Source organism: Pseudophryne corroboree, chromosome 9 (genome assembly GCF_028390025.1).
Source record: "Pseudophryne corroboree isolate aPseCor3 chromosome 9, aPseCor3.hap2, whole genome shotgun sequence".
In the NCBI taxonomy this organism is placed as follows: Eukaryota; Metazoa; Chordata; class Amphibia; order Anura; family Myobatrachidae; genus Pseudophryne; species Pseudophryne corroboree.
Window position 1 is genome coordinate 80,214,900 of NC_086452.1, and position 288,358 is coordinate 80,503,257.

General features: G+C 46.1%; 2 long non-coding RNA genes across 2 annotated transcripts; both read left to right on the top strand.

Annotated features, from left to right (window-relative positions):
- Positions 1 to 18,883: 18,883 nt before the first annotated feature.
- Positions 18,884 to 188,994, top strand: LOC134956706 (uncharacterized). Its single transcript, XR_010186111.1, has 3 exons — positions 18,884 to 18,989; positions 21,298 to 21,413; positions 188,519 to 188,994. It is a non-coding gene; the product is annotated as an uncharacterized LOC134956706 (long non-coding RNA).
- Positions 188,995 to 279,447: 90,453 nt separating this feature from the next.
- LOC134956707 (uncharacterized) lies at positions 279,448 to 282,394 on the top strand. The gene is made up of 3 exons (XR_010186112.1): positions 279,448 to 279,564; positions 280,443 to 280,577; positions 282,138 to 282,394. It is a non-coding gene; the product is annotated as an uncharacterized LOC134956707 (long non-coding RNA).
- Positions 282,395 to 288,358: the final 5,964 nt, after the last annotated feature.

The following is a 288,358-nucleotide window of genomic DNA, read 5'->3' on the forward strand; positions in this document are numbered from 1 at the left end:
TAAGAACTATCTCACACTACCAGTGCCCTGTGGCTCCTGCCATGCTGTAGTACTCAGGAACTGTATTTATTCTTTGCTGACTTTTACGTTTTCTTTTATTGCTGCTGTGATGCGGAGTTGTCATAATAAACATCATTGACTTTTATCTAAGTTGTCGTGGTCACGCCTTCGGGCAGTTATTATTCATGTTACTTACATGTCCAGGGGTCTGATACAACCTCCCAGGTTCCGGTACATCTCAGCCCCTACAACTGAGGCTGCCTCCCGTCAGCTCAGGCCCTCAGTTGTGACAATAATGATATAAAAAATATATATATATCATTACTGCAGGTATATATAACATAATGACGGACCTGCTGGACACTGTCAGCAGACTCCTAAACTACTAGTATGAAGAAGATAGAAAAAAAACCCCCACCACAGGGAGGTATACAATTATGGACGAGCACTGACGACACAGAGGTAGCCACAGCCGTGGACTACCGTACTGCGTCTGCTAATATAGAGATGATAAAGATGATAGTGATGAACAAAAAAAATATAACACTACTGCAGGTAAATATTTATATAATATAATGAATGACGGACCTGCTGGACACTGTCAGCAGAATGCATTTATAGAATAAAAAAAAAAAACACCACAGGAGTGTTTAACTTTTTCAGGCAGACAATATACTGATGGTCACTGGTCAGTCACACTGGCAGCAAAAGTGTGCACTGTACTCCTGCTATAACTGCACCCCAGTCTCCCCCACAATTCAGCTGTGTGAGCAGTGAGCACTCAGCACAGTCAGATATACATATAGATGATATTATCATGCAGCACACTGAGGCTGAGCACAGATATGGTATGTGACTGTGTATCGTTTTTTTTCAGGCAGAGAACGGATTATATTAAATAATAAATAAAACTGGTGGTGGTCAGTCACTAGTAACTATCAGCAAAACTCTGCACTCTGAGTACTCCTAATGCTCCCCAAAATTACTAAGTAATCAACTCAAGTGTCTCTATCTATTCTAACGGAGAGGACACCAGCCACGTCCTCTCCCTATCAATCTCAATGCACGTGTGAAAATGGCGGCGACGCGCGGCTCCTTATATAGAATCCGAGTCTCGCGATAGAATACGAGCCTCGCGAGAATCCGACAGCGGGATGATGACGTTCGGGCGCGCTCGGGTTAGCCGAGCAAGGCGGGAAGATCCGAGTCTGCCTCGGACCCGTGTAAAAAGGCTGAAGTTCGGGGGGGTTCGGATTCCGAGGAACCGAACCCGCTCATAATTGTACGCACAAATACTCACAAAGTCGGGAAACAATTACCTGTGGTGAAATTAGGTCAGATCTTTAAACCAGACTTAGTTTCAGGAGTAAGGGTAGCTTAGAGTTAGGCTAGAAAATAAGAATTTACTTACCGATAATTCTATTTCTCGGAGTCCGTAGTGGATGCTGGGGTTCCTGAAAGGACCATGGGGAATAGCGGCTCCGCAGGAGACAGGGCACAAAAGTAAAGCTTTCCGATCAGGTGGTGTGCACTGGCTCCTCCCCCTATGACCCTCCTCCAAGCCAGTTAGGTACTGTGCCCGGACGAGCGTACACAATAAGGGAGGAATTTTGAATCCCGGGTAAGACTCATACCAGCCACACCAATCACACCGTACAACTTGTGATCCAAACCCAGTTAACAGTATGATAAGAGCGGAGCCTCTGAAAAGATGGCTCACAACAATAATAACCCGATTTTTGTAACTATGTACAAGTATTGCAGATAATCCGCACTTGGGATGGGCGCCCAGCATCCACTACGGACTCCGAGAAATAGAATTATCGGTAAGTAAATTCTTATTTTCTCTATCGTCCTAGTGGATGCTGGGGTTCCTGAAAGGACCATGGGGATTATACCAAAGCTCCCAAACGGGCGGGAGAGTGCGGATGACTCTGCAGCACCGAATGAGAGAACTCCAGGTCCTCCTTAGCCAGGGTATCAAATTTGTAGAATTTAGCAAACGTGTTTGCCCCTGACCAAGTAGCTGCTCGGCAAAGTTGTAAAGCCGAGACCCCTCGGGCAGCCGCCCAAGATGAGCCCACCTTCCTTGTGGAATGGGCATTTACGTATTTTGGCTGTGGCAGGCCTGCCACAGAATGTGCAAGCTGAATTGTATTACACATCCAACTAGCAATAGTCTGCTTAGAAGCAAGAGCACCCAGTTTGTTGGGTGCATACAGGATAACAGCAAGTCAGTTTTCCTGACTCCAGCCGTCCTGGAACATATTTTCAGGGCCCTGACAACATCTAGCAACTTGGAGTCCTCCAAGTCCCTAGTAGGTGCAAGGCACCACAATAAGCTGGTTCAGGTGAAACACTGACACCACCTTTAGGGAGAGAACTGGGGACGAGTCCGCAGCTCTGCCCTGTCCGAATGGACAAACAGATATGGGCTTTTTTGAGAAAAAACCACCAATTTGACACTCGCCTGGTCCAGGCCAGGGCCAAGAGCATGGTCACTTTTCATGTGAGATGCTTCAAATCCACAGATTTGACTGGTTTTAAACCAATGTGATTTGAGGAATCCCAGAACTACGTTGAGATCCCACAGTGCCACTGGAGGCACAAAAGGGGGTTGTATATGCAATACTCCCTTGACAAACTTCTGGACTTCAGGAACTGAAGCCAATTCTTTCTGGAAGAAAATCGACAGGGCCGAAATTTGAACCTTAATGGACCCCAATTTGAGGCCCCTAGACACTCCTGTTTGCAGGAAATGCAGGAAACGACCGAGTTGAAATTTCTTTGTGGGGCCTTCCTGGCCTCACACCACGCAACATATTTTCGCCACATGTGGTGATAATGTTGTGCGGTCACCTCCTTTCTGGCTTTGACCAGGGCAGGAATGACCTCTTCCGGAATGCCTTTTTCCCTTAGGATCCGGCTTTCCACCGCCATGCCGACAAACGCAGCTGCGGTAAGTCTTGGAACAGACATGGTACTTGCTGAAGCAAGTCCCTTCTTAGCGGCAGAGGCCATAAGACCTCTGTAAGCATCTCTTGAAGTTCCGGGTACCAAGTCCTTCTTGGCCAATCCGGAGCCATGAGTATAGTTCTTACTCCTCTACGTCTTATAATTCTCAGCACCTTAGGTATGAGAAGCAGAGGAGGGAACACATACACCGACTGGTACACCCACGGTGTTACCAGAACGTCCACAGCTATTGCCTGAGGGTCTCTTGACCTGGCGCAATACCTGTCCCGTTTTTTGTTCAGACGGGACGCCATCATGTCCACCTTTGGTATTTCCCAACGGTTTACAATCATGTGGAAAAAACTTCCCGATGAAGTTTCCACTCTCCCGGGTGGAGGTCGTGCCTGCTGAGGAAGTCTGCTTCCCAGTTTCCATTCCCGGGATGAAACACTGCTGACAGTGCTATCACATGATTTTCCGCCCAGCGAAAAGTCCTTGCAGTTTTTGCCATTGCCCTCCTGCTTCTTGTGTCGCCCTGTCTGTTTACGTGGGCGACTGCCGTGATGTTTTTCCCACTGGATCAATACCGGCTGACCTTGAAGCAGAGGTCTTGCTAAGCTTAGAGCATTATAAATTTACCCTTAGCTCCAGTATATTTATGTGGAGAAAAGTCTCCAGACTTGATCACACTCCCTGGAAATTTTGTGACTGCTCCCCAGCCTCTCGGGCTGGGCTCCGTGGTCACCAGCATCCAATCCTGAATGCCGAATCTGCGGCCCTCTAGAAGATGAGCACTCTATAACCACCACAGGAGAGACACCCTTGTCCTTGGATATAGGGTTATCCGCTGATGCATCTGAAGATGCGATCCGGACCATTTGTCCAGCAGATCCCACTGAAAAGTTCTTGCGTGAAATCTGCCGAATGGAATTGCTTCGTAGGAAGCCACCATTTTTACCAGGACCCTTGTGCAATGATGCACTGTTTTTAGGAGGTTCCTGACTAGCTCGGATAACTCCCTGGCTTTCTCTTCCGGGAGAAACACCTTTTTCTGGACTGTGTCCAGAATCATCCCTAGGCACAGCAGACGTGTCGTCGGGATCAGCTGCGATTTTGGAATATTTAGAATCCACCCGTGCTGTTGTAGCAGTATCCGAGATAGTGCTACTCCGACCTCCAACTGTTCCCTGGACTATGCCCTTATCAGGAGATCGTCCAAGTAAGGGATAATTAAGACGCCTTTTCTTCGAAGAAGAATCATCATTTCGGCCATTACCTTGGTAAAGACCCTGGGTGCCGTGGACAATCCAAACGGCAGCGTCTGAAACTGATAGTGACAGTTCTGCACCACGAACCTGAGGTACCCTTAGTGAGAAGGGCAAATTTGGGACATAGAGGTAAGCATCCCTGATGTCCCGGGACACTATATAGTCCCCTTCTTCCTGGTTCGTTATCACTGCTCTGAGTGACTCCATCTTGATTTGAACCTTTGTAAGTGTTCAAAAAATTTTTTAGAATAAGTCTCACCTAGCCTTCTGGCTTCAGTACCACAATATAGTGTGGAATAATACCCCTTTTCTTGTAGTAGGAGGGGTAATTTAATTATCACCTGCTGGGAATACAGCTTGTGAATTTTTTCCCATACTGCCTCCTTGTCGGAGGGAGACCTTGGTAAAGCAGACTTCAGGAGCCTGCGAAGGGGAAACGTCTCGACATTCCAATCTGTACCCCTGGGATACTACTTGTAGGATCCAGGGGTCCTGTACGGTCTCAGCGCCATGCTGAGAACTTGTCAGAAGCGGTGGAACGCTTCTGTTCCTGGGAATGGGCTGCCTGCTGCAGTCTTCTTCCCTTTCCTCTATCCCTGGGCAGATATGATCTTATAGGGACGAAAGGACTGAGGCTGAAAAGACGGTGTCTTTTTCTGCAGAGATGTGACTTAGGGTAAAAACGGCGGATTTTCCAGCAGTTGCCGTGGCCACCAGGTCCGATGGACCGACCCCAAATAACTCCTCTTCCTTTATACGGCAATACCCCTTTGTGCCGTTTGGAATCTGCATCACCTGACCACTGTCGTGTCCATAACATCTTCTGGCAGATATGGACATCGCATTTACTCTTGATGCCAGAGTGCAAATATCCCTCTGTGCATCTCGCATATATAGAAATGCATCCTTTAAATGCTCTATAGTCAATAAAATACTGTCCCTGTCAAGGGTATCAATATTTTTAGTCAGGGAATCCGACCAAGCCACCCCAGCTCTGCACATCCAGGCTGAGGCGATCGCTGGTCGCAGTATAACACCAGTATGTGTGTATATACTTTTTATGATATTTTCCAGCCTCCTGTCAGCTGGTCCTTGAGGACGGCCCTATCTATAGACGGTACCGCCACTTGTTTTGATAAGCGTGTGAGCGCCTTATCCACCCTAAGGGGTGTTTCCCAACGCGCCCTAACTTCTGGCGGGAAAGGGTATACCGCCCATAATTTTCTATCGGGGGGAACCCACGCATCATCACACACTTTATTTAATTTATCTGATTCAGGAAAAACTACGGTAGTTTTTTCACATCCCACATAATACCCTCTTTTGTGGTACTTGTAGTATCAGAAATATGAAACACCTCCTTCATTGCCTTTAACGTGTGGCCCTAATAAGGAATACGTTTGTTTATTCACCGTCGACACTGGATTCAGTGTCCCTGTCTGTGTCTGTGTCGACCGACTAAAGTAAACGGGCGTTTTAAAACCCCTTACGGTGTTTTTGAGACGTCTGGACCGGTACTAATTGTTTGTCGGCCGTCTCATGTCGTCAACCGACCTTGCAGCGTGTTGACATTATCACGTAATTCCCTAAATAAGCCATCCATTCCGGTGTCGACTCCCTAGAGAGTGACATCACCATTACAGGCAATTGCTCCGCCTCCTCACCAACATCGTCCTCATACATGTCGACACACACGTACCGACACACAGCACACACACAGGGAATGCTCTGATAGAGGACAGGACCCACTAGCCCTTTGGAGAGACAGAGGGAGAGTTTACCAGCACACACCAAAAACGCTATAATTATATAGGGACAACCTTATATAAGTGTTTTCCCTTATAGCATCTTTTTTATATATTTCTAACGCCAAATTAGTGCCCCCCCTCTCTGTTTTAACCCTGTTTCTGTAGTGCAGTGCAGGGGAGAGCCTGGGAGCCTTCCCTCCAGCCTTTCTGTGAGGGAAAATGGCGCTGTGTGCTGAGGAGATAGGCCCCGCCCCTTTCTCGGCGGCCTCGTCTCCCGCTCTTAACGGATTCTGGCAGGGGTTAAATATCTCCATATAGCCTCCGGAGGCTATATGTGAGGTATTTTTAGCCAAAATAGGTATTCATTTGCCTCCCAGGGCGCCCCCCTCCCAGCGCCCTGCACCCTCAGTGACTGCCGTGTGAAGTGTGCTGAGAGGAAAATGGCGCACAGCTGCAGTGCTGTGCGCTACCTTTAGAAGACTGAGGAGTCTTCTGCCGCCTATTCTGGACCTCTTCTTACTTCAGCATCTGCAAGGGGGCCGGCGGCAAGGCTCCGGTGACCATCCAGGCTGTACCTGTGATCGTCCCTCTGGAGCTGATGTCCAGTAGCCAAGAAGCCAATCCATCCTGCACGCAGGTGAGTTCACTTCTTCTCCCCTAAGTCCCTCGTTGCAGTGATCCTGTTGCCAGCAGGACTCACTGTAAAATAAAAAACCTAAGCTAAACTTTTCTAAGCAGCTCTTTAGGAGAGCCACCTAGATTGCACCCTTCTCGGCCGGGCACAAAAATCTAACTGGCTTGGAGGAGGGTCATAGGGGGAGGAGCCAGTGCACACCACCTGATCGGAAAGCTTTACTTTTGTGCCCTGTCTCCTGCGGAGCCGCTATTCCCCATGGTCCTTTCAGGAACCCCAGCATCCACTAGGACGATAGAGAAACTAAGTTAGAGTTACCCGTTGAAGTGCTTGTGGACTTTGGCCCCCTGTTGAACGTTGGCCTGGATGCGGTGTGTAATTTGTGTGTTTTCACAATGCAGAAATTCCATAACCGGGAGTACACAACTAGGGGTGGATTGGGAAGTGAAAGTGGCCCTGGAAAAATTTGTATAAGTGGGCTTACATGGGCAGCACCAGAGATATACCGTCAGGGCCGGACTGACCATCTGGCACTTCTGGTAAATGCCAGAAGGGCCGATGGGTTGGTGGTCCGGTCACACAGAGAGCTGGGAACACTGTGCGCAGCGCAGCTTCTGGATCTCTGGTTTGTGTCCCCTCCGCAGCACCCGAAGTGCCCATTTCTAAGAAATATGAGGGCGTGGTGACACGCCCCCACAGGCAGTGTCCGCATGCCCCTTTCACGTCACACCCTCCCCCTTCACGTGCACGGCACAAGCATGTACATGGATGCCAAGGCCGAAAAGCGTCCCCAGTCCATCCCTGTATACCATGTAACCACGGCGACAGCACCACCCTTCACATGTCAACAAACAAAACAGGCCCCGCATGCACATCGGCTCACCCGGGATCTTTCCTGTGGGCCCTATGGCCAATCCGCCCCTGTAAACAACTATTGGTGAAGCAGACTGAAAGGCCATAACTGGGATGTAACTGGGTATTCTAACACAGGCAATCTTCAGTTAGGGCGTGTCGGTGGAATTGCTGGTTACAGTATGCTGAGTTGGCTGGAAGTGCAAATGTTTTGAAACTTATCTTTTGCACAAAGAACAAGGTGATGAAGAGCATGAAACCAAGTATAAAGAAAGATATGGGCAGTCACTTGCAAAGATATGTACTTTATGTGGCAGCAATTGGCCCTTAAAAGCAGCATGATAGTGGCCTTTTGAGCCACTTCCTCATTAGCTATAAATGGAGGAGCTACGTGATAAGAGAGGAGTGTTTGAGAGTTATTTGGCACAGAGTATTTTTGACATTTGAGATTGTTGAGATGTGGTTTAAGCCTTGTCATTGGTTTTTGTGTTGTCTGTCAGCATTGTATGTATACTGTACTACAACTTCTTTTATAAGGGGCCCATAAGTTTATTGTGATAACTTATATTTTAACTTTAAGCTAGTTTAACACTACAAATAAAGATACGGACACCAATAGCTAGATTTAAGAGGTCAGACGGTATTTATTGGTAGCTGACCTGAACTTTAAACTAGATTTTATGTTGGAGGATGGCAAAAGCTCCAGTCATCTAATATACCACCAAAACTGAGGAGGGGACTACCAAACAACCACCTCCTACATGCCTATCCCGCATTGTGTAGGACTCACTACCCTTTCCTCTGACAAACATGGATGCTCCCGCAGGGGAGCGTACGATTGTCCACCCGCAGGTTAAGGACACACTCGCTGTCTTTACAAAAGAGGGTGCCCCACAATGACCACTTAGGCCTTAATGAATGCTGGCTGGTAGCGACTTTCCCGCCACAACAGAGGTTTACCAAACCACAACCGTCATCCTAAGAAAAAACAGAAAAAACAACCCTGTAAGCTGATGCAAAAACACAAAAAGGCAATCAAGAAAAAACCACTGACCCCTGCGGGTGAAAGATGAACACGCTCATCTCGCAAAAATGCTACTACGGAGAACCAGCAAAGGATGCCGCACTACCAATCCGCCCAAACAACAAACCTGCAGAATTACTGTCTTACGGGCCTTAACAAACAGCAGAGAAATACACCGCTCCTATACAATGAAAACGAGGCATTATTTCACCCCAGCCAATGATAGCATAAAGCCACTAAATATGCCTTGATAGTAAATATGAGGTCGATGCCGTTAACATGACCCAAGGCATTACCGCCTAGAGGAATGAAAGGATGCCTGACTACCAATATGCCTAAAGCTGCAACAAACAACGAACTTGTAGAATTCACTGTCTTACGGCCCTTAATCAGACTTGATAGTAAATATGAGTTAGAAGCCTTTAACACGAGCCAAGTCATTACCGTCTAGGGGCATGACAAAACAATCAGGCAACCCCACCTACGTACCTGGTAGAAAAGAAGCCTAAGCAAATCACCCCATCGCAGCCATGAACACATAAACCAACGGACCACCCTATGACCAAAAACTACAGTCGTCCTACTTGCCATTGGATGCTAAGCCGCCCAAAAATGATAAGTGGCCAACAAGCCACACGTGCTCCGGTGTGTCGATAGCAGCTGCAAAAGAAAAGATCCCTAACATCTTCAACTGAAGCAGACAATAAAAACACACTATAACAGTACTAGAAAAAACCTAAGTGAAGGAGAAAACTCAAAAAACCTCCCGTGGTCCTTTGATATGCCAATTGTAATTAGGCTCCCTCAAAGGAAAATTTAAAAATTCGATTCACACCCTCAATTCCTGAATGCTATCCGTTCAAAAACTGACAGGTAAACATCGTTTTTGAGTTCGAGCAACAGGCGCAACTAAACCTTATCTAAACGTACAGAAGACCTATACAACACAGATTTCCAGTGGCCCTGCACCTGAATCGCTGCCGCTGAAGAACCTGTCGCCGCAGCATGCGTAGCTGCCCCAATCCGCAAGGAATAAGTACCATAGTCCTCCCACTGCAAACCTACAGCAACCACACATCGCTGCAACACTGCAGAAAACCAAAACTTGGTAAGAGGACCCCTGATGGCATGCAAAAGAAAATGGCCACCCCCTAATGGCCGCATTTGAAACGCCCCCTTGCCAAGTGCAACAGGCAACAAGAAATATTTGCCCCTGCTCTAAGGGACGACCAATGAACCCGGACAGCCAGATCCGTTGTAGAACATGCAATGTTGCACATCAACTGGTCGTCCTGCCACAAAACATCACAGAAGAGCAGGCTGGGGCCTGAGGACAACCTGCTACTGGCCAGCAACCCACTGATCCTGAACGCCCCAAAGAAAGCAGAGCAAAAGCTATCCTGAACAGCGCAACCTCAGAACCAGACACCGCCGTTGGGCAGGACACCGCACAGGTCCATCAATAGCTTTAAATGGATGGGCCTACTCGAAACCGCTGGTGCAGGGTGCTCCTCCGCCCCCATTAAGGGCCGTGGATAACACGAAAGACTAGGTGGGGTCCGCCTGCCGTTTGCAGTGCTGTGCTGCTCCAGTGAGACAGCAGTCGGATCCCAGGGCAGTGTCTCTGACCCACCTATCTGCCCGCAGCTGTCTCCGATGCTGTGCAGTTGAGATCCAATACTTGGGATCTCTCCTATGCCGGCTGCTGTCTTAAACTCTCTTCTTTTCCATGCAGTGCTGAGACTAGTGTGCGGTGCACCGTGCAAGCTAAAGAAGTGAGCTGTTGGTGCTGTGTTTGTCAGCAGGCTATGATCCCAGTTGCTTGCCCAGAACCAATCGATAACAAGTTGCTGGCTGCACACCATTGAGAGGACACGCTGCCCCAGGCTTTTACTTGCTAACAGGTGCAGTCACCGATGTAACAGAAATCAAAGGCTCACTTTGCTAGCTATCCACTTGACAGTGGAAACTAAGAGCCTGGACAACCTCTTCTCACCGAGTATCACTGCCACAGCTTTCTGATGAGTTTAAAGACAGACTTTATTATCATCACTGTGCTCCCAGTTAGCAGTATCAACCTCTGCTTTGCCTCCCAGATGGGGGAATTTGGTGTAGCTTCTAAGGGGATGTTGCGTAGTGATGTAGTGTACCATGGCCCTCATTCCGAGTTGATCGGTCGCAAGGCGAATTTAGCAGAGTTACACACGCTAAGCCGCCGCCTACTGGGAGTGAATCTTAGCTTCTTAAAATTGCGACCGATGTATTCGCAATATTGCGATTACTAACTACTTAGCAGTTTCAGAGTAGCTCCAGACTTACTCTGCCTGTGCGATCATTTCAGTGCTTGTCGTTCCTGGTTGACGTCACAAACACACCCAGCGTTCGCCCAGGCACTCCCACCGTTTCCCCGGCCACTCCTGCGTTTTTTCCGGAAACGGTAGCGTTTTCAGCCACACGCCCCTGAAACGCCGTGTTTCCGCCCAGTAACACCCATTTCCTGTCAATCACATTACGATCGCCGGAGCGAAGAAAAAGCCGTGAGTAAAAATACTTTCTTCATAGTAAAGTTACTTGGCGCAGTCGCAATGCGAACATTGCGCATGCGTACTAAGCGGATTTTCACTGCGATGCGATGAAAAATACCGAGCGAACAACTCGGAATGAGGGCCCATATAGGGTATTTAGTGTAGTAATGTATTGCAGTATATGTATAGGGGCATGTAGTGCACTGATGTGGTGTAGCATATAAGGGGATGTAGTATAGCATATAGGGTATGTAGTGCTGTGTATAGGGGCATGTAGTGTATTTATTTCTTTATGTATTTATTACCAGTTATTTATATAGCGCACACATATTCCACAGCGCTTTACAGAGAATATTTGCCCATTCAGCTTGCAATCTATATTCCCTATCATATGTACACGCACACACATTCACACTAGTGTTAATATTGTTGGGAGCCAATTAACCTACCAGTATATTTTGGAATTGTGGGAGGAAACCGGAGTACCCGGAAGAAACCCACACATGTACGGGGAGAATATACAAATTCCACACAGTAAGGGCCATGGTGGGAATCGAACCCATGACCTCAGTGCTGTGAGGCAGTAATGCTAACCATTACACCATCCGTACTGATGTAGTGATGTTCAGCGTGTAGGGGATATAGTATAGTGATGTAGTGCAGTGGATAGGGGAATGTAGTGTAGTGATGAAGTGTTATGATATAGGGCCTAGGGGGTCATTGCGAGTTGATCGCTCGCTAGCAGTTTTTAGCAGCTGTGCAAACGCATTGTCGCCGCCCACTGGGGAGTGTATTTTCACTTTGCAGAAGTGCGAACGCTTGTGCAGCAGAGCGCCTGCAAAATCTTTTTGTGCAAAACAAGACCAGCCCTGTAGTTACTCTTCGTGTGCGTTGATTCTAATGGAATGACGGCTTTTGACGTCACACACCCGCCCATCGTTCGCCCAGTCACGCCTGCGTTTTCCCCGACACGGCTGCGGTTTTCTAAGCACTCCCTAAAAACGGTCGGTTGACACCCAGAAATGCCCACTTCATGTCAATCTTCCTGCGTTGTGCCGTGCGACTTAAAGCTTCGCTTGAACCTGTGAAAAACCACAAAGGACTTTGTACCCGTATGTCGCGCGTGCGCATTGCGGTGCATATGCATGCGCAGAAATGCCAATTTTTAGCCTGATTGCTGTGCTGTGATCAACAGCAGCTAGCGATCAACTCGGAATGACCCCCCTAATTCAGACCTGATCGTAGCAGTATATTTGTTAGCAAATGGGCAAAACCGTGTGCACTGCAGGTGGGGCAGATATAACATGTGCAGAGAGAGTTAGATTTGGGTGGGTTATGTTGTTTCTGTGCATGGTAAATACTGGCTGCTTTATTTTTACACTGCAATTTAGATTTCAGTTTGAACACCCCCCACCCAAATCTAACTCTCTCTGCACATGTTATATCTGCCCCCCCCTCCACCCTCCTGCAGTGCACATGATTTTGCCCATTTTCTAACAAATTTGCTGCTATGATCAGGTCTGAATTAGACCTGAATTAGACCATTCAGACCTGATTGCTCATTAGCTATTTTTTGCAGTGCTGCTATCAGATAGTCGCCGCCTACAGGGGAGTGTATTTTAGCTTTGCAAGTGTGCGATCACATGTGCATTGTGCAGCCGAGTAGTATAATAAGTTTTGTGCAGTTTCTGAGTAGCTCAGAACTTACTCAGCCACTGCGATCACTTCAGCCTGTTTAGGACCAGAATTCACGTCCAAATGCTTGGACACACCTGCGTTTTTCCTACCATTCCCAGAAAACGGTCATTTGACACCCACAAACGCCCTCTTCCTGTCAATCTCCTTGCGATCGGCTGTGCAAATGGATTCTCCGTAAAACCCATCGCCCAGCAATGATCCACTTCGTAGCCATCGCATTGCGGTGCATACGCATTTCTGACCTGATCGCAGCGCAGCGAAAATTCCTAGCATGCGATCAGGTCTGAATGACCCCTTAGGCCCATGGGGGTCATTCCGACCCTTTCGCATGCTGCGGTTCATCGCAGCAGTGCGAACAGGTCGGAACTGCGCATGCTCGGCAGCCGCATTGCGCAGGTACATTGTTGCCTGGAAAATGGCCGTCGCCGGGCAGCGATGCCGCGTACAGAGAAAGCGGTCGCAGTGGCAACCGCAAGAAGATTGGCAGGAGAAAGGCTTTCTGGGGCAACAACTCACCGTTTTCCGGGCGTGAAGATCCGAACGCAGGCGTGTCCAGGCGTTTGGAGGGCGTATGTCTGACGTCAATTCCGGGACCTTCATCGCTGGATCCATCGCCCAGGGTAAGCAACTGCAGGGCTAGACTTGTTTTACACAAAACCTTTTTAGCATAGCAGGGCTGCACAAGCGTTCGCAGCCCTGCTATGCTAAAATACACTCCCCCATAGGTGGCGTCTAGTTGATCGCACGAGCAGCAAAAGTTGCTATGTGCGATCAATTCGGAATAATCCCCATAGAGCAGTGATATAGGGGGTCATTCCGAGTTGATCGCTAGCTGCCGTTGTTCACAGCGCAGCGATCAGTGAAAAAAAACGGCTAATCTGCGCATGCATATGCAATGTGCACGCGCGACGTACGGGTACAAAGAGCATCGTGGTTTTGCACAGGTTCTAGCGAAGCTTTCAGTCGCACGGCACAACGCAGGAAGATTGACATGAAGTGGGCGTTTCTGGGTGTCAACCGACCGTTTTTAGGGAGTGCATAGAAAAACGCAGGCGTGTTGGGGAAAACGCAGGTGTGACTGGGCGAACGCTGGGCGGCTGCGTGACGTCAAAAGCCGCCCCACCATCGTTAGAATCAACACACACGAAGAGTAATTACAGGGCTGGTCTTGTTTTGCACAAAAAGATTTTGCAGGCGCTCTGCTGCACAAGCGTTCGCACTTCTGCAAAGCAAAAATACACTCCCCAGTGGGCGGGGGCAATGCGTTTGCACGGCTGCTAAAGACAACCCGGAATGGCCCCCATAGTGCAATGTATGGGGATACACTGGGGAACGTAGTGGAACACGCTGTTGGAGGGGCATGTGACGCTTGGGGCATTTGGAGCACATAGGGGAATATTGTCCAATAGTATCCCATTTTTTTAGAAAAAAATGTTTGATAATCTGATTATTTTAGTCTGACAGGGATTTGTTTTATTTTGTTTTTGGGGGTGGCGGGGCGCCAAATTACTGCCTTGCCCTGGGTGATGAAAATCCTAGTTTCAGCACTGGTCCAGGACACATGTCCCACTCGCCCACCTTCCCCCTGTTACGTCACTGCTGTCAACTGATATACTGTAGTCAATTGCCTATTTTGATGTAAAGCTGACTGTGTAGTTGACAGAAAGTAACTATTATATACTGGACATCACTTTTGCAGGTACACAGAGAAGTTAATCACTGGATTTATCAAGGCACCTGAACCTTCAACAGTCTAAAGCTATGTTCTTCTACACCCCCAGTGGTTATACTGTCTGTTCATTATTACTTTGTTACTATATTAATTATTTATTACTGTTGCACTATTTTTATTTTGTTGCGTATTTTATACTAATATACAAGAGTGTTTGTATTGATATGACGGTGATAAGAAATGCACTACCACAATTGCTGTCTTTGACCAAAGCAAATCGTTCTCAGATAATGTAAAAAATTATAGCGGCAGCATATGGGAAAGGCGTGGCTTAAAAGAAGTGCCTACTGCTTTCCCGTTCATAGCCATTAATTGATAAAGAAATGATCAAAATAGTTGCCCAGATAACAGCTTGTCTTTATTTTTCCCTTGTCTTATTCTATATTCTGAATATATACTGTGTAGTACTTAGTATATGCAAAATGAAAGACAATAGGCGGGCAAGTGATGAAGTGGAGCTCTATATTTAAACTTGAGAGGAACTCACCTATTATCTAGCATTCTCTTAAACATACGTCTAGAGATCTAATAGCTCTTATTTGGAGCTTATCTGTCAATGCAAAATCTCAGCTGGATGTTGCAGTCAGTCGGAGCGTGACAGAAGGCGGAATTAGAATTCAAACAAGCACTTTTATCTAGTCACCATAAAATCACCAACTTGTTTCATGGCTTAGCTACCACTTTGTCAGGGTGGGACACGACATGAAAAATTGCATTGAATAGTCTCAAAAAAGATGTTGAATTTTAGGATTGGTGGAACACCATTAAAAAATTTTAAACTTGCAATAACAATTTAAACAATCCATCATGACTTACAATGATCTAAAGTAAATTGGGGATATAGAAATAAAACAAAATTATGACCTAGTTCTATACTACGGTAAAAATAACAAAATGTTAATATTTGTTGCCGATAGCAACAATACAATATTGAAAATTATTATAAGGGGGTCATTCCGACCCGTTCGCACGCAGTGGTTCTTCGCTGCGGTGCGAATGGGTCGGAAATGTGCAAGCACGGCGGATGCATTGCACAGCGAGAAATGTGATCGCAGCGGCGATCGCAAGAAGACGGACAGACGGGAGACGTTCCGGGGTAGATACTCACCGTTTTCCAGGCGTGGTGAGTCCAATGCAGGCGTGTCGAGGCGTTTGGAGGGCGGATGTCTGACGTCAGGACCTGGACCTTCCTCGCTGTATCCGTCGCACTAGGTGAGTAACTGCCGCCCTGGTCTTGTTTTACTTGAAACCTTTTTAGCATAGCAGGGCTGCACAAGCGTTCGCATCCCTGCTTTGCTAAAATACACTCCCCCATAGGCGGCGTCTAGTTGATCGCACGAGCAGCAAAAAGTTGCTACGTGCGATCACCTCGGAATGACCGACTAAGTTAACAGTTACTAGGACCTATAAATGGGATCCGTTCAATTTGCTGGTTGTCGGGATCCCGGCGGTCAGGATACCAATTCCAGAATCTAGACAGCCGGCAATGCCACCAGCCAGGATCCTGGCAAACCATGACTCTACCCACTCGTGGATGTCCACAACGCCCATAGAGTGGGAATAGAACCTGTGGTGAGTGCAGCATGGTGAGCGCAGCAAGCCCGCAAGGGGACTCTGCCGGCATTCTGGCGGGTGGAATGCCGCTGTGGGTATATGGACAGCTGGAATCCCGCCCACCGGTAATTCATACTGTATCCTCCTTATAAATGACCTCAAACGTATCCAAACTGAAAGAATAAAAATAAAGTTAAAAGAGAATAAAGGGAATATAATACTATAAAGATATTAAAGAATGTAGTTAAGAAAGGTAATGCGGAATTAGTCATATTGTTCAGTCTGCTCCATTTTAATTTCAGCTATTTCAAATACCATTAGTATTCCTTGATTTTTTTCTGTTTTACATGTAAAACGTTCAACCTATATACTGTTTGCAATTATAATAATTTGGTGTTGACATTAGTTTGTTGAAACTATGACATTTGACAACCTGATGTGATATTCCTGCAATGTCTGCGAAAACATGTCTATAATAATTGTGCAGCTGGAAGGACGAAGGCTACAGATGGAACCAATGTGTTGCTGTTTGGTCACGCAGGCTCTTTTGGCATTTGGAGTCTCAATTTTCACTATAGGCCCTGGAGAAGGGGTTTAAACTGTACTGCAAGACCTCAGGTTCCATTCTCCAAGAAGGTCTCGCAAGGAGGCAGATAACTATCAGCAAGTGACGTAGCAAATAAGAAGACAAAAAAACATCCAGAAAGCAAGCTGAGATCAAGGGCCAGCAGCAGTGAGGCAGGTCGATAACAGGACAGGCGGATCACAGAAAGGATTACAAAGAGCATTTATGGTGAGAAGCCAGCGAAGTGCAGAGAATTGATTTAGAACTTTGCCCAGCAGTGAAAACTTGCACAGGAGAATTAAACTATTTGACTTATATAGGAAATTAGAAGTGTGGCAAGTTCTGTTGATAAGATCATTAATGACAATGTTCTTGATGTCTTTATGATCCTGGCACCATGATGGTGAGCTTCATAAAATGCGAAGTTACAGCCTTGCAATGCTATTGGCAGTATAATTGTAACCATGCTCTGAAACAGGGGGAGGCTTGGGACTGAAGAACGTGCACGCTCCTGAAAAAGGGTCATGGCAGTGGCTGACGAGGGCATGCCACAAGTCAGGGGAGTATGGCCACACGGCATACCCAAGTCTCTCTACATCCAGCAGAGTGCGGGGAGCTCAGCCAGGCTTTCAGGACCGGCTGAACTATCAGACCATCATCCATTCTGGCATTTGCCAGATGTGCCAGTCCAGCCCTGCTCTGTTTATATTTATACTGCCTACCAGTGGCATATTTTACCTACGGGCTGCAGGACTGCAGCCCACAGGTAAAATCCTCCACCCAGCTCAGTGGCAGTGAAGCCAGATGCAGTCCGTGACTGCACTGGCTTCACTGTGACTGGCAGTGACTTCCTATTGAACACCACAGGCAGTCCCATTTAGAGGTGATTCCTCCCTCTGGGACTGCCAGACCGGCTGCGATTAGCAGAGAGCTAGCTTCATGTAGCAAGCCACTCCCTGTCTGATGATCAGCCATCCCTGACTTCTATGGGCTGCAACTGATGAAGTCCATAGAAGCCGAGGGATTGCGCATGTGCAGTCCAGCCGCCGCTGGTGCGAATGTGCTGGTCTCGACACCTGCTTTCCCCATTGTGCAGGTGCCGGGAACCAACTGACGGGCTGACTGTCTCCTCCACCCTCTCTCCGGGCAGGCATGGCTAGCGACAGCCTCCCTACCACCGCCAGGTAGGAGCCTCCGCTGCTGCCAACGCAAATAAAACTCATTAATTAACATTTTACCGAAGTCAACATTGCAGTGTTGGAATTATCATGCCAAAAACAGCATTGAAGACAATGTTTTTGTTGGCATGAAATTATGACTGACTTCTAAATAACCTTATCCTGAATGGAAACAAGAGGAACACATGAGAAAGCAATGATGAAACAAGAACTCAGAAATGAGTGATGAGCAGGACAACTACTTGCAAACAAATAATCTACAATTTAAATCCTAAAAGAGACCAATAACATAAATAGTTGAAAAAGACACTTAGAATGTGGAAAAAGTGGTGAGAACACAGGCAGTATTTCTGCTAACATATAAAGCACATGTACACTCTAACGGGCAACTTCCACAATCTGTGGCACAAGGTAAAGATGACATAAGTGTTTTGTGATAGATGTGAAATGATAAAATTATTATGACTATGGTTGCAGGTTATATATGTGAAATTACATGTGAAGATAGGGGTCTAAGGGGTAGATTGGATGTTTTGTAAGACATCAAAAATCTATTTGGAAAAAAAAAAGATTCTTCAGAATCTGCGGTGCCACAAAAACAGTGAGCTTGGATAACGTAATACAATGAAGGATTCAATTCCAGGCAGAGCCAGCCCGACCTATTTTCTGATTACGCAGCAGAATGCGCTGCAAAGCAGACAACTGTCCTTTGCAAGGCTAGAACGTAGTGCCCACACATACATGCCAGGCCAGAGGAGGAAGGATATTGGTGCTCCTTCCAACCTCAGCCAGCATCACCTTGCCTCTGACCCTGGCCCTCTTTGGTTAGTTAGGTGGAGGAGTGCCTGATGTGGCTATTTATCCCATGCAGAGGCGTAACTAAGGGGGGTCGAGCAGGGCACGTGCCCTGGGCGCTGTGGGAGGCCCAGCAGAAGGGGGCGCCGCCGGCCAGGGCATTGTACCTGCTCGCCCGCCCCCGCCTCCATTAACGTGCTGCTGCTCCCGCCAGGAGCCTGCTGTGTGAGAACGAGGAGCAGCAGCAGCAGCTCAGCAGCAGCAGCAGAGAGTAACATGTGACAGTGGGGTCAGAGGAGCATGTGCTGAGCCCAGATTGGTGGAGCCCAGCACATGCTCATCTGACCCGAGCAGGGGGCGGGGCTACATCGGGATCTTCTGCAGCTCTGCTGCTCTTCTCCTGGGGCCTGGCTGGCAGTGGAAGAGGAGGGAGGAGCTGCTGGAGGCTGCAATTCATCAAGGTGAGGGCACCTCAGTGTGTGTGTGTGTGTGTCCCTGAGTGTCTCCATGCCCCCCTCCCATCAGCAGTGTGTGTGTGTCTCCATGCCTCCCTGCTCCCCTACCCCCCATCAGCAATGTGTGTGTGTCTCCATGCCCCCTACCCCCCATCAGCAGTGTGTGTGTGTCTCCATGCCCCCTACTCCCCATCAGCAGTGTGTATGTGTCTCCATGCCCCCCTACCCCCCCATCCACAGTGTGTATGTGTCTCCATGCCCCCCTACCCCCCATCAGCAGTGTGTGTGTGTCTCCAAGCCAGCGGTGCAAGTATGCGGGTACGGGTGGGTACGGTGTACCCTTAAGAATTTCGCCGTGGGTACGCCGTACCCACACCGATGGGCCGCCGCTTGCTACCGCTGATGTGAGGGGAGGAGAGCGCAGCCTGCGCCTCTCCTGCCCCTCAGTGTCTTCGTTCAAATCAGCGCCGCCCGTGAGCCAATCAGAGCTCGCGGAGCTTTGATTGGCTCACGGATCGGCGCTGAATATTGAACTCACCCGCCGGAGACTGAGGGGAAGGAGAGCCGCAGGTTGCGCTCTCCTCCCCTCACACAAGTCAGCAGCAGCGGTGAGCAGGGGAAGGGGAGGGGGGGGGATTCTGCTGCTGCTTCACGAATACCTGGCACTGTGGGGGGCAATGTATACCTGGCACTGTGGGGGGCAATGTATACCTGGCACTGTGGGGCGCAATGTATACCTGGCACTGTGGGGGGCACTGTATATCTGGCACTGTAGGGGGCAATGTATATCTGGCACTGTGGCGGGCAATGTATATCTGGCACTGTGGGGGGCAATGTATACCTGGCACTGTGGGGGGCAATGTATATCTGGCACTGTTGTGGGCAATGTATAGCTGGCACTGTGGGGGGCAATGTATACCTGGCACTGTGGGGGGCAATGTATACCTGGCACTGTGGGGGGCAATGTATATCTGGCACTGTGGCGGGCAATGTATATCTGGCACTGTGGGGGGCAATGTATACCTGGCACTGTGGGGGGCAATGTATATCTGGCACTGTGGGGGGCAATGTATATCTGGCACTGTTGTGGGCAATGTATATCTGGCACTGTTGTGGGCAATGTATATCTGGCACTGTGGGGGGCAATGTATATCTGGCACTGTGGGGCATTCGTGTATCTGGCACTGGGGCATTCGTGTATCTGGCACTGTGGGGCAACGTGTATCTGGCACTGTGGGGCAACGTGTATCTGGCACTGTGGGGGTCATATGTGTTTCTGCCCCTCCCCCATATGAGTATCACGCCCACATTTTCATTGGCCACACCCATTTTTTGGCGCGCGCGCACAGTACCTGTAAGACATTTTTTCTACTTGCACCACTGCTTCATGCCCCCCTCCCCATCAGCAGTGTGTGTCTCCATGCCCCCCCATGAGCAGTGTGTGTATGTGTCTGTCTCCATGCCCCCATCCCATCAGAAGTGTGTGTCTCCATGTCCCCCTCCCCCCATCAGCAGTGTGTGTCTCCATGCCCCCCCAACAGCAGTGTGTGTCTCCATGCCCCCTCCCCCCCAGCAGTGTGTCTCCATGCCCCCTCCCCGCCAGCAGTGTGAGTATCTCCATTCAACATCACAGGGGGGTTCGTCTACTGCATTGCAATGTTAATCGCATATGTTAGCATCGCTGCGGTAGGCGGCGATTGGTGGCAATGTATGTTAATACATCCCGCCCTCTCTGTCAGAATGCAAGCACAGGGCGCTCAGGTGCGGTGCAGTCTCCCTGAAAGCAGCAGCATGGGCTCCCAGCGCATGGAACACACACAGAGACACAGAGTGCAATAGCATGTGCTGAATGATGATGCAGGGGGAGGTGATGGTGTGCTGAATGACAACGCAGGGGGAGGTGATGGTGTGCTGAATGACGACACAGCGGGAGGTGATGGTGTGCTGAATGACAACGCAGGGGAGGTGATGGTGTGCTGAATGATGATGCAGGGGGAGGTGATGGTGTGCTGAGTGACGACACAGGGGGAGGTGATGGTGAGCTGAGTGACGACGCAGGGGGAGCTGATGGTGTGCTGAGTGCCGACGCAGGGGGAGGTGATTGTGTGCTGAGTGGTGACGCAGGGGGAGGTGATGGTGTGGCTGAGAGATGATGCAGGGGGTGGTGATGGTGTGACTGAGAGATGACACGAGAGGGAGATGATGGTGTGGCTGAGAGACGCAGGGGACAGGATGTAACACAGGGGACAGTATGTGAGTCTTGTTGAACCACTGTTGCATGATACTGACCTTGTTAATATTCCTACACAAACAGGCATCTTCCGGACGATCGGATCTCCTACATGAATAGTGAATACCGACTTAAGACGCCATCTGCCTCAGAGGATACAGTTCTTCAGAGGTTCCATATTGTGAGAAACCATCATACAGGTAAGGTGCATGTTTAATTGAAAGAATGTTCCCAGTGTGACGTGAAACAGGTCGCGTGTCATGTTTTCACGCCCCATTTTCGGTTACCACGCCCCTTCTGGTATGTGACCACGCCCATTTTTCCCCGCGCGCACACAATTTGTCGATTTGTTTCTAAGGCTTTTCTTTCCTTCTTTTTTAGGTGGTGGTGGTGTGGGGTGTGTGTGTGTGTGTGTGTGTGTGGGGAAGGGGGGGGCGCCATTCCTAACCTTGCCCTGGGCTCCAAAGACCCTAGTTACGCCTCTGATCCCATGTAATAGGGCCAGCCTGCCCCTAATCTCAGGGCCTGATTCTGAGTCACATCTGGTGAGTTTTAGCAAACTACACTAGGGGCATAGAGAATGTACACATCTTTGCATATCTCCGAGTGATTCTGAGTCGGCTGCATCTTGGATTTTTCTCTCTGTTGGTGAAACGGGCATTACTTGGGGTCAGCTGGGCAGCGAACTCTCTCATGTTGTCTCAGAGTTGTGGGTATGTAGTGAGCTTGTAGCCAGAGTTACACCATGCATATGCCCAGCCATCTATGGCATCTGGCATGGGGTAGGTATAAGCACCATTGATAGTGATGACAGCTGCTCTAATGGATGAAGGTCTGAGAGCGGTGACGTCGCAGAGATCTGTGCAGCTCATAATACATACACATCATCTGGCTTCCAAAAGCAGACAGTGTACGGATGTTTAGCACGGCTACATATGACTCAGAATCAGGCCATCAGTGATTATTTAGCACTTGTTTTTATCTGTAGTTGGGATGTATTACATAGAGCAACACATAAAAGATTATGGCCTATTGACTTTTTGGAATAGCTCTCTTTTTTGTTTAAATCCTTGGCTCGTGCGAGTTTACTCTCACTCTGGTAGAAGGAATCAATTAAAGAGAAAGTAAAACCAGTATTTGACATTAAAATATATCAAAGGCTGTGTATTACAGAGATGATTAATATACATGGAATAACTCATTATACTTAACTAAATATTAACCAATTAAGGATTCAGACATGATTCAGTCCAAGATGCAATATACATACACAGAGCCGGCCCTAACCAATATGATGCCCTAGGCAAGATTTTGACTGGTGCCTCCTAGCACCACAGCTGGTTCCACCTCTGACATTCCACCTCTTTCCCAGCACCATCACCCCTCACCCATAGCAGTCCTTATTTTGGTGTTTGTACCCCCTATATTTTAAAAAGGAACAGTTCGCACATTTGGCGCACAGCCCAAAAAGGGGTGTGTTTTTGCTGGCAAGGGACATGGCCAGACAATAGTAACCCCAATTCCAATTACGCCACACAGTACTGCAACTTTATTCACAATTGATCATGCGATAGTGTCCATAATTCATATTTCATCCCACAGTAGTATCACTTTACCTTATAAACGTTACTCCTCACAGTTGAGCCCCTGTTTCATATTACATCACACCGAATTGCTCCTTATTCACATTACACCACACCCTATTGCTCTTTATTCACAGTAGTGCCCTTTCTATAAGCAATGCCACATAGTAGAGCACCTTATACACATAATTCCACACAGTAATGCCCCTTACACATATGAGACCCATTATTAATGTCCTTATAAACATAATGTGCCTTACACATTATGACAACCTTTATTAATACCCTTTTACACATAATGTCCAGTGCCCCCTACACATTTGCTGCACATTATTAGTGCCCCTATACACATAATGACACACATACAGTAGTACCCTGTTACACATATGCCGCATATTATTAATGCCCTTATACACATAATGACACACATAGTGCCCATTTACACATATGTTGCACATTATTAATGCATTTTTACATGACACACATAATGCTTCTTACACATATTCCGAACACTACTGCACAACCAACCCACTCACATGCACACAGCACTCACACTGCCACTAACACTAACACTGTGACCTCTGCCTCTGCTGGGATACATGTGTGTGCTCATAAATCTTGCCTCAATGCTAACGTCGGGCACCTTTTTATTTTTAAATGAAAATGCATCTTATTTGCATTGCTATGTGGCTAGGATGCACAAGACGCTTCTGCCGATTAAAATGATATGCAGCATGCCTATATACTGTGTAAGACTGTGGCTGTATCTGCATATGAAATGCTACACACAAAATATAGGCATGCCGCATATCATTTTAATCAGCAGAAGCTGCTGATGCCCCTAGGCATATCAAATGCCCTAGGCAATTGCCTAGTTTGCCTATGCCTAAGGCCGGCTCTGAATATACATGCGTCCCAATAGTTAACGTTGGTGGAACTGCATGGAGGTCTGTGCTATTCTAATAGGTGTTCCTAGGCGGTGACGAGGGTGGGGATGGCAACAGTGGGCATGTCTGTGAGCATGTCGAAAAACGCAGTTCCACTGACACCAGCGGACAAATTCCATTGAACATTCTGAGCAACCATAGGGTTAGAGACGCAGTCAGGGCCGGCGACAGGGGGAGTCAAAGGGTACACCTATACCGGGCCCCAAGGATCAGAGGGGCCCCAAATATATGCCACTTAGTGTCCGGCAGGGATGTGAGCAGGGAATCATCATGGAGTTATTGGGGAGAGACAGACCGTGGTGTGTGTGGGGGAGGAAGGAGAGATATACATATTTATATATCTGTATACTGTAGATAAATAAAAAAATATATATTTATTTAATAACAGTTTATTATAAAGCGCAGCAAATTCCGTTGCTCTGAGGGGTCCCCAGAGATATCACTGTACCGGGCCCCAAGATGTCTGTTGCCGGCCCTGGCCTGAGTCGGTGGGCATCTCAGTAGACAGCCCATCGGCTGCAGCATCAGCATAAATTTGATACCGCTATAGTGTCCACCTCTGAGGCATGCCCTAAGTAAAGGAGCTGGTTCTCTAATGGAGCAGGAACACAGTGACTGACAGCCGTTGCTTTACCAAAATACATAGGGGGATATTCAATTATCCGCAAATTCGCGGCAATTTTGCGCCCGGAAATTTTTCGCGGCAATCGGCCGAAAATTGCAGCGAAAACGCTCCGTTTTTCGACCTATTCAATTCCGACCGGGTTTCACGTGAAAATTCTTGCAGTGAAAAGTGCAGGTGAAAATGGGGAAATCAGCCTGTACCCCAAAAAATGCTAAACTAACATAGGAAAACAGAAGAGAAGTGTGTTAGAGATCACATTAGAGCGTTTTTGGGGACTTAAATTGTGTGAAATGGCTGTTATATGCATTTTTTTTTAAATGCAAAAAAATTATAGAAAGCAATTTTTTTTTGAGCAAAATAAATGCTCTCATTAAATTTGGGGTACATGAAAATGGGTATAAGTATATATTTGGGTCATTTTAGGGTACTTTAAAAAAAAGTGGAAACAGACCGATTACTCCCATCTGCAAGCCTAAAAAACACCTGTCCCACTCATAAAGCACCCCAATATACCTGTCCCATACCTTGAACCCCAATTTCCATGACTTTTTACTTTTTCACCCGAAAAATGACATGTCATTATTGGCCAATTAAAAATAATTAAAAACTTCAACGTGCCTAATTAGTCATTAAGGGGGGTGTCCCGGGAGTTCTGTACCATATCCAAACATTTTTACCTTAAAATAGTGACTTTCCCCAACTTTTCACCTGCTTCAGAGAAGGTGAAGTGAAATTAGTGAAAAAATGATCACCGATAAGTTTTCACGGAAAATTGAATAGGCTGTAATTGCGTTTCACGTGAAAAGTCCGTTTTTTCACCCGAAAACCGGACTTTTCACGTGAAAAGTTCGTTATCACTGCTAATTGAATATACCCCATAGTGTAATATTGTCAAACAAGGTAAACCAATGAGGTCACAGCAATTCACTGCTTTTCCACCTGTATCAGGTTCCACCACAACACGTTCTATAGGTCCGGGAAAAATTGTGTTTGCTAGTATAGTAGGGAGGTAATACGTTACTTTTTAACAGTGCTACAATAAAACATCCAATTAATGCTGAACTATTTTACAATATAAATATGAAAATTTCAAAGTATGATTTAGTGTTAATTTACATTTTCTTGGTGATTTCTCTGTACACGTTGTTTAATTGTGTTCTCCTTGTTTTTCCAAAACCACGGTCTAGTGTGAAATTAATGCGAATATGCCGGAACTGAATGTTGGGTGTATCAGTCTTCCATTTTTCAAATGGCAGCTTCTAAAATAAGAAGAATTAAAAAGTCTGTGTTTACTGGCTTAAAAGGTTTTCCAAGTTATGGTACCCTCCATACTTAATGAAATTATCACATCAAAGTATTATGTTTCTGTAGTGTGACAATTATTCTTTAAACCAATATGCTTTAAAGCTTTTGTCACAAAAGGTATGAATACAAATATTCCACAAATTAAGATTTGTCAGCTTAATCTCATTTCCAAGCGAATAAAGTTTTGTCTTGCGACAAGAGTTATTACAGATGGATTATTGGACAAGTTATATTGCCCGCTTAGAAGCCCATTGAGAAGGTGGCATCATTTGGTGTGAACCTGGGGCTTATTCAGGGTCATAATTTGGGTTTATTCAGGGTCAAAAACAGGATGGCTGAAAGACATGCTTGGAAATAAATGTGGCCCTTCGGTTGTATTCAGATTTGGTTGGATCTATGTGGCAGCTCCTCGCCTATACATCTGCTCGTGAAAGTAGCTGCCATAATGTCATCACTGTGTATTTGCACCTACAGGATCCTTAGTATATGAATTACACCTGAAATCAGTATCTGCATAGCCCGCAATTCTGCGTACATGCCCACGGCACACTTATCCTATATCCAGATGCCCTGTTGCCGTCCAATAAAACCCATTAAGCTCAAGTGGACTTTAGGCTGAGATGGGTATGATTCTGAATTGCTTGTAGTTGCTCAAAATTGAGTATGCTCAGCTGAGGTTTACACTCAGTATGAAAAACAGCAAGATTCATCCGCCTAACAGAGTATCATGCAATGGGCCATTGAGTCAGCTGTGGGGCCAGGGTACTGAAGGAAGCATGGCCAAATTTGGGAGGCGTGGCCATGTCCCCACCAGAAACAAATAATAAAATTACAATTTGCAACACTGGTAAGTGACGCAATACACTACATCAGGCCCCTCCAACAGGCCTGGGTCTTGGTAATTAGTATCCGATCCAACTCACCGTCAGTGTCCCTGTTGGCAATTCTGAATCAGTTTATGTTCTTCTTCTGTAAACCTGGAAAATTATACTGTACCACTGCAAGGACAGCACAATGACTTGTACTGTCCTTACAGTGGTATTACAGTGGTATTACAGTCTTTGGGGGTCATTCAGATCTGATTGCTGGGCTGCTAATTTTACTGTCCTGCGGCCAGATAGTCGCCGCCTCCAGGGGAGGTGTATATTCACCGTGCAAGTGTGCGATCCCATGTGTACGCCGAGCTGCTAAAATCCACTTTGTGCAGTCTCTGCGCAGCCCGGGACTTACTCCTGCAGTGCGATCACATCAACCTGTCCGGGACCGGAGCTGAGGTCAGACACACTCCCTGAAAACACTTGGGCATGCCAGCGTTTTTCCGGACACTCCCAGTAAACGGTCAGTTGCCATCCACAAATGGCCTCTTCCTGTCAATCACCTTGCGAACGCCTGCGTGATCGGATTTTGTCGCTCCATCCATGCCCTTTGTTGCTGTCCAACACATGTGCGTATTACGGTGCATACACATGCGCAGTTAGTACCTGATCGCCTGCTGGGCGAAAACGCACAGCAGTGATCAGATCTGAATGACCCCCTTTATTTGTTCTTTGGTTTACTGATTTATATGAACTATATGACGACATACTTAACACTGCAGTTCCCTTTGGACTGCATTTGTTGCCTGTGATGCATACGTTTTGCCGTCAATCAGAATGGTGACAAGGAGTATTGTTGGTTGACTACGGAATGCAGGCCCCGTGAGGTCAACAAGTGTGAAATTCTACTTAAAGCATTTCACGCATGCCGGCAGTACAGCTGTAAACATGATAACATACTTTACATAACACTTGTCTACCTCTGGCACCTGTGTCTCAGGGTCCACATATTGCTTGGCGACACGCCAGGTGTCCACGTGACGAGGTTAGATAACAGTGAACGTGTTGCACAGTTGTGACCACAAACAATCTGTCTGTGAAAACTGAGCAATTAATCGTATAAATTTTCTGCTATCCAACTGGCAATATTTAGAATTGTTTTACGGCGTGTAGCAATATTTCACTAAAGAAAATAAATTATTAGCTGCCTGTCAAGTTCTCTTATAGTAAGTATTGAAAAGGACTGCTATGTGAGCACATCATTACAAACTCAATGAAATCTTTAGCTCACATGTGGATGGGTGGGAAATGTTTCGAATATTTCCATTAGAAGGCAGATGAAATGGGTGGTCTTCAGTTTGCCGGCTGTCGGGATCCCGGAGCACAGTATACCGGCACCGGAATCCCGACAGCCGGCATACCGACACTTTATCTCCCTCTTGGGGGTCCACGACCCCCCTGGAGGGAGAATAAATAGCACGGCACGCACAGGGCGCCACCGTGCCCACAGCGTGGTGAGCGCAGCAAGCCCGCAAGGGGCTTATTTGCGCTCGCCACGCTGTCGGTATGCCGGCGGTCAGGATTCCGGCGCCGGTATGCTGGTCACCGGGAGCCCGGCCGCCGGCATACAATACTACACCCAGATGAAATAGTAACAAGAATAATTTGTATATCAAAAAATGGCAGGAATTCCTTTTTAATTTACTATAACAGGATTTTCATATCTCTATTTGTGACTTATTAAACCTATTTTATCATAATTTATTTATAACGAATGGTATGAATAATTGTATAAACAGCTGTGAACGATATTATTTTCTTTGTCAATCACTGTCACCACTAGTCATCAAAGATTACACAATTATTCGCTATGTTGGCCATGAAAGGACATACTGCGGAGCGCCAAAAATAAAATCCTTCACATTTGTTTGAAAAACTTATTTGAACAATACATACAGCGTCTCTATTTAATGTTTCGCCTACAAAAAAACCCAGCACAACCCAAGCACCTGGCCTCACCATAGGACCGATCCATGCAGCAATCTGTCGGACAAATTCACAAGTCACAACTGTGTGAAAGGGTAACAGAATTCCTTCCTTTAAAAAAAACAACCTTATGCATGGGTATGGTATGAGTTGTCGGCGGCCGGCAGCGGGGCAAGCGCAAATAAGCCCATTGCGGGCTTGCTGCGCTCGCCACGCTGCGGGCATGGTGGCGTGCTACGCTACCTATTCTCCCTCCAGGGGGGTCGTGGACCTCCAAGAGGGAGAAAGGTGTTGGTATGCCGGTTGTCAGGATTCCGGCGCCGGTATACTGTGCGCCGGGATCCCAACAACCGGTATACTGAATACCACCCTTATGCAGGGTATGGAAGAAAAAGTAGAAAATATGTATATTTGCCCAAGTTGTACAAAGAACCGAAATAGGTGAGTGGAAGCTGTAGGGTCGGACTGCGCTTCCCCTTTATTTGGCTATGCTCTGCGGGTTAGTATCATGGATGGACTTGGGTATTTTGTGTAAATATGCAAATATATGGATCAGAAAATAGCGCTTGGTGGAATAAAAGCTGCCCAGATATATTCTGGTGATTCCCAATCACCAATAACACAATAAAAAGACAAAAGTTTGAATATAACTTAGGCGCTGCCACCCTATGTACAATTACAATATTGGAGAATAATTGCAATATAGGAGAATAATAGGAAAATCTGTTCAAATGTCCCAGAAAGTTTTCTTTGAGTGACTTTAGATTTCTGCAGATTTGCTTTGCTCCAAAATTCTTCAAGACAAAGAATTCCTTATAGGCAAGTATCCATGCAAACAGAAAGAAAAGGTCGCATATGGTGTAGTATTTTTGTTTAAGAATTGACAATTTATTTTCATATTAAAACAATTCAAAGAATGTGTAAAAATAACTTTTTCATCCAATTAAAAGTGAAGTCCTTCACTTTACATAAATAAAATTGGAACCGTACCGTGCCAAGCTCCCAGCAAGGAGCAATGGAAAGAGCAAAAGATTGGAGTTTCCAGAATTCCTCCTTACTCCCTCCAGGCTAGAGACCGGCAGCTGGACCAGGTAAGTTCCTTTCCAAGTGTGGATGCAGGTAGATGGACCAATGAGCCTCCAACGCGTTTCGAGTTGTCATTAACTCTTCCTCAGGGCACAAAGTCCCTCTGTGGTGGCTATTTAGACCCCCTCAGGAGACTGGCCACACCCCTTAAGCTTAGGTCCATTCCTTGTTGGGCCTAGTCCGGCACTGGCAAGTGGTGCCGCCACACAGTGAGCAAAGTCCTACAGCACCTGCAATTGGCTTGCAGGGTATCTGATGACTAAATATTATCTGTAAAGCATTACTGTATATGTGTGCACTATATAAATTGTTAATAAATAATACAGTAAATGCACGGTGTAAAACAAAAAACTGTTGGAAATTGCCATAATACTACTACTCATGAATTATTAGAAACAATACTCCTTCCAGTGTGATAATGAATCATAAACGTCACCTTGGAGTTCCGTGACCTATATAAAGCGCTGTGTTTCCATAGTCATGGGAGTACTCGGTAACTTCTAATGTAGGGGGTTACATACAGTATATAATGCACCAGACATGCTCAGTAGAACTATAGAAATGGACAATTACAGTCAGTTGCACGAGGACAAACTAAAGGACAATACAAAATTGGCACAAAACCAGGGTACCTTTCTTATGGGACATTTCATTACTACTCATGGCCATTGTGAGTTGCTTATCAATTTAATTTGATTTCTGGTGTATGAGCAGATAACAAAGAAAGTATTGTATGCTCTCATGACTAAGAATCATGAATCTAGAGCTGGTGAATAAAACCTGGCAGTATTTATAAAAGCATCATTAAGAGACACATAAATTATCAGGGCTTCTTTCTTAGTTCTTGTGGAGCCAGTGTTTCAATGTTAATTAAACAAGGTAGTGTCTTGGTTGTGCATCGATGGCTCACACTCCCTCATGCACGCAGATGAGGATCATTACGGGTGGATGCATTGCTGTTTCATTATTTTTTAGCCAATTTTTTATTGCTGCACAGTTTTTCTGCTTGGGTTACACTCACCGCATTACATAGTAACATAGTAACATTGTTAATGAGGTTGAAAAGAGGCAAAATGCCCATCGGGTTCAACCTGTATTCTGTATTAAGCTTTGCACCTTATAATGTACCTGCTGAAGTAATGGTTTAGTACCAATTAACAACTATAATTCATATCACTCCCAGATAGTTAATATCAATATCTTAAATGCTATAGCCTTGGATACATTTTTCAGTTAGAAATTTGTCCAGTCCGTTTTTAAATGCATTTACAGAGTCCGCCATTGTTACCTTCTCCGGCAGGGAGTTCAAAATCTTTATTGCCCTTACTGTGAAGAACCCTTTCCTGCGTTGTGTATGGAATTTTCTATCTTCTATCTTCAGCGAGTGCCCACGTGTCCTATACAGAGTTATTTTGATAAACAAATCCCCTGCTAACTCCTTGTAATGACCCTTTACATATTTGAAGATATTAATTATGTCTCCTCTTAGTCGCCTCTTTTCCAGTGTATACATATTCATCTTAGTAAGCCTTTCCTTGTACTCCAGTGTCTCTAACCCTTTAATCAATTTAGTAGCTCGCCTTTGAACTCTTTAAAGTTCACCGATATATTTTTTAGAATGTGGTGCCCAAAATTGAACACAATATTCCAGGTGCGGACGTACCAATGATTTCTACAGCGGCAGGATTACATCCTCGTCCCTTGACTCAATACCCCGTTTTATGCACTCAAGCACCTTACTTGCCATCTTTGCTGCATTTTGACATTGTGTACTGTTATGAAGCCTATTATCTATGAGCACCCCCAAATCTTTTTCTGCTACTGTTACCCCTATATTTTCCCCATTTAATGTGTAGAATGCAAGTTTGTTTTTTATCCCAAAATTTATAATTTTGCATTTTTCTATATTAAAACTCATTCTCCATTTAGATGCCCAGGTTTCAAGTTTAAACAAGTCATTCTGTAGAGACTCCACATCGATTTACGAATTAATTAACTTACACAGTTTAGTATCATCTGCAAAGATTGACACTGTGCTTTCTAGGCCTATTCCTAGATCATTAATAAATATATTGAACAGTAGCGGGCCGAGTACGGACCCTTGTGCTATTCCGCTGGCTACTGGTGCCCAGCTGGACAATATCCCATTGACTACTACTCGTTGTACCCTGTTATCCAGCCAGTTACTTATCCATGTATAAATAGTTTTTCCTAGGCCAAGCTCCCTTAATTTGATGATTAGTCTCCTGTGAGGCACTGTATCAAAGGCTTTTGCGAAATCTAAATAGACCACATCCACTGCTTTTCCCTGGTCAAGATTATCGCTCACTTCCTCGTAGATGCTAATAAAGTTAGTTTGACATGATCTGTCCCTCACAAACCCATGCTGACTCTTGCTAATAGTCTTAGTAGTCTGCAGATAATCCTCTATGCTATTCCTCAAAATTCCTTCCAACATTTTACCCACTATAGAGGTTAAACTAACCGGTCTATAATTACCAGGATGATTTTTAGTTCCCTTTTTAAATAATGGCACTACCTCAGCTATACAACAAACCTTTGGTACCATGCCTGATCTAATTGAACTATAGAAAATCAAGTATAGGGGTCTTGCTAGCTGTGACCTAAGCTGCATAATAACCCTCGGGTGAAAACCATCTGGGCCAGGGGATTTATTGATCTTTATGTTGCTTAGTCTCTCCAGGACAAATTCCTCACTTAAACAAGCATCTACCCAAGAGTCATTACCGTCACTGTCATTATGCACAACTATCAGCGTTTGATCCTCCCTGGTGAACACTGAAGAAAACAAATTGTTCAGTATTTCCACTTTTATTTTATCATCATTTATCAAGGCTCCCAGTTCATCTTTTAATGGGCCTATGTTCTCCTTTTTTAACCGTTTACTGTTTATGTATTTATAAAACCTTTTAGGATTGGTTTTACTCTCTATAACAATTTGCTTTTCGTTAACAATTTTAGATAATCATATTACTTTTTTGCATCTTTTATTGCATACCTTGTAGTACTGGAATGACTCCTCCCCTCCATAAGATTTAAATGCTTTAAAAGCACGCCTCTTATTAGCCATTGCTTCTATGACCTCCTTATTAAGCCACATTGGTTTGAGTTTAGTACTCCTGCGTTTACTTCCCATGGATATGAATTTGTGAATATTGCTATCGAGCAACCCTTTTAAAGCATCCCACATTTCCGTTGTGTCCTTACCATGAAACAAAACTTTACCAGTTAATATCGTTTAGTGCCCATCTCAGCATATTTAAGTTAGCTTTTCTAAAGTTTAATGTTTTGGTTGATCTCTTATAGCTATGTTTCTTGAAACTGATGTCGAATGTGATCATTTAATGATCACTCTTTCCCAAGGTCTCCCCAACTTTAGTGTTTGATATAATGTCCACATTATTGGTAATAACTAGGTCCAGAATAGTTTTACCTCTAGTTAGGTACTCGACTCATTGAAACAAGTAGTGATCCTTTAACGTATTTAGGAACCTATTGACCCTAGCTTTTACACATGAATCGTTACTTCAATTTATATCAGGATAGTTAAAATCCCCTATCACTAGGATGTTCCCCATTCCCGCAGCTTTTTCAATTTGCTGCAAGAGTTGTTCCTCCTCATGTATGCTAATATCCAGTTGTTTGTAGCACGTGCCTATAACTAGTTTTTTTTTATTCAATGCCCCCACTTGTGATCTCAACCCACAGCGACTCCAGGTTATCTCCAATCCCCTCGTAAATAACCTCTTTTAAGTATGGTTTTAGAGATGGTTTAACATAGAGACATACCCCTCCTCCCCTTTTGGTAGCCCCATCCCTACTGAAAAGAGAATTTCCCTCCAAATTTGCAACCAAATCGTGAGAGTCATCCCACCATGTTTCCAAAATACCTATAATATCATACTCTTATAGTCTTTGCTACAAGGTATTTAAATTCCCCCATTTTACCTAAAATGCTTCTTGCATTCGCAAGCATACATTTTAGCTTAATATTTCTCTTTCCTGTTTGTTTTAATGGTATCCTATCTTTATTTACAAGTGCCTTTCTAGAATTGCTCTTACCGACTGCAATTCTCCTCCCTCCCTTTCCACCCCCATCATACAATGTCCTTGTGCAATGGACATTATTTTCTATATGCCGTACTGATGAACCATAGTTGTCATTAGGTAATAAATTGGGAATACCTTGGACAATACATGTGTCAGTAATTCCTGTGTCAATACCCATGCAGATAACCTTGCCCTTGCCGGCTGATCTCTCCCTCCCCCTTCTCCACCCCCATTTTGTACACTACCCCCATCTTTACTGTTCTCACTGTTTGACCCGTAGTTCCTAGCTAAACCCTCCCCCATGCTTCTAGTTTAAAAAGCTCCTCCAACCTTCTAACCATCCTGCCCCTCAGCACCGCAGCCCCCTCCTCATAAGGGGGCAATCCATCGCGACAAAAAAGATGGCGCCTGACTGAGAAGACTGCCCAGTGTTCCAAGAACACAAACCCCTCCTTCCTACACCAATCTCTAACCCACACATTTACCTCCCTAATCTCCCTCTACCTCCCTGTGCAAGCGCGTGGCACTGGTAATATTTCAGAGAATATTACCCTAGATGCCCTTGCCTTAATTTTCTTGCCTAATTCCCTATAGTCTTTCTTCAGGACATCCCACCTACCACTAACTTTTTTCATTGGTACCGACATGCACCAAGCCTGCCGGGTCGTTTCCAGCACCACCCTACAATCTATCTACCCGGTCCGCGATGTGCGGTATCCGAGCACCCGGGAGACAACAGACTGTATGGCGATCATGGTCCCGGTAGCAGATTGCCCTGTTTGTCCTCCTAATAATAGAATCCCCTACCACCACAATCTGACTAGGTACCTCACTATATTTTTTCCCATCTGTACCGGTGGGACAGCTCCTCTGGTTGCTAGAGGGAACAGTCTCCTCCGGCTCCGTCATTTCCTCACTGCCATCCTCAGGTCCCAAGGTGTTCGCTAAGTTGGAACTATGTTGGTGCTGTGTATAGGTTTTCTCACTAGGGTGTGTGTCGCTGTTGGAGTAGGAATATGTAAGTACACCCAAGATATAAAAAACACAGATAGAATATATAGGAGGTATTTAATTGCGGGTAATATCTGCCAAGAGCTGCTAGAATGCTGTCACAATGGTGGTATGTTGGGACCACCAATGATGACAAATGGCCCTCGCACCCCATAGAGCTGCCCAAGAAAATTGGCAATGTTGGGGTACAGTATTCTACCGCAATGTGCACAGCTGTACATCAAGGAGCATTGAAAACAGAACTATGATTGGATTACTGTTGATGTTCCTGATTCTGAGGCGTTTCTGTGCCCAGACGCAAGGCTGTTTTTCACATATATACTGTACAGCACGTGCACAGATACAAATGTACACATTTTTGTATATGTCCATTCTATTCTGAGTTGGATGGAACTTGCATGAATCTGTGTTTCCATGGAATTGGGCATTTTCAGCTAGCAGACGGAATCGCCCCGACATGTGGGAGTGCCTTGGTAGTGTCATTGGAGGGTCATAGTCATGTATATAAAGCTCCATGCGATTCTGAGTTGTGTGTATGGGGAAGGGAAGCCTGTTTCTGACATATCTATTGCACGTAGCATTGGGCTGGTACAAGTGCGGATTAGTAATGACAATTACAGCGGCTGATGTAAAATCAATGGACTCGATTCAGATGTGGTTGAAGTTGCAATCACTGCTGCTGTCTTGGAAAAAGCAGTGATAGTGCTGCATGGTAATGTAGCAGCAGGAGATGTCTATTACAAGCAGACGCCTCCTGCTGCAGTAGTGATCCAAGGACACATCATCAGATCATCAGACCATCAGATCACTCAGTCACCATTAGAACAGCTTGCGGCACCCATGATGCCACGCAGCCGCCCATAAATCTCCATCTTATGATGGAGATTCCTGACCTCTTCCCACCCCCTAAACAGCAGCGACACACCTCCATTTTCAGAAATGGAGCCTGTCGCTGCCCCCTCCCCGCCTTTCAGATGACATCAAACTGTCAGTCAGCTGCCGCTCTGCGCCCTATGTTACACACGCAGAATAGGTCCGGACCATGGCCCTCATTCTGAGTTGATCACTTGCTGCCATTTTTCACAGCGCAGCGATCAGGTGAAAAAACGGCAACTCTGCATTTTCAGGGAGTGTGCTAAGAAACGCAGGCGTGCCAGGCAAAAACGCAGGAGTGGCTGGAGAAACGGGGGAGTGGCTGGCCGAATGCAGGGCGTGTTTGTGACGTCAAACCAGGAACTAAACAGACTGTAGTGATCGCAATCTAGAAGTAGGTCTGGAGCTACTCAGAAATGGCATGAAATTTTTCCTGTGCAGTTCTGCTAATCTTTTGTTCGCACTTCTGCTAAGCTACACTCCCAGAGGGTGGCGGCCTAGCGTGTGCACTGCTGCTAAAAGCAGCTAGCGAGCGATCAACTCGGAATGAGGGCCTATGTGTAAAGTATTGAAAATATGTACTTTGTGATGATGGGCGCAGGATCGACTAGACCTGAATTAGGAACAATTGGCGGACCGGCTTTCTGCTTGCAGATTCACCAACCCCAGCAATAACCCTAAAGACAATCACTTTAGCATAAGATAGTTAGTCAGGCTTCCTTGGCTACTCGCAACTACATCCACTGTGCGATCAACGCAGCCACAATATCTGGGAGAATCCAGCCTATAAATACATTAGCAACCAGTGACATGCCTCAATTTCGCCAATGAGATAATTGCTTCCACAATATGTAGAGGCCATTTAAGAGGCTTGTTTTATATCATCTTTTATTAATTAGCAGACAATGTGGCAGTTGTACTAAGCCCTGAAAAGAGATCAAGTGGAGAGAGATAAACTACCAGCCAATCACTCCTGTCATGTTTTATTCTGTGTTTGGAAAATGACAGTTAGGATCTGACTGGCTGGAACTTTATCTCTATTCACTATATAATTTTCCCAGAGCTGGCCCTAGGCATAGGCAAACTAGGCAATTGCCTAGGGCATCTGGTATGCCTAGGGACACAAGCAGCTTCTGCTGATTCAAATGATATGCGGCATGCCTATATTCTGTGTGTAGCATTTCGTATGCAGATACAGCCACAGTCGCACACAGTATATAGGCATGCCACATATCATTTTAATCAGCAGAAGCTGCTTGTGCATCATAGCCATATAGCAATGCAAATAAGATGCATTTTCATAAAAAAATAGGCACCCGACGTTTGCAGAGCTGCCAGTTGACTCACGCCAGGAACTATATGTGTCATTATGTGTATAAGGGCATTAATAATGTGTAACATATGTGTAAGGGGCACTATGTGTGTCATTAATAATATAATAATGTAAGGGACATTAAGTGTGTCATTATGTGTATAAGGGCATTAACAATGTGTGGCATATGTGTAAGGGAAATTATGTGTATAAGGGCATTAATAAGGGTTAGCATAATGTGTAAGGCGCATTATGTTTATAAGTACATTAATAATGTGTGTCATATGTGTAAGGGGCATTACTGTGTGGTATTATGTGTATAAATGCATTAACAATGTGTGGCATTATGTGTAAAAGGTGCTCTACTGTGTGGCGTAACATATAGAAAGGGCACTACTGTGTGGTCTAATGTGAATAAAGAGCAATATGGTGTGATGTAATGTGAATAAGGAGCAATATGGTGTGTTGTAATGAGAATAAAGAGCAATATGGTATGGTGTAATGTGAATAAGGAGCAATTCAGTATGATGTTATGTGAATGAGGGGCACTACTGTGAGGAGTAACGTAAATAAGGTAAAGTGGTACTACTGTGTGATGTAATGTGAATAAGGGACACTATCGCATTATAAATTGTGAATAAAATTGCATTACTGTGAGGCATAAGTTGAATTGGGGGTACTATTGTGTGGCCATGCCCCTTGCCACAAAAACACATACCTTTTTGGGCTGTGTGCCGAATGTGCACACTGTTCTTATTTTAATTACAGTGGGTAGGAAAAAAAAAAAGGACTGCTATGGGTGGGGAATGATGGTGCTGGGAATGGGTGCAGGGTCAGAGGCAGAACTAGCGGTGGTGATAGGGGGCACCAGCCAAAAACTTGCCTAGGGCATCATATTGGTTAGGGCCGGCACTGAATTTTCCAGGACTTAGTGCATTTGTAAAACCATTTATTAGAATGCTTTAATTAGCAAATTGGGGCGCAATCAATTTCATACTTCCCACTGCTTAATACCATATGATGCTAGATATTAGGAATGTCAAAAATGCATGAATTTTTTCCCCAACATACAGATTAAGAAACCAACATATAAAATTAGTGTTATAATGCTATATTTTCCTCAAATAAATTGGACTGTACCTGGATACTAGAGAAATGTAAGTTTGTTATAAACAGTGTCACACACTGGATAATATTATTTTAGCAAGATAGTCTTTGATTATGAATGATTTGAAAAATGTCTATCGTGTCCACTTTATTCATTTCTAATTTGCAGCATGTGAACATCAGAAGAGAAATGTACAGAAAATTTTATATTTAAATCGTTGACTGAGACTGTCCCTTCCATTTAATATTAATTTTGTCAAGAATTTTAAATTTAATTTTGGTTTAAAGTCACATTTTAGTCTTTTTCTTTTGCTTCATTTTAGTAAAGATTTAGTCAGTTGATCTCATTTTCATTTTAGTCTAAATCATTTTAGTCAATGTTGTATAACTTTTGCAAATGATTTAATGATAGTGTAATGGACTTTACTAAAGAACATTTCTCTAAAATTTCCTTGAGAAGTTTGCATAGTTTTAACGGAATACATACTGTATCCCGGTGATCCGGGTGCCGGCAGTCACATTACCGACCTTAGCATCCCGATATTAAATCCCAACATGGGAGGGGGCATTATTTCTAAACCCTGTTCTCTACCCTAACCCTCTGGGGTTGGCGGCTGGGGCTAACCCCTCAGGGGAGTCAACTACGACTAACTCTTGGGGGTTGTGGCTAAGGCTAACCCCCCTAGTGCCTATCCCTAACTCCCCTTAGTGCCGAACCCTCCCTCCTCCTAGCCCTAACCCATACCCCAATACTCACCTTTGGGACTTCGTCTGTCAATGAGTGGTGTCGGGATTCCGGCATCGGTCACATGACTGCCGGAATCCTGACAGCTGGGATGCTAAATGCATCCCCCTTTAACTATGTGTTTATTAATATAAGGTTTAGTAGGCTGAGAGTGAGTTACATACTGAGTCTGACTTACCGTAGTGTTGCCATATATCTTATAGAAATGAATGCCTTAAGTATGTTAGAACAAACAAGTGCAATAAACAATCATCAAACAATCAATTTCCTTCATAGCAGGTCATATTTATTTTCTGCAAATATCTAGAAAACATAATTGTGCTTTCAAAATTTAAAACCCTACTTCCAGTGGTAAGTTTTACAAGGATTTTAAATGTAGTTTTCATCTTAGGGGGTTATTCCTCACATGCTGGGGCCCAACAATGCCTAACAATGCGTCCGCAATTTAATTGCGGACGTATCAATTTAAGGCCGACTCCCGCCTGCGCAGCCTGGCTTCTCTGGCAGACAGTTCACCACCATTATCGGAGCAGCTGCGTGTGATATCCCAAAAATGTTCACAACACGCTCCTGTTTTGGCCCCCAAGCCCCCGCAATGCCATAATGCCACCCCCTGAATGCCCACCGCTATCAATCACCTTGCAGCTGCATCCCTCCGAACCAGATGCACAGACCAGATGGATGCAGCCGCTGTGTTCAGAAGCGCGGCTGCGTCCATCTTTGTATCGCCCCCTTAATCGATTGTTTTTGCTTTGTTTTAGTTAAGATTAAGTCAGTGGATCTGTTTTCATTTTAGTCTGATTTTAGTCTAATTTTTGTCCTGAAATAAACTGTAGTTAATGAATACTCTTTAGTATTCAAAATGCAAATAATTGTAAATTCACAACTATCTTAATTCACAGCAGTCTGGAAGAACATTACTTAAGAGAACCAGGAGAGCTTTAAAAAGGAATTTTAATAAAGTGACAAATATTGGCTAAGCTAGAATATTTTTGCAATGATAAAGAAATCTGTCTTGCTTTAACCATGTCAAATTAGTTTGTCTTTGATGCCACCATTATCTAAACACTGTGAACAATAATTCAATGAAAAGATCTCTGCAGGACCCATAGAAAATACAAACACAATCATTTTTCACAGAAAACACCTAATTACAAGTGCCATCCGCAAACGAGTTCAATTTTTTTCAAAAGCCAACTGCAGTGATATTGTTTATTTAATTACTCGCTCCGTAGAACCTGTATGCAGTTAAGGGGCTGATCTGAAACTGCGGGGTCATAGGCGAGAAGAGAAAAGAAAAGATTCAGATTTATCACTGGCTATTCGTAATGCCTCTGTGCAAGCCCATCACGGGGCAGTAAATAAGAACGGGAAGGCTGCTTAGGTCACCTGGAAAAATGAGCTAGGTTACAGAGGTAAGTTTTCTGTCACTAAGTCCTTATACGCCTGGAATCCCAAATGCATTGGTCATTTCACAGCACAGTGTCATATGAAGGTTGTTAGACAGTAATAACTTCCATGATTGTATAGGGCGACTGTGATAGGTCACCAGCTCACAGCTCCCTTAATCCTAATCATTTGTCCATTTGTCAACAGCGGAGAGCAGAGATTTTGCTAGAACCCTATCTGGGGAATGGACAAATTCAATAAAAAAAGGGGGTGGAGGGGGTAGGTTTGCTTGAAAATAAGATGGATTCCCATTTTGAAGAAGCTTTTGACAACTAGAAATGACATCATACGTACAATAAATCTATAGGTGCTTATTGATTGTGATAGCGTGTAGTTATTACTTCTCAGAGACAAAAATAAATGGATGGAGAATGGGAAAAGGGCTGGAGCTTGTTAACCCTTTGTGCGCAAAGTCTGCACATCTCACATTTTTTATATTGTAGTGTTATAGAGGAAAAGTCACACAGTGAAAACACTCATTTTAATAAATACCCAGAATTTATAATTTATTTGAATTTTAAATTCTTCTTATATTAAAGAAAGCCTGTTCTAGCTCACACTTTACACCATAAAATGTACCCAGGGTATTTTTCACTGTCATATCCAGTGTCGGACTGGGGCATGAAGGGCCCACCGGGGGGGATGTAGTGATAGGGGCCCATGCTTAGGGGTGTGGCCAGCCTCCACAGAGGCTTGAAATACACGATAGTTTAGTGCAGTGTAATGCAACATATCTACCATGTATAAACAAGTGCACAGTCTGGAACCTGATCCCTAGAGGAAGGAGTGGGCCCTCAGGCAGTGGGGTCTACCGGTGGTTTCCCTGGTACCCCTGTGGGCCAGTCCGACCTTGGTCATATCACCTAGCTGTCATGTATCTTTGTTTATTGATGCAATTTTTTCCAGGCTGTTTCAAGGTGTGTGGATGTCCCTGGGCAACCAACTTATGGGGGGCTTTTGCGATCATCCCTGAATTAGGCCCATGGTCTGTTCATCTATGTTACTGCTCTACCAGGTAACTGATCTTGTAGAAGAGGAGGGGCCCTCAGGTAGTAGGGCCCACTGGGGATTTCCCCTGCACCATGGTGGACCAGTCTGACCCTGACCAGGATTGCAGGCTTAGTGATATATTCAGAAGTACAGCCATACGCACAGTATCAATACTGGTAGCAGAGGTAATGGGGGAACATACAGAGGACCTGCTGGTCATATATGTGCAGCGGTATGCAGGTAACATGTCCCCGGACATTTTATATGATTGGACAAACTGTTTATAGCAGTAAACTATTTAGGTCACTTGCGAAGTAGGTGTGTTCCATATTTAATTTGACATTTTGGTCCCTTGAAAACCATAACACATGTTTTTAAGTGATTGACTCCATCTTTACTGAAAATGTCCATTTGCAATACTTTCTGAATCTCAGATACTGTGTTTATTTCTAGGCTTATCCCCAAACTCTATTTGCCTTTAGGACCCAACTGTGTCTGTCCTGATCCATAATACAAGGTCTTCACAATCTTGGAGTCACACGCAAGTCCAAAAAATAGAACACATTTAGTGACTTTTCGCAAACTGCACATGCAAGAGATCCATTTCACGGAAGTGTAATGGGACTACCATCTGCATGTAGCCAGAGTCCTGTGCAATTGGGTGTAGTACGGCTCCTGACCGCCGGTCAGCTTACCGACGCCGGGATCCCGGCAACATACCGACGCCGGGATCCTGGCGGGGAGGGGCGAGTGCAGCAAGCCCCTTGCGGGCTCGCTGCGCTCACCACGCTGCGGGCTCAGTGGCGACCTGCGGTCGCCACGGGTTCTATTCCCACTCTATGGGTGTCGTGGACACCCACGAGTGGAAATAGTCCCTGTTGGTCGGCATGCCGACCATCGGGACAGTGACCCGTCGGGCTGGTGGAGGAGGTCATGTGACTGTCGGTCAGCTGACCGGTGGTCACATGAATACCACCCGTGCAGTTATGTTGCACACGTATGACAAAGGCACACCTGTTTCTGATGGATGTTTTGCACCCAGCATTGGGTAGGTGTAAGTGCCAATACTAAGGATTAGTGATGTGAAGTTTGGTTTAATCGATTTTTATTAATGATCATCACTTTTTTTATAATTTTTGTTTTTAACAGAGATGAGTAGTTCGGTTCGCCAGAAATCTGAATCCACCCGAATTTTGTGGATGTGATCAGAATCAGAACCTGGTCGAGATTTCCCAAGGAGATTCTGAGTCCCAGTTTGAATCTTCCCGCAATTTGGAATTCAGATTTAAATCCAAATTTGCAGTTTAGGATTGCAAAAATTACATTATATTGGCTGATTCTATTGATTTTTTTATTGATTTTTATCAATGACTATCAATTTTTTTTTAATCGATTTTAAACTGAACCAAAAACCAACTCCAAACTGAAACATATGACGGTGGTTTTGCAAAAACCAAAACACAATGATGAATTAGAACCAAAAACCAAAATACGGGGGTCAGTGCATATCTCTACAGATGTGCAGCGGGCACTTTTCATGTTTTGTGTTTTCGTTTTGGATCTGGATCCTCGCTCGTGTTCTGGATCTGAATTGATTTTGCCAAAACCACCCTTTCGGGTTTTGGATCTTGATAATTTTTGATAAAACCACAAAAACAGCTAAAATCACAGAATTTTGGGGTAATTTTGATCCTACGGTATTATTAACCTCAATAACATTCATTTCCACTCATTTCCAGTCTATTCTGAACACCTCAAACCTCACAATATTGTTTTTTAGGCCAAAAGGTTACACTCAGGTCGCTGGATGACTAAGCTAAGCGACCCAGGTGGGCGAGTTAAACACCTGGCCCATCTAGTAGTGGCACTGCAGTAGCAGACAGGATGGCAGATTTAAAAAATAGGCCCCAAACAGCACATGATGCAGAGAAGAAAAAGAAGTGCACTGAGGTAGCTGGATGGCTAAGCTAAGCGGCACAAGTGTGCAGCACAAACACCTGGCCCATCTAGGAGTGGCACTGCAGTGTCAGACAGGATGGCACTTAAAATCTAGTTCCCAAACAGCACATGATGCAAAGAAGAAAAAGAGGTGCACCGAGGTTGCTGTATGACTAAGATAAGCGACACAAGTGTACGGCACAAACACCTGGCCCATCTAGGAGTGGCATGCAGTGGCTGAATGTCAAAAGTGGCCCGCAATTTTTTGGGCCAATGACAGCTTCTCCTGCATGCCCCTGTCATTTCTCAAAAAATTCTGCACCACCAAATTAATTGTATGTGCAAAACATGGGACGTGCTGAAACTTACCCAGATGTAATACACACACGATATTGGTGGCACAGAAGAGCGTACCACTAAACCACACACACACGGCAAAGCCTGTAAAAATAATTTGGATAATAATAACCCTTTTATTTGGACGGAGATATATAACAATATGCGGCACAGAAGAGCGTACCCCTAAACCACATAGGGCAAACCCTGTAAAAATTATTTGGATTAAATATTAATAACCCTTTTATTTGGAGTAAATAATATACAGCACAGGACAGCACCACTGGACTTATACGGCAGTACCACTGGACTTATACGGCAGTACCACTGGACTTATATGGCAGTACCACTGGCCGTATATGGCAGTACCACTGGACTTATACGGCAGTATCACTGGACTTATACGGCAGTACCACTGGACTTATACGGCAGTACCATTGGACTTATACGGCAGTACCACTGGACTGGACTTATACGGCAGTACCACTGGACTTATATGGCAGTACCACTGGACTTATATGGCAGTATCACTGGACTTATACGGCAGTACCACTGGACTTGTACGGCAGTACCACTGGACTTATATGGCAGTATCACTGGACTTATACGGCAGTACCACTGGACTTATACGGCAGTACCACTGGACTTATACGGCAGTTCCACTGGACTGGACTTATACGGCAATACCCTTGGACTTATACGGCAGCAGGACTGGACTTATGGCAGCACAGTACATCACCACTGGACTTATGACAGCACAGGACACCACCACTGCACTGGACTTTTACAGCAGCAGCACTGGACTTATGGCAGCATAGGACACCAGCACTGGACTTATGGCAGCACAGGTCACCACCACTGGACTGATGCAGCACAACATAGCACCACTGCACTAGACTTATACAGCAGCAGCACTGGACTTATGGCAGCTCAGGACACCACCACTGGATTTATGGCAGCACAGGACACCACCACTGGACTGATGCAGCAAAACACAGCACCACTGCACTGGACTTATAAAGCAGCACTGGACTTATGGCAGTACAGGACAGTACTGTGACTGGACTGATGCAGCACAAGACACCACCACTGGACTGATGCTGTCAGGAATCGGCGTTCAGCTGCATGTCACTTACCAGCGCGCTGGTTTGCAGGCCTCCGGAGGTCATGGCCCAAGTTGCGGCTGCATGGATGCGCTGACCGCGAGCGTCATCTCCCGTGTCACTGAGTACCCCTGAGTCTGGTGCTGTGTGTGTATTCTGCTGTGTGCCGGCGTCTGGCCTGTATGGATACTGCCATGACACCTGCACTCAGCTGATCCAGGCATCCAATCCAGCACTGTGCTTCCAGCCAGAGTTCAGTGACCAATCACTGCAGAGCAAGGGGTATAAGTTCCTGTCCGTGGCTCACTCACATTGCCTCGGACAACGAGTCACATATGGTGTGTCTAGTTCTCCTGGTTCCTGTGTTCCTGTTTCCAGCAATCCTCCGTGGTTACCTTCACTGTTCCATTCATCACTCTACAGCTCTCCTGTTTACTCCGGACTTCAGCCACAGCCAGCTACAAGCTCATCAGCAGTAAGAGACTCTCCTCAGGTGTTCATTTCATTGCGTTACCTGTGCACTTCATTATCAGTATATCAACCTGTGCATCTCTGCAGTTTTACCAACTAATTGCATTGGGACTGTCTCCTGCTTGGGCCTACTGTGGCCATAAGGACTTGTGCTATATAGAGACTGTGTGTTTCCAAATAATACCGGAGTTCTGCTTTTCAAATCCATTCGCATTCAGTTATCAGTTCATTTCATATTGTGTTATACAGAGACTGTGTACTTTCAAGTATTACCGGAGTTTTGTTTAGTCATCTGCATTCAGTAAATCAAGTTATTTCATATTTTGTTGTAAGAGACTTTCAGTTACCTTTGGATTCAGTTATCCACCATTGTTTGCTACATTGCCGGTTTTCAGTTATTATTCATTGTTATACCATCTGCTCTGTGACCTCTGTGCTAATAAACATCAGCGCATATGCGCAGGACTTTTATATTGCCTCCACGCTTTGTACATCGCACCAACACTGACCCACTAGTGCCCCCGCCGGGGACAGACAAAACCTGACAGACCTGACAGATGCAGCACAAGATAGCACTGGAATGACACATAAGAGCAGGTCACCACACCACTTTCCTGCACAGACAGACACTGAGGAGAGAGACACGTCCTCTCACTACACTCTCCAGGACTGGAGTGAAAATGGCAGCGATGCGCAGCTCCTTATATGGAATCCAAAACCCGCGAGAATCCGACAGCGGGATGATGACATGGCTCGTTCTTGTTTCTGAGTCTGGCGGGAAGTCCCGAGCCAACTCGGATCCGGGCTTGGGACGTGAAGTTCGGGGGGGTTCGGTTCTCGAACCCGCTCATCTGTACACATCTCAAATTTTTAACTAAACCAAAAACTGAATAAGAACTGAAACTCGTGAGAGTGGTGGTTTTCCCAAACCAAAACAGGATGATTAAACAAAACCAAAACACAGGGGTTCCGCGCACACCTCTACTAATGATGGTCACCACTGTGGACGGACAAAGGGTGGACAGTGTGACTATTATGCACTAGCATTAGCACATGGTAGTAAATTGGCTGCCACGGCCATTGGCACCTTGCTACCACATTGTGAGCGACTCAGGCCCTCTATGTCTTTAACTGGCAATAATTCCACATTTGTCTATAGCCCCTGTATCTGACATTTACAAATCCTACATACATTATCTGATTTTGGTACAGAATTGTGTTAAATAACACAATGGACTGCGTGCCTAATCACTTGTTTACTAGTGCGCACAACCACAGTAGGGCTATAGTCACCGAGAGTAAAGTGTGGTATAAATATTTCCATGCATCAGTAGCTTTTTCACAAACAATTAACCTTATTTGCTGTTATGACTGTTCTCCAGTTGTCTCTAGATATATTTGTTGCAGCTGTCAGTCAGGAAAGACAGAGGATGGTACGGAGGTGAGTCACTGTGCTTAGGAATCTGAAAAGGTCTTACTTGCCTGGAGGGAGAAAGAACTGTAGTGCAGCTGTCTCATAGATAGTCAGCAAGCACAACTCCTAGCTGAGCTCAGTTCATTGGGCCTAATTCAGACCTGATCGCTAGGCTGTGTTTTCGTACAGCGGACGGTCAGGTCTAAACTGCACATGCGTATGCACCGCAATGCGCAGGCGCGTCGCACGGGTACAAAGCGGATCGTCACTCAGGGATGGGTTTTGGGTTTTGGCAAAGAATCCATTCGACACAGGCGTTCGCAAGGAGATTGACAGGAAGAAGCCATTTGTGGGTGTCAACTGACCATTTTCTGGGAGTGGTTGGAAAAACGCAGGTATGTCCAAGCGTTTGCAGGGAGGGTGTCTGACGTCAATTCTGGTCGCGGACAGGCTGAAGTGTTTGCACATATGCAAAGCGAAAATACACTCCCCTATGGGCGGCGACTATGCGAATGCAGGACTGCAAAAAAACCCTAGCGAGCAAATAGGTCTGAATTAGGCCCCTAGTTTCTATCTGCAGATTCACAAGTCTCCAATCAAAAGGTACGTGTCACCAAAACATAGGGCCTAATTCAGATCTGATCGCAGCAGCAAATTTGTTAGCTAATGGGTAAAACCATGGGGTCATTCCGTGTTGATCGCTCACTGCCGTTTTTCGCAGCGCAGCGAACAGGTTACTACTGCACATGCATATGCACTGAAATGCGCAGGCGCGTCGTATAGGTACAAAGCGAATCGTTGCTGAGCGATGGATTTAACAAAGAATCCATTCGCACAGCCGATCGCAAGGAGATTGACAGGAAGAGGGCGTTTGTGGGTGGCAACTGACCGTTTTCAGGGAGTGTTTGGAAAAACGCAGGCGTGCCCAGGCGTTTGCAGGGCGGGTGTCTGACGTCAATTCCGGGACCAAAAAGACTGAAGTGATCGCAAGGGCTGAGTAAGTCCAGAGCTACTCAGAAACTGCAAAAAACATTTTCATCCCGCTCGGCTGCACACGCGTTCGCACACTTGCAAAGCGAAAATACACTACCCTGTGGGCGGCAACTATGCGTTTGCACGGCTGCTAAAAGTAGCTAGCGAGCGATCAACTCGGAATGACCCCCCGTGTGCACTGCTTGGGGGGCAGATATAACATGTGCAGAGATCGTTAGATTTAAAGGGGAGGGGCGGTGTTCAAACTGAAATTTAAATTGCAGTATAAAAATAAAGCAGCCAGTATTTACCCTGCACAGAAACAATATAACCCACCCAAATCTTACTCTCTCTGCACGTGTTACATCTGCCCCCCCCCCCCCCCCCCCCTGCAGTGCACATGGTTTTGCCCATTAGCTAACAAATTTGCTGCTGCGATCAGATCTGATTTATCCCCATAGTTATTTTGTAAGAGAAGTCACCATTTAGGTCCTTCAATTCACTAGGAAGCAGTGACATCACTGAGACATGTGACACAAAATGGAAGTACATCTTAAGAGTAAATAAATAGAATCTTCTCCAATGTATCGCTTTACACCACAGTAGGGCAAACAAGCTTCATGCAAGGGGAATCAATTATATCATTATTGTACCCCAGCAATATTCCCAAAAATTATGGCATCCCAACACCACAACTTTTTCTACATCCCTCTATGGGGTGTTGGCTGCTTAGTAGTGGTGCAATTTTTTATTAAATGTTCATCTGAAACAGCACATTTCTATGTTGAGCTTATTATGCTTACTGTATTATGATCATTTTCTACCAAATGCTGTAATGTTCCTGAGTCCAACCCTCAGTTGTGTATGTATGATATCTGTTTCTCTAGAGCTTTTACATGCACCTACAGTACTTCTCTCATCTTATGGATTTATTTCTGGGATGGGCCACATACAGCCTGCCAGGCAGGAACCATGTGCAGCAGTGCTTTAAGCATGGAGCCCCTGGGAGTCTATGAGAGAGCTGCATGCTTTGTGCTGGGTAAGGGAGCGTTCCATTCGCCCCTTCTCCCAGGGAGGCACCCACAAGCAGCATTCAAGAATAAAGAAAGGCATCAATAGTTGATGTTTTTCAACCATCAATGTTTTCAGAACAATTGCAACTATGTTTTTCCATCAGATCACATGAAGGTGATAATTGCCACTATCATTTGCTTTGTGCAATGGTTGTTACCAATTTTTCCAAAATTTTCCAATTTTTCCAAATGTTACCAAAGTCAGTGGCATAGCTCTTATGTGAATGTACAGACTGTCTCTTTAGATTGCACATATACATTAGGGTGCCATCGGTAGTTCAGACCATCAAATGTTTTTACAATGATGGCTACATACCATCATAAAGCAGAAACAATGGTGGGAAAATCTAAACCATTTGATACCGATCTTACCTATTGTTAAGTGGGGTTAAATGAGAAAACAATGCATTGAAGGATTGTCCTTCATTGGCTTTGATAGAACTGCAAGTCCCAGCAAGCACTACTAGCTGATCAGGTTGGGACTCACAGCTGCATAGTTATAGGTTACTTATTTATTGTTCACCAAAACCCGCCAAGTGGCTGCCCAGCAGAAAGAAACTATTGATCACACCTGCCCTATTGGCTCCTGGATCAAAGAAAAACCATCTAGGGGCATATATATCAACACTTGGAGCGAGATAAACTCCCAACCAATCATCTCCTACCAGTCAGTTTTCAAACTGACTAACATGGCCGTTAGGATCTGATTGGTTGATAGTTTATATCTCTCTACTTTATCTTTTTCGAAGGGCGGGATGTAATGAAATCCGAATTCGGCAGACATTTTTTTTAGAGGCTAAACCATGCCTTGTACATGATTTCCCCTTTAAAAAAACGTTGGGTTCAACCGTCATCCCGCGCGGCCACTGAACTCGGACTTCAATTCATCCTGCCCCAAGTGTTCATGCATATGGCCCTTTATCTTATACTGTAATATTCATTTTTTGTATTTTCAGCTTTAGATCACTAACTTACATGTTCATTTGCCAAACAATAGTATCATGGTCTACACCAGGGGCGGCCAACCAGTCAGTGACAAAGAGCCAAAAAACCTTGTTAGCGACGTCAAAGAGCAGACATCGAGCCGAAGGCGCGCATGCAAAAATGGAATGTGGCCTTGTGCCTGCTAGACCACGCCACTGGTATAAAATACATTGAAAAAGCCAGAACGACATAAAATAAAAACATTTAAAGTCAGATCCATTGAAAAAGCCACTTTCACATAAAATAATTGAAAAAGACAGATTCACATAATAAACTTAAGTTCCCCCATGTGTCACTCCAGTCAGCTCCCCATGTGACACTCCTGCTAGCATCCTCCTACGTCACTCCAGCCAGCTCCCCATGTGACACTCCTGCTAGCACCCTCCTATGTCACTCCAGCCAGCTCCCCATGTGACACTCCTGCTAGCACCCTCCTATATCACTCCAGTCAGCTCCCCATGTGACACTCCTGCTAGCACCCTCCTATGTCACTCCAGCCAGCTCCCCATGAGTCATTCCTGCCAGCACCCTCCTACATCACTCCAGCCAGCTTTCCTGTGTGTCACTACTTCCAGCACCCTCCTTCATCACTCCTGTCAGCTCCTCCGTGTGTCCCTCCTGCCAGGACCCTTCTGTGTCACTCCAGCCAGCTCAGCCTTGTATCACTCTAGCCCACCCTCATGTGTCACTAAAGTTCCCCCACCAAGTCGTGCCATTGCTGCAGCCCCTAATGTGTTCTCTGTTTGCCAGTGGGTGTCTCGCCTCTAGTATCTGGCTCCTTCAGTTTTCAGTCCCTGTAGTGCTGCTGCAGGTCTGGCTGGAGTGTAGCAGTTTCTGTATTTGTTGTGCTCACATGATTTAGAGTGTTGGGAGCCACATTTAAATAAAGAAAGAGCCTCATGTGGCTCAAGAGCCACTGGTTGGCCACCACTGGTCTACACCAAAGTTATGTTTGTCCTGTGTGAGAGATAAGAAACTGAGAAAAACGGTAGAAAAGTGTAATCTTAAACACATTCTCTATTTTTGGGGCATTTCAGAACATTTTCAGCTCTCAAATTGTAACCCCATGTCAGAGCTGGCACTCTGAGCTACTTTGAAGGGAGACTGGTAGCAGATGCTTCTAGTCCTCAGGAAGAAGTTAACACCACAAGGGTATTTGCACAACTATCACATTTTAATGAATTATAGCATATCATATTTATAACCAGACTATAATTGAAGTCGCAGGCAACACATGTTATGGCATTTTGCAGTGGGGGCTGGGATACAACAATGCAACTCACAATGGATCATGGAATTGTAGCCCCATCTATTGTCTGTAACATAGAAACATAGTGAACAGAATCCTGGGAGAGTTTCCTGAAAGGCTAAAGGTATGCCAACATGTAAGCTCAAAGAGTATTAGAAGATGCAGTAGTGCAAAAGCAGAGGCTCTTCTGTCTGATGCAGAAAGTTGTCATAAATGACACCCATTAACTGTTAGGGAATGGTATCCGGACTCCAGGTCGACAACAAAAAGGTCAACACACCTTAGGTCGACGCCAATTGGTGGACACACCTTAGGTCGACATGGACAAAAGGTCGACATGGACAAGAGGTCGACAGGAACAAGGTCGACATGGGAAAAGGTCGACATGAGTTTTTCACAATTTTTTTCTTTTTTGGAACTTTTTCATACTTAACGATCCATGTGGACTACGATTGGAACGGTAATCTGTGCTGAGTGAAGCGGAGCGGAGCGAAGGCACCATGCCCGAAGCATGGCGAGCCATGCGAGGGGACGCGGTGCACTAATTGGGGTTCCCGGTCACTCTACGAAGAAAACGACACCAAAAAAACATAAAAAAACTCATGTCGACCTTTTTCCATGTCGACATTGTTCCTGTCGACCTTTTGTCCACGTCGACCTAAGGCGTGTCGACCAATTGGCGTCGACCTAAGGTGTGTCGACCTTTTTGTTGTCGACCTGGAGTCCCAGACCCTAGTGAATAACCATACTTAAGAAATAAGAAATATTTGATACACATGATACGTCACATGTTGTTGGTATTTATAAAATAGTATCATCATAGCTTTCCAGGCTACCCATAATTCTTCTATAGAAGAGAACTGGTGTGAAATCACAGTTCATGGTGGTGAATGTACAGTACAGTAGGCCATTGCTGTATCTTGCAGCTCTGTGTCACTGCAAGTATCCATTCCATATCTGTGCTGTATTATTGTGAGCAGTATATAGTAGGACAGTGTAGCATTTTGGTGACCAGCAGTATACATATATAGTACAGTACAGTAGGCCATTGCTTTATCTTGCAGCTCTGTGTCACTTCTACTATCCTGATCAGTGCTCAATATCTGCTGCATTGTTGTGACCAGTATGTCCAGGATGAAAGTAGAGTGAATGGTATAGAAGGTGAGTGGGTGGGTGGGTTGAGAGTGGAGTGAAAGGTGGTGGTGGGGAATGAAAGGAAGTGCGAGAGAGGTATGCATGGGCTCAAGAACAGGTGAGGGTGGAGTACGGACGAGGAGGAGGTGGCTAGTTTCGGGAAAATAAGAGTTCTTAAAGAAGTTGTTTGAATTAAGGAATAAAAAAATTTTTTTTTGAAGGGAATATGTAAAATGGGGGAAAAGTGTTAGGAACAAATGGAAAATTCTGTTTGTTGTTCAGTTTTTACTTTATTTATTTGTTGCAAATTTGTAAATATGTAGATAAAATGTAAGAAGGTTGCAATATTCAAATAAAAACATTACCAGTATGTATACTGTACTGTGCGATGTGTGCTATACACCTGGTGATTACTGATTATACATCCTGTAATCTGTACTGAGCGATGTGTGAGATACACCTGGGGATTATACACCCTATATACTGTACTGTGCGACGTGTGTTATAAACCTGGTGATTACTGATTATACATCCTGTAATCTGTACTGAGCGATGTGTGAGATACACCTGGGGATTATACACCCTATATACTGTACTGTGCGATGTGTGTTATACACCTGGTGATTATACATCCTGTAATCTGTACTGAGCGATGTGTGAGATACACCTGGGGATTATACACCCTGTATACTGTACTGAGCGATGTGTGAGATACACCTGGTGATTATACACCCTATATTATTATTATTATTATTATCCTTTATTTATATGGCGCCACAAGGGTTCCGCAGCACCCAATTACAGAGTACATAAATAATCAAACAGCAAAACAGCAATTTACAGTTGATGACAGTATAGGACAAGTACAGGGTAAATAAACATAGTTACATCAGCAGATGACACTGGAATAAGTATCAGGTGGCAGAAGACTGCTGGATGTGGTACAGTTGAAGATTATTAAAGTAAGACAAAGGATAAGCACATGAGGGAAGAGGGCCCTGCTCATGAGAGTTTACAATCTAAAGGGGAGGGGTAGACAGACATGGGTGACACAGATGGGGTACATAGAGAACGTGGAACAGAGGGTTAGGATGAGATTTGGCTGGGTTTGGTGAAGAAGTGGACCCCCAGAAGGCACAAGTCAATACTTAACATTGCAACATTTTACTGGGCTATGCAGGAGAAATTTAAAAATAGGGGAAAAAAAAAAAAAAAAGAATCGATAACTTCTACCGCTTTCAAAAAGGTCAATGGAAGCTGAAATAATGGACAACTACCTCATGGAAGCCAGATACAGTATACAGAAACTGCAGGGCTGGTCTCTTGCACTGTTTTGCTCTAATACACCACCTGCTTTAGGATTTATATTCAAAAACATTATGTCTCCATAATCCCAAAAATGTCAGTCTTCTTGGAAAGTGGTTTGTTCCTTTGTAAGGGAAAGAGAGCAAACGTTCTCAAACAACGGTTTCTCAATTTTTTTTTCTCTGGGAAGGGATTGTGGATTTGCAGGAATATCTGAGCATTTCTGTAATCAGAAAGCAGCGACCTTCTACAAATGTTAACGAATAATTCCAGTGATTTTGTCATTTTCTTCCAGTGATTTTGACCAATAATACCATTGATTAGAACAAATAATTCCAGTGATTTTGTCATTTTCTTCCAGTGATTTGGACCAATAATACCATTGATTAGAACAAATAATTCCAGTGATTTTGTCATTTTCTACCAGTGATTTGGACCAATAATACAACTGATTAGAACGAATAATTCCAGTGATTTTGTCATTTTCTTCCAGTGATTTGGACCAATAATACCATTGATTAGAACAAATAATTCCAGTGATTTTGTCATTTTCTTCCAGTGATTTGGACCAATAATACCATTGATTAGAACGAATAATTCCAGTGATTTTATCATTTTCTTCCAGTGATTTGGACCAATAATACCAATGATTAGAACAAATAATTCCAGTGATATTGAGGTGTTTGTGTCGCTTAGCTTAGCCATCCAGCGACCACAGTGGACCTCTTTTTCTCTTTTCTTTGCATCATGTGCTGTTTGGGGCCAATTTTTTTAAGTGCCATCCTGTCTGACACTGCAGTGCCACTCCTAGATGGGCCAGGTGTTTGTGCTGCCCTCTTGGGTCGCTTTGCTTAGTCATCCAGCGACCTCAGTGCAAATTTTAGGACTAAAAATAGTATTGTGAGGTGTGAGGTGTTCAGAATAGACTGGAAATGAGTGGAAATTGTGGTTATTGAGGTTAATAATACTATAGGATCAAAATTACCCCCAAATTCTATGATTTAAGCTGTTTTTGAGGGGTTTTTGAAAAAAAAAACACCCGAATCCAAAACACACCCGAATCCGACAAAAAAAATTCAGGGAGGTTTTTACAAAACGCGTCCGAATCCAAAACACGGCCGCGGAACCGAATCCAAAATCAAAACCCGAAAAATTTCCGGTGCACATCTCTATGAGTATGCCATAATAAAATGTAATTTATTGCAATGGAGAGTTGCAGTCTGGAAATGGAGCTGTCCAAGGTACCGATCAAGTGTAACTGCACTGTCCATGGGCCCTCATTCCGAGTTGTTCGCTCGGTATTTTTCATCGCATCGCAATGAAAATCCGCTTAGTACGCATGCGCAATGTTCGCACTGCGACTGCGCCAAGTAATTTTACTCACGGCTTTTTCATCGCTCCGGCGATCGTAATGTGATTGACAGGAAATGGGTGTTACTGGGCGGAAACACGGCGTTTCAGGGGCGTGTGGCTGAAAACGCTACCGTTTCCGGAAAAAACGCAGGAGTGGCCGGAGAAACGGTGGGAGTGCCTGGGCGAACGCTGGGTGTGTTTGTGACGTCAACCAGGAACGACAAGCACTGAACTGATCGCACAGGCAGAGTAAGTCTGAAGCTACTCTGAAACTGCTAAGTAGTTAGTAATCGCAATATTGCGAATACATCGGTCGCAATTTTAAGAAGCTAAGATTCACTCCCAGTAGGCGGCGGCTTAGCGTGTGTAACTCTGCTAAATTCGCCTTGCGACCGATCAACTCGGAATGAGGGCCATGGTTCTTAAATATCAGAGTTTTGCCAATTTACATAACCAGCAGATCAGATATACAGTAACAACATTGTTAGAGTTACATTTATCTGTCACATTTGTGTATGTTAATGTTTTGCTCAAATATAAAATGCTATTCTATGTAAAATAAAATGCTATTAGGTGGTGCAAAATGCAGTCATTGGAAATTTTGTATGAAATCTAATGTTCATCACCACCAACCAGGGTGACCGACAGGATGGACACCCATGAGCTTCACAACTTTCTTCTCCTCTCGGCCAGGATAGTTTGGGTGCTAAAGCAACTACATAGGAGCAGCAATGACAGTGAAATCTAGCAAATTATTACACTGCATCCTGGAAGAGGAGGCTGGGTCTGACAGGCGGATCTGATTATCACTATGCCTTTAAGAGAGAGTTCTGTATGGCCATGCTGCTAATAAGTGCTATGTCCTTTTGTTCTTGACTTCTACAGTACTTCTGTTTGGATTCTGTAACCGAACCTGTGCCTGGGAAACTGACAAATCCTGGTCTACCAACTGCCCCTAACCTGTACCTGGAGTACTAATAACTCTGCTGCCTGCCCTGAACCTGTGCATGGGGTACTGATCAATCCCGGTCTAGCAACTGCCCCCAACCTGTTCCTGGAGTACTGAAAATTCTGCTACCTGCCCTAAACCTGTGCATGGGGTACTGACCAATCCCAGTCTACCAACTGCCCCCAACCTGTTCCTGGAGTACTGGCTACTCTGCTGCCTGTCCTGAACCTGTGCATGGGGTACTGACCAATCCCGGTCTACCAACCGCCCACAACCTGTGCCTGGAGTACTGACAATTCTGCTACCTGCCATGAACCTGTGCCTGGGATACTGACCAATCCTGGTCTAGCAACTGCCTCCAACCTGTGCCTGGAGTACTGACTACTCCCTGGGAAAGATATATCAAATCTTTTATAGAAGATAAGTGAAGAGGTTACCCAAAGCAACCAATCAGCTACGAGCTATCATTTTATAGAATTGATAAATGATAGCAAGAAGCTGATTGATTACTATTGGCAACTTCTTCAGTTGTCCTTTGTAGAAGGTTTAGTACATCCTCTTCTCTGTCTGCTACCTGCCCTGAACCTCTAGATGGAATTCTGACCACTCCCTGTCTTCCTTCTTCCAGTAACCTAGCCTAGGAAGTCTGTTATCAGTCCAAAACCTCTTCCTGGATGTCAGCACTGTAGATTTCTTTAAAGAGAGTGAAACAATTTATGGTCAACCGCTCTATAGGGTCTCCATATACTTTTTTACTGTGTTTGCGCCACTGGGTCCTAAGATTCTACTACTGCATGTTCAAGTCCTGACTGCAACTGATTAGTAATTACCAGTGAGCATAACACACTCTAATGGAAAGGGGCTGCTAGAGGTTTAAACCACGGTTAGCTGGTTACAATAATTACAGACCACTGACTTCCCCAGGGGGACAGCAGAGGCATGCGTCGGGACGTCTGTGGCTATTATTGCACTAACGTGCATTATGGAGTAACCTTTGATTCTAAGCCCCCCAAATCACCTTGAAAACCATAAACTAAGGAAGAAAGCATCTTGTAGCATCCACTTCTTGTAAGAACACTAAGGATATAGAGTAAACATCTCCTAATAGTGCTTTCAAATGAGAGCCACAAATTAAGTTTTGTTTTCTCAGGCCGTTGCCTTGTTTTCAAGGGATCAGCAAACTCTCACCAATTAAAAACCACCTGAGGTTCACAGTGAAACAAGAAAAACTTAACAACTTTACTATATTTTCAGTAGACCATGAATTCACGTCTCAGATCGATTTCTCAGATGTAAAAGAAGAATTTGTCTCCTCCAGGAACTGAAGATTGAAGATGCCAGCTTCTACAGCGTCTTCTGCATCGACTCCTCGATCACGCTTCAGCTGCACTGTTTTTCTTAGTCTGTTCTTATGTTTATGTTTTGTTTGGTTGAATTTCTTTACTTTACCCATGGCAAAAAAAATACAATTATAGTTCTAAGCTTACTAACAGGCATTAAGATATTACATTATTCAAACTCATCTTTCAGGATAGGTAGGCCCTGGATGAAAAATTGTCAGTGTCAGGGCTTGAACAGTGCTCTATGCCACCCTGTGTTGCCCCTGCCCCTCAAACCTGTGATGTCATCATGATGCCATGCCAAAGGGATGGGGATGCAGGTATTAGCAAGTGAGCAATGCTTGCGTGGTGCATACATGGAGCATCCCTTGGACACTCCAGCAGAATCTACAACAGTGCAGGTGCTGTGGGGCAGCAATGGTACTACCCCCAGTAGCCCTGCACTCTGAGTGACGGCAACCAGCACATTCTAGTTACGGCTCTGGTCAGGGAGTCCATCATTCTTTTGAGTGTACCTGTCTCAGGATATTTGCAGAAATCAGTTGCTTTTGTGGGGAAAAAAAGGTTCTGCAGACACTAGCTAGCCATGTGTACCCCCAAATTCAGAATCCCAAACCCCTAAAACTTTAGAAAGACTGATCTGTGATGCACGCTGCTCCTTTTTCAGCAGCTGCTGTGATTTGCAAAGCCGCCGATCTCAATAAAAATTCCACATGACGGCGTCATTTGCATATTTTTGCACAGCGGCTAATTACAATTTTGCAGTTGTGTGTGCATTTGCCTAAATCTCTGATTCAGGCCAGTATAGTCAATTGTCAAGAAACATTTATATTAATAACCTTTTTATGTTGGTCTTCTTCATAAATAGCCACGTTTTATTCCACTGCTAACGATCAGGTTTTCCAGATGACATAATTGTTGTCACAATATTGTGTCCAGAATTGTTCTACGATATAACAGTGTTTAGCCGCCAAGGCCCCTCATGCTGCACAACTTTGCACGTCTCAGTGACTGGGAAGACGTTTACATAACTCTGCATTATATGAGTTGCCAGATAATTAGAGATTCTTTAAAGTACATTTCCGAGTTGAGGGTAATGGAGACAATTTGTAGAAGAACAGATGGCTGGACTTTATTTTCCTGTTGACAGGTAGCATGTCAGCACTTCAGGTTGTTATCATACAGAGAACAGCAGTTGTGAATCTTAATTAGGACCCAGAAGGATTTGCTGTGCAGATTTCGGCGCATCTTTCTAGGCATACAAAGCTGCCTGTAAAGAACAAAAAGAGCCGACTGGAGGTATCAATATGATTGGACTGGGGGAGACCACATGTTCATTGTAGGGTGATTTCTCTGCTCGACTGCCTTTGATACTGAGCTATAAATGACGACAATCCCAGCTATCAAAGGCAAATCAGAAGAAGCCCTGTTTACCAAACAATCTGCCGTTCGTGCGACACATGCTGAGCAGGGATAAAAAGGGCGATATAGAATGGATTGATGGACAGGAAAAGAGAATGTTTTATTTTCACTGCCACAATGAATGTAGTTCACTGCACAGAACTTCACAATAACAGCTGTTGTTAAGAATTGAATATTATATCCGAATGATGCGGAGATACAGTGACAAAGCTGGCATTGGAATTTCTTCTTTACCGATAGAGCTTAGAACAGGCTTAGGGAACATGTAACTTGTTATGGAACTACTACTCTCAGGGGCAGATGTATTAACCTGGAGAAGGCATAAGGAAGTGATAAACCAGTGATATGTGCAAGGTGATAAAGGTACCAGCCAATCAGATCCTAACTGTTAATTTACATATTGGAGCTGATTGGCTGGTGCCTTTATCACCTTGCACATATCACTGGTTTATCACTTCCTTATGCCTTCTCCAGGTTAATACATCTGCCCCTCAATCCTCTAAGATGCGTCCTGGGACAGCTGCAAAGGCACATCTGCGGCGATATATCTTTACTCAAATTTCCTCGCACCCCACAGACATGAACAGGAAAGTGAGCGAATATTCCTTAACTCACGATTTTTTTCCCCAAACACCGCTCCGAAACTGTTGGGTTTTTTTTTACATGTGAATTAGGTGGAGAACATGAATTGAAGCTTATCCAAAATGATTTTGGTAAAAAAATAAATATATATAATATTTTTTTTAAATAAAAAATAAAAATATTTTTTCTCAAACATTGGAACATCGGTCCGAAGATCGGTAACATTGGAACCATAGCAACGTTACCTTTTACACCCGAGACAGCTGCCAGGTACACAGGGGGAGGCTGGGGGTGGCTTGGGGTGGGGGTTTACACTTTCCCAGCGACTGCCATTGTCTGCAGCCGCTTGGTGGGAGGGTTCTGCCGTGCTGACCAATCAGCAATGATCAGCAGCACGGCAGACACAGGGGAAGAGTGCAGGGAGGCAATGGAACCTTTCGGTCCCTCTGACAGCAGCAGCGGAGGGAAGTTTCCCTTCCCTGCCGCTGCTAACACTCTCTATCTGACTGGTCGCATCCTGTGCGACCAGGTCAGATAAGACACTTGCTGGTGTGGTCGCATCTGATGACACCATGACAGGCAAGTGATTAATGGGTCTGATTCTCAGTCACGCATTGCGCCTGATTCAGATCCCTATGGTTTTGAGGCACCTGTTCAAAGTTTCAAAAATGGAGGTGTGTCGCTGCCATAGTGGGGGAGGGACAAGGCCAGGATCTCCGTCAGAGGTTGGTGATTTCCTGGCCTCATGTGTCTTGCAGCCGGCCGACGCTGTCGCAAAGGATTCGATGCTGCATCCTAATGCAAGCAGAAGGCGTGACGCTCCCTGCTGCATTACCATATTGGTGCTATCGCTGCTGGTGCTGCTATGTGAGTAGCAGCGATAGCTGCCCCGCCCACGTGTGAATCAGGCCCAGTGTGCAGGAGCAAGCATGGATTACTTGTGTTCAGCACTTGTGTGCGAGTATAACAACCAGCAATCCCACTCAAAACATTTAGCGAAAGGTGATTCAGATGTGGATTGGGATGCCAGAAAATGTAGTAGGATGATGACAACCTTATTACAATGTTTACTTTTAGCTGATCACACTAGATATACCTGCTGGGACAGGACATGTGTTGCCAAAGTGGACTTAGGGGCTGATTGAGAGATGGACGCAGATCAATGCATACACAGTCAGATCTGCGTCCATCTCCTAACATGCTGGGGGCCGACCAGCACGCGGGATAATATGTGTGACGTGCCACCTCCCAATGCATTAATTAAGGTTGACTTCTGACTGCGCTGTCAGGCGGTCTGCCACCATTTTTCTAATCAGAGTGGCTGTGTGACCCAAAAAATGCTCCCAGTCCACCCCCGTTCAGCCCGACACGCCCCCTGAATGCTGCATCGCTGCCCTGCGAACTCCCGCCGCTGTCAATCATCTTGCGGGCACATCCTTCCTCAAACAACAAACATCCCTGAAACGACAAACATCTTACAAAAATAGAAATTCTGTTACACAAATGTTCTTCTTAAAGGGTCCAATTCTACACATACCACATTACATAGTTACATAGTCAGTGAGGTTGAAAAGAGGCTAAATGCCCATCGGGTTCAACCTGTATTCTGTGTTTATCTGTTCATATTATAATAATGCGCCTGCTGAAGTAATGGTTTAGTACCAATTGACAGCTATGATTCTTACCACTCCCAGATAATTTAATGTCAATATGCTAAATGCTAAAGCCCTGGATACATTTTCCAGTTAGAAATTTGTCCAATCCATTTTTAAATGCATTTACAGTCGCCATTATTACCTTCTCCGGCAGGGAGTTCCAAGTCTTTATGGCCCTTACCGTGAAGAACCCTTTCCTACGTTACGTTGTGCAGAATGTTCTCTCCTCTAGCCTCAGTGAGTGCCCACACGTCCTATACAGAGTTCTTTTAATAAACAAATCCACTGCTATCACTTTGTAATGTCCCTTTACATATTTGAAGATATTAATAATGTCTCCTCTTAGTCGCCTCTTTTCTAGTGTATACATATTTAACCTAGTAAGCCTTTCGTCGTACTCCAATGACTCTAACCCTTTAATCAATTTAGTAGCTCATCTTTGAACTCTATCTAGTTCCGCGATATCTTTTTTATAATATGGTGCCCACAAGTGAACACAAAACTCCAGGTGCGGACGTACCAATGATTTGTACAGCTGCAGGATTACATCCTCGTCCCTTGTCTCAATGCCCCATTTAACGCACGCAAGCACTTTGTTTGCCTTCTTTGCTGCAGTTTGACATTTTGTACTGTTATTAAACCTATTATCTATGAGCACCTCCAAATCTTTTCCACCATAGTTACCCCTAGATTTTTTCCCCATCTAGAGTGTAGGATGCAAGTATGTTTTTTTGTCCCAAAATGCATAACTTTGCATTTTTCTATATTGAACCTCATTCTCCATTTAGACGCCCAGGTTTCCAGTTTAACTAAGTCATTCTGTAGAGACTCCACACCGCCTTCTGAATTAGTTACCTTACACAGTTTAGTATCATCTGCAAAGATTGACACTGTGCTTTCCAGGCCTATTCCTAGACCATTGATAAATATAGTGAATAGCAGTGGGCCAAGAATGGACCCTTGTGGTATTCCGCTGACTACTGGTGCCCAACTGGAGAACATCCCATTGACCACTACTCGTTGTACTCTGTTATCCAGCCAATAACTTATCCATGTACAAATAGTATAACCTAGACCAAGTTCCCTTAAGTTGTTGATCAGTCTCCTATGAGGCACTGTATTGAAGGCTTTTGCAAAATCTAAATATACCACGTCCACTGCTTTTCCCTGGTAAAGATTTTCGCCCACTTCCTCGTAGAAGCTAATTAAGTTGGTTTGACATGATCTGTCCCTTACACACCACTGCTGACTTTTGCTAATAAACTTAGTAGCCTGCAGGTGATCCTCTATGCTATCCCTCAAAATGCCTTTCAATATTTTACCCACTATAGAGGTTAAACTAACTGGTCTATAGTTTCCAGCATTATTTTTAGTTCCCTTTTTAAATAAAGGCACTACCTGTTAGGATCTCCTGCTCTGTGCTGCCACATCGCCATGGCAACCGGGAGGCAAGTGTTAGCGAAGTAACCTGAGCGCAGCTGATACTCCGGTCCGGGTTTTTACTGTGTAGTGGTTACAGGCTCTGTGCACGGCAGGGAATCCGGCGCTGGTTTTGTGCTCACAGTTTGTGAGGTCTGAGTGGGGCGTGGACAGCACCTGCTATATAAACCATCCTCTCAGGCTAGGCAAATGCTGCTGAATCTTTGTTTGTTAGTCAGTTCCAGAGAGTTAGCTAGTACTGTGTGACTTTGTATTTACTTGTTGCTTACTGCGAATAGGCCTTGGGATTCGGTACTTCATTCTGCCAATCCGGACCTAGCAGTAAGACTGGAGTCAGTTGTTTGACCTGCTGGGGTTCTTTTGCTATTCTGTGAACCCAGCAGGTTTGTGGCTGTACTCTCAGACCTGCTTGCTTAATCCTCCCTCACTGTGCAGGGCGTCCAGGTGTCAGTTTAGTGGCAGTAAGCTGAACCTGTGCCCTGCAAGTGGAGGTTAGGATTGTGGATACTCTCCTTGTGTCTATATTTCTATCTCTGACCAAGGAGTTTATTCCCACACCCGTTGGTAACCCTTTGGGGTTTTTTCTGTTGCTCTTAGCAACATCATTTCAGGTGCTCCACATGTTAAATCACTACACATCGCTTCATTGTCCACTCTATTCCATCTGAGCATTCCTGACACTAGGGAGACACCCAATTCCTGAGCCTTTGGGCTTCTCCGTTCACTTTGTGTTTATTAGTTATTCCATCACCTCCTGTGTATGTTATGTTATACTGTCTGTGAGTTCGTTTGCTTCGCTTCCCTCTCTGTTCATACACCGGTATACTCCTGTTAGCACTGGTGTGCGTAACATATTCAGCAGCATTACTCCTGTTGAAATTTTGTGGGAATATGGAGCATACCCCTCAAAATACTTTGCAACAGGTGGTCGATCAGGTGCAGGTCCTGACTCGACAATTTAATGAGATGTCCATTAAAATGAACACCCCGCAGGCCGCTAGCGGAGCTCCCGCAGCAGCAGCGGCAAGTTCAGGGGTTAAGAAGCCGAAAGTAAATCTCCCGGATTGTTTTTCTGGAGATCGCTCGCAGTTCTTTTGTTTCAAGGAGAGCTGTAAGCTATATTTCAGGCTTAGGCCCCAGTCTTCTGGGTCGGAGATTCAGCGGGTGGGCATGGTGATTTCCTTGCTACAAGGAGACCCACAGGTCTGGGCATATGGGTTACAGCCTGACTGTCCGTCGCTTAAAAGTGTTGATGTTTTTTTTACGGCACTGGGCATTTTGTATGATGACCCTGACAAGATGGCTTCAGCCGAGGCTCAGATTACGGTTCTTAAGCAAGGGCGACGGCCAGCTGAGGTTTATAGTACGGAGTTTCGGAGGTTGGCTCATGATACCCAGTGGAATGACCCAGCCCTGAGAAAGCAGTACCGAAGGGGCCTTTCTGACCAGATAAAGGACCAACTGGTACAATATCCCTCGCCTGATAGCTTAGATCAGCTCATGCAGTTATCCATCCTGGTGGATAGACGGCTGAGAGAGCATAGGCTTGAAAGGGAGACCGCAGTTTCCTTTTTTCCCAAGGGAACCTCAGACTCTGAGGAATATTCCGAGGAGCCTATGCAGATTGGGGCTACCCGCCTCTCCTCACGTGAGAAGACGCGGAGGAGACAGCAGGGTTTGTGTTTGTACTGTGGGAATAAAGGTCATGTTGTAGTATCATGCCCAGAAAAACCGGAAAACTTCAGGGCCTGAGGGTGATGGGAAATATCCTGTCAGGCCAGAAGTCAGAATTTCCTAAAAAGACTTTTCTCATTCCGGTGACTTTAGAGATCCTCGGTCAAACTGTCAAGACTGACAGTGGGGCCGATGGGGTTTTCATGGACCGTCAATTCGCCCTGGAACACTCTGTTCCCTCAGTACCTTTGGCATCAGAGATTGAGATCTGTGGGTTAAACGGGGAACCATTGTCCCAGGGTAAAATTACCTCCTGCACCAGCCAAATTCCTTTGTTTATTGGAGCCACACACTCTGAAAATTTGTCTTTTTATGTGACTGTCTGTTCTTTTGCCCCATTGGTTTTGGGGTTACCCTGGTTAAGGGCCCATAACCCTCAATTTGACTGGGTCTCTGGGGAGATTCTTAGTTGGGGTAGTGATTGTTTCAGGAGTTGCTTGAGCCTTCCAGTCAGGCTCTCGCAGCTAAGTTTGCCAGGATTGCCAGGATGTTATGCAGATTTTGCGGATGTGTTCTCCCAAAAAGTTGCGGAGGTACTACCTCCCCATCGCCCCTATGACTGTGCCATTGATTTGTTGCCGGATGCTATGCTTCCCAAGAGCAGGTTGTACTCCCTGTCACGTCCTGAGACTCAGGCTATGGCAGAGTACATTCAGGAGAACTTGGCTAAGGGATTTATCAGACCCTCACAGTCCCCAGTTGGGTCGGGGTTCTTTTTCGTGGGTAAAAAGGACGGTTCGTTGCGACCCTGCATTGACTTCAGGGAATTGAACCGTATCACGATTAAAAACTCGTACCCACTGCCTCTCATTTCGGTTTTATTTGACCAGCTTCGTACTGCCACCATTTTTTCTAAGATTGACCTACGCGGTGCTTACAATCTAATCCGAATAAGAGAGGGGGATGAATGGAAGACTGCCTTTAATACCCACTCAGGGCATTATGAATATTTGGTGATGCCTTTTGGGCTCTCTAATGCCCCGGCAGTCTTCCAGGAATTCATGAACGATGTGCTCAGGGAATATTTGGATAGATTCTTAGTTGTTTATCTAGATGACATCCTAATCTTCTCTCATTCCCTGGAGGAACATCGGAAGCATGTACGCTTAGTCCTCCAGAAACTCAGAGACCACCAGCTTGGGGCGAAGCTGGAGAAGTGCGAGTTTGAAGTCCAGCAAATCGCATTTCTAGGGTATATTATCTCCTCAGAAGGTTTCCAAATGGAGGGTTCTAAGGTACAGGCAGTCCTGGATTGGGTGCAGCCCACTAGTTTGAAGGCGCTTCAGCGTTTTCTGGGCTTTGCAAGTTTTTATAGACGGTTTATCGCTGGATTTTCGTCTATAGTGGCCCCCTTGGTGGCACTCACTAAGAAAGGGGCGGATGTTGCTCACTGGTCTTGTGAGGCCAAAACGGCCTTTGCCCGTCTCAAAAGGGCATTTGTCTCGGCCAAGGTGCTGCGACACCCAGATCCAGAGCGTCCTTTTGTGGTAGAAGTGGATGCCTCTGAGATAGGTATTGGGGCAGTGCTCTCTCAGATGGGGGTGTCTGATAATCGCCTTCATCCCTGTGCTTACTTTTCCCGTAAATTTTCGTCTGCCGAGATTAATTATGATGTGGGTAACCGGGAATTGTTGGCTATAAAGGATGCACTCGGGGAGTGGAGACACTGGCTTGAGGGGGCTAAGTTTGTGGTCTCAATTCTCACCGACCATAAGAATCTGGCATATTTAGAGTCAGCGAAGCGGCTCAATGCCAGGCAGGCACGATGGGCTTTGTTTTTTGCTCGCTTTAATATTTTGATAACATATCGCCCTGGGTCAAAAAACATCAAGGCTGATGCGCTCTCGCGGAGTTTTGCTCCAGTTCAAGAGACCACCGAGGAGCCATTGCCCATTGTGTCCCCATCATGTATTAAAGTGGGCATTACCCAGGACCTCTTGTCATTAGTCCTTAGAGCACAGGAGCAGGCTCCTCCAGACCTTCCGGTAGGTCTCTTGTTTGTGCCTCCTAGGTTAAGACAGCGAGTGTTCCTGGAATTCTATGCCAAGAAGTCGGCAGGGCATCCGGGTATTGCCAGAACTCGGGAGTTGCTGTCTAGGGCGGTGTGGTGGCCCTCAGTGGCTAGGGATGTGGATCAGTGGGTTCGGGCATGTGACGTTTGTGCCCGAAATAAAACTCCTAGAAGGGTTCCTGTCGGCCCATTACATCCACTCTCTATTCCGTCTAAGCCATGGACCCACATTTCCATGGATTTTGTGGTGGACTTGCCCAAATCCTCGGGGATGACAGCCATTTGGGTTGTCGTTGACAGGTTTTCGAAGATGGCGCATTTCGTTCCACTGGTTGGGTTGCCATCGGCCAGACGCCTGTCTGAGTTATTTTTGCAGCATGTTGTGCGCCTCCACGGGTTGCCACTTAATGTGGTCTCTGACCGTGGATCCCAGTTTGTGGCCAAATTCTGGAGGGCATTTTGTTCTGATCTCCAGATTTCTGTGAGCTTGTCGTCAGGCTACCATCCACAGTCTAATGGGCAAACTGAGAGGGTGAACCAGTCCTTGGAGCAGTTCCTCAGGTGTTATGTCTCCAAGTGTCATACTGACTGGGTTGCTCATCTGTCCATGGCGGAGTTTGCCTATAACAACGCGGCTCACTCTGCTACAGGGATCTCTCCCTTCCTTTGTGTGTATGGGCATCATCCTAAGGCCAATTCTTTTGACCCCCTGGGTTCCACGTCTGGTGGCTCCTCTGTTGTTTCGGTCCTTAGGGGTATTTGGAGGAAAGTGAAGAAAGCCCTTGTGTCTGTGTCATTAGTGACCAAAAGAGTTTTTGATAAGCGGAGAAGACCCTGCAGCTTCAAATTAGGAGACTTCGTCTGGTTGTCCACCAAGAATTTGAAGTTGAGACAGCCATCTCATAAGTTTGGCCCCCGGTTCATCGGCCCTTATAAGATCACCAGGGTTATCAATCCGGTGGCATTTCAGTTAGATCTGCCCCGTTCATTGGGTATCAATAAAACATTTCATTGTTCCCTTTTAAAACTGGCGGTTAGTAATCCTTCTTCCAGTGGAAGACCTTCTCCTCTTCTGATACGGGGTCAGAGGGAGTTTGTGGTTGAAAGGGTTCTTGACTCCAAGATGGTTCGGGGTCGGCTGTCATTTTTGGTGCACGCAGTTGTGATCTTCATGCCCCCAGACTGATACGCTCTTTCTTCTCGCAGTTCCCCGATAAACCCGGTGGTAGGGGTTCTTTGACCCCTCGTCAGAGGGGGGGTACTGTTAGGATCTCCTGCTCTGTGCTGCCACGTCGCCATGGCAACCGGGAGGCAAGTGTTAGCGAAGTAACCTGAGCGCAGCTGATACTCCGGTCCGGGTTTTTACTGTGTAGTGGTTACAGGCTCTGTGCACGGCAGGGAATCCGGCGCTGGTTTTGTGCTCACAGTTTGTGAGGTCTGAGTGGGGCGTGGACAGCACCTGCTATATAAACCATCCTCTCAGGCTAGGCAAATGCTGCTGAATCTTTGTTTGTTAGTCAGTTCCAGAGAGTTAGCTAGTACTGTGTGACTTTGTATTTACTTGTTGCTTACTGCGAATAGGCCTTGGGATTCGGTACTTCATTCTGCCAATCCGGACCTAGCAGTAAGACTGGAGTCAGTTGTTTGACCTGCTGGGGTTCTTTTGCTATTCTGTGAACCCAGCAGGTTTGCGGCTGTACTCTCAGACCTGCTTGCTTAATCCTCCCTCACTGTGCAGGGCGTCCAGGTGTCAGTTTAGTGGCAGTAAGCTGAACCTGTGCCCTGCAAGTGGGGGTTAGGATTGTGGATACTCTCCTTGTGTCTATATTTCTATCTCTGACCAAGGAGTTTATTCCCACACCCGTTGGTAACCCTTTGGGGTTTTTTCTGTTGCTCTTAGCAACATCATTTCAGGTGCTCCACATGTTAAATCACTACACATCGCTTCATTGTCCGCTCTATTCCATCTGAGCATTCCTGACACTAGGGAGACACCCAATTCCTGAGCCTTTGGGCTTCTCCGTTCACTTTGTGTTTATTAGTTATTCCATCACCTCCTGTGTATGTTATGTTATACTGTCTGTGAGTTCGTTTGCTTCGCTTCCCTCTCTGTTCATACACCGGTATACTCCTGTTAGCACTGGTGTGCGTAACACTACCTCAACTATGCACCAATCCTTTGGTACCATGCCTGATTTAATTGAACTATGGAAAATCAAGTATTTGCTAGCTGTGACCTAAGCTCCATAATAACCCTCGGATGAAAACCATCTGGGCCAGGTGATTTATTAATCTTTACATTGCTTAGTCTCTCCAGGACTACTTCCTCACTTAAACAAGCATCTACCCAAGAATCGTTACCTTCACTATCGTTATACACTACTCTCACCGGCTCATCCTCCGTGGTGAATACTGAGGAAAAACAATTGTTCAATATTTCCACTTTTAATGTGTCATCGTTTATCAAAGCTTCCAATTCATCTTTTAATGGGCCTACGTTCTCCTTTTTTAACCTTTTGCTGTTTATATATTTATAAAACCTTTTAGGATTGGTTTTACTCTCTATAGCGATTGCTATTCGTTTACAATTTTAGCTGCTCTTATTACTGTTTTGCTTCTTTTATTGCATTCCTTGTAATACTGGAATGACTCCTCCCCTCCATTAGATTTAAATGTTTTGAAAGCACACCTCTTATTAGCCATTGCTTCCTTGACCTCCTTATTAAGCCACATTGGTTTGTGTTTAGTACTCCTGCGTTTAGTACTCATGAGAATGAATTTGTGAATATTGCTTTCAAGCAAGCCTTTTAAAGCATCCCACATTTCCGTTGTGTCCTTACCATGAAACAATACTTCCTAGTCAATGGCCCTCATTCCGAGTTGTTCGCTCGCTAGCTACTTTTAGCAGCCATGCAAACGCATAGTCACCGCCCACGGGGGAGTGTATTTTCGCTTTGCAAGTGTGTGAACGCCTTTGCAGCCGAGCTCTGCAAAAACATTTTGTGCAGATTCAGAGTAGGTCTAGACTTACTCAGCTCTTGCGATCACTTCAGCATGTTCGTGTCCAGAATTAACGTCAGACACCTGCCCTGCAAACGCTTTGACACGCCTGCGTTTTTACAACCACTCCCAGAAAACGGTCAGTTGACACCCATAAACACCTTCTTCCTGTCAATCTCCTTGCAATCGGCTGTGCGAATAGAATCTTCGCTAAATCCATTGCCTAGCACCGATCCTCTATGTACCTGTACGATGCGCCTGCACATTGCGGTGCATATGCATGCGCAGTTTTGCCATTTTTTTCACCTGATTGCTGCGCTGTGAAAATCAGCAACGAGTGATCAACTCGGAATGACCCCCAATGTTATTTAGTGCCCGTCTCAGCATATTGAAGTTAGCTTTTCTAAAGTTAAATGTTTTGGTTGCTCCCTTATAGCTATGTTTCTTGAAACTGATGTTGAATGTGATCATATAGTGATCACTGTTTCACAAGGTCTCCCCAACTTTAGTGTTTGACATAATGTCCACATTATTGGTAATAACTAGGTCCAGAATAGTTTTACCTCTAGTTGAGTCTTCGACTAATTAAGTCAAGAATTAATCCTTCAATGTATTTAAACACCTGCTGCACCTAGTTTTTACACATGACTCGTTATTACAATTTATATCAGGATAGTTAAAGTCCCCCAACACTAGTATGTCCCCCATTCTCGCTGCTTTTTCAATTTGCAGTAAGAGTTGTTCCTCCTCATGTATGCTAATATCTGGTTGCTTGTAGCACGTGCCAATGACTAGTTTATTTGCTTCAGTGCCCTCACTTGTGATCTCAACCCATAGCGACTCCAGGTTATCTCCAGTCCCCTCGTAAATACTATCTATTAAGCATGGTTTAAGAGATGGATTAACGAAGAGACATACCCCTCCTCCCCTCTTGTTAGCCCTATCCCTCCGAAAAAGAGAATATCCCTCCAAAAACGCAACCCAGTCGTGAGAGTCGTCCCACCATGTTTCTGTTATACCTATAATATCGTACTGAGACTTTGATACAAGCCATTCCAATTCCCCCATTTTACCTGAAAGGCTTCTTGCATTCGCAAGCATACATTTTAGCTTAGTATTTCCCTTGATGGTTTGTTTTAATGGTATCTTATCTATATTTACAAGTGTGATTATAGAATTATTCTTACTGACTGTTAATCTCCTCCCTCCCTTTCCATCCCATCGTACTTAATACAGCCTTCCTCGCTACTATCACTATTTGACCTAATAAGACTTTCTATACCGCTCCCCCTGATGTTAGTATCTTCCCTTATGCTATGGACATCATTATCTATATACCATATTGTTGTGCAATAATCATCAGTAAGTAATAAATTTGGAATATCTTGGGCAATACCTGTGTCAGTAATTCTGGTGTCAATACCCATGCAGATACCCTTGCCCTTGCCGCCTGATCTTTTGCTCCCCCTTCTCCAACCCCAAATTGTTCACTACCCCCATCCTTACTGTTCTCTCTGTTTGTCCCGTTGTTTCTTTCAAATCCCTCCCCCCAGGCACCTAGTTTAAAAGCTCCTCCAACCTTCTAACCATCCTACCACCCAACACCGCAGCCCCCTCCTCATTCAGGTGCAATCCATCTAGAGATGAGCGCCTGAAATTTTTCGGGTTTTGTGTTTTGGTTTTGGGTTCGGTTCCGCGGCCGTGTTTTGGGTTCGAACGCGTTTTGGCAAAACCTCACCGAATTTTTTTTGTCGGATTCGGGTGTGTTTTGGATTCGGGTGTTTTTTTCAAAAAACACTAAAAAACTGCTTAAATCATAGAATTTGGGGGTCATTTTGATCCCAAAGTATTATTAACCTCAAAAACCATAATTTACACTCATTTTCAGTCTATTCTGAATACCTCACACCTCACAATATTATTTTTAGTCCTAAAATTTGCACCGAGGTCGCTGTGTGAGTAAGATAAGCGACCCTAGTGGCCGACACAAACACCGGGCCCATCTAGGAGTGTCACTGCAGTGTCACGCAGGATGTCCCTTCCAAAAAACCCTCCCCAAACAGCACATGACGCAAAGAAAAAAAGAGGCGCAATGAGGTAGCTGTGTGAGTAAGATTAGCGACCCTAGTGGCCGACACAAACACCGGGCCCATCTAGGAGTGGCACTGCAGTGTCACGCAGGATGGCCCTTCCAAAAAACCCTCCCCAAACAGCACATGACGCAAAGAAAAAAAGAGGCGCAATGAGGTAGCTGTGTGAGTAAGATTAGCGACCCTAGTGGCCGACACAAACACCGGGCCCATCTAGGAGTGGCACTGCAGTGTCACGCAGGATGTCCCTTCCAAAAAACCCTCCCCAAACAGCACATGACGCAAAGAAAAAAAGAGGCGCAATGAGGTAGCTGTGTGAGTAAGATTAGCGACCCTAGTGGCCGACACAAACACCGGGCCCATCTAGGAGTGGCACTGCAGTGTCACGCAGGATGTCCCTTCCAAAAAACCCTCCCCAAACAGCACATGACGCAAAGAAAAAAAGAGGCGCAATGAGGTAGCTGACTGTGTGAGTAAGATTAGCGACCCTAGTGGCCGACACAAACACCGGGCCCATCTAGGAGTGGCACTGCAGTGTCACGCAGGATGTCCCTTCCAAAAAACCCTCCCCAATCAGCACATGATGCAAAGAAAAAGAAAAGAAAATAGAGGTGCAAGATGGAATTGTCCTTGGGCCCTCCCACCCACCCTTATGTTGTATAAACAAAACAGGACATGCACACTTTAACCAACCCATCATTTCAGTGACAGGGTCTGCCACACGACTGTGACTGATATGACGGGTTGGTTTGGACCCCCCCCAAAAAAGAAGCAATTAATCTCTCCTTGCACAAACTGGCTCTACAGAGGCAAGATGTCCACCTCATCTTCACCCTCCGATATATCACCGTGTACATCCCCCTCCTCACAGATTATCAATTCGTCCCCACTGGAATCCACCATCTCAGCTCCCTGTGTACTTTGTGGAGGCAATTGCTGCTGGTCAGTGTCTCCGCGGAGGAATTGATTATAATTCATTTTAATGAACATCATCTTCTCCACATTTTCTGGATGTAACCTCGTACGCCGATTGCTGACAAGGTGAGCGGCGGCACTAAACACTCTTTCGGAGTACACACTTGTGGGAGGGCAACTTAGGTAGAATAAAGCCAGTTTGTGCAAGGGCCTCCAAATTGCCTCTTTTTCCTGCCAGTATAAGTACGGACTGTGTGACGTGCCTACTTGGATGCGGTCACTCATATAATCCTCCACCATTCTATCAATGTTGAGAGAATCATATGCAGTGACAGTAGACGACATGTCCGTAATCGTTGTCAGGTCCTTCAGTCCGGACCAGATGTCAGCATCAGCAGTCGCTCCAGACTGCCCTGCATCACCGCCAGCGGGTGGGCTCGGAATTCTGAGCCTTTTCCTCGCACCCCCAGTTGCGGGAGAATGTGAAGGAGGAGATGTTGACAGGTCGCGTTCCGCTTGACTTGACAATTTTGTCACCAGCAGGTCTTTCAACCCCAGCAGACTTGTGTCTGCCGGAAAGAGAGATCCAAGGTAGGCTTTAAATCTAGGATCGAGCACGGTGGCCAAAATGTAGTGCTCTGATTTCAACAGATTGACCACCCGTGAATCCTTGTTAAGCGAATTAAGGGCTGCATCCACAAGTCCCACATGCCTAGCGGAATCGCTCCCTTTTAGCTCCTTCTTCAATGCCTCCAGCTTCTTCTGCAAAAGCCTGATGAGGGGAATGACCTGACTCAGGCTGGCAGTGTCTGAACTGACTTCACGTGTGGCAAGTTCAAAGGGCATCAGAACCTTGCACAACGTTGAAATCATTCTCCACTGCACTTGAGACAGGTGCATTCCACCTCCTATATCGTGCTCAATTGTATAGGCTTGAATGGCCTTTTGCTGCTCCTCCAACCTCTGAAGCATATAGAGGGTTGAATTCCACCTCGTTACCACTTCTTGCTTCAGATGATGGCAGGGCAGGTTCAGTAGTTTTTGGTGGTGCTCCAGTCTTCTGTACGTGGTACCTGTACGCCGAAAGTGTCCCGCAATTCTTCTGGCCACCGACAGCATCTCTTGCACGCCCCTGTCGTTTTTTAAAAAATTCTGCACCACCAAATTCAAGGTATGTGCAAAACATGGGACGTGCTGGAATTTGCCCATATTTAATGCACACACAATATTGCTGGCGTTGTCCGATGCCACAAATCCACAGGAGAGTCCAATTGGGGTAAGCCATTCCGCGATGATCTTCCTCAGTTGCCGTAAGAGGTTTTCAGCTGTGTGCGTATTCTGGAAACCGGTGATACAAAGCGTAGCCTGCCTAGGAAAGAGTTGGCGTTTGCGAGATGCTGCTACTGGTGCCGCCGCTGCTGTTCTTGCGGCGGGAGTCCATACATCTACCCAGTGGGCTGTCACAGTCATATAGTCCTGACCCTGCCCTGCTCCACTTGTCCACATGTCCGTGGTTAAGTGGACATTGGGTACAACTGCATTTTTTAGGACACTGGTGAGTCTTTTTCTGACGTCCGTGTACATTCTCGGTATCGCCTGCCTAGAGAAGTGGAACCTAGATGGTATTTGGTAACGGGGGCACACTGCCTCAATAAATTGTCTAGTTCCCTGTGAACTAACGGCGGATACCGGACGCACGTCTAACACCAACATAGTTGTCAAGGCCTCAGTTATCCGCTTTGCAGTAGGATGACTGCTGTGATATTTCATCTTCCTCGCAAAGGACTGTTGAACAGTCAATTGCTTACTGGAAGTAGTACAAGTGGGCTTACGACTTCCCCTCTGGGATGACCATCGACTCCCAGCGGCAACAACAGCAGCGCCAGCAGCAGTAGGCGTTACACGCAAGGATGCATCGGAGGAATCCCAGGCAGGAGAGGACTCGTCAGAATTGCCAGTGACATGGCCTGCAGGACTATTGGCATTCCTGGGGAAGGAGGAAATTGACACTGAGGGAGTTGGTGGGGTGGTTTGCGTGAGCTTGGTTACAAGAGGAAGGGATTTACTGGTCAGTGGACTGCTTCCGCTGTCACCCAAAGTTTTTGAACTTGTCACTGACTTATTATGAATGCGCTGCAGGTGACGTATAAGGGAGGATGTTCCGAGGTGGTTAACGTCCTTACCCCTACTTATTACAGCTTGACAAAGGGAACACACGGCTTGACACCTGTTGTCCGCATTTCTGGTGAAATACCTCCACACCGAAGAGCTGATTTTTTTGGTATTTTCACCTGGCATGTCAACGGCCATATTCCTCCCACGGACAACAGGTGTCTCCCCGGGTGCCTGACTTAAACAAACCACCTCACCATCAGAATCCTCCTGGTCAATTTCCTCCCCAGCGCCAGCAACACCCATATCCTCCTCATCCTGGTGTACTTCAACACTGACATCTTCAATCTGACTATCAGGAACTGGACTGCGGGTGCTCCTTCCAGCACTTGCAGGGGGCGTGCAAATGGTGGAAGGCGCATGCTCTTCACGTCCAGTGTTGGGAAGGTCAGGCATCGCAACCGACACAATTGGACTCTCCTTGTGGATTTGGGATTTCGAAGAATGCACAGTTCTTTGCTGTGCTGCTTTTGCCAGCTTGAGTCTTTTCATTTTTCTAGCGAGAGGCTGAGTGCTTCCATCCTCATGTGAAGCTGAACCACTAGCCATGAACATAGGCCAGGGCCTCAGCCGTTCCTTGCCACTCCGTGTGGTAAATGGCATATTGGCAAGTTTACGCTTCTCCTCCGACAATTTTATTTTAGGTTTTGGAGTCCTTTTTTTTCTGATATTTGGTGTTTTGGATTTGACATGCTCTGTACTATGACATTGGGCATCGGCCTTGGCAGACGACGTTGCTGGCATTTCATCGTCTCGGCCATGACTAGTGGCAGCAGCTTCAGCACGAGGTGGAAGTGGATCTTGATCTTTCCCTAATTTTGGAACCTCAACATTTTTGTTCTCCATATTTTAATAGGCACAACTAAAAGGCACCTCAGGTAAACAATGGAGATGGATACTAGTATACAATTATGGACTGCCTGCCGACTGCAGACACAGAGGTAGCCACAGCCGTGAACTACCGTACTGTACTGTGTCTGCAGCTAATATAGACTGGTTGATAAAGAGAAGATGTCTATGTAACTATGTATGTATAAAGAAGACTGAAAAAAATCCACGGTTAGGTGGTATACAATTATGGACGGACTGCCTGCCGAGTGCAGACACAGAGGTAGCCACAGCCGTGAACTACCGTACTGTACTGTGTCTGCAGCTAATAGAGACTGGTTGATAAAGAGAAGATGTCTATGTAACTATGTATGTATAAAGAAGAATGAAAAAAAACCACGGTTAGGTGGTATACAATTATGGACGGACTGCCTGCCGAGTGCAGACACAGAGGTAGCCACAGCCGTGAACTACCGTACTGTACTGTGTCTGCAGCTAATATAGACTGGTTGATAAAGAGAAGATGTCTATGTAACTATGTATGTATAAAGAAGAATGAAAAAAATCCACGGTTAGGTGGTATTACAATTATGGACGGACTGCCTGCCGAGTGCAGAGACACAGAGGTAGCCACAGCCGTGAACTACCGTACTGTGTCTGCTGCGACTGGATGATAAATGATATAAAAAATATATATATATCACTACTGCAGCCGGACAGGTATATATTATATATTATATAATGACGGACCTGCTGGACACTGTCTGTCAGCAGAATGAGTTTTATTTTTATAGAATAAAAAAAAAAAAAACACACAAGTGAAGTCACACGACGAGTGTTTAACTTTTTCAGGCAATCACAATATAAGTATACTACTAACTATACTGGTGGTCAGTGTGGTCAGGTCACTGGTCAGTCACACTGGCAGTGGCACTCCTGCAGCAAAAGTGTGCACTGTTTAATTTTAATATAATATGTACTCCTGGCTCCTGCTATAACCTATAACTGGCACTGCAGTAGTGCTCCCCAGTCTCCCCCACAATTATAAGCTGTGTGAGCTGAGCAGTCAGACAGATATATAATATATATAGATGATGCAGCACACTGGCCTGAGCCTGAGCAGTGCACACAGATATGGTATGTGACTGACTGAGTCACTGTGTGTATCGCTTTTTTCAGGCAGAGAACGGATATATTAAATAAACTGCACTGTGTGTCTGGTGGTCACTCACTATATAATATATTATGTACTCCTGGCTCCTGCTATAACCTATAACTGGCACTGCAGTAGTGCTCCCCAGTCTCCCCCACAATTATAAGCTGTGTGAGCTGAGCAGTCAGACAGATATATATAATATTATATATAGATAATAGATGATGCAGCACACTGGCCTGAGCCTGAGCAGTGCACACAGATATGGTATGTGACTGACTGAGTCACTGTGTGTATCGCTTTTTTCAGGCAGAGAACGGATATATTAAATAAACTGCACTGTGTGTCTGGTGGTCACTCACTATATAATATATTATGTACTCCTGGCTCCTGCTATAACCTATAACTGGCACTGCAGTAGTGCTCCCCAGTCTCCCCCACAATTATAAGCTGTGTGAGCTGAGCAGTCAGACAGATATATATAATATTATATATAGATAATAGATGATGCAGCACACTGGCCTGAGCCTGAGCAGTGCACACAGATATGGTATGTGACTGACTGAGTCACTGTGTGTATCGCTTTTTTCAGGCAGAGAACGGATATATTAAATAAACTGCACTGTGTGTCTGGTGGTCACTCACTATATAATATATTATGTACTCCTGGCTCCTGCTATAACCTATAACTGGCACTGCAGTAGTGCTCCCCAGTCTCCCCCACAATTATAAGCTGTGTGAGCTGAGCAGTCAGACAGATATATATAATATTATATATAGATAATAGATGATGCAGCACACTGGCCTGAGCCTGAGCAGTGCACACAGATATGGTATGTGACTGAGTCACTGTGTGCTGTGTATCGCTTTTTTCAGGCAGAGAACGGATTATAAAGTAAACTGCACTGTCCTCACTAGTAAACTCTCTCCACTCAGTCTCTACACTTCTACAGTAACAGTACTCCTCCTAGTCAGCTCCAGTAAATCTCTCTCAGTCTCTTATAATCTAAATGGAGAGGACGCCAGCCACGTCCTCTCCCTATCAATCTCAATGCACGTGTGAAAATGGCGGCGACGCGCGGCTCCTTATATAGAATCCGAGTCTCGCGATAGAATCCGAGCCTCGCGAGAATCCGACAGCGTCATGATGACGTTCGGGCGCGCTCGGGTTAACCGAGCAAGGCGGGAAGATCCGAGTCGCTCGGACCCGTGAAAAAAAACATGAAGTTCTGGTGGGTTCGGATTCAGAGAAACCGAACCCGCTCATCTCTAAATCCATCACAACAAAAAAGATGGCGCCTGACTGAGAAGTCCGCTCAGTGTTCCAAGAACACAAACCCCTCCTTCCTACACCAGTCTCCAAGCCACACATTTACCTCCCTAATCTCCCTCTGCCTCCCTGGGCAAGCGCATGGCACTGGTAATATTTCGGAGAATATTACCCTAGATTTCCTTGCCTTAATTTTCTTGCCTAATTCCCTATAGTCTTTCTTCAGGACATCCCACCTACCACTAACTTTGTCACTGGTGCCAAATATGCACCAAGACCGCTGGGTCTTTACCAGCCCCTCCCAACAATCTATCTACCTGGTCCTTGATGTGCCGTACCCGAGCACCTGGAAGACAACAGACTCTACGGCGATCACGGCCCCGGTAGCAGATTGCCCTGTCTGTTCTCCTGATAATAGAATCCCCAACCACCACAATCTGACTAGGTACCTCACTATCTTTTTTTCCCATCAGTACCGGGGGACCGCTCCTCTGGTTGCTAGAGGGAACAGTCTCCTCCGGTTCCGTCGTTTCCTCACTGCCGTCCTCAGTATCTTCGTTCAATCGGGCAAATTTGTTGGGGTTTGGCAAATCGGAGATGTCCTGTCTCCACCTCTTCTTCTTCTTCCTTCTGACCGTGACCCAGCTGTCGACCTGCTCATCCTCGTCTACCAGTGCTCCCCCCTGCAACTCCTCCACCGTTCTATCTGAACTTTGCTCGAGACTGTGAATGTCCCTCAGTCGCGTAACGGTCTGCTCTAGATCAGTTACCTGGGCTTCCAGGGCGGCCGTTCGCTCACATTTCGCACAGATGTAACCACATGCAGACTGTTGTGCCAGGTGCACATACATCATGCATGACATGCACTGAATGAGATCCTCAATCGCGGCCCCTCCCATATTTAATATGTGCTAGCTCCCTGTTATCTTCCGAAAATTAAAAAGAGAGGGACAATCTATATATAAGGACAATATATAAGGGACAAAAACACAATAAATAAACAAAGGACAAATATAGGATAAATTAAGTACAAATTAAGGGGGTAATTCCAAGTTGATCGCAGCAGGAATTTTGTTAGCAGTTGGGCAAAACCATGTGCACTACAGGGGGGGGGGGGGGGGGGCAGATATAACATGTGCAGAGAGAGTTAGATTTGGGTGTGGTGTGTTCAGTCTGCAATCTAAATTGCAGTGTAAAAATAAAGCAGCCAGTATTTACCCTGCACAGAAATAAAATAACCCACCCAAATCTTACTCTCTCTACACGTTATATCTGCCTCCCCTGCAGTGCACATGGGGGGTAATTCCAAGTTGATCGCAGCAGGAAATTTTTTTAGCAGTTGGGCAAAACCATGTGCACTGCAGGGGGGGCAGATATAACATTTGCAGAGAGAGTTAGATTTGGGTGGGTTATTTTGTTTCTATGCAGGGTAAATACTGGCTGCTTTATTTTTACACTGCAATTTAGATTGCAGATTGAACACACCCCACCTAAATCTATCTCTCTCTGCACATGTTATATCTGCTTCCCCTGCAGTGCACATGGTTTTGCCCAATTGCTAACAAACTTGAAGCTGCGATCAACTCAGAATTACCCCCATGGTTTTGCCCAACTGCTAACAAAATTCCTGCTGCGATCAACTTGGAATTACCCCCTAAGTACAATAAAATACAGTAAGAAACAAGGGAAAATGAAAGAGGGACAATCTATATATAAGGACAATATATAAGGGACAAAAGGACAATAAATAAAGGACAACTATATGATAAATTAAATACAAATTAAGTACAATAAAATACAGTAAAGGACAAAGGGAGACAATCAATTATACAGAAAAAATAGGAAAAGTTAATACTTATCTGCTCCCTTTTCTTCCGATCAGCACCCAGATGCAGTGGATCAGGCTACACAGGCTACGGTTGTGGCTGCAGGATGCCCATTTCCCGTTAGGTTTACCTTGCTCCCCTGGCTCACGACACAACTCCCGGCACAGCTTCCCCGGCTCACATTCATTCTGTATGAATCCAACAGTATCTTATCTAGTACAAATTCCTTTTGCCATTATGTAATAATCACACATACAATATACAGTATGCACAAAAGTAAAAATGACACACACAAATCTTAACGTCTAAACAGTTATCTGCAAGCTTTATTTGGTATCAATGTAAATGTTTCAAATCTACAATAAAATAAGAAGTATATTAATCCTTTATCATAAATGTAATGGGCTGATACAGAAGTGACTGTGCGTCTGTTTAAGAGAATATCTTTCATATTTTTCACTACTCATGCTCCAGAGAAGAGCGCACGCAAGTACCGGCGAAACACAATTGTAGGCATTTCATTTACATTCCCACTTCCGACTGATAACTGGTTATAATGGAATGTTCTCATGGCACAAGTGTGAGCAGATGACTATAACGAGTAGCCAGCCAAGTGTATGGAATCAGATAGTGCAGCAGGTGCACAGCATACAGATGAATACACACGTTTATTTCCAAGCAAGCACACATCTGCAACCAACTACATCAGCCGCTATAGGTATACTTTGCATGTTGAATTAATTTTATGACTTATAGAAAGAGACAATGCATTTTCCCTACATTATGTTCAGTAAACTATTGTATGCTTAGTATTATGACCAACCTTTTAACGGCAATTGTCACCTCAAGGGCAGGATGTAATGCCATCCGAGTTGGGCGAACTGTGACATTTATTTAAAGCGGCAATCATTTACCAGGCAAAACCATGCCTTATAAATGACTGCCGCTTTAAAAAACATCAGAGTTCAGACGGCTGCCCGCACCCCCAGCCTGCTTGGACGGCATTACATCCCACCCCGTGCATCGGATTGTCCATAATCATGTCCAATCTGAGTGTCATCATATGTAGGCACTGGCCTGCAAACAAAGTACCTGGTTTGGGCCCGAACAAGTCAAAGACCGCCAAGGTGGCTTAGCCCCCAAGAGATCATGGCCACATCTCATTGTAGCAGGTACAGAAACGCATGTAAAGATGGACCCAGTATTCACAATGGAGTGCAGCTACAGTCCATACACTAAGACACACCCCTAGTACTGCCTGTACATCTTAGCTACAGAATTCAGAACTGGTTTATCCATTAGGAAACCTGGGCTCCATGGCCAGTCTGCCCATCTGACACTTCTGGCAAATGCCAGAAGGGCCGATGGGCCGGTTCGGTCCATAGAGAGCCGGGAAGGCCGCGTGCAGCGCAGATCCCGGCTCTCTGATTTGTCCCCCGCTGCCACCGCATCCGCCCATAGTGCCCTATTGCTCAGGATATGGAGTCCACGGCCCCTGACTCACGGCATGCCCCCTTTTGCAGTGTTCACGCGCACCTTTCTCAGCGCGCGCACCCATGAAGGCCAGGGCCAGAAAGAGGCCCCAGTCCATCCCTGCTGGGCTCCCATTGTGGGCCGAGTCTTCGCGGAGTGGCCCCAGATCTGGTTTATGTGTGTTTCTTTTTGACAAATAGAGGGGGAAAAGTGGCCCTAAACCAGTTTCATTCATTTTTGCAACTATATGCTTCTGCAATGTACACCCACTTAAATGCCATCATTTAATATTTATACTTCGTGGCAAATAGGAAAAAAAAAACTAATTTCCCCAGACATGATTCTAACTCAGCTGAAAAACATTTGTCTTTTGTTGAGTTTCCAAACAAATTAAAAAACCTTTTTTAAAAGTCAGGCTTCAATAACTTTGCTTATTAGTTTCTGAAAAGGGCAAATGTACTTAAATAGGGATATAAACAATTACTGAAATGAAGGAGTGTACATAGCAGGTTTTATAATTAGGTTATATATTTTCCAGGAGTTGTCTGTCTTGTCTAGGTATGTTTAGATTAAGGTGGCATAACCTTGCAATTAATTAATGCAATCATATTTTCTGTTTTGCTTTTTTTTCTTCTTCGTTCTAAATTGAAAAAATGACTTAAGTAAAATATGAATTCGTCTCACTTTCCCTCTACATACGTTTATGAAAACCTAAGGCATATATTACTAATATTTCATTTACAAAGCAACGGCTTAGTTGTCAGCACTGTATAAGAGAGGGCAGAGATGTCTTTAGAAGAATTAGGGCCCTAGACAGTGTTCCAGGGCTGGGCCCATAGTCCCATAGTATTAATTCAAGCAATGTTCTACACATGGGGGGGGGGGGGGGGAGGGGTCATTCCGAGTTGATCGCTCGCTGCCGATTTTCGCAGCTCAGCGATCAGGTGAAAAAATTGCATTTCTGCGCATGCGTATGCCACGCATACGGGTACAAAGCTCTTTGTGGTTGTGCTCAGGTTCTAGCGAAGTTTGCACTGGCGGCCTCAAGAAGATTGACAAGAAGGGGGCGTTTCTGGGTGTCAACTGACCGTTTTCAGGGAGTGTTTGCAAAAATGCAGGCGTGTCTGAAAAAACGCAGGAGTGGCTGGGCGTTCGCTGGGCGGGTGTATGACGTCAAATTCGGACACAAATAGGCTGAAGTGATCGCAAGCGCTGAGTAGGTTCAGAGCTACTCTGAAACTGCACAAACTGTTTTTGCAGAGCTCGGCTGCACATGCGTTTGCACTTCTGCTAAGCTAAAATACACTCCCTAGTGGGCGGCGGCATAGCGTTTGCATGGCTGCTAAAACTAGCTACCGAGCGATCAACTCAGAATGACCCCCATGATTTTACCCTCACTGTCACTCTGCAAATTACTGTGCTAGCTCTCCTCATGCTTATTCAACCATGGCATAGACCCCAGTGCTAGCCACTTTATAATAACTCCATCTGCAAGTTTCGAGTTTCTAGCCACTTTATACAGACATGACAATTTCAGACTGTTCTTTGCAAGCCCACACCCAAATTCTTCTTTTGAACCCCCTGACAGAGTCCAGTGATACAGTGCACAGTACAGGGATACTGATCTCTTGGCATCACAGCTGTACAGTGGGTTATAGTGGAGATGACGGGATGTAGTTAGGAGACTGCCGGTCACAATACCGGCACCTACATCCCGAACCCTCACTATCCCGACGGTCGTCATGCCGACTTGTGGGTGTCCATGACATCCATAGAGTGGGAACAGAACCTGCGGTGAGCGCAGTGAGCCACTGAGCCCGCAAGTGCCTTCGATGCACTCGCCCCCACCCCCGCCGGCCGTCTAACAGGTGGGATCCCGATGTCGGTATTGTAACTGGTGGTCTCCTGACTGCCGGTCACACATACCCAACCCGACATGACAACATAGGCTGCCATTTTGTGCAGCAGAGGAATCTTTGCCGATCCCTCTTCACTGTTCTCTGGCTGCCTGGGGCTGCCCGCTCCACCCCCATCCCTCCTCCCGTCATCAATGTACTCACCCGCCGCATGAGAAGAATATTCATCCGGTTGCGGTTGTCAGCGTTCCAACACTTTTCTCCTGCTCCTCCAGTCTGCCTGTGTTCATGCTGCGCATGCTGTGAAGAGTCTACAAAGGCCGGGGCAGCAAGAGTAAAGTCTCTCACTTCCAAAAAGCTGACTCCGCAGAAAAAGCACCTTTTCAGAAGTGATAGTTTAGGTAATAAGGCATGAGAATTCACCAGTCTGGTATTGCCTAAAAGACCTAATGCAGAGATATATATACGTAAACCTGATGTTTAATCACATTTCCAATGTTTTTTAGATCTACGTATGCGCAGAAGCCACCCTGCACATGAGCAAATCTGGGGCTGCGATGTCACTCACAGTGCTCCAAACATTGCACCATGATGCTGGCATTTGGGGGCGACAAGCAGCGGACCAGAAAACGGGGGGGGTGTCGCCTTGTTTTCTGGACGTACGGAAAACAGTGACTGTATCCTCGGACGCAGCTTCAACGGCTCCAGCAGTGCAATTTGACCAGAAATCTTAAGTACAAAAACGCAGTACAGGTGCAAAAAATTGCATGCACCTGTGAATCAGCACCAATATCTGTTAATCATTATGGCCCCCATTTATCAAGCCTTGGGGAGTGATAAATAGCATGGTGATAAAGTACCAACCAATCAGCTCCTAACTGCCATGTCTCAGGCTGTGTTTGAAAAATGACAGCTAGGAGCTGGTTGGCTGGTACTTTATCACCGTGCAATTTATCACTCTCCAACGCTTGATAAATCTCAGCCTATATATACAGTTCACAGAATGTCTGCCCCCACTAAGTAGTGAAAAGTGTGGAGAAGTGAGCCAGTGGAGAACTTGCCCATGGCAACCAATCAGCATTGAAGAAACATTTATAATTTGTATACTATAAAATAATACAAAGCAGCTGATTGGCTGCCATGGGCAACTTCTCCATTGGCTCAATTCTCCACTCTTTTCACTGCTTAGTACATCTCTCCCTAAAGGGTAAATTTACTAAGATGGGAGTTCTATTTAAAATGGGATGCTTCCCATAGCAAACAATCAGATTCTACTTCTCATTTATCTAGCACCTTCTAGAAGATAATACCTGGAATCTGATCGGTTGCTATGGACAACATCCCAACTTAAATAGAAATCCCATCTTAGTAAATTTACCCCAAGCCTCTCTACCGACAGTCTGTGGGCCAGGGCTGCCATCAGAAATTGCAGGGCCCGGGACTGACAAAATAGGCAGCCCCTCCCCACTGTGGAGGAGTCAACTTTAGAATTGCACCAGTTAACGCACACGTGCGTGTGTGTGTAATGCATTCATACATACATACATGTGCTGCTGTCGGGAGGGCCCGAGATGCTGATGCCGCTGCCTGCCTGCCTCCATCCCCGCTGTTCTGCTGCTCTCCTCTGTCCTCCTGCAGCTGTATTGAAAATGTCCCTCCCAAAATGGCCGCCGCCTCAGAGGAGACAGTTATTCAAGATACTAGAGGGCTCCTCTAGTATCTTGAATAACTGTCTCCTCTGTGTTGGCGGCCATTTTGGGAGGGAAGTTTTCAATACAGAGCTGCTGGAGGGTCGGAGGACAGTGGCAGAACAGCGGGGATGACCGCGGAACGTCGAGGACGGCGGCGGGCAGGTGGCTGAATGAGCAATGCATCCCGAGCCCTCCTCTCTCGGTCAGAGAGGCTTGGCCCGGTACAGCTGTGCCACCAGCACCCCCCTGATGGCGGCCCTACTGTGGGCACTGAAGAGAGCTGTATGTCTGCTCCTCAGCAGTAGGTTGCGATTTGTCTAGGAATGCCTGCTCATACTGTAAAATGGGATTCCTCAATTCCAGCTTTACTCTACTATTTCTTACAGTATTGCACGGTTTATCACCAATAAGAATGTGTCAGGAGAGGGTTTCCCTACTCTAAAGGGGTTAAATCGCATAAGACAAGAAGTAATAGAAAAAGTGGACAAGGGGGGAGTGGCCTGGCCATCACACTGAGAGGACGTGCTCTCTGGTTGCTCCTGAGGGCACTTTACTTTAAAAACTCCTCACACCTGCCTGCTCCCTTTCTGGGAGCCGTGGAGTGCCTCCTGTAACCCCTTTTACTCTGCTGTGGTCGCTGAGGGGGGTCCCGCGGAGTCGGGGAGCGCTTTTCAGCCCTCCTGCGGACTGCAGCCTTCCCCCCGGCGTGAAGCCGGGGCCTGGGGTTGGGGACATAGCCGAGCCGTGTATCCGGAGTTGTGCGGCCGGCTCGACGGTGCCTTCCGGGACTCCAGGATCCACTTTGCGGGCATCCGTGCAGCCTCAGCAACCTCCCACTTGCCGCTCCACGACCCCAGCGCACGGGACACGGGTGCAGGGATGCGGCCCGCCGGGACGGAGAATCGAGCGGCGGCCATCTTGCTTTCAGCGGAGGTGCTCATTGGAGATCTGGACACTGGCCGGGTGAGCTGTTACCCTCCCTCTGGCTGCTATTCCCCGCGGCATCCCTTCAGCTAGGTACCGGCCCCGCGCTGAGCAGGATTGCTGGGCTCCCGCGGTCACTCCTGCCGCCAGCCGATCTCCTCCTTCTGCCCCCAAGTAACTGTCTCCGGAGCGCCCTCGCTGCCCGCTGCCCGGGACGTGGATAGCGGCTATCCCTGGGGCTCCACGGCCGTGCTGGCCACAGTGCTCACTCCAGCTACACCAGGCAGTGGCCCTGCTCCTTCCCCCCCCCCCCCCCCCCCCCTGGGCTCAGCTGCCTCTGATAAGCTCCCTGCCTTCGCTGGGATACCGTGGGACATAGAGGCAGATAAAATATATAAATCTTTACCAAGCCTTGTTGCACTGCCACCGGTCGCTGGCTGGTCCGTGGCCGTGTTGGCGTGCTCTCCCCCACCGCTTGGTTTCCGAAATCGGCTACTGTGGAGGATACTTACCTTACTCTACATCACTGGTTCACACCACACATGTCCTCTACGATGTGAAGAATACATGATGCCTGTTTTATGCTAAATCATTCTGCGGCCATATAGTGCTTAGGGGTTCATCTTGATACCACTGCTCGGGTCAATAGGAACCATCACTGGCCCATTTCACACTTGTACCAAGTATTCCACCGAACCGATAATTTCGGCTACTACCCATCTACCTCTCTCATTCCACTATGTCGCAGAGGAACCGCAAGGCCCCTGCTCTGGCTAAACCTAGTATCCTCCGAGCTTGGGAGAAAGCAGGCGTTACTCATCGTAACTCCTCCACCGCAGACCCCATGTCGGATATTGATGATACTCCTTCACCGAAAACTGGTCTCACGACTCAAGATGTAATTGCTATTGTCACTAAGACCATTCAGACGGAAATGAGGTCGGTCCTAGCTGAATTCAGAACTGAACTCGCTGATCTGGGTACCCGCACTGATTCCCTGGAACATAAAGTGGATGAAGTTTGCCAATATCAGGTAGTGGTCGAACAGGAGCTATCAGAGATTCGCACAGATATGGCCCAACAGGAAGACCACTTAGAGGACATGGACAACCGGAATCGCCGGAACAATGTCCGTATCCGCAACATACCGGAGAGCGTCTCTATGGAGGGCCTCCCGGGTTTTCTGGAGGGCTTGCTGCTGACTATGATTCCTGAGGTCTCTAAAGATTTCCTCCTTCTCGACAGAGCGCACAGGGCGCTACGCCCACGTCCTCCTCCTACCCAACCCCCCCGGGATGTCATCCTGCGGTTCCACTATTACAAAAGAAAAGTTTATGATGGCGGCTCGGGAACATCAATCAGTTATCTACTCCGGGACCCAACTGCAAATCTTCCAGGATTTGGCCCCCTCCACACTTCGAAAACGCATAGACCTTACCGCTATCACCAAGGTCCTCCGAGACAACTCCATCAAGTATATGTGGGGTTTCCCGTTTCAACTTCATGTTTCCAAAGATGGCTCTCACCATTCGATTAAAACGCCCACCCAAGGCTATGACCTCCTTAGGTCCCTCGGCATCTTTGACTCTCTTCCTGATGAGATCCGGAATCATCTCACTGTCACCTCCCCTAGGAGACCCGTGGCGCCTACCCCCGAATGGTCTACTAAATGAGCGATTGAGTTGCCTTCTCCAGATTAGCTACTATATTTGACATTGCACATCTGTTCTCCCCTTTATCATATTATTCACACGGTACATTGTTTTGTGTATTTGAATTTGTGGACTGTATGTTATCTCAGACTCCTGCATGATGTCCCATGGTGACCCCTTTCTTATGATGGCTGCATGCTTTGGGGTAAGTCAGCTATTAGGCCGCTTCGCTCCGGGAAACGATTTAGTCTTCTAAAAACAATTTGTTCATTCCAAATGTTAAGTTCTTTATACATTGACACTAGTGTCTATAGACTTCAATGTATACCTGCCTACTGTTGTCCTTTCTATAGAGAGGTTAGCTAATTTTGCATTTAAATATCCTCTTGCTATGTTTATTATACCATGCTAGCTCCTCCCTCTCCCTATTACATTATCTTACACGTTTGATTTCGGTTGCTTGATAGTCTATATGTTGTTTGGACCTCCTTTACCTCAGTCCTTGGTGGTCCCTTTTATTTTATTTTTTATTTTCTTAGTGTTGGTTTCGTGCCTTGAATTGGTAAGGCTAATCTACCGCCCAATCCTGAGGGACTACCTTGGCCTATAATTTAGACATGTTTGTCTTGATAGCTGTGGTTTTCGCAAACCACCACTGCTGCACCTAGGCATCGTTATAGAATTATTTGATGTTTTTTTTTTTTTAATTAAAATGCCGTTGTTGAATTCGTATCTTAATATACTGTTATTATAAACATAGATAATGTCTGCAATGTCTTCTCTTCTCTCCCTGCTCCTCTTTACTCTCTGACCCGATTCTCCCGCACCCCTTGCCCTGGCTCGCAGAATGTATTTTCCCTTTTTCTGAATGTTCCTCTTTCTTCTTGTTATTTGTTATTACTGGCACTACCCCCCACTCCGAAGGAGCTGCCCACCTGGCACCCGCCCCTTCACTCCTGGACCCAACCCGTTTTTAGGAAAGGGTCTATCCCTTAAGTTCGTACTTACGTTCCCCCTCACCCGTTTCCTTCATCTTTTCTTTCCCTCTCTAATGTCCCCTGGTCGGCCATGTCAAGGGTTATTCTTTCTACTGAGCTATGCTGTTTTTCATCCTCCATGACGTTAAAAGTCTTGTCCATTAATGTCAATGGCCTCAATTCCCCGACCAAGCGCTCCATGGCGTTTCAGTTTTTTGCCCGACAAAAGGCGGATATCATATTCTTACAGGAGACCCATTTTAGGGCCCCTCACCCCTCTTTAAGCTCCAAACGTTATCCCACAATGCCAGCTAAGCGCAGAGGCACTGCCATCTTGGTCCATCGTGACCTTCCCTTGGTCGTCCAGGACACGGTCCTCGATGACCATGGCAGATTTGTAATTCTCTCCGGCTTCCTTAATCAAACCCCCATCACCTTGTCATCGGTTTACGCGCCAAACATGCAGCAGGGTTCATTTTTTAAGACGCTCTCTGACCATCTTTCTAAATTTTCGAATCCCTGGGTTATTGTGGCCGGTGATTGTAACGCTACATTAGACCCCCATGAGGACAGATCCCGTCCATGCCTAGGGCCCTCTCCCCATACAAAACTGTCTAAACTCCTTCAGTCATGCGTCAAAGCTCACAACCTATATGATAGCTGGAAAACACTTTACCCGTCCGCTAAGGGATACACGCACTATTCCCCTCAACACGATATATATACTCGTATCGATTACGTTTTTGTAGACAGGGATTCCACCCAAACCCTTTCGGGCGCTCAAGTAGTCCCGATCACCTGGTCTGACCATTGTGCGATATTACTCGAGTTCGCTACCCCTCATAAACGCTCGACTTCCCGTAAGTGGCGCCTTACTGACTCCTTGCTTCTTAAGTCTTCCAATGTATCCCAAATTGATGCAGCGATTCATCAATATTTTGTTGATAATGTATCCCCCGACATCTCACCAGCAATCCTATGGGAAGCACATAAGGTAACACTACGAGGTTTCCTCATTAGCCTTACGTCTATCCAGAGGAAGGTTGAATCTAAACGGATCGCGGACTTGGAGGCTGACCTTGCTTCAGTGACTCTCCGCCATCAACGCTTCCCCAAACGCAAACTATACTTAAAGATACTTGCCTTGAAAGGACAACTGTCACAAATCCTTACTAAAAAAAACAATCAAATCACTCTTGTGGATCCATCAGAAATTCTACGAAAAGTCAAATAAGGCAGATACCCTGTTAGCCCGTCGAATACGTGAGAAACGCACGCTTAATCGAATATTGGCTTTGAAATGCCCTGATGGTTCCATGACATGTGACCCTCAATTGATGGCCTCCCACTTCCAAGATTATTATACTTCCCTCTGTAACCTCCCCTCCGAGATCTCTGCCGCTCCACACCATGTTTCAGATGAGCGGGTTCGGTTCCTCGGAATCCGAACCCGCCCGAACTTCAGGTTTTTTTACACGGGGCCGAGCGACTCGGATCTTCCCGCCTTGCTCGGTTAACCCGAGCGCGCCCGAACGTCATCATCCCGCTGTCGGATTCTTGCGAGGCTCGGATTCTATTGCGAGACTCGGATTCTATATAAGGAGCCGCGCGTCGCCGCCATTTTCACACGTGCATTGAGATTGATAGGGAGAGGACGTGGCTGGCGTCCTCGCCGTTTATAGAGAAGAGAGTGAGACTAGAGTAGAGAGAGACACAGTATTTACTTTAGTAATTTTGGGGAGCATTAGGAGGAGTACTACTACTTGCTGAAGTGATAGTGTGACTGTATATCTGACTTGTGGGGGAGACAGTGGGGAGCAGTTAGAGTCTGAGAGCAGGAGTACATATTTTAACGTACAGTGCACAATTTTGCTGCCAGAGTGCCACACTGCCATTGTGACCACACTGACCACCAGTATATATTGTGATTGTCTGCTTAGGAGTACTACTTGCAAGTTGCTGATAGTGTGACCAGTGACCTGACCACCAGTTTAATTAATCACCACCAGTTTAATATATATATATATATATATATAATTGTATATAATATATATATAATTGTATACCACCTACCCGTGGTTTTTTTTTTTTCTTTCTTCTTGATACATACTACTATAGTAGCTTACTGTAGCAGTCTGCGGTGCTGCTGAGCTGATAGTGTCCAGCAGGTCCGTCATCAGTCATTACATAATAAATATATATACCTGTCCGGCTGCAGTACTAGTGATATTATATATATATATATTAATTTCATCTCATTATCATCCAGTCTATATTAGCAGCAGACACAGTACGGTAGTCCACGGCTGTAGCTACCTCTGTGTCGGCAGTCGCTCGTCCATCCATAATTGTATACCACCTACCCGTGGTTTTTTTTTTTCTTTCTTCTTGATACATACTACTATAGTAGCTTACTGTAGCAGTCTGCGGTGCTGCTGAGCTGACAGTGCCCAGCAGGTCCGTCATCAGTCATTACATAATAAATATATATACCTGTCCGGCTGCAGTACTAGTGATATTATATATATATATATATTAATTTCATCTCATTATCATCCAGTCTATATTAGCAGCAGACACAGTACGGTAGTCCACGGCTGTAGCTACCTCTGTGTCGGCAGTCGCTCGTCCATCCATAATTGTATACCACCTACCCGTGGTTTTTTCTTTTCTTTCTTCTTGATACATACTACTATAGTAGCTTACTGTAGCAGTCTGCGGTGCTGCTGAGCTGACAGTGTCCAGCAGGTCCGTCATCAGTCATTACATAATAAATATATATACCTGTCCGGCTGCAGTACTAGTGATATTATATATATATATATATATATATATATTAATTTCATCTCATTATCATCCAGTCTATATTAGCAGCAGACACAGTACGGTAGTCCACGGCTGTAGCTACCTCTGTGTCGGCAGTCGCTCGTCCATCCATAATTGTATACCACCTACCCGTGTTTTTTTTTTTCTTTCTTCTTGATACATACTACTATAGTAGCTTACTGTAGCAGTCTGCGGTGCTGCTGAGCTGACAGTGTCCAGCAGGTCCGTCATCAGTCATTACATAATAAATATATATACCTGTCCGGCTGCAGTACTAGTGATATTATATATATATATATATTAATTTCATCTCATTATCATCCAGTCTATATTAGCAGCAGACACAGTACGGTAGTCCACGGCTGTAGCTACCTCTGTATCGGCAGTCGCTCGTCCATCCATAATTGTATACCACCTACCCGTGGTTTTTTTTTTTCTTTCTTCTTGATACATACTACTATAGTAGCTTACTGTAGCAGTCTGCGGTGCTGCTGAGCTGACAGTGTCCAGCAGGTCCGTCATCAGTCATTACATAATAAATATATATACCTGTCCGGCTGCAGTACTAGTGATATTATATATATATATATTAATTTCATCTCATTATCATCCAGTCTATATTAGCAGCAGACACAGTACGGTAGTCCACGGCTGTAGCTACCTCTGTGTCGGCAGTCGCTCGTCCATCCATAATTGTATACCACCTACCCGTGTTTTTTTTTTTTCTTTCTTCTTGATGCATACTACTATAGTAGCTTACTGTAGCAGTCTGCGGTGCTGCTGAGCTGACAGTGTCCAGCAGGTCCGTCATCAGTCATTACATAATAAATATATATACCTGTCCGGCTGCAGTACTAGTGATATTATATATATATATATATATATATTAATTTCATCTCATTATCATCCAGTCTATATTAGCAGCAGAAACAGTACGGTAGTCCACGGCTGTAGCTACCTCTGTGTCGGCAGTCGCTCGTCCATCCATAAGTATACTAGTATCCATCCATCTCCATTGTTTACCTGAGGTGCCTTTTAGTTGTGCCTATTAAAATATGGAGAACAAAAATGTTGAAGTTCCAAAATTAGGGAAAGATCAAGATCCACTTCCACCTCGTGCTGAAGCTGCTGCCACTAGTCATGGCCGAGACGATGAAATGCCAGCAACGTCGTCTGCCAAGGCCGATGCCCAATGTCATAGTACAGAGCATGTAAAATCCAAAACACCAAATATCAGTAAAAAAAGGACTCCAAAATCTAAAATAAAATTGTCGGAGGAGAAGCGTAAACTTGCCAATATGCCATTTACCACACGGAGTGGCAAGGAACGGCTGAGGCCCTGGCCTATGTTCATGGCTAGTGGTTCAGCTTCACATGAGGATGGAAGCACTCAGCCTCTCGCTAGAAAAATGAAAAGGCTCAAGCTGGCAAAAGCACCGCAAAGAACTGTGCATTCTTCGAAATCCCAAATCCACAAGGAGAGTCCAATTGTGTCGGTTGCGATGCCTGACCTTCCCAACACTGGACGTGAAGAGCATGCGCCTTCCACCATTTGCACGCCCCCTGCAAGTGCTGGAAGGAGCACCCGCAGTCCAGTTCCTGATAGTCAGATTGAAGATGTCAGTGTTGAAGTACACCAGGATGAGGAGGATATGGGTGTTGCTGGCGCTGGGGAGGAAATTGACAAGGAGGATTCTGATGGTGAGGTGGTTTGTTTAAGTCAGGCACCCGGGGAGACACCTGTTGTCCGTGGGAGGAATATGGCCGTTGACATGCCTGGTGAAAATACCAAAAAAATCAGCTCTTCGGTGTGGAAGTCAACAGAAATGCGGACAACATTTGTCAAGCCGTGTGTTGCCTTTGTCAAGCTGTAATAAGTAGGGGTAAGGACGTTAACCACCTCGGAACATCCTCCCTTATACATCACCTGCAGCGCATTCATAATAAGTCAGTGACAAGTTCAAAAACTTTGGGCGACAGCGGAAGCAGTCCACTGACCAGTAAATCCCTTCCTCTTGTAACCAAGCTCACGCAAACCACCCCACCAACTCCCTCAGTGTCAATTTCCTCCTTCCCCAGGAATGCCAATAGTCCTGCAGGCAATGTCACTGGCAATTCTGACGATTCCTCTCCTGCCTGGGATTCCTCCGATGCATCCTTGCGTGTAACGCCTACTGCTGCTGGCGCTGCTGTTGTTGCTGCTGGGAGTCGATGGTCATCCCAGAGGGGAAATCGTAAGACCACTTTTACTACTTCCACCAAGCAATTGACTGTCCAACAGTCCTTTGCGAGGAAGATGAAATATCACAGCAGTCATCCTGCTGCAAAGCGGATAACTGAGGCCTTGACAACTATGTTGGTGTTAGACGTGCGTCCGGTATCCGCCGTTAGTTCACAGGGAACTAGACAATTTCTTGAGGTAGTGTGCCCCCGTTACCAAATACCATCTAGGTTCCACTTCTCTAGGCAGGCGATACCGAGAATGTACACAAACCTCAGAAAAAGACTCACCAGTGTCCTAAAAAATGCAGTTGTACCCAATGTCCACTTAACCACGGACATGTGGACAAGTGGAGCAGGGCAGGGTCAGGACTATATGACTGTGACAGCCCACTGGGTAGATGTATGGACTCCCGCCGCAAGACAGCAGCGGCGGCACCAGTAGCAGCATCTCGCAAACGCCAACTCTTTCCTAGGCAGGCTACGCTTTGTATCACCGGTTTCCAGAATACGCACACAGCTGAAAACCTCTTACGGCAACTGAGGAAGATCATCGCGGAATGGCTTACCCCAATTGGACTCTCCTGTGGATTTGTGGCATCGGACAACGCCAGCAATATTGTGTGTGCATTAAATATGGGCAAATTCCAGCACGTCCCATGTTTTGCACATACCTTGAATTTGGTGGTGCAGAATTTTTTAAAAAACGACAGGGGCGTGCAAGAGATGCTGTCGGTGGCCAGAAGAATTGCGGGACACTTTCGGCGTACAGGCACCACGTACAGAAGACTGGAGCACCACCAAAAACGCCTGAACCTGCCCTGCCATCATCTGAAGCAAGAAGTGGTAACGAGGTGGAATTCAACCTTATATATGCTTCAGAGGTTGGAGGAGCAGCAAAAGGCCATTCAAGCCTATACAATTCAGCACGATATAGGAGGTGGAATGCACCTGTCTCAAGCGCAGTGGAGAATGATTTCAACGTTGTGCAAGGTTCTGCTGCCCTTTGAACTTGCCACACGTGAAGTCAGTTCAGACACTGCCAGCCTGAGTCAGGTCATTCCCCTCATCAGGCTTTTGCAGAAGAAGCTGGAGACATTGAAGGAGGAGCTAACACGGAGCGATTCCACTAGGCATGTGGGACTTGTGGATGGAGCCCTTAATTCGCTTAACAAGGATTCACGGGTGGTCAATCTGTTGAAATCAGAGCACTACATTTTGGCCACCGTGCTCGATCCTAGATTTAAAACCTACCTTGGATCTCTCTTTCCGGCAGACACAAGTCTGCTGGGGTTCAAAGACCTGCTGGTGAGAAAATTGTCAAGTCAAGCGGAACGCGACCTGTCAACATCTCCTCCTTCACATTCTCCCGCAACTGGGGGTGCGAGGAAAAGGCTCAGAATTCCGAGCCCACCCGCTGGCGGTGATGCAGGGCAGTCTGGAGCGACTGCTGATGCTGACATCTGGTCCGGACTGAAGGACCTGACAACGATTACGGACATGTCGTCTACTGTCACTGCATATGATTCTCTCCCCATTGAAAGAATGGTGGAGGATTATATGAGTGACCGCATCCAAGTAGGCACGTCACACAGTCCGTACTTATACTGGCAGGAAAAAGAGGCAATTTGGAGGCCCTTGCACAAACTGGCTTTATTCTACCTAAGTTGCCCTCCCACAAGTGTGTACTCCGAAAGAGTGTTTAGTGCCGCCGCTCACCTTGTCAGCAATCGGCGTACGAGGTTACTTCCAGAAAATGTGGAGAAGATGATGTTCATTAAAATGAATTATAATCAATTCCTCCGTGGAGACATTGACCAGCAGCAATTGCCTCCACAAAGTACACAGGGAGCTGAGATGATGGATTCCAGTGGGGACGAATTGATAATCTGTGAGGAGGGGGATGTACACGGTGATATATCGGAGGATGATGATGAGGTGGACATCTTGCCTCTGTAGAGCCAGTTTGTGCAAGGAGAGATTAATTGCTTCTTTTTTGGTGGGGGTCCAAACCAACCCGTCATTTCAGTCACAGTCGTGTGGCAGACCCTGTCACTGAAATGATGGGTTGGTTAAAGTGTGCATGTCCTGTTTATACAACATAAGGGTGGGTGGGAGGGCCCAAGGACAATTCCATCTTGCACCTCTTTTTTCTTTTTTTCTTCTTTGCGTCATGTGCTGTTTGGGGAGTGTTTTTTGGAAGGGCCATCCTGCGTGACACTGCAGTGCCACTCCTAGATGGGCCAGGTGTTTGTGTCGGCCACTAGGGTCGCTTATCTTACTCACACAGCTACCTCATTGCGCCTCTTTTTTTCTTTGCGTCATGTGCTGTTTGGGGAGTGTTTTTTGGAAGGGCCATCCTGCGTGACACTGCAGTGCCACTCCTAGATGGGCCAGGTGTTTGTGTCGGCCACTAGGGTCGCTTATCTTACTCACACAGCTACCTCATTGCGCCTCTTTTTTTCTTTGCGTCATGTGCTGTTTGGGGAGTGTTTTTTGGAAGGGCCATCCTGCGTGACACTGCAGTGCCACTCCTAGATGGGCCAGGTGTTTGTGTCGGCCACTAGGGTCGCTTATCTTACTCACACAGCTACCTCATTGCGCCTCTTTTTTTCTTTGCGTCATGTGCTGTTTGGGGAGTGTTTTTTGGAAGGGCCATCCTGCGTGACACTGCAGTGCCACTCCTAGATGGGCCAGGTGTTTGTGTCGGCCACTAGGGTCGCTTAGCTTAGTCATCCAGCGACCTCGGTGCAAATTTTAGGACTAAAAATAATATTGTGAGGTGTGAGGTATTCAGAATAGACTGAAAATGAGTGGAAATTATGGTTTTTGAGGTTAATAATACTTTGGGGTCAAAATGACCCCCAAATTCTATGATTTAAGCTGTTTTTTTAGTGTTTTTTGAAAAAAACACCCGAATCCAAAACACACCCGAATCCGACAAAAAAAATTCGGTGAGGTTTTGCCAAAACGCGGTCGAACCCAAAACACGGCCGCGGAACCGAACCCAAAACCAAAACACAAAACCCGAAAAATTTCAAGTGCACATCTCTACTATCCAACAGTATCTTTCCTCTTGTCACTTACCGACACTCTCCTCAGCAGATCTTAAGACACTCAACACTCCTATTACTCACAAGGAAATCCTTACTACAATTAAGCAACTTCGCCGTTCCTCCGCCCCGGGTCCTGATGAGTACACTGCCATATATTATAAAAAAAATTCCCAAGCCCTTCTTCCTATGTTGTACTCACTCTTTAACTCATTAATGGACGGGAGCTCTCTCGATGCAGCCACCACCAGAGCCAATATTATAGTTATCGCCAAACCTGATCGTGATCCACTGGAGATGAAAAACTATAGGCCCATTTCATTGTTAAACACAGATCTAAAGTTATTCGCCAAAATCCTTGCAAATCGGCTCGCCCCCTATCTCCCCGCGTTAATTCACCCGGACCAAGTAGGTTTCATCCCCAACCGTCAAGCTGCTGACAATACACGGCGTCTTATTGATCTCATACACCTCTCCCAATGGGACTCCCTCCCGGCTCTGGTGGTGGCTCTCGATGTGGAAAAGGCCTTTGATAGAGTAGCCTGGCCTTTCATACAGCAAGCATTACAGGCTACAGGAATACATGGTTCATTTTATAATGCCATCACTTTGCTCTATTTTAACCCCTCGGCATCTGTCCTGGTTAACGGTCTTTCCTCCCCGCCCCTACCTATTAGAAATGGCACCCGGCAGGGATGTCCACTTTCCCCCCTACTTTTTGCCCTGGTGATGGAACCGCTAGCGGCTAAAATTTGGCTAAACTCCAACATCTCGGGTATCATGGTAGGCAACCATGAATATAAAATTGCGCTATATGCAGATGACGTCATATTGACTCTGACCGACCCACACACTTCCCTGCAATATCTTTTTGAGGAGATTCAAACATATAGCTCCCTTTCGAACTATAAACTCAACGCCGACAAAACAGAGGTTCTAGACCTACACATTACTCCGCAGGATCTTAGTCTTTTACGTTCCTCTTATTCCTTTAAATGGCAAAGCACTAAGCTCAAATATTTAGGCATTTACCTAACCAAGAGCTATTCATCGTTATATGCTGCCAACTTTCCACGATTAATAGCTTCGCTGAAATCCGATCTCACCGCGTGGAATAAATTGTTCATTTCTTGGTTTGGACGTATCGCGGCTGTCAAGATGAACCTATTGCCGCGCATATTGTACTTATGGCAAACCCTTCCAATTCACATCCCCGTTAAGATATTGAAGAACCTTCAGCGAGACATCTCTAACTTCATCTGGGCTGGGAAAAAACCCAGAGTCAAAATGCGGCTGCTTCAACAACACCGCTCAGAGGGCGGTCTTGGTGTACCAGACCTTATTCGCTACTACCGTGCTACGCATCTGGCCTCGTGTGTTCTGTGGCACTCACCCCCGGCACAGAGAACATGGACTTTTCTTGAGGCGCATTCTCTTCATATGTTCTCACCCTCAACCCTGCTCTGGTGTCCGTCCCGCTCCCGCCCGAACTCTACTCTTCTCTTACCAACGGTGCGCTTTTCATTATCGATATGGGATTTTTGTACTCGCTTCTATCAACTCCGTTCTCATAACCCTTATTTAACTCCTTTATGGAATAACACACAATTCCCTCCGGCAATAATCACTCTGCATATCAACATTGGACCGCGCACAACATTCTTTTTCTGCAGGACGTAGCCCCTCTCTCCTCATTTTCATCCTTTGCGGATCTACAGTCCCGTTTTTCACTCCCCCATTCAGTTTTTTATCAGTTTTTGAAAATTAGACATTTCTATGGAACTCTCACTAAACCCACCCACCCTATTATAGCTACCAACGGGGACTATTCCCACTTGTGGGTGTCCATGACATCCATAGATATGGTGTCGCGGATCACACCCGATGAAGGGATTACTCTCTCGCATTTACCGGGTGTTACTGTCACACAATGTCCCCCCCCAAGGAGAGCCACGAACTGGCCTGGGAAAAAGAGGTGGGAGAGACCTTAACCGTTGAGGACTGGGTGGATATTAGACAGGAAATTACCAAAAGTTCTATCTCTGTTCGAATTGCTGAAAACTCATATAAACTGTACTACCGCTGGTACCTGGTTCCTACTAGACTACAAACTATCTATCCCACATGCTCGGCTGAGTTCTGGAGATTGTGTGGACACCGGGGGACCCTGCTGCATGTTTGGTGGTCATGTCCATCGATCCGCCAGTATTGGAGACAAATCCATAAATTGGTCTTAGATGTTGCACACATAACCGTTCCTGACTCGCCTCTTTATTCACTACTCTCCCGTCCCATTCCTGACACCTCACGTCACCAACGGGCCTTAATTAAACACATTTTGAACACGGCTAAATGTCAAATTGCATCTAATTGCATCTAATTGGAAATCCACGACCCCTCCCACTCTGACCGCTACTATTAACGCAGTTTGGTTCACATATAAGCTGGAGCGAATTACAGCTGCACTCCGAGACTCCCCAGTATCCTTTACTGAAACATGGACACCCTGGACCTTACATTTTAATGCAGAACCGCCATTGACAACTATTTAATATTTAATATCTAATCTGTACCTTATTTATGCCTCTGTTTGCTATTAGACATGGCTCTGACTGGCCGACCTCTTCCTTTCCCCCTCCCCCGTTATTTATTATCCCCCATCCCCCCCCCCCCTTGCTCCCTTTTCTTTATCCTGTATCCCTCTCTATTTTGTTTTTGGCTTCTTTTTCTTCTTTTTTCATTTTAATCGATATATGTAACAATCTATGTAGCCTGTTTGAATGGAGGATTGTTTGATATCCGCCGATTGATATACCTGTTTAGCGCCCCCCTCCCTATTATGTCACTCCATTATATCCTTATATGCCTCTTACTGTTTATAACGGTTTATTTGTTTGTTTATATTAGAGATGAGCGGGTTCGGTTCCTCGGAATCCGAACCCCCCCGAACTTCACCCTTTTTACACGGGTCCGAGGCAGACTCGGATCTTCCCGCCTTGCTCGGTTAACCCGAGCGCGCCCGAACGTCATCATTCCGCTGTCGGATTCTCGCGAGGCTCGTATTCTATCGCGAGACTCGGATTCTATATAAGGAGCCGCGCGTCGCCGCCATTTTCACACGTGCATTGAGATTGATAGGGAGAGGACGTGGCTGGCGTCCTCTCCGTTTAGATAGAGAGTGAGACACTTGATTTACTAGTAATTTAATTTTAGTAATTTTGGGGAGCATTAGGACTGGAGTACTCAGAGAGTGCAGAGTTTTGCTGATAGTTATACTAGTGACCACCAGTTTTATTTATTATTTAAAATCCGTTCTCTGCCTGAAAAAAAACGATACACAGTCACATACCATATCTGTGCTCAGCCTCAGTGTGCTGCATGATTGATAATATCATCTATGTATATCTGACTGTGCTGAGTGCTCACTGCTCACACAGCTTAATTGTGGGGGAGACTGGGGAGCAGTTCTAGCAGGAGTACATAACAGTGCACACTTTTGCTGCCAGTGTGACTGACCAGTGACCACCAGTATATTGTCTGCCTGAAAAAGTTAAACACTCGTGTGGTGTTTTTTTTTTTTATTCTATAAACGCATTCTGCTCACAGACAGTGTCCAGCAGGTCCGTCATTCATTATATTATAATATATACCTGCAGTAGTGATATATATATATATTTTATATCATTATCATCCAGTCTATACTAGCAGACGCAGTACGGTAGTCCACGGCTGTAGCTACCTCTGTGTCGGCAGTGCTCGTCCATAATTGTATACCTACCTCTGGTGGGTTTTTTTTTTCTATCTTCTTCATACTAGTAGTTTAGGAGTCTGCTGACAGTGTCCAGCAGGTCCGTCATTATATAATATATACCTGTCCTGCAGTAGTGATATATATATATTTTTTATATCATTATCATCCAGTCTATACTAGCAGACGCAGTACGGTAGTCCACGGCTGTAGCTACCTCTGTGTCGGCAGTGCTCGTCCATAATTGTATACCTAACTGTGGTGGTTTTTTTTTTTTCTATCTTCTTCATACTAATAGTTTAGGAGTCTGCTGACAGTGTCCAGCAGGTCCGTCATTATATAATATATACCTGCCCTGCAGTAGTGATATATATATATATTTTTTATATCATTATCATCCAGTCTATACTAGCAGACGCAGTACGGTAGTCCACGGCTGTAGCTACCTCTGTGTCGGCAGTGCTCGTCCATAATTGTATACCTACCTGTGGTGTTTTTTTTTTTCTATCTTCTTCATACTAGTAGTTTAGGAGTCTGCTGACAGTGTCCAGCAGGTCCGTCATTATATAATATATACCTGTCCTGCAGTAGTGATATATATATATTTTTTATATCATCATCCAGTCTATACTAGCAGACGCAGTACGGTAGTCCACGGCTGTAGCTACCTCTGTGTCGGCAGTCGATCGTCCATAATTGTATACCTACCTGTGGTGGTTTTTTTTTTTTCTATCTTCTTCATATTAGTAGTTTAGGAGTCTGCTGACAGTGTCCAGCAGGTCCGTCATTATATAATATATACCTGTCCTGCAGTAGTGATATATATATATTTTTTATATCATTATCATCCAGTCTATACTAGCAGACGCAGTACGGTAGTCCACGGCTGTAGCTACCTCTGTGCCGGCAGTGCTCGTCCATAATTGTATACCTACCTGTGGTGGGTTTTTTTTTTCTATCTTCTTCATACTAGTAGTTTAGGAGTCTGCTGACAGTGTCCAGCAGGTCCGTCATTATATAATATATACCTGTCCTGCAGTAGTGATATATATATATTTTTTATATCATTATCATCCAGTCTATACTAGCAGATGCAGTACGGTAGTCCACGGCTGTAGCTACCTCAGTGTCGGCAGTCGCTCATCCATAATTGTATACCTACCTGTGGTGGGTTTTTTTTTGTATCTTCTTCATACTAGTAGTTTAGGAGTCTGCTGACAGTGTCCAGCAGGTCCGTCATTATATAATATATACCTGTCCTGCAGTAGTGATATATATATATTTTTTATATCATTATCATCCAGTCTATACTAGCAGACGCAGTACGGTAGTCCACGGCTGTAGCTACCTCTGTGTCGGCAGTCACTCGTCATCCATAAGTATACTAGTATCCATCCATCTCCATTGTTTACCTGAGGTGCCTTTTAGTTGTGCCTATTAAAATATGGAGAACAAAAATGTTGAGGTTCCAAAAATAGGGAAAGATCAAGATCGACTTCCACCTCATGCTGAAGCTGCTGCCACTAGTCATGGCCGAGACGATGAAATGCCATCAACGTCGTCTGCCAAGGCCGATGCCCAATGTCATAGTACAGAGCATGTAAAATCCAAAACACCAAATATCAGTAAAAAAAGGACTCAAAAATCTAAAATAAAATCGTCGGAGGAGAAGCGTAAACTTGCCAATATGCCATTTACCACACGGAGTGGCAAGGAACGGCTGAGGCCCTGGCCTATGTTCATGGCTAGTCGTTCAACTTCACATGAGGATGGAAGCACTCAGCCTCTCGCTAGAAAAATGAAAAGACTTAAGCTGGCAAAAGCACAGCAAAGAACTGTGCGTTCTTCGAAATCACAAATCCACAAGGAGAGTCCAATTGTGTCGGTTGCGATGCCTGACCTTCCCAACACTGGACGTGAAGAGCATGCGCCTTCCACCATTTGCACGCCCCCTGCAAGTGCTGGAAGGAGCACCCGCAGTCCAGTTCCTGATAGTCAGATTGAAGATGTCAGTGTTGAAGTACACCAGGATGAGGAGGATATGGGTGTTTCTGGCGCTGGGGAGGAAATTGACCAGGAGGATTCTGATGGTGAGGTGGTTTGTTTAAGTCAGGCACCCGGAGAGACACCTGTTGTCCGTGGGAGGAATATGGCCATTGACATGCCTGGTGAAAATACCAAAAAAATCAGCTCTTCGGTGTGGAAGTATTTCAACAGAAATGCGGACAACATTTGTCAAGTGGTGTGTTGCCTTTGTCAAGCTGTAATAAGTAGGGGTAAGGACGTTAACCACCTCGGAGCATCCTCCCTTATACGTCACCTGCAGCGCATTCATCATAAGTCAGTGACAAGTTCAAAAACTTTGGGCGACAGCGGAAGCAGTCCACTGACCAGTAAATCCCTTCCTCTTGTAACCAAGCTCACGCAAACCACCCCACCAACTCCCTCAGTGTCAATTTCCTCCTTCCCCAGGAATGCCAATAGTCCTGCAGGCCATGTCACTGGCAATTCTGACGAGTCCTCTCCTGCCTGGGATTACTCCGATGCATCCTTGCGTGTAACGCCTACTGCTGCTGGCGCTGCTGTTGTTGCTGCTGGGAGTCGATGGTCATCCCAGAGGGGAAGTCGTAAGACGACTTTTACTACTTCCACCAAGCAATTGACTGTCCAACAGTCCTTTGCGAGGAAGATGAAATATCACAGCAGTCATCCTGCTGCAAAGCGGATAACTGAGGCCTTGGCATCCTGGGCGGTGAGAAACGTGGTTCCGGTATCCATCATTACTGCAGAGCCAACTATAGACTTGATTGAGGTACTGTGTCCCCGGTACCAAATACCATCTAGGTTCCATTTCTCTAGGCAGGCGATACCGAAAATGTACACAAACCTCAGAAAAAGACTCACCAGTGTCCTAAAAAATGCAGTTGTACCCAATGTCCACTTAACCACGGACATGTGGACAAGTGGAGCAGGGCAGACTCAGGACTATATGACTGTGACAGCCCACTGGGTAGATATATTGACTCCCGCCGCAAGAACAGCAGCGGCGGCACCAGTAGCAGCATCTCGCAAACGCCAACTCTTTCCTAGGCAGGCTACGCTTTGTATCACCGCTTTCCAGAATACGCACACAGCTAAAAACCTCTTACGGCAACTGAGGAAGATCATCGCAGAATGGCTTACCCCAATTGGACTCTCCTGTGGATTTGTGGCATCGGACAACGCCAGCAATATTGTGTGTGCATTAAATATGGGCAAATTCCAGCACGTCCCATGTTTTGCACATACCTTGAATTTGGTGGTGCAGAATTATTTAAAAAACAAGAGGGGCGTGCAAGAGATGCTGTCGGTGGCCAGAAGAATTGCGGGACACTTTCGGCGTACAGGCACCACGTACAGAAGACTGGAGCAACACCAAAAACGCCTGAACCTGCCCTGCCATCATCTGAAGCAAGAAGTGGTAACGAGGTGGAATTCAACCCTCTATATGCTTCAGAGGTTGGAGGAGCAGCAAAAGGCCATTCAAGCCTATACAACTGACCACGATATAGGAGGTGGAATGCACCTGTCTCAAGCGCAGTGGAGAATGATTTCAACGTTGTGCAAGGTTCTGCAACCTTTTGAACTTGCCACACGTGAAGTCAGTTCAGACACTGCCAGCCTGAGTCAGGTCATTCCCCTCATCAGGCTTTTGCAGAAGAAGCTGGAGACATTGAAGGAGGAGCTAACACTGAGCGATTCCGCTAGGCATGTGGGACTTGTGGATGGAGCCCTTAATTCGCTTAACAAGGATTCACGGGTGGTCAATCTGTTGAAATCAGAGCACTACATTTTGGCCACCGTGCTCGATCCTAGATTTAAAACCTACCTTGGATCTCTCTTTCCGGCAGACACAAGTCTGCAGGGGTTCAAAGAACTGCTGGTGAGAAAATTGTCAAGTCAAGCGGAACGCAACCTGTCAACATCTCCTCCTTCACATTCTCCCGCAACTGGGGGTGCGAGGAAAAGGCTCAGAATTCCGAGCCCACCCGCTGGCGGTGATGCAGGGCAGTCTGGAGCGACTGCTGATGCTGACATCTGGTCCGGACTGAAGGACCTGACAACGATTACGGACATGTCGTCTACTGTCACTGCATATGATTCTCTCACCATTGAAAGAATGGTGGAGGATTATATGAGTGACCGCATCCAAGTAGGCACGTCAGACAGTCCGTACGTATACTGGCAGGAAAAAGAGGCAATTTGGAGGCCCTTGCACAAACTGGCTTTATTCTACCTAAGTTGCCCTCCTACAAGTGTGTACTCCGAAAGAGTGTTTAGTGCCGCCGCTCACCTTGTCAGCAATCGGCGTACGAGGTTACTTCCAGAAAATGTGGAGAAGATGATGTTCATTAAAATGAATTATAATCAATTCCTCCAAGGAGACATTCACCAGCAGCAATTGCCTCCACAAAGTACACAGGGAGCTGTGATGGTGGATTCCAGTGGGGACGAATTGATAATCTGTGAGGAGGGGGATGTACACGGTGATGAATCGGAGGATGATGATGAGGTGGACATCTTGCCTCTGTAGAGCCAGTTTGTGCAAGGAGAGATTAATTGCTTCTTTTTTGGTGGGGGTCCAAACCAACCCGTCATTTCAGTCACAGTCGTGTGGCAGACCCTGTCACTGAAATGATGGGTTGGTTAAAGTGTGCATGTCCTGTTTATACAACATAAGGGTGGGTGGGAGGGCCCAAGGACAATTCCATCTTGCACCTCTTTTTTCTTTCATTTTTCTTTGCGTCATGTGCTGTTTGGGGAGTGTTTTTTGGAAGGGCCATCCTGCGTGACACTGCAGTGCCACTCCTAGATGGGCCAGGTGTTTGTGTCGGCCACTAGGGTCGCTGAGCTTAGTCACACAGCTACCTCATTGCGCCTCTTTTTTTTCTTCTTTGCATCATGTGCTGTTTGGGGAGTATTTTTTGGAAGGGCCATCCTGCCTGACACTGCAGTGCCACTCCTAGATGGGCCAGGTGTTTGTGTCGGCCACTTGGGTCGCTGAGCTTAGTCACACAGCTACCTAATTGCGCCTCTTTTTTTCTTTGCGTCATGTGCTGTTTGGGGAGTGTTTTTTGGAAGGGCCATCCTGCGTGACACTGCAGTGCCACTCCTAGATGGGCCAGGTGTTTGTGTCGGCCACTAGGGTCGCTCAGCTTACTCACACAGCTACCTCATTGCGCCTCTTTTTTTTCTTCTTTGCGTCATGTGCTGTTTGGGGAGTATTTTTTGGAAGGGCCATCCTGCCTGACACTGCAGTGCCACTCCTAGATGGGCCAGGTGTTTGTGTCGGCCACTTGGGTCGCTGAGCTTAGTCACACAGCTACCTCATTGCGCCTCTTTTTTTCTTTGCGTCATGTGCTGTTTGGGGAGTGTTTTTTGGAAGGGCCATCCTGCGTGACACTGCAGTGCCACTCCTAGATGGGCCAGGTGTTTGTGTCGGCCACTTGGGTCGCTGAGCTTAGTCATCCAGCGACCTCGGTGCAAATTTTAGGACTAAAAATAATATTGTGAGGCGTGAGGTGTTCAGAATAGACTGAAAATGAGTGGAAATTATGGTTATTGAGGTTAATAATACTTTGGGATCAAAATGACCCCCAAATTCTATGATTTAAGCTGTTTTTTAGGGTTTTTGGAAAAAAACACCCGAATCCAAAACACACCCGAATCCGACAAAAAAAATTCGGTGAGGTTTTGCCAAAACGCGTTCGAACCCAAAACACGGCCGCGGAACCGAACCCAAAACCAAAACACAAAACCCGAAAAATCAATAAAACGTTTTTCAAAAAGAAAAAGTGGACAAGACTAATGTTATACAATAGGGAACCTGAATTTATTTTTGTACTGTGCACCTGAGAAAAGTATTCTTGTGCTTTAGCCTTGACAAGATGCACCTGAGTAGGACCTAAAGGGACGCAGCTGGGGTGAGACCTCTGCAGTCAAACAATTTTCTGCCCCAGTTTCAAGATGTTAATAATATACAATGGTGTCTAGGCAAAGAAGATTTTTTTTCTCTTTGTCTGTCAACCAGCTTCTGCATTATTTTTAGCCATTTGTTCTTTTGCTTTTCAAAAAGCACGTACTCCAGGCATATCTGCTTAATTTAATATTTCACTGAGGATTCAAAGTGTCTTTGTTTAACTTACACAGCTACAGGAACGCGAGCAAAGTATTTCAACAAAGGATATTAGTCATTACAGAAACTGAGACGCGCCATTTCTGTTAGAAGGTATCTGTATTATTCCTGGAGTAGAGCAGACTCTGTGCTTCTCAAAAGGGCTAATGCTAATGAACTGGAAGCATCCTTTGATGATCTAATATGTTGAGAATCATACATCAGATTGAGGGGCTGGAAGCATTAGGCTTTGCAAATTTTAAACAAAGAAATTGACAGTGAGTTTTTTTTTTCATAACACACAAAATCAGGATCAGTTTGCAGGTAACTGAACACTGGTGCCGCGGCAGACACTTTGATTGCAGAGTTGCTCTTACACTCCTACAGTGCAGTGGCAAATGCAGGATTTCTAGAGTGGGGGTTTCCAAATACAATCCACAATCTCCCACTCGGCGGGACATTGGAGCAAGTATGGGAGTCTGGGGGAGCGGTAGTAGTACCCAATAACGACCCTGGACTTTAATGCAAACAATGGTCTTTATATACTGTGTAGCATACAGTATTAATATTCAACACTTCAGATTGTCTATAGTATATAGGCTATATCAAACATATTTAAATCATATAAAGATAAGTTGTCAGGAAAAGGGTTACACATACCATAATAAAATTAATAGATGCACAAACAATATAACCAGTACTGTATATTAAAAGCACACATTCTCCCACCACATGGTAAGGCTCCTGTCTCTTCTTCCTCGTAGCTACTCTCTGGTCCATTGGACTGTTTGAGGACTCACACACACAGGAAACATGGTAGAAGAAGATACTACCACTGGGCATGTGCAGCAGCTCTGCTCTGTCCCATAAACTGCATGATGTGGCGGAAGTTCTTGTACTCATATTACATACCATTGCTATTGTTGTCATAATTTGAGCCACTTGCCAAGAGGAGGAGGGTTTCCAGGCAACCGTAAACCCCTCTGTGTTTGCCTATGCAATGTCATGGAGACTCCCAAATATTAGGGAGTACTTCCGGACATCCAAGATACCATTCATTTCCCCAGTTAAATGTATGGTCTGAGGTGTTGATGATGTGTTGTGCATCATTGTACCCCCGCCCTCCACTAGGCATTGATGCAAATTACAACATTCCATAGTTGGGGATGAGCGAGATAGGCACGATGGTGCAAATTTCTCCAACACATCTCATCCCTCCCACCTCTACCTCCCCATCCAGGATTAATTGGGATATTCTCCAAGAGTGGTGGGAGCAGAAAGTGGACATACAGTAATTCAGTAGTATATGTTCTCTGTAGATTATAAAAAGAAATGGCAAACCTATTCTTGCAGTAAAATAGTATAAAAGCATGGCAATATACCAGATTGGTACTTTAACTACATATTTTCCCGAAAGGGGGGTACACATGGAGCGATGTTCATCTAATTTCTAAGCAATCTGACTAGATTGCTTAGAAATTAGCTGAACATCGCTCCGTGAGTAGGGGTGCCGGCGACAGCGATGCGCGGTCCCGCGCGCCGCAATCGCCGGTGCTAGATTGGCCTGCATGCAGGCACAATCTAGCAGGTTGCTCATTTCACCACTGGGTGAAATAACCAGCCCCCGTGTCCGTCCGTCCCTCGCTCAGCACCTCACGCTGTGCTGAGCCCGGGGAGAGATGTGTGCTGAGCAGTCTATGATAGACCGCTCATCACACATCTCGGAGGAAATCTCCCTGTCAGTACGACCCTTAAGTTTCCAGCACTACACATAACTAGCACTCTTTGAAAAATTGTTCCTCAGTAAATTGCACGCAAGTCACAATGCACATGAATCTCACGGATTTCAGCATACTGTGTCAGGATCCATCACGTTATCTGATCCTTAAATATGGTATTATTCAAATTGCATGTTATATCAATGTATATTCTGTATGGAAAATGTAATTTGTAAAACTGTATAAACTGAGTTAGGGGACATATGGCTTGTAAAAGGAAATGTATGTGTACTCTACCCAGCAGGAAGACCTGTGTAACTGGTACCTGTCTCCTGATCGTCCACAGAGGTGTTGAATTATTTTTAAGAAAGGTGATAGAACTTTCTCAAGAAGGCATCTGATCACGGAATCTTTTCTTAGTCTTCAAACAGAATGAAACAATAAGTTAAGTAAGAGCCCCTACTTGTTTGACTGGGAAAAAGAGCAGGACTGAGGGATAAAGTCTGAGAAGAATTTGCTCCGTATGTGCATTACCTAAGGAGAGTACTGAGTGACTGGTTATGTATCAACCGCTTCTAACATGACTCCTTCACAACAAGAGTTCTCAACTTACGTTATGTTAAGACATTGGGTTTGTTTTTATCCATTTTTTTATTTTCTCTGAAATTGTCTAAAATCTGTGTGTACTTTTAAAATAATCACATAGTCCTTGTAATCCTTTTTTGTAACTGTTAGCTCTGAAGTTATTTTTGTAATTAAAATATAATTTGTAGTTCTGATCTTCTGTGTTCTTAGACCTAGACCTTGAGAGGCATATGTTACTGATAAAAGTGTATTTGGGTGGTTTCACTCACCATATTCTCCCAATATTGGTTGAACAGCCGTCGATTGTATAGGTGTGTATGCAGTGCCGATGCAGGAGAGTTAGCCGATTAAGGGCTTATAATGCTCCTGCAACGGATGGGAGCGGGAGGTCGCATCTCATGTTCTGTATAGCCGATATCCCTATCCCCAAAGAGGAACCGCAACCCTTTGCTGCTGTCATCGCCTTTACAGGAGGTCATGGCTGGATACACACTGCTCGACTGATTGGGAGTATTTAACCCGATCAGCCAGAGATCAAATAGGTGTGTGCCCAGCTTAAGTCTAATGTATCTGCAAAATTTGTTCCAGTTATGCCCACCACAATTAAACTATTAAAATGGGATAGATTAAATAATGACAGCTCTAAGGTATTCATACTCTCATGACTTATTTATGATACAAATGAGGTTACAGCAATTAGTAAAAGGGAAAGTTTTAAGGCAGGAATACTTGGTCCAATGTATATTGCCCAGATGCTTTTATAGCTTTACAACCACAAGTACTGGGTGCTATAGCAGAGCTAAACCTCTCTGTATAACAGATATCCTCTAGTGCTGTCGGGAAAATAACAAATGCTCTTAATTTCTGTTTTTCAACCAAAACTCAGCAGAAAGATGAATAATGTTTAGAAATCTTATCTAATGGAAATATGCATTCTACAAGGAAATTGTACCAACCAACATCCAAGCTTTTAGATAAAATAAAAAATGTGTAATGTTTATCATCTATACAGTGACAATATATAACCCTCTCCGTATAACATTCTTGGGTAGATTCATATCTATTGCAATCCAAATCTCACCATGAAATGAGTCCTACGATTACAGTGAGACACCATTCCACTAATCGCTGATGCAGATGGATGACTGCAGTACGGCAGGTAGCATAGCGCATCTGCATGATTCTACTCAACACATATTCGGCTGTTAGGAAGCACACAGTTTGCACCTGCTGCAAGATATACACTGATAATGATGATGACTTAAGCCAGACACATCTGCTGGCGATGCGGAGGTGCTCGCATCATAAGATGTGTACATCTCTGCATATGTGCGAAAATGTTTCTCCGTGGTCTCTTGCTTGGTGTAATTTAAGCCTAACTCTGCATCATCCTCTGTGTGTATAAGTGGGCATGTGCTCTGGTCATGCCATGTGTATATAAATCATACCCCTTGCCCAGTCAAAGCTTGGAAATTACATAGGATATTGAAGATGAGTCTTGAACCTGTTCCCACCATACTTTGGGCTTGGGAGAATTCCAGATCTTCACCTTTCACACTACAGCCATGTCTGTCGTTTAGGTCACCACATTGTTACATCATTTCAACATCCGATTAACCAATGCGGTTCCATGGATTTAGACTACTGTAAGTTTCCCCTTTCATACCAAAGTAAGGCGCATTATGTTTATAAGAACATTAATGTGTCTCATATGTGTAAGGGGCATTACTGTGTGGAATTGTGTATAAATGCATTACTAATGTGTGGCATTATGTGTATAAGGTGCTCTACTATGTGGCGTTGCATATAGAAAGGGCACTACTGTGCCGTCTAATGTGAATAAAGAGCAATAAGGTTTGATGTAATGTGAATAAGGAGCAATTCAGTGTGATGTAATGTGAATAAGGGGTTCTACTGTGAGGAGTAACGTTTATAAGGTAAAGTGATACTACTGTGGGATGTAATGTGAATTATGGACACTATCGCAAGATAAAATGAGAATAAAGTTGCAGTACTGTGTGGCGTAATTGGAATTGTGGTTACTATTGTGTGGCTATGCCCCTTTCCAGCAAGAAGATGCCCCTTTTTGGGCTGTGCGTCAAATGTGTGAACTGTTCCTATTTAAAATATAGTGGGTACAAGGACTGCTATGGGTGAGGGGTGATGGTGCTGGGAAAGAGGTGCAAGGTCAGAGGCAGAACCAGCGGTGGTGCTAGGGGGCACCAGCCAAAATCTTGCCTAGGGCATCCATTTGGTTAGGGCCGGCTCTGCATCTATGTGACCATCAGTTGTCTGTGTGACCACCAGTCATCTGTGTGACCATCAGTCATCTACAGATGGGTCCATGGTTATCTTGGCTAGTTTGCTGCGCCTAGGCACAACATGGTTTATTAACATAAACCCTTCATCTACTGTTCTCAGCTGCAATACAATACAGTGAACAATATAGTAGGGGATTAAGTCATTACAGCAGGGGATAAAGTCCGACTGCTCAGTCTCAGTTAATCCTATTAAAGGTCAATATAAACATGGACCCATCTGTATGTGACCATCAGTCATCTGTGTGACCACCAGTCATCTGTGTGACCATCAGATCATCTGTGTGACCATCAGTTATCTGTGTGACCATCAGATCCTCTGTGTGACCATCAGATCCTCTGTGTGACCATCAGTCATCTCTGTAACCATCAGTCATCTATGTGACCATCAGTTGTATGTGTGACCACCAGTCATCTGTGTGACCACCAGTCATCTGTGTGACCATCAGATCATCTGTGTGACCATGAGTTGTCTGTGTGACCATCAGATCCTCTGTGTGACCATCAGTCATCTGTGTAGCCATCAGTCATCTGTGTGACCATCAGTGATCTGTGTAACCATCAGTCATCTATGTGACCATCAATTATCTGTATGACCACCAGTCATCTGTGTAACCGTCAGTCATCTGTGTGACCATCAATTATCTGTGTGACCATCAGTGATCTGTGTAACCATCAGTCATCTATGTGACCATCAGTTATCTGTATGACCACCAGTCATCTGTGTGACCATCAGATCATCTGTGTGACCATCAATTATCTGTGTGACGATCAGATCATCTATGTGACCATCAGTTATCTGTGCAACCATCAATTATCTGTGTGACCATCAGTCATCTGTGTGACCATCAGTCATCTGTGCAACCATCAAATATCTGTGTGACCATCAGTCATCTGTGTGACCATAGGATCATCTATGTGACCATCAGTCATCTGTGTGACCATAAGATCATCTGTGTGACCATCAGTCATCTGTGTGACCATCAGATCCTCTGTGTGACCATCAGTCATCTGTGTGACCATCAGTCATCTGTGTGACCATCAGATCATCTGTGTGACCATGTGCATCTGTGTAACCATCAGTCATCTGTGTGACCATCAGATCCTTTGTGTGACCATCAGTCATCTGTGTGACCATCAGATCATCTGTGTGACTATATGCATCTGTGTAACCATCAGTCATCTGTGTGACCATCAGATCCTTTGTGTGACCATCAAATATCTGTGTGACAATAGGCATCTGTGTGACCATCAGTCATCTGTGTGACCATAGGCATCTGTGTGACCATCAGTCATCTGTGTGACCATAGGCATCTGTGTGACCATCAGTCATCTGTGTGACCATCAGATCATTTGTGTGACCATCAGTCATCTGAGTAGCGCTCAGGTAACTCAGGATGGACAGGAAATTTACACTTCTGGGGCGGGTGAAGCTGCATGCTAGGACACCACCACTGGCCTTGGCATGCCTAGAAAACTGGGCTGGCAGTGTCCTTTCGCCACCCTGTCAATCATGCTGCAGCGTTCGGGGCACTGCGAGTGACAATGCTCCAGATTTATGCAGCTAATGTGTGATTTGTCATTGTGCACTAATGTGTGATTTGTCATTGATGGTCAACTGATGCTCAATTACATGTGTTTTAGGATGAATTCCATGTCTCAGTTTATATATTCACCACCATTGTCAGATCTTAAGGTCTTTAGTCTGTGACCAGTCTGATTTTCTACTAGCCTTTTGTAGTCTGCGATTTTCTTCCAGTACTTCAGTTTTTCTTTGATGACGTCTATGTGTATCATTCTTGTGAAGTTATCAATGAACGTTATGAAGTATCTGTATCCAGTTAACTGACTTGAATTCCATTGGACTACATGCATTGGTATGCATTAATTGTAGTGGTGCTTCAGCTCTGCTTGCTGACTATTGAAATGGTTGACATATTTTCTACCTGTTATATAGCTTTCACATACGAGTATCAGTCACGGGTATTCCTGACTGTAACCATCTCATTTAGTCATTCTGGACACTGCCTACTTATTATATATTAACAGTTTCTTGTATAAAGTAGTAAATTCTGTTGCGCTTTACAATTGGAAACAACAGGGATGAAACAACACTGGGTAATAACAAACAGTCATAGAGATAGGAAGGTAATTCATGTTTGCACGCAAATGCAATTGTGATTTTTCTGGGCTATGGAACTGCTAATGTTAACAAATGAAGCTGCAGACCAGAAAAGAAGACAGATGCCTACTGGAGCCATCACAAACTCATTCACAACTGCGCACACATTCTCAGCCTATATGTAAAAATGAGGAACATCGTGTCTAATTGTTGGCCTATGACTATGCAGACTGGACACGGCGGTATTGATGCAGGTACAATGCATCGATGATGCAGGGACAAGCCCACAGATGATGGCAGATACACCCCCCGAAAATTACAATGAAACGTTTTTCAACCACTCCTCGTTAACACCTCCAAATAGTCACTTCCTGTCATTTTGCCATTAAATCCTCATTGCGAGCAAGATTGCAGCCGAACCTTGACACATGCTCAGTCTGCCAATAATCACTCACTTGCGTGGACATCAGCCCTAGTGTGCCAACATGAATTAGGCCCACTGTCATGTCAAAGGTGACCAAATCTACTGTGCCAGAGTTCCATAGACTGTGACTCAGTCATCGTCATCACATAACACTGCTCTGTGTCAAGAACGTACTTTATAATTGACAGCTCCAGGTACCTGTTTCTATTACAGTTCCTCTTCTGTTCAATACAATGCACTTTCCTTTTCTGAAATGAAATCAGTGACCATTTTGCTCTATGAAACTGATGGTTATAAAATCTGTTCCCATATTTGGTGCATAAAGCACATTTTGGATTTCTGTAACCTTGGCTTTAGTCTAGGGGTAGGCAAAATATGGCCTTCCAGGCATGTTCCTTAGGAGCAGCGGCGCAGGGCACCGAGCTCCTAAGGGCGGCCGTCAGCCATCAATCATCTCAAATATGGTGACGAGTCCTCAGCCCATCAGAGCTCATGGACCGGCAGCGGCGGCTTCTGATTGGCTGCCGGACCGTGAGCATTGATTGGCTCATGAACCGGCACCATTATTTTAGATGCCAACACCCGACCCCGGCTCCCTTCATCCATGTCCAGACAGTCGGACAGCGTTCATGCCGCTGCTCAGGGGCTCCTCCTTAATGCCGCTCCCGCACCTCTGTGTGCTTTATTCTCCCCGGCTGCCCTTATAGCACTCCCACACTAGCTGATCCCCTGCAGGAGCACCCAGGCAGGGTCAGAGCAGGCTGTTTGTGCGCAACTGCCTCTGCCCTCTGCTATTCCCTGGCAGGAGACTGAGCATAGATGATGGGAAGGATCAGAGACTGCTGGGGGTCTAGGAACTCTGGATGGTAACAACCCAGCAGCAGCAGCTGGGAGCAGGGGATACTGACTGAGGTATGGGGGCAGCCTAGGAAACAATGGAATGAAGTTGAGGTGCCAGTGTGGTGCTCCCACTGTCATCTTCCAGGACCAGGTGCTGGATGCAGGGTCTGCTCCTCTCTCTTCAACTGTCTTGTGCTGGCAGTGGCAAGTAACACAAAGTAACAAGGAAGCAACAATCTGCTGGGTTCCTTCTCCTCCAGGTAAGATTGGGGGTGAGAGGGGGCTTTCACTTGGTATTGCCTGTGGCAGGGACAATGACTGTGGGTGTGAGGGGGGACTCCTATAGCCCCTGAGTGAGAGAAGAGGAAGACTTGTGAAGAAAAGTAGGATGCTGCACTGGTAGCGGCCCCCTGCCTGCCTCTGCTACCCTGTTTAATCCTCAATAACAACCGTGCCCAAAGCTATTTATTTTTGCCAGCCCCCATTATTAATATGAGAATAATTAACTATATAATGCATACATAGGTGTGTGTGTGTGTGGGGGGGAGGGTTCTGGAGATACAGCATAAAAATGCCAGTATATAAATAGACAGGGGCTTACTTTGAGTGTGTGGCCCTCAAATATTCACTGGGAAGTGTTAAGTGGCCCCCCAGCTGAAATAATTGCCCACCCCTGCTTTAGTCCCTATTTTCAATCAGGTAGTGACTTTTGTAACTGTAAGCACTTAATTTTCAATCTATTTAATTGTTATACGTATAATCACACAATGGGGGTCATTTCGAGTTGATCGCTCGCTAGCAGTTTTTAGCAGCCGTACACACGCTATGCCACCGCCCACTGGGATTGTATTTTAGCTTAGCAGAAGTGCGAACGGTTGTATCGCAGAGCGCATGCAAAAAAAGTTGTGTAGTTTCAGAGTAGCTCAAAACCTACTCAGCGCTTGCGATCACTTCAGACTATTCAGTTCCGGATTTGATGTCACACACCCGCCCAGCGGTCACCCAGCCACGCCTGCGTTTTTCCGAACACTCCCTGAAAACGGTCAGTTGCCACCCAGAAATGCCCACTTCGTGTCAATCACTCTGCGGCAACCAGTGCAACTGAAATGCATCGCTAGACCCTGTGCAAAACTGCATCATTCGTTGTGGCCGTACGTTGCGCATGCGCATTGTGCCGCAAACGCATGCGCAGAACTGCTGTTTTTTAGCCTGATCACTGCGCTGCGAACAAATTCAGCTAGCAATCAACTCGGAATAACCCCCAATATGGCTATTTTGGTGAACTACTCTTTATTGCAGCTGGAAATGATTTTTAGCACTTTTCTTTAGCTGTGTGTAACACCCAGGGATGACTCCTCTTTACTGTTGCACTTCTTATTATGCATAGCTTTCCCATACTTCTGCTTACACTCAAATGCATTGTGACCTATTTTGTGACATATGTAACACTTGTGTTTAATAACATCTATGTGTTGCTGGGGGTCTGTGTGACTAGTGCTTGTGTGCTTTGACCTATCAGGCCTGGCGATAGGGGGGGACAAAGGGGACACTTGTAATAGGCCCCAAGATTCTGAGGGGCCCCGGATCCTCAGGAATCTTGGGGGTCCAGTTACTGTGTCCTCCTTCCTGTTGCCACGCTGTAGTGATTGACATTGGTTGGTAAGCTTCCTGGCTGCTCGAGCAGGCAGAGCTCAGCCTGTTAACTGGCCTAGGGGGAGGTCTGTGCGGCTTGCATCAGCGCTCCGTTCCTCAGCAGCCTCATGGAACTACAAATTGTCGGCATCACAATGGAGGCTAGAGAGGGGGTGCCGTCACTGCCCAGCGCCTATGAGAGCCTGCCGGACAGGATGTCCCCGCTGAAGGACATGGTAGCTAGAGCCGTAGCGGGGACCTGGCTGGAATACTCAGTCATGTACGCTGTGGACTCTGGCAAGGTATGGAGGGGTGTGCTGAAATATGTGAGAGGGCGCTCTTCTTGGTGAGTAGCGTGGCTGCAGCAGGGTATTAGCACATATGCAGGTATATGTATGTCTGTGTGAATACATCTATAGCACAAATTAGATATTTTTTTGCAATTTGTATAAAAATACCTCTGTATGGATTGTCTGTCCTGACCTGTAGATATCCATTGCTGATATAATAAGAATTTACTCACCGGTAATTCTATTTCTCGTAGTCCGTAGTGGATGCTGGGGACTCCGTAAGGACCATGGGGATTAGTGGCTCCGCAGGAGACTGGGCATAACTATAAAGAAAGCTTTAGACTACTGGTGTGCACTGGCTCCTCCCACTAAGACCCTCCTCCAGACTTCAGTTAGGATACTGTGCCCGGAAGAGCTGACACAATAAGGAAGGATTTTGAATCCCGGGTAAGACTCATACCAGCCACACCAATCACACCGTATAACTCGTGATACAATACCCAGTTAACAGTATGATAACAACTGAGCCTCTCAACAGATGGCTCAACAATAACCCTTTAGTTAGGCAATAACTATATACAAGTATTGCAGACAATCCGCACTTGGGATGGGCGCCCAGCATCCACTACGGACTACGAGAAATAGAATTACCGGTGAGTAAATCTTATTTTCTCTAACGTCCTAGTGGATGCTGGGGACTCCGTAAGGACCATGGGGATTATACCAAAGCTCCCAAACGGGCGGGAGAGTGCGGATGACTCTGCAGCACCGAATGGGCAAACTCTAGGTCCTCCTCAGCCAGGGTGTCAAACTTGTAGAATTTAGCAAACGTGTTTGACCCCGACCAAGTAGCTGCTCGGCAAAGTTGAAGAGCCGAGACCCCTCGGGCAGCCGCCCAAGAAGAGCCCACCTTCCTCGTGGAATGGGCTTTCACTGATTTAGGATGCGGCAGGCCAGCCGCAGAATGTGCAAGCTGAATCGTACTACAGATCCAGCGAGCAATAGTCTGCTTTGAAGCAGGTGCACCCAACTTGTTGGGCGCATACAGGATAAAGAGCGAGTCAGTCTTTCTGACTCCAGCTGTCCTGGAAACATAGATTTTCAGGGCCCTGACTACGTCCAACAACTTGGAAGCCTCCAAAGGTACTGAGGATAATAAGGAGAAGAGGAGTAAGAACTATACTCATTGTTCCGGATTGGCCAAGAAGAGCTTGGTACCCGGAACTTCAAGAAATTATGTCAGAGGACCCATGGCCTCTACCGCTCAGACAAGACCTGCTGCAGCAGGGACCCTGTCTGTTCCAAGACTTGCCGCGGCTGCGTTTGACGGCATGGCGGTTGAACACCGGATCCTGAAGGAAAAGGGCATTCCGGAGGAAGTCATTCCTACGCTGATTAAAGCTAGGAAAGAAGTTACCGCAAACCATTATCACCGCATATGGCGATAATATGTTGCGTGGTGTGAAGCCAGGAAGGCCCCAACGGAGGAATTTCAGCTGGGCCGTTTCCTGCACTTCCTACAGTCAGGGGTGACTATGGGCCTTAAATTGGGTTCCATTAAGGTCCAGATTTCGGCTCTATCGATTTTCTTCCAGAGAGAACTGGCTTCACTACCTGAAGTTCAGACTTTTGTTAAGGGAGTGCTGCATATTCAGCCCCCTTTTGTGCCTCCAGTGGCACCTTGGGATCTCAACGTGGTGTTGGATTTCCTAAAGTCACATTTGTTTGAGCCACTGAAAACCGTGGATTTGAAATATCTCACGTGGAAAGTGGTCATGTTGTTGGCCTTGGCTTCGGCCAGGCGTGTATCAGAATTGGCGGCTTTGTCATGTAAAAGCCCTTATCTGATTTTCCATATGGATAGGGCAGAATTGAGGACTCGTCCCCAGTTTCTCCCCAAAGTGGGATATTGAGACGGGCCCCCACCGTACCTGGCTCCGCCTGTGAAGCCCCAGCGTCATGCTGTGGACTTAGAGGAAGTGGGGGAGGACTTTTGCTCCTGGGAACTGGCTGTATGCTGCAGCTTCTTTCCCCTACCTCTGCCTCTGGGCAGAAAGGACGCGCCTTTAACCCGCTTGCCCCTATTGGGCCGAAAGGACTGTACCGGATAATACGGTGCTTTCTTTGGTTGTGAGGGAACATGGGGTAAAAATGTAGACTTCCCAGCTGTTGCTGTGGAAACGAGGTCCGAGAGACCATCCCCGAACAACTCCTCACCCTTATAAGGCAGAACTTCCATGTGTCGTTTGGAATCTGCATCTCCTGTCCACTGCCGAGTCCATAACCCTCTCCTGGCAGAAATGGACATTGCACTAATTTTGGATGCCAGCCGGCAAATATCCCTCTGTGCATCCCTCATGTATAAAAGTGCGTCTTTTATATGCTCTACGTTTAGCAATATAGTGTCCCTGTCTAGGGTATCTATATTTTCTGACAGGGAAATCCAGGCTAAAGCAATAGCCGGTCTCAGTATAACACCTGTGTGTGTATATATAGATTTCAGGATAGCCTCCTGCTTTCTATCAGCAGATTCCTTCAGGGCTGCCGTATCCGGAGACGGTAGTGCCACCTTCTTTGACAAGCGTGTGAGCGCTTTATCCACCCTAGGGGATGTTTCCCAGCGTGACCTATCCTCTGGCGGGAAAGGGTACGCCATTAGTAACCTCTTAGAAATTACCAGCTTTTTATCAGGTGAAGCCCACGCTTCTTCACACACTTCATTTAACTCTTCAGATGGAGGAAAAGCTACTGGTAGTTTTTTCTCTCCAAACATAATACCCTTTTTTGTGGTACCGGGGGTAACATCAGAAATGTGCAACACATTTTTCATTGCCTCAATCATGTAACATGTGGCCCTACTGGAAGTTACATTAGTCTCATCGTCGTCGACACTGGAGTCAGTATCCGTGTCGACATCTGTGTCTGTCATCTGAGGTAGCGGGCGTTTTAGAGCCCCTCATGACTTTTGAGACGCCTGGGCAGGCACAGGCTGAGAAGCCGGCTGTCCCACATTAGGTATGTCGTCAAACCTTTTATGCAAGGAGTCGACACTGTTGCGTAATTCCTTCCACCGCACCATCCACTCAGGTGTCGACCCCGCAGGGGGTGACATCACGTTTACAGGCATTTGCTCCGCCTCCACATAAGCCTCCTCATCAAACATGTCGACACAGCCGTACCGACACACCGCAAACACACAGGGAATGCTCTGACAGAGGACAGGACCCCACGAAGCCCTTTGGGGAGACAGAGAGAGAGTATGCCAGCACACACCAGAGCGCTATATAACACAGGGATCCCACTATAAATGAGTGTTTTCCCTTATAGCTGCTTTTTTATATATCATATATATATATATATATATATCTATACTGCGCCTAAATTTAGTGCCCCCCCCTCTCTTTTTTACCCTTCTGTAGTGTTCAGACTGCAGGGGAGAGCCAGTGAGCTTCCTTCCAGCGGAGCTGTGAGGGAAAAATGGCGCCAGTGTGCTGAGGGAGATGGCCCCGCCCCTTTTTCGGCTGACTTTCTCCTGCTTTTTCTGGAATACTGGCAGGGGTAATTTTACATCTATATAGCCTCTAGGACTATATATGATGTAGATTTGCCAGCCAAGGTGTCATATATTGCCCTCAGGGTGCCCCCCCAGCGCCCTGCACCCATCAGTGACCGGAGTGTGAGGTGTACATGAGGAGCAATGGCGCACAGCTGCAGTGCTGTGCGCTACCTTGGTGAAGACCGAAGTCTTCTGCCGCCGATTTTCCGGACCTCTTCGTCGCTTCTGGCTCTGTAAGGGGGACGGCGGCGCGGCTCCGGGAACGAACACCAAGGTCGGGTCCTGCGGTCGATCCCTCTGGAGCTAATGGTGTCCAGTAGCCTAAGAAGCCCAAACTACCACCTGTTAGGTAGGTTCGCTTCTTCTCCCCTTAGTCCCTCGCTGCAGTGAGTCTGTTGCCAGCAGATCTCACTGTAAAATAAAAAAACTAAATATACTTTCTTTCTAGGAGCTCAGGAGAGCCCCTAGTGTGCATCCAGCTCAGCCGGGCACAAGAATCTAACTGAAGTCTGGAGGAGGGTCTTAGTGGGAGGAGCCAGTGCACACCAGTAGTCTAAAGCTTTCTTTATAGTTGTGCCCAGTCTCCTGCGGAGCCGCTAATCCCCATGGTCCTTACGGAGTCCCCAGCATCCACTAGGACGTTAGAGAAATAGGGGATAACACAGTCACCCTACTTGCTCTATTAGTAGTAAGTGAGCAGATATGGCATTTAAAAGGCAGAGAGCTTATATACAGGTTACACATCTGAGGGGAATGCTGATATCTTTAATAAGCTTAAAGGTGCATACACTCAGTGAGGTATTGACTGGTGCAGATTTTGACTTTGCAACTAGTGCGATTTCCCCTGAACTCCTTGGAGCCCAGAACCACAGATATTGACTATCTTTACTTGCGAATTTGACTACATGTACAATTTTGACTATTATGTACTAGATTGTACACTTTATAGTCAAAATTTCCATTCTATTTTTTCTTGCGATACCGAACCCGCATTGGTATCGCAAGCTGTATACACACAGTGCTATATGTTCTAACGTTTCTTACGATTTTGACTATATAGTCAAAATCGTAAGCAAACATTGCACCGTGTGTATGCTCCTTAAATGGGATGAAGCACTAACTCTTCTCATATGTAGATGACAGTACCCAGAGGTGAGGGGGCCAACCAATGATGGGATGGGCCTGCATCCACCTGAGGCACCCACTCTGCTATCAAAAGAACAGAGCGCAGGTGTATTCTGGGAGATGGTGTAGGGCAGGGTGATAGGATGCTTATTTTTAGAGGGCCCCAAAAATATAAGTTTACCAGGACCCAAGATTTCTGTTGCCAGCCCTGTGACCTATAACCTGTTGGAATATGAGCATACTGTTGGTAATAGTATACACCAGGTCACTGAACACTCACAGTTATGCATATAACAGGAACTCAGCATGGAGTGAAGCTGGAGCGGAGCATAGGGACAACAATTTTGTTTTTAGAGGTGCTGGATGCAAGTGCTATCTCCGGTTGCAGTCACAGTAATTGCAGGTTCTCATGGAGCTAAGTGGAATATGTCCACGTCCCACTGTCGCACTCCAACCTAGTGACAAGATGGCATTGTGCATGCGCAGAAGTACAGACGGTGGCCATCTTAGTTATGGAATGAAGCCTCCCTAAATGAGCCAACACAGAGACTGTACAGTACACTTTTCTGGCTTCAACAACACCTACAACAACAACAACAACAACAACAACAATAATAATAATAATAATAAGTTAACAACAACAACCACCATCACCACAGAGGCCAATAGAAGTCATAGAAAACAGGTTATGCAGTGAATGTAGATGGGTGACACAGGATCACAGATACAGCAGTGACGTACGGTGGGGTGAGGCAGAGCCTTTCCTGTCATACTAATGTTTGTGCCAGAGTTTTGACTGTATAAAGTATATGAAAAAAACAAAGAATATGTTTGAAATATCTTCTTTGCATTATTATAATAATTTTTATAGCCCAAACTCTGGAGTAAAAAGTCTATGGCAGGGGAGGCAGTGCCTCACCTGGCTAACTTTTCCGCACATCTCTGATCAAAACTCACCAAATTTCCAGGAGTTTATATACTGCTGCACCTGTGTGTAATGCCCAGGTGTACGCTTTGGCTCATATATTGCATGTAAATCTGGCTCTGGGGCTAGCCAGTGCCTGCTGAGCTATTTAGCTCACCGCACGTCCCTGAGGTACAGGTAATTACATATGCAGATAAAAGTTTCATAAATACAGACATATATTAGACACATGTGGGAAACAAAGACATACAGATTAGAGAAGTATTAGAATACAGTTGGATAACAGAATACAGTTAATCAGGTTAAAAAAAAATATCGTGTAATAAACATCCAGATTTCAGTATTTCAAGGTTGACCATTGCAGTTACTATCAATGGTAGAAATAAAATCTCAGATTTAGTACAAGACCTGTTAATGTATGGGAGACAGCAGTATAAAGGGAGATACAATATGCTTTAGTGCAGCGGTGGCCAACCCGTGGCTCTTGAGCCGCATTTGGCTCTTTCTTTACTCAAATGTGGCTCCCAACACTCAAAGTCACATGACCACAGCAGATCCAGAAACCAATGCACTCCAGCCAGCAGCACTACATTGACTGAAAATTGAGGGAGCCAAATACTATAGGTGAGACATCCACTGGCAAATAGAGGACACATAAGGGCTGCTGCAGTCAGGGCTTGGTGGCAACTTTTAGCCTGGGGGGCAGACACAAGTAAGCGGATCCGTTTTTTTTACAGGGAATCTGCAGTCAAGTAGCCCTGGAACACTTAAATTGCACTGGCCCGTGGGTCAGATGGCACCCTGCCCCCCTTCTCAGCCATCCCCTGGCCACAAGTTGTGGGGACTGCAGTGACATATGAGGGGGGGCTGGAGTAACACAGGAGTGTTCTGGCAGGAGAGACACAATGGGGGAGCTGACTGTAGTGACATAGGAGGGTGCTGGCTGGTGTGACATATGTTGGAGCTGGCTGGAGTGACATATGGGGGAGCTGGCTGAAGTGACACATGGGAGGCTGAAGTGACACATGGGAAGCTGAAGTGTATTATGTGAATCTGGCTTTTTCAATTATTTTATGTGGAAGTGACTTTTTCAATGTATTTAATGTTGGATCTGGCTTTAAAATTTATCTTATGCTAGATCTGGCTTTTTCAATGTATTTTATACCCCAGGGGTGTGGCCTAGCTGGCATAAAGACACACCCTATTTTTGCACACGGGCCTCTTGCTCGATGTCGGCTCTTTGACATACCTAACAAGATATTTTGTCTCTTTGTCTCTGAATGGTTGGCCACCCCTGCTTTAGTGAGATACAAATATTACAAATAAGGTTTAGCATGCCGTGTCAGAGACCAAAAGTAAAACATAAAATGTAAGAAACTAATTGTTAACGTTTAGACAAAAGGGGAGAGTTAGGCATACAAACGCACAATGGAGTTTCAGTTATTTGGCAATGGAGAATGGTAGTAGAAATATTTGTAAGGACATAAAATGAGAAAATGTTAATTGACATACAGAATGTAAAGCAGATTACAAATAATAAACAGAAAATATAACAATGTTTTTGGGCACTCAGAAGACAAATGGAGACTATATAAGCATAATGTGTGGGATGCATCAAGCAGCGATGCTTTCCGACACTTATTACATGCATGTCGGCATTTACTAACGTCGCATGCAGGAAGATTTTAGCAAAGGACAGAACTCCCGATGAGAGTTGTTCTTTGCGGTGTGGGGACATCTGAGTACTGTATATGACGTGGGAGCAGAGGCGAATCACGAGCAGTGAGGCCCATGTGCAGATTCCGTCTGGGCCCCCTCCTCTCTTGCCGTCAGCACTGTAGACTCTGTGCACTAGGGTCACTAGGAGACCCTAGCGCTGTCCCAGAGTCTAGTGTACATGCGCATGGTCTCCGGGAAAATGGTGCGGCGGCAATTTTGCCAGTGATTTTCCTACTGTAAATGCCGCGAAAATGTCAGCCACACCGTTCTTACTGTGGTTTCTGCAGTGGGACTCCGGAGGGGGAGTATAAATATGCCAGTACTCGGGAGTCCATCTGCACATGCATTGTATGAGGTGCGTGCAGAGGGGGTTGCTGGGAGGATTCCAATTGGATCCCTCTCAGAGGGCAATGCGAATAGAAGTCCATAGGTTTCTATTGGTTAACGCCATCGAAATTTAGTGTTACCCACTGGGTCCGAGCTTCAGAATGTATTGTACTCCAGAGCTTGGTGCATATGCGAAATGCGGACAAAACTCAGAAAACCGCATTATCAGAGGTTTGCCTGCAAAAGCGGCATTGATGTATCCCGCCCAATGTGTGGCAGAGTGGAGAGTAAATAATGGTGTCAGGAGGTATGCAGTCGCTAAGTCCACATTTAAAATGTTGGCATCCATAATGTCGACACCCAAATGTCAACAGTAATGATGACATGGTTAAAATCAGGGCTTAAAGTGGTCCTGGAGAGGTGGTGGAACTCATTTACCCTGCCACCTAACTGCCCCTCACCTTAAGTGGAGCCAGTGCTAGTGTTTTTGGCACCCCCCTATGAACTATAAATTAGTGCCCTATTTCCCATACTTTATAAACACAATAGTGCCACTTATACACATAATGCCCACAGTAGTGCCCCTTATACACATCTCTGCCTCTTTCACTCCAGCAGCTCGCTGCCTGTGTCCCTTCGGCAGCTCCATGCCCTGTATCCCCCCCCCCCCCCCACCCCCAGCAGCTTCCCCACCTCTCTTGTCCCTTCAGACCCCTCTCATCTTGTCTTCAAGATGCACAGCGCCTGCTTCTCTTTATGGGTCTTCACTTCAGCTGCGGTGACAGCATGACATCACTTGTATACCATGCCGGAAAAGGAATCCGATGTGACCTGAGAAGGAGATGAATGCTGTCCAACAGACACAGCGTGTGTGAGAGCCAGGAGGAGTGGTCTGTAGATGGAGGAGGACCATGGAGCCACCAGGACCTGGGGAAGGGGGAGGTGGCTGCAGCTCATCAGTAACACTAGCGCCGCCTGCATTATCTATTGATGTAGATGATGGGGTGGGCTCTTCTGTTGGAATTACTGTACAGGGCAATGGAGGAGGTGAAACTAGTTCCCCCTAACATTACAGGTGGTGGAACTCAGTTCCACCTAGTTTCCCCCCCCCCCCCCCACTTTAACCCCTGGTTAAAATGCTGACAGGATAAAAGTTGATACCTAGACATGGACACAATGTCAACATATGAGACGATGACATTGTGATAGTGTCGACATAGTAGTGATGGGAGATTTTAACTATCCAGAGATAAACTGGAAAAACTATTCATGTGATACTGCTAGGGGCAATATGTTTTTAAACACACTTAATGATAACTACTTAGTCCAACTAATTGAGGAACCAACTAGGTACAATGCAATCTTAGACCTGGTATTAACAAACAATGGGGATTTGGTATCAGGTATTATAGTAGGGGAACCCATAGGAAACAGTGACCACAATATGGTCACATTCAATATCAGTTTCTATAAACAGCCCTATACTGGCTCAACTAGGACTTTAAACTTTAGCAAAGCAAATTTTGAAAAGATGAGGGTATTTTTCAGGGATATTGAATGGGAAGGTTTGTTTTTAGGAAAAAATACTACGGAGAAATGGGAGGTACTAAAATTCCTGCTAGCTAAAAATACACTCAAATGTATTCCTATGAGTAGCAAAAAAAGGAATAAAAATCATAAACCAATGTGGCTTAACAAAAAGATTAAGGAACTTATGGGCAAGAAAAGGTGAGCATTTAAAAAATACAAATCTGTCGGGGAAGCAGAGTCATTTCAGCACTATAAGGAATGTAACAAAATTTGCAAAAAGGAAATAAGAGCGGCTAAAGTAGAAACTGAAAAACTAGTAGCAAAGGAAAGCAAAGCGAATCCCAAAAAATTATTTAAATACATTAATAGCAAGAGATTAAAGAAGGAGAGTATAGGCCCTTTAAAAGACAAGTTGGGAGTCTTAAGCAAAAATGATAATGACATAGCGGACACACTAAATGAGTTTTTTTCAACAGTATTCACTCGTGAGGACCCAATTCAGGGACTAACGCACAATCTCAATAATGAGAATATCACACTGATAGGTACTTATTTAAGCGAGGAAGTAGTCTGTGACCGATTAAAACATTTAAAGATTAATAAATCACCAGGGCCCGATGGTATTCATCCAAGGGTTCTAATGTAGCTTCACTCTGAACTGGCAAAACCGCTATCTTTGATCTTTAAGGATTCAGTTATATCAGGTATGGTTCCCAAAGACTGGCATACAGCGGAAGTAGTGCCTATATTCAAAAAGGGAAGTAAAGCTGAACCAGGTAATTATAGACCAGTTAGTCTTACATCTATAGTGGGGAAAGTATTGGAAGGTATTCTAAGAGATAGTATTCAGAAGTTCCTTGAAACCAATAAGGTCATTAAAAGGAATCAACATGGGTTTATGAAGGACAGATCCTGTCAAACCAACTTACTTGGCTTTTATGAAACAGTAAGCGCAAACCTAGATCAGGGTAAAGACGTGGATGTAATCTTTTTAGACTTTGCCAAAGCGTTTGATACTGTACCACACATGAGACTTTTCTACAAGCTACAAGAATCAGGGCTAGGAAGCACAATATGCACTTGGGTCAAAAACTGGTTAGATAATAGGAAGCAGCGCGTTGTGGTTAATGGATCTTTTTCAACTTGGACTGAAGTGCTAAGTGGTGTGCCGCAAGGCTCAGTATTAGGACCGCTATTGTTCAATATTTTCATTAACGACCTAACAGAAGGTCTAGAGAGCATGGTGTCAATTTTTGCAGATGATACCAAATTGTGTAAGGCTATAAATACAGAGGAGGATGCCGAGTCTCTTCAGAACGACTTAGTTAAATTAGAAGCATGGGCAGCCAAATGGAGAATGCGCTTCAACACAGACAAGTGTAAGGTAATGCACTGTGGTAACAAGAACATAAATTACACCTACCTACTAAATGGGGTAAAATTAGGGGATTCTGTACTGGAAAAGGACTTAGGTGTCCTCATAGATAGCAAGCTAAGCAGTAGTACCCAAAGTAGGACTGCAGCAAAGAAGGCTAATAAGATATTAGCATGCATAAACGGGGTATTGATGCTAGGGACGAGAGTATTATACTCCCGTTATATAAATCACTAGTGAGGCCACACCTTGAATACTATGTACAATTCTGGACACCGTACTACAAAAAGGATATCCTGGAGCTTGAAAAGGTACAGAGGAGGGCGACCAAACTAATTAAGGGCATGGAGACGATGGAATACAAGGAAAGGCTTGAAAGACTAGGCATGTTTACATTGGAAAAGCGAAGACTAAGAGGGGATATGATCAACATCTACAAATATATAAGGGGACAATACACAGAGCTTGCGCGGGACCTGTTTTTGGTTAGATCAACACAGAGGACTCGTGGACACTCGCTCAGGTTAGAGGAGAGGAGATTCCGCACAATACGGCGTAAAGGCTTTTTCACGGTAAGGACAATACATGTTTGGAATTCCCTGCCCGTGGGAGTTGTAATGGCGGAATCTGTCAACACCTTTAAGAATGGGTTAGATAAATTCCTAATGGATAAGGATATCCAGGGGTATGGTGCATAGTCATGCATTATAGTTACTATAAATAGGGATAAAATGTAACGGCTGACATCAGCATCAGTGAGAAATTTTAGTCAAATCATCATGCATAGGAGACCACAAATAGGTTGAACTCGATGGACAATTGTCTTTTTTCAACCTCAGATACTATGTTACTATGTTACATTAGCATTAGGTTAAGTGTTAGTGGTAGGGTTAAGGTTAGTCTTACATCGTACACTGACACTGTCAACGTTCTGATTATGTCAACATTTAAACAATGTTGACATGCTGTTACGTGAATGTCAGTAGGATGAACATACTGGCATATTCACTGACCATGTCGATACTCTCATGGTGACATTCTCATGTCAGCACAGTCAACGTTGACAATGGCCCTCATTCCGAGTTGTTCGCTCGCAAGGCGATTTCAGCAGAGTTACACACGCTAAGCCGCCGCCTACTGGGAGTGAATCTAAACTTCTTAAATGTGCGACCGATGTATGCGCATTTTTGCGATCAAAAACGAGTTAGCAGTTTCTGAGTAACTCCAGACTTACTCTGCCTGTGCGATCAGTTCAGTGCTTTTCGGTCCCGGCTGACGTCAGAAACACACCCAGCGTTCGGCCAAGCACTCCCACCGTTTCTCCAGACACGCCTGCGTTTTTTCCGGAAACGGTAGCGTTTTCAGCCACACGCCCATAAAACGCCATACATCCGCCCAGTAACACCCATTTCCTGTCAATCACAATGCGATCGCCGGAGCGATGAAAAAGCCGTGAGTAAAATTACTTTCTTCATAGTAAAGTTACTTGGCGCATGCGCAGTGCGAACATTACGCATGCGCACTAAGAGAATTCTCACTGCGATGCGATGAAAAATACCGAGCGAACAACTCGGAATGAGGGCCTATATACTGAACCAGGTCAGGGGATGACCAGTAGTGGAGACTTAAAATCTTTTTTAACAGGGCTATAAAAAATGTTGATGTATAATACAGTTGGATGGCAGAATACGGTTAATCAGGTTAAAATATACCGTGTAATAAACATCCAGATTACAGTATTTCAAGGTTGACCATTGCAGTTACTATCAATGGTAGAAATAAAATCTCAGATCTAGTACAAGACCTGTTAATGTATGGGAGACAGCAGTATAAAGGGAGATACAATATGCTTTAGTGAGATACAAATATTACAAATAAGGTTTAGCATGCCGTGTCAGAGACCAAAAGTAAAACATAAAATGTAAGAAACTAATTGTTAACGTTTAGACAAAAGGGGAGAGTTAGGCATACAAACGTACAATAGAGTTTCAGTTATTTGGCAATGGAGAATGGTAGTAGAAAAATTTGTAAGGACATAAAAATGAGAAAATGTTATTAGACATACAGAATGGAAAGCAGATTACAAATAATAAACAGAAAATATAACAATATTATTTGCACTCAGACAGGGACTGGCTGGGCAGGGGGGCAGGGTACCATCTGCCCCCCAGGCCAGTGCAATTTAAGTGTTCCAGGTCCATTCTTGCACTGCATTCCCTGTGAAAAGCTGGGCTGCTTGCTTGTGTCTGCCCCCCAGGCTGAAAGTAGTCAGCAAGCCCCTGCACTCAGAAGACAAATGGAGACTATATAAGCATATTGGGTGGGATGCATAAAGCAGCGATGCATTCTGCCACTTTTTGCATGCATGTCGGCATTTACTAACGTCGTATGCAGGAAGATTTTAGCAAAGGACAGAAATCCCGATAAGAGCTGATCTTTGTGGTGTGGGGACGTGGGAACAGAGGCGAATCAAGAGAGGTGGAGGCCCGGGTGTAGACTCCGTCTGGACCCCCTCCTCTGTAGCCGGCAGCACTGTAGACTCTGGCCACTAGGGTCACAAGGAGAGCCTAGCACTGTCCCAGAGTCTAGTGCGCATGTGCAGGTCTCCGGGAAAATGGCGTGCCAGCAATTTTGCCAGTGATTTTCCTACTGCGAATGCCGTAGCTGCCGGCAAAATGTCCGCCACACAATTTTACTGTGGTTTCTGCAGTGATGCTGTTGCCGACATGGGACTCCAGAGGGGAAGTATTAAATAAAATGTGTGCAAGGGGTGCGGTGTGGACCCCTTGGGGCCTGGGGCCCATTATAAATATAAATATGCCAGTACTCGGTAGTCCATCTGCACATGCATCGTATGAGGTACATGTTGTGGGGGTTGATGGGAGGATTCCAATTGGATCCCTCTCAGAGGGCAATGCGAATAGAAGCCCATAGGTTTCTATGGGCTAACGCCATCTAAATTTAGCGTTACCCACCAGGTCCAAGCTTCAGAATGTATTGTACTCCAGAGCTTGGTGAATATGCGAAATGTGGGCAAAATTCAGAAAACCGCGTTATCAGAGGTTTGCCAGCAAAAGCAGCATTGATGCATCCCGCCCAATGTGTGGCAGAGCGGAGAGTAAATAATGGTGTCAGGAGGTATGCAGTCATTTTCAATGTTGACATCCATAATGTTGACACCCGAAAGTCAACAGTAATGATGACATCATGGTCAATGTTGACATGATAAAAGTTAACACCTAGACATGGACACAATGTCAACATATGAGATGCTGACATTGTGAAAGTGTCGACATTAGGATTAGGTTTAGTGTTAGCAGTAAGGTTGAGGTTAGTCTTACATCATACATTGACATTGGCGACGTTCTAATTATGTCAACATTTCAGCTGTTATGGTGAATGTCAGTAGGATGAACATACTGGCATGTTCACTGACCATGTCGATATTTTCATGACAACATTCTCATGTCAGCACAGTCAACGTTGACACTATACTGAACCTGGTCAGGGGATGACCGATAGTGGAGACCTAAAATCTCTTTAATCAGGGCTATAAATAATATTGATAGAAATGCTTGCTCTAGAGCTACTGGGTATTCACGCAGCTGTCCAAGCTTCAATGATTTTCCATGATGACCAGTGTGAGAAGCATATCAGTACTGCAGTGGTTTTGTTGTTTACCTCATGAATGGTAAAGCTGATTGCTACAAGATTTTCTTGGTGTTTGGGTGAACTATAAAATGTTGATAATAAATTGTTACTGCTGAAGCCAACGCGTTTCGTCTCAGTTGTCCTCCAGGTATAGTCAATCAATTTACTTCTCCATTATATCAAAGGAGTGGAAGGACATGCAGGTACTATTTCCAGGGGATAGGGGTGATACTTGTACATAACTTGTTAGCCATAAATGTAAGAAGATGATGACAATCAACCTATTTAAAGGAGAATTCCATCTAAAGCAAGTAATTTTAGGTAAAATTTGTTGAGATACATTAAACAATAAAAGGTCACAGATCTACTCTCCTCCTATCTTGAGCTTTCATATAAGCTTCTAACCATAGAGATGGGTATTTTTGAAACTTCTCAGAAAGTTGTCAAGGCTCCTCTACCAAGGATGTCAAGCTGCGCCAAAGGCTGGTTGGTCTCCATCATTCATTGTGTGCCCCTTATGGGTGTCTGCATGTAAAATATTGGTGAGAAATATCACAGTATGCACACAGTTTTCAGGTACCTTATATTTGTTTTGTGGGGGTACCTTTAGGGGGACATTAATCAAAGCTAGGAGAAAGATAAAGTGGAAATAAAGTATCAACCCATCAGTTCCTAACTTTTACAGTGCATCCGGAAAGTATTAACAGAGCTTGACGTTTTCAACATTTTGATATGTTACAGCCTTATTCCAAAATGGAATAAATACATTTTTCCCTCAAAATTCTACACTCAATACCCCGTAATGACAACATGAAAAAAGTTTTTTTTTTTTTTTTTGCAAATTTATTAAAAATAAAAAAATAAAAAAAAGTTACAGTCCTTCAGCTGCGTTTTGATTTTTTTCTTGCAGCAACAGTAGTGAGGATAATGGAATTATATATACAGTAGTTATATACAGTATATAGCTGGGACTTGCTTTGGGATTTAAAGCTTGGATGATTTAAGCAGCGGAACCTGATGGTGGTGCCCCCCTTGGCAAACATTCTGATCTGTTGATTTTTAAATACTTTTACATACAGATTTAGGGGGAGGTGTATCAAATACGAGAGAGAGATAAAGTACGAGCCAATCACATTCTGTCACTTTACAGGCTATGTTTGAAAAAGATAGAAGCTAATTGGCTGGCAATTTATCTCTCTCCGCTTTGTCAAAGTCAGAAAAATATCACGATGCACACTGCCATATTTGCACCTCATACAGGTCCGCGCTGCGCATGCGTGCGCTCTCCCGTGCGTGCGCATACTCGCTGTTGCGGGCACCCGCAGGCGCACGGTATGCGCATTTACGGTAGAGTTTCTGTGCGCCCAGCGTGCGACTCAATTGTTATATATTTTCACCATATAATGTATTTTGTAGATCATGGTCCCCTTGATAGATTCTGAAAGTTTAGTTAATATAGCATGTTCATGGACAGAGAGATCCCTCTTTGTTTGATACGAAGGGTCAGACATGGGTCATACAGTGGTGTTTAGTATCCATCGGAAGAGTATTTAATTAGCAATATTCTGGTGTTGGTTTGAAGCAGATTAATCGCTCGTGCGAATAGTTATGGACATAAGAAGTGTATGTCCATTTACTATTATTTGCACTTACTTATCCATGCGGCGGGAAACCTAGTTTCCCACCCACCTGAGCAGTTGGAAATGGTCTCAGCCCACCTGTATGAATCAACCTATGACCTTTTGTTATAATGCAAAGACGAATTCCTGTGTCCAATGAACAATGAGATTGTAGGGACCATTGAATTGTATTGTGTGTGGGGCATAAATAGACAAGCCGACCATATCCAGCTCACTCTCTTCAACGGTTCTCATTGCTGATAATCGGGAGCTGGATATCGAGGCGCATGCGATCGTTCCCCTTGTGCGTAAGTTTTTCTCCGCAATCATATTGTCTTTCTTGTTATTGTGAGCCATATCTCTCTCTCTCTCCTCCTCTTTCTCTCTCATTTTCCCTTAAACGTAATTGTATTGTATTGTATTTCCTGTGTAGTTATCTGGTTAGTTAGTCTATGTTATATTGTAGTGTATGATTTGTATTGTATTATTCTTTTGCAAGTATAACATTTATATAAGGCGTTAGACCCTAAGCCCAGTATTTGTGTATTTCTTATAGTGTTAAGTATTCTCAGAGCGTCGGTGACGCTCGAACAGCTTTTGAGTTAATAAGGTTACACTGTGTTGCATCTACACTCTATCACTACACTAAAGGTCTACCTGCATATTACATTGTTTATGGTTTAGAAATAAAGGTTTAACATTGTGAGCGTTAGCGCCGCTGGTGATCTCCTCGTGGTCCCGGGCGTTCGCTACGCTATAGCGAAACATTGTTAGTCGGCAGCCAATAGCGTGCCTGTCTGTGATCTCTTGGCCGTGAGCGAACGTGACGCTTGAGCGTCTCGACTACGGCTAAGCGATCGTTACGCAACGTGCGTACCCTTACGGTATTCCATACGTCAATAGCGTACAGTGTTCTTAGACCTCTTAAAGGATTTTAAGTAAGACAAATATTTAGCTTTGTCAATTGGCGGCTCGTCCGTCCTTCACATATCTGCACTAGGTAATTTCAGCAGACATTATCCATCAGCAAAGGGCGGGAGATCATATTCCTCGTAGTGCTGTCTGGATAAGCGTCTGCTTCGCTTAGTAAAGGGTGCTGAGGGAATCCGGAACCGGAGGTAAGAACAACACGCTAGTGTCTTTTAAAACTGTTTATTTCTGTCTTGCGTACGCACACACGCATATCTGCATTTCTTTTATTCGTGTATTTTCATATATCACTCTCCTGTTTGCCATTTTATAATTGATAAACGTGCTAAGAGAGATTTGTCGCTATTTCATAGTTAAAGTGTAAAAGTAATACATTAAGGGATAAAGTGCAAAGCACGCACGCAGCTCTACCTAAAGATACAAGGAGAGATTGGTGTGGTGTTCGGTAGATGATCAAGGATCATCTACATTGATAAACGTGTAAATTGTGTTACGGTGGATATTTGCTTTGCGTACACGTGTCTCTAACAAAGGGTGAGACTCGCGTACGCAACTCAAAGGCCGACGCACGCAGCGTATATTACGTAACGGAGCGTCCGGGTACGCCCACGTAACAAATCACACACTAGTTATTGTAACAGGCGAAAAGGTGGCAACGCGATAAATAGCGCAAGTCTATTTTAGTGTCCAAAATTTAGACTAACAGATCCTTCTCCAAATTTACAACACATCTGGTCTAAAGGAAAGAAAATTTCTGCGCAGAAATAGAAATAGAAACAAAAGTGTACATGTGGTGAGTGAGTGTTTGCAATTATACAATTTTTTTGAGGTTGAACCACCAGAAGTCGAGTTCTCGTGAGGTACATGCATGTAAGTGACGTACATGGTGGCTAGGGAGGCATCCCTTGTTAAACATAAATCTGAGCATTAGAGTATAGCAGACCAGGAGGTCATACTGTAGTACAGACCAGGAGGTCCGGAACAGACCAGGAGGTCCAGGTACAGCAGACAAGGAAGTCCGCTATAAATAGAGAGAAGAGCACAACCCAGGGGGTTGGTGCAGAACCCATATAGGCCATTAAAAGCTCATGCTGAAGGAATTCGCAGCCGAAATTTTCGATTCCACTGGTCGCTCTGCACATAAGATTAGTTGCTTATGTGCTGAACGATTGTACCGCACGTAATTGTGTGCATTAGTTAAATCTGACCAGTACCGTTTGTGTACGAAACGGGTCATAGATACTATTTGTACATTCTGACGTGATTTGTGTAATTTTTTATTTTTTTAAAGGGAAGTTCGCTGGTCACTCAGGAATTGTCCAACAACCAATAGTTACTGGAAAGGGTCAATGCTCTGCGGAACACACTCACATGTTCCAGTAAATAAAGGTTCATAGGGGCCCTGGGTCGAGTACGCCAGCACTAGGGCAGTGTGTAGGTCGTATTGGTCGGCGTGGGCGAGTGAGTGGGGTACTCGGTAAACCGCCACCGTCAGCCTATCTTGAACATTTTGGTTTTGTAAGGGTTCGCTGAAGACCCTGATTGAAGGTCAGAGGTGGTGAAAGCAACGCCTACAGGTATGGGGGCCAATTGTTCAGGTAGGGGGCGATCAACCTCGGTTCGGGTTGATTCAGTGAACCGACCAGTCGGGTCGGCAAGGTACGTAATGTGTGAAAAATACGGTTCACACACAGAGGTTTTATGTGATGAATGGGAGAGAATGACGGTACATGACGGGGAGAAATTCCCAAGAGTAGGTAGCTTTAGCCCAGAAGTGTTACAAAATCTAAGGAGGAGGATATGTCTCATTAAATCAACAAAGAGACGAATCAAACATTATGATTATTTGCAGTTATGGCAACAGGAGGGTGAAATACAGAGAGGATTGGCTCAGGCGGCGGGATCTAACCCTATCAGGAAACTGATAGCCACGGCACCACCGCCACCTTACATAACGGGAGAGAAAATGGTTGCGGAGAATGACGCATTAGGGTGTAACAAACAAACACTTAGCAACTGTGTAAATGTTAATAAGTTAACCAATGCAAGTATTAACCTGTGCAAGTTGTACCCTGTTTTGAACTTTCCCCAGGAGTGTGATCAAGAGGACGAATCGGCAACAATATCAGCGCTCTCTCTAGCAGCCACCATATCAGAAACTACAGTAGGCACGGCCCAACCCTTAAGATTAGTAACAAAGGCCCCTAGCGGAGGGACAGGTGAGGTCGTATCTACGGGTTGCCTTATAGACAGATGGGAAGGACCATACCAAGTGTTATTGACTAGCACTACTGCATTGAAGGTTGCCGAGAGAGAGACTTGGGTTCATTCGTCCCACTGTAAGAAGGTTGCTGATCCAGAGAGGTCCCGTGATAAGGAACAGACGGTAGAGGAAGTTGAATCACTGGAGTGTCTGTTCCAGGAGGACTGAGGCGGCACCTGAGCATCGGAAAATCATAAGATCAAAAGCAGTTGACGATTCCCTGTTCCCTTTTATTGTTTTTCTCCACTTCCCATCCCCTCTCCCTCAATCATTTTTTTCCCCTCCTCATTCTTCTCCGTTTCCTCCTATAAGATGGACTTGCCCCAAGAGACTGTGATCCGGATTTTCCTGTTGACCATGATGTTGACCAGAGCAGTCTGTTCCGGCGAGAGTACCATGGAGGTCGAGAGAGGTTCTGGAATGGGTTCTGATGACAAAGATGGAGGCGTAGTTTTCCAAGAACAACTTAACCAAAAAGTAAAGGCGAGTATCAGAAAACGATCCGATAGCATTGACAATAGAAGGAATTGTGAAGGATTGTTAGCTGAAGAAAACTGTATCTGTAGGCTCTGTGACAATGTAGTTGAGGATGGGTGCATTAAGAAATGCCAATCCAGTTTTAATATCCACATGGACCGGCATCCATTGAGTGACTATCACTCCTTAGTGGGTAGTGTGTTAAATCAAACAGATTGTTGGGTATGCTCTCAAGTACCTCAAGGTCATAGCAAATCAGGACTAGTACCATTTCCTTTAACGGTAGGGGAGGTACTTGAGCTAAAGGGTGGGAGACCAGTGGACAGGAGGTTTAATATCTCCAGCCCTCCTAGTTTGAAGCTCCACCAATATCATGTGGATAGATCCCTAATATGTTTTAACATTACCAATCCCCGAAAGCCGGGAAATTGGGAAGTGTCATGGAGTAACCAAACCATGACCTTTTCATATAGAGCAGATAGAATGCCTACAGATACAGAGCTTATACGCCACATAGCCAGTAGAGAAAAATCTTTCCGATATAGGTATACCCTAGGAAGTAGGATTACGAGAGTTGGAGAAGTATCACCAGGATACTGTGCACATATCGTACAAACTGATACGTGTACTAGACAGATGGGAGAATTAGGGGTAGGAGATTTCACATGGAGGATGTGTAATATGGTTATGTCCTACTCCGTCCCATATGTTCTCCCCGATGATGCATATTTCATATGCGGGAGGAAGGCGTATAAGTGGCTTGCCCCAAACTCTGAAGGATTGTGTTATATTGGAAAAGTACTGCCTGAGGTAATGACTGTATCACATGCCAAAATGAAAGATATACACCGTGGTGCCCAAGCTCCTTATACTCACACCCATTACGAGCACGTAGTTAAAAGGCAACTGACAGAAAGGACAGAGCATTCGGCCTCTGACATGATCCATGAATCCACCGGGATCCAATTCCTAATCGCGCTAGATTTCACTCGCACCGCTAGAGGAGTGCTGAATTATAGATACATATCTGCGCTTGCAAATTTGTTAGACAATATCACAGAAATGTATGATGACACGTTTAGGTATACTGGAAGAGAACTTCAAGCTTATAAAACAGAACTGGTTCAGCATAGAATGGTTCTTAATTATCTCACGGCAGTGACAGGTGGATATTGTGTCACACTGGCAACGCAGTACGGCGTGAAATGCTGCACCTATATTACGAACAGCACCGAGGACCCGGTCGAGGTCATAGACCAAAAGATGGACGATATTCTCCAATTAAAGTGGGAATTTCGCAGGAGACACAATCTCACTCTTGCTGCTGTGGGTAATGAGCTGACTGGTTGGGTGTCATGGTTGAACCCGCGAAATTGGTTCTCTGGTTTAGGAGAATGGGCTCAAGGAGTCATAATGGATGTAGGGAAGTTTCTCCTATGTATCTTAGGTGTTGTCATATCGATTGGCTTGATATTTAGATGCGGTCAGGCTTTAATGAAGTGCAAACGTAGTACCAGGGTAATGAGTCTAAGGAGTGAGGACATTGTAATTCCAATGGATTTGATTTATGACCCAACTGTAGAAACAATGATGTGATGAAAATGCGATTATACGGTCCGTTTCTTTCACCTGTTTTTCCGGTTTTTCCAAGGTTAAAAGACCCACTTTTGACGAGGAATTTGATGATCCTGTATACAGACAACTGATGGATTAAAGAAGAAGTTTTGACAACCTTATACACAGATATTTGATGAACTATGCCATAGACCCCCAGTTTCCCTAGAAATTTTAAAATTACGCTAGCCCAACACTTTTGTAAGTCTATGGACATTGACAAAGCTTTTTGCCCACACCTTTTGGCAAAAGCCCAAAGAAGACTGCATTCAACAGACACCGAACAAGACTTCAACCGACAAATGTTCATTAACCTGACATAGAATACCACCGCATTTACCATAAGTGTTCTTTATCTTCATCTCTACAACCTTCAGGTAATGACACACATAGTCGATAGGGAATACAGGCACAGATATCAGCAATCACATATTCCCCCATTCATGTATCATCAACTAAAATGTGCTCCCCCATTTTGTTGCAACCAAAATCCGAAAAGAGCTCGGTAAAGTTTGACAGCCCATCCACAGACCCTTACCGCGGGATAAGAAGGAATTCAAATGTATACTTCGCAATACCTCGAAGCTTGATTTACAACACGTACGGCACGATGATACATGACCCCCCAAACATGGATTCATACACACATGCTTCTGCTATCTCACTAGGTCATACCCTTTTCACACCTTCTTCTCTCCTCCCCTACCCAACCATGGAAATGTATTTACACCTAACATATATTTTTCTCTTTTTGAAATGTTTTAGGAAGTGGCAGTTATTGTTGACTGCCAAAGGGTGGACTGTCAAAGTCAGAAAAATATCACGATGCACACTGCCATATTTGCACCTCATACAGGTCCGCGCTGCGCATGCGTGCGCTCTCCCGTGCGTGCGCATACTCGCTGTTGCGGGCACCCGCAGGCGCACGGTATGCGCATTTACGGTAGAGTTTCTGTGCGCCCAGCGTGCGACTCAATTGTTATATATTTTCACCATATAATGTATTTTGTAGATCATGGTCCCCTTGATAGATTCTGAAAGTTTAGTTGATATAGCATGTTCATGGACAGAGAGATCCCTCTTTGTTTGATACGAAGGGTCAGACATGGGTCATACAGTGGTGTTTAGTATCCATCGGAAGAGTATTTAATTAGCAATATTCCGGTGTTGGTTTGAAGCAGATTAATCGCTCGTGCGAATAGTTATGGACATAAGAAGTTTATGTCCATTTACTATTATTTGCACTTACTTATCCATGCGGCGGGAAACCTAGTTTCCCACCCACCTGAGCAGTTGGAAATGGTCTCAGCCCACCTGTATGAATCAACCTATGACCTTTTGTTATAATGCGAAGACGAATTCCTGTGTCCAATGAACAATGAGATTGTAGGGACCATTGAATTGTATTGTGTGTGGGGCATAAATAGACAAGCCGACCATATCCAGCTCACTCTCTTCAACGGTTCTCATTGCTGATAATCGGGAGCTGGATATCGAGGCGCATGCGATCGTTCCCCTTGTGCGTAAGTTTTTCTCCGCAATCATATTGTCTTTCTTGTTATTGTGAGCCATATCTCTCTCTCTCTCTCTCCTCCTCTTTCTCTCTCATTTTCCCTTAAACGTAATTGTATTGTATTGTATTTCCTGTGTAGTTATCTGGTTAGTTAGTCTATGTTATATTGTAGTGTATGATTTGTATTGTATTATTCTTTTGCAAGTATAACATTTATATAAGGCGTTAGACCCTAAGCCCAGTATTTGTGTATTTCTTATAGTGTTAAGTATTCTCAGAGCGTCGGTGACGCTCGAACAGCTTTTGAGTTAATAAGGTTACACTGTGTTGCATCTACACTCTATCACTACACTAAAGGTCTACCTGCATATTACATTGTTTATGGTTTAGAAATAAAGGTTTAACATTGTGAGCGTTAGCGCCGCTGGTGATCTCCTCGTGGTCCCGGGCGTTCGCTACGCTATAGCGAAACATTACGTTAGTCGGCAGCCAATAGCGTGCCTGTCTGTGATCTCTTGGCCGTGAGCGAACGTGACGCTTGAGCGTCTCGACTACGGCTAAGCGATCGTTACGCAACGTGCGTACCCTTACGGTATTCCATACGTCAATAGCGTACAGTGTTCTTAGACCTCTTAAAGGATTTTAAGTAAGACAAATATTTAGCTTTGTCAGCTTTATCTCTCTTAAAGGTTTGATACATCTCCCCTTAGTCAGCTGCAGCTTTTCTGACTAGTTAATCTTAAAATGTTGTTTGGTCTTAGGATTCAGGGAGATAAATATTACCAAGGTCAGAAGGGGGATCTAGCACATCTATCGGTGTCAGTATCCTTAACCACTGAGCAATTCTTTCTTTCTACTAGTAATAATCGCTGCCTATGTCTCTGCAGTGCATATGAGCATTTTGGGATAAAGAGTTCTATATATACAGTCAGCTCAATGCAAAGCCTGACCGAGTGCCCTGGGGAATGAGCATCCTGGAGTCCCAACTTATTGGGGGTCATTCAGAGTTGATCGCACTTTGCCGATTTTCGCTGCGCTGCGATCAGGTCTCTACTGCACATGCGTATGCACCACAATGCACATGCGCGTCATACAGGTACAATGCGGATCGTTGCTGAGCGATGGATTTAACGAAGAATCCATACACACAGCCGATCACAAGAAGATTGACAGGAAGAGGGCGTTTATGGGTGTCAACTGACCGTTTTCTGGGAGTGGTAGGGAAAACACAGGCGTGTCCAGGCATTTGGAGGGCGGGTGTGTGACGTCAATTCCGGCACCAAAAAGACTGAAGTGATCGCAAGGGCTGCGTAAGTTCAGACCTACTCTGAAACTGCACAAAATGTTTTTGTAGAGGTCGGCTGCACAATTGTTTGCACACTTACAAAGCGAAAATACACTCCCCCGTGGGCGGCGTTTGCACGGCTGCTAAAAACAGCTAGCGATCAACTCGGAATGACCCCCATTGATCAGATCATATTTTGTTTCTTTAAATCAGAATACAACCCTAAGTACTTGATCAGGTGAATCTACGTCCCGTCCTGACACCATACTTCTGGTTTGAGTCCTGAATGAAAGGTGAGTTCTGCAATGTAGACATGAGTAGTCAGCCATGCGTATATGTGCAGCATTTCTTGGTGGAGTTGAATTGTGGACTAACCTACAAACAATTATTATCATCATCATCATCATCATCATTTACTGCTGCCATCTGCAAATAATATTTTAAAAATATCTAAGAATTGTGACAGCCAGAGGGGGCAATTGCTTCCTTAGGATGGGATGCAGTTATGTGACCGGCCGTCAGGGACTATTACCACTGGTGGTGTCCACAACACCCATAGAGTGGAAATAGAACCTGTGGCGAGCGCAGCTTGCCACCGAGCCCGCAGCGTGGCAAGCGCAGTAAGCCACCAATGGGCTTCGTTGCGCTCCCCCCGTCGGGCACCTCAGTGCCGAGATCCCATCATCGGTATTGTGAAAGGCAGTCTCCTGACCACCGGTCACACATACCCAACCCCTTAGGATGATGGTATTTCATTTTCATCCACGTGATGTAACAGCAGTGTTACCAATACAGATATTTGCTTTTTTTTGGGTGGAGGAGGCACCAAGGGCACATTAATACTGCCACACAGCTGGCACCATGTATGATATGGGTAAATCCGAGCGCGGGCATATTTCTTTCCTGTTTTGTTTCAAAATTTTACCTAGTACTATCACAGCAGCTTAATTCAAAGGCCTAGTTGGATGTTGCTCACAAACCAGACCCAAAATAGATGTTTCTCTCTGTATCTAGTAGATGAGTACATTTAACTGCAATGTAATGGTGTACTGGGCCCAGGGGCGTAGGGAGTGCAGTTCCGGTAGAGCTGCAGGCACTGAAAACCTCAGAGGGCGCCATATGGCTGCTGCCGTGACCCTTACCAATGCTGCAGCTCCTTGGTAGCCTAGCCCGGCCAGCGCTGTGCTCTTCTCAAATGCGGCCTGGACGTACACCCAGGGCCGGTGCTAGGGTTATCGGCGCCCTCCTGCAAACTATAAATTTGTGCCCCTTCCATACTTTACAAAGTGACAGCGCACATAATGCTTTTACACGTAACACCCCCTGCAGTAGTGATGCTTACACACATAACACCCCCTGTACCAGTGACGCTTATACAAGACGAAGTGACGCTTACACATGTAACGCCCCCTGCAACAGTGACGCTTACACACGTAATGACCCCTGCAACAGTGACGCTTACACACATAACGCCCCCTGCAGCAGTGACGCTTACACACATAATGCCCCCTGTACCAGTGACGCTTACACACGCAACACCCCCTATACCAGTGATGCTTACACACACAATGGGGGTCATTCTGACCCATTTGCACGCTGCTGTTTATCACTGCGGTGCGAACGGGCCGGTTCTGCGCATGTGCGGCGGCCGCAATGCACAGGCGTGCCGTTGCCCAGCAACGCAAGAACATTGACAGGAGGAAGGCATTCCGGGGCGTCAACTGACCGTTTTCTGGGAGTGGTGCGGCAAACACAGGCGTGTCCAGGAGTTTGGAGGGCGGATGTCTAACGTCAATTCTGGGACCTGCAACGCTGGATTGATCGCACAGGGTGAGTAACTCTTACCCTGGTCTTGTTCTACACAAACCTTTTTTTTGCATAGCAGGGCTGCACAAGCGATCGCTGCCTTGCTATGCAAAAATACACTCCACCATAGGCGGCGTCTAGTTGATCGCACGGGCTGCCAAAAGTTACAGCGTGCAATCAACTTGGAATGACCCTCAATACCCCCTGTAGCAGTGACACTGACACACATAATGGGCCTGTACCAGTGACGCTTACACGCGTAACACCCCCTGTACCAGTGACGCTTACACACGCAACGCCCCCTGTACCAGTGATGCTTACACATGTAATGCTCCCTGTACCAGTGACGCTTACACACGTAATGCTCCCTGTCCAGCCACTTACATAAATAAGTCTGGCAACTCATCCTTCTGTGTTGCAGGCAGCAGCCTGGCCCAGTGTAGCGCCGCCCCTTTTTCCCATGTAGTTACGCCACTTTTAGATCCGCCCACCACACTGCGCTGTGAGGTGAGTCTGTGTCGGGGGAGGCGGAGCGGAGGCTTTATGATGCCGGCGCCACTGCCTGTCATAGAGTCTGACAGGCGCAGCAGCCGGCATCAGCAGGGGAACTCAGCAGCGGGGATGCAGAGCAGGGAGAGCGCCTCTCCTTCCTGGCGCCCACCTGCTTTGCATCCCTTTGATGAGTGGTAAGCGCCGGGCCTGCGTACACCTACAGTCGGCAACGCAGCGACATGACAGCAAAGGTCACGTCACTGCACATCATCCCCATCCATACTGAGGCAGGCTGCTGTGGAAGGTGATGGGGTTGAAGAAAGTGATGGGGCTGAGGAAGGTGATGGGGCTGGGGGCTGAGGAAGGTGATGGGGCTGTGTCCGAGGAAGGTGGGGGTCTGAGAGCTGAGGAATGTGATGTGGCTGTGGCTGAGGAAGGTGATGGGGCTGTAGGTGAGGAAGGTAATGGATCTACGGCTGAGGAAGGTGATGTCACTGTGGCTGAGGAAGGTGATGTGGCTGTGGCTGAAGAAGGTGATGTGGCTGTGGCTGAAGAAGGTGATGTGGCTGTGTCTGAGGAAGGTGATGTGGCTGTGGCTGAAGAAGGTGATGTGGCTGTGGCTGAGGAAGGTGATGTGGCTGTGGCTGAGGAAGGTGATGTGGCTATGGCTGAAGAAGGTGATGTGGCTGTGGCTGAGGAACGTGATGGGGCTGTAGGTGAGGAACGTAATGGATCTATGGCTGAGGAAGGTGATGTCACTGTGGCTGAGGAAGGTGATGGGAAGGCCCGGTGCTACCCGCTCAGCAAAGGGATGCGGTGCAGGTAGGCGCCGGGCAGGAGAGGTGCTCTCCCTGCTCTGCATCCCCGCTGCTGTGTCACCTGTCCCCCCTGTTGCTGCTGCCGGCTGCTGTGCCTGTCACACTGTGACAGGCAGCAGTGCCGGCGGCTTTCAGTTTCCTCTCCCCCTCCCTGACTGTATAGCGCAGAGCCAGAGTGTGCACTATGCAGGCCAGGAAGGAAGACCCGGAAAGGGGGTGGGGCTACACAGAACAGAGGGGCGGGGCTACACGGGACCAGGCTGATCATGAGGAGGAACAGGAGGATGGACAGCAACGGCCAGCCAGATTTCTTTTTGGTAAGAAGATGTAAAGAGTATGTGAGCTTGAGAAAGAGTGTGTGTGTGTGTGTGTGTGTGTGTGTGTGTGTGTGTGTGTGTGTGTGTGTGTGTGTGTGTGTGAGACACTGGGTGGGCAAAATGTGTGTAAGCGACACTACTACAGGGGGGATTTTGTGTAAGCGACACTACTACAGGGGGGATTTTGTGTAAGCGGCATTACTACAGGGGGGATTTTGTGTAAGCGACACTACTACAGGGGGGATTTTGTGTAAGCGGCATTACTACAGGGGGGATTTTGTGTAAGCGGCATTACTACGGGGGGGATTTTGTGTAAGCGGCACTACTACAGGGGGGATTTTGTGTATAAGAAGCACTACTACGTGCGGTGTTATGTGAATAAGATTGTGCTACTGTGGCGTAATTTGAAATGGGGGTACTATTGTGTGGCCATGCCCCTTCCGTGTAAAACGACACTCCTTTTTTGGTGTGCACCAAAGGCGCGCGCTGTCCCTTTGTAAAGTAAGGGAGGGCGCAAATTTATAGTTTGCAGAGGGGCGCCGAACACCCTAGCACCGGCCCTGGTGATGGGCTTGTGGCTGAGGAAGGTAATGTGGCTGTGTCTGAGGAAGGTGATGTGGCTGTGTCTGAGGAAGGTTATGTGGCTGTGTCTGAGGAATGTGATGGGGCTGTAGGTGAGGAAGGTGATGTGGCTGTGTCTGAGGAATGTGATGTGGCTGTGTCTGAGGAAGGTGATGTGGCTGTGTCTGAGGAAGGTTATGTAGCTGTGTCTGAGGAAGGTGATGGGGCAGTAGGTGAGGAAGGTGATGTGGCTGTGTCTGAGGAATGTGATGTGGCTGTGTCTGAGGAATGTGATGTGGCTGTGTCTGAGGAAGGTGATGTGGCTGTGTCTGAGGAAGGTTATGTAGCTGTGTCTGAGGAATGTAATGTGGTTGTGTCTGAGGAAGGTGATGTGGCTGTGTCTGAGGAAGGTTATGTAGCTGTGTCTGAGGAAGGGGATGGGGCTGTAGGTGAGGAAGGTGATGTGTCTGTGTCTGAGGAAGGTGATGTGTCTGTGTCTGAGGAAGGTGATGTGGCTGTGTCTGAGGAAGGTTATGTGGCTGTGTCTGAGGAAGGTGATGGGGCTGTAGGTGAGGAAGGTGATGTGGCTGTGTCTGAGGAAATTGATGTGGCTGTGTCTGAGGAATGTGATGTGGCTGTGGCTGAGGAAGGTAATGTGGCTGTGTCTGAGGAAGGTAATGTGGCTGTGTCTGAGGAAGGTAATGTGGCTGTGTCTGAGGAATGTGATGTGGCTGTGGCTGAGGAAGATGATGGGGCTGTAGGTGAGGAAGGTAATGTATCTATGGCTGAGGAAGGTGATGTCACTGTGTCTGAGGAAGGTGATGTGGCTGTGTCTGAGGAAGGTAATGTGGCTGTGTCTGAGGAATGTGATGTGGCTGTGTCTGAGGAAGATGATGGGGCTGTAGGTGAGGAAGGTAATGTATCTATGGCTGAGGAAGGTGATGTCACTGTGGCTGAGGAAGGTGATGTGGCTGTGTCTGAGGAAGGTGATGTGGCTGTGTCTGAGGAAGGTGATGGGGTTGTGGCTGAGGAAGGTGATGTGGCTGTGTCTGAGGAATGTGATGTGGCTGTGGCTGAGGAAGATGATGGGGCTGTAGGTGAGGAAGGTAATTTATCTATGGCTGAGGAAGGTGATGTCACTGTGGCTGAGGAAGGTGATGTGGCTGTGTCTGAGGAAGGTAATGTTGCTGTGTCTGATGAAGGTGATGTGGCTGTGTCTGAGGAAGGTGATGGGGTTGTGGTTGAGGTAGGTGATGTGGCTGTGTCTGAGGAAGGTGATGTGGCTGTGTCTGAGGAAGGTGATGGGGTTGTGACTGAGGAAGGTGATGTGGCTGTGTCTGAGGAAGGTGATGGGGTTGTGGCTGAGGAAGGTAATGTGGCTGTGTCTGAGGAAGGTGATGTGGCTGTGTCTGATGAAGGTGATGTGGCTGTGTCTGAGGAAGGTGATGTGGCTGTGTCTGATGAAGGTGATGTGGCTGTGGCTGATGAAGGTGATGTGGCTGTGGCTGATGAAGGTGATGTGGCTGTGTCTGAGGAAGGTGATGGGGTTGTGGCTGAGGAAGGTGATGGGGTTGTGGCTGAGGAAGGTGATGTGGCTGTGGCTGATGAAGGTGATGTGGCTGTGGCTGAGGAAGGTGATGTGGCTGTGGCTGAGGAAGGTGATGTGGCTGTGGCTGAGGAAGATGATGGGGCTGTAGGTGAGGAAGGTAATGGATCTATGGCTGAGGAAGGTGATGTCACTGTGGCTGAGGAAGGTGATGTGGCTGTGTCTGAAGAAGGTGATGTGGCTGAGTGGTGATGGGGGCTGTGGCTGAGGAAGGTGATGAGGGACTGAGTATAGCGATGAGGGGCTAAAGAAGATGATAAGGGACTGAGAACAGTGTTGAGAGATGAGAGCAGTATTATGGGGAAGATGATGAAATGCTGAGGCGATGAGGACTTAGGATGGTGATGAGCTGCTGGGGGCCTGGGGACGGAAGTCGTGCGACCAAGTTTCAGCCCGTTGGCCTGGTCTGGACTCTCTGGAGGAAGGCACTCACTGGTCTTGACTTTCTTGAGCAACTGGAGGTTGGTCTTCTGCAGTCCAGCAAGTGACAGCCCAGCAGGTGACAGCCATCGCTCCAAGCTATGCCTCTGGCTGGGCCTATATGCTAGTGTAGGGTCTTGCAGGGAATAAAGGGCCTTTGATGATGGGCAGAAAGTTTAAATGTTTTGATCAAAATGTGAATAAACTCCCCATTCTTTTATCTGCTACACACAAATCCGCAGTATATTATTGTTAGCTTTGATAGCAAAGGTCTTTCCGTTTTGTATACATACAGTATGTGACATTAATACTGCCAGGCACCTAGGCCCTCATTCCGAGTTGATCGCTCGCTAGCTGTTTTTAGCAGCAGTGCAAACGCTAAGCCGCCGCCCTCTGGGAGTGTATCTTAGCTTAGCAATAGTGCGACCGAAAGGATCGCAGAACGGCGGCAACATTTTTTCATGCAGTTTCAGAGTAGCTGCAGACCTACTCCTTCCTTGCAATCACTTCAGACTGTTTAGTTCCTGTTTTGACGTCACAAACACGCCCTGCATTCGGCCAGCCACTCCCCCGTTTCCCCAGCCACGCCTGCGTTTTTTGCCTGACACGCCTGCGTTTTGTAACACACTCCCAGAAAACGGTCAGTTACCACCCAGAAACACCCACTTCCTGTCAATCACTCAACGATCAGCAGTGCGACTGAAAAGCGTCGCTAGACCTTGTGTGAAACTACACAGTTTTTTGTGAAAGTACGTCGAACGTGTGCACTGCGCGCCATACGCATGCGCAGAAATGCTGATTTTTAGCCTGATCGCTGCGCTGCGAACAACGACAGCTAGCGATCAACTCGGAATGACCCCTCTAGTACCATGTAAAATAAGGGTAAAGAGCAGGCATGTTTAATTTTTGATTTGCCACAGCATAAAGAATGTATACTATCATTATTGTTGTTTGCTATGCTGGATTATATTTTTTGGGCTCAGTGTTGCACAGTAACACTTTCCCTACAAGAACTTATTGAGTGAAAGATGTTTCTATATTTATAATTTCTGACATTCTAATTTGCACCTAGCCTGAAAACAGATTTAGCCAAAGTAATTTGCTCTTTCTACACATCTTCAGAAACTGTCAATGATAGTATTATTGACATAATGAGTGGAGGACATTCCACTAGCTAGTCTACTTGGTCTCAGAACTTGCACATCTCCATGGAAACCCCATCACCCAATCACAGTGTTCCGTTGCTGAAAGTGCTGCACGTGAAATTGCTGACCTGCAATTTCTCTGCAAAACTATGCATGAAAAGAGCAATCCGATAGACCGACCATTATCACAGGCCAAATATAGCTATGTGTTACACGCTGGCACATATCCTGACTGCCACATGACATGGAAGACGAGCTTGCTTTCTTAATAGACAAAGGGGGTAATTCCAAGTTGATCGCAGCAGGAAATTTTTTAGCAGTTGGGCAAAACCATGTGCACTGCAGGGGAGGCAGATATAACATGTGCAGAGAGAGTTAGATTTGGGTGGGGTGTGTTCAATCTGCAATCTAATTTGCAGTGTAAAAATAAATCAGCCAGTATTTACCCTGCACAGAAATAAAATAACCCACCCAAATCTAACTCTCTCTGCACATGTTACATCTGCCTCCCCTGCAGTGCACATGGTTTTGCCCAACTGCTAAAAAATTTCCTGCTGCGATCAACTTGGAATTACCCCCAAAGTGCATCAAAAGCTCCAACCAGTTTGTCTTTATATTTCATGTCTACTCAGGGCCTGTTCCTAAACATGCTGTACTATGCTAAATTACTAACCAGGATTAGCAATTTAACTAAAAAAAATAAAAATAAAACCAAAAAGTGATACTTCCCATACTTTAATCAAATGATTCTTTATTAAGTTATTTATATAGCGCACACATATTCCACAGCGCTTTATAGAGAATATGCTACTTATTCATATCAGTCTCTGCCTCAGTGGAGCTTACAATCTATGGTCGTCATTCCGAGTTGATCGCTCGCTAGCTGCTTTTAGCAGCATTGCACACGCTAGGCCGCCGCCCTCTGGGAGTGTATCTTAGCTTAGCAGAATAGTGAACGAAAGATTAGCAGAACTGCTACTAAATAATTTGCTGCAGTTTCTGAGTAGCTCCAGACCTACTCACAGATTGCGATCACCTCAGTCCGTTTAGTTCCTGGTTTGACGTCACAAACACGCCCTGCGTTCGGCCAGCCACTCCCCCATTTCTCCAGCCACTCCTGCGTTTTTACCTGGCACGCCTGCGTTTCATAGCACACTCCCTGAAAACAGCCAGTTTCCGCCCAGAAACACCCACTTCCTGTCAATCACACTACGATCACTCGAGCGATGAAAAAACGTTGCTCGAGCTTGTGTAAATCTTCAAAGTTTTGTGTGAAAGTACTTAGCGCATGCGTGCTGCGTACCATGCGCATGCGCATTATTTTTACTTAATCGCTGCACTGCGAAAAAATCGACAGCGAGCGAACAACTCGGAATGACCACCTATATTCCCTATCACTTCGTGACACACACCATAGGCAAACGCAGGGGGGGTTTCTGGTTGCCCAGAAACCCCCCTCCTCTTGGCAAGTAGCACGAATTATGAAAACAATAGCAATGGTATATACTGTAATACGAATACTAGAACTGTCGCCACATCATGCAGTTTAAGGGAGAGAGCAGAGCTGATGCACATGTCCAGTGGAAGCACCTTCTACCAAGTTTGCTGTGTGTGTGGATCTGAGTCCTTACTCAGTGCACTGGACCAGAGAATAGCTGCTAGGAAGAAGAGACAGGAGCCTTAACATGTGGTGGGAGAATGTGTGCTTAGAAAGTGCAGTACTGTTTTTTTTATGTTTGTGTATTTATCTATTTATTATGGTATGTTTAACCTTTTCCTGACCACTTATCTTATTTATATGATTTAAATATGTTTGATACAGCCTATACTATACACAATATATTAAATATTAATCCTGTATTCCATACAGTATCCAGTGTATACAAAGACCAATGGTTACATTAATGTCCAGAGTTGTTAGTAGGTTCTTCTACCACGCCCCTCAGACTCCTGCTCCAATGTTCCAGAGTGGGAGACTGTGTACTGCATTTGGAAACCCACCTCTAGAAATTCTGCGTTTGCCACTGCACACACATACTGCAGACACTAGGGTTAATGTTTCTCTGTCAGTAGTCAATTAACCTACAAGTATGTTTTCTGTGTGTGGGAGGAAATAGGAGCACCCAGAGGAAATCCACGCAAAACACTGAAAGAACGTACAAACTCCACACAGTTTCTTGGTCAGAAATCAAACTCATAATGCCAGCTGTGCTGTCAATCATAGCAGATATAAAGTCCTATTGCTGTATAATGAAAAATGGGCAAATTACTTTTAATTTGCACAGAAAGCGGCATATATTGTTCATGCAAGCGGTTGGGATGGTATCGGGATCCCGGCATTTGGGGTGCCAGCTGTCAAAATACAGACAGCAGCATCCCGAAGCTCAGGCTCCCGACACGGAGGTGGTAAGAACACTAGCCCTAATCTCCAACCTCTCTAACCTTAACCCTCTTTACCCGCAGCCTGATCCTAACCCCCCGCCGGTGGTGGCTAACCCTAACTCCCCCTTCCCGCAGCCTAAACCTAACCCTCTATCCCCCACAGCCTAACCGTAATCCTTCCCCGGGGGTGCCTAACCCTAAGAACCCCTACCTGTTGCCTATCCCTAATCCTCCTCCCGCAACCTAAACATAACCAACCCCCCCCCCCCCCAACCTAAACCTAACCTACCCCCCAGCGCGGCTTACCTCTCTGGCAGCCCGTCAAATCATTGTTTGGGATCCCGGCGTCGAGATAGTAAACAATGTCGGGATCCCGGCGCCGGCCTTACAAGTGGTGTCGGGATTTCGACTGCTGGGATTCTGACCACTGGGGTACTGAACGGATCACAAGAAGTTAAATAATGCCTAAATTGCTCTTAAAATTTAATTAATCTAAAAAGAAATAAGATTCTAGATTTGTTGAGGCTGTTTACCTTCAGATAACTTTAATTAATTGTACGGTACTGTGAATACCTTCTTTTACTAAGGGGGTCATTCTGAGTTGATCGCTCGCTAGCAACATTTTGCAGTGCTGCGATCAAGTTAAATCTTGGCAAAACTGCGCATGCTTATGCACCGAAATGTGCAGGCGTATTTTTGCTGTGTGATGGATTTAATGAAGAATCCATAATCACAGCCGAACGCAAGGTGATTAACAGAAAGAGGGCGTTTGTGGGTGTCAACTGACCGTTTTCTGGTGTGTCCAAGCGTTTGCAGGGCGGGTGTCTGACGTCAATTCCGAGACCAAAAAGACTGAAGTGATCGCAGCGGCTGAGTAAGTCCAGAGCTACTCAGAAACTGCAACAAACTTTTTTGTGCCGTGGCTGCAACAGCGTTCGCACACTTGCAAAGCGAAAATACACTCCCCCATAGGCGGCGACTATCTGATCGCAGCGCTGCAAAAAGTTGCTAGCGAGCGATCAACTCGGAATGACCCCCTAAGTACATTTCTTTTATCTTTCTGTCTTTCCTGTATAATTTTCAAACATGTTTTTATACAATCAGGCAGCATTGTTAACCTGAATTGCTCTGTTATAGACACTATTCAAGTTGTACCCAGGGAGCAGTTTTGTGTTATAATCCTCAGGGTACCACAAATAAACTATTTTGACCAGAAATATATAGTTGCAAAGCATAAGAGCATGGGACAAACAAAAAAACCACAATACATCTGTTAGAAGTTGCATTGGTAGACATTAAAGTCACATGAAGGTCGGAGGCCTGTAAGAACTGAAGATGGATATTATTCAATAAGCGACTGAAAATGCATTCATTTAACAGATATATTGCTTCTGGGGACAGTGAATGTAGAACATGACTATAATAGTATAAGTTACAGTTTTTATATTAGTATCTTATCCAAATAAATACAATAAAAAGTAAAAGAAACACAAAATAAAACTAAATGCGGACAAAAAAAACAACACCTCAACGTAAAATAAACACTAATTGTGCTACAGTATAACAATGTTAAAATTAGAGATGTGCACCGGACATTTTTCGGGTTTTGTGTTTTGGTTTTGGATTCGGTTCCGCGGCCGTGTTTTGGATTCGGACGCGTTTTGGCAAAACCTCCCTGAAAATATTTTGTTGGATTCGGGTGTGTTTTGGATTCGGGTGTTTTGTTTATTTTCAAAAAACCTTCAAAAACAGCTTAAATCATAGAATTTGGGGGTCATTTTGATCCCATAGTATTATTAACCTCAATAACCATAATTTCCACTAATTTCCAGTCTATTCTGAAAACCTCACATCTCACAATATTATTTTTAGTCCTAAAATTTGCACCGAGGTCGCTGGATGACTGAGCTAAGCGACCCAAGTGGCCGGCACAAACACCTGGCCCATCTAGGTGTGGCACTGCAGTGTCAGACAGGATGGCACTTAAAAAAATAGTCCCCAAACAGCACATGATGCAAAGAAAAAAAGAGGTGCACCAAGGTCGCTGGATGGCTAAGCTAAGCGACCCAAGTGGCCGGAACAAACACCTTGCCCATCTTGGAGTGGCACTGCAGTGTCAGACAGGATGGCACTTAAAAAAATAGTCCCCAAACAGCACATGATGCAAAGAATAAAAGAGGTGCACCAAGGTCGCTGGATGGCTAAGCTAAGCGGACCAAGTGGCCCGCACAAACACCTGGCCCATCTAGGAGTGGCACTGCAGTGTCAGACAGGATGGCACTTAAAAAAATAGTCCCCAAACATCACATGATGCAGAGATAAATAAAAAAAAGAGGTGCAAGATAGAATTGTCCTTGGGCCCTCCCACCCACCCTTATGTTGTATAAACAGGACATGCACACTTTAACAAACCCATCATTTCAGTGACATGGCCAGCAGGACTATTGGCGTTCCTGTCTAAGGAGGAAATTGACACTGTTGGAGTTGGTGGTGTGGTTTGCAGGAGCTTGGGTACAAGAGGAAGGGATTTAGTTGTCAGTGGACTGCTTCCGCTGTCACCCAAAGTTTTTGAACTTGTCAATGACTTCTGATGAATGCGCTCCAGGTGACGTATAAGGGAGGATGTTCCTAGGTGGTTAATGTCCTTACCCCTACTTATTACAGCTTGACAAAGGCAACACACGGCTTGACACCTGTTGTCCGCATTTCTGTTAAAATAATTCCACACCGAAGAGGTGATTTTTTTTGTAATTTGACCAGGCATGTCAATGGCCATATTCGTCCCACAGACAACAGCTGTCTCCCCGGGTGCCTGACTTAAACAAGCCACCTCACCATCAGAATCCTCCTTGTCAATTTCCTCCTCAGCGCCAGCAACACCCATATCCTCATCCTGGTGTACTTCAACAGTGACATCTTCAATTTGACTATCAGAAACTGGACTGCGGGTGCTCCTTCCAGCACTTGCAGGGGGCATTCAAATGGTGGAAGGCGCCACCTCTTCTCATCCAGTGTTGGGAAGGTCAGGCATCACAACCAACACAATTGGACTCTCCTTGGGGATTTGTGATTTAGAAGAACGTACAGTGCTTTGCTGTGCTTTTTCCAGCTTAAGTCTTTTCATTTTTCTAGCGGGAGGATGAGTGCTTCCATCCTCATGTAAAGCTGAACCACTAGCCATGTACATAGGACAGGGCCTCAGCCATTCCTTGCCACTCCGTGTCGTAAATGGCATATTGGCAAGTTTACGCTTCTCATCAGACGCTTTTAATTTTGATTTTTGGGTCATTTTACTGAACTTTTGTTTTTTGGATTTTACATGCTCTCTACTATGACATTGGGCATCGGCCTTGGCAGACGACGTTGGTGGCATTTCATCGTCTCGGCCATGACTAGTGGCAGCAGCTTCAGCATGAGGTGGAAGTGGATCTTGATCTTTCCCTATTTTACCCTCCACAATTTTGTTCTCCATTTTTTAATGTGTGGAATTATATGCAAGTAATATATCAATAGCAATGGCCTACTGTACCGTACTGCTATATATATATACTGGTGGTCAGCAATATTTTGCACTGTCCTCCTACTACTGTGCACAACTACAATACAGCACAGATATGGATAGTATACTTGACGACACAGAGGTAGAGCAATGGACTACTGTACCATACTGCTATATATATACTGGTGGTCAGCAAAATTCTGCACTGTCCTCCTACTATATACTGCGCACAACTACAATGCAGCACAGATATGGATAGTACACTTGACGACACACAGGTAGAGCAATAGACTACTGTACTGTACTGCTATATATATACTGGTGGTCAGCAAAATTCTGCACTGTCCTCCTACTATATACTGCGCACAACTACAATGCAGCACAGATGTGGATAGTATACTTGACGACACACAGGTAGAGCAATGGACTACTGTATCGTACTGCTATATATATACTGGTGGTCAGCAAAATTCTGCACTGTCCTCCTACTATATACTGCGCACAACTACAATGCAGCACAGATATGGATAGTACACTTGACGACACACGGATAGAGCAATGGACTACTGTACCGTACTGCTATATATATACTGGTGGTCAGCAAAATTCTGCACTGTACTCCTGCTATATACTGCGCACAACTACAATGCAGCACAGATATGGATAGTATACTTGATGACACAGAGGTAGAGCAATGGACTACTGTACCGTACTGCTATATATATACTGGTGGTCAGCAAAATTCTGCACTGTCCTCCTACTATATACTGCGCACAACTACAATGCAGCACAGATATGGATAGTACACTTGACGACACAGAGGTAGAGCAATGGACTATTGTACCATACTGCTATATATATACTGGTGGTCAGCAAAATTCTGCACTGTCCTCCTACTATATACTGCGCACAACTACAATGCAGCACAGATATGGATAGTATACTTGACGACACACAGGTAGAGCAATGGACTACTGTACCGTACTGCTATATATATACTGGTGGTCAGCAAAATTCTGCACTGTCCTCCTACTATATACTGCACACAACTACAATGCAGCACAGATATGGATAGTACACTTGACGACACACAGGTAGAGCAATGGACTACTGTACTGTACTGCTATATATATACTAGTGGTCAGCAAAATTCTGCACTGTCCTCCTACTATATACTGCGCACAACTACAATGCAGCACAGATATTGATAGTATACTTGACGACACAGAGGTAGAGCAATGGACTACTGTACCATACTGCTATATATATACTGGTGGTCAGCAAAATTATGCACTGTCCTCCTACTATATACTGCGCACAACTACAATGCAGCACAGATATGGATAGTACACTTGACGAGACACAGGTAGAGCAATGGACTACTGTACTGTACTGCTATATATATACTGGTGGTCAGCAAAATTCTGCACTGTCCTCCTACTATATACTGCGCACAACTACACTGCAGCACAGATATGGATAGTATACTTGACGACACACAGGTAGAGCAATGGCCTACTGTACCGTACTGCTATATATATACTGGTGGTCAGCAAAATTCTGCACTGTCCTCCTACTATATACTGCGCACAACTACAATGCAGCACAGATATGGATAGTATACTTGACGACACAGAGGTAGAGCAATGTACTACTGTACCGTACTGCTATATATTTACTGGTGGTCAGCAAAATTCTGCACTGTCCTCCTTCTATATACTGCGCACAACTACAATGCAGCACAGATATGGATAGTATACTTGATGACACAGAGGTAGAGCAATGGACTACTGTACCGTACTGCTATATATATATATACTGGTGGTCAGCAAAATTCTGCACTCTCCTCCTACTATATACTGCGCACAACTACAATGCAGCACAGATATGGATAGTATATTTGACATCACAGAGGTAGAGCAATGGACTACTGTTCCGTACTGCTATATATATACTGGTGGTCAGCAAAATTCTGCACTGTCCTCCTACTATATACTGCGCACAACTACAATGCAGCACAGATATGGATAATATACTTGACGACACACAGGTAGAGCAATGGACTACTGTACCGTACTGCTATATATATATATATATATATATATATATACTGGTGGTCAGCAAAATTCTGCACTGTCCTCCTACTATATACTGTGCACAACTACAATGCAGCACAGATATGGATAGTATACTTGACGACGCATAGGTAGAGCGATGCATTACTGTACCGCACTGCTATATATATATATATATATATATATATATATATATACTGGTGGTCAGCAAAATTCTGCACTGTCCTCCTACTATATACTGCGCACAACTACAATGCAGCACAGATATGGATAGTATACTTGACGACACACAGGTAGAGCAATGGACTACTGTACCGTACTGCTATATATATATATATATATATATATACACACACACACTGGTGGTCAGCAAAATTTTGCACTGTCCTCCTACTATATACTGCGCACAACTACAATGCAGCAGAGATATGGATAGTATACTTGATGACACACAGGTAGAGCAATGGACTACTGTACCATACTGCTATATATATACTGGTGGTCAGCAAAATTCTGCACTGTCCTACTATATACTGTGCACAACTACAATGCAGCACAGATATGGATAGTATACTTCACGACACACAGGTAGAGCAATGGACTACTGTACCGTACTGCTATATATATATATATATATATATATATATATATATACTGGTGGTCAGCAAAATTCTGCACTGTCCTCCTACTATATACTGCGCACAACTACAATGCAGCACAGATATGGATAGTATACTTGACGACACACAGGTAGAGCAATAGACTACTGTACCGTACTGCTATATATATATACTGGTGGTCAGCAAAATTCTACACTGTCCTCCTACTATATACTGTGCACAACTACAATGCAGCACAGATATGGATAGTATACTTGACGACACAGAGGTAGAGCAATGGACTACTGTACCGTACTGCTATATATATATATACTGGTGGTCAGCAAAATTCTGCACTGTCCTCCTACTATATACTGTGCACAACTACAATGCAGCACAGATATGGATAGTATACTTGACGACGCATAGGTAGAGCGATGCACTACTGTACCGCACTGCTATATATTTATATATATACTGGTGGTCCGCAAAATTCTGCACTGTCCTCCTACTATATACTGCGCACAACTACAATGCAGCACAGATATGGATAGTATACTTGACGACACACAGGTAGAGCAATGGACTACTGTACCGTACTGCTATATATATATATATATATACACACACACACACTGGTGGTCAGCAAAATTTTGCACTGTCCTCCTACTATATACTGCGCACAACTACAATGCAGCAGAGATATGGATAGTATACTTGATGACACACAGGTAGAGCAATAGACTACTGTACCGTACTGCTATATATATATACTGGTGGTCAGCAAAATTCTACACTGTCCTCCTACTATATACTGCGCACAACTACAATGCAGCACAGATATGGATAGTATACTTGACGACACACAGGTAGAGCAATGGACTACTGTACCGTACTGCTATATATATACTGGTGGCCAGCAAAATTCTGCACTGTCCTCCTACTATATACTGCGCACAACTACAATGCAGCACAGATATGGAGCGTTTTCAGGCAGAGAACGTAGATATTTTCAGCACACTGAGCACAGATATTTTCAGCACACTGAGCACAGATATTTGCAGCACTTTGAACACAGAAACTGAGAGAACGCAGCCACGTCCTCTCGCTGTCATCTCCAATGCACGAGTGAAAATGGCGGCGACGCGCGGCTCTTTATATGCAATACGAATCTCGCGAGAATACGACAGCGGGATGATGACGTTCGGGCGCGTTCGTGTTAACCGTGCAAGGCGGGATGATCCGAGGCTGCCTCGGAAGCGTGTAAAATAGGTGAAATTCGGGGGGGGGGGGGGGGGGGTTCGGATCTCGAAGAACCGAACCCGCTCATCTCTAGTTAAAATACATAGACGAAAAAACACACTAAAAGAAACATAAAATGAAACAGCCACAATGCAGCAATTTACATGAACTAGAGACTTGGCGGCACTTTGGTCGACAACTATTGGTCTGCATGCATTAGGTCGACATGGTCACTAGGTCGACATGGGAAAAGGTTGACATGAGTTTAAAAAAAAAATAATAAGATTTTACTTACCGATAAATCTATTTCTCGTAGTCCGTAGTGGATGCTGGGGACTCCGTCAGGACCATGGGGATATAGCGGCTCCGCAGGAGACAGGGCACAATAATAAAAGCTTTAGGATCAGGTGGTGTGCACTGGCTCCTCCCCCTATGACCCTCCTCCAAGCCTCAGTTAGGATACTGTGCCCGGACGAGCGTGCATAATAAGGAAGGATATTGAATCCCGGGTAAGACTCATACCAGCCACACCAATCACACCGTACAACCTGTGATCTGAACCCAGTTAACAGTATGATAACAACGAAGGAGCCTCTGAAAAGATGGCTCACAACAAGAATAACCCGATTTTTGTAACAATAACTATGTACAAGTATTGCAGACAATCCGCACTTGGGATGGGCGCCCAGCATCCACTACGGACTACGAGAAATAGATTTATCGGTAAGTAAAATCTTATTTTCTCTGACGTCCTAGTGGATGCTGGGGACTCCGTCAGGACCATGGGGATTATACCAAAGCTCCCAAACGGGCGGGAGAGTGCGGATGACCCTGCAGCACCGAATGAGAGAACTCCATGTCCTCCTCAGCCAGGGTATCAAATTTGTAGAATTTAGCAAACGTGTTTTCCCCTGACCAAGTAACTGCTCGGCAAAGTTGTAAAGCCGAGACCCCTCGGGCAGTCGCCCAAGATGAGCCCCCTTCCTTTTGGAATGGGCTTTTACCGATTTTGGCTGTGGCAGGCCTGCCACAGAATGTGTAAACTGAATTGTATTACAAATCCAGCGAGCAATCGTCTGCTTAGAAGCAGGAGCACCCATCTTGTTGGGTGCATACAGGCTAAACAGCGAGTCAGATTTTCTGACTCCAGCCTTCCTGGAAACATATTTTTCAGGGCCCTGACAACGTCAAGTAACTTGGAGTCCTCCAAGTCCCTAGTACCCGCAGGTACCACAATAGGTTGGTTCATGTGAAAAACAGAAAACACCTTAAGGAGAAATTGAGGACGAGTCCTCAATTCTGCCCTGTCAGAATGAAAAATTAAGTAAGGGCTTTATATATGATAAAGCCGCCAATTCTGACACACGCCTGGCTGAAGCCAGGGCTAATAGCATCGTCACCTTCCATGTGAGATATTTTAAGTCCACAGTGGTGAGTGGTTCAAACCAATGTGACTTTAGGAAACTCAAAACAACATTGAGATCCCAAGGTGCCACTGGGGCACAAAAGGAGGCTGTATATGCAGTACCCCTTTTACAAACATCTGAACGTCAGGCACTAAAGCCAGTTCTTTCTGGAAGAAATTCGACAGGGCCGAAATTTGAACCTTAATGGACCCTAATTTTAGGCCCATAGACAGTCCTGTTTTCAGGAAATGTAGGAAACGACCCAGTTGGAATTCCTCTGTAGGGGCCTTCTTGGCCCCACACCACGCAACATATCTTCGCCAAATGCGGTGAAAATGTTTTGCGGTTACATCCTTCCTGTCTTCGACCAGGGTAGGGATGACTTCATCTGGAATGCCCTTTCAGGATCCGGCGTTCAACCGCCATGCCGTCAAACGCGGCCGCGGTAAGTCTTGGAACAGACAAGGCCCCTGCTGGAGCAGGTCCTTTCTTAAAGGTAGAGGCCACGGGTCTTCCGTGAACATCTCTTGAAGTTTCGGGTACCAAGTCCTTCTTGGCCAATCCGGAACCACGAGTATCATTCTTACTCATCTCCCTCTTATGATTCTCAGTACTTTTTGTATGAGAGGCATAGGAGGGAACACATACTCTGACTGGTACATCCACAGTGTTACCAGAGCGTCCACCGCTATTGCCTGAGGGTCCCTTGACCTGGCGCAATATCTAGTTTTTTGTTCAGGCGGGACGCCATCATGTCCACCTTTGGTTTTTCACAACGGTTTACAATCATGTGGAAGACTTCCCGATGAAGTCCCCACTCTCCCGGGTGGAGGTCATGCCTGCTGAGGAAGTCTGCTTCCCAGTTTTCCACTCCCGGAATGAACACTGCTGAGAGTGTTATCACATGATTTTTCGCCCAGCGAAGAATCCTTGCAGTTTCTGCCATTTCCCTCCTGCTTCTTGTGCCGCCCTGTCTGTTTACGTGGGCGACTGCCGTGATGTTGTCCCACTGGATCAATACCGGCTGACCTTGAAGCAGAGGTCTTGCTAAGCTTAGAGCATTGTAAATTGCCCTTAGCTCCAGTATATTTATGTGGAGAGAAGTCTCCAGACTCGATCACACTCTCTGGAAATTTTTTCCTTGTGTGACTGCTCCCCAGCCACTCAGGCTGGCATCCGTGGTCACCAGGACCCAGTCCTGAATGCCGAATCTGCGGCCCTTTCATAGATGAGCACTCTGCAGCCACCGCAGAAGAAACACCCTTGTCCTTGGAGACAGGGTTATCCGCTGATGCATCTGAAGATGCGATCCGGACCATTTTTCCAGCAGATCCCACGTAAAGGTTCTTGCGTGAAATCTACCGAATGGGATCGCTTTGTAAGAAACCACCATTTTTCACAGGATCCTTGTGCAATGATGCACTGATACTTTTCCTGGTTTTAGGAGGTTCCTGACTAGCTCGGATAACTCCCTGGCTTTCTTCTCCGGGAGAAAACATCCTTTTCTGGACTGTGTCCAGAATCATCCCTAGGAACAGTAGACGTGTCGTCGGAAAAAACTGCGATTTTGGAATATTTAGAATCCACTCGTGCTGTCGTAGAACTACTTAAGATAGTGCTACTCCGACCTCCAACTGTTCTCTGGACCTTGCCCTTATCAGGAAAGCGTCCATATTTCTTTTAATAAGAATCATCATTTCGGCCATTACCTTGGTAAAGACCCGGGGTGCCGTGGACAATCCAAACGGCAGCGTCTGAACTGATAGTGACAGTTCTGTACCACGAACCTGAGGTACCCTTGGTGAGAAGGGCAAATTTGGACATGTAGGTAAGCGTCCCTGATATCCAGTGACACCATATCGTCCCCTTCTTCCTGGTTCGCTATCACTGCTCTGAGTGACTCCATCTTGATTTGAACGCTTGTATGTAAGTGTTCAAATATTTCAGATCTCACCTAGCCGTCTGGCTTCAGTACCACAATATAGTGTGGAATAATACCCCTTCCCTTGTTGTAGAAGGGGTACTTTGATTATCACCTGCTGGGAATACAGCCTGTGAATTGTTCCCAATACTGCCTCCCTGTCGGAGGGAGACGTTGGTAAAGCAGACTTCAGGAACTTGTGAGGGGGAGACGTCTCGAATTTCCAATGTACACCTGGGATACTACGTGTAGGATCCAGGAGTCCACTTGTGAGTGAGCCCACTGCGTGCTGAAACTCTTGAGATGACCCCCTACCGCACCTGAGTCCGCTTGTACAGCCCCAGCGTCATGCTGCGGACTTGGCAGAAGCTGTGGAGGGCTTCTGTTCCTGGGAATGGGCTGCCTGCTGCAGTCTTCTTCCCTTTCCTCTACCCCTGGGCAGATATGACTGGCCCTTTTGCCCGCCTGCCCTTATGGGGACGAAAGGACTGAGACTGAAAAGACTGTGTCCTTTTCTGCTGAGATGTGACTTGGGGTAACAAAAGGTGGATTTTTCAGCTGTTGCCATGGCCACCAGGTCCGATGGACCGCCCCTTTATACGGCAATACTTCCATGTGCCGTCTGGAATCTGCATCACCTGACCACTGTCGTCTGGCAGATATGGACATCACATTTACTCTTGATGCCAGAATGCAAATATCCCTCTGCGCATCTCGCATATATAGAAATGCATCCTTAAAATGCTCTATAGTCAATAAAATCTTGTCCCTGTCAAGGGTATCAATATTTTCAGTCAGGAAATCCGACCAAGCCCCCTCAGCGCTGCACATCCAGGCTGAGGCGATTGCTGGTCGTAGTATAACACCAGTATATGTGTATATACTTTTAGGATATTTTTCAGCTTCCTATCAGCTGGCTCCTTGAGGGCTGCCGTATCTGGAGACGGTAACGCCACTTGTTTTTATAAGCGTGTGAGCGCCTTATTCACCCTAAGGTGTGTTTCCCAACTCGCCCTAACTTCTGGCGGGAAAGGGTATACCGCCAATAATTTTCTATCGGAGGAAACCCACGTATCATCACACACTTCATTTAATTTATCTGATTCAGGAAAAACTACAAGTAGTTTATTCACACCCTACATAATACCCTTATTTGTGGTACTTGTAGTATCAGAAATATGTAACACCTCCTTCATTGCCCTTAACATGAAACGTGTGGCCCTAAAGGAAAATACGTTTGTTTCTTCACCGTCGACACTGGAGTCCGTGTCTGTGTCTGTGTCGACCGACTGAGGTAAATGGGCGTTTTTACAAGCCCCTGACGGTGTCTGAGACGCCTGGACAGGTACTAATTTGTTTGCCGGCCTTCTCATGTCGTCAACCGACCTTGCAGCGTGTTGACATTATCACGTAATTCCTAAATAAGCCATCCATTCCAGTGTCGACTCCCTAGAGAGTGACATCACCAATACAGGCAATTTGCTCCGCCTCCTCACCAACATCGTCCTCCTACATGTCGACACACACGTACCGACACACAGCACACACACAGGGAATGCTCTGACAGAGGACAGGACCCCACTAGCCCTTTGGGGAGACAGAGGGAGAGTTTGCCAGCACACACCAAAAACGCTATAATTAATTATACAGGGACAACCCCTTATACAAGTGTTTTCCCTTATAGCATTTTTATATATGTAATCATATCGCCAAATAAGTGCCCCCCCTCTCTGTTTTAACCCTGTTTCTGTAGTGCAGTGCAGGGGAGAGCCTGGGAGCCTTCCTCACAGCAGAGCTGAGCAGGAAAATGGCGCCGTGTGCTGAGGAGAATAGGCCCCGCCCCCTTTTCGGCGGGCTCTTCTCCCGGAGTTTGTGAGATCTGGCAGGGGTTAAATACATCCATATAGCCTCAAGGGCTATATGTGATGTATTTTAGCCATAAAAAGGTATTATACATTGCTGCCCAGGGCGCCCCCCCCAGCGCCCTGCACCCTCAGTGACAGTTGGTGACTGTTGGTGAAGTGTGCTGACAACAATGGCGCACAGCTGCAGTGCTGTGCGCTACCTTATGAAGACTGAAAGTCTTCTGCCGCCTGTTTCTGAACCTCTGGACCTCTTCAACTTCGGCATCTGCAAGGGGGGTCGGCGGCACGGCTCCGGGACGAACCCCAGGGTGAGACCTGTGTTCCGACTCCCTCTGGAGCTAATGGTGTCCAGTAGCCTAAGAAGCAAATCCATCCTGCACGCAGGTGAGTTTTCTTCTCTCCCCTAAGTCCCTCGTAGCAGTGAGCCTGTTGCCAGCAGGACTCACTGAAAATAAAAAACCTAACTTAAACTTTTATTCTAAGCAGCTCAGGAGAGCCACCTAGATTGCACCCTTCTCGTCGGGCACAAAAATCTAACTGAGGCTTGGAGGAGGGTCATAGGGGGAGGAGCCAGTGCACACCACCTGATCCTAAAGCTTTTTTCTCTAACGTCCTAGTGGATGCTGGGGACTCCGTCAGGACCATGGGGATTAGCGGGCTCCGCAGGAGACAGGGCACATCTAAAAAAGCTTTTAGGTCACCTGGTGTGTACTGGCTCCTCCCCCTATGACCCTCCTCCAAGCCTCAGTTAGGTTTTTGTGCCCGTCCGAGAGGGTGCAATCTAGGTGGCTCTCTTAAAGAGCTGTTTAGAAAAGTTTTTTTTTTTAGGTTTCTAATCAGTGATTCCTGCTGGCGACAGGATCACTGCAACGAGGGACTTAGGGGAGAGACTTGCAACTCACCTGCGTGCAGGAGGATTGAAGTCTTAGGCTACTGGACACTGAGCTCCAGAGGGAGTCGGAACACAGGTCAGCCTGGGGTTCGTCCCGGAGCCGCGCCGCCGATCCCCCTTACAGACGCTGAAGAACGGCAGAACGGAGGTCCGGAAACAGGCGGCAGAAGACTCCTCAGTCTTCATGAAGGTAGCGCACAGCACTGCAGCTGTGCGCCATTGTTGCTACACGGCTCACTGATCTCGGTCACGGAGGGTGCAGGGCGCTGCTGGGGGCGCCCTGGGCAGCAATATAGATTACCTTAGAGGCAAATAAATACATCACATATAGCCATTAAGGCTATATGTATGTATTTAACCCAGGCCAGTTTTCCTAATAACCGGGAGAAAAGCCCGCCGAGAAAGGGGCGGAGCTTATTCTCCTCAGCACTCAGCGCCATTTTCCTGACCAGCTCCGCTGGTGAGGAAGGCTCCCACTCTCCCCTGCACTACAGAAACAGGGTTAAAGAGAAGGGGGGCATAAATTGGCGATATAATTATATATTAAGAGCGCATATATAGAAACAACACCTTCTAGGGTTGTTATATACATTATGGCGCTTTTGGTGTGTGCTGGCAGACTCTCCCTCTGTCTCCCCAAAGGGCTAGTGGGTCCTGTCCTCTATCAGAGCATTCCCTGTGTGTGTGCTGTAGGTCGGTACGTGTGTGTCGACATGTATGAGGAAAATGTTGGTGAGGAGACGGAGAAAATTGCCTGTAATGGTGATGTCACTCTCTAGGGAGTCGACACCGGAATGGATGGCTTACTTATGGAATTACGTGATAATGTCAACACGCTGCAAGCCGGTTGACGACATGAGACAGCCGGCGGACAAATTAGTATCGGTCCAGGCGTCTCAGACACCGTCAGGGGCTTGTAAAAACGCCCATTTACCTCAGTCGGTCGACAGACACTGACACGGACACTGACCCCAGTGTCGACGGTGAAGAAACAAACGTATTTTTCCTTTAGGGCCACAAGTTACATGTTAAGGGCAATGAAGGAGGTGTTACATATTTCTGATACCACAAGTACCACAAATAAGGGTATTTTGTAGGGTGGGAATAAACTACTTGTAGTTTTGCCTGAATCAGATAAATTAAATGAAGTGTGTGATGATACGTGGGGTTCCTCCGATAGAAAGTTATGGGCGGTATACCCTTTTCCCGCCAGAAGTAAGGGCGAGTTGGAAAACACACCTTAGGGTGGATAAGGCGCTCACACGCTTATAAAAAACATGGCGTTACCGTTTCCAGATACGGCCGCCCTCAAGGAGCCAGCTGATAGGAAGCTGGAAAATATCATAACAGTATATACAATACTGGTGTTATACTACGACCAGCAATCGCCTCAGCCTGGATGTGCAGCGCTGAGGGGGCTTGGTCGGATTTCCTGACTGAAAATTTTGATACCCTTGACAGGGACAGGATTTTATTGTCTATAGAGCATTTTAAGGATGCATTTCTATATATGCGTGATGCGCAGAGGCATATTTGCATTCTGGCATCAAGAGTAAATGTGATGTACATATCTGCCAGACGAAGACACGACAGTGGTCAGGTGAGGCAGATTCCAGACGGCATATGGAAGTATTGCCGTATAAAGGGGCGGTCCATTGGACCTGGTGGCCATGGCAACAGCTGAAAAATCCACCTTTTGTTACCCCGAGTCACATATTGGCAGAAAAGGACACAGTCTTTTCAGTCTCAGTCCTTTCGTCCCCATACGGGCAGGCGGGCAAAGGCCAGTCATATCTGCCCAGGGGTAGAGGAAAGGGAAGAAGACTGCAGCAAGCAGCTCATTCCCAGGAACAGAAGCTCCTCACGGCTTCTGCCAAGTCCGCAGCATAACGCTGGGGCCGTACAAGCGGACTCAGGTGCGGTAGGGGGTCATCTCAAGAGTTTCAGCAACACTCGCAAGGGAACTCCGGGATCCTACATGTAATATCCCAGGTGTACATTGGAAATTCGAGACGTCTCCCCCTCACACAATTCACAGGCTGTATTCCCAGCAGGTGATAATCAAAGTACCCTTCTTACAACAAGGAAGGGGGTAGTATTCCACACTATATTGTGGTACTGAAGCCAACCGGCTCGGTGAGATCTGAAATATTTGAACACTTACATACAAGCGTTCAAATCAAGATGGAGTCACTCGGAGCAGTGATAGCGAACCAGGAAGAAGGGGACGATATGGTGTCACTGGATATCAGGGACGCTTACCTACAGGTCCAAATTTGCCCTTCTCACCAAGGGTACTTCAGGTTCCTGGTACAGAACTGTCACTATCAGTTCAGACGCTGCCGTTTGGATTGTCCACGGCGCCCCGGGTCTTTACCAAGGTAATGGCAGGAATGATGATTTTTCTTAAAAGAAACATGGACGCTTTCCTGATAAGGGCAAGGTCCAGAGAACAGTTGGAGGTCGGAGTAGCACTATCTTAAGTAGTTCTACGACAGCACGAGTGGATTCTAAATATTCCAAAATCGCAGCTTTTTCCGACGACACGTCTACTGTTCCTAGGGATGATTCTGGACACAGTCCAGAAAAACGTGTTTCTCCCAGTGGAGAAAGCCAGGGAGTTATCCGAGCTAATCGGGATCCTCCTAAAACCAGGAAAAGTGTCAGTGCATCATTGCACAAGAGTCCTGGTAAAAATGGTAGCTTATTACGAAGCAATTCCATTCGGCAGATTTCCCGCAAGAACTCTTCAGTGGGATCTGCTGGACAAATGGTCCGGATCGCATCCTCAGATGCATCAGCGGATAACCCTATATCCAAGGACAAGGGTGTCTCTCCTGTGGTGATTACAGAGTGCTCATCTTCTAGAGGGCCGCAGATTCGGCATTCAAGATTGGATGCCGGTGACCACGGAGGCCAGCCTGAGAGGCTGGGGAACAGTCACACAGGGAAAAAATTTCCAGGGAAGTGTGATTAAGTCTGGAGAATTCTCTCCGCATAAATAAGCTTAGAGCAAATTTATAATGCTCTAAACTTAGCTAGACCTCTGCTTCAAGGTCAGCCGGTATTGATCCAGTGGGATAACATCACGGCAGTCGCCCACGTAAACAGAAAGGGCGGCACAAGAAGCAGGAGGGCAGTGACAAAACTGCAAGGATTTTTCGCTAGGCGGAAAATCATGTGATAGCACTGTCAGCAGTGTTCTTTCCGGGAGTGGACGACTGGGAAGCAGACTTCCTCAGCAGGCATGACCTCCACCCGGGAGAGTGGAAACTTCATAGGGAAGTTTTTCAACATGATTGTGGACCATTGGCAAAGACCAAAGGTGGACATGATGGCGTCCCGCCCGAACAAAAAACGGGACAGGTATTCCGCCAGGTCATGAGACCTTCAGGCGATAGCTGTGGATGTTCTGGTAACACCGTGGGTGTACCAGTCAGTGTATGTGTTCCCTCCTCTGTTTCTCATAAACAAGGTATTGAGAATTATAAGACATAGAGGAGTATGAACTATACTAGTGGCTCCGGATTGGCCAAGAGGGACTTGGTACCCGGAACTTCAAGAAATGCTCACAGAGGACTAAGGGCCTGAGGAGCTAAGAAGGGACTTGCTTCAGCAAGTACCATGTCTATTCCAAGACTTACCGCGGCTGCGTTTGACGGCATGGCGGTTGAATGCCGGATCCTGAAGGGAAAAGGCATTCCATAAGAGGTCATACCTACCCTGGTCAAAGCCAGGAAGGAGGTGACCGCACAACGTCATCACCACATGTGGTGAAAATATGTTGCGTGGGTGAGGCCAGGAAGGCTCCACGACGGAAATTCAACTAGGTCGATTTCTACACTTCCTGAAAACAGGAGTGTTTTGCACCTCAAATTGGGGTTCATTAACATTTAAATTTCGGCCCTGTAGATTTTCTTCCAGAAAGAATTGACTTCAGTTCCTGAAGTCCAGATTGTAAAGGGTGTATTGCATATACAGCTTTTTTGTGCCTCTAGGGGCACCGTGAGATCTCAACATAGTGTTGGGATTCCTTAAAATCATATTGGTTTGAACCGCTCAAATCTGTGGATTTGAAATATCTCACATGGAAAGTGACCATGCTGTTGACCAATATCTCACATGGGAAGTGACCATGTTGTTAGCCCTGGCCTCGGCCAGGTGATTGTCAGAATGGGCGGCTTTGTCTTACAAAAGCCCATATTAAAATTTTCCATTTGAACAGGGCAGAACTGGGACTCGTCTCCAGTTTCTTCCTAAAGGGGTGTCAGCGTTTTCACCTAAAAACAACCTGTTGTGGTGCCTGCGGCTACTAGGGACTTGGAGGACTCCAAGTTACTAGACGTTGTCAGGGCCCTAAAAATATATATATATATATATATATATATATATATATAGTTAGGACGGCTGGAGTCAGAAAGTCTGACTTGCTGTTTATATTGTATGCACCCAACAAGCTGGGTGCTCCTGCTTCTAAGCAGTCTATTGCACGCTGGATTTGTAGTACAATTCAGTTTGCACATTCTGTGGCAGGCCTGCCACAGCCGAAATATGTAGATGCCCATTCCGCAAGGAAGGTGGGCTCATCCTGGGCGGCTGCCCGAGGAGTCTCGGCATTACAACTTTGCCGAGCAGCTACGTGGTCAGGGGAGAACACGTTTGTAAAATTTTACAAATTTTGATACTCTGGCTAAGGAGGACCTGGAGTTCTCTCATTCGGTGCTGCAGAGTCATCCGCACTCTCCCGCCCGTTTGGGAGCTTTGGTATAATCCCCATGGTCCTGACGGAGTCCCCAGCATCCACTAGGACGTTAGAGAAAATAAGAATTTACTTACCGATAATTCTATTTCTCGTAGTCCGTAGTGGATGCTGGGCGCCCATCCCAAGTGCGGATTGTCTGCAATGCTTGTACATAGTTATTGTTACAAAAATCGGGTTATTACTATTGTTGTGAGCCATCTTTTCAGAGGCTACTTCGTTTTGTTATCATACTGTTAACTGGGTTCAGATCACAAGTTGTACGGTGTGATTGGTGTGGCTGGTATGAGTCTTACCCGGGATTCAAGATCCTTCCTTATTGTGTACGCTCGTCCGGGCACAGTACCTAACTGAGGCTTGGAGGAGGGTCATAGGGGGAGGAGCCAGTACACACCAGGTGACCTAAAAGCTTTTTTAGATGTGCCCTGTCTCCTGCGGAGCCCGCTAATCCCCATGGTCCTGACGGAGTCCCCAGCATCCACTACGGACTACGAGAAATAGAATTATCGGTAAGTAAATTCTTATTATTATTGTGCCCTGTCTCCGGCGGAGCCGCTATATCCCCATGGTCCTGACGGAGTCCCCAGCATCCACTAGGACGTCAGAGAAATATATATATATATATATATATATATATTATTATTTTTTTGAACTTTTTCATACTTTACGATCCAAGTGTACTACAATTGGGAACGGTAACCTGTGCTGAGCGGTAGCGGAGCGAGGCACCTTACCCGAAGCAAAGCGAGCGAAGTGAGTCATGCGAGGGGACACGGTGCACTAATTGGGGTTCCCGGTCACTTTATGGAAAAAAAATTACAACAAAAAACATTAAAAAACGAATGTCGACCTTTTTCCATGTCAAACTTGTCCATGTCGACCTATTTCACGTGTTGACCTATTTCAGGTGTCGACCTAGTAACTGTCGACCTAGTTACTGTCAACCCTATGATCTACACCCGGTCTCATAATGGGTATAAATCACTCTAACCATAACAGTAGCGTTTTCCGGCCACATGCAGGGCTGTACGTATTTCTGCAGCATACACAGCTTGCTTCTAGACAAATCTTTATCATCTACTTGCAGCTGTCCTGTGTTAGGTGTAAAAGACATGCCTCTTAATCAGGGGCAATTGGAGGGGAGGGACAGGTACTGAATCCCCAGATTTGTTGGAGGGGCCCAGGTCAGCTGTTTAGGGGACAAATAATTTCCTTTCTTTTCTGCATGCACATAGTATTTTCTAATTTTTTATAAATGAAGTTGAGTGGCCATGCCTCCTGATCTTGGCCACACCCCTAGTACCTGGGGTACATCCAGCTTTTGCCGGTCCTTCTCTTAATAGGCACATAAGTATATTTTTGAACGCTCACCGTTTCGCCTCTCCAGTTGTATAGAGGTACATGTAACTTGCAAAGTCTGAAAAGTACATACAGTATGCACACTTTTTTGCCATGGGCATGTGCAAATTTGCGCAATATATGATGCACAAACCCCCCTAAGTTCAACTCAACATCAGGCCCTGGTTTTCAATTTAGGAACATTTGCCTCTGTAAATGAACATTCATGTGTTTTCTACACTGTGTTTCATCAAAGCAGGCAGCTCTGAATGACTTTGCAGCCATCAGGCAGGAAATTAAATGAAAGGCTGATTTCTGTAGGCCCAGATAGTGTTTTGTCATCTGCCTCCAGCCCGGAGAATGCCGGACACATTTTAAGAATGTTGTACTTGTTGATTAAGGTTTTACTCTCAAGGAAAAGTGCAGCACCAACTGCTCTTCATGGTAGATTAGTGTTCCCGTGGCCAATTTGCTTTTTACTAATGTCAGGGCCCTATGGAGGCAGACCATCTGTTGCATAGCAACTGCCTCAGCAGCAGTGAGGGCAGCCATGCATAAAAGATTACACATGATGGCAGGGCAAAAGTGTGAAGATTTTTAGAATTGGATAAACTCTCTATAGGAGCCTTAACTCAGGGGCCGAACTGGAGGGGTTTGTGTAGACCTTACTTACGGCTCTGCCTGAGTGACACAACTTCTGGCTTTCTCTAAACAAATTCGCAATAAGCTGTACAATTGTCGTACACCTGAGTTATTTCCAGAGGCTAGAGAACACCCACAGGGATAGAAATATAATTCATGAACTTTAACTGTTTTGTCTTTTTTAATTAATATTAGCATTACTTACTGTGGAATGTCACAGACTCTGTGTTTGCTTAATTAATTTGGTTAAAGGTGAAAGAAATGGGATGAAAAGTATTCATGTTTACAGGCAAAAAAACAAAGCTTCAGGTTATAAGGAAATTACAGTAAGTTCCACTGTTACACTAAAAGCAGTTCATGAAAGGGGTCTACACATTTAGGATCATTTTTTACCAGTGTTGGACTGGGACATGAAGTGCCCACCGGGAAATGTTAGGGGTGTGGCCAGTCTCCAGAGGGGGTGTGATCACTAACCACAGAGGCTTGGCTAACCATTAGCAACTTCATGGTCTGGGCCCCTTGATAAATATACACATTAATTACTGCTAGTGCATGCATGATAATGTACCGGAATAATAACAGCAATGCACTATACAAAATACACCATAGTTCTGTGCAGTATAATCAGTAGCGGATCTTGCCACGGGCAAGCAGGACTTTTGTCCGGGGCGCCGCCTTCCGGAGGGCGCCGGCGCCGTCCGGAGGGCGCCGCGCCATGGCAAGATCCGCTGCTGCTGTGCCCCCCACTGCCCGCTCTGTCCCGCTGCCGCTGCCCCCTGCAGTGCGTAGCGTTTAGTTTCCCTTCGTAGAGAGGACCTTTACTGTGCGGTGCGCGATGATGTCATCGCGCGCCGCACATCATTTCAGCGGCGCTACTACTGTACAGGGGGCATAACTGAACACGCCCCCTGTATGAAGCCACACCCCTATTGCCTGCCCGGGGCGCTAGAAGCCCAAGAACCGGCCCTGAGTATAATATAACATATGAATAATGTATAGTTAGTACAGAGTCTGGAACCTGATCCCTAGAGGTTGAGGAGGGCCCTTAGGCAGTGGGACCCACCGGGGGTTTCCCCTGAACCCCTGTGGGCCAGTCTGACCCTGTTTTTAACCCTATCCCAGTGGGAGTCCAGTAACTTGGAAAATATTCACAACTTGCCGCAAACTTTTGCAGGACAACCTGGAAAATGTGTAATAACTTTAGGGACCTGTTTATCAAGGCATTACCGCGTGAATGAGGCACTGTTTAACTATTACTGTCATTTACTATAAAATGACTGCAGGAGATATTAGAGATACTGTAGCTCCTGCATTAGGCCAACTAACACTGCAGACAGCGGTCCTCATTAGATTCACCTTTCTGGAGCTTGACCCTTAATGCCATCTGAAGCTGCATTAGTCGTTCTGCAGGTATGGGAAGAACAGTGTCATAGGTGCAGTGGTTCTCAACTCCACTATTCAAGTACCCCCAACAGGTCAGGTTTCATGGATATCTTAAGTACTGGGGAGTTCATCTGTTATGTTGGTCAGTAATTGTCCCTCCTGCTTCCACAGACAGAAATCCTCAAAACATGACCTGTTGGGAAAATTTGAGGGTTGGCATTGAGAACCACTGTCCTAGAGAGATCTTTGGAATCCTCCCCATCAGACTCCATGCTCCTCTCCTTCCTACTATTGCAAATTTTGTCTACAGAGCCCGGCAGTACAGTGATAGTGAATTCTTTACATACCTTAGGAAAACAAGAGACCCCTTATTTCATGTAATCACGTGGTTATCCTAAGATTGTGGGTAAAAAAATATTTAAATATATATAAAAAGGAATGGCAAACTCTTCCGTATGCTAATACCTAAAGCTAACATTCAGTGAAGCATCTTGTATGTTCCCTCACTGCATATGCTCCAGAACTGAGAATGTGCAAGTACCAGAGCTGCAGAGTTGTACGCATACAAAAAGCATTTTGCACTTGCAATTTAAGGGGTGTAACTGGGCTGAAAACTGGTAGCTAATGTTCTATGGTATCCAGATATTAGGTCGATAGTAATAAGGTCGACAGTCAATAGGGCGAACATTATTGGGCGAAATGCATTAGGTCGAGATGGGCAAAAGGTCGACATGTTAATAGTCGACACAGGAAAAGGTTGACATGCCTTTTTAACAATTTTTTTTCCATTTCCAACTTTTTCATACCATCCCATCCATCTGGAGTACGTTTGGGCATAGTTACTTTGCCGCAACATGGTGAGCGAAGGGAGCCATGCAAGGGGATATGGTGCACTAATTGGGGTTCAAGGTAATTTTACGCAGTAAACGACACAAAACACAAAAAACTCATGTCTACATTTTCCTGTGTCCACCTTTTTACCATGTTGAGGTTTTTTCCCATATCGACTTTGTGCATGTCATCCTTATGGTGTCGACCTAGACATTGTTGACCTTTTTTCGGGTTGACGCAATGATCCACACCCATGTTCTATGAGGGCATGCCAAGGGAATTGTGAGCTATGCCCAGGCCTGGATTAAGGTTTGTGGGTGCCGTAGGGCAACTCATTTGTGGGGACCCCTACCAATAAAATTACATTATGCCACATAGTGCCCACATTGTGTCACAGTTCCCCTGGGTATGCCACACAGTCCTTCTCAGTATGCCACTCAGTGCCCCCATTGTATGCCCAACAGTGCTCACATTATGTCTCAGGCCCCCCAGTATAAACATTATGCCAAACAGCCCACCATATTATGTCACATAGTGCCCCCAAGTATGCCACTAATACCCCTTTCACATCTCCAATGCCGGATCCCACCCGGGAATTAGAAACTGGTCCTACCCGGGTGGGATCCGGCATTGGAGACTCTCCTACCTCTTTCTGCTGGCTTACAGACCTGGGGTCGGTTGCCATAGTGGCGGGGGGTTGGAGCCGGCAGTAGGGGCGGAGGTAGAGGCGGCGCTGGTAGATGAGCTCATCTTAGCGCCACCTCTCCCTATCTTGTAAAGGGGTCGACCCGGGAATCCATTTACAGAGCCTCTGACCCGGTATTCAACCCGGGAATAACACTGCTTATAACCTGGGTTGAATTACCAGGTCAGGTGACCCGGGAAATCCGACATGGCGCTTCCACACCGGACATTGACCCGTGTTGACTCAGCAATATGCTGGGTCGATACCGGGTTATTTGTGCGGTGTGAAAGGGGTAACAGTCTACCCCAGCAAGCCACACAGCCCACCCCAGTATGCAACACAGTATACCTATTGCATGCCACACTGTGCTCAAATTATGCCACAGTACCCCCAGTATAAAAATTATGCCAAACAGCCCAGCCTAGTGTGCATATAGTGCCCCCCAGTATGCCACAGAGTCTACCGCAGCATGTCACACAATGCCCCCTGTATTAATATTATGACACACAATGACCCCCCAGTATGCCATACATTGTTACCTGTATTAATAATATTATGCCCTACAGTGCCCCACAGCCAGACTTTATCTCTCTCCTCTTTATCTCTCTACAATGCTCGATTTAAAAGTGCAGACACCCCAGAGCCACAGAATAAATGCAGCAGATGCTGACACTTAAATGTAATGGGTTTTACCTTCACCCTACAAAAAATGTAAGTCTTTACAATGCTGAAGTCTATGTTCAAACAAGCCAAGGGTGAAAATTGCAGTATTTACTGCGAGGGAAGGTACCGAGTCCTTGCCCCTGGTGTTAGCTTCACCCCTTCCCCCCTAACATGCCACACAATGCACCCTGTTATGCTGCACAATACCCCTCAGTATGTACACAATACCCACAGTATTAATATGATGCTGGGATGCGGTTCCTCCATCCCAGCATCCACAGCAGCGCCGGGCAGCCAATACGGAAGGAGAGGGGATAGCTGCAGCGGCGCTTACTACCAATGAAATAGCGCTGCTGCAGCTCCAGTCCCCCTCCCTCCTCCTCCTTCTCACCTGCCTGCACCAAGGGAGCTGCACGAGGTGCCTGACTGCCAGCGGGGAGATGGTAAGTATCTCTCTCTCTCTCTCTCTCTCTCTCTCTCTCTGGGACACCGTCTGCCATAATGTGTAAAAAGGGGGCCTGGCTGCCGCAATGTGTAAAAAGGGGGACTTGCTGCCGTAATGTGTAAAAAGGGGGACTGGCTGCCGCAATGTGTAAAAAGGGGGACTGCCTGCCGCAATGTGTAAAAAGGGGGACTGGCTGCCGTAATGTGTAAAAAGGGGGACTGGCTGCCGTAATGTGTAAAAAGGGGGACTGGCTGCCGCAATGTGTAAAAAGGGGGACACCGTCTGCCGTAATATGTAAAAAGGGGGCCTGGCTGACGCAATGTGTAAAAAGGGGGACTGGCTGCCGCAATGTGTAAAAACGGGGACACTGCTGTAATGTGTAAAAAGGGGACGCTGTCTGACGTAATGTTAAAAAAGGGGACGCTGTCTGCTGTAATGTGTAAAAAAGGGGGACGCAGTCTGCCGTAATGTGTAAAAAAGGGTACGCTGTCTGCCGTAATGTGTAAATAAGGGTACGCTGTCTGCCGTAATGTGTAAAAAAGGGACGCTGTCTGCTGTAATGTGTAAAAAGGGGGACTGTCTGCCGTAATGTGTAAAAAGGGGGACTGTCTGCCGTAATGTGTAAAAAGGGGGACTGTCTGCTGTAATGTGTAAAAAGGGGGACGCTGTCTGCTGTAATGTATAAAAGGGGCTCTACCTGGTGTAGTGGCGCTACTGTGCAGCATAATTTGAATAATGGAGACTACTGTGCACCGTAGTATGAATTGCTATCATTTTGTGGCCACGCCCCTTCCCCATGAAGCCACGCCCCTATCTTACATGGGGGGGCGCCAATGTAATTTCTTGCACACAACGCTAAAATGCCTAGTTACGGCACTGGCGTCAGGTGTTATCTAATATAGGATTTTCACAAAGATATACTGTATTACGTATTTTTCTCTGTGATTTAGTCACCATATCTCTCCTTTATCACTGCTAGTGCTAACTACACTGTGCAGGGGTTTGGGTTTAGAGGTATAGTGCTGCTGATATTTGTACTGTGTTAACCTCATACTGCAAGTTGTATCACGTCTGCTTCTGAGGGTAACGGTTCAATTAAAGAAGTTGAACCAGTCCTTGACTACTAAAAAGTCTGACCAACGCTAGCCTAAGTCCAAGAGGTCCTCTAAGCGAGCGCTTATCTCCTCACAATCCACTGCTGTCACTGACACCTCGTCTGATGAAGACGGCACATATACTGACCCCTCAGGTTCTGACTCAGATACGGCTGATCGGGAGGGTTGTTCACATGTGGATGTTCCTGATCTTTTGAAGGCTATTAAATTAATTCTGCAGATTACGGATGATCCCGAGCCATCCGTCCCTCCTAAGAAACCAGATAGGTTCAAGCGTCAGAAGGTGGTTAAAACCCGGGTACGAAGTTTGTGCCTCAAAAGAAGATGCTGGTTCGCTATCCCCTCGCGCCAGAGCTGTCTAAAAATTGGGAAACGCCTCCTCCATTGGACTCACATGTGGCTAGGATGGTGGTTTCCTCAGCTCTACCTCTCACTACCGTCACGTCTCTAAAAGAGCCTACGGATAAACGTGTGGAGGGTTGTCTGAAAGCGATTTACACCCACACGGGTGCTGCACAAAGGCCCACTATTGCAGCTACATGGGCTGCAGAGGCTATTGAAGCGTGGGCCTTGTAGTTGGAAGCTGAAATCTCTTCTGACCATGCTAGACAATGCTTGTCATATATTGTCACAGCTTCTCGATATATTAAAGAGGCGGCTTCTGATGCCGGTATCCTAGCAGCCAAGGCCTCTACTACGTCAGTCCTGGATCGCCGGATATTGTGGCTGAGATCCTGGTCTGTGGATCTGGACTCTAGAAAATCCCTGGAGTTACTCCCTTTCAAGGGAGATATTCTGTTTGGGGAGGACTTAAATAAGATTGTGGCTGACTTGGCTACTGCCAAAACTGCCTGTCTGCCTAATAGCGCTCCTCCTGTATCGAAGGCTAAAGGTACGTCCTTTCGCCCCTTTCGTCCTTCAGGTAAAGCAAAAGGTCAGGCGTACCACAAGCAGGCCTGCACTTCCAAACCTGGTAAGCCGAAGCCCAAAAGAGCCTGGGCTGCCCGTCAGCCAGCTGCCAAGACTGATAAGCTTGCCGCATGACGGAGCGGGCCTCCCCCTGGGGGATCCTAGGGTGGGGGTGCTGGCTTCTAGGGTATACCCAGGAATGGTTGAAGACCACTTCAGATGCCTGAGTACGGGAAGTCGTCACTCGAGGTTACGCCATAGCCTTCAAATACCGACCCCCTCATCGATTTTGCCAGACAGACATCCCTTTGGACCAGACAAAGGCAAAAACTCTACATTCGGTGGCACAGACCCTCCTGGATACAGGAGTCGTCGTACAGGTGCCTTTTGCTCAGAGGGGCCGGGGGTACTATTCTCCGCTGTTTCTAGTCCCGAAACCGAATGGGTCCTCCCGGCCCATTCTCAACCTCAAGGCATTGAACAGGTTTGTGAAGGTTTCCAAGTTCCGTATGGAAACCCTTCGCTCTTTAGTTTTGGCCTTGGTACCTGGGGACTACATGGTCTCCCAGGACATACAGGATGCTTACCTGCATATTCCTATAGCAGTGTCACATCAACAATTCCTGAGGTTCGCTATTGGCAACCTACATTACCAGTTTCGGGCGGTACCTTTTGGTTTAACAACAGCTCCGCGAGTCTTCACCAAAGTTATGGCGGTGATGACGGGGGTACTCCGCCGTCAAGGGGTCAGGATACAGCCGTATCTGCACGACTTTTTAATCCTGGCAAATTCCCCAGATCTTCTCCTGAGTCATCTGGATATGACGGTCCGGTTTCTACAAGCCCACGGGTGGCTCATCAACTGGAAGAAATCCTCCCTGGTCCCTGCTCAGAGCATGGTGCACCTGGGAGCGTTGTTGGACACTCACAACCAGAGGTTCTTCTTGTCCCAGGAGAAAGTCCTGAAGATTCAGGACAGGATTCGCTGCTTCCTTTCTCGTCTGCAAGTGTCGATACATTCGGCAATGCAGGTGCTGGGCCTAATGGTATCAGCATTCGACATGGTGGAGTATGCTCAATTCCATTCTCGCCCCCTCCAGAGGCTGATTCTAGCCAAGTGGTACGGCCTGCCCAGGGCCGGCGCTACCATTAGGCAGCTTTAGGCAGCTGCCTATGGGCGCCGGCCACTAGAGGGCGGCATGCTCCTGCAAAATCAGTTTTACTTAAAATTATGTTTTGCTAGGCTATCCTAGCGGTGATCTCAGCGCGGGTCTAGCCAGCTGCAGCCGCCGTTTTCAGTCAACATCGCCTCTGGCCAGGGTGAACTGCGTTTTCCACCCCCCCTCTGCTGACAGACCGCAGAAACAAACAAGCGCCAACAAGAAGGAATAGCTGCGGCTCCCACTCAGCCAGGCTGCGGTACACATTAAGCATTTGGGGCCACCCTTACCGACTGTCAGCGGCTGGCAGGCAGCCTGCTGTGCAATGCTGCTGTGTCTCTCTATACTGGCCGGAGAGGAAGCAACAGCATCGTCCTCTCTCCCTCCTCCCCCTGCACCCAGGGTTTCTGGCTCTGCAGCCCCTCTCAAGGCCGTAAGCAGGGAGGTCCGGTCGCTGCCCCCAGCCTTCTATGCTCCCTCAGCCGCCGCCATTTGCCACAAGCTGCTGGTGGCCAATCGCCTGCTCCCGGCTCCCTTATATTTGCCTGAACCCGGCTGGCTTCACCTCCTGCTCCTGCAAGGTCAGTCAGTGTGAGAGGAGCGACGCAGTGCTGCCATGGAACCTCACATCTATGGCACACTGTATCAGCCACAGTCAGCAAAAAAAGTTAATAAAAATTGTCTATGGCATCTTGCTATTAAAGTACATAAGGGTTGATAGGTATAATTTATATAAAGGAAGGGGGTGGTGGGAATGATAGGGGTGATTAACAGAAAATAAATAAGGGGGTCCACAAAATTATTCTATATATATATATATATATATATATACATATATACACACATACGCTACTTATGTATGCTTTGGAAGAATCTCTTTTTGTGTTAGACAAGTTTTCACATATAAAATTTAGAGATAATCTGGAGGCATTGCCCTAAAGGAGCAGTATAGTAAGGGTTAATTCTATTTATTTCGTTTTATGTTAGCTATAATAGGGTAATGGTAGATAAACCTTAGAACCATGCTTTAACTAGTGGATGCACTTCAGAATAAGCTCTTTTCAGTATTCACAAGTAACATTATTAATGTAACAATGTCTTAGAGTTAATTGTAACAGGTTTTTTGGATACAGATGTTTCATTTCATCCGCTGCATAGCCTTTGATATACGGAGGTTTTTTGAGTGATAATATTAATTGGCCATTTACCGTAAATAGCTGCTGCCTTCACCCGATGTAAGAGCAGTGTCAGTATTCTTCATTTTTAATGTTGTACTTTGTCGGTTTAGTGTGTTTTTAAAACTTTACAAACCTATATAAATGAGATCGGTGTTTGAGCACTTTTGGTGATAAAAGTATTTTCTATGGTTGCTATGGTTACCGCACCCACATTGACGTCATTGAGACTTCTGGTGGTCATTTGTTAATGACGTCAATGCGATCCACACACCGGCGGGGAGGGTGGTTTTCTCGCCTGACTGGTACCTTATTCCTGAATGGTATGTCTATATAAAGATACTTTTTTGTATTTGTATTATTTCCTGATGACAATTTAAAAAATAAATTGAAACATTGAAGAAGTAAATAGGACGGATGTCCGTTTCCTACCAATGGACTGCTATATAGCTATATATATATATATATATATATATGCTCAAGTTAAGAATGTGGGACCCCTGGGCTATCAGTTTCACTATCACGTGGACATGTAATGGGAATAGTACCCTGCAGCGAGCAAGGGTACGTTTTACTGTCCTGATCAAGTTTACTCACTGGGTTTCATGAAAAGGATATACTGTGTTATAAAGAGGTTGGATTTTTATATATATATATATATATATATATATACATACATATACATATATAGTGTCATTTTATTGTTATGTATAATGTGTACCCTGGAAGCACTCACAGTACATCGCAGGGATTACTACTGTGTGGCAGGGCGTGAATGGGCTCTACTGTGGTGTAATGTGAATAAGGGACACTACTTTGTGACATAACTTAGATAAGGGGCACTGCTGTTTGATGAAACATTAATGAGAGGCACTATTGTGTTGTAATGTGAATAAGGAAGGGGGTAGGCTTAAGTTTTGCCTAGGGTGCCGAAACACCTTGCACCGGCCCTGGGCCTGCCTCACCGGATCAGATCTCAAATGATCCTCTTGACTCTGGAGGTCCGTCTGTCGCTACACTGGTGGCTCCGGGACCAACAATTGTGCAGTGGCCGTCCCTTCTGGATATCCGACTGGGTCCTGTTGACGATAGATGCCAGTCTAAGAGGTTGGGGCGCGGTGCTGGAGCAACACTCCCTTCAGGGTCGGTGGACCAAGGAGGAATCTCTCCTCTCGATCAACATTCTGGAATTGAGGGCGGTCTTCAATGCGTTGAACCTGGCCCAGCATTTAATTCAGAACCGTCCTGTTCAAGTACAGTCGGACAACGCCACCACAGTGGCTTACATAAATCATCAAGGCGTCACTCGAAGCCGTTTGGGAATGAAGGAAGTCTCACGGATTCTACGTTGGGCGGAACGCCATCTAACGGCCATATCGGCAATATTCATTCCGGGAGTCCTGAATTGGGAAGCGTACTTTCTCAGTCGTCAGGACGTGCATGCCGGCGAGTGGGGCCTCCATCCAGAAGTGTTTCAACTCCTCGTGGAAAAGTGGGGTCTTCCAGACGTGGATCTGATGGCGTCTCGACACAATCACAAGGTTCCGGTCTTCGGAGCAAGGACGAGGGATCCTCAAGCAGCATTCGGCTGTCTTTGACGGCGTGGCTCTTGAAGCTTCCGTCTTGAGGGCTAAGCGTTTTTCTGAAGAGGTCATTAAAACTATGTTGCGGGCCCGGATACCGGCTTCTGCTCGGATTTACCATAGGGTCTGGCATTCCTACTTTGTTTGGTGCGCATCTCACAATTATGACACTTCCAAGTTTAGTACAGCCAAGCTTTTGGCTTTTCTGCAGCAAGGCCTAGAGTTGGGCCTGCGTCTGGCCTCCCTAAAGGTTCATTTTTCTGCCTTGTCGGTGTGGTTTCAGAAAAAAATTGCGACTTTGCCTGATGTTCATACTTTCACTCAGGGTGTGTTGCGTATCCAACCTCCCTATGTCCCGCCTGTGGCTCCTTGGGACTTGTCTGTGGTTTTGGAGGTGTTGCAGGAGCCTTCGTTTGAACCCCTTGGTTCAGCTGACCTTAAGTGGCTTTCCCTTAAGGTGGTGTTCTTGCTGGCTATTGCCTCTGCTAGAAGAGTGTCGGATCTGGGTGCCTTGTCTTGTAGTTCCCCATATCTGATTTTTCACCGTGATCGGGCGGTTCTTAGGACTCGTCCCGGATATTTACCTAAGGTGGTATCTTCATTTCACCTTAATCAGGAGATTGTGGTTCCGGCCTTTGTCTCTCCTGATTTGTCTCCCAAAGAGCGGTCTTTGGATGTGGTACGGGCTCTCCGTATCTATGTGAAGTGAACTGCTTCTATACGAAAATCTGATTCTCTCTTTGTTCTGTTTGGATTTCACAAACGTGGCTGGCCTGCTCACAAGCAGACCCTGGCCAGATGGATTAGAATGGTGATTGCACATGCTTATGTGAAGGCTGGTCTCTCTGCTCCTGTTCACATTAAGGCCCATTCTACTCGGTCTGTTGGACCTTCTTGGGCGGCCCAACGTGGTGCGACCCTTGAACAATTGTGCAAGGCGGCTACGTGGTCTTCCGGGAACACGTTCATAAGGTTCTATGCCTTCGATACTGCCGCTTCCCAGGATGCTTCCTTTGGACGCTTGGTTCTTGTGCCCGCTACAGTGCGTCCCCTCCCATAAGGAACTGCTTCAGGACATCCCCATTGTCCAATCCTTGTGGAGCCCAGTGTACCCCGCAGCAGAAAATGAGTTTTATGGTAAGAACTTACCTTTGTTAAAACTCTTTCTGCGAGGTACACTGGGCTCCACAAGGCGCCCACCCTGACGCACTTAGCTTCTTTGGGTTGGTATGGCATTAGCCGCTGACACTTCTCCTGTCGTGAGAGTGTGGTGTATGTGGCTACTAACTGTTGTCGTCTCTTTTCCTGCTACTGTATTGGGCTGGTTAACTTAAAACTGAGCTCCTGTGCTGGGAGGCGGGGTGTTATAGGAGACGGCGCTGTGCATTCTGGGAACAGTCAAAGCTTTGAGCCTGTTGGTGCCTCGGATCAAGATCCTACTCTACACCCCATTGTCCAATCCTTGTGGAGCCCAGTGTACCTCGCAGAAAGAGTTTTAACAAAGGTAAGTTCTTACCATAAAACTCGTTCTACCCTGCACAGAAACAATATAACCCACCCAAATCTTACTCTCTCTGCAAATGTTATATCTGCCCCCCCCCCGCCCCCACAGTGCACATGGTTTTGCCCAACTGCTAACAAATTTGCTGCTACGATCAACTCTGAATTACCCCCAATGAGAGGCGTCATACCTCCCGTCCATAGGGGTAATTCAGAGTTGATCACAGCAGCCAATTTGTTAGTAGTTGGGCAAACCATGGGGGTAATTCCAAGTTGATCGCAGCAGGATTTTTGTTAGCAATTGGGCAAAACCATGTGCACTGCAGGGGAGGCAGATATAACATCTGCAGAGAGAGTTAAGGGGGGTACTCACGGGAGAGATGTGTGCTGAGCGATCTTAACACAGACCGCTCAGCACACATCTCTCACCCCGCTCAGCACAGCGCGATGTGCTGAGCGAGGGGGAAAGCCGACGGGGGGCCGCTCACTTCACACAACGGTGAAGTGAGCGACCCGCTAGATTGAGCCTGCATGTAGCTCAATCTAGCATCGGCGATAGCGATGCGCGGGGCCGCGCATCGCTATCGCTGGAGGGCATACACACGGCAGATCCGTGCTTAAAATCTAAGCAATCTAGCAAGATTGCTTAGATTTTAAGCACGGATCTCTCCGTGTGTACCCCCCTTTAGATTTGGGTGGGGTGTGTTCAATCTGCATTCTAATTTGCAGTGTAAAAATAAAGCAGCCAGTATTTACCCTGCACAGAAATAAAATAACCCGCCCAAATCTAACTCTCTCTGCAAATGTTATATCTGGCCCCCCCTGCAGTGCACATGGTTTTGCCCAATTGCTATCAAAAATCCTGCTGCGATCAACTTGGAATTACCCCCATGTGCAATGCAGGGGAGGAGGGGAGGGGGGGGGGGCAGCAGATATAACATTTGCAGAGAGAGTTATAGGCCCTACACATTCGGCGATGTGCCGCCGAGCTGCCTGACCGCCGATACGGGCGACGGGCGACCCGGCGACGGGAAGGGGGGCGGTAACGGGGGGGGGGGCAGTAACGGGGGGAGTGAAGTTTCTTCACTCCCCCCATCACCCGGCTCCGTAGACTTGCAGGCAAATATGGACAATCTCGTCCGTATTGGCCTGCATGCACAGCCGACATGGCCCCAGCGATGAACGAGTGCGGGGCCGCGCATGGTTCATCGCTGGTGCCTCCACACTGCACGATATGAACGTTATCTCGTTCATTAATGAACGAGATCGTTCATATCGTGCAGTGATATTGGCATGTGTGTAGGGCCCTTAAGATTTGGGTGGGTTTTTTTTTTTTTTTTGTGCAAGGTAAATACTAGCTGCTTTATTTTTACACTGGTTTTGCCCAACTGCAAATTTGCTGCAGCGATCAACTATGAATTAGGTCCATATACTGGCAGTCCAGTTGCAAAGATGTGCAGAACTCTGCCAATAGACATGTTCAGCTCCATACACGCAAAGCATGAGCACTTATGGCCTGTCTTGCCCCCTTGTATGTAAAGGTATAGCCCCAAATGTACTATGTTAGTGGGCTTGTCTCATACATTCTGCCTATTTTGCATATATTTGAATGCAGCTGTGCACAAATCTGAATAAGGCTCCTCCACAGGTACAAGCTGGTGGCAATATGTGTGGAAGAGAACTGTCATTTAAATCACACTAATGAAGTGGCCAGAGCACCCTGGGGTGAACTGGCTGCTTCTCTGGGTGCTGGTAACGCCAGGCAGACACAGATACACGCAGTCATTCTGCAGCCTCTGTCTTACACTTGCTCCATTCCCGGACTCTTCACCTCCAGCAGAGATGAGTCAGACAACGGGTGTGCGCATCACTTGTCACTATACATTGTCTGACATTTCCATTCCAGGATCACACGCACAGCTCTGGGACAGGAACAAGCCAGCCTTCCATTCTCATAATAGAACAGCAACATTCAAATGTGTGTTTTTTTATCTTTTTTTAACAACCCATTTAATTTGTGATCAACACAGCTAGATTGCTTACAAAGCTTCTACTTATATTTTATAGAATGCATTTGATAAATGCTAACTAGAGTCTGATTGGTTGCTATGGGCAACTTCTCCACTGGTCATCATCTCCATTCTTAGAAGGTTAAGGGGTCTATGTACTAAGCTGTGGAAAGAAATAAAGTGGTCGGAGATAAAGTATTAACCAATCAGTTCCTGGCTGTCATACCAAGCTTGTAACATGGCAGTTAGGAGCTGATTGGCTGGTACTTTATCTCCATCCACTTTATCTCTCTCCAAGGCTTAGTACATAGACCCCTTAATCAGAGGCGTAGCTAGGGTTTTCGGAGCACAGGGCAAGATGGAAAAAGGCACCAGAAGGGGTGTGGCCACGCACCAGAAGGGGTGTGGTCACTGAAAATGGCCCACAGTGCCAGTTACATTGCCCCATAGTGCCAGATACAATGCCCCATAGTGCCGGATACATGCCCCACAGTGCCAGATACATGCCCCACAGTGCCAGATACATGCCCCACAGTGCCAGATACATGCCCCACAGTGCCAGATATATTGCCCCCACAGTGCCAGATACATGCCCCACAGTGCCAGTTACATGCCCCACAGTGCCAGATACATGCCCCACTGTGCCAGATACATGCCCCACTGTGCCAGTTACATGCCCCACTGTGCTCCCCCCCTCCCCGGTCACTCACCGCTTGTGTTGATATGTGAGGGGAGGAGAGCGCAGCGCAGCGCCTCTCCTTCCCCTCACCGCTCCAGGTCTCCGGCGGCTGTGTGGCGCCGGTACGCTAGCCAATCAGAGCTCGCGGACCGGCAGCCAATCAGGAGCCCGTCCGCAAGCTCTGATTGGCTAACGCCGCCGGAGACCGGACACACGCAGCGCTGCTGGCAGCACTGCTAGTGCTGGCAGCGGCGGTGAGGGGAGGGAGAGACACTGCACTCTCCTCCCCTCACATTTCGGCGTGACGGGGGCGAGTGGGGCATGATGCCCTGGCTGGCGGCGGCACCCCCCTCTCCTGGCCCTGCCAAGGCGCCCAGGGCACGTGCCCCACTCGCCCTACCCTAGTTACTTACATTCGGGGGAGACATGATATTTGCAGCTAGCCCCCAAAAACAGGTACCTGCTGCGATCCCTTCATTGCCGCCCACAGCTGCATCCGCCATCCCAACATTCTATGGGGGATGCGATGCTGCCCGATCTCTCCATATCCCTAATGTGATGCATTCCCAATATTGGGCCACTGTAATGCTGGCCGGGCAAAGGGTTTCCCCAGAACCCTCCCCGGAAGTCCCTGCATGTGCATTTAGGTGGGTCTACTATGCAATGTGCATTTAGGTGGTTCTACTACGATATACTGGCTGTCGGGATCTCGGTGCTCAGCATACCATTGCCAGGATCCCGACAGCTGGAATGCCGGCGGTGGGGTGAGTACAAAAGAGCCCTTTGCAGGCTTGCTGCGCTCGCAATGCTGGGGGCACGGTGGCGCGCTACGGCTGCCATGCTATTTATTCTCCCTCCAGGGGTGTCGCGGACACCCCAAGAGGGAGAATAGTTGTCGTTATCCCGGCGGTCGGGATCCCGGCGCCGGTATGCTGGGATCCTAACAGCCGGGATATCGACTGCTCCCCCATTTAGGTGATAGGATCACATATAGCAATGCGATCCTGGGAGGTAAGATCCCGACCAGATTGCATTCAATATGTAATCCATGATAAAAAAGGGTCCCTTAGGCTTAAACCCGGAGCTGCACTGTTGAGGCAGCAGCGTACAATGGTATGTTTTATGTTTTTTTTTGTTTTTTTTGTTGTTTACATTTTCTTGCTTTACTTACCACCGAACCTTTCCAAGAGAACTTTAGAAGCATTAAAATACATGTTTCAGCCAATGTGCCCATTTTCCTTAAATGAATCTTCTATTGGCACATGCTTCTGGGATGAGTTCAATAGAACTTTCCTATCGTTTAATAACAATTATGAGCATTACTGATTCATTTATAACGTCAGAACTGCTTAGATTATTCTAGCAAAGTAGCAGCATTGTGATGACTTATCAATGTCATTTAGGCATTAAAAACATCTTTTAACGGGAATAACGAATGAACAATTTATCGCAAAGGTCTCAATATTAATTAATGCTAGTTTTACTGATAAGTGCTGGCAGCAGTGTAAGTGCAGGTGAGAACCCTATGTCAGCATATTGGCCCCAGAATCCACAGGCAAATGGCAATACAATAGTGTCTGTGAGTGTCTGCCATACAGTATATACTGCATTATGCTGATTAGTACTGGAATACTTGGGTGTGGCTGCATTGATGGGAAAGGGAATGCATTTGTAGTGTGGTGGCATAAAGAAGTTATGTGTTGCAGCAGGAATACATTTGATGGCGGTCGGGATGCTTCCTGACACTGAAGATGCTGACATCGGACGGGGTAAGTATTTCTACTGTCCCCTAACCTTCTGGGGGCGGAGGGGGCGGGGATGGGGGTGGGGCTAGTGCTGGACGCATCCCTTGCAGCATATTCCTTCTGATTTCAGCAGGACATTCCTGATCCGTCCCAATCTGCAGGAGATGATCACCATGCCGCAAGCAGAGGAGACAGGTGCCACCACTGTGTGCAGTAATAAAATGTTATGGGAGAGATGTATCAAAGCTTGGAGAGTGATACAGTGGAGAGAGATGAACTACCAAGCAATCCAATCATCTCCTAACTGTCATTTTTCAAACACAGGGGCAGATGTATTAAGCCTGGAGAAGGCATAAAGAAGTGATGAAGGGGTGATAAGTGCAAGGTGATAACGCACCATCCAATCAGCTCATAACTGTCAATTTACAATCAGAGCTGATTGGCTGGTGCATTATCACCTTGCACTTATCACTTCTCTATGCTTTCTCCATGCTTAATACATCTGCCCCACAGACTGTAACATGGCAGTTAGGAGATGATTGGCTGGTACTTTATCTCTCTCCACTTTATTACTCTCCAAGCTTTGATAAATCTGGGTTTGTGCATGTGCAGTCAAGTCACTGCTTGGGTCCTGGTGCTTGTCAACTTCAATGTGTAGGCGCCGGGACACGACCAGTGGCAGAGTCTCTCTCTCCTCTCCTCTAGACCGGGCAGCATAGCTGGTTAAATGTACGGCCAGCTTATATAATCGCAGATGTGAAGGAAGCTATGCATACAGAACATGAAAAAGGCAGCACAGAGTTGTGGAGTTATTGATGCCATTTGTCAGAGTTGGTGAGCGACACATTGCAGGAACCAGAAGAAAAACTAATGGGCCCTACACATTTAACGATCCGCCGCCGAGCTGCCCGATGGCGGATACGGCCAACGGGTGACTGCAGGGGGGCAGAGACGGGGGGAGTGAAGTTCCTTCACTCCCCCAGTCACCCGGCTCCATAGAAGTGCAGGCAAATATGTACGAGATCGTCCATATTGGCCTGCATGCACAGCTGACGGGGCACCAGCGATGAACGAGCGCGGGGCCGCGCATCGTTCATCGCTGGTGCCTCCACACTGAAAGATATGAACGGTATCTCCTTCATTAATGAACGAGATCGTTCATATCTTTCAGTCAGATCGACCAGTGTGTAGGGCCTATAAGGGGGAGTAGAGACCAGACTCTACACTTTATAAATCACCAACAACTGAACTTAGTTTCGATTCACTTTATAGATTGAATGATATTATCCATTGTACAAAATGTATTTATATTTATTATGTTGAAAATTCCGTAAGTAGTTTCTGAAATACACAAAACACAAGTCTGGCATCAACAATCAGTGCCAGATAACATTTCTTTACAGCTCTGGTGTTTGATTTGAATAGCAACAACTGAACTTCTTGCCCATGGCCCTCATTCCGAGTTGTTCGCTCGTTATTTTTCTTCGCATCGCAGCGATGTTCGCACTGCGACTGCGCCAAGTAAATTTGCTAAGAAGTTTGGTATTCTACTCACGGCATTACGAGGTTTTTTCTTCGTTCTGGTGATCGTTGTGTGATTGACAGGAAGTGGGTGTTTCTGGGCGGAAACTGGCCATTTTATGGGAGTGTGTGAAAAAACGCTGCCGTTTCTGGGAAAAACGCGGGAGTGGCTGGAGAAACTGGGGAGTGTCTGGGCGAACGCTGGGTGTGTTTGTGACGTCAAACCAGGAACGAAACTGACTGAACTGATCGCAGTGGCAGAGTAAGTGTCGAGCTACTCAGAAACTGCAAAGAAATTTCTATTCGCAATTTTGAGAATCTTTCGTTCGCAATTTTGCTAAGCTAAGATTCACTCCCAGTAGGCGGCGGCTTAGCGTGTGCAATGCTGCTAAAAGCAGCTTGCGAGCGAACAACTCGGAATGAGGGCCCATATGTCTTCATGCTTTTAAGCATTAAGGGGTACATTTACTAAGCAGTAATAAGAGCGGAGAAGTGAGCCAGTGGAGATATTTCCCCATCAACCAATCAGCAGCTCTGTATCATTTTATAGTATGCAAATTATAGATGTTACTTCAGTGCTGATTGGTTGCCATGGGCAACTTCTCCACTGGCTCACTTCTCCGCTCTTATCACTGCTTAGTAAATGTGCCCCTAAGTTGCAGTCAGCTGATTATATGTTTGCATTATAAGGTTAAGCAGTTTCAAAGATACTGAAACTGTTTTGATGGCCATCAAATATATATCCACACGCACATAGGGGGACGCAGACGCGTCGTACGGGTACAATGAGCATCGTGGGTTTGCACAGAGTGTAACGAACATTCCAGTCGAACGGCCGAACGCAGGAAGATTGGCATGAAGTGGGCGTTTCTGGGTGTCAACTGACCGTTTTCAGGGAGTGCTTAGAAAAACGAAGGCATGGCAGAAAAAACGCAGGCGTGGCTGGGCGTTCGCTGGGTGGGTGTGTGACGTCAAAAGCCGTCCCTCTATCGTTAGAATCAACGCACACAATGTCTCAGTCGTAGTGATCATAAAAAGACAGGAAGAGAACCGTATCTAGTGTAATATGTTCTTTTTTTTATTTTAAAATTCAGACTGGACAACACATATAACATTAAAAGAACATATGGCCCCCAATGTGGAACCAATATATGAGCACACTGAACTACAGATGATATCCCAAACAGGTAATAGAAGAAATAATTACCGGACAGTTTGAGAACCTGAAAAAGTTCTCAAGCAGATGTAAATATAATTCCAGCTGGCCTCCCGGGAAACGGTTCACTGGTATCCGGTATTCGGTTCCTCTAAGAAACACTGCGGGGTCACCTGCGCTCCACCAACGCGTTTCAAACCCTTCTGGGTTCTTTATCAAGGTAAAGTGTGTCACTACACACTAGAGACGGTTCTCTTCCTGTCTTTTTATGATCACCACGACTGAGACATTGGCACCCCAGAAAATTCCTAGGAAGATTTGTGACATTTGAAAGACGAGATTATACGCTGGATGTTGAATTTACCACAGGAACGTAATTAAAAGCAGTATTGTTACTGATATTGTATTGTAACAGACATTAAGATAAACCCTAGCGCCACTTATAGTCTATTGCACAATCTCTGTTTTTTTGCTTGTCTTGGGGGTGTGGGAGTCACCCTTTTCAGTGCAAGTACTGTATAGGCTGCTTTGCGCACCAGAGTGATTCTCTTATTTTTCACTTTGCTCTGCTGCACAGGAGTTCGCACTTCTGCAAAGTGAAAATACACTCCCCAGTGTGCGGCGACAATGCGTTTGCACGGCTGCTAAAAACTGCTAGCGAGTGATCAACTCGGAATGACCCCCATAGAGAGAGAGCATTATATATGACCACATAACTATCTACTGTACAGTCGGTAATCCTCTTCTTTATACATGTTCCCTATGTATATTAATAGACAGACATTTATGTGTGTATTTACAATATAATGTGTGTATTATATGGAGCATAGATTATTCTATTGATGGTACGCACCAATCCTACGTTTTTCTGCACATCACTATGCTGCCAGACTAAAACTTTGTGCTGTTTACTTCTCCCTTACAGATCCTTGGCCTCTTGTGAAACAGACCATACTCCCCAGATATGCACCTGCATCAGTTTTATTAATCAGTGGAGCTTCATTTCCTAAGACAGGGAAGGCAGTGGCCTTTCATTTGGTTGGTTTGTAACCAAGGAAATTCAATTCGGAGATATCTCCAGGAACATAAATCCTGATGTCCTGATCCTGACACTGTTTCCTTACTCAATAACAGGACAATTTATTTCTGCAAGAGAGATGTACTATTTATTCTGAAAGTCCCATCCTGTCTGTCAGGTGTTGTGCCTCAGAGGCCTTTTCATTATGTCTGAGCCATGCTGTGTTTTATACTGTTCTCATTTTAATTTCCTTTTGTGTTTCCTATTGTACGTTTTATCACAAAGTCCAGATATTTCCGCATGGTATAACCTGCGCAGGCTGGGGCTTGTTTTTACATAAAGGCAAATTTAAATTGTTTGGGTGTCTGGATGTAGGAGCTAGATGAAGAAGGATAGTGTTCATAGAATAAAACATGAAAAACTTTATTAAACAAAACAATTCTTTAAGGTATGGATAAATTGATTAAAAAACAATTATAAAACTAAATAAATTGAGACATTTTGGGGAAATGTATGAAGCAGTGATAAAAGTGGAGAAGTGAGCCAGTGGAGAAGTTGCCCATGGCAACCAATCAGCTGCTCTGTATAATTTTATAGTATGCAAATTATAAATGTTACTTCAATGCTGATTGGTTGCCATGGGCAACTTCTCCACAGGCTCACTTCTCCAGTCTTATCACTGCTCCATACATTTACCCCATTGGTGTAAAGGCCGCACCATTAGATCAAACATATATCAGGCATATAAATGTGTCTACTTACACTACACGATCTCATAGAGATGGCGGTAGCTGTGACTTGAAAGAGCTATCAAGGCCGACACTGCCAAGAAGAAAACTTGGCAGTTGCATAGAGCTCTGTTAGTTTGGTGGTGCCTAACATACTTTGGGGTTGATGCAGAGTCAAATGTCTGCCTGTTTCTGCAGTGTAACTTGAGTTTTTTTCGTGCTGTGCATGCTCCGCAAATGGGTAGCAAGGCTTCAGTGTGCGGCTGCACCCTCCCCTTGAATGTATCCCATCATAATGCTGTGCCCCAGGGGGTAGGTGGACAGGTGGGAACGCCATGACCAGAGCAGCAAGGCACTTACCTAGGGATGCTCCAACAGGCTACAGGAAGCGTGGCCCAGCAGGTGCTGCAGCAGGTATACTGGCTGCTGGGTGCTGTTCCAGAAACCCTACTAGCCAGATGCACGAGCCGAGAGTCTGCGATGGTCATTCCCTAAAGCACTCTGCTCGCACAACCCTAGTAATGGCGTGAATGCAGAGATGCATGTCTTTCAGTCACATCTCCATTGAAGGGGTGTAACCTGGGCTGTAATACTGGGGATAGGGTTGATCTGCTAACAAAGATGTGTATAATTCTGCATATGGGGAAATATTCAAATTTAATTCCACACATGCAATGTGAGACCATTTATGGCAGACTCATCTATTTCTGAATGTCTCATTCAGAGCTTTTTTGTTTGGCTAGGAGAGTGGAGCAGGAGTATGATGTCATTGCCCAGCGCCACTGTCCCACACTGAGGGGAGCAGAAAACGTCACCATCCTCACCTGCCAACTAAGGTAAGTTGTAAGGCTGTGGTGGCACTTTCACCAGGAGAGGAGGCACATTCTGAGAAAGGGTAGAAGCATTTTAAGAGTTGGGGGTTTCTAGGTTGCCATCAGTCTTTTTGCCAGCTAGGGTTTTAGTGGAAAATGCTAAAGTTGCATTACCCTATTTCAACATAATAAAGAAAGTACATTTTTTTGACATTTAATATTAGTCCCAATTACAAAATGTAATAAAATGCTAAATAAATAAATTTAGCAGTCCCTAGAAGAGGAAAGTGCTTTTTTTGCTAATCGCAGTCCACACTGGCAATCCCAGGTAGTAAAACACCTCCCCCTAGGACTGCCAGGCTGGCGTGCGAGTAGCAGCAAAAATGGCTTTCATTATGAAGCTACTGCCAATCCACTTAATAAATTACAGTCCCGTAATGGCCGGGAGGCTCCTGAAAATCAGATGGCACTCCTGGCAACCCGAAAATGTTAGCAAGTCTCCCGTAGCCGGCCTCCACTGAACGTATTCCCCCGCACTTGCCCGCAACCCCCTGCAGCTGTCCGTGAAATGCCAGTAATCTTGCAATGCCGGCAATCTAAATTGGAGTCCACCAAACATTTGTTCATATTGTTTTGGCTTTTATTTCTGTTACCCTGAAATACACATTAAGGGAATTGCTAAAAATTTTAAAACGTGGCAGCCTTGAATGCTAGTTTTCCATTCAATAAGCTGTAAATACGGAAATGTGAAAAAGATGGAGAAAAAACCTTCACCCATCAGCTGAATGCCAGACTTATGCCGCAGTCAGTTGCACCAGTACACCACCCAATTGCTCGATTCCTCCTCTTGGGTTGCGATCTAGCCTCAAACTCGTCAATACCGAACAACCACCTCCTACGCCCCATGTATCCGCTGAATCCACAATTCTTTGAAAGAAATTAGAAAGACAGAAACGTAAAAAGGGAACTAAAAGTATTCATCTAACAGCTGTACTCACAGCGGTGAAAACTGCACCCATACCGCAATCTGAGGAGCGCCAATGCACTACCTACCGGCCAGGTGACAGGTCCCTTCTCTGGGGTTATGATCAAGCCCAAGCTTCGTCAAGACTGCACAATCACCTCCTGTGTCACATGCATCCATTGACTATACTGGTTTTCCTCCCAGAGAAATTTAAAAATAAAACCACAAGAAGCCAAAGGCCCCAAAACTCAACAAACCAATCGGACTGGGTGGTTGTTAAATTTGCAGATCTAAGGAAACAAAAAGATGCATCACCAGAAAATATAGCTTTTATAATACCTTCCACAATCATCCTATTGCAGTGTTTCCCAACCTTGGTCCTCAAGGCACACTAACAGTCCAGGTTTTAAGGATATCCACATACCTCCAAACTTTCCTGCATTCAGCTGGACATTCCCATTTACCTGTCCCGCTTGTGTGGGTGTGTGTGTGTGTGTGTGGGGGGGGGGGGGGGGAATCACACATCGCTGTTCTGTATGGCAGAGCCGTAGGAGATGAAGAGAATATATGCCATACGCATATGCACGGCATCTATTCACAGTGCTGGGGGGAGCATGTGGACTGCCCAGCATCTATGCTGGGCACGCCCCCATAGTGACGCGAATGGAGAGTTCCACCAGGCTCCTCCCCCCCTTTTCATGAGCACCACCCCCTTTTCTTGGCTCTGCCCCCTTTTGGTCATGACGGCGCCTTTGTCGCCCGAGGAGTCCCGCTTCCCAGCTCTCCAAAGTTGGGCGGTATGTATCCATGCTATATGACCAGGGGCGGATTAGCCATAGGGCTCACCAGGAAGACTTCTGGTAGGCCAACATGTTTGTGGGGCCTTTTTCAGCTCAAATAAAATGGAACCCCATCTCACAGCAAACATCCCAAACTGTGGTGTTTATAAACCTCAGGACAAAATTGGCCTTGCATTATTTTTTAATTTATATTTGTATTATTTTCCACAAATAACCTTGCTAACTATCATTTTTTAACTAGAAATGAGACGGATATTTTCTAGCCATTTTTTATAACTAGGCTTCCTATACTATCCCTTTAAACTGGAATTCTCATGAAGTACACAGGCTCTGTGGCTGGCGGACTTCAAGCCTGCATTTCATCTGGTTTTAATCAGCCACAGAACCTGTATAAATCATGAGCGTCCCTGTTTAAAGGAACAATATGGCAAGCCTATTCATAATCTAAAAAAGTCTTTACTGCACATTAGCCTCATGTGAGCTCACCCCAAGCTGTTGTCTTTACTGTACTTATGCAGCGGTTTTCTTTTGTACCATATCTAACATTCACCATCTAAGTCTCTGATATTTACTTCACGCACACAGCTCCTATCTCTATATATTCATTTTATGAGTGTCCTGTGAAGCAATGAATATACAAACAGCTCCATATTACAATGAAATGGAAATAATTCTAATTTTAGATCGCCGGTGCCGAGTTTTATTCAGTAAGGGAGAAGATTAAAAATTTTCATATTTTTCTTGTGATCTTTCGTTACTAGAACAAAACGACATAACTGAACATAAAATATTAATGTCAGAATCATACAAAACCTATTATCAGAAAAGAAAAAAAAGAAAAAACAGCAAGAAAATTTCTCTCTTGGTGATCACAAAGGGAAAGTTTCCAGATTACATTTAATGGCGATACAAATAAGTCCGGAAAAAAATATCCTATGGGGACAATGAAGCAATCAATATTTATATACTTTTACTTTTGCAATATGCTGAAGATCAACAGTAACCAGGCGCAAATGCTGGAATTAGATTTTTCTGTGTAGTAAAATATAACTGAACTACAAATGTCATTTTCTGTTCCAGTCTTCCAGGCAGGTTTATTAAGCCGAACATGGTGCATAATTGTCAGTGTGTAAATATAGTGCAAATAGCTAGTACTGCGTTTTTCTTTGTAGGTCAATTGCAAAGCGCAGTAAAGACAAAGTTCGTGGATGGCATGGGGGATAGTGAGCGGAGTCTTCCTTCATTATTTTTCAAATACGATGGGGCCTATACAGAGTTGAGTGCAGTTCAGCTGTAATTGCTCTTGCCTAGGGCCAGATGTAATGGGGGCAACCACTTACAAGGCAAAATCACGCCCCCATTTTTTTTAACGCTCCCCATTGCCGCTCCCAAACGCTATTAGCATGTTAATCATGCTGCGGCTCTTGGGTCACAGCGACCGATGTCACAGGACCAGATCTGCGTAGTACGGCTCCTGCGCATGAGCAGGTCATTAACCACTTAGGGGTATATTCAATAAGAGTCGGGTCCATTCCGACATGCAGTTGTCGGAATGGACCCGACAACCCCTATTCAAAAGAGTGGCCAAATCCGACTGTCGGATATGGCCGTTCCCTGCTTCCTGACCTGCTGCTGCTGTCAGCACTGCAGGTGCGCTGACAGCAGCGGCAGAGGGAGCTGTCAGCGGCGCCGGGGGTGAGGGGGGAGCGGTCAGTGGCGCCGAGGGTGAGGGGGAGCGGTCAGCGGTGCCGGCGTTGGGGGGAGCAGTGGCGGAAATGAAGCGGATGGGGAGAGGAGACGGGGGAGCAGCGGCTACAGCAGCGGAGGCTCACTGCGGCGTCCACCTGGCTCCAGCAAGCAGGACCTCGCTTGCTGGAGCCGGGTGGATGCTGCCGCTGGGTTCCTGCTCTCACCGCTGCAGCGCTGCTCCCCCCGTCTCCTGGTCTCTGCTCCCTCATTAGATAACAAGTTACACAGGATTCAGACACCCAGGTGTGGAGAGAGCTGTAAGTGACAGTGATCCCACCCTGTGTCACTTACAGCTCTCTCCACCCTCCTATCTCTCCTCTGGTTGGTAAACTCCATTGATAGTTCATGAAATCTGATACTCCTGTGTCTCTGCTTGCACTGCATACTGTCCTGCTCGCATTCTGGCTGCCTGGTTCTGCTGCTGCATAAGAGGGAAAGCTAGTGATGTCAGTGTGCTCTGGATGGGGGGTGCCTGACAGAGCGGGGCCCAGGGTACAGTATACCCTGCATCCCCCCCCTTAATCTGGCTATGGGGTTTACAGTCTTTAATTCTAGTTATGCTTTGTTGTACTGTGGCACATCAGGGAAAGAGGTCACTGTGGGCGAGGGGGGGGGGATTGTAAGAGACTTCTATCTGTTGGATAATGGTGCACTCTGTACCCGTATCCTTATGCATAGAGTCTTATGGGTGCATCCCCTAGTGTTTACCCCGCTAGTGCCCAGTGTTTTAGGGAGGCGGAGCCTAACACAGAGCTCCTCCATCTTACAGAGAGCTCAGAGCTAAGAGACTACAGCGTTCCACGTGTGCTGTATGTGCCACGCTGCCGGAGCTTCGAGAGAGCTGGGTGGTGTGTCATCCTTCACAGCAGGAGTCAGACTGCACGGACGTGCAATCCTCCATCCCTCACCAACGAAGCCGTACCCTGGCATCATACCGCAGCCACATATCACCGTACCAATACATACCACCAAATATACTGTCTGCTATAGGAGCCAGTTGCCTACTATCACAGGATATATTCTAGTTATTAAGTCACCTGTGTGTATCTCAATAAATCTACATTCTGTTATCTCTTTAAGTGTGTGGACTAACGTAACTGTATCAGGCACCGCAATACTCTGCCAAACGCTATCAACTCTCCCCATCTCCCCTTCTACAGCTACCCCACCACTAGATGTGCCATGGTGCAACAATGCCTTTACTGAACATAACCTTCATGAGAATGCCCCACTGCAGTCCAGTTAAGCCCCATTAGTTTCAAAGTGGCGATCCATTGGGTTTGTGTACCACTTTGCAGACCCAATAGTTGTGTACTGACCTAAAACGTGAAAGATACATTATGCTGATGGACTCCGACATCAGCACCATGCAGTACAGTCCTCGTGGGGACTCTTAAATAAACTAAACCCTCTTGGGATGTTTTAAACTTCCATAGGGCAAGCAGCAGCCAACACTACAGCCTTTTAAAGAGTGTTAGCAGTATAGCAGCTGACACTTGAGAACAGTTTGTACAACTGAAATTATTAATAAATTTCAGTAGGGAACACGAGTTTCATTAGACAATACCTCCAGGTGTTGTCTACTTGTCTCCTCCACAGCTCAACAAGGACCTCAGACAATGCTGGGCCGGGGTTATAATAATTACCTGCTCCTCTCTTTTGGGGGAAACCTGCCTCTTTACTGCTAACTGATGTCTGTATTGGGCACAGCTATAGACCAAAATGCCTTTTCCATGATGTTGTAGATGCAGTCCTGGGGTTGAATGCTCTGAGTTGTTGTTGTTGTTGTTGTTGTTGTTGTTGTTTTTATAAATGACACTGAAATAATCAGATGAAAACTTTAATACTCATTAGCAAAAAATCCAGTGTATAAACTAATGAAAATTTCACAGAATGAAAGAAACCGTTAGCTAGTGAAAGTCACTGTTTACGCCAGGTATTAGAAGGTATCATTTTCAATCAAATTTGAGTGAAATGACAATTTCAAAGTAGTGTGAATGTAAATTGTCCATATTTGCTCTCACTTTGCATGCATGGGCATAAACGCGTTTATTCACCCTTATATACCTTAGCGGTTCTCCCACCCCCCTATCCGTACACTTGATTTGATTGTTGTTATTATCATCATCACTTTTCACTTGCAACAGCCTAAACTTGGAGCAAATGATACACCTGTAAACAGGTGTATTTTGTTTCTGTCCAATGCTGCATCTCTGTATTGCGTACTCTACATTTTACTACATGTACAAATCAAACACACGTACAGTAACATGTGTTCCACGAACAGGCAAACACTTAACTCTGCCCCTATGAGTTATTTTTCTTGGATACATAAATAACTCGATTGGAGAGAAAAAATCAGAAGCCGCAGGTCTCCTTGCTTGTGGTCTATGTGTATCTGGCTCCCTTTCTTCAGGGCTTAAAGTGGTCCTGGAGAGACAGTGGAACTCATTTCCTCCGCCACCTGCCCCCTTCAATGCCCCTTCGTTAGGTGTAGTCAGGGTCAGTGCTAAGGTTTTCGACACCCCCCCTGCAGTCTATAAATTTGTGCCCTCTTTCCCATACTTTATAAATGCACAGTGGTCTCAAAAGGAAGGGGCGTGGTCACACAACAGTACCCCCAATTCAAGTGATGCCACACAGTAGCACAATCTTATTCACATTACACCGCACATAGTGTCCCTGATTCATTTTCCACCACATAATAATGCCCCTTATTCACATTATGTCACTCAGTAGTGCCTCTTATTCATGTTATGATACAGAGTGGTTCCCCTTATACATGTTATGCCCCACAGTAGTGCCCCTTATACACAATGCCCACAGTAGTGCCCCTTATACACAATTCCCACAGTAGTAGTGCCCCTTACACGTAATTCCCACAGTAGTTGTGCTGCTTATATACATAATGCCCAAATAGTTGTGCCCCTTGCACATAATGCCCAAAGAAGTGCTGCTTATACACATAATGCAGTGTAATGCCCCTTATACATACAATGCTCACAGTAGTACCCACCTATACAAATCTCTGCCTCTGTCACTCCAGCAGCTCCATGCCCTATGTCCCTCCAGCAGCTTCCCAGTCTCTCTGTGTCCCTCCAGCTCCCTCTCACCTTGTCTTCAGTATGCACACAGCATGCACCTCATCAATGCCACAGGTGGAGGAGGACCATGGAGTCGCCAGGGCCTGAGTTAAGGGTAGGTGGCTGCAACTCATCAGTGACACTAGTGCCACCTGCATCATCTATTGACGTGGGTGGTGGGGCAGGCTTTTCTGTTGGAATTACTGTGCGGGTCCATGAAGGAGGTGGAACTATTTCCACCTACTATTACAGGTGGTGGAACTCAGTTCCACCCCGCATGGCCCTCCCACCATCACCACCACTTTAACCCCTGTCTTTCTTTCAGTAGCAGACTGGCTATCTGTCTTTGTCATTGTCAACTGCATTTATTACATGTCTAACAAAGCACTTTTTTTTAAGATTCAGCTTATTATCTTTATACTTTTGCTGCAGAAATGCCATATTATCAATGCCAAAACAGGGCGGCAATGAACCAATGAACCCTGTGCTGGCCACGCCCCCTAAACTCGTGATGTCATACCACGTAGGTGCTATACTTACCAGAGCCACCAGCTCTGGTAAGTATAGGACTGCCTGGACAAGCTGCAGGATGGTCGCCCGCAGCATTCCTTGGCCGGCTCTGAAGTAGCGCTACTGGTTACTGGAACGGTACCTTGCAAGCCAAATGCAGGTGCTAACAAGGCCCTGTGCGATGGCACTGCTTGTACACGGTTATGGCCCTGCATATTATTATTTATTTGTAACAGTTCTCACACCATTATTTCAGAAAACTGCACAGCAGGAACTCTGTGATGATATTGTTGTAGGTATGAACTCATGAGTTGCATGGGTATTAGGGTATATTGGAGAAAGAATTCTAACCCTAAACCTGGTTGAGAGTACCTAAAAACACAGGAGATAATATTACAATATGAACCCATCTACTGAACATTATACCAGATTTAAAGAATAAGGGGAAGATTTACTGGGTCATTTTAAGGACCTGCCATTTTACACCAGGCTTTAAAATAGTGGGCTTTGATTAACCATATAAGTGTTTTTAATTTTTTTATTATACAAGGAGTTCAAAAACTCCCCCTGCATTGACTGTGCACTAAGCTACTCTCACCGCGGAGAATGTGTGCTAAGTAATATGACAACATAATTATTTTTAAGCACTTTATTTTAGTGATGTTTTGGTTTTGGATTCGGTTCCGCGGCCGTGTTTTGGATTCGGACGCGTTTTGGCAAAACCTCCCTTAAAATGTTTTGTCGGATTCGGGTGTGTTTTAGATTCGGGTGTTTTTTTTCAAAAACCCTAAAAAACAGCTTAAATCATAGAATTTGGGGGTAATTTTGATCCCATAGTATTATTAACCTCAATAACCATAATTTCCACTAATTTCCAGTCTACTCTGAACACCTCACACCTCACAATATTATTTTTAGTCCTAAAATTTTCACCGAGGTCGCTGTATGGCTAAGCTAAGCGACCCAAGTGGCCGGCACAAACACCTGGCCCATCTAGGAGTGGCACTGCAGTGTCAGACAGGATGGTACTTATAAAAATTGGCCCCAAACAGTACATGATGCAAAGAAAAGAGAAAAAGGGGTGCCCTGTGGTTGCTGGATGGCTAAGCTAAGCGACACAAACACCTCAATATCACAGGAATTACTCGTTCTAATCAATGGTATTATTGGTCCAAATCACTGGAAGAAAGTGACAAAATCACTGGAATTAAATGGCAGTAATGTCGGGAATTATATCAAATGGCAGTACCACTGGACATATACGGAAGTGTCAGACAGGATGGCACTTAAAAAAATAGTCCCCAAACAGCACATGATGCAAAGAAAAGAGAAAAAGAGGTGCACTGTGGTCGCTGGATGGCTAAGCTAAGCGACACAAACACCTCAATATCACAGGAATTATTCGTTCTAATCAATGGTATTATTGGTCCAAATCACTGGAAGAAACTGACCAAATCACAGGAATTATTTGTTCTAATCAATGGTAGTGATGAGCGGGTTCGGTTCCTCAGGATCCGAACCCCCCCGAACTTCACCCATTTTACACAGTTCCGAGGCAGACTCGAATCTTCCCGCCTTGCTCGGTTAACCCGAGCGCGCCCGAACGTCATCATCCCACTGTCGGATTCTCTCTAGATTCGTATTCTATATAAGGATCCGCGCGTCGCCGCCATTTTCACTCGTGCTTTGGAGATGATAGCGAGAGGACGTGGCTGCGTTCTCTCAGTTTCTGTGTTCAGTGTGCTGCAAATATCTGCTCAGTGTGTTGCAAATATCTGTGCTCAGTGTGCTTGCAAATATCTTTGCTCAGTGTGCTGAAAATATCTACGTTCTCTGCCTGAAAAACGCTCCATATCTGTGCTGCATTGTATATAGTAGGAGGACAGTGCAGAATGTTGCTGTGACCACCAGTATATATATAGCAGTACGGTACAGTAGTCCACTGCTCTACCTCTGTGTCGTCAAGTATACTATGCATCCATACATGTGCTGCATTTTCGTTGTGCGCAGTATATAGTAGTGATGTGCACCTGAAATTTTTCGGGTTTTGTGTTTTGGTTTTGGGTTCGGTTCCGCAGCCGTGTTTTGGGTTCGAACGCGTTTTGGCAAAACCTCACCGAATTTTTTTTGTCGGATTCGGGTGTGTTTTGGATTCGGGTGTTTTTTTCAAAAAACCCTAAAAAACAGCTTAAATCATTGAATTTGGGGGTCATTTTGATCCCATAGTATTATTCACCTCAATTACCATAATTTCCACTCATTTCCAGTCTATTCTGAACACCTCACACCTCACAATATTATTTTTAGTCCTAAAATTTGCACCGAGGTCGCTGGATGGCTAAGCTAAGTGACACAAGTGGCCGACACAAACACCTGGCCCATCTAGGAGTGGCACTGCAGTGTCAGGAAGGATGGCCCTTCCAAAAAATACTCCCCAAACAGCACATGACGCAAAGAAAAAAAGAGGCGCAATGAGGTAGCTGTGTGAGTAAGCTAAGCGACCCTAGTGGCCGACACAAACACCTGGCCCATCTAGGAGTGGCACTGCAGTGTCAGGCAGGATGGCCCTTCCAAAAAATACTCCCCAAACAGCACATGACGCAAAGAAAAAAAGAGGCGCAATGAGGTAGCTGTGTGAGTAAGCTAAGCGACCCTAGTGGCCGACACAAACACCTGGCCCATCTAGGAGTGGCACTGCAGTGTCAAACAGGATGGCCCTTCCAAAAAATACTCCCCAAACAGCACATGACGCAAAGAAAAAAAGAGGCGCAATGAGGTAGCTGTGTGAGTAAGCTAAGCGACCCTAGTGGCCGACACAAACACCTGGCCCATCTAGGAGTGGCACTGCAGTGTCACGCAGGATGGCCCTTCCAAAAAATACTCCAAAAACAGCACATGACGCAAAGAAAAATGAAAGAAAAAAGAGGTGCAAGATGGAATTGTCCTTGGGCCCTCCCACCCACCCTTATGTTGTATAAACAGGACATGCACACTTTAACGAACCCATCATTTCAGCGACAGGGTCTGCCACACGACTGTGACTGAAATGACTGGTTGGTTTGGGCCTCCACCAAAAAAGAAGCAATCTCTCCTTGCACAAACTGGCTCTACAGAGGCAAGATGTCCACCTCATCATCATCGTCCAATTCATCACCCCTTTCACTGTGTACATCCCCCTCCTCACAGATTATTAATTCGTCCCCACTGGAATCCACCATCTCAGGTCCCCGTGTACTTTCTGGAGGCAATTGCTGCTGGTGAATGTCTCCATGGAGGAATTGATTATAATTAATTTTAATGAACATCATCTTCTCCACATTTTCTGGAAGTAACCTCGTACGTCGATTGCTGACAAGGTGAGCGGCGGCACTAAACACTCTTTCGGAGTACACACTGGAGGGAGGGCAACTTAGGTAGAATAAAGCCAGTTTGTGCAAGGGCCTCCAAATTGCCTCTTTTTCCTGCCAGTATACGTACGGACTGTCTGACGTGCCTACTTGGATGCGGTCACTCATATAATCCTCCACCATTCTTTCAATGGTGAGAGAATCATATGCAGTGACAGTAGACGACATGTCAGTAATCGTTGGCAGGTCCTTCAGTCCGGACCAGATGTCAGCATCAGCAGTCGCTCCAGACTGCCCTGCATCACCGCCAGCGGGTGGGCTCGGGATTCGTAGCCTTTTCCTTGCACCCCCAGTTGCGGGAGAATGTGAAGGAGGAGATGTTGACGGGTCGCGTTCCGCTTGACTTGACAATTTTCTCATCAGCAGTTCTTTGAACCTCTGCAGACTTGTGTCTGCCGGAAAGAGAGATCCAACGTAGGTTTTAAATCTAGGATCGAGCACGGTGGCCATAATGTAGTGCTCTGATTTCAACAGATTGAACACACGTGAATCCTGGTTAAGCGAATGAAGGGCTCCATCCACAAGTCCCACATGCCTAGCGGAATCGCTCTGTTTTAGCTCCTCCTTCAATGCCTCCAGGTTCTTCTGCAAAAGCCTGATGAGGGGAATGACCTGACTCAGGCTGGCAGTGTCTGAACTGACTTCACGTGTGGCAAGTTCAAAAGGTTGCAGAACCTTGCACAACGTTGAAATCATTCTCCACTGCGCTTGAGACAGGTGCATTCCACCTCCTTTGCCTATATCGTGGCCAGATGTATAGGCTTGAATGGCCTTTTGCTGCTCCTCCATCCTCTGAAGCATATAGAGGGTTGAATTCCACCTCGTTACCTCCTCTTGCTTCAGATGATGGCAGGGCAGGTTCAGGTGTTTTTGGTGGTGCTCCAGTCTTCTGTACGCGGTGCCTGTACGCCGAAAGTGGCCAGCAATTCTTCTGGCCACCGACAGCATCTCTTGCACGCCCCTGTCGTTTTTTAAATAATTCTGCACCACCAAATTCAAGGTATGTGCAAAACATGGGACGTGCTGGAATTTGCCCAGATGTAATGCACGCACAATATTGCAGGCATTGTCCGATGCCACAAATCCCCAGGAGAGTCCAATTGGGGTAAGCCATTCTGCGATGATCTTCCTCAGTTGCCGTAAGAGGTTTTCAGCTGTGTGCGTATTCTGGAAAGCGGTGATACAAAGCGTAGCCTGCCTAGGAACGAGTTGGCATTTGCGAGATGCTGCTACTGGTGCCGCCGCTGCTGTTCTTGCAGCGGGAGGCAATACATCTACCCAGTGGGCTGTCACAGTCATGTATTCCTGAGTCTGCCCTGCTCCACTTGTCCACATGTCCGTGGTTAAGTGGACATTGGGTACAACTGCATTTTTTAGGACACTGGTGAGTCTTTTTCTGACGTCCGTGTACATTCTCGGTATCGCCTGCCTAGAGAAGTGGAACCTAGATGGTATTTGGTAACGGGGGCACACTGCCTCAAGCAATTGTCTAGTTCCCTGTGAACTAACGGCGGATACTGGATGCACGTCTAATACCAACATAGTTGTCAAGGCCTCAGTTATCCGCTTTGCAACAGGATGACTGCTGTGATATTTCATCTTCCTCGCAAAGGACTGTTGGACAGTCAATTGCTTACTGGAAGTAATACAAGTGGTCTTCCGACTTCCCCTCTGGGATGACGATCGACTCCCAGCAGCAACAACAGCAGCGCCAGCAGCAGTAGGCGTTACACTCAAGGATGCATCGGAGGAATCCCAGGCAGGAGAGGACTCGTCAGACTTGCCAGTGACATGGCCTGCAGGACTATTGGCTTTCCTGGGTAAGGAAGAAATTGACACTGAGGGAGTTGGTGGTGTGGTTTGCGCGAGCTTGGTTACAAGAGGAAGGGATTTACTGGTCAGTGGACTGCTTCCGCTGTCGCCCAAAGTTTTTGAACTTGTCACTGACTTATTATGAATGCGCTGCAGGTGACGTATAAGGGAGGATGTTCCGAGGTGGTTAACGTCCTTACCCCTACTTATTACAGCTTGACAAAGGCAACACACGGCTTGACACCTGTTGTCCGCATTTCTGTTGAAATACTTCCACACTGAAGAGCTGATTTTTTTGGTATTTTCACCAGGCATGTCAATGGCCATATTCCTCCCACAGACAACAGGTGTCTCCCCGGGTGCCTGACTTAAACAAACCACCTCACCATCAGAATCCTCCTTGTCAATTTCCTCCCCAGCGCCAGCAACACCCATATCCTCATCCTGGTGTACTTCAACACTGACATCTTCAATTTCACTATCAGGAACTGGACTGCGGGTGCTCCTTTCAACACTTGCAGGGGGCGTGCAAATGGTGGAAGGCGCAAGCTCTTCCCGTCCAGTGTTGGGAAGGTCAGGCATCGCAACCGACACAATTGGACTCTCCTTTGGGATTTGGGATTTCGAAGAACGCACAGTTCTTTGGTGTGCTTTTGCCGCAAGTCTATTCTTTTTTCTAGCGGGAGGATGAGTGCTTCCATCCTCATGTGAAGCTGAACCACTAGCCATGAACATAGGCCAGGGCCTCAGCCGTTCCTTGCCACTCCGTGTTGTAAATGGCATATTGGCAAGTTTGCGCTTCTCCTCAGACGCTTTTAATTTTGATTTTTGGGTAATTTTTTTAACTGATCTTTTGTGTTTTGGATTTTACATGCTCTGTACTATGACATTGGGCATCGGCCTTGGCAGACGACGTTGATGGCATTTCATCATCTCGGCCATGAGTAGTGGCAGCAGCTTCAGCACGAGGTGGAAGTGGATCTTGATCTTTCCCTATTTTTTTAACCTCCACATTTTTGTTCTCCATATTTTGCGCACAACTAAAAGCCACCACAGGTATACAATGTAGATGGATGGATAGTATAGTATTACTTATGGACGACGAGTGCACTGATGACACAGAGGTAGGTACAGCCGTGGCCTACCGTACTGCTGCTTATATATATATAGTATACTGTATAACGGACCTGGTGGACACTGTCAGCAGACTGCTAAACTGGTATGAAGAAAGAAAAAACACCACAGGTATACAATGTAGATGGATGGATAGTATAGTATTACTTATACTTATGGACGACGAGTGCACTGACGACACAGAGGTAGGTACAGCCGTGGCCTACCGTACTGCTGCTTATATATATATAATATACTTTATAACGGACCTGGTGGACACTGTCAGCAGACTGCTAAACAAACTAGTATGAAGAAAGAAAAAAAAAAACTCCACAGGTATACAATGTAGATGGATGGATAGTATAGTATTACTTATACTTATGGACGACGAGTGCACTGACGACACAGAGGTAGGTACAGCCGTGGCCTACCGTACTGCTGCTTATATATATATAATATACTGTATAACGGACCTGGTGGACACTGTCAGCAGACTGCTAAACTAGTATGAAGAAAGAAAAAACACCACAGGTATACAATGTAGATGGATGGATAGTATAGTATTACTTATACTTATGGACGACGAGTGCACTGACGACACAGAGGTAGGTACAGCCGTGGCCTACCGTACTGCTGCTTATATATATATAATATACTGTATAACGGACCTGGTGGACACTGTCAGCAGACTGCGAAACTAGTATGAAGAAAGAAAAAACATCACAGGTATACAATGTAGATGGATGGATAGTATAGTATTACTTATACTTATGGACGACGAGTGCACTGACGACACAGAGGTAGGTACAGCCGTGGCCTACCGTACTGCTGCTTATATATATATAATATACTGTATAACGGACCTGGTGGACACTGTCAGCAGACTGCTAAACAAACTAGTATGAAGAAAGAAAAAAAAAAACACCACAGGTATACAATGTAGATGGATGGATAGTATAGTATTACTTATACTTATGGACGACGAGTGCACTGACGACACAGAGGTAGGTACAGCCGTGGCCTACCGTACTGCTGCTTATATATATATATAATATACTGTATAACGGACCTGGTGGACACTGTCAGCAGACTGCTAAACAAACTAGTATGAAGAAAGAAAAAAAAACACCACAGGTATACAATGTAGATGGATGGATAGTATAGTATTACTTATACTTATGGACGACGAGTGCACTGACGACACAGAGGTAGGTACAGCCGTGGCCTACCGTACTGCTGCTTATATATATATAATATACTGTATAACGGACCTGGTGGACACTGTCAGCAGACTGCTAAACAAACTAGTATGAAGAAAGAAAAAAAAAAACACCACAGGTATACAATGTAGATGGATGGATAGTATAGTATTACTTATACTTATGGACGACGAGTGCACTGACGACACAGAGGTAGGTACAGCCGTGGCCTACCGTACTGCTGCTTATATATATATATAATATACTGTATAACGGACCTGGTGGACACTGTCAGCAGACTGCTAAACAAACTAGTATGAAGAAAGAAAAAAAAACACCACAGGTATACAATGTAGATGGATGGATAGTATAGTATTACTTATACTTATGGACGACGAGTGCACTGACGACACAGAGGTAGGTACAGCCGTGGCCTACCGTACTGCTGCTTATATATATATAATATACTGTATAACGGACCTGGTGGACACTGTCAGCAGACTGCTAAACAAACTAGCATGAAGAAAGAAAAAAAAAAACACCACAGTGTTTTTCAGGCAGACAAACGTATACTGGACTGGTGGTCACTGTCAGCAAAACTGTGCACTGTACTCCTGCTATAACTGCTCCCCAGTCCCCACAATTAAGCAGTGTGAGCAGAGCAGTGCACTCAGCACAGATATATCATGCAGCAGTGCAGCACACTGAGTGAGCACAGCCACAGATATGGTGGATCGTTTTTTGCAGGCAGAGAAACAAAGGATTAAAATCACTGGTGGTATAATCAAAACCCTGCACTGTACTCCCTAACAGCTGCTCCCCGTCCCCAATCCTCCCCACAATTATAACAATGTCACTCTTAGACTTAGTCTTTTCTATTACGGAGAGGATGCCAGCCACGTCCTCTCCCTATCAATCTCAATGCACGTGTGAAAATGGCGGCGACGCGCGGCTCCTTATATAGAATCCGAGTCTCGCGAGAATCCGACAGCGGGATGATGACGTTCGGGCGCGCTCGGGTTAACCGAGCAAGGCGGGAGGATCCGAGTCGCTCGGACCCTTGTAAAAAAAAGGTGAAGTTCGGGCGGGTCGGATTCCGAGGATCCGAACCCGCTCATCACTAGTATATAGTAGGAGGGAACAGTGCAGAATGTTGCTCTGACCACCAGTATATATATAGCAGTATGGTACAGTAGTCCACTGCTCTACCTCTGTGTCGTCATGTATACTATGCATCCATACCTGTGCTGCATTTTAGTTGTGCGCAGTATATAGTAGGAGGGGACAGTGCAGAATGTTGCTGTGACCACCAGTATATATATAGCAGTACGGTACAGTAGCCCACTGCTCTACCTCTGTGTCATCAAGTATACTATGCATCCATACCTGTGCTGCATTTTAGTTGTGCGCAGTATATAGTAGGAGGGGACAGTGCGAATGTTGCTGTTACCACCAGTATATATATAGCAGTACGGTACAGTAGTCCACTGCTCTACCTCTGTGTCGTCAAGTATACTATACATCCATACCTGTGCTGCATTTTAGTTGTGCGCAGTATATAGTAGGAGGGGACAGTGCAGAATGTTGCTGTGACCACCAGTATAAATATATAGCAGCACGGTACAGTAGTCCACTGCTCTACCTCTGTGTCGTCAAGTATACTACAAAAGTTCAGTAAAATGACCCAAAAATCAAAATTAAAAGCGTCTGATGAGAAGCGTAAACTTGCCAATATGCCATTTACGACACGGAGTGGCAAGGAACGGCTGAGGCCCTGGCCTATGTTCATGGCTAGTGGTTCAGATTCAAATGAGGATGGAAGCACTCATCCTCTCGCTAGAAAACTGCAGTGCAACTCCTAGATGGGCCAGGTGTTTGTGTTGGCCACTTGGGTCGCTTAGCTTAGCCACACAGCTACCTCATTGCACCTCTTTTTTTCTTTGAATCATGTGCTGTTTGGGGCCTATTTTTTAAATCTGCCATCCTGTCTGACACTGCAGTGCCACTCCTAGATGGGCGAGGTGTTTGTGTCGGCCACTTGGGTCGCTTAGCTTAGTCACACAGCTACCTCATTGAACTTTTTTTTTCTTTGCATCATGTGCTGTTTGGGGACTATTTTTTAAATCTGCCATCCTGTCTGACACTGAAGTGCCACTCCTACATGGGCCAGGTGTTTGTGTCGGCCACTTGGGTCGCTTAGCTTAGTCACACAGCTACCTCATTGCACCTCTTTTTTTCTTTGCATCATGTGCTGTTTGGAGACTATTTATTAAATCTGCCATCCTGTCTGACACTGCAGTGCCACTCCTAGATGGGCCAGGTGTTTGTGTCGGCCACTTGGGTCGCTTAGCTTAGCCATCCAGCGACCTTGGTGCACCTCTTTTTTTCTTTGCATCATGTGCTGTTTGGGGACTATTTTTTTGAAGTGCCATCCTGTCTGACACTGCAGTGCCACTCCTAGATGGGCCAGGTGTTTGTGCCGCCCTCTTGGGTCGCTTAGCTTAGCCATCCAGCGACCTCGGTGCAAATTTTAGGACTAAAAATAATATTGTGAGGTGTTCAGAATAGACTGGAAATGAGTGGAAATTATGGTTATTGAGGTTAATAATACTATGGGATCAAAATGACCCCCAAATTCAATGATTTAAGCTGTTTTTGAGGGGTTTTTATAAAAAAACAACCGAATCCAAAACACACCCGAATCCGTCAAAAAATTTTCTGGGAGGTTTTGCCAAAACGCGTCCGAATCCAAAACACGGCCGTGGAACCGAATCCAAAACCAAAACACAAAACCCGAAAAATTTCTGGTGCACATCACTATATTATTGGTCCAAATCACTGGAAGAAAATGACAAAATCACAGGAATTATTCGTTCTAATCAATGGTATTATTGGTCCAAATCACTGGAAGAAAATGACAAAATCACTGAAATTTTTTGGCAAGATCACTGTAATTAATAATTATAAATCAATGATATTAATTGGTACAATCTCGCTATCGCCTGCCTAGTGAAGTAGAATCCAGATGGGATTTTGTACCGGGGACACAATAACTTCATCAATTGTCTTAATCCCAATGCACTAATGGCGGAAAACGGGCGCACGTCTAACAGGGCACTGATTATACTGAGAACTGATTATACTGATCACTGATGATACTACGGAGAACTGACACTGAGCAGCGAGAACAGCACTGGACTATTGTACTGTAGTATACTGGTCACCACAATGCAGCACTGACACTGAGCACAGATATTAAGCACTGATCAGGATACTAGAAGTGACACGGTGCAGCAAAATAACGCTATTGCCTACTGTACTGTACTACTATATACTGGTGGTCACCACAATACAGCACTGTACTACTTTATACTAGTCACAACAATGCAGCAGATATTGAGCACTGATCAGGATACTAGAACTGAGTCTGACACAGAGCTACAAGATACAGTAATGGCCTACTGTACTGTACTACTATATACTGGTGGTCACCACAGTGCAGCACTGTACTAATATATACTGGTCCCCACAATGCAGCAGATATTGAGCACTGATCAGGATACTAGAACTGAGTCTAACACGGAGCTGCAAGATACAGCAATGGCCTACTGTACTGTACTACTATATACTGGTGGTCACCACAATGCAGCACACTGAGCACAGATATTGAGCTTTTCAGGCAGAGAACGTAGCCACGTTCTCTCCGCTCAATCGACAATGCACTAGTGAAAATGGCGGCGACGCGCAGCTCTTTCTATGGAATCTGAATCTCGAGAGAATCCGACTGTGGGATGTTGACGTTTTCCCCCGTTCGGGTTTTGTGAGTTAGGCGGGAGGAACCAAGGCTGCCTCGGACCCGTGTAAACCACGTGAAGTTCGGGGGGGTTCGGATCTCGACAAACCAAACCCACTCATCTCTACTTTATTTATATGAAATAAACCCGTGCTACAGGGTCTGTGATTCCCCACTGGCTTTGGCCTCCCACGGCTGCAGAGGAGATTTGCAGCCAGAAACAGTGCTTACTGCGGAGGGACTTCTTGAACTCCCTGCATATGGCAACTTTCATCAAGGAAGAGATTGGGGTGACCTTTTTAGAACAAAGCTAGTATTTTTGACCAGTCATTTGCCGGGACACTATGTAGTTTGGCCAAGTTCCCCTCTTTCCTACATTCTCCCTCCCTCACCTCCACTCTTACCACATGTGAACTTATCTTGTCCGCCTGTCACTGCAGTGGGAGCCATTGGACACATACACACGTATGATGTTGATGGGACAGGTAAATAAGCCTTAATCCACATTGCACTTTGTTTTAAAACCTTCATACATTTTCTTTCTCTATTCAGGATTCAGTGACCATACACACATGCACATGCCCACATGCCATAATCGGTGCCCATCACACCACACCCATTAACCACACTGGTTATGCCCCAAATCTACCGAGGCAATCCCAAAATCTGACTTGACCACATATTTTTGTTGTCATGGTAAACCTTTATTATCTCTCTATTGGTGTGTGTGGACTGATGTATGTCAGGGTGACACTGTGACACTAGGGGGCAAATTTAAGTATGTCAGGGTGACACTGTGACACTAGGGGGCAAATTTGCTGAAGCTTCTAAAATAGGAGAATTGGTGATTTTGCCCATAGCAACTATCTATCATTTCTCTATTTCCTTTTAGAAAATGAACGACAGCATCTGATTGGTTGCTATGGGCAACATCTCCAATTCTTTGTTTTAGAAGTCTTAGTAAATTTACCCCTAGAGCCAGGTTCTGCATAGCCATTCAAATAACAAAGGTGACTATTAAACTGGAGGTTGAAATGTAGTTTTTTTGATAATATGGATGATTTACCCCTGTGAAAGGGATGTATTGGGTTTCCAATCCATTGTCCAGTTCTTGGTTGGTTCCTGATGTTCCATTAATACTCGTTTCACATCGCAAATGCCGGGTCCCACCCGGGAATTGGAAACGGGTCCTTCCCGGGTGGAACCTGGCATTGGACCCTAACAACTGGCTCTCTGATGGCAATATGCTGGGTCGGGTTGCCATAGCGGCGGGGGGCGAAGACGGCATCAGGGGTGGGGGCGGAGGCAGAGACGGCACTGGCAGATGAGCTCCTCTCCGCGCCACCTCTCCCTATATAGTGAACGGGTCCCGGGTCGTATCGACCCGGTAACCCGTTCACACTGCCCCTGACCCGATATTCAACCTGGGAATAACAATGTTTTATTCCCGAGTTGAATTACCGGGTCAGGCGACCTGGGAATTTGCCATGGGCCTTTTCACACGACCCGTGATGACCCGGCAATATACCGGGTCAATACTGTGTTATTTGTGCGGTGTGAAAGGGGTATCACCCAGCAGATAGCTATATACAGACAAACTGGGTGTTAGCAGATAGCTATGTGCAGACTTCCATCTTCTTTTCATTTTACTTGCAAGACTGCCCAAGAGAGCATCTTCGACCTGCAAACTAGAGATGAGCGGGTTCGGTTTCTCTGAATCCGAACCCGCCCGAACTTCATGTTTTTTTACACGGGTCCGAGCGACTCGGATCTTCCCGCCTTGCTCGGTTAACCCGAGCGCGCCCGAACGTCATCATCACGCTGTCGGATTCTCGCGAGGCTCGGATTCTATCGCGAGACTCGGATTCTATATAAGGAGCCGCGCGTCGCGGCCATTTTCACACGTGCATTGAGATTGATAGGGAGAGGACGTGGCTGGCGTCCTCTCCGTTTAGAAATTAAAATAGATAGGAGAGTGAGACACTTCATTTACTTACTGGAGCTTAGGAGGAGTTATACTAGTGACTGATGACCAGTGACCTGACCACCAATGCAGTTTTATAATTTATTATTATTTAATAATCCGTTCTGTTCTTGTTCTCTGCCTGAAAAACCGATACACAGTGACTCAGTCACACTCACATACCATATCTGTGCTCAGCCCAGTGTGCTGCATCATCTATGTATAATATCTGACTGTGCTCACACAGCTTAATTGTGGGGGAGACTGGGGAGCAGTTATAGGTTATAGCAGGAGCCAGGAGTACATATTAAACAGTGCACACTTTTGCTGCCAGAGTGCCACTGCCAGTGTGACTGACCACTGACCACTGTGACCAGTGACCTGACCACACTGACCACCAGTATAGTATATTGCGATTGAATGTCTGCCTGAAAAAGTACACTCGTCGTGTGACTTGTGTGGTGTCCATCCATAATTGTATACCACCTACCCGTGGTTTTTTTTTTTCTTTCTTCTTTATACATACTACATCTCATTATCAACCAGTCTATACTAGCAGCAGACACAGTACGGTAGTTCACGGCTGTAGCTACCTCTGTGTCGGCACTCGGCAGTCCATCCATAATTGTATACCACCTACCCGTGGGTTTTTTTTTCTTTCTTCTTTATACATACTACATCTCATTATCATCCAGTCTATATTAGCAGCAGACACAGTACAGTACGGTAGTCCACGGCTGTAGCTACCTCTGTGTCGGCACTCGGCAGTCCATCCATAATTGTATACCACCTACCCGTGGTTTTTTTTTTCTTTCTTCTTTATACATACTACATCTCATTATCATCCAGTCTATATTAGCAGCAGACACAGTACGGTAGTCCACGGCTGTAGCTACCTCTGTGTCGGCACTCGGCAGTCCATCCATAATTGTATACCACCTACCCGTGGTTTTTTTTTTCTTTCTTCTTTATACATACTACATCTCATTATCATCCAGTCTATATTAGCAGCAGACACAGTACAGTACGGTAGTCCACGGCTGTAGCTATCTCTGTGTCGGCACTCGGCAGTCCATCCATAATTGTATACCACCTACCCGTGGTTTTTTTTTTTCTTCTTTATACATACTACATCTCATTATCAACCAGTCTATATTAGCAGCAGACACAGTACAGTACGGTAGTCCACGGCTGTAGCTACCTCTGTGTCGGCACTCGGCAGTCCATCCATAATTGTATACCACCTACCCGTGGTTTTTTTTTTCTTTCTTCTTTATACATACTACATCTCATTATCAACCAGTCTATATTAGCAGCAGACACAGTACGGTAGTTCGCGGCTGTAGCTACCTCTGTGTCGGCACTCGGCAGTCCATCCATAATTGTATACCACCTACCCGTGGTTTTTTTTTCTTCTTTATACATACTACATCTCATTATCATCCAGTCTATATTAGCAGCAGACACAGTACAGTACGGTAGTCCACGGCTGTAGCTACCTCTGTGTCGGCACTCGGCAGTCCATCCATAATTGTATACCACCTACCCGTGGTTTTTTTTTTCTTTCTTCTTTATACATACTACATCTCATTATCATCCAGTCTATATTAGCAGCAGACACAGTACAGTACGGTAGTCCACGGCTGTAGCTACCTCTGTGTCGGCACTCGGCAGTCCATCCATAATTGTATACCACCTACCCGTGGTTTTTTTTTCTTTCTTCTTTATACATACTACATCTCATTATCAACCAGTCTATATTAGCAGCAGACACAGTACAGTACGGTAGTCCACGGCTGTAGCTACCTCTGTGTCGGCACTCGGCAGTCCATCCATAATTGTATACCACCTACCCGTGGTTTTTTTTTCTTTCTTCTTTATACCTTCTACATCTCATTATCATCCAGTCTATATTAGCAGCAGACACAGTACAGTACGGTAGTCCACGGCTGTAGCTACCTCTGTGTCGGCACTCGGCAGTCCATCCATAATTGTATACCACCTACCCGTGGTTTTTTTTTCTTTCTTCTTTATACATACTACATCTCATTATCATCCAGTCTATATTAGCAGCAGACACAGTACAGTACGGTAGTCCACGGCTGTAGCTACCTCTGTGTCGGCACTCGGCAGTCCATCCATAATTGTATACCACCTACCCGTGGTTTTTTTTTTCTTTCTTCTTTATACATACTACATCTCATTATCAACCAGTCTATATTAGCAGCAGACACAGTACAGTACGGTAGTCCATGGCTGTAGCTACCTCTGTGTCGGCACTCGGCAGTCCATCCATAATTGTATACCACCTAGTCCTACCCGTGGTTTTTTTTTTCTTTCGTCTTTATACATACTACATCTCATTATCATCCAGTCTATATTAGCAGCAGACACAGTACAGTACGGTAGTCCACGGCTGTAGCTACCTCTGTGTCGGCACTCGGCAGTCCATCCATAATTGTATACCACCTACCCGTGGGTTTTTTTTTCTTTCTTCTTTATACATACTACATCTCATTATCAACCAGTCTATATTAGCAGCAGACACAGTACAGTACGGTAGTCCACGGCTGTAGCTACCTCTGTGTCGGCACTCGGCAGTCCATCCATAATTGTATACTAGTATCCATCCATCTCCATTGTTTACCTGAGGTGCCTTTTAGTTGTGCCTATTAAAATATGGAGAACAAAAATGTTGAGGTTCCAAAATTAGGGAAAGATCAAGATCCACTTCCACCTCGTGCTGAAGCTGCTGCCACTAGTCATGGCCGAGACGATGAAATGCCAGCAACGTCGTCTGCCAAGGCCGATGCCCAATGTCATAGTACAGAGCATGTCAAATCCAAAACACCAAATATCAGTAAAAAAAGGACTCCAAAACCTAAAATAAAATTGTCGGAGGAGAAGCGTAAACTTGCCAATATGCCATTTACCACACGGAGTGGCAAGGAACGGCTGAGGCCCTGGCCTATGTTCATGGCTAGTGGTTCAGCTTCACATGAAGATGGAAGCACTCAGCCTCTCGCTAGAAAACTGAAAAGACTCAAGCTGGCAAAAGCACCGCAAAGAACTGTGCGTTCTTCGAAATCCCAAATCCACAAGGAGAGTCCAATTGTGTCGGTTGCGATGCCTGACCTTCCCAACACTGGACGTGAAGAGCATGCGCCTTCCACCATTTGCACGCCCCCTGCAAGTGCTGGAAGGAGCACCCGCAGTCCAGTTCCTGATAGTCAGATTGAAGATGTCAGTGTTGAAGTACACCAGGATGAGGAGGATATGGGTGTTGCTGGCGCTGGGGAGGAAATTGACCAGGAGGATTCTGATGGTGAGGTGGTTTGTTTAAGTCAGGCACCCGGGGAGACACCTGTTGTCCGTGGGAAGAATATGGCCACTGACATGCCTGGTGAAAATACCAAAAAAATCAGCTCTTCGGTGTGGAAGTATTTCAACAGAAATGCGGACAACAGGTGTCAAGCCGTGTGTTGCCTTTGTCAAGCTGTAATAAGTAGGGGTAAGGACGTTAACCACCTCGGAACATCCTCCCTTATACGTCACCTGCAGCGCATTCATAATAAGTCAGTGACAAGTTCAAAAACTTTGGGCGACAGCGGAAGCAGTCCACTGACCAGTAAATCCCTTCCTCTTGTAACCAAGCTCACGCAAACCACCCCACCAACTCCCTCAGTGTCAATTTCCTCCTTCCCCAGGAATGCCAATAGTCCTGCAGGCCATGTCACTGGCAATTCTGACGAGTCCTCTCCTGCCTGGGATTCCTCCGATGCATCCTTGCGTGTAACGCCTACTGCTGCTGGCGCTGCTGTTGTTGCTGCTGGGAGTCGATGGTCATCCCAGAGGGGAAGTCGTAAGCCCACTTGTACTACTTCCAGTAAGCAATTGACTGTTCAACAGTCCTTTGCGAGGAAGATGAAATATCACAGCAGTCATCCTGCTGCAAAGCGGATAACTGAGGCCTTGACAACTATGTTGGTGTTAGACGTGCGTCCGGTATCCGCCGTTAGTTCACAGGGAACTAGACAATTTATTGAGGCAGTGTGCCCCCGTTACCAAATACCATCTAGGTTCCACTTCTCCAGGCAGGCGATACCGAGAATGTACACGGACGTCAGAAAAAGACTCACCAGTGTCCTAAAAAATGCAGTTGTACCCAATGTCCACTTAACCACGGACATGTGGACAAGTGGAGCAGGGCAGGGTCAGGACTATATGACTGTGACAGCCCACTGGGTAGATGTATGGACTCCCGCCGCAAGAACAGCAGCGGCGGCACCAGTAGCAGCATCTCGCAAACGCCAACTCTTTCCTAGGCAGGCTACGCTTTGTATCACCGGTTTCCAGAATACGCACACAGCTGAAAACCTCTTACGGCAACTGAGGAAGATCATCGCGGAATGGCTTACCCCAATTGGACTCTCCTGTGGATTTGTGGCATCGGACAACGCCAGCAATATTGTGTGTGCATTAAATATGGGCAAATTCCAGCACGTCCCATGTTTTGCACATACCTTGAATTTGGTGGTGCAGAATTTTTAAAAAAACGACAGGGGCGTGCAAGAGATGCTGTCGGTGGCCAGAAGAATTGCGGGACACTTTCGGCGTACAGGCACCACGTACAGAAGACTGGAGCACCACCAAAAACTACTGAACCTGCCCTGCCATCATCTGAAGCAAGAAGTGGTAACGAGGTGGAATTCAACCCTCTATATGCTTCAGAGGTTGGAGGAGCAGCAAAAGGCCATTCAAGCCTATACAATTGAGCACGATATAGGAGGTGGAATGCACCTGTCTCAAGCGCAGTGGAGAATGATTTCAACGTTGTGCAAGGTTCTGATGCCCTTTGAACTTGCCACACGTGAAGTCAGTTCAGACACTGCCAGCCTGAGTCAGGTCATTCCCCTCATCAGGCTTTTGCAGAAGAAGCTGGAGACATTGAAGGAGGAGCTAACACGGAGCGATTCCGCTAGGCATGTGGGACTTGTGGATGGAGCCCTTAATTCGCTTAACAAGGATTCACGGGTGGTCAATCTGTTGAAATCAGAGCACTACATTTTGGCCACCGTGCTCGATCCTAGATTTAAAGCCTACCTTGGATCTCTCTTTCCGGCAGACACAAGTCTGCTGGGGTTGAAACACCTGCTGGTGAGAAAATTGTCAAGTCAAGCAGAACGCGACCTGTCAACATCTCCTCCTTCACATTCTCCCGCAACTGGGGGTGCGAGGAAAAGGCTCAGAATTCCGAGCCCACCCGCTGGCGGTGATGCAGGGCAGTCTGGAGCGACTGCTGATGCTGACATCTGGTCCGGACTGAAGGACCTGACAACGATTACGGACATGTCGTCTACTGTCACTGCATATGATTCTCTCAACATTGAAAGAATGGTGGAGGATTATATGAGTGACCGCATCCAAGTAGGCACGTCACACAGTCCGTACTTATACTGGCAGGAAAAAGAGGCAATTTGGAGGCCCTTGCACAAACTGGCTTTATTCTACCTAAGTTGCCCTCCCACAAGTGTGTACTCCGAAAGAGTGTTTAGTGCCGCCGCTCACCTTGTCAGCAATCGGCGTACGAGGTTACATCCAGAAAATGTGGAGAAGATGATGTTCATTAAAATGAATTATAATCAATTCCTCCGCGGAGACATTGACCAGCAGCAATTGCCTCCTCAAAGTACACAGGGAGCTGAGATGGTGGATTCCAGTGGGGACGAATTGATAATCTGTGAGGAGGGGGATGTACACGGTGATATATCGGAGGATGATGATGAGGTGGACATCTTGCCTCTGTAGAGCCAGTTTGTGCAAGGAGAGATTAATTGCTTCTTTTTTGGTGGGGGTCCAAACCAACCCGTCATATCAGTCACAGTCGTGTGGCAGACCCTGTCACTGAAATGATGGGTTGGTTAAAGTGTGCATGTCCTGTTTATACAACATAAGGGTGGGTGGGAGGGCCCAAGGACAATTCCATCTTGCACCTCTTTTTTCTTTAATTTTTCTTTGCGTCATGTGCTGTTTGGGGAGGGTTTTTTGGAAGGGACATCCTGCGTGACACTGCAGTGACACTCCTAGATGGGCCCGGTGTTTGTGTCGGCCACTAGGGTCGCTTATCTTACTCACACAGCTACCTCATTGCGCCTCTTTTTTTCTTTGCGTCATGTGCTGTTTGGGGAGGGTTTTTTGGAAGGGACATCCTGCGTGACACTGCAGTGCCACTCCTAGATGGGCCCGGTGTTTGTGTCGGCCACTAGGGTCGCTTATCTTACTCACACAGCTACCTCATTGCGCCTCTTTTTTTCTTTGCGTCATGTGCTGTTTGGGGAGGGTTTTTTGGAAGGGACATCCTGCGTGACACTGCAGTGACACTCCTAGATGGGCCCGGTGTTTGTGTCGGCCACTAGGGTCGCTTATCTTACTCACACAGCTACCTCATTGCGCCTCTTTTTTTCTTTGCGTCATGTGCTGTTTGGGGAGGGTTTTTTGGAAGGGACATCCTGCGTGACACTGCAGTGACACTCCTAGATGGGCCCGGTGTTTGTGTCGGCCACTAGGGTCGCTTATCTTACTCACACAGCTACCTCATTGCGCCTCTTTTTTTCTTTGCGTCATGTGCTGTTTGGGGAGGGTTTTTTGGAAGGGACATCCTGCGTGACACTGCAGTGCCACTCCTAGATGGGCCCGGTGTTTGTGTCGGCCACTAGGGTCGCTTATCTTACTCACACAGCTACCTCATTGCGCCTCTTTTTTTCTTTGCGTCATGTGCTGTTTGGGGAGGGTTTTTTGGAAGGGACATCCTGCGTGACACTGCAGTGCCACTCCTAGATTGGCCCGGTGTTTGTGTCGGCCACTAGGGTCGCTTATCTTACTCACACAGCTACCTCATTGCGCCTCTTTTTTTCTTTGCGTCATGTGCTGTTTGGGGAGGGTTTTTTGGAAGGGACATCCTGCGTGACACTGCAGTGCCACTCCTAGATGGGCCCGGTGTTTGTGTCGGCCACTAGGGTCGCTTATCTTACTCACACAGCTACCTCATTGCGCCTCTTTTTTTCTTTGCGTCATGTGCTGTTTGGGGAGGGTTTTTTGGAAGGGACATCCTGCGTGACACTGCAGTGCCACTCCTAGATGGGCCCGGTGTTTGTGTCGGCCACTAGGGTCGCTTATCTTACTCACACAGCTACCTCATTGCGCCTCTTTTTTTCTTTGCGTCATGTGCTGTTTGGGGAGGGTTTTTTGGAAGGGACATCCTGCATGACACTGCAGTGACACTCCTAGATGGGCCCGGTGTTTGTGTCGGCCACTAGGGTCGCTTATCTTACTCACACAGCTACCTCATTGCGCCTCTTTTTTTCTTTGCGTCATGTGCTGTTTGGGGAGGGTTTTTTGGAAGGGACATCCTGCGTGACACTGCAGTGCCACTCCTAGATGGGCCCGGTGTTTGTGTCGGCCACTAGGGTCGCTTATCTTACTCACACAGCTACCTCATTGCGCCTCTTTTTTTCTTTGCGTCATGTGCTGTTTGGGGAGGGTTTTTTGGAAGGGACATCCTGCGTGACACTGCAGTGCCACTCCTAGATGGGCCCGGTGTTTGTGTCGGCCACTAGGGTCGCTTATCTTACTCACACAGCTACCTCATTGCGCCTCTTTTTTTCTTTGCGTCATGTGCTGTTTGGGGAGGGTTTTTTGGAAGGGACATCCTGCATGACACTGCAGTGACACTCCTAGATGGGCCCGGTGTTTGTGTCGGCCACTAGGGTCGCTTATCTTACTCACACAGCTACCTCATTGCGCCTCTTTTTTTCTTTGCGTCATGTGCTGTTTGGGGAGGGTTTTTTGGAAGGGACATCCTGCGTGACACTGCAGTGCCACTCCTAGATGGGCCAGGTGTTTGTGTCGGCCACTAGGGTCGCTTAGCTTAGTCATCCAGCGACCTCGGTGCAAATTTTAGGACTAAAAATAATATTGTGAGGTGTGAGGTATTCAGAATAGACTGAAAATGAGTGGAAATGATGGTTTTTGAGGTTAATAATACTTTGGGATCAAAATGACCCCCAAATTCTATGATTTAAGCTGTTTTTTAGGTTTTTTGGAAAAAAACACCCGAATCCAAAACACACCCGAATCCGACAAAAAAAATTCGGTTAGGTTTTGCCAAAACGCGGTCGAACCCAAAACACGGCCGCGGAACCGAACCCAAAACCAAAACACAAAACCCGAAAAATTTCCGGCGCTCATCTCTACTGCAAACCATCAGTACAAAGACCAATTGTTCTTAGAGCAGATGCGGTTGGGGAAGAAGCAAGATAAGATTATTTGTTAAATAAAATGCCACATAACTAAACATTATTTAACTGTTGGCACACCGAGAGGGATTTAGGGAGAGTTGCACATGGGGTCCTTACACAAATTCAGTTCTTATTTTGGTTGTAGGGCTCCCTACAAGGTGGACATATAATGTAAGGCAGCAGATGGCTATGTGTGGGAGTCTGACTGTGGATTTCAGAAATATTTCTAAGCTTAAAAAAAGTTAATTATCTACCTCATGTGTTGACTTATATATACAAATCATTCTTTCTACGGAGGCGAAGTCTTATACCTTGTCTAGGAAAAAACGAGATATTTCAAAGAAATATCTTTTTTAATTGGTTTTGGAACATGCAGTAAATGTTTCCAAGTTTGTGAGATTGACCTTATCAGAACTAAAGTGAATATTTAAATGAGTTAAGTAAGCTGTTAAGAAAGTCTATTTTGTAGTTGGTAGTGCAGATGGCTAAAAATGTAATGTATGTAAATGTGGTTATTGAAGAAATGGTTATGGTTGGTCTGCAGGTGCTTTGGGGCATGTTAGAGTTTTGCGGTTACAGAAGGTGATAAACTTTATTTCATTTTTTCATCCAGTTCATTAAGTTTTCTAACCAAATAGGTAGTATTGATAAATAAGCGCAACAGTGATGTCGGGCTTGGGCATGCAGGAACTGGTAGGGGAAAGCAATCATAGGCAGGTTTGGACTGGCCTGCAGGGTACAGAGGCAACCCCCGTTGGGACCCACTGCATGGGGGCCCACCCAGGTTCCAGAATATGCACTTGAATTATACATTATACATATGTTACATAACATTATGCTGCACAGGACTATGGTGTATTCTCTACAGTGCATTGCTGTTATTAATCTGATACATTATCATGCACGCACTAGCAGTATTTACTATATACATTTATCAAGGGTCCTAGAACATGCTTTCTCTAATGTTTAGCCAAGCCTTTATGGGGGCTGGCCATATCCACAAGAATAGGCCCCTAAAACTGCATTCCCCAGGTGGACACTTCATGCCCCAGTCCGACACTGATCGTAGTTGTCCATGAATAGGTAGTATTTAGGCAACTGCAATGAAGGTCTGGGCTCTGCCGCCAGTGAATGGCTTTCAAACGTTAGCTTGGAGGTGGGAAGGGGGGAGAAGTTCAACCTTAAACATGCGGTGAAACCAACAAAAACTGCAATTTTTTAAAGCTTGCCGCATTCTCCAAATGCATAAAAGAGGTCCACAGTAGCTATTAGATATAGAATGCCATGTGGTTGCAATGAGCAGGTATGCATCAACCTCCGGAAAGCAAAACTATAGATGTGTTTTATGGGATGCATCCCCAGTGACGGTTCCAAAGGGAGCCCTCTGCCCCCACCAGGGACACTTTAAGAGAGGAGGAGGCGGCCCGTGTGCTGCCTCCTCCGTACGGGCCCCCTCCTCTCTGCAGGAGCGCTGCAGAGTCTGAGCACTAGAGGGCACAGACTCTACTGCACATGCGCAGATCTCCGGGAAAATGGCCGCTGCGCCATTTTTACAGGGTTTTAACAGCGCCGGTGATGTCAGCACGGGACTCCACTCCGGAGAAGTGAGTATTAAAAGAATGTGTGCAGTGTGGGCCCCCTCTGGACTTAGGGGCCCGTGTGCACCGCACACACTGCACCCATTATAGAAACGCCAGTGGCCCCCACCCCCAACTACCACCACCACCTTCACATGCGTATGCCATTGGCCGCATATGGGCAGCAGGACTCCCAGGTCATAAACCCAGAAGTCCACACATTGCAGAGGCTGTCCTTTGCTTAAATCTTCATGCATGTGGTGTTAAGAAACGCACCTATCCATGCAGTAAGTGGCAGAATATAATATCGCATTTAAAATGCAATGCTTGATGCATTCTGCCCTGGGAGAAAACACACAGCACTTGTCGACAGTGAATGAGCAGCCACCTCTTTAGGTGGTCTTAGATACAATGAATATGGTGGAAATTCAACTTTACGTGTATTATGTGGATAGCTGCAACATATCGTTCTCCAGCTATTTTGAAACTACAAGTTCTAACTTGCTCTCTGACAGAACATACTGTGCTTTCTTATTCCAAAGCACTGAAGAGCCAGAGGCACTGATAAAAGTGGAGTGTCATTGATTAAAGCCTGCCTACCTTGGCGCTTGTATTCTGGATGGTCTGCTTCTCCTCTGTAGCTTCTCTAAAACCGTGAAGGGCAGCGGAGACCATCCACAGGGGAAGCGTGTATTGATGTACAAAGTAAATATGTTATGTAATCACTGCCCTGATATTCTAAGGTTTCTCAATATACTAGAACAAACCCGGTCACAAGAAATGCATGTACAAAAAGTTATTGTAGTTTTATAGCAATGTACTGTTTGATAATGCTTGAGTAAACAACTGTGCTCAAGATGGCCAGGGGGCGGGAGAATTGTAGTTCCGGTAAAAGGAAGATCTGCAATTCACAGCAACAAGGACCAATTTATCATGAACAGACCCTACATGTCAACAGGGCAATGCACTGGTGCCATTACACACCCAGTCATGGGAATACTTTTAAAAAATATATATACACTGCTCAAAAAAATAAAGGGAACACTTAAACAACACAATGTAACTCCAAGTCAATCACACTTCTGTGAAATCAAACTGTCCACTTAGGAAGCAACACTGATTGACAATCAATTTCACATGCTGTTGTGCAAATGGAATGGACAACAGGTGGAAATTATAGGCAATTAGCAAGACACCCCCAATAAAGGAGTTGTTCTGCAGGTGGTGACCACAGACCACTTCTCAGCTCCTATGCTTTCTGGCTGATGTTTTGGTCACTTTTGAAAGCTGGCGGTGCTTTTCACTCTAGTGGTAGCATGAGACGGAGTCTACAACCCACACAAGTGGCTCAGGTAGTGCAGCTCATCCAGGATGGCACATCTATGTGAGCTGTGGCAAGAAGGTTTGCTGTGTCTGCCAGCGTAGTGTCCAGAGCATGGAGGCGCTACCAGCAGACAGGCCAGTACATCAGGAGATGTGGAGGAGGCCGTAGGAGGGCAACAACCCAGCAGCAGGACCGCTACCTCCGCCTTTGTGCAAGGAGGAACAGGAGGAGCACTGCCAGAGCCCTGCAAAATGACCTCCAGCAAGCCACAAATGTGCATGTCTACTCAAACGATCAGAAACAGACTCCATGAGGGTGGTATGAGGGCCCGACACCAAGATTGGCAAATTTGCCACTGGCGCCCTGTGCTCTTCACAAATGAAAGCAGGTTCTCACTGAGCACATGTGACAGACGTGACAGAGTCTGGAGATGCCAAGGAGAACGTTCTGCTGCCTGCAACATCCTCCAGCATGACCGGTTTGGCAGTGGGTCAGTAATGGTGTGGGGTGGCATTTCTTTGGGGGGCCGCACAGCCCTCCATGTGCTCGCAAGAGGTAGCCTGACTGCCATTAGGTACCGAGATGAGATCCTCAGACCCCTTGTGAGACCATATGCTGGTGCGGTTGGCCCTGGATTCCTCCTAATGCAAGACAATGCTAGACCTCATGTGGCTGGAGTGTATCAGTAGTTCCTGCAAGACAAAGGCATTGATGCTATGGACTGGCCCGCCCGTTCCCCAGACCTGAATCCAATTGAGCACATCTGGGACATCATGTCTCACTCCATCCACCAACGCCACGTTGCACCACAGACTGTCCAGGAGTTGGCGGATGCTTTAGTCCATGTCTGGGAGGAGATCCCTCAGGAGACCATCTGCCACCTCATCAGGAGCATGCCCAGGCATTGTAGGGAGGTCATACAGGCACGTGGAGGCCACACACACTACTGAGCCTCATTTTGACTTGTTTTAAGGACATTACATCAAAGTTGGATCAGCCTGTAGTGTGTTTTTCCACTTTAATTTTGAGTGTGACTCCAAATCCAGACCTCCATGGGTTAATAAATTTGATTTCCATTGATAATTTTTGTGTGATTTTGTTGTCAGCACATTCAACTATGTAAAGAACAAAGTATTTAATAAAACAAAGTATTTAATAAGAATATTTCATTCATTCAGATCTAGGATGTGTTATTTTAGTGTTCCCTTTATTTTTTTGAGCAGTGTATATATGCCTGATTTTTATGCAAGACGGTCATTTTTGGCTTTGGTGTACAGAAAGAAACGTTGCAAATTTCGCCTATAATGTATGTCGGTCTATTGCTAGCTCTTGGGATTATTAATTACTACACTATAGTGCATACAATAGTGCTTAATAGAGCATATCATTTACATAACCTTTCATAAACTGTACTCAAATTCCACACACATTTAACAACACCTTGTTCACACCTTGACCCCTTGATGAAGTCAGACAGACGAAACGCGTTGGATGTACCTCATTGACTCTCCACATTAAGATAAGTCTCTCATTTAATATGTATTTTTGTATTTCAATCTCTTAAAAATTCTTTATCCATCTTTTTTTACCTTCTCTTATGTGGTTTTGAAAAAGTTTTTAAATGGACCCCCTTATGTCATTTTAGATTATAAGTGTTACTTTTTATTTTATTTTTAGAATAAAATTGATCCCTTATGTCATTTTAGATTATAAGTGTTACTTTTTAATTTATTTTTAGAATAAAATTGATGGTATACTTTTCACCTAAATGTGGTTCTGCCTCCTTTTGCACATCCATTCTTTTATTATACAGATTTTAGCTTTCTTCTTCAGATAGTACTATTTAAAACACCGTTGGTCGCTGTTACCTGTTACCAATATTCCCCTACCCATACATTTAACAACATATTTATAAAAAGTGGAGACCATAAATATGACACTTGAATTCTAAGAAACCTCTGTATACTATATTTGCACAATGTTTCATAGAGAAATATTATATATATATATATATATATATATATATATATATATATATAGGGACAAAATAGCCGGCACTCTCTCCTTAGAAGTCTCAGTACCCCGGTGCCTCCCAATCAGGTCTTTCGGCCAAATACACAGAGCAGAAATGGTGGCACTCGCGGAACTTGTAATTCAAAGGAAAAACGGACACACTGGTCTCAAACTTAGATCAACGTTTCATTAATTTAATAACGTCATCCTGATGACGTTATTAAATTAACGAAACGTTGATCTAAGTTTGAGACCAGTGTGTCCGTTTTTCCTTTGAATTACAAGACCCGCGAGTGCCACCATTTCTGCTCTGTATATATATATATATATATATATATATACAGAGAGCCCAGCACTCACCTTAGTAAGCTCACTTACCTCAAAACATCAGTACATAAATAAATAATGGGGTTCTAGTTCATGGATTGTACAATGCATTTAAGCTTGCAGGCAGGGCCGGCTCTACCATTAGGCAGCTTTAGGCGGCTGCCTAGGGGGGCCGGCTCGTGGAGGGCGCAATTAAATTAATCTAGCAAAAAACTGAAGGATGACTTTGTGTGTGGCCTCCTCCTTACACTGTGCTGGCTGCTGCTGCGGGTCTAATTATGTGCAGCCGTCGCTATCGGGCTGTACCACAGAGTGCCTCAGCGCTTCCTCCGTGCTAACAAGTGTGACATTATGACATAGGACATAGGAGGTGGATGTAACTATGGCTCCACAAGGAGTGCCCCCACTCCTCATAGTACTGATGCAGGCTCCTGGATTCCGACTCTCCAGCAGCAAGCAGCACCTGATACATGTCTGCACCTGCAGCGTCGCTGTAATGCTGCTGCCGCCTGTAAGAGGAGCCATACCAATTATGAGGGAAAACAAGGAAACAACTATTAGGTAAGTAACACATGGGGGTTTCTGCAGGACCACAGACAGTACACATCTTACAGCCTGGTGGGTGGTTTGCACTTTGTAAACAGCATAATAGGGAAACACATGCACTGGGGTACATTACAGTACATATGGAGGAGGGGAGGGGTCAGTAATTAACTTACAGATGGGGGGATGGAACACAATAAGGAGCATACAAATATATGTATATAATACTGTATGTATGTACTGTATACACATACAATTAAATATTCTACCTACCCCATATACAGATGCAGCGTATACAAGATAGATAAATAATTATCCCAGCACTCAGCAAAAAAATGTAAATTGGCCTCAGTGTCCTATACAATTGCCAACATGCCAGCTACCATGTATACATAGGCAGAAAGAACGGTCATCATTCAAGGATTTGAAACTTTTTCACTTTAAAAGTCCATGAGTGTTGTTTCTTCTTTCTGTATATGTATAATAATGCAATATACCCTAGTCCACCTAGTGGCCACTTGCATCTCCCCTCCGAAATGTTAGGGGGCGCAAGGCTGTGGAGATTTGCCTAGGGTGCATAGAGACCTTGCACCGGCCCTGCCTGCAGGCCAACCTCATGGGACCCCATCTTACTGCAAGTCCTACTCTATCATCTAGGCCAGGCATGTTCAAACTGCGGCCCTCCAGCTGTTGAGAAACTACACATCCCAGCATGCCCTGACACAGCTTTAGCATTCTCTGACAGCAAAACTGTGTCAGGGCATGCTTGGATATGTAGTTTCACAACAGCTGGAGGGCCGCAGTTTGGACATGCCTGACCTAGGCTTTTGAAAACCTGGCCACTGCTATCACATCGGAGTCAAATTCACCCACACAGCTTCCAAATTATCACCATGGAAGCAGCTAATACAGGTTTAAAGTAAATGAGCTTAGAAGGGGTGCATGAGAAATCCATGATCACAGAAAGGTTAATTAAAAATGAACCAAATATACAGTATATGTATGCAGGGAACCACCGCACTCACCATACCCAGGCAGGGTGCAGTGGCCAGTGGCCTGTGACCATTCATAGACACCTCCTTTAGGATTAAATAATCATAAACACAGTTTACAATACACACACAAAACACACAAATAATAATACAAGGTAACAGCAATTGGATCTAAACATACTTTTGGTAGCCTGTGGAGAGGTATCAAAGTGAGTGAGATATGAGGCTTGGGGCACAAAGGATTCAGCATTTTGATGCCCAGCTATGTAAGATTATCAGAAAAGGAGTTGAACGAACCATGAAATTATTGGATTGTGTATATTCCACGCTTGTTGTCATGGATGTGACGTCAATTAAAGCTTGTATTTTAATTGCATGTAAGTCAGCTGAAGGTAAGTTGTTAAAAATCTAATTATAAAATATGTAAAACTTCACTCTAAAGTTAAATTCCAATCTTGCTGTTAGATTTATTTTCTGTGATTTGTGTATGACGGTAATGGTGTCTTCTGTGTACGGGTTACTCTTTGGCAATACACTGAGGATTACATATCACATCTCTAGAATGCTGGCAAGACTCCTATAATGATGTAGAACTGTCAAGTGCTGCTAGACTCTCTTCTTCTTCATATAGATGTTTATTGTTAAGTGTATACGGTGCTCCAGGATGCTGGATTGTTACATTATGCCGTATTAAAGATTATTGTTATCATTTATTTATAGCGCACCACTATATTACACAGCACGATACAGAAAATATTCATCATTCACATCAGTCCCTGCCCAAATGGAGTTTACAGTCTAAATTGGCAGTATATTTTATTTGTCTTATTTTTTCTTAGTTATTTGTACTTAAATGGGGCATATTTATGCCTAGCATTTAAATGTCTGATTATTCTACTCTCACTTGTCTGGCTCAATTTGTCATCAACCCTCGGGTTTCCCTTATACTATTGTCTCCTCTTATACATCTCTTTCTGCCACATTGTTTCCATCTTAGGGGGAGATTCAAATGTTTGAAAAGTCAGTTGGGTGTCTGTTTTTTTCAGTCTATTAGATAGGAAAAAACAGACTCCCAACTGACTTTTCAAACATTTGAATCTCCCCCATTGGCCCTAATTCCGAGTTGATCGCTCGCTAGCTGCTTTTAGCAACAGTGCAAACGCTAGGCCGCCGCCCTCTGGGAGTGTATCTTAGCTTAGCAGAAGTGCGACCGAAAGGATCGCAGAACTGCTCCAAAAAAAGATTGTGCATTTTCTGAGCAGCTTGAAACTTACTCCTAGCTAGCGATCACTTCAGACTGTTCAGTTCCTGTTTTGACATCACAAACACACCCTGCGTTCGGCCAGCCACTCCCCCGTTTCCCCAACCACTCCTGCATTTTTACACACACTCCCCGAAAACAGTCAGTTTCCGCCCAGAAACACCCACTTCCTGTCAATCACTCACCGATCAGCAGTGCGATTGAAAAGCGTCGCTAGACCTTGTGTGAAACTGCATAGTTTTGTGTGAAAGTACGTCGCCCGTGCGCACTGCGCACCATACGCATGTGCAGAAATGCCGCTTTTTCACCTAATCGCCGCGCTGTGACCGAAAGCAGCTAGCGATCAACTCGGAATGAGGGCCATTGAGTCTTGACCAGTTCTCTAGAGTTCAGTCTTACTTTTCTTCCCCATCATCATTGCCTTTCATGTGCCATTCCACTGTTATACTATTTTGGTATTCCGTCAGATTGTCGATAGTGACAATATCCCCACATTCTTAATGCCGATAACAGAATGTTAATGATTATGATGCCGATTGCCGACATGGTTAAATTGTCAACATTATAAATGGTAACTGGAAAATGCTAACAAGGACATATGTCGAAATATGAAATGCTGACATTGTCAAAATATTGACATTAGCATTGGAGTTAGGTTTACTTGTTAGGATTTATGGTTAGGTAGAGATTTAGCGTAAAACCGAACTGGTGACATGCTGAATGTCAACACAGTCAATGTCAACATATCCATATGTTTACTGTCAACATAATGTGAATGTCACATGATGAAAGTGGACCTACTGTAATATATCGAACCCTACTATTTCATAATTTCATCCAATATACCTATCCCATCATTATGTCCCTTATTCAATTTCCCCATCTCTTCCATATACTTCCTATCCTCCCCATACCATCATTACCTCCCTTATTCAATTTCCCCATCTCTTCCATATACTTCCCATCCTCCCCATACCATCATTACCTCCCTTATTAAATTTCCCCATCTCTTCCAGATACTTCCTATCCTCCCCATACCATCATTACCTCCTTTATTCTAATTCACTGTCATCATCTCTTTCCATATACTTCCTATCCTCCCCATACCATCATTACCTCCCTTATTCAATTTCCCCATCTCTTCCATATACTTCCCATCCTCCCCATACCATCATTACCTCCCTTATTCTATTTCACTATGTCATCATCTCTTCCCGTAAACTTCCTATCCTCCCCATATCACCATTACCTCTCTTATTCCATTTCACCATATCAGCCTCTCTTCCTATATACTTCCTATCCCCCCATGTTATCATTACCGTCTCTATTCCATTTCATCATGTAATCATCTCTTCCCATATACTTCCTACCATCTCCCATATCCACAAAAGATCACTTATTTTTTTCTGCCATTCTTATCGTTCCCCATCTCATCATCCTCTTCCTTGTTCCACCATGTAATGATCTCTTTCTCTGGCTGGGTCCACAGGTTATCCACAGGATATCATTGGGGTATGCCGGAGCGACAGCGGAAATGGCACCAAACGGTCACGAGCTTTCTGGCCTCCCAGGATGCATCGGGGCTCCTCCATATAATCCCGCCCACCGACTCAGTCAAATCAGTTTTCTGTTTGGTGCAGCAGGAGCTGGACCATGGTCACAGGGCTGCTGTTAATAGCAGCCTGAAGCTTTTATTATTTTATTCTTATAGTCTTACTATGTTTTTTTTTTCTCTTGAGTGACTTTTCTTAACAGCGTCTTAAACGCATGCTAGAAAGAGTCGCTCCAACAACTCTCCACCGGGTCGCAACAACGCTTACCTTCGCGGTACAGTGCTGTCTCGGCAGGCATCTGGGTCGGATGATTCTAGCAGGTCCAGCAGACGTTACCAGGCTGTGGCCGGAGCATGGGGAGAAGGTAAGGCATCGGTTTCCTCTTACTAGGGGGTCCGGACACAGCTTCACTGCAGTACCGTAACTAGGCATTTTAGTGCTGTGTGCAAGAAACGACAGTGGCGCCCCCCCCCCCACCATGTAAGATAGGGGCAGTGCGCGCCGCAGGCGCGCGCAAAATTTATAGGGGCGTGGCTTCACGGGGAAGGGGCATGGCCACAAAATAATAGCAATTCATACTACGGTGCACAGTAGTCTACATTATTCAAATTACGCTGCACAGTAGCGCCACTACACCAGGTAGAGCCCCTTTTATACATTACAGCAGACAGCGTCCCCCTTTTTACACATTACGGCAGCCAGTCCCCCTTTTTACACATTGCGGCAGCCAGGCCCCCTCTTTACACATTGCGGTAGCCAGGCCTCCTTTTTACACATTGCGGCAGCCAGGACCCCATTTTACACATTGCGGCAGCCAGGATCCCTTTTTACACATTGCGGCAGCCAGACCCCCTTTTTATACATTGCGGCAGCCAGGACCCCTTTTTACACATTACGGCAGCCAGTCCCCCTTTTTACACATTGCGGCAGCCAGGACCCCTTTTTACACATTGCGGCAGCCAGGCCCCCTCTTTACACATTGCGGCAGCTAGGCCCCCTTTTTACACATTGCGGCAGCCAGGACCCCATTTTACACATTGCAGCAGCCAGGCCCTCTTTTTACACATTGCGGCAGCCAGGACCCCTTTTTACACATTGCGGCAGCCAGGACCCCTTTTTACACATTGCGGCAGCCAGGCCCCCTCTTTACACATTACGGCAGCCAGGCCCCCTTTTTACACATTGCGGCAGCCAGGCCCCCTCTTTACACATTGCGGCAGCCAGGCCCCCTTTTTACACATTGCGGCAGCCAGGACCCCTTTTTACACATTACGGCAGCCAGGCCCCCTTTTTACACATTGCGGCAGCCAGGACCCCTTTTTACACATTGCGGCAGCCAGGCCCCCTCTTTACACATTGCGGCAGCCAGGCCCCCTTTATACACATTGCGGTAACCAGGCCCCCTCTTTACACATTGCAGCAGCTAGGCCCCCTTTTTACACATTGCGGCAGCCAGGACCCCATTTTACACATTGCAGCAGCCAGGCCCTCTTTTTACACATTGCGGCAGCCAGGACCCCTTTTTACACATTGCGGCAGCCAGGACCCCTTTTTACACATTGCGGCAGCCAGGCCCCCTCTTTACACATTACGGCAGCCAGGCCCCCTTTTTACACATTGCGGCAGCCAGGCCCCCTCTTTACACATTGCGGCAGCCAGGCCCCCTTTTTACACATTGCGGCAGCCAGGACCCCTTTTTACACATTACGGCAGCCAGGCCCCCTTTTTACACATTGCGGCAGCCAGGACCCCTTTTTGCACATTGCGGCAGCCAGGCCCCCTCTTTACACATTGCGGCAGCCAGGCCCCCTTTATACACATTGCGGTAACCAGGCCCCCTCTTTACACATTGCAGAGCCAGGCCCCCTTTTTACACATTGCGGCAGCCAGGACCCCATTTTACACATTGCGGCAGCCAGGACCCCTTTTTATCATCAATAGTTTTTGTTGAATTTTTTTGATTGCAAACAGGGGTACAAAAGGAAGAGAGAGGGAAGGGGGGGAGTAGGTACATAAATATATAAATGAACGTTACAGTAGACATGTGCAAATAAGTACAAACAGTTCAAAGTCTATCACACAGGTACTTTGTAAGGAAAACAAAAAAGAAAGAAAAAGAAAGGCATTTATAGACATGGAAGGACGGCAATGAGCTCACTATAAATACAACCCAAATAGGGGTTCATTGTGGTCTTAGAAGGGGGGGGGGAGGCCTCATCAGCCGATGGGGCTGGGAGGTGGCTGTCCAGGGGGGAGGGGGCGTAACATCAATGCAGCACCTTCACCTTCCGTGATAAACAGATGCCAAGGCATCCAGCGCACAAAAGGAGATTTAGCAGTGAAGGAGTATGGGATGTGTTCAGTCTCCATCAAAAAGTGCAGCTGTATTTTGTGTATTACCTTCAGCAATGGCGGCAGCGTGGCTTGTTTCCAGTTATGGGCTAAAGCCGCCCTCGCGGCTAGACAGATGTGGCCTAAGACATAGTGTAGATGTACATCTACGTCTCGTGGGTATGTATTCAGTAAAGCTATAAGGGGGGAGGGGGACAGGTCAAGGTTCAAAACTTTATTGATAAGGCCAAAAATTTCTGACCAGTACGCCTGAGCATGGGGGCATGACCAAAAAATATGGAAGAGGTGGCCTACCTCTCCACATAAACGCCAACAAAACTTCGAACATGCAGGCCAGATCGTATGTAGCCTTTCCGGTGTAAGGTATAATCTATGGAGTAGCTTAACATGCATTTCAGAGTGATTCAGGCATTTAGACATGGTAAAAGATGACATAAAAATGCGGTGCCACTGAGAATCCTGGAGAACACATCCCACATCTGCCTCCCACCTGATTTGGGCTTTAGATTTAGGAGCAGGGAGTAATGAGAGCAATGTTTTATACCAGAAGGAGATCTCCCCTCTGGAAGTGGGACAGGAGAATCGGCCTATAGCTTGCTGAATACCAGTTGGCGGTGGGGAGGGGGATAGGTGGAGGCTAGTCCACCAGTGTTGTATTTGGTAATATCGAAGTCTCTCAGAGTCAGGCAGAGAAAAGCGTCCCTGTATATCAGAAAAGGAGGCGAGCACAGATCCATTAAACAAGTCTCCCAGGACCTCCATCCCCCTGGACCTCCAGCCCGCCAGGTTAAGATTAGGGACCAGGGCGGCCACCGTACGTAGCGATATCAGGGAGAAATTATGATATGAAGGGGATATAGCCGCAGTCAATTTGTCCCAAACCTGGAGCATGGCTCGGGTAGAGGGGAGGAGGTTTAGGCTCCGTGGGCGGAGGGTTCTAGGGATCAAAAAAAGATCTTTCAGGGGGAAACGGGGGCAGGTCGCCTCCTCTAAACACGTCCACCCCGGAGGCACGTTTTTGTGGAGTTCTTTAATCTGGGCCTGAAGGGAGGCCTCCTGGTACAGTGATAGATTGGGCATATCCAGGCCACCAACTCTCCTTGGTAGGGACATCCTCGCGCGGGCAAGTTTAGGGGGTCGCGAAGACCATATATAATTAGTGAGGATTGTGGTGGCTTTATCTATATACTTCTTGGGGAAGATAAAAGGAATAGTGCGAAACAAGAACATTAATTTAGGGAGCAGCGACATCTTGAAGGCGGCCAAACGGCCCATCCAAGAAACCTCATAGTTGAGCCATGATTTGGTAAACAACTGAAGGGAGGACAGCAGAGGAGGAAGGTTGACCTCAAATACAGAAGAGGAAGATGGAGGGATATATATACCCAGATATCGTATCGAGGATGTTTGCCAATTATATGGATACTTAGCGCGTAGTAGGGGCAAAGAGTTAGAGAGATTGATGGGCAAAGCATCCGTCTTGGAGGCATTTAATTTATAATACGATGCTGCAGAATACCTATCTAAAACATTGTGTAAGTGGGGGAGTGTTGTGGTTGGATCTGTTACAAATAAAAGAACATCATCTGCGAACAGACATAGTTTGTGCGACGTGACGCCCAACCTCAGTCCAGGGAATTGCGGGTCCGCCCGAAGCCTAGCCGCCAGTGGTTCTATGGCCAGAACGAATATGAGAGGGGAGAGAGGGCAGCCCTGGCGGGTACCGTTATAGATTGGAAAAGGACTAGATAAAAAACCATTACTGAATACCCGGGCCGTCGGGGAGCTATAAAGAGCTAATATGGACGAGAGGATATGGTCACGTAGGCCAAATTTTAGTAGGACTTCTCGCATATAAGACAAGTTTAAGCGATCAAAGGCCTTCTCTGCGTCTAAAGATAGCAGTAGGAGACCTTGCTTGGGGGTTAGAGAATCGACAAGGTTGAATACCCTGCATGTATTGTCGGACACCTGTCTTCCCGGGATAAAGCCAACCTGGTCCGGATGTATCAGGGAGGGGAGGAGGGTGTTCAATCGAGAGGCGATTAATTTAGCATATATTTTAATATCCCCATTCAGTAACGCAATGGGGCGATAATTTTGGCAAAAGGTCGCATCTTTACCCGGTTTAGGGATCGTGACAATACGTGCCTCGAGCATATCCTGAGGGAGAGTGCCCTGTGAGGTAATATCGGTGTAGACTGCCACCAAAGAGGGAGCTAGAAGGTCTTAGAACGAAACATAGAAGTCATTAATAAAGCCATCGGGGCCAGGCGCCTTACCTTGAGGGAGGGACTTGATCACCTGGAGGGTTTCTGAAAGAGACCATGGGGCATTCAGTAATGCTAATTGATCATCTGAGATATGTGGAAGGTTTAAATCCGCTAAGAAGGAGTTGATAGAGGAAGGGGTGGGTTGTGGGGTGGCAGGGTCTGATGCGAGGTTATACAGTTGTGAGTAAAATTTGGCGAATTGGTTCGCTATCTCTCTTGGGTTGGATATTTTGGTGCCTGTGGGGGATATAATGAGCTTGATTCTATTCCGCGCCTGTTGAGCCCTGAGCTTCCGGGCTAGCATTTTCCCCGGCCTGTTCCCCGTTAGATAAAACTTCTGGCGTATCCTATTCAAGGAAGCCTGGGTGCGCGCCATTAGTAATGTCTGGAGTTGAGATCTAATATCGACTAACTGCTTCTGTAAAGATTTCGTAGGTCTAGATTGGTTTTTGTCCTCTAATTCCTTCAGTTTGAGCTCCAGATCAACCTGGCGCTGTAGGTTGAGTTTCTTGAGCTGTGCTCCCGCCTGAATCGCTGCTCCCCGTATAACAGCTTTAAGTGCGCACCAGAAGTTCAGGGTGGGCGTGTCTGATGGAGAATTATATTCCATATAAGACGAAATTGTTATGCACACCAGTGCCTGCAGGAATGTACTGGTGTCTGAACTGTTATGCACACCAGTGCCTGCAGGAATGTACTGGTGTCTGAACGGATAGGGATGCAAAACAAATGAACTCACAGACAGACTGGGGAATATGACATTACGTACACAGAAGGTTATAGGGTAACAAAATAAACACAAAGTGAACAGAGAAGCCCAGAGGCTAAAAAACTGTGTGTCTCCCTAGTATTAGTAATGCTCAGATGGAAAAAGCAAGATGTTGTGTTTTAATACGTAGAGAACCCGAAATGCTGTTGCTAAGGGCAACAGCAAAACCCTAAAGGGTTACCAACGGGTGTGGCAGTAAACTCCTTGGTCAGAGATGGAATGATAGACACAAGGAGAGTCTCCACAATCCTAATCCTCATTTGCAGTGCACAGGTTCAGCTTACTGTCACTAAACTGACACCTGAACACCTTGCACAGTGAGACAGGATTTAGGCAGGCAAGTCTGAGACTACAGCCGCAAACTTGCTAAGTTCACAGAGTAGCAAAAGAACCCCAGCAAGTTAAACGACTGACTCCAGTCTTACTGCTAGGTCTGGATTGGCAGAGTGTAGTACCAAATCCCCAGGCCTATTTGCAGTAAGCAACAACAAATACAAAGCTACACAGTACTGGCTAACTTTCAGGAACTGACTAACCAACAAAGATTCAGCAGCATCTGCTTAACCTGAGAAGAGGCCTTATATAGCAGGTGCTGTCCACGCCCCACTCAGACCTCACAGACTGTGAGCACAAAAACCAGCACCGGATCCCCTGCCGTGCACAGAGCCTGTAACCACTGCACAGCAAAAGACCCGAACCGGAGTATCAGCTGCGCTCAGGTTACTCCGCTAGCACTTGTCTCCCGGTTGCCATGACGACGTGGCAGCACAGGGCAGGAGACCCTAACAGTACCCCCCCTCTGACGAGGGGTCAAAGAACCCCTACCACCGGGTTTATCGGGGAACTGCGAGAAGAAAGAGCGTATCAGTCTGGGGGCATGAAGATCACAACTGCGCACCCAGGACCGCTCCTCCGGGCCATACCCCTTCCAGTGCACCAAAAATGACAGCCGACCCCGAACCATCTTGGAGTCAAGAATCCTTTCAACAACAAACTCCCTCTGGCCACGTATCAGAAGAGGGGAAGGTCTTCCACTGGAAGAAGGATTACTAATCGCCCGTTTTAAAAGGGAACAATGAAATGTTTTATTGATACCCAAAGAACGGGGCAGATCTAACTGAAATGCCACCGGATTGATAACCCTGGTGATCTTATAAGGGCCGATGAACCGGGGGCCTAACTTATGAGATGGCTGTCTCAACTTCAAATTCTTGGTAGACAACCAGACGAAGTCTCCTAATTTGAAGCTGCAGGGTCTTTTCCGCTGAGCAAAAACCCTTTTGGTCACTAATGACACAGACACAAGGGCTTTCTTCACTTTCCTCCAAATACCTCTAAGGACCGAAACCACAGAGGAACCACCAGGCGTGGAGTCCAGGGGGTCAAAAGAATTGGCCTTAGGATGATGCCCATACACAGAAAGGAAGGGAGAGATCCCTGTAGCAGAGTGAGCCGCGTTGTTATAGGCAAACTCCGCCATGGACAGATGAGCAACCCAGTCAGTCTGACACTTGGAGACATAACACCTGAGGAACTGCTCCAAGGACTGGTTCACCCTTTCAGTCTGCCCATTAGACTGCGGATGGTAGCCTGACGATAAGCTGACAGAAATCTGGAGATCGGAACAAAATGCCCTCCAGAATTTGGCCACAAACTGGGATCCGCGGTCAGAGACCACATCAATTGGCAACCCGTGGAGACGCACAACATGCAGCATAAATAATTCAGACAGGCGTCTGGCCGATGGCAGCCCAACCAGTGGAACGAAGTGCGCCATCTTCGAAAACCTGTCAACGACAACCCAGATGGCTGTCATCCCCGAGGATTTGGGCAAGTCCACCACAAAATCCATTGAAATGTGGGTCCATGGCTTAGATGGGATAGAGAGTGGATGTAATGGGCCAACAGGAACCCCTCTAGGAGTCTTATTTCGGGCACAGATGTCACATGCCCGAACCCACTGATCCACATCCTTAGCCACCGAGGGCCACCACACCGCCCTAGATAGCAACTCCCGAGTTCTGGCAATACCCGGGTGACCTGCCGACTTCTTGGCATGGAATTTCAGGAACACTCGCTGTCTTAACCTAGGAGGCACAAACAAAAGACCTACCGGAAGGTCTGGAGGAGCCTGCTCCTGTGCTCTAAGGACTAATGATAAGAGGTCCTGGGTAATGCCCACTTTAATACATGATGGGGACACAATGGGCAACAGCTCCTCGGTGGTCTCCTGGATTGGAGCAAAACTCAGTGAGAGCGCATCAGCCTTGATGTTTTTTGACCCAGGGCGATATGTTATAAAAAAATTAAAGCGAGCAAAAAACAAAGCCCATCGTGCCTGCCTGGCATTGAGACGCTTCGCTGACTCTAAATATGCCAGATTCTTATGGTCGGTGAGAATTGAGACCACAAACTTAGCCCCCTCAAGCCAGTGTCTCCACTCCTCAAGTGCATCCTTAATAGCCAACAATTCCCGGTTACCCACATCATAATTCATCTCGGCAGGCGAAAATTTACGGGAAAAGTAAGCACAGGGATGAAGGCGATTATCAGACACTCCCATCTGAGAGAGCACTGCCCCAATACCCATCTCAGAGGCATCCACCTCCACCACAAAAGGACGCTCTGGATCTGGGTGTCGCAGCACCTTGGCCGATACAAATGCCCTTTTGAGACGGGCAAAAGCCGCTTTAGCCTCACAAGACCAGTGAGCAACATCCGCCCCTTTCTTAGTGAGTGCCACCAAGGGCGCCACTATAGACGAAAATCCAGCGATAAATCGTCTATAAAAATTCGCAAAGCCCAGGAAACGCTGAAGCGCCTTCAAACTAGTGGGCTGCACCCAATCCAGGACTGCCTGTACCTTGGAACCCTCCATTTGGAAACCTTCTGGGGAGATAATATATCCTAGAAATGCGATTTGCTGAACTTCAAATTCGCACTTCTCCAGCTTCGCCCCAAGCCGGTGGTCTCTGAGTTTCTGGAGGACTAAGCGTACATGCTTCCGATGTTCCTCCAGGGAATGGGAGAAGATTAGGATGTCGTCTAAGTATACAACTAAGAATCTATCCAAATATTCCCTGAGTACATCATTCATGAAATCCTGGAAGACTGCCGGGGCATTACAGAGCCCAAAAGGCATCACCAAATATTCATAATGCCCTGAGTGGGTATTAAAGGCTGTCTTCCATTCATCCCCCTCTCTTATTCGGATTAGATTGTACGCACCGCGTAAGTCAATCTTAGAAAAAATGGTGGCAGTACGAAGCTGGTCAAACAAGACCGAAATGAGAGGCAGTGGGTATGAGTTTTTAATCGTGATACGGTTCAATTCCCTGAAGTCGATGCAGGGTCGCAACGAACCGTCCTTTTTACCCACGAAGAAGAACCCTGACCCAACTGGAGACTGTGAAGGTCTGATAAATCCCTTAGCCAAGTTCTCCTGAATGTACTCTGCCATAGCCTGAGTCTCAGGACGTGACAGGGAGTACAACCTGCTCTTGGGAAGCTTAGCATTTGGCAACAAATCAATGGCACAGTCATAGGGGCGATGGGGAGGTAGTACCTCTGCAACTTTTTTGGAGAACACGTCCGCAAAATCTGCATAACACCCTGGCAATCCTGGCAAACTTAGCTGCGAGAGCCTGACTGGAAGGCTCAAGCAACTCCTGAAACAATCAGTACCCCAACTAAGAATCTCCCCAGAGACCCAGTCAAATTGAGGATTGTGGGCCCTTAACCAGGGTAACCCCAACACCAATGGGGCAAAAGTACAGACAGTCACATAAAAGGACAATTTTTCAGAGTGTGTGGCTCCAATAAACAAAGAAATCTGGCTAGTGCAAGAGGTAATTTTACCTTGGGATAATGGTTCCCCGTTTAACCCACAAATCTCAATTTCCGATGCCAAGGGTACTAAAGGAACAGAGTGTTTCAGGGCGAATTGGCGGTCCATAAAAACCCCGTCGGCCCCACTGTCCACAAAGGCCTCAGTCTTGACAGTTTGACCGAGGATCTTCAAGGTCACCGGAATGATAAAAGTCTTCTTGGGAAATTCTGACTTCTGGCCTGACAGGATATTTCCCATCACCCTCAGGCCCTGAAGTTTTCCGGATTTTCTGGGAATGATACTACCACATGACCTTTATTCCCACAGTACAAACACAACCCCTGCTGTCTCCTCCGCGTCTTCTCACGCGAGGAGAGGCGGGTAGCCCCAATCTGCATAGGCTCCTCTGAAAATTCCTCAGAGTCTGAGGTTCCCTTGGGAAAGAAGGAAATCTCGGTCTCCCTTTAAAGCCTACGCTCTCTCAGCCGTCTATCCACCCGGATGGATAACTGCATGAGCTGATCCAAGCTATCAGGCAAGGGATATTGTACCAGTTGGTCTTTTATCTGGTTAGAAAGACCTCTTCGGTACTGGTGTCTCAGGGCTGGGTCATTCCACTGGGTATCATGGGCCAACCTCCGAAACTCCGTACAGTAAACCTCAACTGGCCTTCGCCCTTGCTTAAGGATCTAAATCTGAGCCTCGGCTGAGGCAATCTTGTCAGGGTCATCATACAACATGCCCAGTGCCGTAAAAAAAGCATCAACACTTTTAAGCGACGGACAGTCAGGCTGCAACCCATATGCCCAGACCTGTGGGTCTCCTTGTAGCAAGGAAATCACTATGCCCACCCGCTGAATCTCCGACCCAGAAGACTGAGGCCTAAGCCGGAAGTATAGCTTGCAGCTCTCCTTGAAACAAAAGAACTGCGAGCGATCTCCAGAAAAACGATCCGGGAGATTTACTTTCGGCTCCTTAACCCCTGAAGGTGCTGCTGCTGCGGGAGCTCCGCCAGCGGCCTGGGAGGTGTGCATTTTAATGGACAAATCATTAAATTATCGAGTCAGGACCTGCACCTGATTGACCACCTGTTGCAACGTATTTTGAGGGGTATGCTCCATATTCCCACAAAATTTCAACAGGAGTATTAGGCTGCTGAATATGTTATGCACACCAGTGCCTGCAGGAATGTACTGGTGTCTGAACTGTTATGCACACCAGTGCCTGCAGGAATGTACTGGTGTCTGAACGGATAGGGATGCAAAACAAATGAACTCACAGACAGACTGGGGAATATGACATTACGTACACAGAAGGTGATAGGGTAACAAAATAAACACAAAGTGAACAGAGAAGCCCAGAGGCTAAAAAACTGGGTGTCTCCCTAGTATTAGTAATGCTCAGATGGAAAAAGCAAGATGTTGTGTTTTAATACGTAGAGAACCCGAAATGCTGTTGCTAAGGGCAACAGCAAAACCCTAAAGGGTTACCAACGGGTGTGGCAGTAAACTCCTTGGTCAGAGATGGAATAATAGACACAAGGAGAGTCTCCACAATCCTAATCCTCACTTGCAGTGCACAGGTTCAGCTTACTGCCACTAAACTGACACCTGAACACCTTGCACAGTGAGACAGGATTTAGGCAGGCAAGTCTGAGAATACAGCCGCAAACTTGCTAAGTTCACAGAGTAGCAAAAGAACCCCAGCAAGTTAAACGACTGACTCCAGTCTTACTGCTAGGTCTGGATTGGCAGAGTGTAGTACCAAATCCCCAGGCCTATTTGCAGTAAGCAACAACAAATACAAAGCTACACAGTACTGGCTAACTTTCAGGAACTGACTAACCAACAAAGATTCAGCAGCATCTGCTTAACCTGAGAAGAGGCCTTATATAGCAGGTGCTGTCCACGCCCCACTCAGACCTCACAGACTGTGAGCACAAAAACCAGCACCGGATCCCCTGCCGTGCACAGAGCCTGTAACCACTGCACAGCAAAAGACCCGAACCGGAGTATCAGCTGCGCTCAGGTTACTCCGCTAGCACTTGTCTCCCGGTTGCCATGACGACGTGGCAGCACAGGGCAGGAGACCCTAACAGAAATACTGTCAACTATAATTTTTTTTGAGACTGGGTTGGACAGCAAATGAGGAGAGAGTCTCCACGGGCGGGGGGGAGAGTGTTGGCAAGCTACACTCCATTTAAGAATCAGCGGGGCGTGGTCAGACCAAGTTATAGGGAGAATGTCTAAGGATCTGGCGAACTGGAGAGTCCATTTGTCTGAAAATATAAAATCAATACGGGAGTAAGAGTTGTGGACGGGGGAATAGTAGGTGTACTCCCGCCCTGTGGGGTTTTGTACTCGCCATATGTCATAGAGATCAAATTCAGCCAAGAGGTTACGAAAGGCTAAGGAGTTGGCATTGGGGGAGGCGGAGGCGGAGGGAAGAGGTCCTAGGGGACCTGTCCAACTTAGGGTCAAGAACTAAATTAAAATCTCCCGTGAACAAAAGGGAGCCCGTACGAATCCTCTGAATAGCCACACATAACTTTCTGATAAAAGCTACTTGGTTTGAGTTTGGGGCATATGCCGAGACCAGGGTGACCGGCTTGTCGTTTAAAAGGCCGCTCAGTATAAGGTACCGGCCATTTTTATCAGCCAACTGAGAGTGCAAAATGAAGGAGACGGAGTCCCTAAATAATATAGCCACACCGTTCCTCTTAAAAGGCCCATTAGCAAAATAACCTAAAGGGAACCTACGATCTTTAAAAATAGGGGGTGCTACAGATGAAAAATGTGTCTCCTGTAGGGTAACAATAGCAGCTTTATTCTTAGAAAAATAACCCAAAGCCAACCTACGCTTATTAGGGGAATTCAGCCCCTTGACATTCATAGATAGTATTTGGACCATCGGGGCAGGTTAAAGTACTTTGTTAGAGGTGAAGGACCTTGACATAAACAGAAATAGAATTGTCTCGAGTAGCGAGTACCTACATCATAAAACAGAGGGTGGGGGGGGGGGGAGGGAGGGAACATGGGGGCGAGGGGGGAGGGAAAAACCAAAACGACCCAGTATATCGGGTCGGCATAACTACTGCAAGGAAGGTAAAAAAATGCAGTAGTATATTACCAGGGGGGAACATGTGGCCTAGCGCCACCACCCATGGAGCTAAACAGAAAAAGTAAGTGTAAGCAGAAACAGATACAAATATGCTTACCCACAATATACTTGCGAACACATGGAAATAATAAAAAAAATATATAGATATAAGAAAAAACACATAAACTTAGATATAACATGAAAGGCTAGTGCACTGTCATCACAACAGGGAGCAGGGCAACTCACGTGACCCCAACAGGGACAATGATCAAGTCCATTCTGCGATGGCGGTGCCGGAGACAGTTCAATTTGAAATCCCAGGCTGGTTGTGTCAGCATCAGGTGGTGACCCATTCCGAGCTGATGGTGGGTTGTTTCTTGGATCCAGGAGGGAGTGTAACAGCGATATCCCACTCCGCTAGTAATTTGACTCCAGTCTCCAATGAAGTCACCGTGTAAGACTTATTTTCATACGTGATGACGAGCTTCACCGGAAAACCCCATCTGTATGTGATGTCTTGGTCGCGAAGTGCCAAAGTGACGGGGAGAAATGCTCGTCGTTTGGCCAAGGTGAGAGCGGAGAAGTCCGGGAATAGTTGTAAACCTCCAAGAACATCTGAGTCGGAGTCGCCTGCTTCTCTGGCCGCTTTCAGGATGCGTTCTTTGATTGTGAAGAAATGCACCCTCAGGAGTGTATCTCTCGGAAGCGAGGGGGCAACTGAGCGCGGTTTAGGGAGTCTGTGAGTTCTGTCGATAAGTAACTCTTTAGCGTCAGTTCTAGGCAGAAGCTTCTGGAACAAGACAGTAGCATAGTTTTCCAACTCGGAATTCTGCACGGAGTCGGGGATGCCACGGATCTTAATATTATTCCGCCGGGATCTGTCCTCTATATCTGCAATTTTTAGTTTAAACGCCTCCATGTCACTTTGCTGCTGGTCGTGGGCCGTTATGAGGTCATTATGAGACGAGACCAATTCCTCTACTTTCCTCTCCAGATGGTCCGTACGGACGCCTATAGCGTGCAGCTCCGTCTTAACCTCCCGAAGGGCCGCTGTGAGGTCCTGAGTCAGCTCAGATTTAAATGCTGAGAGGGCTTGATACAAAGTTTTGACCGTGAGAGGTGCATCAGATTCAGGGTCAAACCCCGGCAGGGAGGCAGGGCTGCTAGGGTTATTTTGCGGAGAAGCGGCCGCCGGGGACTTCCGCAGAGAAGAGGCGGCCTGTGACGTTTTCTGAGGTGGGAAAGATACTCTAGGGGGCAGCACCCCTTTGATCTTTTTAGCAGGCATTCCAACGGAGTGAGGTTCTGTAGACAGAATGAGGGTAATAATAAAGAAGCTCAGGATTTTGCAGAATAAATGACGTAGATTTAGGTAAGCATAAAAAGACACGGGTGGTGGCGGGCAGGTAATCTGCGCTACATCAGAAGATCGATATCACACATGACCTGGCAGAGGGTCATCTCCATTCTGCGGGGTCTAGATGAGAGGCTCCCAGCTGGGAGAGAGGGGTGAGTGGACCGGTATACACCTCGGGTCCAGCAGTGCTGTGCTTTTTAAGTGCTACCAAACAGAGCTGTGGTATGCTTCCCCTCCAGGTAACTCTCAATAATGGGATCCAGCAGGTAGCAGGCAGGAGAGGGGTGAAAGCTCAGTAGTTGCCATCCAGGGGAGCAGGACGTCTAAGCAGGACGTCTGGGCAGGCTGATTATAATGGATCCTGCAGCAGAAGCAAAAAAAACCACAAAAAAAACAAGATGGCCGCCGCACCTTCCCGGGAGTGTGTCACGATTTCCTCCACTTGTCAGGGGTCCCCCACGGCTAATTGCCCCACAGGGTTACCTCCCTGGGGGTCAGAGGAGCTAACTGGGTGGCTGCAGAGGCTTTGGCGGGGTCCGCGTCTCTTTCCGGCGCCGCGGCTCCGCCGTGGAGCTCAAAACGCGGGCGCCGGGAGTACGCGAGTCCCCGGCTTCTGGATGTGCCTAGGCCGCAACCTGCGGGAGCCGTAAAAACAGCTCCCCGGCTCCACGGCGGGCACTGCTGAGTACAGGGGGGGTTTAGAGGGAGAGGGGAGCCCTCAGATAAGGGTTGCAGCAGGCCAGGGGGGAGAATAAAAGCAAATATTGCGGCTGGATAAAGGAGTGCAGCAGAAGCAAGTCTGCTCTCTTCTCCAGCTAGACCACGCCCCCCCAGGACCCCTTTTTACACATTGCGGCAGCCAGACCCCCTTTTTATACATTGCGGCAGCCAGGACCCCTTTTTACACATTACGGCAGCCAGGCCCCCTTTTTACACATTGCGGCAGCCAGGACCCCATTTTACACATTGCGGCAGCCAGGACCCCCCCTTTTTACACATTGCGGCAACCAGACCCCCTTTTTATACATTGCGGCAGCCAGGACCCCATTTTACACATTACGGCAGCCAGGACCCCCTTTTTACACATTGCAGCAGCCAGACCCCCTTTTTATACATTGCGGCAGCCAGGACCCCTTTTTACACATTGCGGCAGACGGTGTCCCCCTGAGAGAGAGAGAGAGAGAGAAAGAGATAGAGAAATAAAGAGAGAGAGGGATATACTTACCTTCTCCCCGCTGACAGGCTCCTCGTGCTGGCATCTCCCTCTTGGTGCAGGCAGTGAGATGAGAAGGAGGAGGAGGGAGGGGGAGCAGGGAGCCGCAGCAGCGCTATTTGATTGGTAGTAAGCGCCGCTGCAGCATCCCCCTCTCCTTCTGTATTGGCTGCCCGGCGCTGCTATGGATGCTGGGATGAGGGAACCGCATCCCAGCATCCATAGCAGCGCCGGGCAGCCAATACAGAAGGAGAGGGGGATGCTGCAGCGGCGCTTACTACCAATCAAATAGCGCTGCTGCGGCTCCCTGCTCCCCCTCCCTCCTCCTCCTTGAACCCGGCGCTGGTCTCTTCTCCCTCCAGCCGCGCACGGCGCACACAGAGGCGGCATGTAATGAGTCAATTTGACTCATTACATGCCGCTGGCCATTGCGCCCTCAGGGCAACTGCGCTGTGTGCCAAGCCCACTTGGCACACACGTAGTTACGGCCCTGCTTCACTGTATTGGAGGAGACTACAAACAGTGGTTGATGCGCAGCCACTCTTAAGTGCAACAGCGCTATGCTTTAGGTATCATAGGCGCCAGGACTAGGTTGAGGCCGCGATCCTTAGAGTTTGTCAACGGGGGGAGTTAGACGCTCTCCTGGTCGCTCCTCCCCCAAGTTCATGACCAGTTTCCGCGCGTCTCCCGTCCATGAACTAATGACCTCACTTCCATCTCAGACGCTACCACGAGGGTACTCGGTCACAGCTTAGATGCTGCGGTTGCGTACACTAGAGTTGCCGCCTAGACCGAGTCGCAGATCGTAGCGTCTGCATACACTTAGCGTTCACTGAGCGTCTGTGTCCGTTAGTAAGCGTCTGTGTCTCTCATCAGTTATCACAGAGTGGCAGTGTACACCAGTAGCGTCTGAATCCACTCAGCGTCTGTCGAGCATATTGAGCGATCATGGAAGTGTGGTGAGTCTCCCTGTTTCCCACTCTACGGAGAAAGGGTTATACAGTACTAAAATTCTCTCTACTTGATAGTATGAATTGTTAATTTTGGTACATACAGATGTGTCCACTTACATCTTTGCTTTTTTTACAAATTTGGCACAACATGCAAAACACGGCTAAGCTGTTTTAAACGAGTAGCTAGTGGCTGAATTTTAAAATTTTGGTTTGCCATAATAGAATATGTATAAAGTAACATATTAAAGAAGAAAATTAAGAAAAGTCTATGGCATGCAAAACTGTTCCATACATGGCGGGATATAGCAAAGATGTATGTAGACACATCTGTATTGCATATGAGGCCTGTATATTACTGTTGTTTTCTGCATGATATGTCTGAAAAACTGGTTAAAAAAAGAAATACAATTTTCCCACTTACTTGTAAGTTATTATGATGGTGATTGTATTCTCATATGACAATGTCTAATATTTTAATATGTGACTGACTGCTAGTATGTGTGCTGACTTTTATATGTTGTCAGTTCTGTTCTGAACCTCAATTCAGGTGCACGGTTGTGGTCAGATTGATCTCACTTCTATATATATCTATATATAGGTGATTTTCAGTCACAAATTGTGTAGTTGTGAAAACAGAATATTTTACTATGTCTGTGAGCGGCAAAAGTGACGATGATAATTTATCAGGCACTCCTACATCCTACATCCTTAACATGTTTATCTTGTAAAACAGGGTTAATTGGAATAGGCTAGTTGGTCACTTATGAGGGGTTATGTGCAAACTGTTTTGCTTATCGGCAAAGTAAAAAGCAGGATTTGGTTCAGCAACCAGTACAACCACCATGGAGTATGTTCGCGCAGAATTTGTCTTCAATAGCGGACAGATTAACTCCGGCAGTTCCACCCCAGGGAATAGGTTACACTATTAACCCATACATGCAGCTCCCTCCTTATGGTTTGGTTCCAGTAACATCTACAAGTAACCAGGTTAACCAAGGTGCAGGTAAGACTAATATAGATACATCTGTTGCAGACTACACAAGATGATACAACAGCTGATGATACAGTATATTCAAATACTCCGTATGATGATCAGTCGCAGGGTTTCAGCTCAGAGGATATAGCTGAGCTTATTGATGCAATGAAGGCTATTCTCTCTTTGGAGGTAGCAGCCAAAACAGTGTCAAAATCTAAAGCACCTGTGTTTAAACGAACAAAATCAGTTAAGACTGAATTCCCAGGGTCAGAGGATCTGACGGAAATGATGGAAGAACCCTGGGCTACGCCCAGTAAAAAGTATAAGATTACGAAAAAGTGGGATTCTTATTATATATTTCCAGCTGCGGATTGTTCAAAAAGAGAAGTCCCTCCTAAAGTAGATGCACATGTGCTGCGGCTTGTGCTTAAATCTGCTTTACCATTGTCATCTACCTCACTAAATGATGTCACAGACAGAAGGGTAGATAGCTTCTTGAAAAATATTTTTTCTCTATCAGGAGCGGTGGCAAGGCCTGCTATGGCTTCAGCCTGTATGGCAAGGGCAATGGTAGAATGGGTGGAGGAACTAGAGAATGACCTCTGTCCTCCTAATAGGGAGCAGGAGTCTCATCTAGGCCGTATAAGGCAAGCTGCGCAATATTTGGAAGAAGCAGCAATTGATATGGGCACGATTGCTTCTAAAGCATCAGCCTTGACAGTAGCCGCTCGTAGAGCAGTTTGGCTACACACTTGGAAAGCAGATGTAGAATCCAAGAAAGCTCTGGAAGCATTGCCTTTCACTGGTAATATATTGTTTGGAAAACAATTGTCAGATATTCTAGAATCGGAAGCTGAATCCAAAAAGGTCAGATTTCCGGCTAGTTATAACCCTAAGACTAGGGGTTCAAAATTTCGGCCATTTCGATGGCAAAGCAAAGCAAAAGCTAAAGAGGAGCCTAAGCAACCCCAGTTCAATAGATCAGCCATGGGTAGGAAGCAATGGGCTAGTAGAAGGGCAGCTTCCAAGCCTGAACAGAAGCCATCAGCCTGAGGATATGGGCCTCCGCCTGGAGGATTCCAGGGTTGGGGGCCGACTCCTTCAGTTTGCACACATATGGCAACAGTCGACGACAGATGCTTGGGTGCAAAAGGTGGTATCTCTTGGTTATGGTTTCCCCTTCAGGAGGCAGCCTCCTCAAAGGTTTTTTTGTACCAGCCTGTCTCGCATAGAGTCGAAGGCCAACGCCCTGCAAGAAGCAGTTCAGAAATTGCTTCAGTCGGGTGTAATTTACCCAGTACCCCCGTTGCAACAGGGACAGGGTTTTTACTCCAATCTATTTTTGATTCAGAAGCCAAATGGTCATACCGACCAATTCTCAATCTCAAAATGTTAAACAAATACATTTGGATCCCAAGGTTCCACATGGAAACATTACGCTCCATAGTTTTGGCCATGGAACCGGGAGTTTACATGGTATCTCTGGATATACAGGATGCTTACCTACATGTGCCTATAGCACGGTCTCATCAATGTTACCTCAGGTTTGCCATCCTCCAGCAACATTTTCAGTTCCAAGCTTTGCCCTTCGGGCTAGCAACAACACCCAGGGTATTTACCAAAATTATGGTGGTTATGGCAGCTTAACCCTGCAAGCAGGGGAGAAGAATATTCCCATACCTCGACGACCTTTTAATCCTAGCACATTCGCAGGAATTACTTTTGAGCCATCTTCAACAGACAGTTTGTCTACAAAGACACGGGTGGCTCATAAACTGGGAAAAGTCATCTCTGAATCCGTCACAATGGATGGTTCATTTGGGGGCCATATTGGACTCAGGTCTACAGAGAATTTTCTTGCCAAAGAAAAAGATATCCAAGGTGCAGGTCGTGACTCAGGAGTCCTTGCACACTCAGACAATGTCAGTCCACGCAGCAATGCGACTGTTGGGTCTGATGGTGTCAACCTTCGACATGGTGGAATATGCACAATTCCACTCCAGACCTCTACAGCACCTTATTCTGACCAAATGGAACGGAAATCATCAGACAATAAAAAAACAGATGATAAAGTTTCCGGTAAACGTAAGAAGGTCTCTAGCTTGGTGGCTACAGAGGGACCATTTAAACAAGGGGAGACCCTTTTGGATAAAGGAATGGCAAGTCCTGACAACAGATGCCAGTCTTAAAGGCTGGGGAGCGGTGCTTGAAAGCCTTTGGTTCCAGGGAAGATGGACCATAAGGGAAAGTCGACTGCCAATAAATCTGTTTGAAATAAGGGCCATATATTTGGCTCTAGTGCAGGCAAAGGACAGTCTGCAAGGAAGACCAGTCCAGATCCACTCAGCCAATGCAACAGCGGTAGCGTACCTCAATCATCAGGGAGGAACTCACAGCAAGAGACTGATGGAGGAAGTAATTTGCATACTAAGGTGGGCAGAGCTCCATCTTCCAGCATTGTCAGCAGTGTTTGTTCCAGGGGTGCTGAACTGGGAAGCGGACTTTCTCAGTCGACACACCATCCAGGAAACTGAATGGGCATTATACCCAGAAGTGTTTCAGACTCTAGTAAACAGATGGGGTCTGCCAGAGATAGATTTCATGGCATCTCATTTGAACAACAAGTTCCATTATATGGATCAAGAACAAAGGATTCCGAAGCGATCCTTGTAGACGCACTGTCAGTGAATTGGAAATTTCATCTGGCATATCTGTTTCCTCCAATCTCCCTGTTACCCAGGGTAGTGAGAAAAATAAAGCAAGCAAAGGTAGCCATAATTCTAATAGCTCCAGCTTGGCCCAGAAGGCATTTGTACACGGATCTACTAAGGATGTCAGTGGAAGCACCAATACTGCTCCCTCAACGTCCAGATCTGCTAATGCAGGGTGCTTGTTATCACAGCCATCTGGATCATCTGTCTTTGACGGTGTGGCTGTTGAAACCTCTATCCTAGAAGCTAGAGGATTTTCAAAACAAGTAATTCAAACTATGCTTAGAGCAAGAAAGCTTTCTTCAGCTCGTATTTATCATCGAATATGACAAGCCTATATTCATTGGTGTAGTGAAAAAAGTTTGAATCCAAGATCTTTTAAAGTATCCAGGATTTTGGATTTTCTTCAAGCAGTATTTGATAAGGGGTTGAAAGTAGCTTCCTTGAGAGTTCAAGTATCAGCTTTAACTGTGTGGTTTCAGAGAAAGATTGCTGACTTACAGGATGTGTGTACTTTCTTTCAGGGAGTTGTACACATTCAACCTCCATTTGTACCTCCTGCAGCTCCCTGGGATTTGAATCTGGTTCTTAAAATCCTTCAGGGTCCTCCGTTTGAACCACTTAAGAGAGAAGATCTTAAATGGTTAACGGCTAAAGTGCTCTTTCTACTGGCAATGGCGTCAGTTAGAAGAGTGTCAGATTTAGGAGCACTGTCGTGTAAGTCTCCTTTTCTAATTTTTCCCCAGATAAGGCAGTTCTCAGAACTAGATCTGGTTATCTTCCAAATGTGGTTTCAAAGTTTCACCTTAATGAGGAGATTGTAGTCCCAGCTTTTCAGGTATCGGGACTTTCTGCGGGAGAAGCGTCGCTGGACGTGGTCCGGGCATTAAGAATCTACGTAGATCGTACTAGTACCATCAGAAAGACAGATTCTCACTTCATCCTCTACTGATTTCATAGAAGAGGATGGCCTGCTAGTAAACAGACGCTGGCAAGATGGCTCCGAATGGTAATTTCAGAAGTTTATTCTCGTGCTGATCTCCCTACTCCGGCTAATGTCTCTGCTCACTCTACACGTAAGGTAGGTCCTTCATGGGCAGCACAACATGGTGCTTCAGCAGAACAGATTTGTAAGGCAGCCACATGGTCTTCCATTAACACTTTCATTAGACATTATGCCATGGATACTTTTGCCTCTCATGACGCTAAATTCAGGCGAAAGGTTCTCCTGTCTAATCAGGAGCGTCCCCACCACTAAAACTGGCTTTGGGAATCCCAATGTTATCCTGTGGATAACCTGTGGACCCAGCCAGAGAAATATACGTTATGGTAAGAACTTACTGTTGATAACATGATTTCTATTATGTCCACAGGTCCCACCCTGACGCACCTGATTTGAGGATCTTTACAATCACTTAACCTCTTCCCTCTTGCATGGATGGGTGTGCATGTGTGTTCTTATCGCCTGAATAGGTTTCTACCTGATGCTCCTGCCTAAATTGCTGTGGAAATAACTGATTTGATTGAGTCGGTGGGTGGGATTATATGGAGGAGCCCCGATGCATCCTGGGAGGCCAGAAAGCTCGTGACCGTTTGGTGCCATTTCCGCTGTCGCTCTGGCATATCCCAATGTTATCCTGCGGATACCTGTGGACATAAGAGAAATCACGTTATCAACGGTAAGTTCTTACCATAACGTATATTTCTCTATCCTTTTTCTCCGTGATGTAGTTGGCACAGTCAAGATGCTGGTGGTCAGAATACCAGCTCCGGAATCCTGGCACTGCTTAGAATCCTGATGCCAGAATCCCAACAGTCACCATCCTGAACGTATGAGGGGGAAAATTAGGGTTAGGCTGTAGGGGGAGGTTAGGCACTAGTGGGAGGGTTAGGTTTAGGTTGCAGGAGAGCGAGGTTAGTGTTTGGCTGCAGGAGGGATAGGGTTAGGCTGCAGGTAGGGAGGGTTAGGGGGAGGCTAAGAAGAATAGTTAGGAGACTTATTAAAATGTGTCGAAATTTTGACCGTTGGGATGCAGCTGACCCCATTATGACCATTGGCATCCTGTCGGGATCCCATACCAAACCCTTATTCTGCCCACGTCATCATCACCTCCTATATTCCCTCGTTCATATCATCACCTCTCACCTCTTTTTTTTCCTCTCATATCATATTAACACAACCGATATAGTTATTTTCCTTCCCTATGTCAATATCCCTTTCTAGTATCATTTTTAAATTTTCTCTATCTCATCAATCCCATATTATTATTTATGTTCCCCTTTATCTCTTATAACAAATCATCATCTCCCTTTTCCCCATCCATTGTGTCATCATTTCTCTTTTTCTGAGTTTCTCCCCATAATATCATCACCTCCATGGTCCCCTTCCGCCATTCATAATCTACTCTCTTTCCTACAGTTTTGCCCCATATCATCATTGCCTCGTGTATCTTTTTTTCACAATTCCTTAACCTCCCTCGTTTTATCTCTTTTCATTTTCTTCAACTTCTCTTGCTATTTAGACCTTGGGACATTTGACAGCAGATATCTCAGCAGATAACTCATCTGGTTAGTGTTACGCCCCTCGCACAGTCCTATTCACTGCCTGTTTATGCCTCTGTATCACAGGTGTTAGGGTTTGTTGTCTCTAATACCATCCTTGGCATCTGTAGAGCAAGGGAACTTTATCCATACAGAATGTGAATACTCTGTACAAAGATTCATCCACGTGGTATCTCCTCTTCTTATATTGTATATTTCATAGCCAATCAAAGTACATTAGTGCTTTCATAGTTATTAATTGAATGGTTCACACAGGTTCTCATGCTCTCTAAGTCTTTGTATCTATCTATCTACTGTATCTATCTATCTAAAAATTTTCCAAGAGAGAGAGAGAAACCACAATGTCCAGCACTCTCCAATTAGATAACAAATTGCTGGGGTGCCCATTGTGTATAATGTAATATTGTCCCTCTGCTAGACAGCACTCCCAGACTAACCAGCATATATATCAATAATCATCCATCGCAATCAGAGGTTGTTATATCCAATCTTTCATATATTTAAACATATTTCAAGGAATGAAAACACTTTTATTATGACCACCTCCTACATTTGACGTCAGCAGTGCGTAGCCCATGAAGTACATCAAGTGTTGTGCGCTGGCTTGGTGGGTATATAAGGTGTTCAATAGGCCGTCTGCACACATATTACTTGTTGCTGTCATTTGTAAAAGGGACAATTTATCAGAGTTGGAAAAACGGATGATTATTGGCTTTCGGGTCAAGGGTGGCAGTATTTCTGAACAGCGCGGTTTGTGAACTGTCTGCGTGCTGCTGTGGTGAAGGTGTATCGTGACTGGACAAATGGTACCACTGCGAATAACCGACGTGGAAACTGCAGAGCACCACGTGTCATTGATGTGAGAGGTGAACGTTGGCTACGAAGGTGCGTTAGGGCCGACCGATAAGCTACAGTGGAGCAGCTTATAGTCAAAATCAACCTGGGGGTTTCCAGACGTGTCTAAAATGACAGTTCAGCGAACCCTCCTGCTTCTGATCCTCTGAAGCAGGTTACTATGGCTATTAGCTTGTGGTCATAATAATGCCACTCAACCACGTACGTACCTATATGGTGTAGTACCCATATGTCTCTGCCCACAGCCATCCTATCCAGGCATGTGACACGATGCTGTACTAGTTGTATAAAACTTTCCTGGACTGTAATTCCATGAAATTGGGCGTTTCACGGCAACAACTGGTCAGCGACAATGCAAATGCACAAAACATCTATCAAAAGCTCTGTGCGATTCTGAGTTAATTCTCAGCATTAGCCCCTGTGTGCATTTTAATTTGATGTATTTTATTATATATTTTTTATATTTATTTTATTATATGCTGTTTTATATCTATGCATCTAAACTAGGGTTTACAACCTGCCAAAATTCCCAAAAGGAACAAAATGACTAACTAATTCACAGTGTACTCCCAAGGACATATCTGTGCTGGCACGTGAGTGCACGCTGCACTTCTCTTTGTAATTATATGTATATATACAGTACTGTGTGTGTATATATCATGAGATAGAAATCGCCCTACAATTGGAAGTATTTATTTTCTTCCCCTAAGGCCTCTTGGTGACTGATGTATCTTGTGTATTCACTGGCTGTCAGAAGGCAGTTTAAATATCATTAATCATCTCTGTACAGGTCGTAGAACCAGGGCTGGCACACTCCACTGCCTTAATGTGACCAATAAACTGGTCAAGAACGAAGATAAAATGTGCTTTATGTATTCCATCTCATGGACTGGCCCAGATACACACTCATTAACACTTTCACTGTTAGGAGTGATGTGACCTTATATTACCACTGTAGAAAGGTTCAAGGACCGTGGCTGGCAAGAAGGAGTGTTGAAAGCTTACATTTGCTGGATGAGCAATATTGCATCTTTATATCGACATTAGATCGCTGACATCCAAGCTTTTCTTCTTCCAAGGTCACTGGTGAGTATTGTGCTTTATATCTTAAGCTTGCAGTCAGCCTGAAGACCTGAAATCATGGTGCATGTCTGCTTTATTGGTGACAGGTTAATAACAAGCTTCTAGTTTAAAATGAACCCTCTCTGATACTGATTTGCGGTGATGTCACTGCTCAGACGTTAAAGAAGGGGCAGTCCAGGTGTAGCTGAACTGGAAACATAGAATTTGACGGCAGATAAGAACCACTTGGCCCGTCTAGTAACTATGCACCCGTTTTTACCATATTTTTATCTCAAACATTATTTGATCCTTATGTCTTTGTAAGGATATCCTTATGTCTATCCCATACATGTTTAAATTGCTCTACTGTCTTAGCCTCTACCACATCTGATGGGAGGCTATTCCACTTGTCCACTACCCTTTCTGTGAAGTATGTTTTCTTCAAATTTCCCCTGAACCTTCCCCCTCCAGTCTCAGTGCATGTTCTCATGTCCTATTGCTTCTCTTCATTTGGAGAATTTTTCCCTCTTGGACTTTGTTAAAACCCTTGATATATTTAAACTATATTGTCTAAGAGGCTGAGGTACCTACAGGCAGAGTTGGACTGGTCCACAGGAAACCCCCGGAGGATCCCACTACTTGAGGGCCCACCTTACACTCTAGGGATCATGTTCCAGACTGTGCACTAATTATACATATGTTACATTATACTAGTGATGAGCGGGTTCGGTTTCTCGGAAACCGAACCCCCCCGAACTTCACCTTGTTTACACTGGTCCGAGGCAGGTTCGAACCTTCCCGCCTTGCTCGGCTAACCCGATGAGGTTCTCATCATCCCGCTGTCGGATTCTCGCGAGATTCGGATTCTATATAAGCAGCCGCGCGTCGCCGCCATTTTTACTCATGCATTGGAGATGATAGGGAGAGGACGTGGCTGGCGTCCTCTCCGTTTATTGTAGAAGAGAGTTGATTGGTTGTTTATTGCTTAATTGTGGGGAGGATTGGGGAGCAGCTGTTAGGAGTACAGTGCAGAGTTTTGCTGATAAGTGACCACCAGTTTTTATCCGTTCTCTGCCTGAAAAAAACGCTTCATACCATATCTGTGCTCAGTGTGCTGCATAATATATCTGTGCTGAGTGCTCATACTGCTTAATTGTGGGGACTGGGGAGCAGCTATAGCAGGAGTACAGTGCAGAGTTTTTGCTGACAGTGACCACCAGTATACGTTGTCTGCCTGAAAAACACTCCATATCTGTGCTCAGTGTGCTGCTTTATTGTGGGGACTGGGGACCACCAGTATAATTAATATTATATAGGAGGAGTACAGTGCAGAGTGCACTGCTGTACCTACCTCTGTGTCATCATCCATTAAGTATACTATCCATCTACATTCTATACCTGTGGTGCATTTTAGTTTTGCAGTTTACTGACAGTGTCCACCAGTATACTATATATAGCAGTACGGTAGGCCACTGCTGTACCTACCTCTGTGTCGTCACTCGTCATCCATTAAGTATACTATCCATCTACATTCTATACCTGTGGTGCATTTTAGTTTTGCAGTTTGCTGACAGTGTCCACCAGTATACTATATATAGCAGTACGGTAGGCCACTGCTGTACCTACCTCTGTGTCGTCACTCGTCATCCATTAAGTATACTATCCATCTACATTCTATACCTGTGGTGCATTTTAGTTTTGCAGTTTGCTGACAGTGTCCACCAGTATACTATATATAGCAGTACGAAAGGCCACTGCTGTGTACCTACCTCTGTGTCGTCACTCGTCATCCATTAAGTATACTATCCATCTACATTCTATACCTGTGGTGCATTTTAGTTTTGCAGTTTGCTGACAGTGTCCACCAGTATACTATATATAGCAGTACGGTAGGCCACTGCTGTACCTACCTCTGTGTCGTCACTCGTCATCCATTAAGTATACTATCCATCTACATTCTATACCTGTGGTGCATTTTAGTTTTGCAGTTTGCTGACAGTGTCCACCAGTATACTATATATAGCAGTACGGTAGGCCACTGCTGTGTACCTACCTCTGTGTCATCACTCGTCATCCATTAAGTATACTATCCATCTACATTCTATACCTGTGGTGCATTTTAGTTTTGCAGTTTGCTGACAGTGTCCACCAGTATACTATATATAGCAGTACGGTAGGCCACTGCTGTACCTACCTCTGTGTCGTCACTCGTCATCCATTAAGTAATACTATCCATCTACATTCTATACCTGTGGTGCATTTTAGTTTTGCAGTTTGCTGACAGTGTCCACCAGTATACTATATATAGCAGTACGGTAGGCAACTGCTGTACCTACCGCTGTGTCATCACTCGTCATCCATTAAGTATACTATCCATCTACATTCTATACCTGTGGTGCATTTTAGTTTTGCGCAGTAAATATAGTAGTAGGCCATTGCTATTGATACTGGCATATAATTCCACACATTAAAAAATGGAGAACAAAAATGTGGAGGTTAAAATAGGGAAAGATCAAGATCCACTTCCACCTCGTGCTGAAGCTGCTGCCACTAGTCATGGCCGAGATGATGAAATGCCATCAACGTCGTCTGCCAAGGCCGATGCCCAATGTCATAGTAGAGAGCATGTAAAATCCAAAACACAAAAGTTCAGTAAAATGACCCAAAAATCAAAATTAAAAGCGTCTGAGGAGAAGCGTAAACTTGCCAATATGCCATTTACGACACGGAGTGGCAAGGAACGGCTGAGGCCCTGGCCTATGTTCATGGCTAGTGGTTCAGCTTCACATGAGGATGGAAGCACTCATCCTCTCGCTAGAAAAATTAAAAGACTTAAGCTGGCAAAAGCACAGCAAAGAACTGTGCGTTCTTTGAAATCACAAATCCCCAAGGAGAGTCCAATTGTGTCGGTTGCGTTGCCTGACCTTCCCAACACTGGACGGGAAGAGCTTGTGCCTTCCACCATTTGCACGCCCCCTGCAAGTGCTGGAAGGAGCACCCGCAGTCCAGTTCCTGATAGTCAAATTGAAGATGTCACTGTTGAAGTACACCAGGATGAGGATATGGGTGTTGCTGGCGCTGGGGAGGAAATTGACAAGGAGGATTCTGATGGTGAGGTGGTTTGTTTAAGTCAGGTACCCGGGGAGACACCTGTTGTCCGTGGGAGGAATATGGCCATTGACATGCCTGGTCAAAATACAAAAAAAATCAGCTCTTCGGTGTGGAATTATTTCAACACAAATGCGGACAACAGGTGTCAAGCCGTGTGTTGCCTTTGTCAAGCTGTAATAAGTAGGGGTAAGGACATTAACCACCTCGGAACATCCTCCCTTATACGTCACCTGCAGCGCATTCATCATAAGTCAGTGACAAGTTCAAAAACTTTGGGTGACAGCGGAAGCAGTCCACTGACCACTAAATCCCTTCCTCTTGTAACCAAGCTCCTGCAAACCACACCACCAACTCCCTCAGTGTCAATTTCCTCCTGACCCAGGAAAGCCAATAGTCCTGCAGGCCATGTCACTGTCAAGTCTGACGAGTCCTCTCCTGCCTGGGATTCCTCCGATGCATCCTTGAGTGTAACGCCTACTGCTGCTGGCGCTGCTGTTGTTGCTGCTGGGAGTCGATCGTCATCCCAGAGGGGAAGTCGGAAGACCACTTGTACTACTTCCAGTAAGCAATTGACTGTCCAACAGTCCTTTGCGAGGAAGATGAATTATCACAGCAGTCATCCTGCTGCAAAGCAGATAACTCAGGCCTTGGCAGCCTGGGCGGTGAGAAACGTGGTTCCGGTATCCATCGTTAATTCAGAGGCAACTATAGACTTGATTGAGGTACTGTGCCTGGTACCAAATACCATCTAGGTTCCATTTCTCTAGGCAGGCGATACCGAAAATGTACACAGACCTCAGAAAAAGACTCACCAGTGTCCTAAAAAATGCAGTTGTACCCAATGTCCACTTAATCACGGACATGTAGACAAGTGGAGCAGGGCAGACTCGGGACTATATGACTGCGACAGCCCACTGGGTAGATGTATTGCCTCCCGCAGCAAGAACAGCAGCGGCGGCACCAGTAGCAGCATCTCGCAAATGCCAACTTGTTCCTAGGCAGGCTACGCTTTGTATCACCGCTTTCCAGAATAGGCACACAGCTGAAAACCTCTTACGGCAACTGAGGAAGATCATCGCAGAATGGCTTTCCCCAATTGGACTCTCCTGGGGATTTGTGACATCGGACAACGCCAGCAATATTGTGCGTGCATTACATCTGGGCAAATTCCATCACGTCCCATGTTTTGCACATACCTTGAATTTGGTGGTGCAGAATTACTTAAAAAACGACAGGGGCGTGCAAGAGATGCTGTCGGTGGCCCGAAGAATTGCGGGCCACTTTCGGCATTCAGGCAACACATACAGAAGACTGGAGCACCACCAAACATTCCTGAACCTGCCCTGCCATCATCTGAAGCAAGAGGTGGTAACGAGGTGGAATTCAACCCTCTATATGCTTCAGAGGATGGAGGAGCAGCAAAAGGCCATTCAAGCCTATATATCTGGCCACGATATAGGCAAAGGAGGTGGAATGCACCTGACTCAAGCGCAGTGGAGAATGATTTCAACATTGTGCAAGGTTCTGCAACCCTTTGAACTTGCCACACGTTAAGTCAGTTCAGACACTGCCAGCCTGAGTCAGGTCATTCCCCTCATCAGGCTTTTGCAGAAGAAGCTGGAGACATTGAAGGAGGAGCTAAAACAGAGCGATTCCGCTAGGCATGTGGGACTTGTGGATGGAGCCCTTAATTCGCTTAACCAGGATTCACGGGTGGTCAATCTGTTGAAATCAGAGCACTACATTTTGGCCACCGTGCTCGATCCTAGATTTAAAACCTACGTTGTATCTCTCTTTCCGGCAGACACAAGTCTGCAGAGGTTCAAAGACCTGCTGGTGAGAAAATTGTCAAGTCAAGCGGAACGTGACCCGTCACCATCTCCTCCTTCACATTCTCCCGCAACTGGGGGTGCGAGGAAAAGGCTAAGAATTCCGAGCCCACCCGCTGGCGGTGATGCAGGGCAGTCTGGAGCGAGTGCTGACATCTGGTCCGGACTGAAGGACCTGCCAACGATTTACTGACATGTCGTCTACTGTCACTGCATATGATTCTGTCACCATTGAAAGAATGGTGGAGGATTATATGGGTGACCGCATCCAAGTAGGCACGTCAGACAGTCCGTACGTATACTGGCAGGAAAAAGAGACAATTTGGAGGCCCTTGCACAAACTGGCTTTATTCTACCTAAGTTTCCCTCCCTCCAGTGTGTACTCCGAAAGAGTGTTTAGTGCAGCCGCTCACCTTGTCAGCAATCGGCGTACGAGGTTACTTCCAGAAAATGTGGAGAAGATGATGTTCATTAAAATGAATTATAATCAATTCCTCCGTGGAGACATTCACCAGCAGCAATTGCCTCCAGAAAGTACACGGGGACCTGAGATGGTGGATTCCAGTGGGGACGAATTAATAATCTGTGAGGAGGGGGATGTACACAGTGAAAGGGGTGAGGAATCGGAGGATGATGATGAGGTGGACATCTTGCCTCTGTAGAGCCAGTTTGTGCAAGGAGAGATTGATTGCTTCTTTTTTGGTGGGGACCCAAACCAACCAGTCATTTCAGTCACAGTCGTGTGGCAGACCCTGTCACTGAAATGATGGGTTCGTTAAAGTGTGCATGTCCTGTTTATACAACATAAGGGTGGGTGGGAGGGCCCAAGGACAATTCCATCTTGCACCTCTTTTTTCTTTCATTTTTCTTTGCATCATGTGCTGTTTGGGGACAATTTTTTTGAAGGGCCATCCTGCCTGACACTGCAGTGCCACTCCTAGATGGGCCAGGTGTTTGTGTCGGCCACTTGTGTCACTTAGCTTAGTCACACAGCGACCTTGATGCACCTCTTTTTTTCTTTGCATCATGTGCTGTTTGGGGACAATTTTTTTGAAGGGCCATCCTGCCTGACACTGCAGTGCCACTCCTAGATGGGCCAGGTGTTTGTGTCGGCCACTTGTGTCGCTTAGCTTAGTCACCCAGCGACCTTGGTGCGCCTCTTTTTTTCTTTGCATCATGTGCTGTTTGGGGACAATTTTTTTGAAGGGCCATCCTGCCTGACACTGCAGTCCCACTCCTAGATGGGCCAGGTGTTTGTGTCGGCCACTTGTGTCGCTTAGCTTAGTCACACAGCGACCTTGGTGCGCCTCTTTTTTTCTTTGCATCATGTGCTGTTTGGGGACAATTTTTTTGAAGGGCCATCCTGCCTGACACTGCAGTGCCACTCCTAGATGGGCCAGGTGTTTGTGTCGGCCACTTGTGTCGCTTAGCTTAGTCACACAGCGACCTTGGTGCGCCTCTTTTTTTCTTTGCATCATGTGCTGTTTGGGGACAATTTTTTTGAAGGGCCATCCTGCCTGACACTGCAGTGCCACTCCTAGATGGGCCAGGTGTTTGTGTCGGCCAATTGTGTCGCTTAGCTTAGCCATCCAGCGACCTTGGTGCAAATTTTAGGACTAAAAATAATATTGTGAGGTGTGAGGTGTTCAGAATAGACTGGAAATTAGTGGAAATTATGGTTATTGAGGTTAATAATACTATGGGATCAAAATGACCCCCAAATTCTATGATTTAAGCTGTTTTTTTAGGGGGTTTTTTGAAAAAACACCCGAATCCAAAACACACCCGAATCCGACAAAAAAATTTCGGTGAGGTTTTGCCAAAACGCGTTCGAATCCAAAACACGGCCGCGGAACCGAACCCAAAACCAAAACACAAAACCCGAAAAATTTCCGGTGCACATCACTACATTATACTACACGTGACTATGGAGTATTTTATACAGTGCATTCCTGTTATTAATCTGGTACATTATAATGTATGCACTAGCGGTAATTGCTACATATATTTATCAAGGGGCCCAGACAATGCACTCTTTAATGGTTAGTCAAGCCTCTGCGATGATTGGCCACACCCCTAAGCATGGGCCCATACCACTGCATTCCCCCCGGTGGGCCCTTCATGCCCCAGTCCGACACTGCCTACAGTAGGGGCTCATAGAAAGTTATGGTAACAGGAGAAGAATCAATAATGATCTATCTATGGGAAACATTAGCCTTTAAGGCAGGCTTTTTCAACCAGTGTGCCGTGTCACAATAGTGTGCCGCGACCAGTTGCAAGGTGTGCCGTGGAGCCAGAGCAGCTTCCTGCACCTTCAGAGTGAACTGTTGGCCCAGGCTCTTCTTAGAGGATCAGTCGGGATTCGGCCGTGACCTACTGTATGCCTTGAAAACGATGTGATATCATAGGTCACAGCCGCCGCGTCTCACCACCCAGCCAGCCTACCTGCCTGCATACACATCTTCCAGTTCCCGCCGGCATACACATCTTCCAGTTCCCGCCTGCATCCACACCTGCCTGACCGGCCGCTGCTCAGTATTCGCAGAACTCCACTATGAACAACCCCCGCCACTGAGGGACAGGGAGGAGGACAGCTGATAATAATATTTGTTATTTTATTTCTCCTGTGGGGAACAATAGGATTTCAATAGGATTTATGAGGGGAGAAGAAGAATTTATGGATTTATGGGGGATCAATGTGAATAATTCATGTGGGGAGCAATAGGATTTATGTGGGGAGAAATGTGATTGATTTGTGTGTGGAGCAATAGGATTTATGTAGGGAGCAACATGATTTATGTGGGGAGCAATGTGATTGTTTTTCTGTATAGGCCAATGTATGTGCAGATGTTTTTTTTTTTTTTTTACTGTGAGGGCCAATGTGTGTGTTTTGTTTTTTTCTGTGGGGAACTGATGGTGTGCCTTGGCAAATTTAAAATATTGTTCGGTGTGCCGCGAGTAAAAAAAGGTTGAAAATCACTGCTTTAAGGTATCATTCTGATGAGTCATTTTCCAGGATCTTGCTCATCCTGCACAGTGAATGGAAAGGAATGAAAGCAAGCTGCACAGGAAATTGTACGCCATGGGTCAAATGCGGCCACGTTTGGCAATCAGATTAATTGGAAACGGAATGGTAATGTGGGTTTCTGCCGTATTCTGAGTCGCATGGATCTCTGAGGTAGAGCTGTTCCCATTTTACGCGTCCACTAGTCCAGCTGTCATTAATAGTATATGCTCTTATACCTACCCAGTGCTGGATGCAAAACATCCATCTGAATATGTGTCCTGACAGCATACGCATGACTTAGAATAGCTACAGTGTCTGCTGCTGTGTCAAATATAATGAAAGAAATAAGCAGGAGTTTAAGGTGGTGCACTAATTGTTAAAATAAAACTTTAAGGGCTCTGTTTTATCTGTATTATAATTTGCAGCCAGCACCCAAAAATAAGGAATCTTTATTTCCCATATGCACCACTGGTGAGTTGCTGCAACAGGGGCTCCAATAGCCCATCCCGGCGACCACTGAGGAATAATGTTACTTACTCCTTTCTCCCCTTAGCTGTGCTACTACACATGTGCCAATGGACATCAGCACATGTGCAAGCCAGAACCACTGGACGGGGTGGGTGCGCCACCGTCTGTTTAGCTTCCTGGCACCTGGTATGAACATCACTGTAGAGCATCCCTGCCTTAACCCTCGGCCTAGTACCCTAAATTAAACCTCACCCTAAACATTAATCCTAATACGCTATCCATAATCTTCTAAAAAGCCTAACCCCCAACCCAAACCTCTCCCTAACCATAACCCATACACCTAATAGCTTAACCCAAACCACTAAACCAACCCTAATATCCTATCCCTAATACCCAAACCCATTGCCCTAAACTAACCCTAATATCCTATCCCTAATACTCTAACCCCTTTCCCAAGCCGATAAAAACCAACCCTAACTTCCTATGCCTAATCCCTAACCCAATCCCCTAAACTAACCCTAACCCCTAAACTAATACCTTGTCCCTAACTCTAATAATCTAACCCCTAATCCTAAAGGGCAGACTGGTTGGGCCATATGGATCTAATGTGCTGTTAAATTCTATGTTTCTATGGAAAAAAAAAACTGCACTCATTCTAAGTGGATAATAGTGATGACTAAACTTGCAGCAAAATTGAGTAATTTGCAGGAATGGAGTTTTGTAGAGTAACAGCCCCTTCAGCAATAGTGCAGGAAGTTCCAGTGATACAATATTTGAGTTCAACTGCTGTGTGGTCCTGATGCTGAGGCGGCCATATGTCTGTTTGTAGAGCATATCTTGCATGTTTTCTCATTATGATACACAAAATGTATTTATAGGCCCATCACAGGTGCATGTAAGGAATGGTTAATCTAGAAAAACAAAATTCCCCCAGCACACCACTAACAGGCCAGCAAAACAGACATACATCCTACATAATAACAGAAAATTCAGAGATTTCAGTTACATACATTTGCAAACATATGGCAAGCCACCAGCCAAGGCATCTCTGCTTTGGTAGTCCTACGCTACATAATAATAGCACCTTCTTTGGTTAATATGTTTATGTATTTCTAAATTGAGAGGTAACTTACAGTACTAGGAGGCACCCCTGTTTTGCATTATACATGCACCGGCATACGCAGATCCATCCCCCCCTGTTGTTTCTGCATGCCAGGTCAATGGCTTATTGGGTGAGAGGGGGTGGAGGTACAGTAATATGGGAGCTCAGCTGGCAAATTCGGATTATGGTGGAGGGGGACACATGAAAAGGGGGAATGTGCATTGTTACTCTGTGCATGGCCCGCTGTCCTTCTGTCACCCTGTGCATGACCCACTGTCCTACTTTCACCCTGTGTATGTCCTAATGTTACCCCAAGTGCATGACCAACTGTCAGCCTGTTTAATCCCTCTGTCCCCCCGTATATGCCCTTCTGTCACCCAATGTATGCGTCACTGTCATCCTGTATATGCATCACTGTCCCCCCGTGTATGCCCCTCTGTCACCCCGTGTATGCCCTTCTGTCACCCAATCTATGCGCCACTGTCACCCTGCGTATGCGCCACTGTCACACTGTGTATGGCTCACTGTCATCCTGTGTGTTACCCTGTATGTCCCTCTGCCACCTTGTGCATGCCCCTCTATCACCCTATATATGCACCACTGTCACTCCTCGTATGCCCCGCTGTCACCCCAAGTATGCCCCTCTGTCATCCTTTGTATGCCCCACTGTCACCCTGTGTATGTCCCTCTGTCATTCTGTGTATATCCCTCTGTCACCCTGTGTATGTGCCTCTGTCACCCTGTGTATGTGCCTCTGTCATTCTGTGTATATCCCTCTGTCACCCTGTGTATGTCTCCCTGTCACCCTGTGTATGCAAGACTGTCAGCCTGTGTATGCAACCATGTTTATGCCCCTCTGTCACCCTGTGTATGCTGCATTGTTACCCTATGTTTGTGCCTCTGTCACCCTTTGTATGTCACCCTGTGTATGCACCACTGTCACCCTGTGTATGCAGATCTGTCACCCTGTGTATGTCCCTCTGTCATTCTGTGTATATCCCTCTGTCACCCTGTGTATGTGCCTCTGTCACCCTGTGTATGTGCCTCTGTCATTCTGTGTATATCCCTCTGTCACCCTGTGTATGTCTCCCTGTCACCCTGTGTATGCAAGACTGTCAGCCTGTGTATGCAACCATGTTTATGCCCCTCTGTCACCCTGTGTATGCTGCATTGTTACCCTATGTTTGTGCCTCTGTCACCCTTTGTATGTCACACTGTGTATGCACCACTGTCACCCTGTGTATGCTGCTTTGTCACCCTGTGTATGCAGATCTGTCACCCTGTGTATCTCCCTCTTTCACCTATTGTATGTCACCCTGAGTATGTTCTTCTATCACGGTATGTCACCCTGTGTATGTCCCTCTGTCACCTCGGTATGCCCCATTGTTACCCTGTGTATGTCCCTCTATTACCCTGTGTATGCCACCATGTGCATACCTCTGTCACCATGTATATGCGACAGTGTGTATGCCCCTCTGTCATCCTTTGTATTCCCCTCTGTCACTCTGTATATGCCACTGTTTCTATGTCCCTCTGTCACCCTGTGTATGCCCCTCTGTCACTCTGTATATGCCACTGTGTGTATGCCCCTCTGTCATCCTGTGTATTCCCCTCTGTCACTCTGTATATGCCACCATGTGTATGTCCCTCTGTCACCCTGTGTATTCCCCTCTGTCACCCTGTGTATGCCACCATGTGCATGCCCCTCTGTCACCCTGTGTATTCCCCTCTGTCACTCTGTGTGTGCATGCCCCTCTGTCACTCTGTGTATTCCCCTCTGTCACTTTGTATATGCCACCATGTGTATGTCCCTCTGTCATCCTGTGTATGCCACCATGTGCATGCCCCTCTGTCACCCTGTGTATTCCCCTCTGTCACTCTGTATATGCCACCATGTGCATGCCCCTCTGTCACTCTGTATATGCCACCATGTGCATGCCCCTCTGTCACCCTGTGTATTCCCCTCTGTCACTCTGTATATGCCACCATGTGCATGCCTCTCTGTCACCCTGTGTATTCCCCTCTGTCACTCTGTATATGCCACCATGTGTATGTCCCTCTGTCACCCTGTGTATTCCCCTCTGTCACTCTGTATATGCCACCATGTGTATGTCCCTCTGTCATCCTGTGTATTCCCCTCTGTCACTCTGTATATGCCACCATGTGTATGTCCCTCTGTCATCCTGTGTATTCCCCTCTGTCACTCTGTATATGCCACCATGTGTATGTCCCTCTGTCATCCTGTGTATTCCCCTCTGTCACTCTGTATTATGCCACCATGTGTATGTCCCTCTGTCACTCTGTATATGCCACCGTGTGTATGCCCCTCTGTCACCCTGTGTATTCCCCTCTGTCACTCTGTATATGCCACCGTGTGTATGTGCCTCTGTCACCCTGTGTATTCCCCTCTGTCACTCTGTATATGCCACCGTGTGTATGTCCCTCTGTCATCCTGTGTATGTCTCTCTATCATCCTGTGTATGCCACTGTGTGTATGTCCTTCTGTCACCCTGTGTATGTCTCTGTCACCCTGTGTATGTCTCTGTCATCCTGTGTATGTCTCACTTTCACCCTGTGTTTGTCAGTCTGTCACCCTGTGTATGTGCCTCTGTCACCCTGTGTATGTCTCTCTATCACCCTGTGTATGCGCCTCTGTCACCCTGTGTATGCGCCTCTGTCACCCTGTTTATGCGCTAGTGATGTGCACCGGACATTTTTCGGGTTTTGGAATCGGTTCCGCGGCCGTATTTTGGATTCGGACGCGTTTTGGCAAAACCTCACCGAAAATTTTTTGTCGGATTCGGGTGTGTTTTGGATTCGGGTGTTTTTTACAAAAAACCCTAAAAAACAGCTTAAATCATAGAATTTGGGGGTCATTTTGATCCCATAGTATTATTAACCTCAATAACCATAATTTCCACTCATTTCCAGTCTATTCTGAACACCTCACAATATTATTTTTAGTCCTAAAATTTGCACCGAGGTCGCTGGATGGCTAAGCTAAGCGACACAAGTGGCCGACACAAACACCTGGCCCATCTAGGAGTGGCACTGCAGTGTCAGGCAGGATGGCACTTCAAAAAAATAGTCCCCAAACAGCACATGATGCAAAGAAAAAAAGAGGCGCACCAAGGTCGCTGTGTGACTAAGATAAGCGACACAAGTGGCCGACACAAACACCTGGCCCATCTAGGAGTGGCACTGCAGTGTCAGACAGGATGGCACTTAAAAAAAATAGTCCCCAAACAGCACATGTTGCAAAGAAAAAAAGAGGCGCACCAAGGTCGCTGTGTGACTAAGCTAAGCGACACAAGTGGCCGACACAAACACCTGGCCCATCTAGGAGTGGCACTGCAGTGTCAGACAGGATGGCACTTCAAAAAAATTGTCCCCAAACAGCACATGATGCAAAGAAAAAAAAGAGGCGCACCAAGGTCGCTGTGTGACTAAGCTAAGCGACACAAGTAGCCGACACAAACACCTGGCCCATCTAGGAGTGGCACTGCAGTGTCAGGCAGGATGGCACTTCAAAAAAATAGTCCCCAAACAGCACATGATGCAAAGAAAAAAAGAGGTGCACCAAGGTCGCTGTGTGACTAAGCTAAGCGACACAAGTGGCCGACACAAACACCTGGCCCATCTAGGAGTGGCACTGCAGTGTCAGACAGGATGGCACTTCAAAAAAATTGTCCCCAAACAGCACATGATGCAAAGAAAAATGAAAGAAAAAAGAGGTGCAAGATGGAATTGTCCTTGGGCCCTCCCACCCACCCTTATGTTGTATAAACAGGACATGCACACTTTAACGAACCCATAATTTCAGCGACAGGGTCTGCCACACGACTTTGACTGAAATGACTGGTTGGTTTGGGCCCCCACCAAAAAAAGAAGCAATCAATCTCTCCTTGCACAAACTGGCTCTACAGAGGCAAGATGTCCACCTCATCATCATCCTCCGATTCCTCACCCCTTTCACTGTGTACATCCCCCGCCTCACAGATTATTAATTCGTCCTCACTGGAATCCACCATCTCAGATCCCTGTGTACTTTCTGGAGGCAATTGCTGGTGAATGTCTCCACGGAGGAATTGATTATAATTCATTTTGATGAACATCATCTTATCCACATTTTCTGGAAGTAACCTCGTACGCCGATTGCTGACAAGGTGAGCGGCTGCACTAAACACTCTTTCGGAGTACACACTGGAGGGAGGGCAACTTAGGTAGAATAAAGCCAGTTTGTGCAAGGGCCTCCAAATTGCCTCTTTTTCCTGCCAGTATACGTACGGAATGTCTGACGTGCCTACTTGGATGCAGTCACTCATATAATCCTCCACCTTTCTTTCAATGGTGAGAGAATCATATGCAGTGACAGTAGACGACATGTCAGTAATCGTTGGCAGGTCCTTCAGTCCGGACCAGATGTCAGCACTCGCTCCAGACTGCCCTGCATCACCGCCAGCGGGTGGGCTCGGAATTCTTAGCCTTTTCCTCGCACCCCCAGTTGCGGGAGAATGTGAAGGAGGAGATGTTGATGGGTCACGTTCCGCTTGACTTGACAATTTTCTCACCAGCAGGTATTTGAACCTCTGCAGACTTGTGTCTGCCGGAAAGAGCGATACAACGTAGGTTTTAAATCTAGGATCGAGCACGGTGGCCAAAATGTAGTGCTCTGATTTCAACAGATTGACCACCCATGAATCCTGGTTAAGCGAATTAAGGGCTCCATCCACAAGTCCCACATGCCTAGCGGAATCGCTCTGTTTTAGCTCCTCCTTCAATGTCTCCAGCTTCTTCTGCAAAAGCCTGATGAGGGGAATGACCTGACTCAGGCTGGCAGTGTCTGAACTGACTTCACGTGTGGCAAGTTCAAAGGGTTGCAGAACCTTGCACATCGTTGAAATCATTCTCCACTGCGCTTGAGTCAGGTGCATTCCCCCTCCTTTGCCTATATCGTGGGCAGATGTATAGGCTTGAATGACCTTTTGCTGCTCCTCCATCCTCTGAAGCATATAGAGGGTTGAATTCCACCTCGTTACCACCTCTTGCTTCAGATGATGGCAGGGCAGGTTCAGGATTGTTTGGTGGTGCTCCAGTCTTCTGTACGCGGTGGCTGAATGCCAAAAGTGGCCCGCAATTCTTCGGGCCACCGACAGTATCTCTTGCACGCCCCTGTCGTTTTTTAAATAATTCTGCACCACCAAATTCAATGTATGTGCAAAACATGGAACGTGCTGGAATTTGCCCAGATATAATGCACGCACAATATTGCTGACGTAGTCCGATGTCACAAATCCCCAGGAGAGTCCAATTGGGGTAAGCCATTCTGCGATGATCTTCCTCAGTTGCCGTAAGAGGTTGTCAGCTGTGTGCCTCTTCTGGAAAGCGGTGATACAAAGCATAGCCTGCCTAGGAACGAGTTGGCGTTTGCGAGATGCTGCTACTGGTGCCGCCGCTGCTGTTCTTGCTGCGGGAGGCAATACATCTACCCAGTGGGCTGTCACAGTCATATAGTCCTGAGTCTGCCCTGCTCCACTTGTCCACATGTCCGTGGTTAAGTGGACATTGGGTACAACTGCATTTTTTAGGACACTGGTGACTCTTTTTCTGACGTCTGTGTACATTTTCGGTATCGCCTGCCTAGAGAAATGGAACCTAGATGGTATTTGGTACCGGGGACACAGTACCTCAATCAAGTCTCTAGTTGCCTCTGAATTAACGGTGGATACCGGAACCACGTTTCTCACCACCCAGGCTGCCAAGGCCTGAGTTATCTGCTTTGCAGCAGGATGACTGCTGTGATATTTCATCTTCCTCGCAAAGGACTGTTGGACAGTCAATTGCTTACTGGAAGTAGTACAAGTGGTCTTCCGACTTCCCCTCTGGGATGACGATCGACTCCCAGCAGCAACAACAGCAGCGCCAGCAGCAGTAGGCGTTACACTCAAGGATGCATCGGAGGAATCCCAGGCAGGAGAGGACTCGTCAGACTTGCCAGTGACATGGCCTGCAGGACTATTGGCTTTCCTGGGTAAGGAGGAAATTGACACTGAGGGAGTTGGTGGTGTGGTTTGCAGGAGCTTGGTTACAAGAGGAAGGGATTTAGTGGTCAGTGCACTGCTTCCGCTGTCATCCAAAGTTTTTGAACTTGTCACTGACTTATGATGAATGCGCTGCAGGTGACGTATAAGGGAGGATGTTCCTAGGTGGTTAACGTCCTTACCCCTACTTATTACAGCTTGACAAAGGCAACACACGGCTTGACACCTGTTGTCCGCATTTGTGTTGAAATAATTCCACACCGAAGAGCTAATTTTTTTTGTATTTTGACCAGGCATGTCAATGGCCATATTCGTCCCACGGTCAACAAATGTCTCCCCGGGTGCCTGACTTAAACAAACCACCTCACCATCAGAATCCTCCTTGTCAATTTCCTCCCCAGCGCCAGCAACACCCATATCCTCATCCTAGTGTACTTCAACAGTGACATCTTCAATTTGACTATCAGGAACTGTACTGCGGGTGCTCCTTGCAGCACTTGCAGGGGGCGTGCAAATGGTGGAAGGCGCAAGCTCTTCCCGTCCAGTGTTGGGAAGGTCAGGCATCGCAACCGACACAATTGGACTCTCCTTGGGGATTTGTGATTTCGAAGAACGCACAGTTCTTTGCTGTGCTTTTGCCAGCTTAAGTCTTTTCATTTTTCTAGCGAGAGGATGAGTGCTTCCATCCTCATGTGAATCTGAACCACTAGCCATGAACATAGGCCAGGGCCTCAGCCGTTCCTTGCCACTCCGTGTCGTAAATGGCATATTGGCAAGTTTACGCTTCTCATCAGATGCTTTCAATTTTGATTTTTGGGTCATTTTACTGAACTTTTGTTTTTTGGATTTTACATGCTCTCTACTATGACATTGGGCATCGGCCTTGGCAGACGACGTTGATGGCATTTCATCATCTCGGCCATGACTAGTGGCAGCAGCTTCAGCACGAGGTGGAAGTGGATCTTGATCTTTCCCTATTTTAACCTCCACATTTTTGTTCTCCATTTTTTAATGTGTGGAATAATATGCCAGTATCAATAGCAATGGCCTACTAGTATATATACTGCGCACAACTGAAATGCACTACAGGTATGGATGGATAGTATACTTAATGATGACACAGAGGTAGGTACAGCAGTGGCCTTCCGTACTGCTATATATAGTATACTGGTGGTCACTGTGTCAGCAAACTGCAAAACTAAAATGCACCACAGGTATAGAATGTAGATGGATAGTATACTTAATGACGACACAGAGGTAGGTACAGTAGTGGCCTTCCGTACCGTACTGCTATATATACTGGTGGTCACTGTGTCAGCAAACTGCACAACTGAAATGCACCACAGGTATAGAATCTAGATGGATAGTATACTTAATGACGACACAGAGGTAGGTACAGCAGTGGCCTTCCGTACCGTACTGCTATATATACTGGTGGTCACTGTGTCAGCAAACTGCAAAACTAAAATGCACCACAGGTTTAGAATTAGAATGTAGATGGATAGTATACTTAATGACGACACAGAGGTAGGTACAGCAGTGGCCTTCCGTACCGTACTGCTATATATACTGGTGGTCACTGTGTCAGCAAACTGCACAACTGAAATGCACCACAGGTATAGAATGTAGATGGATAGTATACTTAATGACGACACAGAGGTAGGTACAGCAGTGGCCTTCCGTACCGTACTGCTATATATACTGGTGGTCACTGTGTCAGCAAAACTCTGCACTGTACTCCTCCTATATAATATTATACTGGTGGTCCCGACTCCCCAGTCCCCACAATAAAGCAGCACACTGAGCACAGATATAGAGTGTTTTTCAGGCAGACAACGTATACTGGTGGTCACTGTCAGCAAAACTCTGCACTGTACTCCTGCTACATAATACAGCTGCTCCCCAGTCCCCACAATAAAGCAGTGTGAGCACAGATATATGCAGCACACTGAGCACAGATATGGAGTGTTTTTTTCAGGCAGAGAACGGATAAAACTGGTGGTCACTGATCAGCAAAACTCTGCACTGTACTCCTCCTATATTAATATAAAGCTGCTCCCCAGTCCTCACAATGATATAAGCAAGCACAAATATTTGCATCAACTCAACAATGAATAAACGGAGAGGACGCCAGCCACGTCCTCTCCCTAACATTTCCAATGCATGAGTGAAAATGGCGGCAACGCGCGGCTGCTTATATAGAATCCGAATCTCGAGAGAATCCGACAGCGGGATGATGACGTTCGGGCGCGCTCGGGTTAACCGAGCCATACGGGAGAATCCGAATATGGCTCGGACCCGTGTAAAAAGGGTGAAGTTCGGGGGGGTTCGGTTTCCGAGAAACCGAACCCGCTCATCACTAGTATGCGCCTCTGTCACCCTGTGTATGCGCCTCTGTCACCCTCTGTATATCACCCTGTATATGCCCCTCTGTCACCATGTGTATGTCCCTCTACCACGCTCCTTTTAGTGAGACCACGCCCCTTTTTTGGAAGTGCGTACACCTTTGCCCATTCTCACATCAGCAAAGTTCAGCAATGGTACATGTGCGGAACAGCAGGTAATGCAGTGTTGGAAGAAAGTGTATATACAGGGGTATCATTTGCATCAATCAGAATCAAACTTATTGACCAGTAATACATCAGTACACCTGGAATTGGTCTCCGGTCAACTGCACCCCAAAAGAATCACAAATATACAACAAATATTTAACATATAACATTAAATAAAAACAATCAACATACAATTAATGGACCAACAGAATAAAACAACGTTTTAAAAGATAATTCAGCAGTTATTTACCAAACAGATTGCCTGCAGGAAAAAAGCTGTTTTAATGTCTAACAGTTTTTATAGGGTGCGCTCTATAGCGCCTACCTGATGGAAGCAACTGAAACAGAGACCAGCGCGGATGTGTCTCATCCTTTACAATGTTGCTAGCTCGTTCTCCACCCTAGCTAAATACAATTTCTGAACAGGAATTCAAGGATGGGTTGGTGCAAATCTGCACTGATGATGATGTCAAATACTAAACTAATGGTCAGATTCAATTGTGTGATACGTGCAGCTCTGATTGCAGGTGAAAATACATATTTATATATACAATGGGCCTTATTCTGGTCCCAACGGATCTGCCACACATAGCGCAAAGTACCTGTGCAGTACAGGTCTGTGACGATGGACGCAACGTGGCATCAGTGATTGACAGTCTGATGCCGTTTGGTGGCCCCCGTTCCTCAAAATGGAGGCGTGTCACCACCGTTGCGGGGGAGGGACGAGGCCACGATCTCCATCCGAAGATTTCCGGCCTCTTGGTAGCTCCTGTGGTGGTCACACAGCCAGCTGATGGTGTAGCAGATGATCTGATACTGCAGTCCAGGATGCAGCTTGAATCAGAAAACGCAGCATGAGGCGTGCCCCCCCCCCCCCCTTCCTTGCTGCATTACCATATTAGTGCTACCACTGCTGCTTCTGTGTAAGCAACCACAATTGCACTTCCAACCACACCTGAATCAGGCCCAATGTGGGAAGATTTCTCGGACTTCATTCTCTGCAAAATTACAGAAAATGAATTTACTTTCTACTACATCATAATATTTTTTTTTCTTTTTGCAGGTTACAAAATAAATAAATATTTTCTCATAAACACACTGATTATTTTGTCACATATTAATTCAGATTTGGCAGCTATGAGGATGACGATGAAGTCTACTTCAAGATGCCATTGGACACCTTCCATTCCATTCCGAGAATCCATCTGTGATCCTTCACTTGTTTCTAGAAATCAGATAAGCTGTTTTAAGTATTATTTGATATGCACATTTTATCTTATGTTTTCTGTTTGGCTAAAATAAAACGTGTGCTCATATACTCGCTATTGGCTGGAGTTTTGTAATTTCATGTTTATCAGTCTGGAGGAGGGGGCAAGGACAATGTGAGGTCCAGAAAAAATTAAATGTTATACAGATAAACTCAATTTCCATTTATTTTTGGTACAAGTCTATATCATAATTTCATAAGGTCTGTCTTGTCCCATGAATACACATATAGGGGGTCATTCCGAGTTGTTCGCTCTGTATTTTTTTCTCGCAACGGAGCGATTAGTCGCTAATGCGCATGCGCAATGCCCGCAGTGCGACTGCGCCAAGTAAATTTGCTATGCAGTTAGGTATTTTACTCACGGCATTACGAGGTTTTTTCTTCGTTCTGGTGATCGTAATGTGATTGACAGGAAGTGGGTGTTTCTGGGCGTAAACTGGCAGTTTTATGGGTGTGTGCGAAAAAACGCTACCATTTCTGGGGAAAACGCGGGAGTGGCTGGAGAAACGGAGGAGTGTCTGGGCGAACGCTGGGTGTGTTTGTGACGTCAAACCCGGAACGACAAGCACTGAACTGATCGCAGATGCCGAGTAAGTCTGGAGCTACTCAGAAACTGCTAAGAAGTGTCTATTCGCAATTCTGATAATCTTTCGTTTGCAATTTTAATAAGCTAAGATTCACTCCCAGTAGGCGGCGGCTTAGCGTGTGCAAAGCTGCTAAAAGCAGCTTTGCGAGCGAACAACTCGGAATGACCCCCATAACCCCACCGCTTGGAAGAGGGACAGACCTAGTGCCACAGGATCTGGCAAGCCACCAGGGGTAAGTATGGAAGTAGGGAGTGGGAGATAGATAGATAAAATATAATATATATCTAGCTGAATACCTGTGCTTTGCTACGGAATTTCAAGTATAATTACAAAGATATGAAAAGCGCTGCTATTTAAGCAAATTTAATACTGCTTTTAGAATTCGTCTCACTTGGGGTAGAATGTTCTTGAGAACTGGTAGCACCATAGTGCCCCTCCATGAAACCGCCTGAGAACACACTAAAACAGATTATATTGTACGGGAATCTGTAGTCGCTGGGGTAAATTTACTAACGCTTCTAAAACAGAGAATTTATTATGTTGCCTATAGCTACCAATCAGATGCTGTCTTTCATTTTCTAAAAGGCAATAGAGAAGTGATAGACAGCATCTGATTGTTTGCATAGGCAAACGCGCGCGCGGGGGGGGGGTTGTTCTGATTGCATGCAAACCCCCCTCCTCTTGGCAAGTGGCTCAAATTGTGACAATAATAGCAATGGTATATAATAATGATTACTAGGGCTCATAGGTGCCGATTTATATTTTTGCTGGTTGGTGCTCGGCGGGAGGCTGCAGCGGAAATGAACGCGCGGCTGCGGCAGTGACTAATGCCCATTATTCATTATGCAACACACAATAATGCCCATTACACATTATGCAACACACTGTAATGCCCATTACACATTATGCCAGACACCGTAATGTCTATTACACATTATTCCACAAACTGTAATGCCTATTACACAATGGGGGTCATTCCGAGTTGATCGTACGCTAGCTGTTTTTAGCAGCCGTGCAAACGCATAGTCGCCGGCTGCACTCCCTGCACCTATGGTAGCTACACCCTTGTATATAACACATGTAACTGTGACAGGGATGGTGGCCCCTCTCAGCACTGGGCCCCATAGCAGCTGCACTTATGGTAGCTACGTCCTTGTATATAACACATGTAACTGTGACAGGGAAGGTGACCTCTCTCAGCTCTGGGTCCCATAGCAGCTGCACTCCCTGCATCTATGGTAGCTATGCCCTTGGCGAGCCCGCATGGGGCTCTGTTGCACTCGTACCCTCACCGGCAATCTGGCAGTCAGGATCCCAGCATCAAGATGCTGACTGCTGGGATCCCAACCGCCGGTTACATGATCCCAGTGGTACTTGCCTATTTTCCTGCAATGTCTTGGAGACTCCAGGATAGCAGGCACCAAGGTGTAGTCATATCTGCAGTAACGCCTCAGTTCCACACGCTGATGCCCACTTCCCGTGTGAAGTGACCAGTCCAGGCGAGCTGATGACACTATTCCTGCTGAATCCCATCATCATGGCCCCTTCCCCGCTTTACAATGATGTAATCGTGGCTTTATATACTGTGCCTTGATGATGCGATTCTACTGTCATGCCCCTGCACTGCTGTCATGGTTGCGTCATACCCCTCCCAACTGGCAGCCAAGAACTTGGTAAGTGTGTGATATCTGGGCCCTGTAGCTCACCAGCAAAAAAAAGTATCTATTTTTTACCCATTTCATCCCCCCCACATCCACTGCATACAATGGGGTCTATTTACTAAGCCTCGGAGAGAGAAAAAGTGGATGGAGAGATAAAGTGGATGGAGATAAAGTACCAGCCAATCAGCTCCTGTCATTTTTCAAACCCAGCCTATAATATGACAGTTAGCAGCTGATAGATTGGTAATTATCTCCGTCCACTTTATATCTCTCCAAGGCTTAGTAAATAGACTCCAATATTTGTAACGAGCCCCAGTGCTTTAGCCTACCAAACACCCACCACCACCACCACCAATTTTGCAACTATACACTGTAAAGCATGAGAGGACATGGGCTGTTATCCGATGTCTCCACTGTACAGCTGGCCACACGCAGGCCCATCCCACCTCTGGAGTGCGGACCAGGATTATTCATCACTTTGACCTCACACTTGGATGGCCAAACCTGACATGGACCAGTAAAACAGCCGCATGGGGTTTCTGGAGGATCTATAGGGCCAATTCAGACCAGATCGCTCGCTAGCTGTTTTTTGCAGTCCTGCGTTCACATAAAACGAACTATAAAGAAAATTGCACCCACATCAATTTGTGCCTAAATGAGGCAGCAGAAAATAGGCAACCCCCTCGGGTATTATCCTCACCCGAAAGAAATACAAATGTAGAAAATAATGGGGTAGCCCTTTCTCTGCGCCTCCTAATGAGCCAATTTCACAACATAAATTCTCACTTGTCTTCCAAGTGGTTGGACTTTCTCAATCTGTCCCACATTTTGTCCGATTTCCCTTTCAGTGGAAAGCGGTTCATATGCCGATAAAAGCACTGAAGTGAAACTGCTTATATGTTTATTAATTTCCCTTATAGTGGAAAATTATATATATGCTGGCAAGAACAATCAAGTGAAATTGCTTGTGAATATGCTGCACTAGATTGTATTTCTTTGTATCTTTATATGTCTTATTGCCTGGACATTGGGGGTAATTCCAAGTTGATCGCAGCAGGAAATTTTTTAGCAGTTGGGCAAAACCATGTGCACTGCAGGGGAGGCAGATTTAACATGTGCAGAGAGAGTTAGATTTGGGTGTGGTGTGTTCAATCTGCAATCTAAATTGCAGTGTAAAAATAAAGCAGCCAGTATTTACCCTGCACAGAAACAAAATAACCCACCCAAATCTAACTCTCTCTGCAAATGTTATATCTGCCCCCCCTGCACTGCACATGGTTTTGCCCAACTGCTAAAAAATTTCCTGCTGCGATCAACTTGAAATCACCCCCATTATCTTTCAAAATACCTGAGAAGAACCAAGCAGATTGAGAAAGTCCAACCACTCGGAAGTTAAGTGAGAATTTATGTTGTGAAATTGGCTCATTAGGAGGCACAGAGAAAGGGCTACCCCATTCTTTTCTGCGTTCACATAGTCGCCGCCCACCGGGGAGTGTATTTTAGCTGTGCAAGTGTGCGATCGCATGTGCAGCCAAGCGGTACAAAAGGATTTTGCGCAGTCTCTGCGCAGCCCAGGACTTACTCAGCCGCTGTGATCACTTCTACCTGTCCGGGACCGGAATTCACGTCAAACACCCGCCCTGCAAACGCTTGGGAATGTACCTGTGCGACGTGCCTGCACATTGCGGTGCATACGCATGCGCAGTTTTGACCTGATGGCAGCGCTGCAAAAAAAGCTAGCGAGCGATCAGGTCTGAATTAGGCCCTATAAACACTGTGTTATGTGCACATTACGTGGTATAGATGAAAATGTATGGAACATGAGTAATTAACATGAATTAAAAACAAATCATCACATTATAATGAAGTCCAGTAAACATGACACGATGGGAGTTGTAGTGCACCAAGGACCTCCTAGACAGATCCACACATGACATTCCACCATGCACTGAGCTCAGCCACCAAGCATCCCTGGAACTTGGTATAAAGTGTTGCCAAGTATGACAGTCACATATCAAAGAAACTCTAAGTGTATCTACTATATAAAAGAGAAAATCCGTCATTCTGTCTTTCTATACAAATCCACAGTTTACAAGCGACGATCGTGAAATTTTACATACGAGCGTATTAAAACACGGCGGAGGCAACTAAACTAAATTAGAAATCCCTAACACACCTAGGGGGGCAGACAGCAGCACAGAGTATATCAGGAGACAGCATAACTCCGGAATTGCTGAAGCAATGTACTCAAAAATTGGTACACATATGCCTTACAATCTGGAAACAAACACTGTTGGAGAAAGACACCCCTAGCACCCCTAGGGGTGAGACAGCAGCACTGAGTATTTCAGCAGACAGCATAATTCTGGAAGGCCTGGAGCAATTTACGCCAAACTTGGTACACATCTGACTTACAATCTGCAAACAAACTCTGTGGGGGTTAGATGCCCCTAGGGGTGGGACTGCAGCACACAGTATGTCAGGAGACAGCATAACTCCCGAATGCCTGGACCAATTTACAACAAACTTGGTTCACATATGACTTGCATGCTGGGAACAAACACTCTGGGGGTAAGACACCCCTAGCACCCCTAGGGGTGAGGCAGCAGCACAGAGTTTTTCAGCAGTCAGCATAACTCTGGAATGCCTGGAGCAATTTACACCAAACTTGCTACTAGTACACATATGACTTAAACTCTGGGAACAAACAAACACTGTGAGGGTAACACACCACTAGCACCCCTAGGGGTGGGCCAGCAGCACACACATTATCAGGACATGCATGATATCTCAGTGATGACCAGGGCCGGTTCCGGGGCTTCTGGCGCCCCGGGCGGCATTAGGGGGTGTGTCTTCATACAGGGGGCGTGGTCAGTTACGCCCCCCGTACCGTTGTAGGATGTGCGGTGCGCGATGATGTCATCGCGCACCGCACAGCAAAGGTCCTCTCCACGAAGATAAACTAGACGCTAAGCGTCTAGTTCCCTTCGTGGAGAGGACCTTTGCTGTGCGGTGCGCGATGACGTCAACGCACACCGCACATCATTACAGTGAAGGTCCTCTCCAGGAAGGGAAATTAGATGCGTAGTGTCTAGTTTCCCTTCACAGCGGGCAGCCCACGAAGGGAAACTAGACGCGTAGCGTCTAGTTTCCCTTCACAACGGACAGCGGGCCGCGGCAGCGGGGGGCACCACAGCAGCAGCAGATCTTGCCATGGTGCGGTGCCCTCCGGATGGTGCCGGTGCCCTCCGGAAGGCGGCGCCCCGGGAAAAAGTCCTGCTTGCCCGTGGCAAGATCTGCTACTGGTGATGACAGGGCTGCATGTGACAGGGCCAGTGACATGATGTGAGGAGGGGAATGGAGGCAGCAGGAAGGCACAGACTGAGAGTTGTATAGTGGGAAGAGCAGGGTCCATTGGGGACCAAAAAGGGGTGCGGCCACTACACAAAGTGCATCATGGAAGCAAGATATGCCTATATACTAGATCTCCAATCACCGTAAATTAACAAACTATCATTCTAATTTACCATCCTCATCCCGTACCAAAGCATGGGTATTCAACTATCTACAATGTTAATTATACTGTGTGTTTAATATTTACATTTATTTTTGTAAACAGACATTCTTAAAATCCGGGGCAATGCCGGGTACTCCAGCTAGTATATACTATCATCTGTCACAGTATCAATATTCTGAGCATATTGGAAGTCTCGCAACAGAACATTTATAGATGAAGTTTAAGATCCTACATGTTAACATTCAGCAATATGCTATGTCGGCATGTCCTCTTATGGAATCTATGTAAGTCATTAGCAAAACCAAATGCTCCGTCTACATACAGTACAGCGCAGGCACAAGGTCGTCATGCAATAAGTGATATGCCAGCCACACTCTTATATCTAAGTTTCCTTTTGATGCTTGATCCAAATAATGTATCACTGACAATGACATTACTGTGAAGTGAAGGAGAGATGATTAGGATGGGCACCTGTAACACACACGCAATGTTTCTGTGACATGGAAAACAATGGAAGAAATGTTATGGAGTCACCTTCATTGTTGTCCTAGTGGATAGGATAACCAGAAGAGTAGCTTTGGGTGGAGTGTCATGAGATGAAATGAAAACAAAAAAAGTTATGTACCCTCCAGGTTCCATTCTCAGCAGTCCGGCTGTCGGTACAATGGTGCCACAGGGCACAGCCACGCTCACTGTCCACTCAACCTCTTTCCAACATGTCCAGCGGGTGTGAACAAGTCGAGTGGGTGTTATTACCTATTCCCTGTGAATGTCACCTTGCGGGCCCACCTTACAATATTTATATTGAATAATACATTTCTAGTGCGCCACAAAAAAGACAACTCTTATTTCTTCTCCTCTTTATACGCTCATGGGTTACACAGGTTCTGTGGCTGAATAAACCAGGTGAAATGTAGACTTGAGGTCAGCCAGCCACAGAAACTGTATATATCATGAGTGTTCTGGTTTAATGGGATAGTACAGTTAGTATAGCTCTCTCTCTTTATATATATATATATATACACACACATATACACACACACACACACACACACACACACACACACAACAGAAAATTATTAATTTAGCCTGTTAGATAAAGAGCTTTATATCCTTATAAAAATGTAAGCAGTGGTTTAGTCTAGATAGCCCTGTCACTTAGATTTTCCCTTTACCTATATATTGAGGCATTCTGTACAACATTGCCTTATACTTCATTTTCTACACTAGTCTCATTTTTTTTAAACTAGAAACTCATGTATATCCGGTTGTAATTGATGTAGAACATGCATATGTAAGATAGCTGTAACTCTGTAGCTTTGCTGCTGCTTACTGTGACATCACACCTAGCCTGTGACATCACTAGCCCGTGACATCACAATGCTTCTTACTGTAACATTTTATCTACAGCTGCTGACATTTCCATTTTCCATGCAGGAGGACAGGTAGGAGGAGGTGAGTCCTACATAGCAGGGTATGATGGTAAGTAAGACAGAGTGCAGTACTGAAAGGCAAGACAAGATAGACAGAACAGGGAATACAGGTACAAGGACACATAAATGGAGAAGCGCAGGAAGGAACGACATATAGTATTTAGGAATAAAAATGTAGCGTTACAGGAATAAAGAGGGCTGTATGGAGGATAAGCACACATACAGGGGATGCAGATAACCGGGGTCTCTATGAGGCAGGATCCTGGCTTTGGGATGAAAAAGTTAATAAAATAGATAAATGGGATATTGATAACTTTGAAAATATCTTGTTTGGTTTAAGGAAAATTGGGAAACTGGTTGACTCATGGTCATTTTATTGTACTTAAACTAGTACTATGCTTAATGACAGTCTTTTGTGTTTTTTAGATCATCTGGCAAAGAGATTTGCAGAGTGTCGGGTGACCGGCAAAGAGATCTGCAAAGTGTCAGGTGTAGACGACGGGAGGGGTCGCAGAGGTAGCACAGATTGGAGTATAACATGCAGGAGGTAAGTTACCATACTCTCTCTGCACATGTTACATCTGCTCCACCTGCAGTGTACATGGTTTTGTCCATTAGAGAATAAATTTGCTGCTGCGATCAGGTCTGAATTAGGTCCAGTGTATGATACTAACATCATAGGTTCTCAAACTCGGTCCTCAGGACCCCACACAGTGCATGTTTTGCAGGTCTCATCACAGAATCACAAGTGAAATAATAAGCTGCACCTGTGGGCCTTTTAAAATGTGTCAGTGAGTAATTAATACACCTGTGCCCCTGCTGGGTTACCTGCAAAACATGCACTGTGTGGGCTCCTGAGGACCGAGTTTGAGAACCTGTGCTAACATGATCCTAGCACTAGGGAAGATAAAACCTGGAGCAGATAACTTGGGTCTCTATGAGAAAGGATCTCGGGTTTTGGATAAAAAGTCAATAAAATAGATAAATTGCAAATGAATAAAAATAAAAGTACGTAACTAAATGTAGTAGTATAATTATAATTACAGGTTGAGTATCCCTTATCCAAAATGCTTGGGACCAGAGGTATTTTGGATATGGGATTTTTCCGTATTTTGGAATAATTGCATACCATAATGAGATATCATGGCAATGGGACCTAAATCTAAGCACAGGATGCATTTATGTTACATATACACCTTATACACACAGCCTGAAGGTAATTTTAGACAATATTTTTTATAACTTTGTGTATTAAACAAAGTTTGTGTACATTGAGCCATCAAAAAACAAAGGTTTCACTATCTCACTCTCACGCAAAAAAGTCTGTATTTCGGAATATTCCGTATTTCGGAATATATGGATATGGGATACTCAACCTGTATACACATAGTATGTCTGACCAAGAAATTCTGGTTATTTATTTAGATCATCATTTGGCAAAGTTCTGGCAAAGAGATTTGCAGAGTGTCGGGTGACCGGCAAAGGGATCTACAAAGTGTCAGGTGAAGACGACGGGAGGGGTCGCAGAGGACTTAGTGACTGGAGAATAGCATGCAGGAGGTAAGTTACCATACTTGTGTAATTGTGTGTGTAGTGGGGGGTACTGAGAGCACCGTACAAAACATAGGGTCTATGGTGGGGGAGAGCAGACAATACAAAACATGCAGAAGGGGGCAACTTTGTATAGCACATACAGATGGTGTGGGGTCACAATACAAAAACATGGAAATTGTGGCATACTCTATAGGACATATAGAGGAAGGACATACACTTTTGGGGGCTGCGAGATGTAGTACATACTGTAATACAGAAAAACAGGAAGGTGGGGAGAGCAGGATACAGCACATACAGATCGGGGGAAGAACAATACAGATCGGGGGAGATAGTGAAATTACTGACATTTACAGTATATCAATGAACTGGGGGCAGGTGTACAAAGCCTGAGAGAGTGGTAAAGTGGAGAGAGAGAGAGATAAACTAACAACCAATCAGCTCCTAGTTGTCATTTTTCAAACACAGCCTGTAACATGGCAGTTAGGAGCTGATTGGCTGGTACTTTACCTCTCTCCACTTTATCACTCTGCAGGGGGGCTTAATACATCTTCCCCATAGAATAACCAAATGATGAAATGGTACAGGATGGTATAAATGATGTGAATTGGAGCTGTAACAAGTGACTGATTCCCTATCTCTGCCTATAATAAGGGTGACATAGTCCTTTCCCTGGAGTCCTTCTCCTTACCACTCAGGGGGCCTGATTCTGATGCGGACGCAGAGCTGCTGTTGCACCAAGTGGCTCAATGCTTTTTTAGTGTGCATGCGTGTAAGCTGCACTGCGCACAAAATTAAATCAAGCTCACATAGAGGATCCCATCGCAACGTGATTGACGGAAGTCAGCGTTTGAGGTGGTAACGGGGTGGCTAACTGTATACAGGCGTGTCAGGTCCGTTCAAACGCCGTTCCATGTGTGTGCATAAATTACCCATTGCGACCTGTGTTGCTGCTGGAGAGCCCCCTGTGTCTAGGAGACTTGCTCAGCCTACGACTGCTCAGACTCACAATGCAATTGTGAACGGCAAGATTGCAGCAGCGATCGCTTCAACAACCACAACTGAATCAGGCCCACAATTACACCATTATATTTTACTATTTTATCACATTTAACAATAAGGGGTCAGTTTAATTAGGTGCGAGTTTGTCTTACAACAGCCGCACTTTCCGGTAGCCCCATAGGCTGAATCTGGCCACGAAGGGTGTGAGTTTGGATGCTGTTGAAACGTTGCAGCAATGGTAACTCGCACCTAATTGGATTGACCCCTAAATGTTAGCAATTTGTCGTTTTTATTATTTACTGGTCAAATTTCTTTTCTGAAGGTAACCACTAATTACTATAAGAGAGAACTTATCCCCCCCAATGTGTGTATTGTATAAAAACAATGGGCCCTTTGGGATAATTGTCCTTATTTTAGGCATTTTCCATGTCCTCAGTAGTTAGAGTAACATATTTACATAGAGAGATTTATCTCTCTACACAACCACACCACTGTTTGCAGTTTGTCTCCCTGCTTGTTCATCCACTAACAATGATTTTTCATCTCTTCCTCTTCGTCTACACGCAGCGGGTGATCCCTGAATAGCTGCCCTGGGAGGAGAGCTGCGGACACATGCTTCAAATTTTGGGACATATGCATTACCTATTAGGAGATGCAGTAAAGATGCCGGCTGTCGGGTTTACGGCAGTCAGAATACTGACACTGGGATCCCAACACTCTTCAGAATCCCGACGTTGGAACTCAGAATGGGCAAGGATATCGACGCCCGTATCGACGCCCCACGATCATAGGTTTAGGGCTGGGCAAGGGGGGCTAGGTTTAGGCATCAGGTACAGGGGGGGGTAGTTAGGTTGCGGGGGAGGGAGGGTTAGGTTTATGCGTCAGGCGGGGGGTTAGGTTTAGGCGTCAGGTGGGGGGTTAGGGTTTAGGCTGCAGGTGGGGGTAGGTTAGGGTTAGGCTGCAGATAGGGTGGGTTAGGCACCCACGGGGGAGGTTAGGCTGCGTGGGAGGGAGGGTTAGGTTTAGGCATCAGGCAGGAGGGTTAGGTTTAGTCATTAGGTGGAGGGGTTAAGTTTAGGCTTCGGGTGGGGGGAGCTTAGGGTTAGGCACCCCTGGTGGAGGGTTAGGTTTAGGCATCAGGTGGGGGGTTAAGTTTGGGCTGTGGGTGGGGGGAGGTTAGGGTTAGGCTGCGGGTAGAGGGGTTAGGGTTAGGCACCCCTGGGGGTGGTTAGGCTGTGGGTGAGGGAGGGTTAGGTTAACGTATCAGGCGGGGGGGTTAGGTTTAGGCGTCAGGCGCTGGGTTAGGTTCAGGCTGCTTGTGGGGGGAGGTTAGCGTTAGGCTGCGGGTAGGGTGGGTTAGGCACCCCTGGGAGTGGTTAGGCTGCGAGGGAGGGAGGGTTAGGTTTAGGCAGCAGGGACGGAGGGGGGGGGGGGTTAGGCTGTGGGAGAGGGAGGGTTAGGTTTAGGCAGTAGGGAACACCCCTTACTCACCCCTGTTGGTCTTTTCTGTACTGATATCCCGGCATCGGTATGACAACCACCGTGATCCCATGCGCTGGGATAACATACTGACCCCTCTATTAGTACACCTCTTAATGCCCAGAGGGAAGGGCGATCCTGAGGCCATGGTTTCCCAGAGGTTTCCCCCCAAGGGGGTTTTCCTCTCCTGAGTGCTGAAGGATGACTCTTTGTGAGTCCAGAGGTGTAGCTTTTATGCCATAATGAGTACCAATCTCATGCTCGTCCCTGCAATGTATAAGAAGTAAAATAATTGCTAATACGATCACTTTACTTCTGGGTTTAGCCCCTGGCTGCGCTAGTTCACATGTGCAATCGTCAGACTGCGTATGTGAGAGAAGAAAGTAATGCAGAGGGATCCCGAGGATCCTTCTCTTGAGGAAGAATTGCATAATGTAGCCCACACGCTACAAAAGCCATTTAGAAATGGCATTAGGTGCCGGGCCAAGCTCAGAAATGCTTTGCATTCTGGAGCTTGGTGAGTTTCACAGTTTACCATCTGCCGTAGAAACTTTTGGTGGCTGCTTTTGTGTTCAAAATAGGAGGAACGTAATAGATATCTCAAATATCCATTGCAGTCCCCAATACATACATTCAGGGGCGTATTAATATTTGTGGGCAGCCCCCAAAACCGACTGTTTTTGGAGATGTCTCGCAAATATTATTTAATTACATTTTCTACTTTTAATAAACTTTTTATATTTTAACATAAACTAAAAAATGTTTTATGTATTCATTGACTGAGTCTCCCGTCTTTAGTGAATGCTAATTTCACAGGATCCGCAAATTATTACTGATATGACTGTTACTCTACTGTCCTGCTGGTGCTCCTGGCTTGCTGTATAGCAGCCAGACATATATTCTATATACAGCACTTTTGGGGAGATGTATCAAGCCTTGGAGAGAGATAAAGTGCAGATGTCCAAACCACCCAATCATCTTCTGTCACTTATCTAGCACGGTACATGAAATGATACCTGTAGTTAGACGCTTCATTTGATTTGGCCAAATACTTTATCTCTCTCAATGGCTTGATACATCTTCCGGAAAATATCATGTCTTCCTTTCACTTAATTAACAAGTTAAATAATTAAGTGTTTTGGAAACAGAGTAAGAAATTCACAGTATAAGATAATGTTATAAAGGCTTGTCAATATCTCCTGGTACATTTACATTGATTTATCATTCACATTTCTTCCATACCAGACAGGGTTGGATTGGGAACGTAAAGTGTCCCTGGAAATATATGAAAAGTGGCCTCATGTAGGTTGGAGTAAGTCAGCTATAAGCGGGGCCCAATACAAATTGGGCTTAAGCAAACTGTTAGCATTACCCACAGTGGTAGTAAGCAAGGCTAATGCAGCATGGTAGGCAGTCACAGCACCAGCAGTAGGATCGTGTCACAGGAGGTGGAGATCACACCGGTGGGTGAGGCATTGCACTGGTAGGCAGTCACAGCACCAGCAGTAGGATCGTGTCACAGGAGGTGGAGATCACACCGGTGGGTGAGGCATTGCACTGGTAGGCAGTCACAGCACCAGCAGGAGGATCTTGTCACAGGAGGTGGAGATCACACCGGTGGGTGAGGCATTGCACTGGTAGGCAGTCACAGCACCAGCAGGAGGATCTTGTCACAGGAGGTGGAGATCACACCGGTGGGTGAGGTATTGTACTGGTAGGCAGTCACAGCACCAGCAGGAAGATCATGTCACAGGAGGTGGAGATCACATTAGTGGGTGAGGCATTGCACTGGTAGGCAGTCACAGCACCAGCAGGAGGATTGTGTCACAGGAGGTGGAGATCACACCAGTAGGTGGGGCATTACACTGGTAGGCAGTCACAGCACCAGCAGGAGGATTGTGTCACAGGAGGTGGAGATCACACCAGTAGGTGAGGTATTACACTGGTAGGCAGTCACAGCACCAGCAGGAGGATCATGTCACAGGAGGTGGAGATCACACCAGTAGGTGAGGTATTACACTGGTAGGCAGTCACAGCACCAGCAGCATCACAGGAGGTGGAGATCACACCGGTGGGTGAGGCATTGCACTGGTAGGCAGTCACAGTACCAGCAGGAGGATCCTGTCACAGGAGATCAAACCAGTGGGTGAGGCATTGCACTGGTAGGCAGTTACAGCACCAATAGGAGGAATCTTGTCACAGGAGGTGGAGATCACACCAGTAGGTGAGGTATTGCACTGGTAGGCAGTAACAACAGCACCAGCAGGTGGATCTTGTCACAGGAGGTGGAGATCACACCAGTTGGTGGGGCATTGCACTGGTAGGCAGTCACAGCACCAGCAGGAGGATTGTGTCACAGGAGGTGGAGATCACACCAGTAGGTGAGGCATTACACTGGTAGGCAGTCACAGCACCAGCAGGAGGATCTTGTCACAGGAGGTGGAGATCACACCGGTGGGTGAGGTATTACACTGGTAGGCAGTCACAGCACCAGCAGGAGGATCTTGTCACAGGAGGTGGAGATCACACCGGTGGGTGAGGTATTGTACTGGTAGGCAGTCACAGCACCAGCAGGAAGATCATGTCACAGGAGGTGGAGATCACACCAGTAGGTGAGGTATTACACTGGTAGGCAGTCACAGCACCAGCAGCATCACAGGAGGTGGAGATCACACCAGTAGGTGAGGCATTGTACTGGTAGGCAGTCACAGTACCAGCAGGAGGATCCTGTCACAGGAGATCAAACCAGTGGGTGAGGTATTACACTGGTAGGCAGTCACAGCACCAGCAGGAGGATCTTGTCACAGGAGGTGGAGATCACACCGGTGGGTGAGGTATTGTACTGGTAGGCAGTCACAGCACCAGCAGGATGATCTTGTCACAGGAGGTGGAGATCACACCGGTGGGTGAGGTATTACACTGGTAGGCAGTCACAGCACCAGCAGGAGGATCTTGTCACAGGAGGTGGAGATCACACCGGTGGGTGAGGTATTGTACTGGTAGGCAGTCACAGCACCAGCAGGAGGATCTTGTCACAGGAGGTGGAGATCACACCGGTGGGTGAGGCATTGCACTGGTAGGCAGTCACAGCACCAGCAGGAAGATCATGTCACAGGAGGTGGAGATCACACCGGTGGGTGAGGCATTGCACTGGTAGGCAGTCACAGCACCAGCAGCAGAAGATCATGTCACAGGAGGTGGAGATCACACCAGTAGGTGAGGTATTACACTGGTAGGCAGTCACAGCACCAGCAGCATCACAGGAGGTGGAGATCACACCGGTGGGTGAGGCATTGCACTGGTAGGCAGTCACAGTACCAGCAGGAGGATCCTGTCACAGGAGATCAAACCAGTGGGTGAGGCATTGCACTGGTAGGCAGTTACAGCACCAATAGGAGGAATCTTGTCACAGGAGGTGGAGATCACACCAGTAGGTGAGGTATTGCACTGGTAGGCAGTAACAACAGCACCAGCAGGTGGATCTTGTCACAGGAGGTGGAGATCACACCAGTTGGTGGGGCATTGCACTGGTAGGCAGTTACAGCACCAATAGGAGGAATCTTGTCACAGGAGGTGGAGATCACACCAGTAGGTGAGGCATTACACTGGTAGGCAGTCACAGCACCAGCAGGAGGATCTTGTCACAGGAGGTGGAGATCACACCGGTGGGTGAGGTATTACACTGGTAGGCAGTCACAGCACCAGCAGGAGGATCTTGTCACAGGAGGTGGAGATCACACCGGTGGGTGAGGTATTGTACTGGTAGGCAGTCACAGCACCAGCAGGAAGATCATGTCACAGGAGGTGGAGATCACACCAGTAGGTGAGGTATTACACTGGTAGGCAGTCACAGCACCAGCAGCATCACAGGAGGTGGAGATCACACCAGTAGGTGAGGCATTGTACTGGTAGGCAGTCACAGTACCAGCAGGAGGATCCTGTCACAGGAGATCAAACCAGTGGGTGAGGTATTACACTGGTAGGCAGTCACAGCACCAGCAGGAGGATCTTGTCACAGGAGGTGGAGATCACACCGGTGGGTGAGGTATTGTACTGGTAGGCAGTCACAGCACCAGCAGGAGGATCTTGTCACAGGAGGTGGAGATCACACCGGTGGGTGAGGTATTACACTGGTAGGCAGTCACAGCACCAGCAGGAGGATCTTGTCACAGGAGGTGGAGATCACACCGGTGGGTGAGGTATTGTACTGGTAGGCAGTCACAGCACCAGCAGGAGGATCTTGTCACAGGAGGTGGAGATCACACCGGTGGGTGAGGCATTGCACTGGTAGGCAGTCACAGCACCAGCAGGAAGATCATGTCACAGGAGGTGGAGATCACACCAGTAGGTGAGGTATTACACTGGTAGGCAGTCACAGCACCAGCAGGAGGATCTTGTCACAGGAGGTGGAGATCACACCGGTGGGTGAGGTATTGTACTGGTAGGCAGTCACAGCACCAGCAGGAAGATCATGTCACAGGAGGTGGAGATCACACCAGTAGGTGAGGTATTACACTGGTAGGCAGTCACAGCACCAGCAGCATCACAGGAGGTGGAGATCACACCAGTAGGTGAGGCATTGTACTGGTAGGCAGTCACAGTACCAGCAGGAGGATCCTGTCACAGGAGATCAAACCAGTGGGTGAGGTATTGCACTGGTAGGCAGTTACAGCACCAGCAGTAGGATCGTGTCACAGGAGGTGGAGATCACACCGGTGGGTGAGGCATTGCACTGGTAGGCAGTCACAGCACCAGCAGGAGGATTGTGTCACAGGAGGTGGAGATCACACCGGTGGGTGAGGCATTGCACTGGTAGGCAGTCACAGCACCAGCAGGAAGATCATGTCACATGAGGTGGAGATCACACCAGTAGGTGAGGTATTACACTGGTAGGCAGTCACAGCACCAGCAGCATCACAGGAGGTGGAGATCACACCAGTAGGTGAGGCATTGTACTGGTAGGCAGTCACAGTACCAGCAGGAGGATCCTGTCACAGGAGATCAAACCAGTGGGTGAGGTATTGCACTGGTAGGCAGTTACAGCACCAGCAGTAGGATCGTGTCACAGGAGGTGGAGATCACACCGGTGGGTGAGGCATTGCACTGGTAGGCAGTCACAGCACCAGCAGGAGGATTGTGTCACAGGAGGTGGAGATCACACCAGTAGGTGAGGCATTGTACTGGTAGGCAGTCACAGCACCAGCAGGAGGATTGTGTCACAGGAGGTGGAGATCACACCGGTGGGTGAGGCATTGCACTGGTAGGCAGTCACAGCACCAGCAGGAAGATCATGTCACAGGAGGTGGAGA